Here is a 212,448-nt window from a genome sequence, read left to right as displayed (position 1 = left end):
GACGGTTTCTCAGTTTCTATTTGAATGCCCGGCCAATTGCAGTTGAATTTAAAATTATTTATAAAGTCTTGCAATGCAAGCAAAAATGAAACTATTTTGAAAGCTCATTTTGTGAAAGTTGTGTATAAATTCTATGCTAAAAAAGACAGACCCCAAACACAAAAAAACTCTAACAAAACTTTAGCTTTCAATACAAAATTGAGTTTTGTACATGTCTTTTTCTAATTTTTTTTATTTCAGAGTTCATTTAGTGTATGACAGGGTTATATCTCACACAGTATTTAAAAAACATTTAGGAATATCATGGGATGATAGAATACATGGGAAGAACACATCAAAGCAATCACTGCAGTTTTTACAATTACAGCACATTTTCAAGAGTGGGTTTGCCCTGAACACTAGTATACTCCGCACATTTTTATCTTGTTCCTGAATCAATGCCACATTCCCAGGGACATGTTATTTAGTACATTATTATCTTCTAGACCTGCAATGGTGTTTCCTGTATTCCTTATCTCTTTCCTGCCAGAAATCTGTTTCTTGGCTTAGTCATGGGTTGGCAGTTTTTAAGTTCAAAAGGACAAGGACAAAGGAATTGAATATTCCACCAGCTGTAGACTAGAAAATGTTTAAGATTAAAAAATCATTGTTGAGAATGTAAAAGTGGAATTCTGCCTGAGATGCACCATGTAAACAAATTATAGCCCGTCCGATTTTCACATAAATGGTTTAAGGAAGATTGTGCCTTCTCTCTAGTTAACGTTTGTTTCTCAACATTCTTTGAAAAATATCAAAACTTAAATCATTCTGGATATAATTTTATAGCGCTGTTTAACAGAAGAAATGCTTATAATAAAATTCAAGTCATACAAATGGCCCTTTCTCATGAACACGTACAATTATTTTATTTTTTAAGATGCCAGCTTTTTTCTGTGCAATATTTCTCAGCTGTTCATCTTAATTATATTTAAAACCTCCCAATGCTAATAGACATAAGGCAACAAAAAAAAATAAGTCGGTCTCTGGTCAGCGCGCGCGTCGATTTTAATCATGCGCGTCGATCTTTTTTTTCCCCAAAATGTTCCGCGGTAGCTCCAACAGCGCCCTCTATTTCCGCACCTCCTCAATTTTTTTTTACCAAAGAGCACCAAGGAATGGGAAGTTGCACCAAGGCAAATGATCGAAAGCACCAAGGCAAATTATGGGGGACACCAATGTACATGAGGACACCAAAAAAGCAAAATAGTACCCCACCTTGTCTGTACAATCCAAGCTTGAAGAAAAAAAAAAAAGCCGCGTGGCCGCGTCAATTCCGGAACTTTGGTCTGACCAGAGACCAAATTTTTTTTTTTTTTGGCCTAAGAAGGATGATTTTTAATTGCTGAGATAGATCAGAACAACCTTTGAATAATGAAAGTTTTGCTCTACAAATCATTGCAATACACAAAAGCACAAGTGCTTGGTATCGATGTTTGGCAAAACATCAAAATATGAAATAGAAACAGCACACTGGTCTAACAAATATTAAATATAAATTTCACTATCTATACAAAATGTAGACAAACATGGTAAATTCAATTGATATTTTTGTTAGGTGACAGAAAGTTCATAAATAAAAACTGCAACACACTGCATTTCACCTGGAGTGATTATACAAACCCTAACGAGTTATACGGTCTGTCATGTAAATAAAAGCAGGAGCTTTGTCCATATCGCAAAATGACTTATATAAAGATTCTCGTGAGAGAAAGGATTCCAACATCAATCCTTTTGACAATTTTGAAAAACTAATTAACCCTAATTCCGAATGGGGTGTGTAAAATCGTATTAAATTGGAGGATTCAGGAGTGTTATTTTTTGAATACAAGTGCAAAACCAAGGTTTCTTTAATATAAATAGAAAATAGAAGATTTAAAGTACGAAGACTGTTTGGAAGCTCCAACTTAACCTATAAATCTAACTTCTATTTAATTATTTTAGTATTTGACTCATGAAGTAGACTTCCACATTTACTGTAATACTGTTAGGGCCCGTCTCCATAACCGGGACAACTCTTGGACAAGTTGCGGGTACAATCCTTCACTTTGTCCAGAAGAAGCTCTGCATTTGTACCAGACATGATCTGGGGCAACTTTCATGAGCAACTGCTTGACTTACAAATACTGATGACTTCATTGTGGGAAGTTCAGAAACCTGCAACTTACACCTGATATAATTTCCGCAACTTGTCCGAAATTCAACCCAGATGTTAATTGAGACGGCCCTCAGCCTAAATCGGACATGGCTGACCCCTGGAATAAAGAGAACAACTACATGTACGCAGTTGAAGACAATTTTGTGAAAATCCGAAGAACGAGGTATTTGGGATAAAAAACACAAATGCTAAAAAGAATTCTCAACCCTGCAATTGATTTTGAATGATAAAACCAAATAAAACTACTCCACGATTGAAAGTTTATCAAGCTGGCAATGGCACAGGGGATAAGTAATGGAATGTCTCCTATCTGAACGAGAAATTATTCGAATATCTTTAAGAAATATTTTCAGAGGATGGAAGCATCTCGCTTTCTGAGGAAGGACCCAAACGTATCTTATCACTTTGCCGCACAAAATAAATCCTTTAAATGAAAATTTGATGGAAACATCTGGAAGGTGAATTTATAAAAAGTGTCATAAGTATTTATATGTACATCAATAAAAAGTTTTGTAAAATTATTTAAAGTCTGAGCCAATGTTCATGCACGATAAAAAAAATACAGCGTCACACCTGGCAATAAACAAACTTGGTGCTCAATACAGAGTGGAGGATGAAAGAAGACACAAAAACTGCTCAAATAAAACAAAATAGAAAAGCTATTTAGGACTGTTTTTACATGCACTAAGCGTGTACTTTCAATACAAAATATTTGTTTGGACAAATAGTGGGAATGGTCAACAACTGTTGCCCGACCACAATTTCAACAACAACTATTTCAAAATGTGGCCTTTTTGAGGCAAATGCTTGGCCATATTTTTCAGTTGGCACAGTGACAAAACATCTTAGGGAAAAACTGATGTAAAACCCAGGGTACTTATGTAAGTCACCATGTTGCTATTGAAGTCACGCATCCAAAGTGCTAAACATGATAAAAATATTTTTCGTAACCAAGAAAATGACAGTAAAACAGTACCGTCATACTCTCAGAAAAATGTCTTATTGTCTGGACCAAATTTTGTGATTACTTCCGAGGTGTAGACATGGGGGTCCTGGTTGATGTGAGATAGCCGGAGATTGCCGCTTGCAGCATCCCTGCACGTTGTGTTTCCTCTTCTTGTATACGACTGTACTCCATGTCCTGGGATCGCATCCTTTCTCTAAGGCTATCCGTCTCGTTGTCGCGGTCCATCAGCTCTGTGCGATGTCGTCTTGTTTGCTCTGCGAAAGAGCGAAATAATTTCAATAAAATGACAGAGGCTCAGACTGCAAAATATTGTTTTTTTATTGGGGGGGGGGAAGGGATGGGGTGAGGGGGGGGGGGGGGTGGACAGCTCAAAACTGATTGTGCCAGTTCATTTTGTCTGAGCAGTTTTGAAGTCTCATTTCATCCTCTTCATGCATAATTATGAGGACAGCCATCACTTTCAGAGCTTCATAATTCTACCTTTTCTATAGTCTGATCAGCCTTTTCGATAGCTACTTGGGTGTTTAAATATTTAGTTGACCCACCATTAGAGGTCAAACGGGCAACTATGTGCTGGCTGATCTCTGACCCTTAAGTCGGTACAACTGACTGGGCTGTGGCTAGCAGTAACACAGTGTCTATAGAGAGTGGCTTAAGCAACTTCCTATAGATACGTGTGTAATTGCGAGCCGTAGCCAAGTCAAGTCGCATCTGCATTACTTGGCAATGGTTGGAAGTAACACACAGGTCTATGAGAAGTGGCTGCAGCCGCTACCATAGGCGCGTATGTAACTTCCTGCCACAGCCTAGTAATTCGGACACGGCCTCCTTCGAATGCGGCTTTATATCTGAGTTAGCAATGTGGCATCAGTGTTCAGGCTAAAGACTGACTCACCAGCCAGCTGCAATTCTAGCGTGGAGCAGCGTTCTCGCAAGGACTCTGAGTCTTGTATCTGGGCTTCCATCCTGCTCAGTTGCTTGCTGGAGCTCAGCTTGACTTTGTTGACCTCTGCTTGGAGCTCGTTGTTTTTGCCAGCGAGTTCCTGTTGCATAAACAAAATTCCCATGAAACTAATTTCCAAACTGTTAGCAAACAAATGTAACCTTTTTGGCTAGAAACCTATCCAAAATCCTTCACCATACAGGAAACAAATGGCAGAGTACAAAATGTATTTCTTTTTTCCTTCATCCTCAAATTTTTTTTCAAAATTTCTCGTCGGGTTTGAAGGACCTTGGAGGAATAGGCTTAAAGAAAAGGAGATACAAACAGGACAGGGTTTTTTTAACGGACGTTGCCCCAGACCATTCTTTTGATGCTAAAGGAAACAGGAAAACAGGGAAACAATCAGACAAAGGTATCGTCATGTCTTTGAGAGAATGGGTTAATTTCAATGATCTCCTGTAAGAGTACGTTGATTTTGCAGGATAAAGTATGATACAGTCACTATATAACTTTACATGGTGCTTAATGATGTTGACAGTTTAAGCTCAAAGAATGTGCCATTTGTTTCCTACACAAGGGTCAATTATTAGTGGATTCAGGGAGGTTCCTTGGGGGTGGGGCTTATGGAGAGTGGGAGGCGTTACCTGGTTAAGCTCCTCAAGTCTGCGTTTGAGTGACTCGACCTCCAGCCCAGCGTTGTTATTCTTGGCCTGTAGCTCAGCAATGGTCTGCATCTGCTGGGAGTAATGCTGTTGGATGTCATCCTTAGCGTTGGATAGGAGGCGGATCTTGTCTTCAAGGTGTTTCATGCGTTGATGCTGACGAGACAAAGAAAACGGTACAAATCATAAAACGTTTGCTGTTTGCACAGGGTTGCCATATTGGCCAAAAATTTGCAAAAGGATTGTGATCGACTTGTGACGAGTTCTGATTGAGTTGTGGTGACTTGTGATGACTTGTGAGGACTTGTGATTGACTTGCGATGATTTCTGATTGACTTGTGATGACTTGGATGACTTGTAATTCATTGTGATGACTTGTGATGACTAATTGTGATGACTTGTAAAGACATGTGATGGCTTACGATGGCTTGTGATGACTTGTGATGAGTTGTGATGATTTGTAATGACTTGTAATGAGTTGGGATAACTTATAAGTTGTGATGACTAAATTGACTTGTGATTGACTACTGATGAGTTGTGATTGACTTGCAATGACTTGTAATAATTCGTTATGAAATATATTGACTTGCAATGAATTATGATGAGTTGCAACCTGTTATAATGATTTGCAATGAACTAACCTCTTCTTCTTTGACCCTCTGCCTAGTGCTGAGGATCTGTTCCTCCAGCGCCAACCTCTCCGTCAGCTGCTGGTTCTTGAGTTTACTCATCTCCTCTTCTAAACTCCGTCGGTGTTCCTCCAGCTTGACGATGCGATCTCGGTACGCTCGCTCGCTCTCCTCGGCTGACTCTCGCTGGTGTTGCATCTCGCTGGCATGGCGTCGCTCCAAGTCTCGCTGCTGGTCGCGCAGACGCTGTTTCTCATTTTGGAGACGCTCTGGAGAAAAGAAAAAAAATGAACATCTTCGGTCCTTAAGGTCCTATGCAATCACTGGAGGGAAGAACTGGACTACAAACTTATGCTTAGTCTTGAGCTAAGTCTGACAACAGATGATTCCCTAATGCAGGCAAACCATGGTGAGTGCTGTCAAGATGCCGCAGTGGTAAAGAAATATAGCAACAAGATGAACCAAACCAAATCTTAGAATTTCATTACTTGGACTTGACAAATTCTGAGCATACCTCACACGTGCACATTAGCTTGAAAACAGTAAGTTGAGAATTTCTTTCTCAAGACTGCATTTGATTCATCTTGATGATAACGCCAACTACATGTTAGACCGTACTTGCCAGGGACTGGCTTCATTGGGGAAACAAAAATCCAAATCCAGTCTTGGATCGAGACCACCTAGTTCTTACCTTCAGCCTGTGTGGCTTGTAGTTTGACCTGGGCGTGGCTCGTCGCTAGCTCTTCTTTGAGTTCATAGATCTGGTCTTGTTGATGCTGACATCGCTTGTCAAGCTCATCTGCTTTAGTCTCCAGGTGGAGATTGCGATCCTTCAGGGAGGCAATGTCATGCAGGAGTTTGCTCTCTGAGGATGCTTTTTCCTACAAAAATAAGAAAGAAAGAAAATCAAGAGTATGATTATTTTTATTTGCATGCCCACATTGCAGGCTAGGACAGAGACAATTTTAGGGTTTGATTATTGTATTTTTACCCCTAGTTGTGTCTGCATCTCTTTCTGGTGCATTGCAACTAGTGATGAGTTCTCCTTCCTCGACACCTCCAGTATGTCACTTAAGTCACGTGACCTCTGTTCGGCCAATAGCAGCTCTGCCTCAGTTTTAGACAATCTGTGTGATAAGAAATTGAACAAAATTGAAATATATTCTCATTGAAAAAAAGATGTAATTTGTTTAAAGATTTTTGGTGCAATATTTTGGAGGTTGCCGACTGTAAAAACTTAGTACACACAGCTCAGTGAAACAATATCTAGAAATTATTGATAAAACAAATCAACCTAAATCCAATGCATTTGAAATCATTTTACTTTTTACATTTCTAGGTTACTCCTTTTTTTTATTGGAATGCAATATTCGTGTTCATTGGATAATGTTTCTGAATCACTAAAATTGCAAGAGACAAACAGTACGTTCGCTGAACTCCAAACTTTTGAGAGGCATCAAACCGTTCCTCAATCCTTCAGGTTGATTTTGAAGCATCTTGGAGGGTGAGAGTAATAATATGTCACGGGGCAGTAGACAGAAGACACTTACTTTGCATTGAGTGCATTGAAAGCACACTTCCTCTCAGCCAGTGCTTCTTGGAGTTGGTGGATCTTGTGAGCGGTGTCCCGGTGTGTTCTACTCTGAAGCTCATTCTGTTGGTCGATTCTATGCAGCAAATCCGAGGCCTATTACAGAATTTCACAAAAAACAGCTACTATGAACACGGAGCACTTTTTGTCCATGTCTCTTTAATCAGTTGGTCTGTCAGTCTATTTGTCTATCTGTCTGTACATCACTGACCTGTTGCTTCTTCTGTGTTCGGAGTTGTTTGATCTCCCGCGTCATGATGCTCTGCCTGCTCTGATGCTCATTGGTCAAGCTGGCTCGGTCTAAATTGTGTTGCCTAGCAACATCTGATGATAATGAAAATTCAAGACAGATTTTAAACATCTTTACGAGCTTATAATCTTTATTTTTTGAATGGAATTTGTCTTGTTACAAGGTAAAAAGCTACTCAAGGTAAATGGCTGCAAAAGGGAAACCTATTGCTTCAAGAAATTTCCTTTACAAAAGTTTTTTACAAAAGAAATATTGAAAGCATGTTGTCTGTACATTTACACAAGTTTCATGAATGGTAAAGACAAGGAAAACCTAGTAAAGCGAGTCCAAGAGCACACACAAATTCATTCAGTTGATCAGAATGGCTATTCACTGGAAGTATTTCCATGCATGCGGTGTACACTATGGGGTAATCCTATAAAATAGCACTGCCCAGCACTCTTCACTAGCCAACAACCAGGCTAAGTCCCAAGTGACAATCAGTCAGTACGTCAGCGAGTCAGTAAGGACCCTCTTTGATCAGCAAAAACTGAATGACTTGTTGTTCTCACCTATAGCTTTCATGATGTCTTGAGTGATGTTGTTTCCAGCAAGCTCCAACTCCGTCAAGGTTTTGTTGTATTGTAGCATGGCAAGAACAGAGCGGCCCCCGACTATCCCGATATTGTTCCACCGTAAATCTGACAGGAATCAATTAACAAAAATGTAATGTTAATTTATGTTAGTCTAATAAACAACAATACATACACTGGACCTTGACTACTACAGGAGTCAGCTTGGCGCAGTGGTTACCCCATTCCTCACTGTCCACCTCCATGGCCCGGGTTCGATTCCTGCCCTGGTTCACATGTGGATTAGGTTTTCAGTCCCAACCTGATTCTGTGGGTTTTTCCAAGAATATTCTTCTGGGGTTTTCCTCCCACATCTAAAACTGTAATTTGAAATTATAACAATTAATAGCCAGTTCTGTGTTGTTGGTACTAGACTGGACAAAACTAGACTTCCAAGATGAAGTTGAGTTCTTACCCAATGAACTGAGAACACAGTTCCTCTGCAATGCCTTGCACAGCTCCGATACGCCGTCATGACTGATCTGATTGTTACGTAGATCTAAGACCTCTAGACTGTTGTTAGCTGCAAGACCCTCAGCCAGAAGGGCAAAGCGGTCACTGTCCAGACCAAGTGAGTTCCACTCTAAACACAGTCTGTAAAAAAAGCACATCAGTCACTAAAATGTGGGGTTACTGTGTAAAAAATTGAATGAATAAATTAAATGTGGACTAATAACAACAGCCACAGACATTTCCTCATGGTGGAAGCATCCTGACTATCTTCAAGACTGAATGTAGATATAACTTTAATATTGGATGTTGCTCTTCAATGTGGGAGCTTTATAAGCCTTGTCAACTCAATGCTCCAACAGAGCTTGCGGAATATAATTATGCTAAAGCTTTCAATCATTACATCATAAAACCACTGCTATAACAAATTTGAATCAGCCAGCTGACCCCTCCAAGCTTGGTGGTCGAGTGGTTCGAACCTCTGGACTAGTAAACAGGAGACAGTGGGTTTGAATTTGTCTCACAAAGTCAGTCAGGTAGCACAGTAAAAGAGAATTTGGATCTATAGTGATATAGTTTTTAATGATTTGACAGAGTAATTGATATCCATTTACCTTCTCAGAGTATGGTTTTGACCGAGTAGCTTGCCCAGTGCTTCTGCTGATGGTCCTCTGAGGTTGTTACCCTTCAAATCAAGGTTCCTGACTGCTGCGTTGGAACACAAGCTGTGTGCAAGAAGCTTGAACCCTTGAAAAAATAATGAGGAGAATTAAGTTTCTCAAGACTATATTTCAGACTAAATTATAGCATTAATGCATAAAGGATTTTTGGAAGGTTTTGGCCTTGTGATCCGATGTGGTGAATTTAATAATGTGCCAATTATTCTGCCAACTAAGGGTTTAAGTCCAGTCAATGCGATTGCAGTGTGGGTGTCCTTATGCAAGACACTTTATCACAATTTGCTTGTATCTACCCTAAGATGACAGGAAGCTGTGAATTATCCCTTTACACAGAACTAACAGTATCAAGCTCTATACTCCCATGGGAGTCTTTTTGAGCTTTTGATACAAATATCTTATGCAACTTTTTATCCCAAATCTAAATCAGTGAAGTGCAAACCATTGAGGAGTCAAATATAGTCTGTATCAAATAGTTAATATCAAATAGTCCATTACTGATGACTCTTCCATTGCATATGAGTCGAACATCATTCGCTGGAAAACAATGATTGACAGAGTCAGCTCTTGCTCCATCTATGTTACCTTCATCACCAATCATACAGTCCGATAGTCGCAGCTCCCCATACAGGCAATCCTTGGCCAGCGCGGCCCCCAGCACAGAACATGTCTGCACAGTCAGGGAAGTGGTCGACAGATCCAACACTACGCCGTGGTTCCCAGGGCCCATCTTAGATGGTGTCCCGCGCGGACTCCTTCCCCCACTGGTCTCAGTGTGCTTGCCATGACTTAAGTGACTGAGCACGCTCTGTTGCGGCTCCAATCGGTTTTCCTTGCAGAGACGCAGGTAGCTGGTTCTGAAGTCTTCCATGAGTGAGTTCAGGTTAATAGAATGTCAGCGACACAGCTTCTGGAAATAAGAATGCATAGTGAATTAAAAAAAAAATTAAAATGCAGATTTTCATGGGAAATATTATTACCGTAATTTTCGGAATACAAGCCGCGGCTTATACGTTGAATTTGCCCATGAAAATGTTTACTGCGGCTTATACACAGGGCGGCTTATACGTCGAGACTTGAAGAATAAAAATGACATTTACATGTGTATTTAATGTACTGGTACAAGAAGAGATGTGTTGCTGAAATAATTATCAATTAAGAAAGTCATTAACAAACCGAAAGCATGTCCCACAAAAAGGTACCGAGCGGTAAAAAGTACGACTAGTGAAAGCTGTCCCTTGGACATCGACAACCGGCCGTATGTGATGCTGCATATGCTGCATGCATGCTGCATGAATTCCCCATGGACCACACCATTTGTGGTAATAAAGGGGTGTACTTTCTTGGGAACAATAATTACCAATATTTCCCCTGTTTAAAAAAAGAAAAAAGACAACTAATACTTTTTATGGAGTTTGAAACATATCTTTATTTGAGAATCAGTTGTTCAACGTCACAATATAATTTTTTTTCTTGAAATGTATTCAAGAAACGATGTAAAACTCAAAACAGGGGTGAAATCACCCCTTACGAAATTAATGGATTCGTCCATAAAAATCTCAGCATCGTGTTACGATCCAAACTTGAATTTTTGACGTTAGGCCTACTACTCGTTAGTAATCACAACAATTTGATAAGTTTTGCTGTAAAAACGGACTTGTTTATCCTTTAGGACAAAACAACTCAGCGTCTGTTGCCACAAAGCAGGATTTGTAGCGCTCCAGTCAGACAACACATGGTGGGTTGCATACTCTCTCAAGTGCTGGGGGAAAATAATGTCAGTCGCCGGCACAGGCTCACTGACGAGCCAGCCGGCAGCAATTCCCGTTTTTTATTTCTCATCATCAATTTCCATATTTGTTTGTAAGAGTAATCGACTGTAAATGATTTGACATAACTTATGTGGCCCTTTTATAGCTTTCGTAGTGTAAATGGAACTGGTTCAGAGCATTTTGACTAGAATTTGGAGGCCTTACAAAGTTGAACCGCTGCGGTTGGTGCGGCTTATACGCCGATGCGGCTTATACGCCGACTTCAAATCTTAATTTGCAGATTTTTGCGTGCTGCGGCTTATACGCCGCGCGGCTTATATTCCGAAAATTACGGTATTAAGGATTTTGTCTGGAAGTATCAAATCAAAAAATTTGTAAGTAAATTAATTTTTGTTTTGTTTTGTTTCGCTTGTTTGTTCTATGCAAATTGCTTTATTTTTGCGCAGTGGCTATTGTTACGGCAGCCGTAACGCATTTCCCATTTTCTATCGTTACGGTAGACTGCAACCTGGCAACTTTTATAAAAAAACATGACAAGAAAATATAAAATTAGAAGGAAAAAAGTGAATTTGAACTTTATGAAATTCGGACTTTATTTCCCTTTTAAAAAAAATCCTCCAAAGCCTCAGGTTAGAAAAGGAAAAAAATTCGAGTGCAAAACTGAGATTCGAACCCGCAACCTCGCGGTGCAAAATCCTAACCTCTATCGGCTGAGCTGGCGCACTGCTCGATAAAACGTGTGGAAACAAATAATTATATACCTGCGTGCGTATCAAAAAAATATCGTAGAGGGCGCTAAACAACGAGTGCCGTAACGATAGCCACTTCGTTATTTTTGTTATCGAAGTGTTTATATTTCCATGAACCAGTTCCGCATTTTTGCTGTTCTTGTGTTGGCACTTCCTCTGTGCATGTACATGTATATATACATGCATGTAATTCATGTACAAAATTTTTTATGTACTCCTTTCGGATAGGCTTAAGCCTTCTTAAGCCTTTTGACCCCATATCCAGATTCTTTCAAGTAACTGTCAAATCTATTCTTGAACTGGTTGGTACAACAACCAAAATAATCAGGGACCGGTTGACGGTCAAATAACGAAATACACACTGCCTTTTTGTAATTATTGTTTTTCTGTAAATGTTATTGTGTTCTGCACAAAACAACGTAAAAAATGTTCAACAACGCAAAACAAATGGAAACAATACCTTACCATGCTTACCACAACAAACCAGTCATGCCAGTGCAGCCTCAGGTAACACCATTAAGGCAATCTTACGTATGTGCAATATAACCCCTCATTTTTGCTATTACTCATTCCACATTTATTTAACAGTACTTGAGCACGCTCAGAAAAGAAATTTCGGACAACCCGCCATCTGCTGTGCGACCGTTATCGCCCATCCGTAGGCCTAGTTTTGTACACAATAATTTCTGTTTACATTTTTAGTCTGAATCCCTGACGTGCACCGTGTCAACTCAATACACATTTAATCTGTACGAAGAAAGTGCCCGAAAACTTGCGCTATGGTGTACTTGACATGCCATAAATTCACAGGATTTCTTTTTTTACAGAAGCGCCTTCTTTATCCGGTTCGTTAGTAAAAACGTCACACTATAGCCTGTCCAAAAATTTACAAACAAGCGCCCTTTCAACTTACCCCAATTTCAAAGCCCAAAATGCTAACAAACGAAGAAAAAAAACAGAATCAGAATTCCAAATATCCGATCACGATCACATTTCCTCAACTCACTCTTGTTGAGTTTGTTCCTAGGGCCAGGGATTGACTATAGCGTACCCCCCTCCCCCCCCCCCCCAAGTTAAACTTCTTTGCGAATGCTGAAATACTACTGCAGTGTAGCCTCGTAGAATAGAAGAGCACATCATATCACTATTACAGAAAATTACAGATGGAAAATTTAATAATATTTTTTGTTTCTAGAGAATCCCAGCCGTCCCGCCCCCCCCCCCCCTCTTTACCCCCACCCAACCGCACCCTGCCATCGGCGAAATAAACTGCCAATGCGAGTACCCTCACATTTAATTGTAGTTTTAATAAACTCTTAAACCTTTAATTTAATTTACTATTTTATTTTGCATTGATAACGTCACTTTGAAGTGGGTTATTGCCCAGTTATCTTGCGTGTTCACTTTCTAAAAATAACCACGATTATGTACACGACATTGTGCAATCCCCTCGCTGGTTCCACTTCACAGCTATTTGCGATTTGACGGTTTTGCCGGGCACCAGTATATTCTTGGTGGCGCCATTTCACTCTAGCGCGCGGTTGATGATGTCAATGCGCCGTGTTTCCCCCGTCCATTGCAATTTCATCACAACTTTACGGAGCATAAACAACGTCAAGTCGCGAAATTTGAAGGCACACAGGCGTCTGGATATCAACCCAAAATGTCGAAAACTACGGACAGCATCTCGTCGACTTGTGTGTTGTGCTGCGGCAGTATTAAGTATTACGCCGTTGGACAGTGCAATCATCACATCTGTTTGAAGTGTTCCACGCGAATGCGGGTGTTGTGTGAGCAGCGGTACTGTGCCGTCTGCCGGGCCGAAATGCCCAAGGTACTAAACACAGATTTGCCTAGTAATAACACGTATTGGTCCTAAATGATTAACTACTTCAAACATTTGTTGAAAATTTGATTTACACTTGTAGAGGGTAGTCTTTTCATTTTTTACTCTTTTTTTTGGGGGGGGGGTCTTTCTTTTTTGTTTAGGGGGGGGGGGGGGTACTTTTCTGCTTTTGGCATAAATAGAAGAAAAAAAACCCAGCTTTTACCCTACTACAGACCGCAGCGTAGAGGCCATCTTGGAGAGCAGCTTTTTTAAATTTTTTTATTCAGTTACTACGAATGCACAAAGGTTCACTCATGCTTATCCCAGCATGCCCAGCAAAACAAAGGCATTGCTTGCCCTCTATTACTAAGTAAGATGGTTACTACGTATAAGGCCTACTGAAATATACTCAGTAAGTCTTTTGAGGATAGAAATTATTAGATTAAGCTGTCTCTAATGTTACTTATCTACTGGTTAGTTCAGTATTTGTACAGATAATCAAAATATCTTCTCAGGATTTATAAAACAAAAATCTTATTGCGTTGATAAAACAATGATTCTTTCAAATCTAACGTGTAGTTTTGCATGATTCTACAGGATTCAGAGCCCAGACAATAATTATAACTTTCAATCAGGCTTGAAAGTTTAAAGTACAAAAAAGGTGGTGTTGGATTCCTGCGGATAGTTGATTTGGGAGGAAAGTTACCTTTTAAAGGTCCATTCCTTAAAATAAAGGCCAAGGGAGCAGGATTAAAGATGTGATTAATTTTATTGATATTATTATTATTATTTTTTATTATTTATCCTTATATTATCTACAGGTCATAGCCACCGCTAAGCTGCATCCTTTCGATGGCATCATATCCCATAAGTTCCCTATAAACCGCAAGGCAGGCATTGCCTTTGCTACGTCCAAGATTCAGGATGAGTTCCGTCGTCTGCTCTGGGAAGTCTGCACTTTGTGTCCACTCCGTCCGCCTGAAAAGTCCTGCAAGGATTTACAGGACCACCTGCGGAGAGAACACGAGTTGTTCTACTGTGAGTTGTGCATCAAACACTTGAAGGTAAACCCTGTTGGAAATAATCAAATGATATTCAAACATTGGAATATTTGGCATGGGCTTACCATTTTATACTCTGTAGTCATAACAAACTATTGTCACCGTGCCAACACAGGTGTTTTCCTTTGAGCGTAAGGCTTACTCCCGCAAGGACCTAGCTTTGCACCGGCGCAAGGGGGATGGCAAGGACACGTCATACCGCGGTCACCCTCTCTGCGAGTTCTGCGATGAGCGGTATTTCGACAACGACGAGTTACTGCGGCACTTGCGGCAGGATCATTACTACTGTCATTTCTGCGAGGCCGACGGCGTCAGCAATCAATATTACCAGTAAGCTGCTTTTCTTATTTGAATGATGAAATAAGTGCGTACGGAAGATGTAAATTTTAAGTTCATAGATAACTTTGCAATGTTATCCTCTCTTCACCAGTGATTACGACAATCTGAAGGAGCATTTTCGTGAGCAGCATTACCTCTGCGAGGAGGATCGTTGTTCCCAAGAGCAGTTCACTCACGCCTTTCGCTCCAGCATCGACCTCAAGGCGCACCGGGCCACTGCCCACAGCAATCAGATGTCTCGAGCTCAGGCTCGGCAGATGAGGCAGATTGACGTGGAGATTAACCTTCCACCTAGACCCTCCGAAAGAGGTAGAGAAATTTGAAAAGTCAAGGCATAGGCAATGTGCCCTGCTTATACACTAATACTAATCCTGTTACTCACCCAGACTCTTTAAGATTCATCCTGGGACTTTGTCAGAGTGTTTTGTAAATTGTTAAAGAAAGGTAGTGCCTAGCACTCATTGTCCCATAAGTTCCTGTACTGCCCCAAACCACCCTGCCTGTTACTCCCTGTACCGCCCAGACCACCCTGCCTGTTACTCTCTGTACTGCCCCAGACTGCCCTGCCTGTTGCTCCCTGTATGCCCCAAACCCCCCTGCCTGTTACTCCCTGTACCGCCCCAAACCACCCTGCCTGTTACTCCCTGTATCGCCCCAGACTGCCCTGCCTGTTACTCCCTGTACGGCCCCAGACCACCTTGCCTGTTACTCCCTGTACGGCCCCAGACTGCCCTGCCTGTTGCTCCCTGTATGCCCCAAACCCCCCTGCCTGTTACTCCCTGTACCGCCCCAAACCACCCTGCCTGTTACTCCCTGTATCGCCCCAGACTGCCCTGCCTGTTACTCCCTGTATCGCCCCAAACCACCCTGCCTGTTACTCCCTGTACTGCCCCAAACTGCCTGCCTGTTACTCCCTGTATGCCCCAAACCCCCCTGCCTGTTACTCCCTGTATCGCCCCAAACCACCCTGCCTGTTACTCCCTGTATCGCCCCAGACTGCCCTGCCTGTTACTCCCTGTATCGCCCCAAACCACCCTGCCTGTTACTCCCTGTATCGCCCCAGACTGCCCTGCCTGTTGCTCCCCGTACCACCCTAAACCACCCAAGCATTGTATGGTCTTATGGATTCATCAAGAAATAAATATAATGTAATACAATGTAATACAATGTAATACAATGTAATACAATATAGAACAGGTGCTTATGGGTTATTTACATGGAGCTTGTTACCCCTTGACACCCCTTCTGTGATTTGAGTTCTTGCATAGTATTCGATTTGGATGGATTTGTATTCCTGATTGAAAAGTTTGGATGTTTGCCAAAAAAAGTCACCCTAACATTGATAAATTTTGCTGTTGTTGATAGGTGGCGGTGGAGGTGGCCCAAGTTTTGGCAAAGGACGAGAGAGACGTTACCATGGGAACAGGTAAGAGTGAAGTTTGAACCATAACCACTACTGTGCACTGCACTCGGGCACTACTGTCATTTCAATACTTATATGAACATCATTCAATAGACCGAGTAAATAATATTAAATATGTTTGAAAATTGAATCATTCAAGGTAATAAGAGAGAAACAAATCAAACCTCTCACATTTGTGTAATACCCAAAAAAGTCACTTCAGTATTCTATTCTTTTAAGTCCATCACAACAATATTTCTCACAAGCTTTAAGTAAAAAATTATTATACATAACATAAATAAAGGATCAAATCTGCAATTAAAATTAATCTCTTCTCAATCAAAATATCCCATCAAGTTCAAGTGACCTATCAGTTGATGTTTTGTTTTCTTGCATTCAGGGATGATGGCCTCTCCACTGCCATCCAGGCCTCCATGGAGACGAAGAAAAGAGAGATGGCAGAGCATCGGGATGCAAGGAGGCAAGAACGGGAGGACCGAGATGCCCGAAGGACCAAAGACAAACCGCAGCCGAAGAAGAAATCGGCAGCCAACGCTGAACCAGAGCCTGATAGAGACGGCACTGGAGAGGAGGCTAGCAGTGATGCGGTTGCTATGGAAACTGTAGCCAAGGAGGCGGGGATAGATGAGACGAGGTTGCAAAAAAAGGGTGGGCGGGCGTCGCCCCAGGTGGAGGAAGCAAAGACAGAGATCAAGGAGGAAATGCGGGCACCATCATCGAAAAACACTGAGTGCTTAGAGGATGAAAATGGAAATCGGAAAGCTGACACTAATTTGCCGCAACCAGTTGAGACAGATACACAGACTGGTAAGAAGAAAAAGAAAAAGAAAGGCAAGGGTGCATCAGACAAAAATGAAAATAGTAGTGAAAACGAGTCTTTGTTGAGCGTTCCAAAGCCCTTAGACAACAAACCAATGGAGACTTCTCATCAATCAAGTGATGCGAAGGCTGAAGTGCATCCTCCAAAGCCAGTGACAAGGATGTCCTCGGGTGCAAAAGTTGAGGATTTCCCGGCATTGATGAAAACCTCAACTCCAGCGAATGTTGGTACTACTGGTGCACCAGGTGGTTTCAACTTTTACTCGGCCCTGCAGAAAATGGACACTCAACCCAAACCTCAGCATCAGCCTGTTGCGGTACCAGCACAGCGATCGTTTAAAAACAGGGAGGAGGATTTTCCAACCCTGAGCTCCATTGCCGGAATTCTGGGAGTAGAAGCCGCACCCAGCAGGACTACGCCCACCTTTAAAACTAAGACCACACCTGCGTGGGCCACTCCCAAGGACAAGTCAGCTGCCATGCCCACCGAAGCCAAACCTGTTGCTGGAAAGTCGAAAAAGAAAGGGAAAAAATCTTCCAAAGAGAATCCAGACATTGGGACAAGTAAGCAGAATCCAAAAGCTCCACCAGGTTTTGACATTGCCAAGAAAGAAGCCAAACCTAAGGAAAGCCAGGCAGTTGCTCCTCAGAGAATACCCCCTGGCTTACCCCCGGGACTAGCTCCAAAAGGTCCTGCTGCCTCGCAGGCTCGGCCGGTTTCAGCGGCACCACCCGTTTCAGTGGCACCACCTGTTTCAGTGGCACCGCCCGTTTCAGTGGCACCGCCCAAACCGCCAGCAGCCTCCCATCCAGTCAGCCCGCCGCCAGGATTCGGGGTTAGTTTCCACATGCCAAACCCAACCCTCCCGCCTGGGTTCAACGTCTTTGTACCGCCCACCGATTTCCAGGAACGCAACTTGCAACTAGCCAAAAAGATCAAAGCTTTCCTTGGGCATCAAGAGGCCAAATTTGACAGGTTCCGATCCATCTCCAGGAAGTTCCGCGACGGTTCAATGATGGCTGCTGAATACTACTACGAGTGTCAATCTCTGCTTGGCCAAAACCTCCCACTGATCTTCAATGAGCTGGTGAGCCTACTGCCGGATTTTGTCAAGCAGCAAGAATTGATATCCGCTCAGAACGATGCCAAATTTCAAAGCAAGCCCCGGCAAGACAACAGCTCCCTCGCTGGCGAGAAGACAGAACCCGTGAGGGCAAAGGGCAGAGGTCGGGGGACAGGGGCATGGAAGGGGACGATTAATGCTGCCAGCTCTTGCCCACAGTGTGGACAGGTCATCCAGCGATCAGAGCTAGAGGCTCACCTTAACATGCACAAGGAGTTCCCGTCGCTGTCTGCTAACGCTGTTGGTAAGCGACAGCCAATAACTGCTGCTGCACCAACATGGCCGCGATTGAAGTAAATTAGGAGTAGGAAAAACTGCTTACCAAATTTATGTGCTAAGCGGGAACTTTACTAAAAGCTGTCACAAGCGATGTACAGTGTGTGGAATTTTGGCTGGTAAACTACCTTGGCTAAGCTACGCAAATAAGTTGTACGCTTAATAAATTTCCATTCTTGGCAGCTCAAGAAAATATTACAACCTTCTGCTATCTGTCTTCTACTGCCACATTTACCATATTATCCAGTTCTATCCTGTTTCACAATGTGCAAATGTCAAACATGAAACATTGTAGTCTGTATTTGACTAATTTTTTAATCTGATTCTCTAAAAGAAAAATAAATATCTGTATATTTGTTTATTTACACTTTTGATTTTGAGCAACATTATAGGAAACGTTGGGTCATGTGTAGGCGTTGCATTAGAACCGGGTATCCAAGTGCCCAACCGCTGATGTCAGGAACCGGTTCAAAATTGACCAGTAATCGACTTTACAAATTACTTAGTAACTTCTCAGACAATGAAAAAGAAAGGTTTTGAATGCCATTTGTGGCAAATTTTCAAAATGAAAGCCAGGCTACATGGAAAACCAAAGAAATTTCACCTTCAGACAACTCTTGGGATTTGAATTTTGGGTTGGGTTTCTATTATGGGTACCATGGTACCCATGTTTTACTTCAATAGGGTGCCGGGTAAATGCACAGCACTAGTCGTGGGTTCATTTGAGATATTTACAATTCCTTCAGAATGATTGAAGATGTCTCATTTAACTTGAATCACTCCTCACATGAAAAGCTGTTTGAGTTGGGTGAAAAATCAAATGATATATGCCTTTGAAACAAATATGTTTAGTATTCATAATTACCGTGAACAAACTTATAGTTTTCCTTTTGTATAACAATGGTCTAAATGTAAATGTATTTGGCTTCATAGTGTAGGTTTTTAAGAAAGAAAAACAACAAATACTTTGAGAAATGTTCTATGTTTTCACCTTTTTCGTTTGGAAAGGAACATTGACAGCAAGTACTTTTGTGTAGATGCAAGGCATAATTTTTGTTTCTTTAAAATTGTAGTATTAGAAGATTATGACTGATCTTGGTAATTTATTTCTCTAAGTGGGCAATATAACTACATGTAAAATTGGTTTTGAAAATGATGTACATTTGTCTAGGTGAACTTGTATTATTCTTTTATGAATAAAGCTATATTATGATTAGCAAACTGGACAAGAAAGCTTTTAAATTTATCATTTCTGTCATTTTTATGTATGGAAGAAATAAACTATTCTGCTTTAACAACTACCCCCCAGAGGTGAAAACAAGAAAGAGTACCAATATTGAAGGACACATAAAAACAGCGAACAATTGGTGAACCAGGGCAATGTCCTTCATTGTTTCATTGTTAGGGGTCATAGCGCCCTCTGTTGTTCAGTTTTGGAGTCCATTTTTTTAAGATATTGCATTAGAAATCCTCTCATTTTAAGCCCAATTACTGGATCAACATCGTAATGTTGGAGATGTTATGGGGTGAAAATATAAAGATGGACAGGGTTGCACAATTTTATGGACAATCTCGCCATTTCCTTAAAAAAAGAGAAGAGCTTTGAATTATAATGTTTAAATATTTTAGTTTATTGGCATATGGTTTTATATTATCGCAATATACAATGTTTGGACAATAATCATTTTTTTATTGTAAGCATTTTTCTCTGTTAGTGCCTTTTTAAGGTATTTTATAATTGGGAAAACCAATTCACCTAATTTTTCCCAAATTATTAAAGTCAAAAATGACCATCTAGAGGTGTACATGTACTACCACTACACTGACAATTTTTTAAGAAGCATTTATATAGATATTTTTATTTTTATTCGTGATGTAAACATTGGCTTGCCACAATACTGGGTGTACGCGCCTATGAGAATTCAATGCACTGTGATTGGCCAATTGCCGTTGGAATCTATTTTTAGATTGCGCTGTGCGAAGTATATAAATACGTCATCTCATAAGTTGTGCATTCATAAAATCGACGAAATACCGCGAGGTAATCAATTGGACAACAGAGGGCGCCCTTCACTCACACCATAATCTCACACACCCTGACGACCTGTGCGTGTTGGCTATTGCTCTTGCATTTCCGCGTTTCGAAAAACCCGAGGAAAATCACACTTTCGGCATCGGTGGCAACTGTAATTCTTCATTCCTGTCGACTCTGGGTGCTTCACAATGCAAGCCATCAAATGTGTCGTGGTTGGAGACGGGTAAGTTGAACTAAGAAACTTCAGAAAGTGGGGGTGCGGGTAGTCCGAGTAACTTGGACCCAACTTATCGCCTTTTTAAAAATTTGGACATGGTCTGGCGATAGTAGGGTCCAAGCCCATTCCGAGACCTAGACAACACAGTCACTGACAGTCCCAAAAACCAACATTTTCCAACACAAAACATCAGATTTCACCTTCAAAACGGCCTCCAAATTACTAGATATGCCACCTGAGGTACAAGTAGACATCGATAATTAAGATGGTTGTACTGAAGCTTACTTACGATCCGGAAAAAAAGTGAAATTTTCCGTTCATTTCGGAGAGCTCCCCTCGCGATCTTGAAAACGTTAAATTTGCGATCGTGTTTAAAGTTTGAACGACGCGATTTCTTCTACATGCCCAGCGTACATTCGATGGTCCCCGTATCCCGTGTGCGATTCCGTTACCGAGCGCGCGCGATGCATCGATTATGATAATGAGTCACGTTTGTAAACACATACATGTGCATTTCGAACTGTAAAAGGGAATGAGGAACCAGCTTGAACTGGTACCCGCTATAAAAGCTGCGCTAGTTCCCGACTCCCTATTATCGTTTGAAATGCACATGTGTTTACAAACGTGATCCAGTCTACTCATTATCATAATCGATGCATCGCGCGCGCTCGGTAACGGAATCGCACTCGGGATACGGGGACCATCGAATGTACGCTGGGCATGTAGAAGAAATCGCGTCGTTCAAACTTTAAACACAATCGCAAATTTAACGTGTTCAAGATCGCGAGGGGAGCTCTCCGAAATGAACGGAAAATTTCACTTTTTTTCCGGATCGTAAGTAAGCTTCAGTACAACCATCTTAATTATCGATGTCTACTTGTACCTCAGGTGGCATATCTAGTAATTTGGAGGCCGTTTTGAAGGTGAAATCTGATGTTTTGTGTTGGAAAATGTTGGTTTTTGGGACTGTCAGTGACTATGTTGTCTAGGTCTCGGAATGGGCTTGGACCCTACGTTGGGTCCAAGTTACTCGGACTAGGGTGCGGGGGCAAAAAAATACGGATGGCCATTTGCTTGCACATAATTTGCGTGCATTTTAGCCACACTGCACTCTGACCGCGGGGCCGGGGTGGCCAATGGCGATCGTGTAGTGTAGGGCCCCTGCTTTGTTTTGATGAAATTATAGTCAAAAATGTTTTTTATTGCTCGAAAATCACCTGTACAATCAATACCAGACTTTTCTCAATTCTAATGACACCCGTTTTGCAATTTTGAACAGTGTCTTGGGGTAGAGATCACGATTTTCCTGCGCTGTTTGTGCCTTGCTCACGGTACATCGTGCAGTGATCGCCATCTTTATTTCGGGTTGCGTGTTGTCGCCACGCTGTCATCGTCATTTACCCCCAAATTTCCCTCACAGAAATCAAAGCCCTGCCGTCTATCTGTGACATACCATTACCTGTTTATTGAGAATGTTGCCAACTAGTTTTGTAGGTCTAATCATTTTAAAGTGGATTTTGTTCCCTTAGGCCGGGCCCCCCTATATCATGTATATAGGAAGCAGGCCCTACACTACAGGATCGCTCATATAATTATCGTATTTGTAATTGTAAAAAAAGTTAGGAAAAGAGTGTATCACGGCTGTAAATTACAGCTGTAATTACTCGTTCATTGTTACTTTTTGTTTGAAGTAACTGTTGGAAATAGCACGTAACAGCAAACAGTGGCAAAAACAATTTTTTGTTGTTTTAAGGCATAGGCAGCTAGCATGGCTAGTGAGCTACATACATGTAGGCCTAATGCGTCTATCAATTGTTTCTCCGGCATCGGACCTGGGGCTGGGGGGGGGGGGGACATTTGATAGGCGCATAACTTAATCACATATGTTATAATCAAAACGATCATGCATATTTCAATAGGCCTACATTGTGATTCTGTAGGCCAATGTGGTTTTAAATTCCTACAGTAAATCAAAGTGTTTCGATACGATAGCTAGTCGGGATTAATGTGTGTTTTGAATCCAGAGAGATCTGAGTCCGGAAAGAATGTAGTATAGAGAAGCCACTTCATTGGTTGTGTAGAAAGTGTATGGAGAGTTGACTGCATTTTCTAAGTATATTTTAACAAAATTTGAAATGTTTCTCAGTCCCGGATTCATGTCTTTTCAACATTTTTGCGAAAAGATTATTTTTGAACTAGTTATTGATATGTTTGTTTCCGAAGAAGCTACATGTAAATTTTTGTTATTAAATACACACATGTAGCTGAATCAGTCTCCTCTGCAAAAGGTTATGACCCCATGCCAAACAAAACAAACAAATAAACACCCCAACAAACAACAAGAATCCAAACAAACAAAGTTTGGGTTTTCCTTTTGTATTTTTGTCAGAGAGTCTTGTTTCCTCTTAGAGGAATTTGTGTCAATTTTCCTCTCGGTTCCTGGTTTTCACTAGTTAATGAATTAGGTCTGAAACAACAGCTGATATAGCCAACAAAGAAAGAAAGATGATACCCGTTTTCAGGGTAATTCCACCAATTTATAAACCTCAATGTTAAAAATTAAACAAATCCAATGTCACAAATGAAATATGTAGCATTTTGAAACTTATTAGGTCTACTCTAATGAAATATAGTGTATTTCTAACAATGTTCAAAAGTCCAGTTGTTACTTCCAATTAAAAAAAATAAAAATAAATAGGCCTACACACAGAAATGTCAATTTGTCCGAGTACGTCTGACACCATAGTGTTTCGAGCCGATTTCTACTTTAGCCAAAAAGTTAGACAAATTATTTCTTTTTTAAATCATTGTAGTACCTAACTGAGATGTTTCATCAGAATTAAAATCCACTTTATGGTGAAAGCTTTTTATGCACACTGTTTAATTGTCCTAAGTGTACACGTATACATGTACAGTACATGTAAGTCTGACTCCATGCCATGGAACTGCCCTTTAGGTGCATGTAGTACACTGTACATGTGCACAATGTTAACAAAGCAATTCAAGGTCAAACTACATTTGTGAAAGACATACCTGTACGCAAACATTTAGTTTCATTTACATAAAGAACGTGCTTGACTTCATGCTAGAATTGTTTATTTTTCCATAGAAAGCAGCAATTTCTCTCATACATAACATAAACTATTATCGTACAAGTAACTAAACATTTGCAGATCACTGGCTGAAGTGATTACCGTAAAGTAAACAAAGTAAGTATAAAAGAACAAAAAAACAACCGAAAAAATTAAAGTTACAGAATAGAATTAAATTCCTCCCCATCTACCTGGTTATTTTTTAGGGCGGTACCGTAAACACACATTTGTTTTTCTCGGCCTTACTAGACATGTAATAACAATTTCTTGTTTTAGAGTTAGTCATTTCAAACATAGTGCATCAACAAACTTCTCCGAGCTGTACTATCCAAAAGAGCTTCTCATTGCACTCTTAGTAAAATGTACATGGAAAATACCGGTACACTGTAAAATTTCCAGTGGCTTTTGGCCACAGCCATTGTCCTTCGGCTGGCTTTACAAGTCTGGTCTTATGGGTTGAGGATGTGTGGCACAATCCCTCGTTGCCTTTCTGTGACATGGAGGAAGTGTTGCAGATGTGCGTTTCCGGGACCAAGTCAGCCCAGTCTGCTTGAGTGCTTTAAACTGGGTGTTTTGTTCTTGCACAGGAAAAAAACTTCTAATAGTTGACTGAATACAAAGGACTGTTTCACCACTATGTAGATTCCAGCTGCACTCTCCGTATTTTATGTTTAAGCCCCCTGAGAATAGTCATTCTTGACTGTTGACACCCTTTGTGTTATAGACAAAGGCAAGGTTACATTTTTTTGAGGAATACTTTATTTTATAATCATTTGAAAAAAAGTGAATTGAAATATGACTTCCAAGTCAAGAAGAAAGAACCTTGGAATATTTAAGTACTAAAAATGCAGTGGAAAGAGTTCCATACCTGGACATCACTTGACACCCTGTGTACACACCCTATGGGACTGGTCTGAAAAATTCCAAGTGTTTTGTCAGTAAATGCTTCAATATTTGCCGTGCTATATTTGACTTTTTATGACATGTTATCGCTTTCTGATGGCTGACAGGTCACTGCAGGGAAATACTAGTGATGTCCATGTATGGAAATCTTCCCAATGCGTTTCTCTTCAATGTCTGTATCAATTGTTCACATGCAGAAAATGCATATTTCAGCAGTTTTGCTGCTCTGTATTTGAACTTTTGACATTGATTCTCTAGAATACCCATGACAATAAGTGGGATAATTAGGAAAATCCCCCCAGTCTTGCATTTCTTTATGAAGCCAAACAATTCCAACAATAATAGTTGCCAAGACAGGACATCCTATTATTGTGCATGCATGATAGATGTGCGTTTACTTCCTCTACTATATCACTTCCTGGTCAGTGCAGTATACATGTATATTGCACATGTGCACACTGTATTGCACAGTACATGCACATGTTATATTGTACATTGTACATGTATGTTTACTCTGTATATGATATATGCACGTTGTCAGTCTATAACTATGCCAGCAGTGCAGCGTATTAGATCTCTACTGTGACAAATTCAATCAATTATTGTAATTTGTCCACTTGGCAAAGTTACTGGATTGCTGCATTATTGGAGAGAAAAAAGAAAAGAGCAGGCCTGAGGCTGAACGCTGCTGACAGTACAAAAACTTAGAGACAGTGGACCTATTAAATTTATTTCCATTTAGGCATAGTGCATGTAGCATGCAATGCAAACAATACATGTATGCAAGCAAAACATAAACATACCCCCCCCCAAAAAAAAATCCTGTGCAGTCGGTTTTGCCTCAAGTGCTGCCTCATCTATCAAAATTTCAGTCAAATTTTAGTAATTTGCAAAGAATAGAAATTACTTTTAAAATCAAATCCAGTGACCACAATTAACAGAGATGTCGAAGGTGGCACCACGCTCTCATGCAGGGCATAAATACTACATGTGCAGTGGAATGCTCCTTTTGGCCAGTAAGATTACTAAAATGCCTTATGTTAGAACGCATGTGCCATGCCCCTGAGGCATCACCTCAATGTCTTGTAAGTGCGGCAATCAGATTAGTCAAGTAGAATTCCCAGTAGTTTACCGTGGCAAGAGATCAGCATCTGCAAAGTACCTGTATTTATGCCTCATTGCTGTCTGTCCTCAGCACATCATCTTGTCTCCTTGAAAATAAGTCCAACATCTTGGAACAACATCATTTTTCACGCTGCGTCAGTTAGCTTTTTCCCTTTCTTGATGGTTGGATGCCTACATCCTTGCCAGATGAGGCGTTTTAATAACTCCAAAAGCCAAACGTTGCCTTGAGGGAATGAAACGGACATGTGTGGTCTAATTGCATTTGCAAGGCATTTATAAAAATAACTTGTGTATGAGCACGCCAAAATATGTAAAATAATTACCAAATGTATTCCACTGCGTTGCACATGGTGAAAAAGATACATGTACACTGTACTAAGTATAGTTATTTTTATCTGGATTAAATGTTTTACAAGTAACTGTACTTTACATACATACATACATGTACACATGTGCATATGTACACATGATGTTTACATGTACAACATTTAAAAGAAAGTATGATGTTGGATAATCTAGTATGTATACAGGAAGTGAAGTTGCAGGTGTTAATTACTTCATGTCTTGAAGGAACAAACAACCCTTGAATAATCACCGTACCTGCAAATGTAAATCATAACAGTAGAAATGTGTACAGGAACTTAAGTACAAAATGTGGCGGAAACTTCAGTCCCATTTGTAACATTCTTTCTTGTTTGAATACATGTATCGATGAACAATAAAGTTCAGTAGATTTTTACATATCTAAAGCATGCACTGTGGGAGCATGTGACCATTTTGGTCAACTGAGGTCAGAACACGAAACCAGAATTCATAAAAAAAATCAACAATAGTCCTTCCTCCATGCACTTAGGCAAGGTAAGTTTTGTGGAATTTATTGTGATGTGAATTCCTGGCATTCACCATTTTGTGGTCGGGGCAGTTCACCACATTCAGTCTTTTGAATGCCATTCAAAATCTGAAAGAGCTAGGTTAAACCAACTTCATTTTCCCCATATCATTCACCACCAGGCCTTTAAAGGCTCACCTAATTTCAATAAATCTGTCTTTCCACAGCCGAAATCTTGGGGGAGGGGGGGGGGCATTGGTAACCCCCCCCCCCTTAAAAAAATGTGAGACATTAAAAACATTCAGATCTCTGCCAGTCTACTAGTTTTTGTACATGTGCTCTACATTGGCGGGTGATGTGAGAGGGCCATGTGTTAGTCATTATTGGGGCATATCACACATGAACTCCAGCAGTATAGTGATGAGTTCATCATAATGTCCTAGCCATCCTTTTGAACTGTGTGATACACTGACTGTATTAGACTGGAGACATGCCTTCATACATGTACATTTACATGTTCATATACACAGGGCAGATGATTCCTTCAAACCTTCTGAAACCTTACTGGTTGCTATGCACCTGACGATACACTTCTCCGTTGTTCGATTGGCCAGGGTTCTTACGTATGTGTTGAACACCATACTTAATTGTGCACATGTGAATATTGACATTACATTGACCCAGCATCAGAGGTCATAAGGACTATAACATATAGCCTGTTCTCTGTCCACATAATAATCTGAGTGAGATATTCATGCAGCATTAGTGATTTTTCTGTATGTACCAACATGGCCAAAGAGAAACATTGCAACATCCAATGTTCGAACAAACCTCCGACACGGATCCAATGTTTTCTCAACTTTGCTTCTTTTTGTCTGTATCTCCACAGAGCTGTTGGTAAGACATGTCTGCTCATCAGCTACACAACGAATGCTTTTCCGGGAGAGTACATCCCCACAGTGTAAGTAAACTTTCACTTAACTTGTTGAATTTGTGACTAGATTCACAAAAAGGTAAAACCTTCCCCTAACTCCCTTGGAATTGTTGATGGGAATCTCCCCGAATCCTCCAAACTCTAACACTGTGCTGTAAACCCAATGCTATAGCCTTGTGTCAGAGAACCAAGGTCAATACAAAAGTAACAGAGGATGGGTTGAATCATAAGAATAGTGTTTGATTTCCGTAAAGGGGATACATAGGGTTAAATACTTCAACAGTTGTTCCACTAAGTTGCAGGAAGTGGCAGGCTTATCGGTGTTGAAGTGACATTGTTTCATGTACATTTTGCAAACCGGAACAAAAGCAACACTTAACCACACATATCAATAATTGTCTGTCTGATATTTGCACATAAAGCCCGTGAATAAATGATGTATTTTTTTTCGGTAAATGTTTTGCCACTTATCAAAATACTGATTAGAAGAGGAAGTTCATGTTGGCATTTCAAAATTTCTTGAAATGCAGCAGTGTCATTTTGTGTCAACTTTCAAGTCACAACTTCTGTAACTAACAAAAAAATTAAGAGAGTGTTAGTTACTTGTTACTGGTACAACGTATTTATTCATAATACTCTAAAACCTTTAGACTGAAAATCCATCAACTTTAAAGTGAGTACCAGCAATAGCGCCCTCAGTTGTCAGGAATAAGATGTATACATTACTAACAGCAAAAGAAACTTGAAGTGACAAACAGGGACCGGCTCTAGGTTTTAGAAATTCACTGTAAATTGAATAATATCGAGCGGTGCTGTTAAAAAGTACATGTGCATGTGTTCCAAGGACATTTGGCGCTAGTTCCTGATTTGTGGGCTCAAACTTCCTGCATATTAGGATCGTTTGGATGAGATTATCATATTTTTCATGATGTATTTTTTGTCTGTTTGGATTGTGTGTCATGGTTTCCCATTGCAAACATGTCATTCTTCTAGAACCGGTCGCATTGATTACTTATTCAAAAGCTCAAATTACTGTATGTCAATACCCACATTATCTGGGACCACACAAATAAAAATGTGGAGAAAAATTTGATCTAAATGTTTTAATGTATGTGTACTTAATGGAACCATGAAATGCCATGGTTTTCCAAAAACAACAACAACCAATTGTCTGTTTTGACTTTAGAGAGGGCGATAACTCTTGGACCCAGGAAAAAGTAACGCTAATATAAACACTATTGTTTTATCAAGGGTTATTCTTTTACATCAGTATTTCATAAAGGTGGCTGAGCAAAAATGTGTAAACGTTTTTAAATTTTCCCCAACCCTCCCAACTTGTTAACAGTTCTCAAAGTGGTTTTGGAAGATTTAGTAAGATTTGTGGAAGGTAGATCCAGGCTGCTGTTACTTTACTTAAGACTTGATGACGTTTGAATTTGAAGCACACACACGATCGGTTTAGTGCACAGGAGAAGATGATGGAGAATTCAGGAAGGATATAGTAAACCAGGGAGTTACTGTTAATTGTAAAGTTGTATTTCTCTATAATCATTTAGCAAATATACTGGCACCCTTCTTAGCTTAAATGTATTTAATAAATTTTATCCATATTTGGTTCTGCAGTTTTGACAACTACTCGGCCAATGTGATGGTGGATGGCAAGCCGGTCAACTTGGGATTGTGGGATACGGCGGGACAGGAGGACTACGACAGACTCAGGCCACTCTCCTATCCACAGACAGTAAGCCCAAACGTCAGAAACTGTGTAACCCTACTCAAATACAATCCATAATGCTCCCTAATATACTTCCAAAATGTGTACTGCAGTCTCGGCAGATTTTGGAGGATGCTAGGCTTTGCTCAAACAAAAATCTAATGTCCAGTAAATCACAAGTCCTTTCATAAGTCCAGTCACAAGAAACAAAGGATGAACAAATCCTAAGGAATGCCTAAGTCACGGTTCATTTGAATAGCTTACGACTTGAATTGAGGCTGGAAGATTGTGATGGACTTGTGAGGACTCGCTATCACTTGTAAGGGTTATGATTTTATAGAAAAAAAATAATAACTGTAATGGAAGAGGTGTTTTCATGAGTTTTCCTTTTTCCCCCCTACAGGATGTCTTCCTTATCTGCTTCTCTCTCATGAGCCCCGCTTCTTTCGAGAACGTCCGAGCCAAGTGGAACCCAGAGGTGAACCATCACTGCCCCAACACGCCCATCATCTTAGTGGGGACTAAGCTGGATCTACGAGATGACAAGGAAGCCACCGAGAAACTCAAGGAGAAGAGATTGTCCCCAATTACTTACACCCAGGTCAGAATATTTGTCTCAACACAGGCAGGATTGGCTTAAGGGGCAAACTAAAAGAGCTTGCAGATAGTTTGCAGAATAGTCCTGAGACAGGACGTCACTCTTTGTTTACATGTGCGCTTTTTTATGGGAGCCAGGTGGGGATGAGAAGCACTGAGCTTCATAAGAAAGCCGAAGTGTAAACAAAGCGTGACATTGTCATGACTCAGGACTATTCTGCCATCACAGTGCAGTCTGTCTGAAGACTGTCTGCTGAATTCTGCTGTTGCCGATAACTGTCCAATTTGAATACTCTGCTGACCCATGTTCACACAACCCTGACCAAGTTAACGAGGCAGTCGCAGCTGCTGCAGAGTCTGAGATTTCACATTTTGGAAACAACTAGTTTGATTTAATTAGCTCAATGAGATCTACCTTAGTCCAGACTACTCCGTGCTTTACACGTCCATGTACAAGTCACTGCAAGCGCAAACCAGTGCACACATTTGATGAGTCCTTAACTGGCTCTTATTAAACCAGACACCACCACCTAACATGATCTGTGCAAAATCCATTGGCTTAAAAGGATTTTACTATACCTCATACATATTCATGATCAAGAGCCGAATGCTCACTGGTCCATTTACCATCACCGTGCCGGCTGCTATTTTTGCTGTTTACCAAGCGCGCACAAGAGTATTCACGCACAGGGTAAATACGCATGCATAGTAGACTAGCGCACTGTCCACTACGTATGCGCATTACAAAGCAATCGTGGAACTATCACATGGGTGTAGTAAGCGAACATCGCCCAAGCTACACATGAAAATATTATGGCACACATAAATGTTAATCATCTTTTTCCTGAGCTCAGTGATGCCGAACTGGAGAATATTGTGGACAATGAAGATGCCTCCTCTACTAAAAAAAGTTGTCCACAATGCGAATATGTATGAGGTATAGTAAAACAAATATAACATGGTATTTCGGGTGGGAAGTCGATATTAGCTCCCCTCTGTTGACAAACTAGTTCCTAATTTCCGACTATCCACCCGAAATAAACCATGTTATATTTGTGTCATGTTTCTACCTTACGGACTCTGTGCACAAGTACCCCCTCGCCTGGTTACAAAGAGAGAGTTGGGAGAGACTTCTGAGAGAGACTTAATGCATTGCTGCCAGCCTGCCTGTTGCTCACGCAAAGACGCTCACAGTCATGATACAATTAGTTGTGCTGTACAGGAACAAATCAGCAGGTGCACACAGTGTGTCTGTCCTACTTGGGGCTCTAGAAAGTGATCACAGATGCCATCAACTGTTCGTGCACCGAGTCCGTTATAAAGGACTCATCAACCAAAATTTAAAGGAGATATTATTTTTGTGTGTTGTTGTCATACAGGGGCTACAAATGTGTAAAGAGATCAACGCGGTCAAGTTTCTGGAGTGCTCGGCCCTGACGCAGAAAGGCCTGAAGACAGTGTTTGACGAAGCCATCAGAGCTGTCTTGTGTCCCCCAAAACAGCCCAAGAAAAAAGGGCCCAAATGCAGCTTGATATAAATCCCAAACCCCTTCACCTAGTCATCATGAAACCGGCGTGCCGTGCTTGTCTTGCATTAGACAAAACAAACAGACCAACCCTCAAGGAAGTCCAGAGGCGTGTCGTGGGGTAGGGATGAGGGGTGAGAGGGTAGGGTCAAGTTGTCAAACTTTTTTTTAGCATAATGGGGCTTCAGTCACAACTTAATTTTTTGTATTTTTGGTGTTTCATGTTCAAATTCTGTTGAACCTACAGACCTTGCTTTTTAGTTGTTACTGCAGCATTACCTTTGAGTATACACAAATCAATGAGTGAAACCATTTCTCTAAACGATATTGTATGAAAACAATGAAATTTGGGGTCACTTAAACAACATTTGACCAGGGTAAGTTCTCTGACAATTAAGCATACGGCTGCAAAGTTGACGGCTGCACTTTTAGCAAATCAAATTCTGTTGGTTGTAAAGTCCCATTGTTGATGACCATGCAAAATGCCACATCTCAAGGTTTTTTCAACTGAGTATACACCTGGGACCCAGGTAGGAATTAATGTTGCATGAAAGCAACAAGTGTGTTGCATTGATTGCAACATACTTGTTGCATTCACGCAACATTGCAATATCAGATTCATCTGATCGAACCTACAAATATTGCGCAAATGCATTTTGCTCTTCCACCACAATTACTATCATTCCTTTTTATATAATTTATGTAATTAGTACAATATATGACCCCTTATTAAATACATGATTAACATCACTATTTAAAATTTTAATATCTGTAAGACATAGCATGTGCATGCATTTTTCCTTTTATATCAATTTTGAAAAAATTCCCAGAGAATCAACTACTTCATCTTTTTCCCCCATAGTTTTTAAAAAAAATTGTGAATGAAGACATTCTCTACCTCTCCTGTTTGAAATTTAAACTTTCACAATAACACAAATATTTTTTTTAGAACCATTGAACTTTCAACTGGGAATTCCTGCAGTAAGTTCAAGGACCAAATGAGTCGGAGCTTTCAAATCGACCATATCATGCGTAGATCCAGAAGTATCTAATAATACTATATTTTGGAATATATTGGCAACACATTTTACTTTCCACTTTTTCTCAGAACATCGTTTGTCATTTGTTTTAAGTATTTTGTTTTGCCGATGACAGTTTGAATTCTAGTACAAGGAATGTCTTTTGCTGCATTTTCCCCAATGATGTGTCAAATATCAGTAAAAAAAATTGTTTAATCTTTCAAGTATTGTTGTCATGGAAACAAGTATTTTCTTCCCGCTACAAATTCTTCCTTGTCATGCTGTTTGTTCAAAGGTTATATTCGTGGGCACATTACAGCAACACTTTTTGCTAATTTTTACTTTTCCATTGTGTTTATAACCAATCAAACAAGGCAACGACCTTTTGTAAAAAATAAAAAAATAAATAAAAAAATTACAAAAAAATTAAAAGTAAATAAAAAAATGATATTTCTGGAATACCAATACTATAATAATATCATTGAATGCAGGAATTTTTAGCTTGTAGAGTTTAATGTCTTTTTCCCCATGTACGTGTTGTAGTGTACACCTGTTTTTCAATCAAAATATAGAAATTGATTGGTCATTGGTTGGTGTCGCTATGGACTGGTGTTTTATGCCAGGACGTCAAAAGCTTTTGCTTGTAATGGAGTGCGTCGCGGACTTCCCATAATGCTTTCCAAAGAGGAGTGCGTTCCTGCAGGTCATGTGCAGTTGGAGGTGTTGCAAAGCATTCTGGGAATGAAGCTCAGTGTAAAATGTGCAACACAAGGATAACCATGGTAACGCTTTCTGGAATGCTTTTTATTTTGTAAGGATAGACATTTGTTGCGCATGGTGATGCATATTCATCAGTCGATTTCTGATATATGTACAGTCGACTCTCGTTATAACAAACTCGTTCGGACCTAGCCAAATTGTTTGTTATATCAGAATTTTGTATTAAGAGGAACATCAGTCCCATTCATTGTGCACATAAATGCACAGTCGGGACCGTGGCTTTATGTTTGTTATAACCAGAATTTTGTATTAACAGAGTTTGTACTAACGAGAGTCGACTGTACCTACATCACCAGAAAGCACACATTTAATGTTTGACAGGATTTTCTGTGATATATGAATGTCGGCATAGGGAATTAATTCGAAACATTAAATAGACCAATTGAAGATTGGGATCAGGAGCATTTCTTGTAAAAAAAAAAAAAATGGAAAACAGGTATAAAAATAGACAATAATAAGATAATGAAACATTTACTCCATGTATAAAGAGTTTGTTGTGGAGATTTTGTCGTCATTTTGGTTTGGGAAATTGTTTTTGTAAGTCTTTGGTAGTTGGTGGCTTTTGAGCAGTGATTGCCGATTGATATTTCAACTCCAGATCCTATTTTTGGGGTGAAAATCTGTTTTTAAGTTCAGCACACCGTTTGTATGTTTTTGATATCTCACGCTAATATTTATCATAGTTGAATATTACAAATATAATAAATAGACGGCCTTGTAATCATAAATGTAGCTGGATGAATATTGCTCTCTTCTGTACATATTGTGCTAGAGGTATGATTAACTGACTGTTTTTCCTCAGTTTATTGTACGCTTTGTGCAAACCAAAGTGTTGAAATTTGTGGGTGAATTGCAGGCAAGCTGTGGGACAATTCAGTGTTGGGGATTTTTGTATTAACATAAAAGGATGATTCATTTTTTTGCGGCTGACACGATTGAAAAAGAAATTCGTAAAAATCAACATTTTACAAAAGATAAAATCACTATTTTCAGGCTTGAAACTTTTTGGTTGATTAACATTTGGCAAATCGAAAAAGTTTAATATACGATGTTTTTCTTCTGCTACGGCCTTCCACCAAGTTCTGGTCACTTGTAGCCGGCATGGTCACTAAAAACCAAAATTTCCAAAATCTTTTAAAAAAATGGTCAGACTTTTCAACCAATTTTGAATTTATAACTAGCACAAAAAGCCCATCAAAACTTATAGTTTTCTCTTGTGTTTTACTCAAGTTTTCAACTTCAATATTAATGCGTTCCATGACTTGTTCTGTTGAGGGTATTTTACTTTGTAGATGTACTATTGACTGCATTTGCACAATAGAAAAAAAAAATGTTTTGTGGATTATCAATCCCCGCAAACTTTAAACACCTTACCATAGGGGCTCTGCATTTAAAAGAGTAAGGGTGACATTCCAAGCAGTGATGTTGTGGTCTGGTTTCAAGACTTTGGGAGGCAACAAAGGACTGGACTACATATGTACTTGACCACATAAGTACTGAGGGAAGAGTCTTGTACCAGAACCACGACCGCACTGCTGAGATGCTGCTGTATGCCCATCAAGTCACAGAAACCATGAATATATAATCCAAGTACGGAGAGCATGTAAAATGTACAAAATTGCTTATTCGATGGTATTTTGCCTCGGCGCTATAAAATAAATACTAATCTTGTAATTGTAGACTAGATTATACAGTGTAGCGCGATAACGGGGCATTGTAAAGTAGAATTTAACTTGGGGGAGTTGTTGAACGATTCTGACAGTCGTGGGAACAAAGGAGCTAACTTTTGTATGCTGTTTGTAAGAGCTTTATTAAAACAAGCCAGATTGTAATGGAATTATTCTTAATGGATACCATAAAAGGTAATTTTTGTTCAAGTGAAATATCGTATATTAATGATTTGATAATAAATATCAAATTTCACTCAATAGTTGTCCACATAGTGGTTTTGTTTGTGTCATTATTGTTGCACAGAAACATGTTTCCAAAGCAATCAAGATGTACATTGTATAAACAGTGAGACATTACAAAACTAGAAATTAAAACAAAAACACTATTTAATTAAGCACACTTTGTAACCTGTTAACTCAAAATGGAGGGAAATTGTCAAACATGTAAGCAAGAATGCACACTAGACAACATTTACAGATTATTTCAATTTATTCAAACAGAACGAATGACAAATTATAGAACACAATGGCAGCGAGCAAGTTTTTGGAGCGTCTGAACTTGTGAAATGTAATTTACAAATTGTTGCCTTTTAAAGCCAATGAATTTGCTGGTTTTCTACATGGAATACTAGGTTTTTTCCTCAAAAATAAGCAACACAAAATGTATTAAAGTTGGACTTTATCTTGTGTTCATGTACATAAATTCATACATATCCATGCGTAGAGTATTTTCTAATTCAAAACTGCCACAAATGAATGTTAACTACATGTACTGTACATGCATGCACAAAGTTTATGTGCATGTGGTAAGGCTGTTAGAAACAGTGTGTTCACACTACTGACCAATGAAAACCAGCCCTGGGAGTCACCAACCAAGCATTGATGGCAGAGACCAATCATAATGCTCCTTGCAAAATGTACAGAGCATGTCAGAAACAATAAGCCTTTTCATTGGCTTTAGGTTAACTACATGTACATGCATGCACACAAATGTGCCTGTGGTTGTTGATAAGGCTTTTCAAATCAAAAAGTGTGCTCACACTACTGACCAATGAAAAACAGTCCTGGAAGTCACCAACCAGGCATTGATGGCAGAGACCAATCACAACGCTCCTTGCAAAATGTACAGTGCATGTCAGTAGCAAGGAGCCTTGTGATTGGCTCATCGGGAATTGACCAGCTCAAAATGGAGAAAAGCACACTCATTTCTCACAAGTAACTCATGTGAGATAGGTAAGTGTTTTTCATCATTTTAAAGTAGAAGCTTTTGCCAATTTTGTTGGGTAAAACGGACAGAAAGTCGTGACATTTTAGATGACTACATAGCTCGACTCTCGAAGCAGAACTTTTCTTTTCTTATCATGACTGTCAGCTGTCAGAAATTGGATTTCAAAGAATAGAATGAACATAACATACAAAAACAAAAGAGAAAACCTTAACTTAAAAACGTCAGTTTCAATTTTTACCTGCAAAGGTTTAAAAATTACGTAAAATGGTGAATATTTTGAATACTGTGTTCCTTGAATAGCTACAGCATGCAATTCAAAATGCAAATGTACAGTAATTCTATATTCCTACAATAGTTGCATCCATACAACATGCTCTGTTATTTACACACATCTGTTAAGAATCAAACCTTGAAAGTTTAAGGCTTAAGTCGCTGCCATCTTCCTTCAACCTTTTATCTAGAACACAAAATCACTTTTTTTTTCGAATAAAAATTTTGCTTTTTAAGAATACTTATCCAAACAGTTGAAATTCAGATTTATGCATAGCAAAGCATTGCATTCTGGCTTTAAATGACTTAAAAATTATCAAAAATGTTTTGAAAGAAAAGGAACATTTCCAAGCTCTCAACTGCAAATGGCATTGTGAAGCTAACATTTCAACCTCAAAAAGCTCTTCTTTGGACAATTACCGCGAGCTTTGAAAATGTTTAGGATTTTACTTATGGGCACACACAAACAGCAAGGAAGCGATTACATAAAAGCACTTTTGAACGAAATCTTTTACTTCAAGAAGCAACTAAATCAGTTAACGAGTTTTGTCAACACAACTTCATTTGCATACAAAATTTTTGATGTGTGTCTGTGCGTGCAAAATAATGGAATACAGTAACAAAATGTAGACAAACTTTAATTTACGAAATGTCAATCTTTTGGGTGCACTTTTTTTACTAAACATTTGTTATGCTTTAATTTAGGCATAAAATGTATTTCTTTTTGTCTGATTGAATATTCCGGGCAAAAACCTTTTGCAAATTCACAGTACTACCACTTACTGCCAAGTCAGGTTCAGGTTTGCATTTGCTTCCACCCAAATATGAACTGGCCCACCGAATGCTTGCAAGAAGCTTTTCAAATAATTTTAAAATTCCAATCAATCGGTGAATCAATAGGCTTCACACAGCAACACACTGACTGGAATACTACAGTATATTACAAGATTTTGTTCATTCAGTCCTTTTATATATATACGTATTTACAAACACCCCTTCCGAGGTGAAAAAAGTTGTGGCCGGACAAACTAAGTTTATCATGTATCGACACAAGAAACTAACGTGGTTAAAGGAGGCAAAAATACAAACCGGCGAAGTCAACACTGTACGAAAAAAAGTGCATGCAGTTCACCACAGCAATGCGTTTGGTGTAAAAGCGCCCTCAGTGGTGAAAGGTTGAACCATGAATGTCAATGGAGGCAGATTGCAACAATTCACAATCTTATCTGTGATACTCGATTGCTTAAAACTCCACCGTGTTCATAAGACAGAAAACATCGGACTGAATACCATACAATATATCTAGTTCCTAAACCTTTCATTTGTTATTGATTGTTAGACAGCACTGGTGAATTTCATAATTTCTTTATTATTCATACTGTCTCGTGAATACTATTTATATGGAAGAGCAATTTTAATCATCACAAAATAGCACCTTTTTGGTCTAAGGACTACCATTTCAATTTTATTTTCTCAAACGTCAAGAAAAATAAAACAAAAAACCCAAAAAATTGAATAATGGCGATGCGCTTTTGACTTGTCTTGCATTGAAACTACCCTTGGTAATTCAATGGAACATTCCTCTTTCTTTCAGCTGTGTCTGGAGATAATGGAATGTTCCAGGGATCATCTGAGAAAACTTTAATTCAGTTCAAAATGATTTAATATTTTTTCCTGATTTTTTTGCTGTAAGCTGCAAGTGCAAAATGTATGGCTGTAAGACATGAAGGGCGCCCTCTATTGACAATAGACAACACAATTTACAGTCAAGGCTCTTCAGCAGGAAATACATGTAACACGTGCACCTATGGCAGCCACTGGCTAGTGGCTGCAGCCACTTCCCATAGGCTTCTGTGTTATTTCAAGCCGTAGCCAAGCAGTTCGGAAACGGCCTGACTTGCCAATTTGAATACATTTGCACATTGAGGGCGTGCAGGCTGAGCTGTCCATGAAATGTGACTACACCAATTGCTATACACACTTTCAGGGATGTTCTACTTTTTAAAAGGCAGGCTTCAAAATTTCATTGAATACACATTGAACTGGGCAGCATGGTGGTTATATTTGTTATATTTACAAGTGCCGTTTTGACGTGGAGTATGGCCATGTTAAGTTTCCTGTTAAAGGAAAAAGACAGAAAATGTTTTTCTCTTTTCACTTTGTAATGACTGAAAGTGCTCAATGTAACTAACACAGCGTTGTGGATGCCAAAATATTATATAAAATTCTAGTTGGATTAAATTATCATAGATATTTCCATTGTGTTAATTTTACATGAATTTGTCAGTAAATTAGTGCAGCAACAGAATACATGTGTGAATACATGAGTTGGATTAAGTAAATGGTAGTTGCAACAGACTGAAAGTTAAGTGATAAGTGTTTTGCATGATCTCTGTGTTTTCTCATTGTCCTTTTAGGTAAAAATTCCCTTTGAATACAACCCCAGATTAACTTCAGAATGTTGTCATTTTACAAACTAATACTTTTGCACACGACTTAAAAAAAGTATTTGGCCCTCTTTGAGGTATCCGCAAATAAAAAGCATTTCCAATTTTGAAAACAAAACATACACAAGCAGAAAATATCTGATAATTCATAGCGCCCTCATTAGTTCTGAAGACACCAATACAAATCCAGATCTAACCTTGTTCCCATGATGTATGATCCCATCATGCAATACCACTGATCCTTACTACTTAGTATCACCCTACCTGCTTCGACCTATGGGAAGAAGGTCAAGGCATTTTAAACAAAAATATCACACAAAGGCCTTTTCTCAAACCTTGACTTTGTCTTCAGCATCGACTTCTATGGAGCCCAAGTTGAAGACAAGCCGAGATTTCAGAAGTGGCCCAGTTTAAGTCCTACTCCCATGCTACGTACACTATTCTACAACGGACACCACTTCATAGCACTAAGCATTTGGGTTTCTTCTTTTTGGGCATCTTAGGAGGGTAGAGCACGACCCGTATTGCTTCCTCAAAGACCATCTTGAGACCTTTCTGCGTCAGGGCCGAGCATTCTAGATACTTGACGCCGCCAATTTCTTTATTCATCTGGATGCCCTGTGGATGATACAGAAATCAAACGCAAGAAAAATAACTGATTAAATGTGAAGACAGTGTTACAAGCCAAATCGCACAAAAAGGACGAACAATGAAAAAAATGCCTCTGTAACAGTTCATTTGAATAGCTTGTGACTGGTTCCCAGGCCCCCTCCACAACATTTACATTGATTAGAGGGGTGGGAACCAGTGTTTACCTCACTGGTTCACGTGTAGTGGTATCACACGTTAAGAATGATGGCATACCGGGGAAGGGTCTATTAACATGGTAAACTCTGGGGCACTTCAGTGAAAATATGTCCCATCATGTTCAAGACAACAATGACGTGAAGTGAAATGAACCATAACACCTTTGAGCTAATTTTAAAATGCAAATGTTTTTGGTAGAACTATGATCAAATATCTGCAACATTACATCAAGCTTCATGGTTCAGTTAATTTTACTCAAACACATGCTAGTTGACTATAGCTGGACTAGTCTAGACAACTATTCGGAACCAGCCTACCCAAGATGGTTGCAACTTGCAAGGCTGGTTACCAATATCAGCGTGTTGCATAATGTACAGCAGTGAACCAGCACCAAGACATGTTGCCATGTTTGATCATTGTTCGACCATTCATGCAACATTCGTCATGAATGAACCGTAAATATTAAACATGTCCTACATCTTGAAACTTGATTGGATGGAGATTGCGTTCCTTCAGTTTGTCTATCGTCTCCTGGTTGTCCCGCAGATCCAGCTTAGTACCCACGAGGATTATGGGAGCTTGCGGACAGTGATGTCTAACTTCCGGTGCCCACTGAAATAAAAACAAGATCGAATACTCAGTAAGCCCAAGTTTTAATTCCATTTGTCTTTCTACAATTACTCTGGAACAAGACACACATGTATGGCTAAAAGTTGACTAATTCTGTTAGATACTTTGGTTGGTTTAAATGTATTTTTCAAAGCTTACATTATTTTTTTTTATAAAACACTGAAGTTTCAGAAAATCATAGATAAGTATACAAATTCCTCAAACTTCGACATAGTATACATGTACATAGAAGATTAAAAGCTTATTAATATATTTCTTTGAATATAAGCACGTTCTGTACATGTACATGTCTGCATACCACATGTGGTTATAAATGTGCAAATTGGCATGCTGTCACACATGGGAACTATTTCTGAAAATCTGCAGCCAAAGGAACTGCATGTGGTGCGAGTGGGAAGCTGTGAAATCACAGTGGGGCACCAACAATTGTGAATGGGGAAACACAAAAACAGTTCAAGGTCAAGACCAAAGCCAGAATTAATCCTACAGAATAATTTTACATGTATAGGCAGGAAGCATTTGAGACGTATTGTGTGAAATATATGTCATGTCTTGTGGGTTTGTAAATATTGATTACTACATGTAATAGTAAGTATTCAGTCTGCAAAAAAATGTGTTGTAGGACACGTCTCACACTTCAGAGCAAAATTTCATCACATTTGTGTGTCTGAAATTTCCAAGCATTTTTTCCCTACATTTTAAAAGACTTCCCTGAAAATTCTTAAATATGTCTCCATTTCTCCAGACCAGAAATTTTCATTCCTCCCCCCAACAGTCTGAAAGTCCACAAAATGAAAGACTTTTATTTAACATGACTACAGCAGGGTCCATATAACAACACTGACATATTGTAATGTAAGATACATTAGTAGGCACCAAATTTCTGTTCTTAATGTAGACAATAAAAACAAATTTAACTGAATTGAATCGATTATGACAATACTGTGTGAGAGTGACAGAAACACGTGCAATGACCATGCAACTCGTCACTATTTATGGCCAGTTTAGCCGATCTTGTTGACAGCTAGTCCTAAATGTCCAGTCAGGCGTGAAATTAGAACTCGTTCATCCCAGACGTCTATTGTCTCAAGAACCATCTGCCATCCGGTTGGCTTTTTTGTGGGTATAGTACTGTTTTGTGGTTGTATGTGGGCTAAAACACTAATGCCGTAAACAAGTTGTATGGGTGTAACCAGAGATATCTCCAAATGTCACTACCTTTATTAAATTGAGTTAGAAAGTCAGACTTTCCGTTGGGAAAAATAGTTTTTCCTGCCGTTTGATGGACTTACATGTATGGGGGATATTAATCTTATTCTTACCTTTGCTCTGACATTTTCATACGACACCGGACTGACGACGGAGAAACAGATGAGGAATATATCCTGAAAAGAGAGAGAACAAAGTATCATTTTTGTTTTTATTCAACTGAAATTGATATCTTCTAGTGTTTTGCTTAGGGTTTGTTTACAAGTCAAACTCCTCACAATGAATTTTCACAATGCCTTACATGTACATGTATTTGGATTCAAGGTAAATGAAGGGCACACACTAATTCACGCTTTATTTTGCCAGTTGAGGGCCAAGTGCTACGTGCATAGATCCAATGAAGCAAGCGCATGTATTTCAATGGCTTGTTAAATAAGCACTTGACACTGCCCTCGCTTGTTCAAGAACTTACCGTCTGTGGATAGGAGAGCGGCCTGAGTCTGTCGTAGTCCTCTTGTCCCGCCGTGTCCCACAATCCCAAGTTGACTGGCTTGCCGTCCACCATCACATTGGCCGAGTAGTTGTCAAACCTGTGGCAACATTAGGAGACGGGAAAATAATTGAATTTTCATGGAATGGAACCCATCCAGTGAGGAGAGATGCTTGCATAAAACAAAACGTAGACTGGTGCCTAAAGGTATAACTATCCACTCAGCACCAACAGCGTATGGTTACCAGACAAAGATGGCAGCAAGTAAATGGTCCCTTGTTTCCCAAAATTACATAATCTTGTAATATGCATGAATGTTTGTTCCTTGCATCTTTGATATTTTCATGACTATTTTGCAAGCACCATTTACTTACACTGTAGGGATATACTCTCCAGGAAAAGCATTTGTTGTATAGCTGATGAGCAGGCACGTCTTTCCAACGGCCCTGAATGGGTAGAAAAGAAAAAGAATCAATTATACATCACAAACGAAAATCAATTTTCAGGATTTGTTTTTTCAACAAACCACAAGCAACAATTAGGGAGATGTAATTTTTAATATTTTGTGTAGCCCATGCACATTTGATGGGATGAGCTGGGGGGGGGGGGGGGGAATTCACAAGAATACTTGTGCAGGATTTGAACCCACGACCTCCTGCTGTGTACCACTGCATAAAACCCAATTTTGTTTGCTTGAAAGTCAACATAACACAGATGAGTACTTGTAAACCATGTACATACATAAAGGTTATCAAACCCAATCATTAAGGAATAATTTTGTGCTCCTATGAGATAAAGTCAGTTGCTCTGGGGCATGCGCAGGGTCCAAAATTGGCAAAATCTGGAAGACATACATTTGCACAGAGAAATGTGTATGCAGTTTGTACATCTATGCTGCAGCATATACATATTTCATGCCACAATCACAATCAGATAAGTCTAATTTGGGTGCCTGAAGTCACAGATCTATGGGCCACTGAATGATGGGGTAAAAACAACATGATCATATCGCAGCCACAGCAGAGTCTGCCATAGCGTAAACCCCTTGGAGGTTTTGCAGCAACGCATACAATTATATTTACCTAGCCCTCTAGTCTAAGTTATTCATGAATATATTTCTCTGAACACATGGCACAGGGGGATAGCTATAGCTATGCTTTCCCTGAATAAACACACATGTACCAGAACAAAATGGGCAAAATCCTCCATCTCTTTGGATTTTTTAGTCAATATTTAAATTGGAATGCCGAATCAACGAAGGAACCTGTCTTGTTTACCAGGATATGTTTGACATGCATATTGTATTTTGGACAAATTTACAACCTTACAATGTACATGTGTACATGCAGAACTCTAGACTAGCACAATGAGGCTTATTTATAATTTTTGTATTTTTTTTAAGGGGACTATGTTAGAAATTTTCAGAATTGTGGGCACTGTAAGGAAGTTTGGAAAATTCTGCTTAATTGTAAACAAAAATTGTTTGGCAAACGGCACAAATTTTCAGGGAATGGAGGAATTTGGGTGATATTGTTTTCTCAGAAGATCTGCTTTGCCCAAACCATATCTGTGAGCACCAAAGTACAAAAAACACAGGTTAAATATAGCAATGTAGCATTGCTTCTGCTACCCTACGGCTGAGTAAACAAATAAACCAGTTTCTCATCTCTGCCCACTTTCATTTTTTTCTGCCGCCTCTTTTAGCGTGTTTTTTTTATGTACGATTTATTTTGCAAATAACTTTGTTTTTTATTTGTTTCCAACAAACTAGTTAATATTTGGAAAGGGTGACTGTTCTTTGGATTCAACTTTGTATCAGCAAGAGTCAAGAAAATGGAAGAATCAATCCGCCATCTTGGAAAAAAACCCAATGGCAGCCTCCTTCATTTATTCAAAAAGCCCGGATGAGAAACCATTTTTTAAAGCTCCTAACACTGACAGTAGTAATTCAGTGTGAAACATGACAAGGTTCTGGAACTTTGACTTTATGAAGTCATGGTGATACACTAACAATCCAGAGGTCGTGACCTTTCAGGTCATGCAGGGGTCAAGTGGGTGAACCTGCCTCATCCCTGCGGTGTTTAATGTCACTGTTGCAAACTTTTTCCATCAATTTTGAACATATTTAATGGTTGAAGTCTTCACATGCATTGAACAGTAAATCTACTTGTTCTCACATGGAATAAAACTGCAAAATAAAAGCCACAGATTTCAGCTTTAAACCGTCAAAACGTGATGACTTTTTGAGCTCATAAATAAACATGTAGGCCTATGGCTGCATGTGGGCACTAATGTTTCATTCTTAAATGACCTTGTCTACTAACTTTGAGAAACATGATTTTTTTTATAATGCAAATCTTCTACAATTTCTTATGGCATATCGACCTCCTTGATCTTTGGGGCAGTTGTGACTTACAAAAATATGTGTAAATCATTACACCCTTGGGGCTTGGAGCCTGGGAGTGTATATTTGTTTAGTTCTGCAATCTGCTGCCCAGGTACGTGGATCGATAAATCTTATAATGCACAAACATTCTCTTTCTGACAGCTACATGTAATAGTGGATGGGCCGTACCTTCCTCAATCGTCTTGTTAGATTTTGACCGATTTGGGAGGGTTTGGGTTAAAAACAAATGTACATCCAAAATGCATGCACATTAATCCAGTGCATTTACATAGATGCCCAGTACATGTGCACTGTACATGTACACCCTGTATACATAGTTCATTGTGCACCATCTATTCCACATGTGTAATGTGCACCGACATGTACATGTATGGACACCAGTTTTTTACTGATGCCTAATTTGCACTTCTTCCATCATGTCCTTTGTGCCTACACAACAAACACCTGCAATGTATAGCTTTGGTTCATAAACGTGTACATAGCGCAGGGTTTATATATGTACACAATCCATTCATTCATTTCATATTCAAGGTTCAATTTGCATTATTTATCGCATGAATATGAGTGCATTCATTGTGCGTCATGTACTGTGTGTGATATTACTATGACATTGGGTGGGCTATGTAAATGAACAAAGTACACATCCCATAGGCTGCAGTGTTTATACATATTTGTAAGTTGAAAATGTCTGTCATAACATTCTGGCTCAGCTCACTCTGTTACTTCATATGGAGCCTTACAATTCAAATTTGGGTATATGAACAAAGTAAACATGCCACAGGCTTGAAACAAATATTATTATTATTATTAAATATCAATATTATTGATTTGTGAAAAGAGAATGAATTGTAAATGTCCCTGTATCCGAACATTTTGTCCCATTTTAAGTACAATGAATGTGGAATTGGATTCCTGCAAATTTGTTGTTTCTGAACTTGTTCAGCAGGTTTTGATAAAAAATGTCAAAGGGTCACATTGACATGAGTTAGGGTACCAAAATTTTTAGTACCAAAATTAAGTGTAAAACTGTACTTTGTACATGATGAACAAAGTGCATGTAAACATACTTCGTAATTTCACCTCATATGCATACATGTTTCATACATGTGGAATATATTAATGCTGTGATCCTTGTTAAATCCACAAAGACCAACACACATAGGCATGCTCTCATTAAACTGTAATTATCTGATTATTGTATGCCTGCACACTTTCACCATCAAATTTCATCTTCTTATTCTACCACAATCCCTTATTTTATTTCTGCTTTGAGGTTCCTTCGTAACATCATTCCACAACCGATCTGATGCGGGCTATATAAGAAAATCACTCTGTTCAATAATATGACTGTCACGAAGCCTAGGACACAAGTTTGGTAATGGGACTGCAAATTGCCTTTGTGTTCACGCATGATGGAGCAGGGTAGGGGAGCAACCCCCTTCCCTGTGGCTCATATCAGACCTGGCGTGGTTAATGATGCGTGGATACTCCCTCAGGCCAAAACAAGAGAAAAAAGAGAAGAGCTGCATCCTGTTGTTGGCACGTCGAAGTACCTCATCGGATGGGTTGGGAAAGGGAGTTGAAAATTGGTAAGAGGAGCATTTTCACTGGAATCACGCTTTGATATTGCCACATTCTACTGGTGAAAATTTTTGTCATCCAGTTCCTTTCTCTATGGTTGTACACATCATAATTTTTGTCTCAAATATTTGGAGTTGTATGTTTTTGGGTTTTATTGGAGGGGGGTGGGGTGGGGTGGAGGGGGGTGGGGTGGGGTGGAGGGGGGTGGGGTGGGGGGGGGGGGGGGGGTGGGGAGGGGTTGAGGGGCACTTGGAATTTGGTTGGGGGGAGGGGGTATCCATTGGCTATGCTGCTGCAATCAGATCCCCAGAATCTTAGTCATGTAAACAAGGGTCACAATCATTTCAATGTGTCTTCATTATATGTTTAGCTAAGGAGACACTCAAGATTTCAAAATCCCATTATTCTACAAAATCAAGATTTCAAAAGCTAGCTATACCTTAGCACAGAAACTTCTGTTTCAGATCAATCTAATTGACAATGCGCCAGTTGCAATATTCCACAGGGTGTTTTTAATCATTGCTAGCTGTACTAATTGGGGTAAGGTTTCCTCAATAATTCTACAAGTACAGTAATACTGAATTGGATGCTACAAATGTTCAGTGTACAATGTAGTGCACAGGTCATTGATGGCAGATTACATGTTGTACATGCCTCATTTAAAATTTCAAGGTCTCTACGTACATGCAGTGGAAGACTGACACAATTCTTTCAGGCAAACTATTGACAGACTGTGGACATATACACACCACTTTTCTGATATTGTTTCTATTATTTTTCACCATGTAAACAACGGATCGATACACTATGTGAATTTTCTTTTGAGATCAACTCATGAACCATACTTCCTGCCTACAATATAAAGCTACGTGTTCGCCTGTTTAAGAAAAGAACAAAAACCGGTAGGGCTTTTTCGCATTACAATTTTGTTTTTACGAATTTATGCTGTTTTTGGTGACGTGCAGTCATGTAGTTATTTTCGTGTACACAGTGCATTCAATGTATGCCTAATATTTTGCTAGTAGCCAAAAAAATATAAAACTGAGTGTTCTTCAAAGACATTTAATCGAAAAAGTATTTTAAAATCTGAAAGAAATCTTTAAACTCAACGAACACAGCTGCTTACAATTTCTTTCAACATATTCTCAAATCTGCTCAATATAAGCAAACAACCACATGGTCAATAACATGTAACATTTAATACAGCTACATACATACACCATTTTGCTTCTCCCCAAAAACCAAAATATGTTTTACATGCACAAATCATATTTAAAAAAATCCTAACATCATTTATTTTGGAGTTGTTTGAACAGTCTAAGACCTCAATGCTTGTGTTTTCATTACGCATATGTCTGGCATGTGAACTGGCTGGGCCAATAGTTCTGGGTCTTCCAGCACGCTGTGTGTGATTTATCAGATGGCATATTTACTCAAGAAGTCAACATCTACAGGGGTGGGATTGTTTTCAGTGCGGAAAGATTAAATTCCTCCTCTGCGCCACAGCGTTGAAGGGCCACGTACAGGAAGATAGAATGTGCTATGTCAATGTAACTAGGAATTGTTTGGTTGTTGAACTGTGATATTTGTATTGTCATTCCGTAGTTGAAATCCCTGCTGATCCTAAATCCTCCACAAGCTACCCCTGTGTTTTTCAACTTCCATATTAAGCAAAAGTAGTTGAGCAACCTTCCGAAATCCTGTAAAATCCTTTGAAAAGTCTTACTTTTTGAAGGATCTGGGATGATGAAACTATATGCAACATTTGCAAACATCAAAAAACCAAAACTACCAAATTATTATCAAATACCTTACATGTATGCACTTGACTGTAAGTGAATAATAATTTCAAGCATCCTGTGAAATCACATGGCACCTGGTGTGCTGTCATTTTCAAGAAAAGTTGAATTTTTTATATCAACTTCCAATGATGGTTGGCCGACCATCATTGGAAAAAAAATAGACTTTTTTCAAAACTGTCCCCAATTTACCAAATTTTTTTACAAATGTAGTCCATATTTTGTTTGCACTTGGTTGCACATCAGTGGTGCAAACCAGCTAGTCTGGTTCCCTCACCTGACAAGTCCCCAACGTTTTGCTCCGTTTCGTCTGAACTACGGTCAGGGAACCAGACTACAAGAATAGTATCTTTTTCTTTATTTTTCCAGCGTTTTTCCACACAGGTCAGTGTGACAATATTAGCTTTTAAATCCCTACCCCCAAATCCATTCATTTCTGAAAATTAAAGCAAATTATGCAAATTCCCCTTGATTATAAGTAATTAATTATCTGCTAACCCAAGACAAAAAAAAAAATCTTTACAGACAAATTTGATTGTTTACTTAATTCAAGTGTCAGATTTTCAACTGGGAAATTTGAATTTAAGTTTTTCTTTTATTAAGATAAAGGTTTACTTTTTAGGGAGTAGGATGTGGTTTGTTTGTTATTTTCTAAATTTACTGCATTTTTTCCAGAATCAATGTTTGTGAGCCAGAACCCAAACAATTAAAGTCTTTTGGTGGTTTCTGAACAAGCAGGCCACACACAGGAAGATTCAAGCAAGAATTATACAGGTATGACTTATAATAGCCTATAATGCCTGCAGCTTGATATGACTCGTACAGCAACAGGAAGCAGTCAGAATAGGGGCATGATTCCCAGGAGAAAAAATTGGCGAAATGCCTGAATTCATACAACTGTCTGGATTAAATGCTGTCATTACATGATGTAACTTTTAGGGTGGGGCAGGGTGGGTCGGGTTAGGGCGGGGTGAGTGGGGTGGGGTGGGGTAGGTTGAGGCGGGGCGGGGTGGGGTGGAGATGGGGGATTGTGGGAGTGACCTTGATTGTTTTGTTTACAAACGTATTTTATCTTTATTTGGACTAACAAAGGCTAGTAGGCCTACGACTGAAAGTTCCTGTTAATGTAAAAAAAAAAAAAAATAATGGTAAATTTAATGCTCCTCACCAAAGGACAGCAAAGTCAGTTTCATGTCAGTAAATTTGTCATGTGAACCCAACATGGGTAATTACAGACAAAAACAGATTTTGAAGTTTGAACGCAAGTCCAACTTCTGTAGTCTAACATGTGATTGTGAGGATAATGCGCCTATCAATGGGACTAAGCTGCCCCAGGTCCGATGTCGGGATTTGGTCACGTTTTTCATGCCCCAGGGTGGGGATTTTGGTCACTCAAATTACATTGTTAACATTGGCGTACTGCATGGAAAGGCAATTAAATACTAGTGCGCCCCACATATGTATGTCGGGGCATGGTCGGGGATTGTCAGTGAAATTTTGCCCGAGGGGTGGGGATTTTGTCACTTCAAAAGTGACAATCCCCACATCTTGGGTGGGGCAGCCCGGGGGGGGGGGGGGGGGACAATTGATAGGCGCATAAGGTCAACAGATGTACTCCAAGTCCATGAATAAAAAATGTGAAAAAATAAATAAATAAATAAATTGTCAACAAAAATGCCAATAAAATAACTGGGGCAAATTTAAAGACAAAAAGTTTTGTTACTTTATTAATATTAATATTATGTTTAAACTTGTAGTTAAAGTTAAACTTTATTAAAAATTTAAGTTTAATTCTTATAAAAATAATTCCTTCAATTTTGGGACTTGATAGGCTAAATGATATTGCAAAGAAAAAGAAGAAAAAAAATCCTCATAAACTGGTACAATCACACTGAATTAAGATACTAATCAATGGACAATGATGGATTGGAACAACATCATGATTGAAAGAAACATAGGACGTAGTTTTCTGTGATGATCATGAGGTAAATAAATATATTATTTTGTAATATTAATTAAATTTAAACAAAGTGGAGCAATTGCGCAAGATCACTCAGGTTTATTGAAACATGACGCAGAATTACAAAGAATTGAAACAACTCCGCCCACTTACCCGTCACCTACAACCACGCACTTTATACTCTGCATCATGACTGCAGCCGATGAGCAACAACACCGATGAATCACGCTCCCGCTAGGCGGTAGTTTTCCCGGTAATGACAGGCGCGGCGACTGGTGCTGGAAGTAATCCTCGGACTTTTTCGCGCCGAGTATTTTAACACAGATCGAGAGAAATCAACGTCTTAAATTTGCATTTGATGTTGCCCACAATGAAGTGTGCTCTATTTACGAAGCATTGCGAAAAGTTTAATGATCAGATCTTCCTAATATTCGCGAAATTTTGACGATATTTCCAAAGAAACAACAGTAAACTTGTGATTCACCCGGATCGACGCATTACTGCACCGCAAATGGTGCCCGCACAGTTGATGATCAGAAAATTAGATAGGTTTACGTGCACAACTCGTCTTCGATTGCCGAGTACCAGTGTACTGCCTGCGAGCACTACACACTGTTCGGATACTTCTCCATAAACATCTATTGAAGAATTAAAATATTTTAAATCTCTCGTACGGACATAATGTACATGTACACGGTACGGGTTGGCATTCCTTCATTTTATTCAATTTACGCAGGGATTCAGCTCAGACAGAGGATGGACAAAAAGTCAACTGCCAACATCAACAACAACAAAAAACCCATAAACTTTTAAAAATATTAAAAAAAAAAATTCTGAGAGGTTTTTTCTGACGTGTACTACTTTTAACGATTTTTGAATGAGGTAGATGAGTCCGTTTAAATGTAACATTTAAATGTAATGGTTTATGAAAAGAATTTTACACTGAAGCATATTTCTAGCAAATATCCATTCCTCTGGGAAAAAAAACTGGACATCTCTTTTTGCTATTAGGCTTTTTTTTCTGACAACTGAGGGCGCTGTTGCTAGGGCTGTGATGTCACTTTAAAACACTCTTTCTTTTCAAATTGTAACCCCAAATTTCTGCTTATTGAAGGCATATGTGCTGAAAGTTTTCGAATTGTCTTAGTGTCATATTCTGAAACAACAATTGAACCAGCAGAAACTAACCACAGCAAACCCTAAAATTCTGGTGACTTAAATCTAAGTTCCTGAAGCAGACGACACGTTCTGCAGTTTCTGCCTCTTGAATGACATCACAGAAGATTGTTCATTTATTTATTTTATTTATTTATTTATTTATTTATTTTGGCAAAAACAAACAAACAAACAAACATACAATGGTATAAAAAACGAACGTATTTCATGTAAATACAGAGCCAAGGATAACCCGAAAAGCTGTTTATAAGACGGCTTAATTCCATCGGGGTCCTTAAAAACACACATACAAGTACAAATACAAAAGTTCAAAAAAAAATTGCACTGGATCTAGCAACATATGGAAATGGAAATAAAATAATAAAAAAACCCAAAAGGCACCAAAAGGCAACATGAAGATTACAAATCAATTTAAATGGAACACAACAAGGGTGGATCCAGAACACAATTTTTTTTTGGGGGGGGGGTCAAAAACAAAATTGGTCCCCCCAAAAGTGGGTCAAATTTTCTTTTGCGATTCTAAATGCTCTGTGGTGCGATCTGAGGCAATTTCTGACCACTTTGACCATTTTGTTATGAGGAAAAGATGGTGGTGTACGCGACGTCACTAAAATAAACGGGTTCGTTTATGGGGTGGGGGCTCCCCCCCCCGGATCCGCCCTTAAGACACAAAGACATGTACATTTCAACCCAAAATAAATAGCGTCGGTTAAATGCTTCAAATTGTAAGGACAAACTTTCGACGCGCGTTCAAGTGATATCCGAAAATGCAATCAATTACACACGATCGGGGACGGGCAGCTAAAAAACGCAGGGATAATTCACATCTGTAACAAGACGTAAGAAACTTAATTTGCTAATATTATTGCCATATTCTATTTTCTCAGAATTGTGATAGGTGGTATCACCATGGAGCTATTATTAATGCATGACAAAAGTATCTACATTAACATCGTATGCGCGCTAGTGTGAGCAAAAGTAACGCCCACTGAATTGTGTAAAGCGCCATCTATAGGTCAATGTTAAAAACAAATGGGAATATTTTTGTTGAAACAGTTTGCTCGCTAAGCAAATATGGTTCCAGTTCACCTCATATGATTATTGGTGAGAAACCTATCCTATGTCTTTCCTATTGTTATTTCTTAAACCATAAATCATGTAAATTGTGTTCCTTTCTCCATGGTTAAACTTAAATAACAGTGTAAGATTGTCTTTGTAATTGTTGATTCGTTATTGTTGTTAATGTTTATGACCTAGTCTAGGCTCTAAGCATGGAGGTAGTTTCTGTGCACATGATCATGCCTATTTTATGGTTATGAACATGTTGGAAAAATCGCCTTTTTAGAGGATGCATATTTTTCCTCCAAAAAGAGCTTTTTTTTTGCAGGTGCTGGAAGCGGAAGGTAAACATGGTAAAGCCAACATGAATTGGCCAAAATTTGTAACGCAATGAAACAATACACTGTTCATGCTGTTCTGTGCCATATCTTTGCATTATATTGATATGTCTGTATTGTTCTACTTTCAGACTTGATATTTTTTGACCATGTTGCCATTTTAATGATTATTTCTCTCATCCTCCCTACAGGTAATGTTGCAAGTGAAATAATAACACCTAACTAATCATGAAGGTCCAATCATCCCTGCCCAAGATGGTACGACACGGCTTATTGGCTGCTGTGCTGATCCTGGCTGTTTGCGAACTCATCGATGCAGCGTCATTGGCCGATACAAGAGAAAGTTAGTCCAGTCTTTATTTCTGAATCAAACTATATTGGCTGGACTAGACTGCAGGGAAAAAAAATTTGCAACCTGATGCCACTTCAGCGGTTGTGTAAAATGTCTATGGAGAGTCAAGAAAATTGTCTAAGTATTTCCTAACAAAATTGAAAATGTTTCTCAGTCCCAGATTCATGTCTTTTCATCATTTTTGCAATGACTGACCTTCATCGAGATGATATGTGAAGAAAAAAGTGGCGTCAGGTTGCAACATTTTTTCCGACTGGAGGCTCATTTTACCCTTACCCTTCAAGATTCTCAATAAATAAACTGGGAGGTTCCCAGGATTTGCAGGACTCATCATGAGGGAGTCTTGATGCACCTTGGAAGTTTGAGTTCAATGAATGTGCCATTTGGTTTTAGCAGAGTGACTTATTTCAAAGAATTCAGCACTAAATGTTCAGGAGTTGGTGTTAAACCCCCTTACCCCCCCCCCCCCCACCAAAAAAAACCCCGGAACAATTGTTTTGTTCCTTTTTCCTACATTGTCAATCTGACTCTTAATTAATATCTGTTGATCATTTACAGGTGTGATGAATGCAACTGGTTTGTCTGACATGACGGTTATCAGCATCCTCTCTGTAGCGTCTTGTCTCTGCCTGATCATTGCTTTTGTTGGATGTGCCTCCTGCTGCAAAACTGGATTTGCTGTGAGTAACCCTAAAGTCACACTGTCACAAACATAGAAATTGAGATATTGTAAAACTAACAAACTTTGATCACACTTTTCTCGACCATTGGTTTGGCAGCAGAAATTTGAGGACACCACCACAGAGACCACAGTCGTTGGTGAGCAGTACACCCGTTTCTCTGACTTCAGCCCCCCGACCATGAGCACGCCAAGCCGCCCACCAGGCTCCCACGAGCCTGAGACCGTCACCATCGAACCCTTACCCCAGCTACCAGGCCGTACAAGTAACCAGTGGGTGAACGTCATAAGGGTGAGCGGTGGTACTGGTGGGGGGCTGGACCCTGGACAGACCCTGCAGAGCATCAAGCTGATTGACTCGCCCAGGTTCCAGTTCCCTAGAGGGCAGATTAGCTATGTGGATGAGATGGGCAATGGTTGGTTTGGCAAGGTGAGTGTAAGAAATGTCACCATAAGCCATCATAAGCTATTGCAAGTCATCATAAGTCATCATAAGTGATTACAAGTCTTCACAAGTCAATCGTTGGTCAATCAAAAGCCACCACAAGAAAGGAGTCATCACAAGTCCTTAAAAATTATCATAAGTCATCAGAAGTTATTACAAGTCAATCACAAGCAATCACAAGTCAATAACATGTCCTACCATACTTAAATCAATTAATAAATAAATAATACAAGCTTTTAAAACTGAGATTTCATTTGTTTCTACCGTCTTGCGATGACAGGTTTTACAGGGTGAGGCCCAGAGGATGCACCCAGGCCTGCGTAAGTCCCGCGTTGTCATCAAGCAACTCAGGGATACAGCCACGCCAGAGGAGCAACTCCTTTTCCTCCAAGAAGTCCAGCCATACAGGTAACCCTCACACTCCCAGATCCTACAAAATCCACAAGGATTTGGAGGATTTTGTAGGATTGAGGAAGGCACCCCTAGCCAGTATTACTTTACACAAGCTTGATGCCCTCTGAATCTTCAGTACAAAAATGGTCATCCTGGGTTCATGTAGAATGACAAAAATTCTATTGTTATCACAAACTTTAATCCGTGAATGTCCGTGTGTTGTTGACATTTCAGGGAGGTGAACCATCCCAACGTTTTGCTGCTACTAGGCCAGTGCATTGATAGCATGCCACTACTGCTCATTTTAGAGTATGCGCCATTTGTAAGTATCCATATTTGTAGATTATATCAATAATTAATCAGCATAAAGCAAATGGGTCAACAAGCCATTCCGGTGTTTTAGTCAAGTCCAGCACGAGTCCAGTCAGGAGTAAATCACAAGTCCATTCACAAGTCCAGTCAAACGTAACGGGGGAGAACAATAACAAAGAAATGCCATTGTCAAAGTTCATTTGAATAGCTTGTGACTTAACTTGGGACTGCAGGATTTGTTAAGGACTTTTGAGGACTTGTGAGGAACTCAACTACGTCCCCCATCTCAACCTTCACTAACATTGTAGATCTTTAATATCTGTGATTCTAGGGTGACCTCAAGTCCTATCTGCGCAAGCATCGCGACGACGTCCAGCAGATGGCCCAACAAGACATCCAGCTCAAGATGGCCGCCGATATAGTCAGTGGTCTGATGTGGCTTCACCAGGCTGACTTCATTTACATGTTAGTATTCTACTTGGAGTCTTGTCACTAGACTTGAGATCTGTCTCCATACATAAGGACAGACAATATGTCCGTAAAGCTTCTGAGAGTGTATTGGTTGCAAACCTGTTTTTCCCTTGTTTGATTTTAATTTATTTTCCAGCTCTGCCTTACTGTAAATGTGATACATTGTTTTCAAATTGTAATTTTACATGGACACTATCATAACCTGTTGTTATTACTTGTTTTGTGTTCTAACAATTGCAGTTAAACAAATGACTAATAAGAAAGGACATTTTCTGTACTGACGAACTGGGCCTTTTTCCTGATGTTTGAAATTTGTCCATTTCTATTTTCTTTGGCAGCGATCTTGCAACTCGTAATTGTCAAGTCAGTGCAGACACTTCAGTCAAGATTGGTGACTACGGCCTTGCCCTAGAGAAGTACCCAGTAAGTGCTAGGTTCTCTCTAATTTTGATAATATTTGAGCCAAAAGATAGCGCATCCTCTTGGAAAAGTACAACCCTAAATGGTTCATTGTAATGTTTTATTCCCATTTCACTTTCCAGGATGATTACTACATCACCAAGGATAACACCCAAGCCATACCCATCCGATGGCTGGGCCCGGAGGTCATTGACCTTGCAGAGGACGGCACAGTCAAGACGAAGAAGATCACTAAGGAGTCCAACGTCTGGTGAGTAGTTAGAAGACATTTTCCAGTCTTCTCAGACTGTGTAAAGTACTTCTAGTAAGCATATTAAGTCTGTCGCGAGCCGCTATGGAACATCAGGCCAGTGTTTATATCCGGTTTCCTTGGCATGACACGACTGAGATAATTCCCATTCCCCTGGATGGGATGCCAGTCCATCGCAGGTTACTCCCAGCTAATGCCAGTACCCATTTGTACTCCTGGGTGGAGAGAGGGGCAAGTTTTGGTAAAGTGGCTTGCCCAAGGACACATGTGGCCAGCAGCTGGATTTAAACCTCTGAACGTCTGATTATGAGTCACAAACCCTGACCACTAGGCCACAGTCCCCACAAGTGCCTTTGGCCTGTTGCATCAAACTTGAGATCCTATAGATAATGGACCCTTCCTGCCTGTCATTCAAACAGTGCACATTTACCAATTAGATAACACCTTTTGGTCAGGTGACCATGAGACCTCAGTCAAACTCAGTCACAAGCACTGTGAGAAATGTACACACAACCAAAGCCGGGCAGGGCTTATGGCCAAAAGTGGCAGGGCTAATGGCCAAAGGTGGGTGGGGCTTATAGTTGAGTCCAGAACGTCCATTTGAAAATTGTGTTCTTCTAACTTATATGTCTTCTTGTTTTTTCTTCTTTGACATGCCAGGTCGTTTGGCATTATGATGCTGGAGCTGTCCACCGGTGCCAAGAGGCCGTACGCCAAGCTGACAGACGAGCAGGTGCTTCAGCAGGTGGTGAAAGAACAAGAGATACGAGTGGATAAACCCAACCTCAGCATTCACTATGCTGCTAGATGGTGAGTATGGTTGATGGCACAGAGTTGGGCAGGACACACCAAAAAACAGTCAACATGTCTTAGGGTAGATTCGAACCTTGGTCACATTTGGAAGGCAATGGAAGTACCACTGCTAACCTGACTCTCACTGTTGTGCTGCTTTCCGTTCAGGTTTGAGATCATGATGTACTGCTGGCTGGAAGCCGACATCCGCCCCACCATGAAGGAGCTACACGATCTCATCCAGTACCTCAAGGACCACCGGGACCGGGTTGACATGCCTGACTTTGAGGCTCGCTGGAACAACCTAAAGCCAGCAGCCCTACAAGAATCGTCAGAGTCCGGGAAAGAAGATGAGGTTGCTCCCCCTTCAACAATTCAGAAAAACCCACCTGGATTCGATGATGATTTCATTTCCCAGCAGCAGAATGAGAAGCCTTCGCCTACAAAACAATCCCCGGTGATAGTCCCCCCTAAAGCAAAGCAAGAATCGCCTGCCAAAACAGTCGGGTTCAACTCCGATTTCGGATCAGCACCAGTGGCTTTCATCAAATCACCTCCGGAGAATGTTACCGACATGCCGAGCCCCAACAGGAACATGAATGCGGAAACCGGTACTGCCGGGGACCAGCCACTGTTTGATGATGACTTTGTGACAGCCGTCGTGCAGCCGACCATTGAAGCTGCCCCACAGCCTGATGTCCCGGTTGATCAATTCCAGTCAGAGTTTGTGACGCAAGTGGAAGTGCCAGCAACTCAGTCGGCCCCGCTGTTTCTCGTACAAGATGGTGGAATTAACATCAAGGACGAAACTCCCAAACCAGTGTTACAATCAGATTTAGTCCCATCATCCGCACCAACCGACGAGACATCACCAGATATCTCTCTCCAAGCTCCACAAGAAATCTCTTTTGATGAACCCCAGCCAGAGCTGGACGCTGAAGTCCAACGCACCAGCACTCCAGTAGTAAGTGAGGAGCATTATGACCCCTCTGCCAACTTCTCCATGGTGAGCCCTGCCGCAGACCACGATCCTAACACCTTCATCTCAACGTCCAGCCTGTCCCTCAGCAAGACACCCACCCCTAATGAAGACTCCATAACATTCCACTCAATGGCCACACCGGACAGCAAGGATCAAACCGAGTTCCTAAGCTTTGACACAGCTAACACCACCCCAAGTACCAACTACCTAACGCCAACCAAAGACCACACACCAACCATGGATAATACCTTTGATACCACGACAAGCTTTCAGGATGAGGAACCCACATTCATAATCAAAACAGACACAACCCCAGTTGACGTACAGTCCACTGATCCACTCAGTGCCCCATTGCCAGCAGACCACTCCCCGACAGAATTCACCACTTTCGTGACTGGAGAGGCACACCCACTGGCAGCAGAAGACCAGTCTGCTGCAGCTGTTCCATCAAGCGATGTCACCCCTCTGGAGACTAATGAGAGTTTGGTAGTGCAACTAAGTACCCCAACGCCAGCGGACCACTCCCCGACAGAATTCACCAGTTTCGTGACTGGAGAGGCACACCCACTGGCAGCAGAAGACCAGTCTGCTGCAGCTGTTCCATCAAGTGATGTCACCCCTCTGGAGACTAATGAGAGTTTGGTAGTGCAACTAAGTACCCCAACGCCAGCAGACCACTCCCCGACAGAATTCACCACTTTCGTGACTGGAGAGGCACACCCACTGGCAGCAAAAGACCAGTCTGCTGCAGCTGTTCCATCAAGTGATGCCACCCCTCTGGAGACTAATGATAGTTTGGTAGTGCAATTAAGTACCCCAACGCCAGCAGACCACTCCCCGACAGAATTCACCAGTTTTGTGATTGGAGAGGCACACCCACTGGCAGCAGAAGACCAGCCTGCTGCAGCTATTCCATCAAGTGATGCCACACCTCTAGAGACCAATGAGAGTTTGGTAGTGGAACCCCCGGGCGAAGATACACTCATGCAGTCCGGCTTTTTCGACAGCACAGGTGAGAATTACAAGTCTAACTTTGGTCCACGAGTTTACAGTAACGAAATTATAGAGCAAGTCATGAATAGTTGATAGTGATATTCGTCCAGAAAGGTGTTCTGATGGGGGAAATTCAGGGATATTCTCTCTTGTCTTTAGATGGGAGTGTAAAGATTTGTGATCGATTTTGCTTCCGTAGTACCTCCTCAGTCTTTAAGAAGAAAACATCTGTGTTTTTATTTTGTTTTTTTCTTGATATTTGCATGGATAATCAACTTTGATGTGTGGGTTAAAATGACAGGCGGCTTTATCAACAAATCCCACAACAGTTAGGGTTGTCCATTTCGGAATAATTTAGTATTCAATTACATGTATTTGAAACTGCGTTTGACCGAATATTCAAATATTCGAAACACGGCAATCAAGTTTACACGCGACAGCTGCAACTGTGTGTCACGCCCGTCAAAAGTTGCACGCAAAGCATGCACTTAAAATTTGCGTGCAGCGATCGATGTTATGGGCCACTGTAGTGTTTTGCAGAAGGTATTTTATAATTGTCAAGAGCTTTAACCATGGATCAATGAACCGCCGTCGACAAAAAAGTTACTGTCAAAAAAAAGAAGAAATGTGGCATTTGACAACAATACAGCGCTACAACTTTACAATTAAAATAACATCACAGTCATGTACGTGCGTAGTTTCCTTTCTTTCGAATATTCGAACGGGTAGAAAGCTGTTCGACTATTCATTTGATTATTGAATATTCGGTATATTCCGAACAGCCCTAATAACAGTGCAATGTTTGCCAACTACTATCCCAACTGCTATCGCAAAAATCTGGACACCTTCCCGTCTTTATAAAGGAAAGTTTCAGAAATTAATTATTTCTGGACATATTCTGGAAAGAGATATCGTAATACTATGTTATTTCCATTTTTTTTTATATTCAAACAATTGGCATTGAATTTACATCAAGAACAGATGTTGAAACTATGTGCACCAGAAGGGTTAGCAAATGTACTCATTACAATGAATATTTGTGTTTCTCAACATTTTTTGCATCTCAGCTTTTTTTATTCTTTTTATTTTTTACACTTGCACCATTTAAATATAAGTCCCCTTCAGATCTTTTACTAGCTGAATCCACCAAAATCAAAAGACCACAGCAAAAACGTATTTTTCGTTCCACTGAATCGTTATTGTTGAATCATAGTTGAATTCGGTAGGGCTATCAATTGGCATTTTATACTAGACATCAATTTTCTTCTCCGTAAACTTCCTTTTATATGAGAATACCTGACAACAAATAAAATGTATCATTATTTTCTAGGAAAAATTGTTCTGAAGAAATGTTGGCATACAGGTTTATCTTTACAAAATATGACTTAAATTATTCCTGATGAGTAGCCATAAGTTATTGCCATAAGCCTGTGTCCATCAAGATTCATTGTATCCACTGCATACACAATCACAGCCACTGGAATTGTAAAGAAGCTAGAGCACTCTGGGTTTATTGAGATTTTATCTATTGCTGCTGCCTAGATAGTGGCCTGGATTTAGCTGGGATTATGCTTACATAGCGTAAATAGTCCCCCCCCCCCCTGCCATCTGTGGTTATGTAACAGGCCAGCAGTATACATAAAAGCTATGTCCACTGTGGAATGCATTCAGTGATTTCATGGACCACTAGTCACTCAATGCCCTACTTTGAGTAACCTTGATGTGCTGCAGTATATGGTAAAGGTATCCTTCTAAAGCTAGTACTGAAGCATCCAAAAAGGACTCTTACATTATCTGGGTTTGAAAGTTTGATTATCTGATCTGGTAAGATTCACATGCTCATCTACTTGTTTAAAGCAAATTTTTGTTTTAGTTGTATGACCATAGACTATAGTACAATGTAGTAGTTTATATTTGTTGGATGCAAGTGTACATGTATCTAAACTGTACATTTAAATGTTGTAGCCACACCCATGCCTATCCCTTACAATGTGAAGTCAGGCTCTATACTTCAAAATCCGTGAAACTTTTTGGAATGTTTCAGGGGATTGACATGCTGGGGTAATAGTGAAATAGCTCAAGCACAATAAATTCTGTTTTGCTGTTTCTTTGGAGAGTAACCTCTAGTTTTCCCCTTTTTCTCCTGAATTTTTATAACAGATTCCAGTTTTGCAACTCCTCAACAAGCTCCAAGGGACCTGTCCAGCCTCTCCCTCCTCCCCTCAACGGAAACCTCACAAATCGTCTCCTCACCCTTCACAATCACGATGAGCACTGATGGAGCCGGCTCACCTCTAGAGGGCGCCCTCTCAGTCCACTCCGGGACGGGCAATGGAACGGTCAGCCACAGCTTTACGTCATCATCATCGTCTAGCAGCAGCACACGTGTTATGAAAACAACGCGCACGGTGCGCCAGGTCCGCATAGTCGGAGGGCAGGAGATTGTGATGGAGGGCGATGGCGAGACTATAGAGGGCGACGGTGTTGTGTCAGTGGTTCCTGGAGCGGACGGGGATGGGACAGTCATTCAGACACTCTCAGGTAAGTTGTGGCCTATTATTTGTATTTAAATTTTCTCAGGTATCAAGTCCCATGAAAATTAACAGCTTGTCTTTTACCTTCTTCTATCCTGCAAAGTCATTCAAAAAGTCTTGGTGCACTTTTTCCCATGTGTAAAAAAACAGCCTCTGTACTACCATCCCGATACCATGGTGCATGGTATCGGGAATTGCTTCAATTTCAGGATATTTGGGTATTCAATTTTGTATTTTGTAAATGACTAGGTGGTGAGTTACAGACGTCATCAAGTAGTTTCCAGTCCACTCAGCAAACATCATCCTCTATGATGAGACAAACTAGCGGCAGCGAGCAGCTGGCATCATTCACAGTCACCCCAGGTGGCGAGATGACAAGCAGCGATGGCACGATATCCGTCACAAGACAGATGAGCGGTGAGATGTCATCGTCATCCTCAACGTCATCAGTCACACGACAAGTGAGCAGTCAGCAGGTCTCATCCTTAACCAGCGAGATGAGTGGAGAGGCAACATCCATGGTTTGGCAGATGAGCGGCGAAAGCACGTCATCCATGACGCGCCAGTTAAGCAGCAGCAGTTCCAGCAGCAGCCTGACTGCAGCAAGCAGTAGCAAAGTCGTCACCTCCCAGAAGACCGTCGCTGAAGCATCCGCACTGCAGCAAGTTAGCAGTTCCAACAACGCCATCTCAGGCAGTGGAGATCTAACATTCATGCTCAGCGGCGATAACGCATTGAAACAGATGGGCAGCAGCAGCACGTCAGTCGTCAGTCACAGCTCCAGTTCACAGAGTCTGTCTCGCAGCGAGATGTCCTCCCAAGTTGTTTCGTCGTCGGAGCAAAGCGGGGAAGCTCCAAGCAACGTCACAGTGTCCCGTAGCATGAGTGCCTCAGCCAGCCAGCAGCAGCAATCCTCAAGTGTACAGATCATGACTCAGGTATCATTTACTGAGAAATAATTTTTTTAAGTCAGAATATGCGAAGAAAAAATAAAAACGGTGGACAATCCAGAATAGGCTTGGGCAACTCTGTGCCAGAATTGAATAGAATCAGTTCCAAACTTGGAATCAGTTGTGCCTGCAATATTTTGAGGAACTGACACAAGAGTCAATTCCAGGGAGCACCGAACAATTCTAGAAAATGTGCCAATTTCAACATGAGCTTAGAACTTAAAAGAAAACGTGTGATACACCACTGAGCAAGTTCATCTTTTCAGTTCATGAGCATTGCAACTCTTATTGAGAAAGCTGTTTACCTAATGTTTTATGGGGATATTTTGAATGATTCAAAATCTCAGTTTTTTAATTTTCTCCAATCAGAGCTCAAGCAATGCCCAGCAACCCGTGGCCTTTGACCTGAACAGACTGAGTCTCGACGCAGCCAACGGAAATTCCCTGGTGGAAGGTGAACCCGGTACCACCGTACAGAAGACCATGAAGGTGACTACTGGACCGGGGCAGGTCAGCGTGGGTCAGGCGATGACCATGCAGGGCGGAGGGTCTGATGTCAGAGAGATGGAGAATGGAACCAAGGTATGATGAATTCTCGGCTTCAATAATAAAAGGAATTCACAATGTGAGTGTCATTGAATGTGAGTGTAGGCTTTGCAAGAGTACAACTTGGGAGGAAATGGTGAATATGCAAAGTTCTCTAAGAGAGAAATGTGTTTCTCGGAAGATTCAAAGCTGTTAACATTTTGGTCAGAATGCAGCAAAGCATTTCTCCTGATGATGATCAGAGCATGCTGTATGAAACATTGAGCTCACATCGCTGGTTCTTCTCAGAACCACACTTTTCTATACTGCGGACAGTGGCCTAAGCAGTAATCAGTTGATGGTACATTGTGAATGGTTCCTATATTAACTCAGAGCTACTATTTCTTTCAGTTCTTTCGCCAGTTGATATACATTTGACTAAAATACTAATTTTCCTTAGCAAAAAGTTTACAAATGGAGAGCATCACTTCCTTTCTCATTTCTCCTCAAAAGGTATCCGTCCAGTGGCAAGGTTCAGCAGCCGCAAAACAAGAACACAGCGTCTTCTCGACGGAGTTCACAACGGATGGATCATCTGGTCAGCTTGAAGGACTGCCGGGCCAGTCTAGTCAACTCGCCGTTACTTTGCCAGAGGGGGACTCTACCTCTGAGGGAAATTAAGATTTGTGTAGCCACTTGCTTTTTGTAGTTTTAGGATCCTTTTTTTGGTAGTCGTTTTAGTGTATTGCTTTGCTGAATTAAATTAGCTTTGTTGCTTTAAGTGCTCCTGCAGAAATTTTTACCATTATCCAGCTACACCCATCAGAATCTAATAAATTGAGTGTGAGGCCCTCTAGATCCTAGAGAATCCAACAAATAGACCAGAGGTCTTATTATACCTCAGATCATCAAAATTCAATTGAAACTGCCACTCATAGGTTTAGTTGGATAATCCTTATTCTATCACAGTCTACCCATAGGATTTGAAAGTATTTTGATAGTTTTTGACGACTGCACCACCAAAATTCTACTTTTGTTACAATGAATGTGCCATTGGTATCCTGTTCAATGCTGGATTTCGTAAGATTCAGGATTGTTCCAAGGAGAAAGCTGTCCGGAGTGCTAGGGTTAATGTACAAAGTGTAGTTTTACGTTCTGTGAAAGGTGAATATTTTCTGGTAGTCATAAAGTTTTTCATTTTGAAGTTTTAGATGTAATGTTCAATTTTTTTGCAGCTTTATCACATTTGCATTCACATTAATGTTAATAACCAAAAAAAAATAATTGATGAGAAATTGTACTGTACTGTATCATTGTGATTTGTACTCGTATGTTAGGGAGTTTTGCGTGAGCTTTGAAAAAACTGTATTTTTGTATTCAGAAATAATCTATGTGTAAATGAATTTGAAATCAAAAGAATACTTTTTTAGGACAACTGAATAACAATGTACATAGAGCTTATTTGAAAACATTTATTTTAGCAGAGTCAACTTTTTGTGCGTATTCATTATTTTTCATACATTTACTGCATAGAAATTGTTAAAATCTGGTACTGGTATTCAAAGTGTATACACAGTTGTCAATTTTTTAAACTATTTTTGTAAAATGCGGATGAGGGAATTAGAGACATGTAAACAAGTGTTTATTCCAGCTAATTTTTTGTTAGAGTGACACAACTTAATTAATTGAAACTTTATTCTGGTGTATGTATGTTGAAAACCAAATTGCCATAATAATTGTTAAAACTGTTTGTAACTCAGTTTGTAAGATTATGTATTCAGAATAGCATTGTCAAGTATGGGCAGAAGGAAGGTTGTTTTAATACTGTGGCTAACCATTGTTAGATTAACTTACACCGATCGCATGCTTCTCATTGATTGTAAGAGTTGTCTCGTTGACTCTTTGGGACCCTCCTGAAGACGTTAACCCTTTAGCTGGTTAGAGTAGCCAATAAATAGCTGGTAATAAGTAGCGGGGAGCCAGGCGTATCAGATTAGTGATAGCGTTTGACCATGATTTGCCTCCACATGCACGGTGCGGTATATCACAGATCAACCACAGCTGCAAACCTGCACATTGTATTCCAAAGATTTTTTTTAAAAATACGACAAGCAGCAGCCTTAAATATTGCATTATCTTTATGAACATAAACAAAATGTATTTTCGTGAATAACTGTATTCAGAGAGTTATATATGATGCAGTACTAGATTGCGTACATGTATTTTTGTCGTCGGATTTTTTCAATGAGTTTCACCACTGTTTAATGTAATACTCAGATTATTGTTTGCGAATTCATATCATTATTTTGAAAAATATGTTTGGTATTTTAAGCATTTTAAAACATAGAATGTGTCATCAATGTCAATATTTTAGATATACACAAAAGAGCTGGGGTAACTCAAAAGCTCTTTTCATACTTCCCATGTAAAAATTGGTCCCATGACAAGTGATTGTTTTGTTTTTGTTTTTGTTAGGAAATCACTTTTTTTAAACATTGGGAAGAGAGGTAGAAAATAGCTTTAGGACATGTTTGTTAAACAATCTATCAACAATTTTTTTTTTTTAAATGCAGAGATTTTATTGTGGTTTTAGATATTTCGTGTAATGTATTTGCAGATGATAACTTTCCCAGCCAACATTCCAGCTTATGTTGTCAAATTGACTTTTTGTTTCGTGATCAATTTCAGTAGCATTATGTCTAAACTAAAGCTTCATCACGTATTTGTGTTGGTATTAGTTAAAAGCATTGTTAAAGTTGTTTCTAATTGTTATGTGGAGGTTATTATTGAAAATAGGTTCATTTTGATGTACTATAAATGTAATAAGAAAAACAGCATCAATTTAATTTTTCCAGCTAAGAAAAATTCTGCTTTGTCCTCAGTCACTGAGCCAGGCCAGTGTTTCTAAACCCAAGACATGACTCAGCATTGCTGATATTTTTATTGTGATTCAACATTTTAAAACTCATCAGAATTTCATTAAATTTCAGTATTACTTGATATTTGGTTTATATACAAATCATATCAATTACGAAAATATTTCTAGCATTGATTTAGTCCCGGTGCAAAGGTTTTGTACTTAATGTTAAAAAGATACATTTATCAAAAGGATGCATTTATGAACAACAAAATGTAATCGATGTCTCATGTATCTCATTACATGATATCCTGTTTGATATTTCGATTTTTCATTTATTCGTGTTAATCCCAGTACTGTGAATTAATTTCTGCTACTTCATATCGTCAATATGCAATGTACTCTTAAATCTGCCTATTATGTAATATCACAGGTACATGACTACATTAAATGTATTCTTTGTCATGAAATTTATGATGAATTGTCACACAGCCAATGAAATAAAATTGATTGGAACTCAAAATGAATCGTTTGATTTCATCATTTCTGTTTAAACAATTCTTCAAAATTGTACCGAATTTCCAAATGGTTCTGAAAATGATAGGTTAAAAAACCTGCTTAATTATCACCTTATACTTTTTTTAGCCTACCTCATTTTTTAGTTTTGAAGCCTAATGTTTAATTTATTTAGCATTTTTGCCTGCCACATGACTCTCTTAATAACAGAGGGCGCTGTTATCAGGTTACCTGAAAAAAAATATTGGCTGATACACATAAGCCCCGCCCCATGGTATTTGACCAATCACATGTCGGCTGGATCCATGCCCGACATGCAGTGTGAAATTGAAGAGGTGCACGTGCTGTTGCCCACGTGGCTAGTGGGCGGGGCCTAATGGAAATGGCGTCACCCAACAACGCTGTTCCGCTGCAGCCGGCTAGTCTTTTCTATGGCGTTTTATCTACAAATGCACTGCTCGTACACCTTATCCTGTCTATTACAGAACCAATAAATCCTGGTTCAACGGATGCAAGGGAGTCTATTTTCTTTGTTAATTTCCTTTGTTGAATCTTGCGTTAACAATAAAATGTTTCCATTGAGGCGAAAGGATTAAACGCCGCTATCTTTTTCCACGCTTGAGTGCATCTGAATGGGTGTTTTTCAAGCGGAAAATCACGAAATACAGCTCTTATACAGCATTTTAATCCACAAAACGATACTTTTTGCAGAGGAAATTACATACTGAATAAACCTGTAGTTTCAAAATGTAAAAATTCGCCGTATTAAGGAAATCGATGTCGAATTTTTTTGGAGCTCCAAGCAAAACCTTTCCACTTTCCAACGTAGGTGGCGCTAAACATTTTTCATTCACACGTGTGTCAGAGAAAATCAAACTGGCAATTGCCACAGCATACTTTTACCTCGGGAAGGGGCGGGGTCGGCGGGTTCTTTGGGGGGAAGGGGGGAAGGGTACAGACGTATTGAGAGTACCGTGACAGACCTATTGGCATTACAGAAATATTGTTTGAGAATTAATGTAACACTATTATTATTGATAGTTATTTTATCAGTTTTGTGCGCGCGTAGGGGAACATGTGGGTTGGCTTGGGACCGGCGACCCGGCCGTGATCACGGTATGGCGGAGTTGATAAGTGGGAGGGGGGGGGGGGGTTACAAAACTGTATTTTGTTTGGACGGAGGGGGGGGGGGTGGGTGGGTATGAGGGGGATATATATAAAATAGAAATTAAGTGCATTCAATTATGTAGCCTATTTATGAAGCAACTGCAGTATTCGTGCATATTATACTACACGTGCATCATAGAGGTGTTTGAAAAAACGCGGCCTCATTACCAATTCAGAATATTGTAGATCCTGAATAACTAGTGAGACTCTTGATCAATATGGGGTCATGGTTGCTTCAGAAACAAATAATTTATGAATTGATGTCTGTATTATATCTGGTGTCTAACCCCTTCCCCCTCCCCCCCCCTCCCCCTCCATAAAAAAGACAGTGTCCCTCCTCAACTAATTTGTGGGTGTATAACTTGTTTGGCTCAGTGACTGCACTGTCGATGAAATATATATAGCGCCACCTACGTTGGAGATCGGAAAGTTTTTGCTTGGCACAACCAAAAAATTCGACATCGATTTCCTTAATACGGCGAATTTTTACATTCTGAAAATACAGTTTTGTTCAGTATTCAATTTCCTCTGCAAAAAGTATCATTTTGTGTGTTAAAATGCTGTATAAGAGCTGTATTTCGTGATTTTCCGCTTGAAAAACACCCATTCAGATGCACTCAAGCGTGGAAAAAGATAGCGGCGTTTAATCCTTTCGCCTCAATGGAAACATTTTATTGTTAACGCCAGATTCAACAAAGAAAATTAACAAAGAAAATAGACTCCCTTGCATCCGTCGAACCGGAGTTCTTATTTTGTTAGCTTAGTCTATGCACGTGCGCTTCGCAAGGAGACAGGCAAAACGCCTGTAAACAAGCCTAGTACCCGGCGTAAGAAGCACCTGGTGTGTGGTATTAGCTGGAGACGCCATTTCATTCAGCTTTTGCAGTCCCAGGGCTTGGCCTTTTCAGCACCAATTTGAAAAAATGAATATTTAGATTTCGAAGCAAACTAACGTTTTACCCGTTTGTATCGATGGTGGCGCTGTATATATTAACGCGCGTACCGCGGCCCGCTGGGGGCGACCACTATTGTCGCCCCTAGCGGTATAACGCTTGTACCGCTGGGGGCGCCCTTTGTCGCCTCTAGCGGTATATATTAACGCGCGTACCGCTGGGGGCGACCATTATTGTCGCCCCTAGCGGTTTATATTAACGCTTGTACGGCTGGGGGCGACCGTTATTGTCGCCCCCAGAGGAAATTCCGCTAGGGGCGACCTTTCTTGTCGCCCCTAGCGGTATATATTAACGCGCGATGGGGGCGACCATTATTGTCGCCTCTAGCGATATACCGCTGGGGGCGACCGATATTGTCGCCCATAGCGGTATATCTTAACGCGCGTACGGCTGGGGGCGACCGTTATTGTCGCCCCCAGAGGAACTTCCGCTAGGGGCGACCTTTCTTGTCGCCCCTAGCGGTAAATATTACTGCGCGTACCGCTGGGGGCGATGGAGTTGTTTTCTTAAAAATAAAGGAGTAGTCTTTTAGAAACGACAGCTCGTGGCTGCTTTTGAAAAAACCCCCATTATTTATGTAGTAAAAAAGTGCCTACATTTGTGCACAACTGAAAAAAAAATTGTCCATGTGGCTTCATCAAGTACAGAGCTACAACCACTTCCCAAACTGTTTTTATTTCATTTTTAATGCTCATAATAATTTGAAATGGATATGCTACATTCACAAATATCATATTAAACTGGAGACGAACCAACAAAGTGAAAATGACACAAAGAACGTTCCATTACAATGCATTTTTATCAGACATTTATTCTTTTCATAATTTATCTACAATGTTAGTGTAATTCAAACAATGGAGCACTGACGGCATTAGATGACTTTTGAATCAACTTGCATATTTTCTTTTGCATAAAACTGTTATAGATCAATTTTCTGATAAAAATGTCACAAAGGAGTGAATATTTGTGCATCTGGAAACAAAGGGGTGGATGTTTAAACTTAAATTCTGGCTTTGATTTAGTGAAGGTATCTTGGAGAAGTATGCAGTTTTTTTCCATCGGAGTCTTTTGTACAATATTATTGACTACAGTTAGCCTTCTTGAGATTATGAGGGCGCTATTCTGAGGGAGTAAACTCATTAACCTTTACCCAAACTCACAGGCTCCAAATAGCGCTCTCAAATTGTGTCCACCGTATCTCAAAACGGCTGACAAGTCCTTCTTTCAAAATTGGGCCTATTTGTGCAGCAAAGAATTAACAAAAGCTATGTTCACCAAGAAAGTCTTACAATGCAACCAGTCAATCCATTCCTCTGAGAGTGTATCAAAAGTCTCTTTAAAGGGGTTGATGTTTCAAGCCGTGAAACATCACAAACTGGGCTCAATCTGATGTTCAAGAGAAAATGGCGCCTTAATGTCCAAAAATAGGCACCTGAAATCCTGGAGCAAGTATCAAAAGCAGAAGCTAGGGATCAAGACAAGGTCTCAGTCCCTGGCCCAAACCACATTGATTGCACTGGTAGAGAGGTACTACAGTCTGAATTGCACACGGTTTGATTCAAGGCGGGATCAATCCGATTTCTCCTCCTCTCCTAACTGGTTGAGTGCCTGTGATAGCTGGGTGACCCTCTCCATGATCTTATCCCTGTCTCTCTCCACCAGCCTGCTGCCAAATTTCTGCAGGAATTTGTCCGGATGCCACAGCAGCTGCTGGGAGCGTACAAACCTCCTCAGCTCTGCAGCATCCTCACGGTTAATGTCACATGTCAGCACCTGGATCATCTTGTCCGGGTTGCCATGGTGACCCGGCCAGGGCACATCCTCCAATCCCAGCTGACTCAACTCCTGACTCTCTGCACTGAACACCTCGGCACATCGCTGTAGATGCTCAGCCTTCTGCCTCAGGAGTTTCTGCCGGAGTCGTTCTGAGTGTCTCCTCTGATACCTCGCGTGCTCTTCTTCCAGTTTCCTTTGGAAGTTGCGTTTCTCCTCTTGCCTCCGTTCTCTGTCTTGGGCATCCTCTCTGCTGTGACTGCTACGTGATGGCTGATGCCCCTGGTATCGCTGCTGCTGTTTCTGTCTCTGCTCTGCTGCTATTCTGGTCGCCCAGTCATCGAATGACTCCTGATTTAACCCAGTGTAACCTGAACAAATTACATCACAAAAGACAATTTGTGAAAATACAAATATCTGCAACATATCCGAGGCATTCCAAACATCAAATGTTACAGCGAGACTTTATTTAACAACCAAGGAAAGTTTGATGCTCAGTTCCTAAGGCATCTGCACTACTAGGCAGAAGGGTCTTGGTTCGATTACCAGCCAAAGAAGATATTTACACTTCATGACAAGCTCCTTATATTCTCTTTATACAAACTTTATTTGAACAAAAACTCCATCAACTCCTTATTTATTTTTATTTTTTAAATGCTTACTCAGTTGCACTTATGGAAAATGAAATATGATTGCTTTACCCTGTTTCCCAACGCTAGCATCAGTAAAATTGCTTAGCCTACCTGTGTCATCCCACAGGGCGTGGTCGGACATCCCAGCCATGTCTGCTGCCCACTCATCCTGCAATCTGGACTGCCATTCTGCCTCCTCCCTCTGTCTCGCCTCGTCAGCTGCTTTCTCCTCATATTCTCTCCTCAATCGTTGTTTTGAAAAGAAGAAAGAAAAGAAGGTGGCAAATATTCACTGAGGTTTATTCAATGCACAGAATTTCCACATAATCGTCACGTTTTACAAAAATTCATCTGGGCTTACATGAAGCACTAAAACTTGATGAATTCATTTCTTTTTTTTACTTGACTAGTAGCCCTAAGATACCCTTGGCTTCTTCAAGGGTTCTCAGAGAGTAGTGTCAATCATGTTAAATGATTAAATCCCCTTAGGCCCATATGAAATTAACTGAGTCAAAACAGCCAAGGATGCCCAAAGTGAGAATAAATGACTTGGACATAGCCTCATAAATGGGGCCAAATTTACTGGTCTACCTCCGTAAATAAAGGCCACACTTGGATTCGGAACATGTAAAATTGTAGAACTTTGTCAAGTTTTTATTTTGGAAAGAAAATTTTCTTGACGCTCCATAGACTTTGTACACAGTCGCTGAAGTAGCGTCAGGTTGCAACATTCTTTCCTTTATTTTCACATATAGACTTTGTTTGCAATTTTATGCTTTAGATGCACACTCACCCTCTTTAAAACGATAGAAAATTAATCCCCCCTTTTAGGTACGCCGCAAACGTCGTGTGCAAAATGAACACAGCAACAGATGAGTGAAAATAGTAATACTACCCCTCCAATGTTTTCGTCTCCAACCTTATTTCATCATAAACATTCCCAAACACAATCCGTTAAAACACTCGCGATTCACGAATCAATAATTATTGTTCCCTTTTAAGTGTTTATTTGCTAAAGATTTACCTGTCAGTTTTCATCGTATCATCACACTTCACATTCTTCTGTTTATACTTCGCGGTAAATGGCGCCCTCTGTTGATCAAGTAAACAGCGCCCTCTATTGACCCATTTGGACGGGGGCGAAAAAGGTGGGGCGAGTTGGTATGGGGCGAAATGCTGGGGCGAGTTGGTGTGAGCGTTGGTAAAATTAAGTCGGTAGAGGGCGCTATTCTTTTTAGTGGATAAAAAATCCTTCTTTAGTGTTCACTAGAGGGCGCTGTTCATTTTGTCAACAGAGGGCGCTATTTATTGGATTATTAAAAAGCTGTCTATAGGCTCGTAGAGGGCGCTGTTCGTTTTGCCAATAGAGGGCGCTAAATATTAGGATCTATTTTTTGCAAAAAGTAATACAATTTCATTTAGAAAACTTGGAAAAACATTCACTTTTGAAAAGAGACGGCCGATGTAAACAGGAGCTGACATTAATCAGTTATTTGTTCTTGATTTTATACACTTATTCTTGAAACAACAGCCTACACAACATAGCTAAATATTCCAATTTTATCAAGACATAAAATATATGCTTTTCCCCATCATACAGAGAAACAACATTTATGAGGTGTAATAACGTGAACTATCAAACATAACATTTCCCCCTTTTTCTCTGATCAGATAATTAAATAGAAACTGTCATAATATAGTTTATGGAAAGACAAAAAAGTGACGAGAAAACAGACCACTGAAAAAATCAAATAAGTTAATGAACATGTACATTTTATACTTGCCCCCCCCCCCTAAAAAAACCCACACCCAATATGGTAGGCCTACCTTTAATACAGTAATGAGTAGTTAATAGGAGCTTTTCAGAATACAGCAGGCAGCAAGATTTGACCACATATTGTTGGGAAAAAATATTTACATCTGCAACATTTTTGATCAATAACTTTCTATTTTAGGAATCATTTTGGCATTCGGGGGAGGGGGGGGGGGATTAGGGGGGGGGGGGGGGAGAGAGGAGGCCAAAACAATTTTTGTCCCCCCAAAAGTGGGTCCAAAAAATTACATTAGGTACATTAGGGGCCTGCTTAAGGGCCCTGAAAGTGTTTGGATCTGGAAATGTGGTGCGATCTGAGGCAATTTCTGACCACTTCAACCCACTTGTTTCGAGGAAAAGATAGTGGTGTACGCAGTGCCTGCCTTTATTGTGACGTCACTTAAAAAAAATAATAATTGGTTCGGTTTTTTTTGGGGGGGGGGAAGGGGGAATGGCCCCGTTGGCCCCCCCCCCACCCCAACCCATTGATTCTGAACTTGTAGGTGAAAACCTGAAGGATAATGTGTGCAGGATAGAAGTCGGGAAAGTGGCATCTTCAAAGCAAACTTTATACTGTGAAATTTCTTGTACACTGGGTTATATATTATAAATGCATTCCTCCAATTTTATGTCACTGAATCTAAATTTCTGTGACCTGCAATGATATAATATTCATTTGGTTGAATACACAATATACAAAATAAATTATAAACAAATATATACAAGAATATTAACCTTTCTTACACAGTGGACCTAATTAATGATGATGGAGTTCTTTGTACTTCATGTCTCTTTTTTAAGACGTCTTCTGCTACCTTGTCTTTTGCTGTTCTCTCTTCCAGACAATCACAAGGCCCTGAAAAAACACAAATAGAGAATGGTTCAGATTGACATAGGTTGGCATTGGCACATGTCCAAATTTAGCCCCTCCTCCTTCACAATTCTGGAATTATATCAGAGAGACCAGGCCCAAGCCTTTTCTCCTGCTGTTTGGTTTTACCCTGACTTGTCTGGTATACCAAATTCTCAAATGCAAAAAGCTGAACAAGTCTCACAGACCAGCAACTTGTAAGGGCCATCAATGCACCTTTGTGGTTGGGCTATAGCGCCCTCTTTCGTCCATGCAAAGGACTAATACGTAACTTTTCCATTTCATAAAAAAAAGGCATTCGTTTCACCAGGGATGTACAGACCAAACAGGTGAATGCATTGTGGTATTCCACAATTTGTGGTATTCAAATTGAGAAAGAAATACTGAGAACAAAATAATGGGATGAATACTGAGAATGAAAGTGCGTACTTCAGAATCGCACGATGCAAGTAATGACTCGTCATAGTTGAAGCTGACAGCTAAGACGGGCGCGGAGTGACCCTGCAGCTTGTTGAGACAGGGTTTGTTGCTGGTCCTCTCAACGTCAAAGAAGTACACGTTCATGTCTTCGCTGCCAGTAACTACATCAAGCATGAAGACAACACAATAATTCAATAAAAACAGGAGGAACTTTCAGATCCTTGCATGATACCATAACGTGATTGTCCATTTCCAAGGGGAAAAGTTGAGTGGTAATAAATCCACTCATAAATCAGGCAACCACGAAAGCCATGAAAACACAAGGTAAACGCCAAAGTCACTGGCTATGCAACAGAGAGGTGTGGTGTTTTGTGGAGTAGAAATTGGGAGCCCTGTATGAACTGAATTGCGATTAAGGGTTTGTGTACCTACCGACGCAAGCTCCTTCTCTGAATGACATGAGAGGACAGAAGGTACTCCTGATGAGAGCAGTCTTGTGCTTGATGGGGTACGTTCTCTTTAGGCGTAGTCCGCCATCTGGACTTGCAACCCTGCAGTGGACAAATAGGAATTACAGTTAAGATCTGGCAAATTCACTTTTAGATTATAAACAGAAACTTGCAGAGCCATGCAAAAAAGATAAATGTGTCAATAAAATAACCTTCAACATTTGCTTGAAACTTTGAAACACTGGGTGATGTATATTTTGATGATGTAGGATTTTTGCCTTCACTGAAAGTTTGTTATAAGTCGATGCTAACCAAAAGCTTTATGTGAGAAAACTTTATGAAGTCACTGTGGTGGGACTCGAACCAAAGACTGCAAGATTTCAAGTGCAAAGTTCTTAACAAATCTTTCTCTAAAGCTTGTCAGGGTTGATTGATTCAATTTGATAAACCAGACGGTAAAGCAACCAATGAGACCTAAAGAATTTTGGCATTTCTGTGAATATTCATAAGCTTAAATTTGAATACACATTTTTGTTCTTTACCGATGTACGTTACATGCGGGAAGGGCAGGTTTTTTTTTTTTAATTTGTTATCAATGAGAGATGAAGTGGATGACTTACTTGTAGATGCAGAGAGAATCCATTGCACAGTTGACCAGCACTGTGGGATCCCTGGCCTCCCTACTGACCCAGGCACGGTAGCAGATATTGGTGACGGGACAACCCTCACGCACTAAGACGCTGGAGAAACAAAGACAATTGACAAGGGTTGGATGTGAACCTGTGACCTCCAGAACACCATACACGTGCTTGACCAACTGAGCTGCTCTTTGTTGTTGATATTCTAATTTGTCAATGTCTGTGTTCAGTGGATGCTGACCAGAAGTCATGAATCAATGGCGCGTATAGTAAGGGGTCATGCTCCAACTTTATGATGTAAACCCGAAAACTGGTAGAGTTGGATCACTTGATGAGAATTAAAAAGTTTTTAATGGCTTTGTGCACACACTATAGAGGGGACTATTTGGCACATAAATGAGAGAAAAGACAGAGTGTTTTGAAACATAATACTTACCGTTTGCCCTTGGTGAGTTTGCCGGTAGCAAGATCAAACAGGAAGGAGAATATGGTTCCCTGCAGAGAAAGTAAGGAAGATACTGAGCATATATGCTGTGATTTTTAGGATGGTTGCAGGGAGCCAGACCAAGATAGCTGCAGTCTGGGTGGATTCGAAAATGCTTCAATAACCTATGTCACAATGGCTACAGCGAAGACCAAGATGGCTGCAGTCTGAGTGGATTTAAATATTCTTCAATAACCTATGTGATTCTCAAAATGGTTACAGGAACTAGACCAAGATGGCCGCAGTCAAAATGGATTTCAGCATCTACGCTGTGACAACCTTTGTGATTTTTGAAATGGTTAAAGGGAATCAGACCAAATTGGTTATAGGGAACCTGAACACTTTAGTTACAGATTGCCAGACCAAGATGGCTGCCTCCATTACCTTGTCATCCCCGGCCCAAAGCACGCTTCCATTATCATCAAACTCCAGACACAGCACCTGACCAGACAGCTTCCCCAAACCTCCTCTGCATTCCTTGCCTGTAGACACGTTGAGAACGTTCACGTGGCCTCTGCTGTTACCGGTCTGATCAGGAAGATGGTCAAGGAAAGAAAAAGGGAATAAAAAGGGCACACTGTGAGGATGTCACATATCTAAATTGACTTGGCTAGTACTGAGCTGGAAGCATGCACACGTGCACTTGGAAAGTTTGTGTACGTGTACAACTGCAATGCACGAGTGAAGTAGCAATGCAATAATACAGCTTCTAAGTATTGTCCCCAGGTTAGTGAATAAAAGTGTTTACAATAATTGTTAGATGTCTTTTGTTGCAGGAAAGAATTTATGAATTTCAGTGAGGAAAGGATACGACGATCATGTTATTGTTGAGCGGTTGGAATCTGCAGGCACGGATGGCTGATTTATCAGGGTCTTCTACAGTCCGTACGCAGCTAGCACTGCTGACTGCCCATAGACGCACCGTGCCATCAAGAGATGCAGAGAGGATCTGATCATTGGACTGCGACCAACAGAAATCTGAAAATACATTTGTAGCAAATATTTGGTCCAGGCCTGAGACAGAGTTATGATCAAGTAAATGATGAGTTTTATAATAAGTTAGGTCAGAAGTAACCGAGGATCAAACCAACATTGGTGGTGAGACAGTGGTTTGGGAAATGGCAAAGTGGTAATTTTATAAATTTAGGGTCCAAAGGGTGACATTTTTCCTGACCCTTTTACCTTGGTACTTTGTAATTTTGCCGTACAAGTATCATTAAGAATGACTTCAAACAATTGTTTGTTTTGTCGAGTAGGTAATTTGCTATTCATAATCTCTCTTGGAGGACACTTGCATTAAGTAGTACATCAGAATTATAAAATGATAGATGTCAGATGTAACAGGGACAGGAAAAAAGTGGACCCTGATTTTTTTCTTATAGCCCTTACAGTCCTAAATCCTCCAATTTTAATATGATTTTGCACACCCCCTAGGGAGTTAGGGTTAATGTCATAACTATCTTGAACTCTGACCTGTGACCCCACTCTGGTGACCTTTGAGCACACAGACCACGGTGGCTGGGCTGGGTAAGACTTGGCAGATAGACACGGTGCCATCTAAGGAGCTGCAAGCCATGCGTGACTTGTCTTCATTGGCAAACTGCACAGCCGTCACTACACGGAAAGAAACAGAAAGAATTCTATGTTTCACCAATCGTCCCAGATCCATCAAAATGGTTTTTGAAGGGATTTGTAGGATTGAGGAAGGTAGAGCCTAGTTGCTATAACATGGGGGATGATGCCTCTTGATAGTTCAATAAGAAAGACTGTGCTGTTGGTTTTCTGCACACTGGCAGATTTTGGAGGATCAAATAATGTTACTCAAAATAAGGAGTTGGGGTTATTGTTAATAGTGTAAAGTTAGTCTTCATACCAGCCTGGCTGTGCTGATCAAATATATGGTGCATGCCAGCAAAGGCGTAGTTCTCGCCAATAGACTTGCCTCCAGCCATGGCTCTGTGGGAAACACAAAACAAAAACATTGTATTCAAGTTCATCAGCTACACTGTAGTCTCTTCTCAAGGATCTCTTTTATCTCTTCCTGAATACAATGCCAATAAACCACAAATTTCAGTAATGTGCAAAAAGACATTGAGAGACTTCTCTCCGACTAACATACCTGCTGGCTTCTGCGTTCTTTGTTGGCATGACGCCGTAGCTCTCTAAGTGGAAAGGGTCCAGCTTGAACGACCCTCGGCTTTGGGTACGCCTGTGACCTCTGACATCCAGATAACCTCGTGGGTCCATGTAGCTATCATCCAGGCTCTGGCAATATATGGAGAAGAAAATATGGATTAAGCAATGTGTATATCTACCACAAATTTTTCCTGTTTTTCACTCTAGGCAAAGCAGAATTTCTGCCTCCAATAACAAACTTTACTCAAATTGAAATGAAAAATACAGTATTGAAAAACTGATTGTACTTGACTTACATCCAGATTTCCTTTGCTTCCCCGACCGCTGTTGTTGCGACTCCAAACGCTGCTGTTATGAGAGGGCCAACAAAGAAAAAAACAAAAACAAAAACAAAAACCAAAAGGACCACAAAGAGCGAAACCCAAAGTGGAAAACATGATAAACAAAGAAAACATGCAAAATTGAAAGAAAAAAAGACAGAATATGGAGAAAAACGAAATGGAGAAGGAACAAAAAATATACAAGGGGACAGGGAAAAGAAGAGAAAAATGTAAATATTTAACTCAATGTAAATAGTCAACTCATCAAGCTTGTTCTGAAACTGAAATAGTAAAGTACGGCCAACCTCTAATCTATGCAAATATTTGTACAAATTTCTTTTATCAGAATAAACTAAATATAAGGACATAAAGAGTATAGTCAAAGGTGTATTACTTTTTTAGAATTTATTTTTTCGAGGGGGGGGGGTGTTCAAAACTGTTAAGGCATTCAACAACACAGGTTCAGCATTTGCTCCTCAAAGTTTTTAAAACCTCAAGGGCATTCCTTTAATGGCATTTCAACCCCAAATATTGAAATGCTTCTCATAATTGTGGTATTTTATCAAACAACTTGGTGGTGGCAAAGAAAATGAACAATGAGCATGCGTGAAAAGAATAACTTAAGGGAGTGACCCGGTATTCTTGAATTTGATAGGCCACCCGCTAGGATATCCGTCAACGATATAGAAAAGATGGTCCACCACGATATTAGTCTCACAAAAAGTGCACCCCTGCACAAAGAGGTTATTGAAGTGGATAATAAATGAACAAATGTAGAATCTCAAAAAAGAAAAGAAAATGGAGATAAATAAATAAAATCATCAATGGTAATAAAAGAAGACATCTTGGTCTTCTATTCTAATTTTTCAGTTACTGTCCACCGTTGATTTCCAAAAATACTCTAGACCATGGTGTGAAAATTACCACCTTTTTTAAAGGGCTGATTTTGTCATGACTATCGAAGGCAGGGCATAAATATTTAATCCCTAAATGTCCAAACAAGGCCCTCCAATACTGCAACAAATGACGAAATAAGACTGCACACATCATGGGGTCAGTGGAAGAAATTAAAGTGCATTTGAATGGAACATGTCATACACAGCTTGTGCCCTCAGTGCGTCAACAACCTTAAATTCACCTCTGCCTCGCACAACCAAATTATAGTGATGAGTGTCGAGGATGACTCCTGTTGCACGGACCTAATGTCAAAGTTTGTCTACTTCTGTAAATAAGAGTTCCCCAATATCAAATGTAAGTGTAGAACTTGATGTGGAATCGATCACTCAACGTTCACTGCAATCCTTGAACTAACAGCAGTTAATCAGTCATTCTAAAATAGTTCTTCAAAAAAACTCCAGCAGATAAAAAAATTTGACCATTAATCTTTGCTATTACATGTAATTGAAGTTAATTCTGTGTATCTAATCGCATCAGGAGCCTATAAATGTTGGTCAAGTTGCCCAAAAAATAATGTTAAAAATCTCTAAAATCCTGAAATCTACACTGCAATTATCTGAAAGATTCATTAATTGATTGCAAATGACATACTTAAAATTTAAATCTTCTTGACTTTTCCAGTCTAATGAATAATGTAGATTTTCAGGTTATTTGACAAAATTAAGAGAATTAAAGTAAAGAGGAAAAATGCCCAATTCTGTTGTAACTCGTAAGAAACTAACAACTGCTTGCTCAAAGCAGATTTTTAAAAATCTGTCGTAAAATATTTGACAAAGAACTCCACAGGTAATGCTTTAATTAATTAAAAATTGAAAAACATGTATAAAGGCTTGTTGAGAAATAAAAAGTGCAGTAGTGATTTCGAAAAAGGACAAAAACCTAAAGGCTCTTAAACCTTAAAACCACAATAAAGAGAGCGTTCCTCCACCAATCTCCCCTTGAGTGCCCTATACTTTGGGTGGTCTGTGTAATATAAACACCAGCCAATAGCATAGCCAATTGAAGGTCATTACAATACCAATTATCCACACAGTGTCAGTGAGAAGTGTCAGGGATATATGGTATCACATCACATGCCAAGATACCACACAGTAGCTGCATTGAGGGAAAACAGGGCACTGATAGTGCAAATAGGGTGATCTATGTTGATATATGTGATGAAAAAAATGCTGCTTGAATTTATAAGAAGAGGCCAAAATAACTACTGCATTGTGGTCTGAGTGGAGCAACTTCACATGATGCTGAGTTGGAGAGCAGTTGAGATATTTTTGTTACCTTTGATCTGATAGCGTTGCTCCATATCTCTCAATGAGGAATTGCGAGCGAAGTTTGAGATACTGCTTGCGCACTTGAGGATCATTCTAAGAAAAAAAAGGCAAGCTAACGTTATTGATATCAATAAAAAAACAAGTCAGGTGTGTTTACAAACACAAATGCCCCGCAACGGTGACAGTTCCCATGACATAACACCACTCTTTTAACATCAACTTACATGTACCTTGGTCACATGGAACATTCATTGACAGCATTAGTGTCTTCTGTAGGTTTTATATGAATTTAATCCCTAATCCCTATAATCTCAGAATAAATACATGATTTCTATTGTTTTAGCCACTGTGAACTTGACCCTTGACCTTTTGGCCCCAAATTCAATAGGCATCTTAGGATTACCAAGAACAATCCACAAACCAAATTTGAAGTTCATATGTTAAGTATTTCTCAAGTTATCGCGCTGACAAGATTTCTATTGTTTTAGCCACTGTGAACTTGACCCTTGACCTTTTGGCCCCAAATGCAATAGGCTTCTTAGGATTGCCAAGAACAATCCACAAACCAAATTTGAAGTTCACATGTAAAGTATTTCTCAAGTTATCGCGCTGACAAGATTTCTATTGTTTTAGCCACTGTGAACTTGACCTTAGGCCTTTTGGCCCCAAATGCAAAAGGCTTCTTAGGATTGCCAACAACAATCCACAAACCAAATTTGAAGTTTACATGTAAAGTATTTCTCAAGTTATCGTGCTGACAAGATTTCTATTGTTTTAGCCACTGTGAACTTGACCTTTGGCCTTTTGGCCCCAAATGCAAAAGGCTTCTTAGGATTACCAAGAACAATCCACAAACCAAATTTGAAGTTCATATGTAAAGTATTTCTCAAGTTATCGCGCTGACAAGATTTCTATTGTTTTAGCCACTGTGAACTTGACCTTTGGCCTTTTGGCCCCAAATGCAAAAGGCTTCTTAGGATTACCAAGAACAATCCACAAACCAAATTTGAAGTTCATATGTTAAGTATTTCTCAAGTTATCGCGCTGACAAGATTTGTCTGGACACACACACACACCCACCCACCCACACACCCACCCACACACACAGACTTGTTTCACATACCTAGTGTGGACTTTCCTTTCTTTTCGTGTAGTTAAGGAACATCAGTGGAAAAACTCATTTTTCTCAAACTGTGAAAACTCTTACAACCCAATTTTTTTTCAATGATTCCCTTTAGTGTTTCTCTTCATTCTGCTACAGATAAACCTAACCCAAAAATGCCTCTAAACCTGTTTTCCAGAAATGGGGAAACACTGTGTGGACGTGGGCAAGTCCACACTTCGTCGCTGCTACCTACATTATGTGGACGTCTTTTGTTCGGAAGTCCACACTGCGTATGTAAGACAAGCTCACCCACCCACACACCCACCCACACACCCACCCACACACCCACCCACGGAAGGACAAGGCGGAAACAGTATGCCCCTTCGGCTTCGCCGCGGGGCATAAAAATTGAAGCGGCCTGCTGTTTGGACCTTAACAAGATCTTCTTAAGATCCAAACGTCAGACCGCTTTAATTTTTTAGATTTATATATTTCAGGTCAATCCAGTCAGAAAGCAGTTAGCAGCAGTTTTATTCATTATTTATATCATAGTCAATGACAGAGGGCAATTTCAGCATTGTGTAATGCCTGTGACAGAGCTTTTAAGAGCTCAGTGAATAAACCTGAAAATGAAATTTTTCAAATCTTATAAATCCATCATCTAGCAATGATCGCGGAGATTTACAGCTAGGAGTTTTGGATCATTTCTCTGAATCATTAATTAACTATCATGGTTAATTGGTTGCTTCAGTGACATTACACTTCCTTCATAACGCTGGAATTGCTCAGCAACTTCATTTATCGAATTGTAAGTTGAATGGGAAAAGTCGAAACAAATTTACTGTTTTTTCCAAAAAGGTTATTGTTTTGCAATTCTATCTTACTTACCCCCGCTTTTGCGGTATCTCTCAGAAGCTGACTACGTCTCCGAATGTATAGGGTTCCTGTGTGAACCAAAAAAATATAAAAATCAAACATCACACAAACACATCAATTCAATCCTTTGAAAAAAAAATAGTTCAAGTACGCAAGAATGGGCCACTGGGTTCCTAAACTGAGGATTGTGGGGGATTCAGCCAGCTCCCAGCAAAGTGCTCTGGGAATTAGAGTTGGGAAAACATGTTTAAATGTGTGTCAACAATGCAGCCTGGCTCTTATCTTGAGAAAGGGCTTTCACCCCTTCATCTTGAAGATCCCAGGAATTCCACTTATCGGTAGGTAAGGAATCAATGCTTACTTAACTTGTTTGTTTAGTAACTTAGCAGGATAGAATAGAAGGCTTTTCCTGAGAGTGGTATGTAGGTATTTATGAAGGCCATTACACTTCTTTTTAATTACTCTATTTATCACTTTTTGTTATTTGATGTTGCATTTTTTAATCCGTCTCGTAAAATATAAGTGCATCCAAACTTCAAGCAGTATCACAAATCTCTCACAGCTTCTGCTTCCGAGACTTACATTTGTAGCTCTTTGACTCTCTTTTCTTGCATCAAACTCCAAGGATTTAGAAAGAATAGAGACATTTCCGATATGGCAACATACTTATAACAATTAGCATAACACAAGAAGACATAGGCATAGGTCTAGCATGTCTAGTGGCATTTCTCACAACCAAATATGTGAAACTGAAAAGGAACCATTTTAAACAAGTCAGGTGTGTTTACAAACACAAATGCCCCGCAACGGTGACAGTTCCCATGACATAACACCACTCTTTTAACATCAACTTACATGTACCTTGGTCACATGGAACATTCATTGACAGCATTAGTGTCTTCTGTAGGTTTTATATGAATTAATCCCTAATCCCTATAATCTCAGAATAAATACATGATTTCTATTGTTTTAGCCACTGTGAACTTGACCCTCGACCTTTTGGCCCCAAATTCAATAGGCTTCTTAGGATTACCAAGAACAATCCACAAACCAAATTTGAAGTTCACTTGTAAAGTATTTCTCAAGTTATCGCACTGACAAGATTTCTATTGTTTTAGCCACTGTGAACTTGACCTTTGGCCTTTTGGCCCCAAATGCAAAAGGCTTCTTAGGATTACCAAGAACAATCCACAAACCAAATTTGAAGTTCATATGTTAATTAATTCTCAAGTTATCGCGCTGACAAGATTTCTATTGTTTAGCCACTGTGAACTTGACCTTTGGCCTTTTGGCCCCAAATGCAAAAGGCTTCTTAGGATTACCAAGAACAATCCACAAACCAAATTTGAAGTTCATATGTTAAGTATTTCTCAAGTTATCGCGCTGACAAGATTTCTATTGTTTTAGCCACTGTGAACTTGACCTTTGGCCTTTTGGCCCCAAATGCAAAAGGCTTCTTAGGATTACCAAGAACAATCCACAAACCAAATTTGAAGTTCATATGTTAAGTATTTCTCAAGTTATCGCGCTGACAAGATTTCTATTGTTTTAGCCACTGTGAACTTGACCTTTGGCCTTTTGGCCCCAAATGCAAAAGGCTTCTTAGGATTACCAAGAACAATCCACAAACCAAATTTGAAGTTCATATGTTAAGTATTTCTCAAGTTATCGCGCTGACAAGATTTGTCCGGACACACACACACACCCACCCACCCACACACCCACCCACACCCATACTTGTTTCACATGACTAGTGTGGACTTTCCATTGCTTTCGTGTAGTTAAGAAAAACCAGTGAAAAAACTCATTTTTCTCAAACTGTGAAAACTCTTTCAACCCAATTTTTTTTCTATGATTCCCTTTAGTGTTTCTCTTCATTCTGCTACAGATAAACCTAACCCAAAAATGCCTCTAAACCTGTTTTCCAGAAATGGGGAAACACTGTGTGGACGTGGGGTAAGTCCACACAACGTCGGTGCTACCTACATTATGTGGACGTCTTTTGTTCGGAAGTCCACACTGCGTATGTAAGACAAACTCACCCACCCACACACCCACCCACACACCCACCCACGGAAGGACAAGGCGGAAACAGTATGCCCCTTCGGCTTCGCCGCGGGGCATAAAAATTAAGATGAAACATTTGTTTAGGCTATTGCAAATTCTTCATCAACACACAAATAAACATATTGAAAATCAACAACCAAACAACAAAACGCCTGCCAAAATATAATGATACAAACCTTGCCTACACAACAACCTTCACTCTTTTTACATCAGCTGTGTCACACAAATTAATAACACTTAACAATAACAGGGTGGGCGTGGCTTAGCTAAAGGGGGCGTAGGCCGTATACAGTCGCAATGAATGAAAACCCACTTTTTCCCTCCCGAAAATGACATTTGTAATCCACCTATACACAACTCATGAAATGCCAAAACACAACATAACAGAAAGTATGTGAACTTACTAAACTGAGGGTTATTTGGAGCACGATACGTGTTGTATCTGGCGTCTAAAGCCAAAACTTGCTGACAAACTGCAGCCATCTCGAGCTAATTTGTTGACAAATGATTCATGCGCTTTCAATAGCCCAATGAGGCGCTTCAGGAAATCGTACTATCAGAAGTGCGCATAAAATAAATAAGGTAGCCTGATTGGGCGAATAAAAACTCCCAACTCTACCTCTTATTCAGGGTGCTGGTGAATTTGCATCACTTTTGCATTCACTTGAGATAGAGGTTGTACGAGGCAGCGAAATCAATTAGTCTGGCCCCCGTATACATTTCCGGCGACTTCCGCATGTATTGTCGGTGGATGCCAGATTGCCGTTGATGACACATTCATCAACAGCGCGGCGCTCTGCTGTGTGCGTGGGGGGAATTCATCGTTCTTCCGGGCCGGGTTGACATCGTTCTACGCAGTACTTAGAAAGTTAGATCTCTCCTTTTCCAATTGAATTTCTCTATTCCACCAAGGCAAGATCTCATGATCGTCGGCATTATGGAGGATGAGGATACTGGATCGGTCGACATGACCAACTCTTGTATGGATTCGGAGCAGCAGTATCCGCACGGTAAGCGAACGGTTGTGATTTACAATTTACAATTTCCGCCCGTGTACACGGTGTCGTGATTGAGCAAATGTTGAGGGATCAATTTACATATTCTTGAATCTGCTTGAATCATGGAGGAATCTAGCTTGAAATTTTGGGTCGGGTTGAAGCCTAGGGCTTATGACCTATCAAATCTTGGTCAAACTAATCTGATCTTAACTTAAGAGGGCATGTGATTGCAGAGTAGAATAGAGGAGAATAGAAGTTGATGTTCACTCAACCACGCTTTTTGCTATGTTTACCATGTTTACATTGTGTGAGTCAAGTTGTGTTGAATTTCGGCAGTTGGATTTTTTGTAATGTTTCTGTTTGTTAGTTTCCAAATGCCAATTGTATTTGTTTATTACGTTTATTTTGTGCAAAATGTGACTTGTACATTGCGAGGGGATATTGCCATTTTAATTTTCAAATGTAGAGTAGGATTTAATTTCGATTTCGAAATTTCCCCCAAAGCTGAATGTATGTTTGATCAATATTTATCTTGACTGGCCATTAGTCAGTGTGAGATTTTTTCTAGCAGTGCAATAGTTTTATTTTCAATATAACTAGTTAGGCCCTATATTTGTATTTTGTCATGATTGCAGATGTTGTTTTTATTCATCAGTTCATCCAGTTTGCAGTTATGATGTAGGCTATGTTTTATTCGGAATTGTTACTGAGTGTAAAGTGTAGCACACATTCATGTGATATCAACGTTGTCTGTATTGCGCTGCATTGTGGATTGGGTATAGCAAGTACGTGTGTATTCCTTCAAAGATGCGAGCAAATTTCAAGATGTCAAGGGTCATTGATAGCATTCATGGAAAAAATTCCATGTATACGTACGCCACTAGTTTTTCCCTGCAATGAATCATCAACCATTCAGAGAGGGATAACATGTCCTAAAAAGTGAAATTTAGCAGGGAAAATATTGGAAAACACTTTAAAGTTTTCAGACCAGTCTCATGTCATAGGGTTTGTACACAGGGTGTCAAGTGGCGTACGTATATAAATATGGAATTCTTCCGCATTCATATTGCACTCATGACTTCTGCAGTTCTGGTTTGGTTATGATGTCATTGTGACATAGTAAACTTTATGGCAAAGTTATGGCTGCAAAAATTGGCAGTGAAACGTTCAATACCTAATGTACACAAAAATGTACATTGTGTAGAAAATCGGGGACTTTCAGAAACAAGTATTCAGAAACAAGAAAATTGCATTAGATTTAGAATTCGGAATTTTAGAAGTCGGTCTCTGGTCAGCGCGCACGTCGATTTTAATCATGCGCGTCAATCTTTTTTTTTCCAAAATGTTCCGCGGTAGCTCCAACAGTGCCCTCTATTGCCGCACCTCCTCAATTTTTTTTACCAAAGAGCACCAAGGAATGGGAAATTGCACCAAGGCAAATGATCGAGAGCACCAAGGCAAATTATGGAGGACACCAATGTACATGAGGACACCAAATAGCAAAATAATACCCCACCTTGTCTGTACAATCCAAGCTTGAAAAAAAAAAAAAAAAGCCGCGTCCCTGCGTCAATTCCGGAACTTTGGTCTGACCAGAGACCGAATTTTTTATTTTTTTGGCCTAAAATCAGAATTGTTTTTTTTTTTTCAGTTTTCCAGAGTTTCAGATGATTTCAAAGCTCCCAATATTAAATACAGAGATACTTCAAAATCAAATGGATTGTGGTGCTGATAAATGTGTTTTGAGTCGCACTTTGTCGGTAAACTCTGAGTTCAAAATGCCTACATGTTGTTGTACCATGTCCACAAACTGCACTGAATGGAAAATATTATGTGGGTGTGTTGGCCATAAAATAAAATCCGAATAAACATCTACAGTTCATCTTATCTCCCAAATCAACTACCAACATGTGGTTATTAGCAAGCAAGATAAAGTTTTATCACTCATCAGATTTTATGGTAGCAACTTTGTGGGAATCCACGCAGTTCCTAGAAATTCGCTTCAACCATTGAATTACAGTGTAGATAAGGATCCCTACAGTGTAGATAAGGATTGCTGGTAGATGACTCAAATAAGTACTTAACTTCAGATACATGTATTTATTGGGGTTTACATACTAATAAGCAACACTTATGAAAAAAAACCCCATGCTTTATGAAACAAATCATAACGCATGTTTATACTGTATTATACATGACTTTTGACTTGCTTTAGATTTGTATTACATGAGATTTTTTTAAAGTAAATATATTCTACCTGAACTATGCAACTTTGAGATTACGACATCTGTGTGTTTGCGTTACTTTTTGAGGCAGCATATTTTAGGGACACAGAGTACCCATACATGTACATTGTACATGTCAAGAATGGTATTTAGACTGAACTTTTTGAAGCAAACAAAAAAGGCAAAGCAATACTTTCAGTTGTTTCATTTTTTTAACGGATTGATATTAATGGCTGAGTATATTTAATACAACTTTTAAAAATAATTTGATTCCAAACATGCATTTCAAGTTTATGTTATTTACCGAGTACGAGTGTCCCCAAATATCTTGAAATTACTCCTCCCTGTTTAGCAGACATGGCATGTGTAGCTTGTACATACATGTACATGTACATTGTACAATGGAGTAATGGAATTTGTATTGCTCCATGCTTGCACCACAGCTATCTTGATAGGATACTAAAAGAAATGCCAGCTGCACTTTTTTCTTGAGGCTGCACTTATTCCTTGAGGCTAAAGAAAAGCCCTGCCCACCGTGTTTTCCTTGGTGGCGCAGTGTGATCCCTGGCACGCCTCCAACAAAACAGAGCCGTGTTTGTTCACTAAGTACTCTTACTGCTTTCAGTGCTGGTGCAGGGTCCCGCCAATCATCCAGAACATACCACCCACCAATGAGGAAGTACCACTTTGTCAAATCATCATGACCCATTGCAATTGCAGCATTGAACTTGTGAAAGAGAAACAGCATAATAACTGGAAAATCCACTGTTGACTCAAAGAGCCGATGTTGTGTGAAAGTTGTTATTTCCTTGTCCAAATGCTGATACTAATTTATTAAAAGAATAATGTTTGTGGATCCTTATATGAATGGAGATCTACAATTTTCTTCACTTTTGTAAAAAGTTGCGAATGGTCCCGAACCTTTTCATAATTTGGCTATTACATTTATATCTGAAGCCTAGTGCGGTTATTGCCTAAGAAAAGACAGTTTACGTGTGAATTTAGGGCCCCTTGTTTTACATAAAAAGAATCATTTTGTGCAAATGTAAGGTCTAACTCATAATTGGCTGTGGTGGTTTAGTTTACTTCTTTTCATGTGTTCAATTTGTAGTTTTAGTCTTAATCTATCTTCTTACATTGGTTTGGTCCTTGCTTTTTATTTTCCAGTTCGCTTATTTTTTTTAATGGTTGCTAATTTGAAGGTCAAGTACAAATAAGTGTGTAAAAGTAACAATCCATTAACCTTCATCCTTGGGACTTTGGGAGGAAATAGTAAAAAGTTGGGTAAATTGGATGTAAATTCCACAAGTTCCGGCCAGACACGCCTCTGGGGGAATTGCTTACTGACTAGCCCCAGTGTTGTGGGGAAAACAGAACAGAGTCTGGCGTGTGCCTGGTAAGGCGTGGGGTCAGACCGCTGATTAGAAGGGTCAGATCCCCAGGGAGGGGGACCTACTTGGGGCAAAGTACACACTGTAGGCCCTGTGTGCATCAGCACAGGATCAATTAAAACAGACCTAGGATTGGAGGAGTGTTGCATGTTGGATTGCTTGCGTGTTTGTGGTTTACCTACAGGCTTGTGCCCGTGGTATCGTAAATGCTTTCTGTTGTGTACACTCAGCGCAAGTGCTTCTTGTTAAATGAATAGTTGACAGATCTTCTAGAGAAAGAGTGAGGAGGAACTTCAACTAATAACACGGTCCATCTCTTGAAATTGAGACATTTTTGAGGAAAATTTGGAGGCGATTCATGTATTTGTAGTTTTTGTTTTTTGAGCTTTAAAGAGTTTTGTGGTTTTTCTTAATCATGCGCAGTATATTAATTGAGTAGTGAGTATACTCATATGACTCACAGCAGATTGTTGGCTCTAAGACACAGTGGTTAAAGAATAAATGGTCAGGTTTTGCCAATTCTAAAGTGAAAGAAATCAGTCGGTTACAATTTAGCAACACCTTACAAAATAGACACTCGTTAGTATTCCGTTCCCCTCTCGGATTTGCGTTGTCATGGTGACTTTGAAATTTTCCCTTTCAGTTTTTCTCTGAGGCCCTGCCAGAACCTGGTTCGTATCAGTAACCCGAGCCGTGTGTTGCCAAATCTCCATCCCAAGTTTGACAGCCGTCCCTGTTTTGAAAGTATTAAAATTATGCGGGTTGGGTTACTACACCATTATGCCCCAAGGGTGCCAATCTTTCTCGCCTGTCAACAAAGTGATGTGTGCGTTGGAGTAGTGTTCAAAAATGCGTCGCAAACTGCAGGTGTTAAAAATAGTAATGTATGGAAGTGCTTTACAAGTGTATGCGCACAGATTTATCCTAGACCTACATGTAGTGTTGTCTCTTGGCACACCTGTATTTGAGGAATCGTCAGTTTGAGAGGGTTGTTGACAAGTAACAAACCTCTTCAGTTTTGCATAAATTGAAGTGTTTGTGTACTGTTTTGAGCCACCGCAGAATTGAGTGTATTGTGTCCTGCTTAAGGACAGTAGCCAGTTGCATAGCACACTTTGTAATCAGTCAAGATGGTGAACTGTTTTCTTTCAGCGCAGTGGCAAGAAGTCAACCATGTGAAATGAAAAGTAAGGTAGGAGGATAGGCTTGAGTAGAAATCACTGAAATTGTATGTGAAATCAGTGGAGCACAGACCCTGTCTTTGAAAAAAGGAATTTGTGGTTATAGTGTAAATAGAAGTAAGCTGTAAATGTTCTGAAGTTTCTCTGCTGTATTTTTAGAATCCAAGTGATATATATAGTGGTATGTATGACTCAAAGGTGGCCTGTCATATTTGTAAGCTGTTTTTTTTTTATTGTCAATAATTTTTTAGCCATTTATTGTACACTTGTTTTTTGCGTGATTCAATTTGATATAAATACAATCATACGTAGAAGTATAAAAACTGCAGCAACTTTGATGCCTACTTTTTTCAATCCAGATCCTGACTAAAGCTTTGCATACATTGATGGAATCAACTTGATCCTGAGTATGTTCATCCAGTTGATTGATCACAGTGTTAATTTTAGAGGTTGTCGTCATACATGTACCAGGTGAAGGGAGTTTGTCCTCAGTAACAGGAAAGGCGAAGGAAGTGCACAAAACGAGTTCTGGCTGGCAGTACTTGCTGAAGTCATCTCTGGCCAGTGCACTTTACGTGTCAGATTTCAATGGGAATTCTACTTCACTTGAAATTGGAGGCACAAATTAAAAAACAGTCAGTACAGTGCATCAAATGTCATCTTACACATGTACATGTATGTGTATAAACACCATTGTTCATTGTTTAGGATAGTTTCTGATACGAAAAATGCATCAACTGAACAATACTTTGTAACAACCACAAGTATGCCAAATATGTTTGTACAAATGTGCCAAATATTTACTTTTGTAAAACTTGGTTTTCGTATGATTGGGTCAGATTTGTCAAGGTATTGATAACCGAGAAATATGTTTTTAAATTGTTTTTTTTTCAAAGTGTATGCATCAATAACAATACAATGTTTTTGTGTCTTTCAAATTGGCTTGACTCTTATGACTAAATCCTTTAGAAGGCAGTGTTTAGAGTAATTAGTGCCACAAAAACCCTCATGGCCTTGCTGTAACTTACCCGTTATGACATGTACATGTAGTGTGGTGCCAAGGGCTTGACCATGTGTGGGATAATGTGGTATGCAAACGTTTACAAAGTGTGACAAAACCCCTGAATTGTGGTGCTACAGTGTATGTGGTTTCAAACAATTTTAGAGCTATATTGTCCTCCTGTTAACTCCAAACTTAATAAATTCTTGAAGTTTACGGCTATTACTGTCGCTGGTCCCAGAGGGCCAGACTACAGTCCTCTGTGTACCTGACTGACTGTCACTCATGAGCCGGGCAGTGCTATCATATAGGATTACCCATTGTGTAGACCAGATGCATGAAAAGACTTCCAGTGAATAGCCACTCTGAATCAATTGAATAGAATTGTGTGCACTCTGGGACCAGCTCTACTAGCCTTACCGATACCTTGTCTTATTGTAAAGTATAAAGTTTTCATACACGTGTGTAACATTTTATTTCAAACAGTCACAGATGCATACTGATACAAACACAAATGTACACGTAAACGTATTGCAAATGTACATTGCTTGTAGTATCTTGTAATTTATGGATCCCTTATGTAGCAAGTCTCTGTGCTGTTCTTTTTCCAGCCGGCTATTGTGTTTTATCCCAGGAAGTGCGTCGTTGCAGATCGCTTCCCGAGATGGAACCTGTTGTTACGGATGCTAAGGCCACGCCGCGAACTTTGGTCCTAAAAGATCCTAATCACCCAAATTTACAAGGAAACGTGTCGCACTATGCCAAACCCATCTCAAAGAAAGATGTCATTATTTTTCTGCGATTCACGTTTTGAGGATTAAATCGACTTTTCCTGCCACATTTTACCCGTTTTGTGTAGATCTTACTGTGGAAGAGATCAAACTGTTGAGTGACATCCGTAGAGCTAAGAGTCAGCTCCTTCGAGAAATCAGGGTAAGTTGTGAAATGTGTTATCTTACTCCCTAGATATTAATGTGAGGAACGGCTTGTGAGGTAGGGTGGCCAGTTATTAATATGCACATTCAATGACCCAATATTGTTCTTAGGAACACATTTTAGGCAACTTCCAAATCCTCTTACATACATGTACACGAAAACTATTTAACATCCATTTTTGGTACATTTTATTTTAAAGTGCACTTCTTTAATTTTAAACATTTAAAAAATAAACCAAGCTTTGCTGTTGCTGTGATGTCACTTCAGGAAGACACTGTTTAGTTTAGGGGTTTTTTGTTCAAATTGTGAAACCAAAATTTGCTCGTTGAAAACATTTGTGGGAAACTTTGCTCACAAAGGTACACAAAAGGTGCATTAATGATAACAACGACTGCATTAGATCTGGCAAATCACATGAGCCCTTTAAAAATTTCATCTCCCTGGTTTTGTAATTTGTACACTTCTTTGTTTGTATTCTGTGTTCTGACAAAGTATCAAATTTCAAATATACAAGCAAAAAATTCTTTTCAGCAGCCATTTCCCAATACACCGGTCATTACAAAGGAAACTAGTAACATGTTGATCCAATTGAATGTATTGATGTCCATTCTCGTAAACGTTCATAGTGGCATTTACTTCTAAATTTGTTGTCAGAACAATTACGCAGTATTCAGGGAATGGACGGTTTTGGTGTTGAAAATTATTTGGCATACTGTCGAGGAAATACCACATGGTATACCACTTTGGTACGTACAGAAAAGATAAAATATTTTTCATTTCCCCGTCTTTCTGAATGGGACGTTTAGGCAGTGTATACTGTGTAGAATACTCTGTAAGTCTTTTAACTTGGTAGTCCAATATGTGAAAAGCATCTGCTCAATATTCCAAATCTATCGAAATCCTCACATTTGTCAGATTGGGATGGATTAAGGATGGTTGTAATTTTTAATGGTAAACATATCACCGGACTTTAACCCTAACCCTGCTAAATGCAACAGAAAGCAACATTGGTAAAAAGGTTGTTGCATCTTGTTGCATTTAGCAGGCAACTCAAGTGCATCTTGTTGCATTTAGCAAGGTACTGGTACCTGCTCATAGTGCCAAGTCGATGCAACAGAGTCCACTGTTGCATTTTGGTTGCATTTAGCAGGGTAACTGCTTGGTGACAAGGCTGGTATGCACTGGGTTCTCTCCACTCCACAATGCAACAGAATCCACTGTTGCAATTTGTTGCATAAATAGCAGGGTTCTTTAAATCAGCCAAGTTGCATTTTGTTGCATTTGGCAGGGTGTCTAGAGAAAATCTGTTGGTGTTACGGTCTACAGTACATGTAGTTCTTTAAACACATGGATACATATTTTTTTTCTGGAATCACATTGTATCGATTATAATTTAATTTCTTACGTGCACTCTCTCTCTCAAAAAAAAAATAAACACAGTAGTGTCCTTGGACTGTAAGGGAAAAAAATCAATTGTTAATTTTGTTTGTGTACTGGAAGTACTGAAAATGTAAATCTTCGATAGGCAGCTGAAACAGCTACATACACAGTGCACTTTTATGCAGCGAAGACTTGACATTAATATGTGGGTTGATATCGGCGCAAAAATGAAATGAAATCTACGGTTGGTCTGGCTGGCTCCGCATGAGAGGTTCGGTTATTAAAGACTCCCTGGTAGGACATGCTAATATGTCCCTTATTACGAGTTGATCAGAAACACAAGCCGCACGTGGAAAAGTTACTCGGGAATAATTGAGCAGGGGGATTTGGGTTTCTGTCCATGTGTTTTTGTCGACTGAGGAGTGTTAGCGAAGCATTGCCTCTGCTCTTCCATGGTCGGAGTTGGACCGAATATTGGCAGATCAGCCAGACGAGAAACGGATAGGCAAAAAGAAACCGAGTTTTTAGCAAGGCGTGTGCATTTTCTTTAGACGTTAAGGTGTACCGTTTATGAGATGAGCTGGTCTTGTGATGTTTGATACGCACACTTTGGTGGAATACGTGTACCTGGATTATCGCTGTTTGGATTTTTCCGTGGATTTTATGAATCGTATTTCATGTAACATCTGCTCAACGCCTACACGTGTATAATGTACAAGTATGCCATAAAATACTTGGATGCACGCAATACATGTAGGACTGACTTATGGTGACAGCAGGGAAGCTGCATCTGGTGCTTTGTATACTTGCTCTGTGATTAGTGGAGCCTATGTATGATTGTTGTTAAAACTGCAGTATTGAGTCATTTCGCAACCGTATCGCACAGAGCATGAAGTTGCTCAAAGGTGGGATACCATACCAAGCCTTGGAAAACCAAAAAGTGAGTAAAGTCGTAAGAAAAGCCCAGTTCATTTTAATTTGTTCCCCCCAAAATGGATTAAGATTTGGGTTAAAGCAGTGGGCATAAGGTAGGTTGCAGTAATAAAATAATTTGTTGGACATGTTGGATGTGAGTGTCATGCAAGAGTATAAAAAATAGAGAGACAAAAAGGTGAAAAAAAGAAATGTACAGGTACTTACAAAGTGAAATAATTTATGTGTTTTTCGGGGTTTTTTTTCAGGAGCTTGAAAATGAGATCGCCAATGTGACAGCAGACCTAGAGAGTATGGACAATGATGGGAGGTAAGAAATGAAACAACAAACAAACAAACATGCATCGTTGTCTTGCAACATCCGGCGAAAAACTGAGCAAGGAGGGGAGGGGCTGAATGCAAATTATTGGTTGACTTTCAAAGATAATTCCGTTCAAACTAACGATTTTGGTGCGTTAGTCGTCTCGGTTAGGGCCTTTACCCATTTCAGCTTGATTTCGCAAGAGCACGTGACAAATAAAGAAAAAGAAACCATGTACCTGCACATGTACTTATCTTTATTGAAAAAGCTTTTCATACTAAAAAAAATTGTCAGAAAAAAGTCAACACCAATACCAGGGTTAATCTGATTAATATCGAAACTAAACACTGCTAGCAAGATATGTTTCATGTTGAAGCCCCATCGAACAAAGCTCAAAATTATTTTTCTCAAAACTTATCTCTCAATTTATAACTCCTAATAACATTTGCCACAGAATTCTGCTATATCTCACTCCATCAGATAAATAAAACAAATCAGACCAGTAACAATGTATGAGTGATGGGGACTACATGCATTAGTCAGCATGGTCTAACTTGGAAACCAGATAAGAATACCAGACGTGCCGAACAGACGCGTTCAGGAAAAGTTGAGTCAGAAAAGCTGGTCAGGTTATGTGCCGTTGTTCATGTGTTTTTCTTACTCCAGGAAGATGTGTTTCCAGGTTCTGTAGTTACGTTTCCCTTTTTCTCCTCATGGTAGACATTTAGGAATGAAACTTGATACGGTGCACGTGCAGCTACGTACTATATTCAATCATGTTCGTGTGAGGGGCCCTCAAAATTTGGAGTAGTTTTACAAGTCTAAGGGCCCATGACACGAATCTCATGAAAATTTAAAACAGTTGACCTCATGTTACTGTCAGGCTTGTGTTTTCTGAGTCTGAGTGATACAAATGAAGAGGTTGTTTCCAAAATGCAAAATATCCATTTCAAAAAAGTGGAAAATGTGCACAGTTATGAAACTTTAAAGAATAAATACATTATAACAGCTGTTTTGAAAACTTTTGTCCTCTCGCTTTATTGTATTCTTAAATTGAGTAACTTTCTTAAACTATAACAGCCGTGGAAACTGACTTTGGACAGCCATGAGAGGGGGGTATGCTATATGTTAACAGAAAGGCGGCTGAAATAAACTCATCAGATACATGTATACTGGTACCAAGGCAGAGTTCAAACCCTACATACATGTATTCCACAATTGTACATAAATTGTACACTACATGTAGCATCATGACCAAACTAAGTTTCATTTTAATAAACCACATATGAAATTGAAATGTTTCTAACACGGACATATATGACTATATGCATCAAATTCTAGGAGTTCAGGAAATAAAAAAATCGCCCAAGAATTGTCAATCATTAGATTATCTACCAGAATACTTCCTTGTTTGTGCATTACAAGCACGGGCCTGTAAAACTTTAAAAGGAAAAGATTATATTTGACAATGAAATAGGAAAATACACTACTTGTAAAGAAATTGATGAGAAAATGTTCCTTCAAAAAGGGGACTATTCTCAGGTATTAAAACATTTCAGAATTTTTTTTCTGTGGTGACACGGGTATGGTGGCAGTACAGTATCTTAAACTTCTTTGTTGTAAATTTCCCCCTCCCCCTTCCCAATAATTTCGAATGTGGGAAACTATTTCCAGCAGACTTCACACCAGGTCTCATCTTCTGATTGTAGAATACTTTTCCTCCAGTCAATGGTCTGGTTTTCCAATCTGGAAATTTTTCCAAATTAAAAAACCTGGATGAATTTTCCACCCAGCCCCCATACATATGGCATAAGCCTGTTCCCGTAAATGCTGCGTAATTGGCGACGCTGTGTTAGATCACATATTGATTTCACACGGAGCCTTCAATCATAGCCGGGGCTTGGCAAGCTGTGATCTGGCAAGTCATTGCTGGGTCACAGGGTCAAATCTTCACAGGGTTTTTTTTTATCCTGAATAAATTACGAAGATCAAAAATACATGTACGGTACCTCATGGTTCATGATGTACACTGAGTGTGGGCATCAGGTTTCTTTAAGAAGAAAGAGAAAGTCTAACTGCAAAATGTCATGAATTGCTTTGATAAGAAAAGGATCTCGGTGTTTTAAGGGTTCCCGTGATGCACTATTGATTTGGCTTTGTTTTGGGCAGGATACCAACTTGGATATGTACAAACATGCATTTAATACCAAAGACAGCACATGGTACACATTTGGATTTAAAGACAGTAAACATTAAATTTATGCATACTTATAAATGTACTGCTAGTAATATTCAGTGTTCACCAAATATTGAACAATTCTTTTAATAAGTCACATCAAAGAGTTAGGCACTTACACAGTGTACATACATATGCCTTTTCCAATACATGCACACTTGTAATATGTACAGTAGTCCAAACGCTTCTTTAAATCTTCAACAACATACACAGTAATTGTTTTTAGTGGCAGAAGAGAAAGTGAAAGTCGTACTGACTGACTTTCACTTTCTCATCGCCAGAAAACAACTGACAAATTTAGCCACCAGAACAAGATACAAATTACCGATAACAATTATCGAAAGTTTCAAAATCCTCACACAGTGAGAATTTGGTAAATTTACACCAAACATTCATTACAAAACAGAAGAATGGCGAGTAATAAACTTACCCCAGGAATATTGCGCAAGATAGATTGAAGTTCAACTTTGTGTTCTATCTTCCCAAGTACTGGTATGAAGTGATTTTCTACATGTTGACCAAATTTCCACCGTACCATCATCATTTAGAATAAAAACTTCACATGTATGTTTTATGTAAGTTTAGAAACTTGGACATACTACTGGGTCATGTGTATATGTGGATCATACTCATAGTCTTCTAAATATTTCAGTTTTCAAGGAAGTAAATTCGATCCAGTTGTGAAACCTAAATCTTCAATTAAAACGAGTGTCGCATTTGTTTGCATCGCATTCGAACAATGGGAGAAGAATGTACATGTACATGTAAGCATTGGGAACGATGCGGATTTCATGTTGGATTGTGTTCATGTGTGCTCTAACAATGTTTAACAAGACATTCCAAGGTAGGTTTATACATTTATGTTTTGAACACTTTTGTCATTTTTGATCAATTTTTGTTGTTGTGCCACAGTATTCCCCAGTTGTGATCAAGGAAATTTGTTGAACGGATAAATAAAGTGGCATGTTTCATTTGGGTTTTTTTTTTTGGAAATTTCTTTTTCAGCAACAAAACAGGCTCCAAGAGTAAGCAGATGAACACAGGCCGCAAGAAGTTCAACATGGATCCCAAAAAGGTAAGATTCAAATAATTTGCAATTTTGAAATAAATTTAATATTCTTCCTTTACAACATCGGCCTGTCAGATGTGCTGTTTTATTTCCCAAAACAAATTTGCTGTGCCTTTTTAAGAAACAGATGTGTGTGTGCGTGGACATTGTACTGTGAAAGTTGTTGCCCTATTTCTAAGAAGCTAAACTTCTGTACTTATCAAGTCTCAGTTTTCTCATTGTTCCAGTTTGCTTTTTCCCCCCTTTTTTTAAGGGAAAAAAAGGGCAGTCTCTTCATGTTTTTTAAATCCAGATATATTTTTGGCTTTCATTACAAGTGTCCACTCCATCACAAGTGTCCATTTTCGGAGTGAGTTCTGTCCGCGGTCGTCACGCATGCTTACCTTTTTGGCACTTTCACATCAAGACTTGTTTGCCTCTCTTAATGGTTGTCCTAGTTAGTTTTCACCCCTATCTTGTCCTTTCACGTCTCCTGTTGAGATGTTTGATCTCGCGTCGCGGGTCAAAAATACTTCAAATGCTAGCGGTTCTCCAGAGATCCTCATGGCAGTCAGACAGATGCGAGAGAGGCGCTTGCATCTTTGATTTGTTGTCGCAGCAGTCGCGCTCGGAAATCCCCAGGTAGCCCCGAGAAATGTCGCTTCTGAGAATGATTTCACTGAAAAATAAGACAGAATGGCGTGTCTGGCTGAGTCTTAGGGGAGATGAGCGGCTGTTGGCATCTCATATTTTTACTCTAGTTAGAGTTCACTACCTCCTTTAAATATTAAAAAATGTAAGACAACAAACGTTCAACATCTGTCATAAACCCTCTTTCCTTTTTCCTGTCGAAAGTTTTTCAACTTTTAAACTTTCAAAAAGTCATCGTGCCGGAACTCAGTGGCTCACTCTTTGTAGTTGGAAGCTTTAAAGGGGTTTGAACATTACCACAGTGTAAAAAAACTTGCTTGGTCTTAGCACATATCTCCCTCAATCTTGCAAAATTCTCAACACCTTATTGCTTTTGAAGGATCCAGTTGAGGACGGGAGAGGGTGGGGTTTTGAAGGGGTCAACCAAATCCTACATTTTTGGGTTTTTTGGGGGAGTCTTTTAAACTTTTTTTTCACTTGAGGCTTGATGCCTCCTCTAATTCAAAGCACAAAGCTCAAAGAATGTATGCTATTGTGTTCCATCTGGGGAGTAATTTTAGCCTTTGGACTAAAAAGTCTCTAATTGAATGATTTATGATTTTTTAATGGCTAATTCTCTTGTGGGAGATTTCCCACAACTATAACACTCCAGTTGCAGAAGTTTTGGTCTGAAAAAAATCCCGGTTTAGAAAAAGTGCCCATTTTCCTGTGAAGTTACCGATGACAAAGGCTCATGGCTTCATACATAATCTTACTGGTTTTGCCCGGTACCCTGCTGACTCATTCTTAATTGCTCCCAGGTGGATGCAGGCTCATTGAAGACCTCAAGAACGGAAACCGGCTATTAATACCTAAGCTTCCTTTTCCCCTCCCCTTTTGTAGCCCCCCAGAAAGTTATGAAAATTGTGTTAAGAACAAGCGGTAATGAACAGTGTGTTGCTTTTTGAAATTGAGAACTTTACTTTGTTGTACATGCATGTATACAAGTACATGTACATGTACCGCCGGTACTTAATGTGTTGTAAAAATCGTATGAGTATAGAATGATATTCATTTAAATGTGATGGAATCATTAGTGAAGCCTTTTGAGATTTTTATTTTTGTGGTCATTTGGCTTGGAGTACAGCTGAAAGGGAAAAATGCAGGGAAAATCCCCCCAAAGTGACTTCCTGTATAGCATGATGCAACGACAAACCACAGTCTGCACCCAACTGTTGCAATAATCTAGGGTTCAACCACAAATCAGAATACATGCCAAGATTCTGCAAGGAACAATGCCGAGCTGGTCCAGGAATTATCAGGAGAAAACCTGGAGTGAAATCAGCAGTTATATGCTGGGATGTCAAAGTCTAGAATTAAGTCTTGTGACAAATCTTAAAAACATTTCTCAACATGTTTTGATACATCGTGACATGTGCTTTGCATGCAGAAGTCATGAAGTAGACCTTCCAATTTTAGAATTAAAAAAGAAACTCCTGACAAACGCTAACTGTGTTTCGACAAAGCTCCACGGAATTTTCCTAATAATATCTCGGAAGGTTGTGGGCTTGTTCCCAATCCATATCCAATTTCCCCTAGGTTTTTTTTTCTCCTGTGTAAATCCTTTCGGTGTACCGCACATGGTATCAGTTTAAAGAGGGGGGAAAAAAGCACAATTAGTCAGAATTACTTTGCAAATCCCGTGCTAACGTTTGCTCTGGTCTCGCTGTTCCCTGATCAGGAACCCTCCCCCCTTGCTGACCCACGTTTCCAGCCGTGCTTCCCTTTTCCATAAATAACCCCACGTGGGAAATCATCTAGGGATCCTAGTGCGGTCCCCTGTCTTTTCCCGCGTCTAGACTCCCGTGTCCTTCTCTCTTCAGCGTCCCTCAAACCCAAGGGAGGAAGACGTTTTTAACGCTTTCCCCGCGAAGCTGTATTTGCTAGGTCATCGCAGAGGGCTGTCTCTTTTGACTGCTGCGAGATTTTTTTTTTTGCGGGTCATTCCAAAATGTTATCTCCCAAACATATTGCCTGGAACTTTGAAAGCATTAACACTTGGTGAAATATTGAAAAGGTCATCGGGGAACATGGCTTTTTTTTTGCTAATTGTCAGATTTAGTTAACTTCTGAAAGTGCAGGGAGGTGCTTTCAACTGTATTCCCAAAACTAGGAGTTAACACAATTTTAGAAAGAAAGTGAAATATTGCTTTTTTCAAGTACGGAATCTGTTCTATTTAAGCGAACAAAGAACATGTTAGTACATGTAGTCAGATTCATAGCAAAATAAGTCTGGCAAAATTCAAATTTGGTTTAAAAAATTTCAAAGGTACAGGTAGAAACTCTTGTTCAGTGTACCGGGGTATTTGTTCATTAAAGTCACCACAAGTCTTCACAGATGTGTGAAGGCTTGTAGAAACCAAAGAAAATACTTCTCCTTTTATGTTGAATTGTTCTGTGACTGGCTCCTTTGGGTGCCAGTTACCTGATATGTGCAGGGTACCAGGAGGCTTTGATCCAGATTTTTTCATTCAGAAATGTTCAATCATGATACTGTCGTAGTTGGAGGTATTTTGGTGGAAACTTGAATGAGAAGCTATTGCCATTGTAGAAGTACAGTATTGGTGTTTGTGTTCATGAAAAGAAGTACTGTATGGGGTATACGGTACAGTGTTAACCCTCTGGGAAAAGATTTTCCTGTGGTCCTCATACTCGCATTGCTCACTGGGGATGTTCTGCTGTTCTTTTACCAACAGGGTATTGAGTACCTCATAGAGAATGAACTGTTGAAGAACACGCCAGAAGATGTGGCACAGTTTCTATATAAAGGCGAGGGACTCAATAAAACAGCTATTGGTGACTATCTTGGAGAAAAGTAAGAGTTTTTACATATTTTATGTTGACAATTTTTGGATTTTATAAACACTACACTGTATAAAAATACCATAGGCCTATAGATGTATATGGCTCCTTGCGCCAGTGTTTATGTAAAAATCTTTGGCATGGAACAGTTAAAATATGTTTATTCCCTTTGGATGGGGTGCCTTTTCTTTGTAAGTTACTCCCGAGCTAATTCCATAATCACCTGGATATTCCTGGGTGGAAAAAGGCAAGAATGGTAAAGTGGCTTACCCAAGAACACAACATATACAGCTGATTGCTGGATTTGAACCCCTAACCCTCTGATCATAAGTCACAAACCAAATACACACGGCCACATTCCCAGCACCAGAATTGAATCTAAAAGTACAAATACATGTGTTTTTTTTCCCATGAACCTTACAATTCTGATTTATTTCTGGCTCGTTTTTTATCTTCCAGGAAAGACTTCAACATCAAGGTTTTGGAGGCCTTTGTGGAACGGCATGAGTTCAAAGACATGATTCTGGTGCAAGCTCTCAGGTTAGTGACTCCAGCGTCGGCCATTGTCCTAATTTTCCTCCAAACCCTTTTCGTGCTATTTTTTGAGGGACACAAATGTAGCAGTTGCTGTACAGGTTGCTGAATGTTGCCCCGCTTATATTTTTTTTTATAGATATGCACTTTTGTTTCCATTGCTGTGAAATTAAATTTCCCCGAGGATGCCATTTGACATGAGGTCAACCAAATGTTCATGTTCAATTTTTTCCTCCGAGGAAATGCGGGCAATTTCCCCAGATGGCAATCGTAATGTTGCGATTAATGGAGTTTTCCTATGACAGCAGCCTTCCGTAGGTGTAAAGTGCACATTTACGTAAGCGCAACCAACGTGTCAATCAGCCCTAACCCGCTCTCATGAAATGTTTCATTGTTGCTTGGGTTTCATGTAACTCGTTCCATGATGGGGACACACCCAATCATGAGTTAGTCACGTAAGGTACACAGGACATCTAGTGTGTTCTCAACGTTCTCTGATAATGATAATAATCAAAATATTTTGGAGGCATATTTGCAGAGTTGTTCCTTTTTCAAGTGTTGTTCGCTGGAATAAAGTCCTTTTTTTTTTAAATGTCAACAAGGAAGAATAACACAAACAGACCACACTGAAAACTGTACATAAAAGTAGAATGATACAAAATGTGAAGTGAATCAAGAAAGGCAAAATGTGCCTTTGCTTGTCCTCATCATCCATATCTGTTACCGTAGTATCACCCCATGACTGATGACAATATCCTGATGCACCCAAGCCATTAAATGAATGATTCATCCAACACCATCTGCTTCACATTTTCCCCCAAATTTGGCTGATTGAAATCCCATCTTTGTTACACGTTTTAGTCTCATTTTATCAAGATATGTTTTTGCAAGATATATGATGTGATAATTTCAAAGTGGAACATGTTTAGTACAGTAAGATTGCATGTTTGTGAAGTACGTGTAGTCAAGTTATTTTTAAACATCATAGTAACTGTATTTTTTTTAGTTTTACCTACATTATTAATTTCTTACTGTTAAGACATTTGTGTTAGGAATATCCTAAATCCTTCAAAATCTTCCACTTCATAAAAAAACAATAGCACATTCCTTGTACTTCCATTTTCAAGAGATATCAAGCCCCATGTAAAGAGATTTGGGAGAACTCTTCCTCAATCCTACAAAATCCCTCAAATCTACCCAGAACAAATTGAATAGGATCATGGATGGGGTTGGGTTAGTCTTCTAAAGAGTTTAAGAAGCTCAACAGATATTTTATACTATCTTTAGTTCCTCATAAAAAATAACCATATAAAGTTTTATAGATTCTGCAACTGAACAATGCTGAACTACTCACTGGAATACAGTGTACATGTACATTTGTACATATATGTACATGCAACAATGTGTAGTAACCCCACACAAACTCTAACAATTGAACAGTAAATAAATGCCACATTGGGAGACGTCGCTTATTGATAACTTCCCCTTTTCCCCTTCACCTGGAACAAAACGTCCCTTCCAATTCTACTTCAAATAAGTTTGACCAGACTCCAAGTACATTTGAGCACCGGGCCCTGTCTTGTGGGGACTGGGTTTCTTTAGAACTTGTCGCCCGTGGGTAGTAACCTGCTGAGTTGGGGGTAGGGGGGCTGGGTCTCATTGACTGTCTGGCGTGTCTGCTTGCACCTGGCTAAAGGTCTGTCGCAGCAAAAGATTCCTGTCTTCCGGATGTGTAGCAATTTGTAAATGTGGCCTTTTTGTAAGCTAACACTTGTGCACAGTACCCAATCCACAGAATTCTTTTTAGGTTTTGTCTGCTCTGAGAATGCGGTTGCTTAGGTTGCGGAATGCATCACTTCTGCATACTTTCACGTATTGTACAGTAGAACACAGTCCTTTTGTCCCTTCCGCATACGACTGAAAAACTAAACAAAAATGGAGGGAAAAACCCAAAAGCGCTCGGCGTTATTACTTTCACATGAGGTGAATGCGCCTAAGTACTCATGGAGTGTTTTTCTTTTCGGTGTCCAAATATGTACATGTTCATGTCGCTGTGTTAAAAAAAGTGCAAACTTGAACAGTGGGAATTCCGTGACCCGTTGATTTCATTGAAAGAGAAACCATGGTTGCCTGAAGCTACTGTGTTCTCTTGAATATGTACACAATGGCAATTTCAATGTGACTATTTTGCCGTTGTACAAACACGTACATGTATAGCACAAGTACATGTTTGGTCGGGTGGAAGATTGGACATAAAGGAGTTTGCGTGGGTCTGGCAATCCAGGGTAGTCTTGAAAAACATTAGATCCCTACTTGAAGTTTGGAGTGTTTTTTCAATGAAACAAAATGTCTTTTAACAGAATGAAATTGTTTGTCTCCGTGTTCTTGTCTGTCGATTGTTCATGCTTTAGGTCAGACTTTAAAGCATGAAGGTGCTTTAAGTAGCACATTTAAAAATGGCGTTCACACACACACAAATCAAGTGCCTTTCCAAAAAGCAGTAATATATCAATTCAATTCTTCCCCTTTAAATTCAATAAAATGTTTTTCAAGAAATTTACAAACTTGTCTAAAAATGAGTTCTCAAATTATTAAAGTTTTCATAAGTCATCATAAGTGTGTCTAGAAATGACAATTGATGAACGTTTTTGTTACGTATATACTTGTATATAATATATCACCTTGGCTTATCACAAAGATCAAAATAAACTTTAAAAAAAAAATGACACTATCATGCAATAAATATTTCAATAAACGGGTATTTATGTTATCAACAGAAGCCTCCAGTGCAATAAATTCGGGAATAATTCAGTGAAACCACTTAAATTGTCGACAGGAGAAAATGTGTAAACTAAAAAGTAAATCACTGAGGGAACAAATTTGATGAAAAGAGATGTCAAAATAAGACTTAAGAAATATACTTGTGCTCTTGTAAAGGTGAACCGTACTGTGATCTTATGGTTATATGTAGACAGTCCAGTTTTATGCATTTTAGTGCCACTTTTCCTAAGGAAATGGTGGAAACTGTAATATTTCTTTCACATTGTTGCTCAGTGTATAAGGCACATGGCATATACTGGTATTTGCATACATGCATATTTTGCATAAATTAGAACATCAATTTCTTAGCTTTCCAAATGAAGTTTATTGTCTGCATTCATAACTTTTTTTATCAGTATATTGACTTGTTTCCAGTTAGAACCAATTGTCTACTGTAGTAATGTTCTGGAAGTTGACATACCAAGTACAAATTTATGTGGTAGAATTGAAAAAACAATTGATACAGAATTAGGGAATGAATTTTGGGTTGTAATTGTTGTTTTTCCAGACAATTTCTATGGAGTTTTCGTCTTCCTGGCGAGGCACAGAAGATTGACAGAATGATGGAATGCTTTGCCAAGCGTTACTGTGAGACCAATCCAGGAGTTTTTGAATCTACAGGTAAAGTTTGAGATCTTCTGTAATAGTCAGGCTCCCTAGATACCTCTAGACCTACCTTATGTTTACTTTTTAATTTTTTTTGCTGCGTCAAAATCAGCTTTTGTGGCCATGGTTTTCAATTCTTATTCTGTATCTATTTTTGGGAGACAGGAACGTCCATTTTAGATATAGCCTTGATTCAACAGACAAAAAAGTTGTGGCAAAAAAGTTGTCCCTACATTGTAAATGACCAGTTTTTGCAGGATTATTTTATGGGGTACGGTATCAGCTATATGCATCTCACAACAAAGGTTGAGGTGAATGTGGCCCTGGTAAAATAACCACACAAAACAGTAAAATAACCACACAAAACAGTGATATATTCGAAATCTTTTCCAAGCCCCCAGCGTCCCTTATTTCTAATAGTCCCTATTCATGCAATTTGTATGTGACAAACAAAATGTTTTGATTCTTGAATCTTTTTTTTTTGTCCCACCGTCTTTGCAGATACATGTTATGTGTTGTCGTTCTCCATCATCATGCTCAACACCAGCTTACACAATGCCAGCGTCAAGGAGAAACCCTCCCTGGAGCGCTTCATCCTGATGAATCGTGGGATCAATGAGGGGGGTGATCTGCCGGAAGAACTGCTCAAGGTACATCAACTTACTTTAGTAACCCTGCCCAAAATGATAAATCCAATACAAAGTTTCACTTCATTCGGTCAACTCTTTTGGGGGAGTTGTACAATGTACTTACTACTGAAACATGATTTCAAGTTATTGTTGTTAAATTCCTGTATTACATGGAATATGCAATTTTTGCAAACATCAAAACTACAAAACTACCAGTTTTGTAAATACCTTACTGGACTGTTAGTGAATGACAGTCTCAATCATCCTGTAAAATCATGGCACCTGGTGTGCTGTCATTTTCAACAAAAGTGGTATTTTTTTAAATCAATTTCCAATGCTGGTCGGGCAACCAGCTCGGAAAGAAATGTTTTTTTTTTTTTAAATACTACCCCAATTTACCATATGTAGTTAGTTCACATTTTGTTTGCAATCGATTACACACCTATGAACACGTACAAGCCAGCCAGACTGGTTCTCTGACCTTACAATTTCCCGACGTCTATAAATTGCTCTGTTTCATTATAAGTGGGGTCAGGGAACCAGACTACAGAACGTGATTGTTTTTTTTGTTTTTCAAGCATCTTCAAACATAAAACTTCAAACAAGTCAGTGTAACAGTATTTGCTAAAAAAATACTAACCCCCAAATCCATCCAGGTCTGAAAATTACAGCAAAAGCAAGTGTTGTATATTCCCTTTCTTGGGCATTGATTGGTCAAATTTTGTCTCTTTTATACTCTAGTGGGTTCCGTGTGAAATGTCTTTGCCTCACTTTTACGGAACTCATATCTATTCGTCCACAGAAAGAAGTCGTGTATTGTGTTCGCAGTCTGATATTAATCTATCCACTTGATTTCATTTCCTCAACTTCTACTTTGGGATTTATTTAGACGGGGTAGTTTATTTTTTTGGCCTTCTCAAAATCCTGTTGGAGTATTATTTTAGCCGCAAACTAGGAAGGATGTTCATACAATGCATCTTATCGGACCCATCTTTCCTGTTGCACAGCAGACCTTAAAGGGGCAACCCAATAGAATAGATAAAATATTTTAATAGAATCTTGTAATTGAACTTGCACTGATTTGTTCTGTTAACCTCCTTTCTCCATTGAAATCAGGCACCTTTAAAATATTCTAAACCATAAATGGGCATCCAAAAATGTTCACAAGTTAAAAAAACAATTTTGGGTTCCCGTTAAATGCTTGACATAATGAACTTTGCAGAACCAGGATATTGTTTAAGTTTTTTTTTAAATGGATCCATATTTCTGATAACTGCTGTTCAGTTCCCCTTCTTTGTCTCCACCAATGGGGAGGCAACTGCGCCTCGCCATTGGTGCAGATTTTCCTCCCAATTCCTAACTGGGCCGTTTTTTTGACCAGTTGTTTTTCTGGGCCACACTTCCTGGTAATCAAACTTGATGTTTGGCCCGTTGATAAACTTCATCTTTCATTTGGCAAGTTTTTGCTGGCAGTCTCCATGCTTGTGCGTCTATCCAAAGTCCGCTGTGCGGGTCGTAGCGTGCCCTGCTTCAGTTCCTATTTTGTCTGGGGCCACAAGTGTGAATGAAGCCACTAATCCCCTGTGTGAGGCCCTGTGTTATTTCAGCCATTTATTGCCTTCCCATATCCTCCCATTCGATCATAAACAAGCTTTTCAACAGCTGTAAATAACCCCTAAGTTACAATGAGTGGTCTGTCGACCTTGTCGAGCCAAGAAAGTTGTCGCAGTTTTCTTCAAATCTTCAGAAATTCTTACTTTTTTTTGGTAACATTGCATTGTTTTGTATCACTTGCTTTTCAAAGATACTTCAAAGAAAAATATGTGCGAAAAGTGTAGTTCCGTGACCCCTGGTTTACTTTTTGAAATTTTTCCTGGTTTTGCATCTCACTTGTAACAAATTGAATTTAATGTGTACATGCTTTACAGCTTGTTGTACATCTACATCTGTCTGACTTTTGTTATAGGGACCCCAAGTGTAAGGGGGGGGGGGGTGGGGACAAATTATCCCACCCCAAACCACCCCACACCGCCCGAACCAATCTTGTGATTGTGAATACATGAGTATTGAGTCATTTGCTGCATCTAGCATTTAATACTAATTGGAATAAATTGTACCATATGGAATCAATGGCGGAATTATTAACATTTGTCTAAATTTCCTGTCTTTATGCCAAGCCCATCAACAATAACAAGCAAACCCTTTCACTTCCTTCATAAAGTTACACTGATTGCTTCTGGACATCAATCTGTCTTTGATTAAACCCCCCCCCCCCCTCCCTCTTTCCTCTAGTCACACCCCAACTTGAGTCGCACCCATACATCCTGCGTTTGTTTTGACAACGATGATGCATCACGCGTAGCCGGGGTCCGCGCTGGCAGGCTGCGCCGCGTCTCTCAACGACTTGACCCCCCGCACGATATTGCCTCCGTCATGCTGCGTGGCTTCTGCATCACCCCATGCGCAAATTGGCGTAATTAGATTTAGTAGCGCGGCGGTAACGGACGTTCTGTGAAACCAAATCGTTCAGCGCCATCACCCTTTAGGATGACTCAAGTCCATTCCAACCACGACCTACTTCAAATTCCACTCTTCCATTTCACTTTTTCTAAGATTTATGACGGTGATTAACTCTGTGTTATTTTTAAACTCATTTGATAAATAGTTTTTGATTGTTGGTTCGCAAGTACTTTTCCTCAACACTTATCTCTCAAAAGCATATTATTGCTTTATCTACAGCATCAAGAGTTATTCCCAGCATTTCCAACAAAGTCCCAACATTTTGAATCATTTTGAATATCAGGCTCTCAAAAATAAGAAATCTTTAAAATGAAACACTCATAACGGATGCCCATCCTTTTTCTTGTAGTTTTGAATAATAGGAATGAATGGGACTTTCTGTGCCAAGTCTGCTAAATTATTGTTTATTTGGTTTTTCTGTCACTCTCAGAGCCTGTATGACAGCATCAAGAAAGAACCGTTCAAGATCCCGGAGGATGATGGGAACGACTTGACGCACACGTTCTTTAATCCGGACCGGGAGGGGTGGCTAATGAAACAAGGTATGAATCACGCCCAAACCTTTCTCCTTGATGTGTTGTTGTTGTTTCAGTCTGGGCTACACAGAGTAGGGTGTGTTGCCTAGAGTTGGTGGGTTCTGGTTCGAATCCAGCTTCTGCTACTGCTTGTGAATGTGCAAGTGAAGGGTTGTGTATACATCTTAAACAGGAGGGGTTAAAATTTGGCCGCATCTGAAAGTTATGGCTAAGCCACTTTGCATAGAAGCGTATGTAAATGCCGGCCGCAGCCACTACTTTCGGGCATGGGGTTTGGTAACATATTTTTGCAACCTTGAAAATTGGCAACCCGTGGAGTTATGGTTCAAATCCTGTGCAAGCAATGAATAAGAATTAAAAATACCCAAGGAATTGAGCTCAAGGATTAAGTCTGCAAATTTCGAGAGAAGAATCTTAAGAAGATTGGATTTTGGGAGGTTGTGGGACTATCAGCCAGTTGGTAAGGGGTTCGAGTCCATGTTTTATTCTGTTTTGTGCCTTGGAAAGGCTTGTTCTTTGTCACTGTTTTTCTCTATTGTTGTGTATTTGTTTCTCAGTGAAGACCCACACTAACTAATGACTAAATTCGTTGATGAACAAGAGGATCTAAAATTGTATCTGGTGTCAGCTGTTTTTTTTTCATCTTCTTGAATTCTCTTTTTTACTAAGAAAACGTGTTTTCAAAATGATATCTGCCAATGTTTAGGGCATTGCTTACGAAATTGTAGAATTACAATTTCTTTTTTCCTGGTTACAGATACTGTTTCTCATATTTAATGATCACTGGGATAAATATTACTTGTCCAAATTTTTCGTTGAACTTGAGGTCATCAACAGTATGCACATAAGTGGGTGTTTACGACTCAGTGCAAACTGGCGCATCTTTGAGTTCTGCTTGAGTAACGAATTTAATTTGATCCATTAAGATCCACGATGTCTTTGACAGACCAGAAAATTACAACGGCAGATGTCGTGGGAATAAATACATGTGTCACCCCTGCAACAAATAACATTCCTCAAATTTGAAAACACCCTTGGATCTGGCTAGGCTGTTGATGATGTTGTTGGGCCACTACTTCACAGCGACTAGGTATTTAGGGCACATTCCGTCTTAATTCACGTATGCTCCCCGTCTAATCTTCTGTCCAGATCCAAGTTGATTGGCACTCTAGGGCGATAACTTCTAACCTTTTCTTGCCGGTTGTTTACGCCAAAGCTGAGAATCCGATGATTCACATTCAGTGCTTCTCCACTTTGCTTGGGCGCTTCTATGTCAAAAGCTGTTTTCTAAGGTGTTAGTATTGGCAGGAATTTTTTCGCAGTGAAGCGTAATTACTTGAGTTCTTCAACAGATTTCACTGCAAACAAACAAGTTGTAACAACAAGAACATGTGCGCATTTTGCCAAGTAAATATTAGATTTTTCCAGGCACAGATGGCGAATATAGAAAATATGGATGCCAAAAAAACTTGTATCTTTACAAGGTTTCATTTGGGAATTTCAAAGACTTATGTTTTTGCTATTGAGATGGCGTGACTTTTTGTAGTTGTACCTGATTTGAACGACTCCATGCACAAACTAAAAAAATTCTTTGTAAAATTGTTCCATTTTTGAAAAGTTCTGCAGCACTCAATAGTCAAAATGTCATCAACTTAGAAATAAGATGACGCAGTGAACTCTTCCTTTTCGTTAGCGTGAGTATAATGCTTACAGTTGCACGTCTGGAACATGTCAAGATTCAAATTAAAACCACCATGAGAGTGGATTAAAAACAAATCTTCGCTCGCCCTGTCCAAATCTAATTAAAGTCAAATTGAGATTTCATACAGCCTGGGGAAAAAACCTGAGATTGCTGCGGATAATTTGACATCCCATAGGATGCACTACAAGCCTCGTCTTCTGAGACATACGTCTTGGAGAGTACAACATCCCCCCTGGAGGGTCCAGGACATTTCCACATTTGTCATGACGCATTGTGAGTAGTCTGGCTCCTGTTATTGCTCACTGGAGACCAGAACCGAACCGGTGAATTTAGTTACAATGTACCTACGTCATCACTCCTGAATTGTGCAATTAAAGCTTACTCAACACCAACTCATAAATACCAATTTGATAAAATAATGTATGGAACTTCTCCTCCATCAACAACTTTGTTTTACATTTTATAAATACACATGTGTTCTTTCATTCCCAGTGCAAAACTGGCAGGTTTCAAGCCTCCAATTAAAAGTTTAATCCTGAGATTCACGTTTTCTCTGGGCCTTATTTCTCCTGAGCTGTTTCGTAGAAGCTACCCTGTTGTTTTCCAAGCCTGTTGTTGGTGACATTAAACCCGTAGGATTACCAAAGATCTCTATGGATTCACCGCCACCCACCGTACTAATCTGTTTATCACCAAACGGCATCTGCCCCCACGTTGCTGAACTTTGAATTGAGCCTCAGAGACAGTCTTATCACTCGGCACGTGTCTAATAACATCTTCAAGGCATCATCCTCATCTGTCTTGAGCAAATGTTTTTCTTGCAGCGCAAACAAAGTCCCATGCGGGATTCTTTTTTATCAGCATTTACATGTTGTTGTGGAGCATACATCTTTGTCACCAGGTATAGGCCTGAGCAACACTGTTCAAGGACTATGAATTAAGATTCCAAGTTTTTTTCTTGTGGAAAATTTCAGAAACTTTTTTTTGGGGGGTGGGTGGGGGCTTTGTTATTTTGTAATTTTTTTTTCTATTTAAGATCTCATTTCGTCTCAGTATTTGCTCCACACTTGAGCTGCCAGTACAGTCCAGTTGAAACAAGCATGCCACTCCGATAAACCCTCAAAGTGCATTTACATGTAGCACAGTTGAGGTGTTGGGTATCCATTCTTTTTACCGAAACCACAAGTATCGCGAAAGTGCTCTTGAGGGATTGTATTCCCACATATTCACGGAGGCTTGAAAACATCTACAGTTTATAAAATTTACTTCAAAAACTTCTCTCTTCAAATGTCAACTTGTTTATTCTGTTTGGTCAGAAAAATATATTCATGTCCTGTGTTGTATTTGTACTAACAGACTTTAGAATATCTTTTGGTTTGTTTTTCCAAATGTACATGTTCTGTTAGCTCTTTGTACATGTTTTTCTTTCTGTCCTACAAAAATAGTCTGATTTTAATCAGGTTAAGTAAACCATGAACATGTATGTCAGTTGTGCGCTGATGAAAAGGCAGCAAGTTAGAAATAGTCACTGCAATTTGTTTGTAATGTATGCTTCAAAAACAGTCAATTTGGAGCATTTGTTTTTAGTCCGGCCAGTGCATGGTGCATTTGGTGTGCACGTTTGCCAGATATGCACCCATGTTAGCTGTGAAATTGATGTCGACTTTTGAGTCACATTTCATATATGTTTGTACCGGTATTTTACAAAAAAAAAGAAAAAAAAAGAGTGCAGTAGTTTTAGATGCATACAGCACTGCATGAAATACGAACATGTTTCAGCCAATTGGCCTATAGGGTTTTTAAACATATGTACAGGAAACAGCATTTTAGCTGTGTAAATTACAGAGGGGGTGTAGAAGTTACATCCTCCCTCTGGAAAAAGATTTATACTTTCTTCAAATAATTCAATGGACCAGTGTAAAAATTCATATGGTGAGCCTTTCAAAATATCATGAAAAATATGTTCAGTTTCCAAAAGCAAGATATTAGTAGAATTAGAAATGAAGGCCATACAATTATGTATCCTACATGTATGTGGACTAACCAGTGAAGATTTCAAACTTACTTGTATCGTGAAAAACATGGGCTGGATGAAGACTGGAAACACTTGGTTCATTAAACTTTCCTTTTCGTCTCAATCTTCATGAACTTTGACTTCAATCTTCATGACCTTAGACCTTCCAATAACCAGATGTTAATTGATAAATTTTTCAGTGCCTTGTGTTGCTATGTGATTGTCTCGCTGTTTTTTGACCAAATTAAAAACATCATGAATTAATCCTCACACGTAACAATTATTTGCTTTCTTCTTTACCCCCTTTTTCCTCATCTTTTTACCCCCTCTGGAATCCCACAAACAAATGCATCCTCCAAAATGTGTCCCCCTGGCTCCTCCCACCCCTTGCCCCTACTTTACTGTGCTTCGCCTCTGTGGTGCGCTACTTTTCAACCAATAGGAGGTCAGTTTGGCTGCATGCTTGTGGAAACTCTTGGAATGTCCGTCGACCCTCCATCTTTTCTTTAAGTTCTGTTTTGACCCTAGAATGCATGTTTGTGACCATGGCAACCATCACATGCCAACTTTCTCTTGTGCATGCACTGAATGGAGCATTTTTAAGCCGGATACCAAAAACACAGAACATCAAATGTCAAATTAATAGATTTTTTGAAAAAGCGTGATATTACTTGTGAGTGATGTTATTACTCACAGTATCAAACAAGTTTGAAAAGTTATCAAAATTGAGAAAGGGAACGTCACATTGCACAAAATGGAACAAAATATGATGTTTTAAGGTACACAAAACCTGTGTGCACACCATATTGCAATTCACCCCATTGTTAAGACAAATGAAAACTGACAGTTTTCCTCAAGAGAGAAGCGGGCATTGTGATGTGTTTTCTTGCCGTGTCGGAGTAATGACTTGTTTCCTGAGCCCTGGGGTTGATTTCCGGCGAATCTAATACTTGGTCAACAATTGCCGGCATTATCCATGTTGAGTAGAGAGTCCCTCCCATTTAACCCAGAATTTGAACTGGAAGCTTTCCATGAGAGTTGGTGATGTGCCAACATATTTTTAACAGGTGGGCATCGCTTCTTGTTAAGATGTACACCGATAAATGATTCATACTATTTTAACTAGAACCAAAACCAAAATATAAAGGGAAAGACAAAAAACAAAAAAATACAGCTGTGACAAAGATAACTCAGAATTTATCGTAATATCTTATCAAAAACAACCCCCCCCCCTCCAAAAAAAACAAATACATTTTATTCCCCATATAACCCAGGGAACAAGAAACAGCTCATTATTTTTGAATGTGTTACTTCATCTCAGAGGCACAGCACACAACCTGAAATTCCAAAAATTTTCCAGTCCAATTTGTGTCTAACAACTTTGTCTCGTGTCCTTTACTTTGCGCTCGTTAATCAACTAATAAGTTAATTTCAGTTGATTCTATTTTATGTTGTACCTTTCTCAGTTCAGCAGACAGACACAATTGTATTTTTACATCTTGTGTTTAAATTGGGGGAAATTGTAGCGCAAATATTGCAAAAGTAATATTTTTCCTGTGTTTTGATTCCTCACAAGTTGTTTACACTGTGGCCTGAGATCTTGTATACACACACAAAACGACAGCATGATACTTTTGTCTCTGTTCCTTTAATGCATTTTGTAAGACTTGTGAACTTAAACGTTACCACTTTTGTACCTTTCTTTTTCATGCTGCCATTTTCCTCTGTGAATGAAATTTGTCATCTGAAAATGCTGCAGTTGTACTTTTCAAGCATGATTCAGTGTCACACCCCTGCATCTTTTGCTATTCCTGTGCTATTATTGCGTTCAGACAAAAATAGTTAAGTTTTTTCAATAGTGCTAGATGAAATTTTAAGTATGCACAGAAAATTGAGTAGAGTAGGATTCAAACCTGGGACCTCAAAAATACTGCATCGGTGCTGTATCAACTTCTCTTGCTGCATTGAATTTTCTTTCTTTGAACTGTGGTATATTTGATGGAGACCCTACAACTTTTTTTAAAAATTGTTTTCAAGTTTCATTTGGTAAAAGGAAAACAATCATGTTGACAAGTTTTTCCAGTGCAAAATTGACTCCTTGCTATTCCTGTCAGTCTTCGGTCCAATTCTCATTTTCTCGTTTCTTTTGTTCATACGCATTCCCTGTCGCCCCCAGTTCTGGGTGTTTTTTTTTTCGTGGCACGTAACAAAAATTGCAAACTCATTTCACTTAACCACACTTCAGATGAGTCAGCCCACGTTCAGATTTTTTTTTTTTAAGAAACATTCTCTCACTTCAACGCCCTCTCTAGCAAGAAAAAGGTGAAAACACTATGTTTGACCTTCCACAAAACCCAATTTTTGAATCACCGTACGGTGCTTGAAAAAAACACAATTCCTAACCAACCTACTGAGTTGAAACAAGAATGGATCCAATGGAGCGAGAAACAAATACTGATTTGTTTTCCTCAGGGATGTTCTCAAAAGTCCAAACAAGCTTCCTGTTGCCTCATCTTGCAAAACAGCAATCAATATTTGCCATGTAGTGTAAATAAAGACTCATTTCAGCAGATTCTGTTTTCTTTCATGAATTATATTTTCTCTGAGAACTCTTTTAGCTGTAATTGGTGCAACCTTGTCCAAAAAAACCATTGTGCGATGACATTTGAACTTGAAGCACAACGTTCTATCATTTAATTTTGCAGAAAAAAAGGCATGTATCTCATAAAAGCGGCCTGTAGCAAATTAGATGAGACAGTGCTTTCCTCTTTGTCATCGGCCCACTTAAGAAAACAAACCCACGGAAACTCAGAAAATTAATGCCGGGTTTTTACGAGCCTTTCGGTGAGCCCAGCGTTCTTGCAGTACGAGGGCAAGGTGCTATGCTGTAACCGCATTTAGAAAAGATTTGAGCGGAGAAATTGGAGGAAATCCCCTAACATTGGGCTGGTGCGTTGTACTCTGTTTTGCAATCTAATTAGTCAAACGCCTAATGGAGGTGTTATGTGGGGCCTTGTAAGAGCTGTATAGGCACAGATCCAGACTTGCACAATTTGTGATTTTCACTTAAATTTTGTCCGTGTAAACAGTGTGTCATTGTGGCATTAGTTTTGGCATTGTGAGCATGTACAAAATCTTGTGAACTGCTTTTGTAGTGTAGTGCCTGAAAAAGCATGTGCTTGTCAAAGTTATCTTAAAAAAAGAAAGACATTTTCTTCTTGATAGTTTTCAGTCACTAACTACCCTCTAATACTTCCTTCAAGTTCAAATAGGTAGTTTATTCTGCTTTATTAATTGCCATTCCTTCCTATATTTTGTCCTGGACTAACATACATTTTTCTTTTATGCCTGCTGGATGGTAAAGGTTTGTCAATACTGATAATCTTTCTGTGAGTTTTTGAGAAAGACTTTTTTATTTGAGAATATGACATCGAGAAAAGCAAATTACAGGCAGAACAGATGATAATGATAGCATTTTAAGGATCAACTAAATTCCAACCAATGCTCATGAAACTGACGTAATCATAATTTTGTAGCACACACGACAGAATTTTACCTTCAAAACTGCATCTAGGGCAGTATCATGGTCTTAAATTAGGGGGGTTGGGAGGGGTGGGGTTTCAACAAGACACCCAGCCCCTCCAATTAACATTGACCTTTCCCTAAATTTGATAACCTTGGAGAATGGGTCAATCGCAAAGTAAATTTGCACAGCTGCTGTCAACCCCAATCCAAAAACCTAGCATTCAAAGCGGGTCCAGGGCAATCTGCACGTCAGTAAAATCTTTCAACATGAGTAAGGTCTAGCTGCAGCTTTAAAAAGGAAAAAAAAAAAATATTGTCGAGCGTGGGGATCTAGATTAAAAAGAAATGTCCTTAACCGCTATTCCCCGGGGACGGCAGTGGATGAGTCGCCATCTTTGAGGGGATGATGCATAATTCTCCAGGGAATCGAACCACATGAAATTCACTGGATGAAACATCCATCAACGTCATTGCCTCCTCCAGAAATGTGATGAGTCTTAATCATTTCCAGTTTACGAGCAACTCCCACTTTGTGTCTTCTTCCCCTTCTTTACTTTTTTGAGTCGACTTTTGGGAGAAAAGTTAATCATGTTTTCCGTCCCTTAAGCTTTCCTGAACCACTGGGACTATTTTCAGTTTTGGTCCCAACAAAATTCCAAACATTTCTTTTTATGTTTTATAGATCTAGAGAGATATGTTTTATGCCTTACGTCAAATTGAGGTTTCACTCTTGTGACTTATTGCTATGACACATGGTGTTGATAGCAAACAGAACTTTCCTACTACATGTACATGTACTCATAATTTTTGTTTTGATTTTTATGCGTTTCCAAAGACGTCTTATGATGACATTTTTGTGTCTACGATAGTCTTAAAACAATCTGAGATTAGCTAAGTCCGCCCTTATAGACACTTAGGCAAATTAGGTTTTCCCATTTTGTTGTTGTTGAACTATTACAAGCCAATCATAAGAACACATTGTAGAGATAATAATGTCTTTTACTGTAGAAACCATTCATAATTTGCAATGACTATTTTCCAGTGACAGATTTTTCAATGAAAGGCAACACTTATTCAACCAAAATGTTTGTTGTTCTCGTTTTTTCAAACTTCAGGTGGCCGTTACAAGAACTGGAAGCGTCGCTGGTTCATCCTAACAGATAACTGCCTGTATTACTTTGAATACACCACTGTAAGTGACATTTCATACTTTGATTGCAAGTTTTAAACCTTTTTTGGTCGTGTTTGGAACTTATGTAGCTTACTGTGAATGGCACAAGTACATGTAGGTCCTGATTTTACACTGTAAATTCTCAAAGAATTTTATCAGTGTGAAGTGCTGTGGTCTGGTACCTCAACTCAAGATCTTGATATGTCCAGTGCAGGGTCCAGTTCAGCCAGTGGGTTGCAGTGCATATGTCCTGGGGCAAGATACTATGTCACAATTACAACTCTCCAAACAGGAATAAATGGGCGCCTGTGAGGGCAGCAGCATCGAGCTGTATAATCCTCTCAAAACTGTGAAAGTTTTAAAGAAAGTTTCAAGAGCCGATTATAAGGGATTACACTAATGTTTTTTGCCTGGAACAAAGTGAACAGAATTTTGAGAAAACTTTTTTGGAGTTTCTAGAACAAGTGACCGACTTTTTCAGCGTCATATTGGAACACTTTTCTTTCGCAGGACAAGGAACCACGTGGCATCATCCCGCTGGAGAATCTACAAATTCGGGAAATGGAAGACAGCAAAAAACCTGTAAGTAGACATTTGATTCTCTTCATTCCGTCAATAATTCTCCAAATTGTAATTTAAGAAATAATCAAATAAACGTTACACTTTTGTTTCCGTACACAATGATTTTGATTTTTGTTGGCTTTTTCTTGTTCCACAGCACTGTTTTGAGCTCTTTGCAGCAGACGGACGCGACATCATCAAGGCCTGCAAGACAGACGCAGACGGCAAGGTGGTAGAAGGCAAGCACAACATCTACCGCATGTCCGCCTCCACGGTGGAAGAGAAAGAGGCTTGGATCAAGTCTATCACGTAAGTCACTTCAACGGGATTCAAACCCAAGGTCTTTGGACCACAATTCCAGTCCTCTGCCGACTTGTTTTCCTTTTGAAGCCCTAAATCGGTATTCTTGATTAACCCTTACCCTACTAGACCCTCCAACGCATGCCAATATGTGCCTCAAGAAAATCTCCTATGTTTTTTGCATGGCCCTCCAATATCTGCCATGTCATTTCAAGGGTAACTGGACAGGCACTCCAATACATGCCACAGAGAACAATGAGAGTCCTCTGATAACAATCAAGTGCCCCCAGCTGGTCAGTATCAGGCACCCTCCAGGGCCTCCAACTCCTGCCAATTGGAGCCTTCACTGCTACATCAAAGTATCCTCCAATAAACTGCAGCTGGAGGGCATTGGCATAACCAACTGACATGCAGTAAACTACCCTCAGAGAGTAAGGGTTAAACAGTCAACAGTTGATGAGGTTGACTCAAAAACAAAGAATTCATAGCATAACGTATTCCCACACTGGTTTTGCGACAGGCTCCTTTTCAATAGTCCTTGTTTGCAACACTCACTGCCAAAGACCAATCCCGGCAAGCCAACAATTTTAACACGAAGGCCCCCTTCAATGGTGAAAGCATTGTGCTAGCTATTGTTCAGATAATCCATCATGGGGTAGTAGCTTTGTACAATAGTATGCACAATGCTTCTGCCATTGAAGGGGGCCTCGTGAATGTACAGTTGTCAGGTGCCTAGGTTCATCTGTAATATTGCTCTGGTACGATTCTCACCTGTGTGTTTGTTTGTTTGTTTGTTGGTATATTTCTCCACCCCAGGGCTAGTATCAGCAAAGATCCCTTCTACGATATGTTGGCAGCAAGAAAGAAGAAAGCTTCTTCCAACATGAAGGACACCTAGAACTCCCCTGCAGAACGTGGGACCAGGACTAAGCACATCCATGTAAATATGTAAAATATCCAGACCATAAACTTGATGAGAAGTATTTCCATATAGCACAACATGAATGGGAAAATGATACAGTACAACATCCCTATGTGTGTGGATTCCACACGCAAACTAGGTGTTTAAAAAATGATTAAGACTTTACTTTTCGTATGTGATTTCTAAACTTTAATGGAATTATGAGTCGACTTTGCCAAAAAAAGTCAAGTATGAAAGATATATCCTTTTTTAAGCATAGGTGTATTTCATAAAAAAAAATTAAATACTTAAAAATGATGAAAACATATGTTGGATTATTCTTATTATTTAGAGAAAATTACTAGTCAATAAATCAATAAAAATAACCACTTTTTTTGGGGGGGGGGGCAGGTATTTTGGTTCTTTTTGTCATTACACCAAAAAGTCTGATTTTGACAGATGTGAGCTTCCATTTCTTTGCTAAATTCTTTTTCGATATGTTGCCAAAATTTGTAAAAAAGAAATCATTAAAACTAGAAGAGCATTTTAAATATTTTGTTATATATTGTATTAATTAACCATGATGTACTGTGAATACACCATGAAAGTCAGGACGAAAACTTGGCTTTTTGGGTTTTTACTTGAAAAAAAAAGTAACATTAGCTGATGTGCTGTGTTCCAAAATCAAGGAAGCTAAAAAGTAAAAAGAAATGTGTTTTATGTTGTTTTGTATAAAAAATGTATCTTTAAGTGATTTTCAACAACGAATCAGCTCTGTACATTCTTAGATGTCGTGAATATTTATTTGGATGGTAATTACACAAGTGTATTATTTTGTAGTTATCATCTGAAAGGTTGTATCAGCATTATTGTACAATATTTGTACCCAAATTGTACAAATTGGCTGTGAAAGAAGTTAAAACCACCACTTGTCGTCGACTGTGATGTGATACAAGATTATTGTTTAAATTCCATCTTTTGAATAACTGTTTAAATATTAAGGTAGTTTGTATAAGTGGTTTTGTTATAATTATTTATTATGCAACTCAGACTTGACAACAGGCTTTAAAACTGTTGTTACAGAATTTGTTTTTTGGGGGAGGAACTTTGAATTGGATATACAAATATATAGTGACATGTATATCTGTTTTGTTACAAATGTTTAAACGTATTGAGTTCAATTACCCAAGGAAAAATAGTTTTTGTAGACTTTAGTCTGGAGCAAATTCAGGAACATGGATGAATAATTAAATACGTTTCTGAAAAGTTCCATTACTTTTTTGTGGGGAGTGTGGCCTAGTGGTTAGGGTTCGTGACTCATGAGCAGAGGGTCAGGGGTTTGAATCCAGCTGCTGGTCATATGTTGTGTCCTTGGGCAAGCCACTTCATCCCCACTTGCCTCTCTCCACCCAGGAGTATAAATGGGTACCGGCATAAGCTGGGGAGTAACCTGCGATGGACTAGCATCCCGTCCAGGGGGAGTAGAAATTTTCTCAGTCGTTTCATGCTACTGAAACCGGAGATAAAGGCCGGCCTGATGGGCCACATTCGCTCATGACAGACTTCACCTTTTTGTTACTCCACTACTTTTTTTTTGGGGGGGGGGGTTATTCCTCTCTGCACCCAGAGAAATGGTGTAACAGAGTTTCTCAGTACATTTATAACCGTATACGTAAAAACTGTATATCCCTTCAAATTTACAAAGAAAACTGCATAGCCACGGGATGGCAAAAGCTTTTAAAGTGGCGGCTGCAGGCAGCCAAAAAGAACATGTACATTGTACATATGAGACCAAGAAGTCTGTTTTCATTTAGTGTTGTTTACTTTGTAAAGATTTTCACCGCATTTAATTAAGATAAATACTACTTATTTTCAGTGCAGTATTAGTTATTAACGACAAAGAAGAATCTTGGCATGACGAGTTGAACTGAATTGCATTGTTGTTTGTCAGTAGGCAGCAGACCTGTTCTGTATTTCATTATCCAACCGCAGGGTTATGCTTGGAAATTCAAATTAGAGTTGACTTTGTCGTATGCCAAGTTCTTTTGTTTTTAAAAACCTTTTTTTTGTTTTCCATTTTGAAGATTTCCGATCAAAGTAACAAAAGTCTTTGTCACTGTGACATTTGTATTGTACTGTGTAATCTGCCAAGTTGGCCACTATGTAGAAGTTTAATTGAATATAAAAACAAATGATTTTGTATGTTATAAAAATTGATATAAGATCGCAGATTGTAAAATGCCATAAGCCGTGTTCACAAAAGATTATTTTAATGGAGCCTCCAAACTTTTTTGTCATATTCCTAAAAAAAAACAACCATCAATCATGGTGCTTAACCTTATGGTGACTTCACATTTACCAACAAATTTATTAATTTTTTTTAAATTCTTCTTGGAACAAATTAAATTGGAGATTTAGGCTAATTCATGAATTTAAATCCCCCGATTGAAAACTTACACTGCTTGTGATACTACAGATTATTTGACCAAAATATTCTTTAAGATGAAGTCTTTTAGTCAGTAACTCATAATACACATCATTCAGTTGGTACAAGTCCAAGTTTATTTGCAAAATGCTTTCTACTCCAATCTTTGTTATGAGCCTGCTGGTGAACACAATGTACACTGATCAAATTTTTTAATGAAAAAAAAGACATAAATAAAACATGAACTGTACATAAATAAACAAAAATCGCTTGCATGTTGTTGTGTTGTTTTCATAGTGACCACAACAGGGAGTGTCCAATCCTATCCAGGGAAAATCCCCTAAACTATCTATGCACGTAGGACACTATGTCCATAATGTTATGCTTAAATCTCAATTGGTGTTCATTATCTGGATTATGTGCCTGCCAGTTTAACAGGTGCAGTCAATAGAGGGCGCCCACTCCATGATGTCATCTTCATATCCTCTCCGATAGCCATATAGCAGCAGAGCATCCGGTTTTGATTACTGTGGAGAGTGCCGAGTACATCGGTGCCTGAATGAATCACATCAAGAATAACCAGCCGTTACAAAGTTTTCAATTCACGGAACATAAAAAGACATTGTTCATTGCCCGCTGACAATGTACCATCCCCTGCCCCACCCGGACCACACCCCTCCCCACTAAGGCCACACACCCCTTGACCACGCCCTGACCACACCCAACCGACAGTCTCACCTGCTCAGCATCATGCTCCAGCCCAGTGTCTAGATGTTCCAACTCCTCATCTCTGAATTGCTTAATGATCTTGAGCAGCTCTGCATGTTTCTCTGGATCGTCCTCAAGAAGTTCCCTGATTTGACTGAAAATCAGTAAAATGGGACACGATTATCTAATCTTCACCGAACAAATAAGAGACAAGTCCTGAAAAAGGAAGGAAAATTGATAAATCCAAGGAGCATTCGTGAACCTGAACAATGCCTCAGGTTTCTTAATTTCTTTTTGTAAAAACCTGCTGATATGAAACTAAAATAATGTTGACAGCCAATATTCTATTTAACTTAAGCATTGGAGCTCTGTTTCCTCAAGATAAGATTTACCTGTTGTAATGTCCTCCTATAGACTCTTCTACAGCCACTGTACATGCCATTGCACCCTCCTTCCCTAACAATGCTGTACCAGCACCTGGATGAAACACATGGAAAGATAGAAATAAATATGATTGGAATAAGAGACAACTGTTTGCTTACAATTTTAAAGCTGGATAGCCAGAAGACAAGTTACAGAAACTTTAAAACCCAAAGATGTCTGAAGATTTTTGTGTAAGTTGGACAGTATGTTTAGCATCTGTCCCTTCACATCAACAAGTGAGAACACTTGTGCATCACTGAGTACACTCCTCTCATGGGCAGCAATTCTCCTCTTTCTTAGATTAGAGGAACAGTCGTGTCACAGCTGATGGAAAGTATTAAATTTACCTAATGCAAAGCCTGCAATATTCCATATAGGAAGTAACGCTGTCGGTCGGACCCTGTGTTCTGGAATCAACCTCTCAAATGTCGCCCTGTGGTGCTTCTCTTGATCCCACATTTCCTGCAACAAGATACAACTCAGTTCCTTAGAGAAAGGGCTATTGAGGTAAATTTACAATACAGCATCTGAATAGAGACTTTAAACTTGCATGGTTCAACACACTCGGGCTTCTCTTCGCAATAATTTTGAATTGTTCTATTGGTTACAGAATTAATGGACAATTGTTTTGCATGTTTCTCAACACAGGGAAGCAAGTATGAAACACTGAATTTTCTTTGTAAAAGAGAACAATTGCTGAGCACCTTTTACAAAGTGGTAAACGCTGCCCTGGCATTCTTAGTTGCCAGTGGATACTTTGCCAGCAACCATTTTCTTTTAGTAAATGTTATTTTCACAGAGTCTTTCTCTGAATGACTGATATAAAGTTCTGTCATATTGGCTGCGTCAGCTTTCTTTCAGTAAATGCTAGTTTGCCGGAGGAATCAAAGGTGACCTTCGGCAAACTAACATTTATAAAAAAATTAAAAAATGCCGCCTGCAGAATATCCACTGCCTTCTTACTAATCTTAGTTTTTTGGAGGGTGAACAGTTTTCTAGTTTACCTGAATAATGGGACCTACGGATGTTTTGCCGAGCACTGCCATTTGCCCAGCATAGATCCTATCAGCGCCGACTTCCCCTGCATGATCCACACGGATGATCTTATCAATCATAGCTTGACGGCTCGCCTCTGAGCTTGCATGGCGTATGATGGGAGACTGTCTGGTAGTTTGTACCGCACGATGATGGGTGCGGCAGACGAGACAGGTCAGTGAGCGGACTTGGGAAGCTTGCATGATCACAGAGGATGCTGCTTCAGGAATAAAATGAAATCAAAATGGCAAAACAATTTTTAAAAATTAATTATTGGAAGCAATGCCAACAAACATAAAGTCATCCGATGAAAACATCTATTCATTTGCACACCAGTTTTCATCGGTTGCTAGCTATGAGTTACCATTCAACGGAGAGAATTTAGTAAAAAGTATCTGTTCAGGTTGTGTACAAAGTCTATGGAGAGTTGAGTGCATATTCTAGCAAAGTATTTGCTAACAAAATTAGAAATGTTTCTCAGTCCCAAATTCATGTTTTTTCAACATTTTTGCAAATAACCGACCCTCAATTTTGAGATTATAGTATTTTTTTTTAATATATGATGAAAAAAAGAGCGTCAGGAAGCAGTATTCTTTCCTAAAAAAAATCCCGGATCATCGGCCCGGATGTCATTGTGATTGTCAGTTCATGTTAACTTGTTTGCGATCTTTGACTTTTTTTGTTAAACTTGATAAACATGATAAAGTTGATTTCAATTTTCAAATTTCATCTTTCCAATCATGCCAATGCACTGTTTCACTTACCTGCGTCAGCACGACTGGATTTTGACAGATCAAAGGTATGAGATAACGTTTAATTATACAGCAAGGAAACTGTCGTTAAACTTAAGGTATGATGACTGATGTAATTGTAAATAATATTGTCATTGAGTAATCAAGTTATTTAACATGGGCGCCGCCATATTTGATTAAGACACCTGTGGACAAAAGAGGGCGCACTAACAGTTGGCGTAATGTTTACTTTTTATCAAAAAAAAGTTGGGATTGGCCTAAAGTTTTACAGCATCTAAACACCCAGAAACTTATTTTTATGACAAAACGTAGTTCCTATTTTGTTTAAACTCCAGCATGTTTGTGGTAGATTAGTTTAGCGGATGATACTTTTTACTGCCCTTTTTGTGATGCTGTCGTCTGCTATAGCTAGCGACATCGAGTCCAGAAATTCCTCATGAATATTACATGTAATATTGTTGATTTTAATAGCACTGTATTCAGTTAGATCATATTTTTGACCTTGTTTTAAACGTAAATACAAACGGTAATTAACTGTTTAAAAATATTTAGAGATAATCACATGATGCAAAACTTCGTCCAGCACGGTAATTTTCGTGAATATTAATTAACCTGTTTTACGGTTTGTGGGCGTGGCTTATGCACCGTACCTGCGCATTAGGCGCGAAATTCGAGTAAGTGCAATTTGGGAACTTTGCACGAGTTGAAACAATGTGTTGTTGAACACTGTCTATTTTATTGTGTTTTGTGGAGCTTTATTTGATATTTTGTAGTGAATTTTGAGCTGCAGATGTGGAGCAAACAAACTGACATGATGAAGTGAAGTTTAGGAGACAGTTCGTGACGTTGTAGGGCATTTTTGAGGAATTTGTGAAGCTAAATTCGTGGAAAACCTAGCCTGTCATGACAGTAGAACCGCATCGGTGCGATTTCACATCAACTGCGTTGTGTAATGTAAGTAAATTATTTTGGAGTTTAGCTGCATAAATACAATCCTCTAATTAAGGGTAAGGGTATTACAAACAAATGTCTTGTTCGGTAGTCTCGAACGTCAGAACGTTTTGGAAAAGTTTTTATGGACTAATGTGCAAAATCTAAAAATGTATTTTTTTGTGTAGGATTTTGTTTTTAAATTTGGAGGGGATGGGTCAGTTTTTTTAAATTGTCATTTATAATTTTAATCACAATTTTTGTGTATTGCTTTTCACTGTAAATTCCTGTGTTAATTTTAAATTGTTTGACAAAGTCTGAAAATGAAAGGGGAAGAAAACAAATTGAGGCATATAATTATTTTTATGTGAATAATAACAATCTTCACAGTACAGTGGGAACTACCATCAATTAAAAGGGGCCAAAAATCCTGTATAGAACTGGTCCTTATCCCAATTTCAGAAGGTACCTTCTACCTTACACCCTAGCCCACCTTTTCCAATTTTCCAGTCAAACAAATTTAAGAATTTTTTGGGTACTCGGCCCCCCCATCCTCTACCACCCCCCCCCCCGCCCCCGCTACTTAAAACATATTTTGTATGTTACTCACGTTCCCAAGCTCAAGACAAATTCGACATGATGTTCAATCTATAAGATGTACCAAATATTACTTCAAATCTAAATTAAGGCTTTCAAGCCAAACATGCGCACAGAATCCATATAGTACGTAAAATAATTCATAAATTTGAACTTTTCAAATACTTTATTCAGACACAATAAAGAATGCATTAAGAAAATATATACATACAAATATGTACAAATGTATCTGCATGATACGATGCATAGAGTAAAAAACCTTGGAAATATACACAAACAAAAAAGATTTCATTTTCCACAAGCATTTTTAAGAAAAGAATGAATGTGTTCTTAGGTTTTGAAACCATCCAAATATATTCCAGGACAAGCATGATACAAATTAAAAAGTGTAAAACTTTAAAAAAGTTTTCTTATTTTTAAACAAATTTCTGTGTGTCATAAATCCTGCCTAGGTTCAGGTACAGATACCCACTGCGAAATTACTGCATTTCCCTCAAATCTACATTGCATTGACTACAATTTCAATAGTATTTCTTCCATTTATTATTTGTGTTCAACCAATGCTGATGTGCAGTGGTCCCATGCATAGCCTAGCAACCACTGAACCAATGAAGTGCTCTTCACAAATGAACGAGGGCGCACTTCATCTTCAGTGGATGGATTGCTGGGGTGTCACTGCTCCACAGCAAATATTGGCACAACGTCTCTGCTAATGCTGGGATAACTGAACCACAGTTCTGTATTTACTTCATCAATATTTGTATTCCATGATACAGACACGCAGCAAACAGTTCAGGTGTTGAGAACATGTGATGGATGGGATAAGAATGGGTTAGTGAGAACACGACCTCGGGTACCAGACCGTCCCATTCCAGTAAGCAAAATAAGGAATTTATACCATAAAGGCCGGTTCATTCTCGGTGCGAATGTGAACGCAAATGCAAATTTTTTATGTCTGGGCAAGAATTCGCGCTGCGAATTCGCAAAAATTGAACACATTTGAACTCCAGCGAATTTTGCAGCGAATGGTTTGTGACGTCAAGTTCGCATTCGCATGAGCCGGCCTCAAGGCCACAACCTTGAACTAGCAGTTTTGGACTCGGCTGTTTGGCACCACAAAATACCACAGTTGTGTTAAAATACCATCACTATAAGTATCATTGTGACCACACAGTTTATATGCATACGTCTCCAACCATGATTTTATATAGACCGTGCTACAATTTGAGGGTACAATGTATCACATTATTCCAAGGTCCTTGTCATTACAATTATCTGGGATTATGGGAAATAGATATGCTTACACATTGTGATAAGCCACCAAAGTGTTGTGTTGTTTAAAACAGGATAATGGTTTATAAAATGTAACAAACTTCACTTAAAACTTTTGGTCTCTGTGTGTTTACGAATGGGATATATTTTCATTTGGAATGTCCATATTGCATAGCCTATTGTAGTGTTACAGTTAAAAGTAAATAAGCGTTGAATAAATACCAAATTATTGCAGAAAAAAAGTAGTCATACTGAAACAAAAAAACTTAAGTAAAACTATAGTTATTTTATTTCAGAATTGTAGCCTTGTGTCACCCTAACACAAAGTAGTCCTGTGCATCCCTCCTGGCAGAATGGAGCACCCTGTTTCCAGACACCAGATGCTGATCCCTGGCTTCCATTGGACCTAAGGATTTTCCTGGAGAGGGAGATCAAGAACAGTGAGTCATTTTTTATAATTTTTATATTAATCTTAATAAACACAGTGAGATAATTTTCTCCTTGCTGCAACAGTTTTTTTATAAAATTTTACACCAAAATGGAAGTAAAATTCATCACTTTCCTTTTTACAAGTATCTCCTTTCAGACAATTCTTGTAACTCTCTAACTTTGACATGTTTTGCAAACGTTTTAAGACAAAACATGAACAACGGATGTTTTGTGTACCATTACACATCAACTTGTTTCTGCTCTGTTGTTTTTGTAAATATCTTAAAATGTCGTTCAGCAAACTAACTTGTTACTAGTTTATTAAAATCCATCTTTAATTTGTGCATATAGTCAATGGTCGCACAGTTTTAATAAATATGGATTGATTCCAATTTTTAAAAAATGCCTATGATGTGGAGTTTTAACACAAAATCTTGCAACGCTCACCAGTTAAAAGGTCGTATTTCTGCTTGGGTTGTTCTGGCCGGGGGACCCCCTCACCCCTCTCCAGTCCTAGCTTGGAGTGCACCCTCCCATAAGACGTCCAGTAGTCTAGCTGGTTGTTGTCCCTGCTTAAGACCTTCTGCATGTCCTGGCCTGTCACATTATGGGACCAGTTGGCTAGGGAGGGGTAGTGTAACCTGTTGGGCTGTTGAAGAGGAAGGGATCAGTAAAGAATGGTTATCAAATAATGTAGGCAAATTCTTCCTTGAAAAATCACGTTGCTACCTCAGTGTAAGATGGATATTTCACTACTTTTTGCAGACCGATGTATTGTAGTTATGGAAACTCCAACCAGGGATAATCACTTTAACCAATGTCATCCCTAGTTCAGAAGAACATGCAACACCCCCCCCCTTCAAATTTTTCCCCGAATGATCTGAAAATGAGGTCCTCGAAAATTAATATGTACAATGTCTACCCCAACATTTTAAGTATAGAACTGACTATGATATGGGAGTATAGCAATATTCAAATTTTTACTGAAACAATGTTTCAAGAGGTCAGGATTTCATAAACATTCCAAAACTTTTGAAGAAATTTTAAAATATCTTCTCTATACCATTTAAAAAGTAGTTCCTCAAAAAATTTGGCTTTCTTCATTAACAAAAAGAAAAACTTGAAATACGGCAGTCGATATCAAATTATGGCCTCACATGTTCTGTCGAACGTTCCACAAATTCACTGCCGTAGCGAGTGCCAAAGTGTTGCTGTTGATTCCAGCCGATATCAAAATGTGATGTGTGTAGCGTAGGGCACTGTGCAGGCCTTTCTGCAGGTTCCAAGGAATCCTTGCCACCAAATGCCTGAGAAAAACAGAAACAGAACAACGTTGTTGAAATTCCCAGAGAATATGTGTGTCACATCTCACATTAATGAGAGACACTATGCACATGAAGGTGCTCCACTACTGTACAGTGCACACTACTTACAGCAGTGATTTCACATTTACTTGCCAGCCACTTTGATTGTGGTTAACTAAATGATGCACGTAGCTATCGTAACTAACTAAAAATCAAAGTAGCCTTTATGAAAATCAAAGCCAAAGAAACAAGTTTTCATTCAGTTTTTGCTCTCGTTACCATTGATGAGCACAATATTTAAAGCAACGATGAAAAGCAGTTGTGCAGCTTGTAGATTATTCCCCTCAAGTGATTTGTGGGCCCTGTAATAGTACTCTAAATACAAAATGGCCGTGTCAGTCAAACACACACCTAACGACTGGGTCAATAATTAATACAAAATGTATTGTCATTGCTATCAGTTTATATCAGTTTGACCCTCTGTCACAGAAACAGTGTGTATTTTAATCATTTCTTTTACTTGGTTGTTTGGACCGAACAAAAACCAGGTTGGACTATGGGCTGTAGGTACATGGTGTTCAAGGGCCCGTAGGCTTGAACCTCTTGCACGATGCATAGTACCACTATTTGTTGTTGTTGAATCTCAATCAATGTGCTTCCATTTCATACCCACCTTTAAGTGTTGCTTTTCCCCTGTTAAAAAACTTTCGACCAATCAAACAGACCCAAAGTGTGACTGCTACTTAGTCAGGATCATCAAGTCAGGATCACTTAGTAGTGATCATCAAGTCATTTTCAAGTCATTTATAGGTCCATTATATTGTTGCCGAGGATGTCAGTTTGAATGAAATATTTGTAACATTTTGCAAGTTGTTTTTGCGCTACTATACTCCTGAGATTTTGCATTTGGTGAACAAATGGAGATTGTCAGTATTTGTGGCTTTAAAAAAACAACATTGAATTATTCAAACAATAATTCATTTTGACATAGTCAGAGGAAATTTTTTTAAGGTGCCCACATAATTACATCGAGATTCTTTGGGTAGGATGACAATTACATTCTAGACCTGCTTCCGACTCACTGTTTTTGCCGATGTGTTGAAATCCCTCTTCCACCCCCTCTCGTCCAACGACAGAGTTGTCCTGTGCATCCATCTTGTCCCCTTGCGCATGGACCGAGCAGGCTCGCCTCTCCTCTTGTCAAAGGGAGTGATGACCGTGATGTTCTTGGAGCGGTTTGTCAAGATTGTCCCTGCCGAGTGTCCCTGCAGCATTCTAGGGCGAGTCTGCGGTGACGTTTTGGACTCCGTCGGACGAGTCTCATTTTCTGTGGTCATTGTTTATTTGTTTTCCTACGGAGGATTTTGTTAGAATAAGATTTGCACTCGTCTTTGGCCCCCTAGTTCTTGTTTCGTAGTTTTTGTAGACTCTTCATTCAGTCATGTCAGTTCACACACAGTCACATTGGCATTACCAGGTCCATGACTAAATGCACTTACTTTACACCAGAAATGATCACATTTATTGTACTTTCATTGTTCCTCTGTCGTGCCTGAACATTTCTTGCTATCGTGCGATGCGTAAAACCAGTGGAAACGGTATTATTTGGCAAGGCTCCTTCTAAACTGAACGGTAAATAGAACTGCGAGATAAAGTTGGGCAATGTTTACCATGTGTGTGCCGGTGACCTGCAACACCCTAAACAATCGGTGTCGTTCCGCCGCTGAAGACCGCATAAAAATAAACCATTTATTTCACCCATACACGTCACAAATTTAATCAATTCTGTGCGAAAAGTATCCATAAGTATAGATAGTACATGAATCGAGTATAATTACTGAAAAATAAATTGCTATAATGGGGATAAATGTTGTATTTTGGAAACACAGCGGATTGTTACAGGTTACCATAACAACCATGGACACGCGGGAAGCTTTCACAAGAGGGCGCCCTTTCCATCACTCGCAATCAATCATGAACAGGTGGATAGAGCAGGTGTATGTTTTGCTCTCTGATGCCACGTCGTAAATATCATTAAAACAAATCACAAATGAGAAATTGATTTCCCAAATTATCCATAATAGAAACTGACGGAAACTGGTGATACGAAAACACCAGCTGGTTGAGGAAATTGAAGCAGCTTAATGCCAATTTTTAAACATGCGACACAAAAGACGCATGGATGGATAGGCATTGATGTAATTTTGCTATTTTTATCTTATCGGATGTATGTTATTTCCCTCACTTTTGTAAAGGACTCAGGGTGACAAAGTCACGAAGGCTGAGGTGTCTGTAAAGTAGACAAGTTTACATATCCCACGCCCATGCTCAATCGCTGTTTACACATTATTTACACGCTGTTCACACGCCGCAATGACCCCAAATAGTTTGTAAATTAAAATGTAACTCGATTTTTTTTATTAAATAATAATTTAAGCTCCTACTTTCTCGAAGTATTTTCACAGACATGTTATCTGTTTTTGTCAGTTTTGTGATTTAATTTGGTATGGTGATTTTAAGTACAATGCTATGCTCCGGGTGATTTTATACATTATTTTGTGACCAGGCTGTCCCAAAGCCTGTTGGGTTTATTGGCTGTGACGTCACGCAGAATACGTAATTAAAAAAATGATTCAGTTTAAAGGGTCAATTGAAAAGGCCAACCTCAGGAGGTCCGGGGCCTTATTTCCCACTTATTGTGTCTTCATCGTGGGAGAGGTGTGAAAATCAAGTTGATCCTATCCCCATAAAACCTCGACCCAGTGCTCGGGGTCACGGCATTATCGAAGTTGTTGATATCTAACCTTGGTCAAGGTTGCCGTGATTGGTGCCACAAATCACCAGTCTGTGGACTGACAACCAACAAAAGTGTAAATCACTTCCATGCTGGTATTGTAACTTTTAAAGTGAAGTGTATTTCGCTTTATCATTCAAACTCATCCAAGCGTAATATGCTATGCACCACTAATTATTTTTTTCTCTGTGGAGGGTCCGATTTTTGTGTGATTCACGACCTAGTTAGTGCCGATTTTTTTTTCTTTTTGGTCAAACAAAGGAAATATGACAAATTAATGTGTTATTTCATTGTGGATTATCTTGAGATGGCAATGGTTGCCTGGTCCCTGAGCAATGCCTGTGTGTATAATCCACCCTGGATCTGAGATCGGATAAAGCTCAAATCTTGAACCACTCACCAATCACCAATACTAATGAAACACCGCTCTGTGTATTTCTTCAGCTAAAATTGCTATTTCTTTTTTAATCTAATTGTAATTTAACTGTTTTATTGCAGGCGGCGCGACAACGCTACATGAAAATTTAATCTAATTATCTGTAAGCTGTTATTGTTGCACCACTTTTCGGACTGTGCAAACTCTACCTGGCCTTCGAATCGATCATTTTTTGTGGGACACTTCGTTGTCCGTTATTCATGACTTAATCCCCGTTTTGTAAAAGACGATTGTCCAGTAAATACCCCCAACACAGTAGCAGAGTTTACCCAACGGGGATGAAGCACGGTACGGCCCACTGCAAGGATCACTCAAAGCGGTAAATATTGATGTCGGCTCGGCTTCAATTGTGAGCGGTAGTTTGCTAAGTATCGACCGGTGGTTTGCATGGAAACCTTCCTGGCCACCTGCGGCCTCGCCTCGTTCATCTATCTCTGCTAGGCAGAGGTTTTAAAACCGGGGAGTGACTTTGGTTGCTGCTTGATTTTTGCTCTTGACTCGCGGGCTTTTGGATCAGAGAGTTCGCTTGTGTATTTGGTTCAGTAAATGCACCAACTGTACACAAAACTTTGCCTTTTCTCTGGGCACAGGATGCTACGACCACCAGTGAACTTTTTGTCATAGCTACGGCACAACAGATCGCGTGAGAGTCAGCCCGCGGGCATTTTCATTGTCATACAAAATCATGGCAGCCGTGTAACTGAACAGAATTTATACAGGAGGCCCGTGTGACGGTTTCTGCACAATGTTGTCCTCTTGGAACGTAATCATGAGGAAATGTTGCTTTCTGCTTCAATCTGCGTCCCAGGAGAGTACTACGTAACCGGTGTTGATTCAGCTACAAACGGCAGTCCAAAGATTGATTCTCCCGTCAACTTTACCGAGACTCGTGCTTCACACGGAACCAAAATGTCACAAAGCGACCCGAGCGAGTTCGAACTCCATCGGAAGGCCCGTTCACTGGGACTCCTACTCCGCCAAGAGGGTTCCATCGTGTCTGGACTGAACTTCCAAGTGTCTCCGTTAACATCGAAGGGTGCTGGGCATGTAGATGAGAACAGGGACATTAAGTTGACGAGGCAAACCTTACCAGGAATCGGTGGGCATTTCGGCGGTGACGGTACCGCTAACCATCGCAGCCAGCAACTATCAAAGTCCGTGGCACTGCCTAAGATCCCCTCCATCAAGCACCCGTTTGAGAAGAGACCCCCAAACATCTTGCAGCGGGAAGGGACAGTGGCGGGCGACACACCCTTGTCCCTGACCACATTACTGATGACACCTCGCTCCAAAACCACCCCGAACCCTGCCTCCTTCACCGGCAAGAAACTCAAACCAACTGGAAATCGTTGGTCCACTCACTCCGAGACAATTCGGAATTCCGACCCCCATCTTTTAAGCACCTCCCGCCTGGTCATCTCGCCCAATTCCAAGGCAGCTCTTCACAGGAGCCCCGGTGACTTCTATCAACGCAAGTTCCCTCACGTCCATCTGGACCAAAACTTGATAAACATCCATCCCCCAAAGTACAAAACCCAGACGGGTAACAAACTGTCGGAGAATCAAGAGGCAATCACAGACACGATTCGGACCACAAACCAGCTGTTTGCCCTTACCAGGTCGAAGACCGATCTGATGGCCGTGGAGCAGCTCATTCATCGGACGGAGGAGCGGGCCAAATCCACCCGGTCCTGGGCCGTGGCTGGCTGGCTTGACGGCATGACTTGCAATCCCAAGAAATTACACAGCAGGAGAGACCTAGAGTACTTCGTCAAGTAGATTGCAATCAATAAACTCCTCTCTGGATATGTACTCGTATTTTGAAATATTTATTTGTAAATACAAACTGATTATCTTTGTATATTATATCTTCATATTAATTGAATACACGCTTTCTTGCCCGTTCATTGGAAGTTCTACCAGTGCATTGTTTTTTTTTAGTGAAGGGCAAGAGTGATCATCAAGCTCGATTGGCATCGATTAAAGTATTTACAATGTACATGGATTCTCAGTCTATGTCGTAATCAAAACAAAACCGACTGGCAAAATGCTGCATCAACATTCGTATCCACAAAATTCACAACTGCACGACATTTTTTTGTTGGGTCAATTCAGTTTAGTATATCACAGCATTTCACACGCACTGTTTATTTTGTGCGACACTTCGAACAGATGTGTATAGTATTTGATAACAGCCGTGTGCTGCACCGTTATGGGTTTAAAGCCGGCCAAAAGAAGTTTGAAGTTTGATCACAAAATCGGATTTTTATCATGTTTGATTTTTGAAGTATTGGTGGCGAAGTTCAAGTATCGTTGCACTGGAATGATCGAAATAAAGTCTGCAGCAATGGTGATGTCAACTTGTTTATTAGAAACTTGTTAATCCAAAACAATTCCAACACGATCATCAGAAACTGAAAACAAAACAAAAAGAAATTATATCAAAGTATTATATTTTCTATTATTACTTTGCCCCTATAATCCAAAAAGTACAACTTGTTTGCGTTTGGTTGAGTTGATAAAACACAATAAATTGGTCCTAGAATTTACGGATTTTCAACCATTGTTCACTTATCCCAGTATCCCTTATCAGTGGCGTAACTACGGGGAGGGGGCAGCGGATGTCCATGTCCCCGCGTTCCCCCCCCCCCCCCATTTAAAATCTTGAATTGCAAAAAATATGTATCATTTACCTTCAGTTCCCCCCTCTTGAAAACATTAGGTCCCCCCCTCCCTCGAACACCCGGTTACGTTAATGCCCGTTATTTATTGGAAATGTGCAAAAACTACGTGTAAGATTAAGCTAAATTGGGATTTATTACAACTGGATACTGTTAATACCAGTCCTTTTCTACATTGACCGCGCATAGCGTAAAACTAGAAGTACCAGATGTGGTTATAGCGCCACCACGCGGCCTGAGTCATACAAGTTTGGAAAATGTCAAGTGATATCTTTGCTGCGAAATGTCATTGCGTTATTTTCGGAGAAGGAAGGCGGGAGTTCAAATTTGCATTACAGAAATAAAATGTTTCTGTAATCACTGTGGTCGAGTATGAAGATTCCAAGAATCCAAAATTCTGATTAGAAAGAAACAACCAGAGGAAACGGTTCCTGTGATGAATAACCACAGCGCCCTCTATATTGACCAGATTGATGACTCTGTTACCAGACTGTTTGTTGCCAGCTGGAGCAATATAGACCTTTATCAGCTGCCACCATTTCAGGCATGTTCCCTGTATCCAATAACAGTACTGAATGATAATGTTTTTTGGGCAAAAAGGAACCAAACTATTTTCCTTCCAGCCTCGCTTTGGTTACGTTGATTCGAATGGGAAAAATCAAGATGGCGGCAACTATAGTCTGGACTGTTCCAACTTTCACATGAATCTGCGTCACGATAACGTGCAACACTGTGCATTATTCTAATTTTCTGTATTTTCCCCATCATTTCAAACTGGTTTAAAAGACCCATAACCTTTTCTAAAACATTATTGTTTTTACTAAAAATATTTTGTCTTTTTTGTTTTGTTTTACAAAAAACACCCCAACAAATTATCAGTAAGGATTAAAAGCAAAATGTGCGAAATGCCACCAACAACATGAAACATTTTAAGCATGATATTGAAATCCTCAATTATATTATCCTTAAAATATTTAATAACATTTAACTATCTTTTGTACAATATGATACAAATTCTACATTGATTACACTTATGAACATAGACACAAGACCAAAATCAGAACGTTCGTCATTTCTTAAGGATATGGCCCATAAATATTGTACCGAATTAGAAAATTTGGGTCAATGAAAAGATTGATTTGGACACTCATAGGCCAAAAAACACAGATTTCTAAGCAAGTCAAGTTTCGCATTTGTGATGGAAATTAAGATCCTTACAAACCTAACATTATTTTTCCTCCGTTTTTGTTCTCTTCAGTTTTCAATCATACATTATATGATGCCCTGTGAGTACAAAAAGTATTGCAGAAACCTCTCTCTCTCAACGATGTCCACAGGAGATAAAAATGCACAAAGAAACAAGTAATTTGTGAAACCTTCATCGATACTTAAAGGAGAAAGCTTGAGCTCACAAGAATCACATGAACTAAAAGTTTCTTAATAGAGAATTCACTTTGGGTAATGTGGTTTCACTCCTATTTTTCAGCGAGCTTATGTAGTTATCTTAAAGTTTATACACTCGGACGCCGAATGTGTCTTTGCTTTTAATGTCCTGTGCTGAATTGTCCTTTGGCCCGTTGGGATTGCGGCTCGTCTTTCCGTTCGCTCCTCGCTTCAGTCTGTCACCGCCGGTGAAGGTGTGGTTGCCGTTCTCTGGCTTGGCCCGTTCTTCCCAGCTCGTAGTCCGCCACATCGGTACGAGCGAGTCCTGTAGCCGGGTGAATCTCTCGTCCTGGGTGCAGCTCCAGGTCGCGGGGCTCGCCTCTGGGGAATGACTGGGTTCCTTCTGGGCCTCACTCACTGACAGGTGGTCGCTCACATGTTTGATGGTCGTCACCATGTTGTGCTCCACGATGTCGTGCATCGATTCACCTGTCCTCAGTAGCCGTCGGTTGTGGGGGAGAGACAGGTTAGCCCTGGTGGGTCTGGGTGAGTGCTGGGGTGAGGTACTCGCATCGGCGATTCTTGGGAACTTGACGTCCGTTGAAGCGTGTGAGGCCTTCCGAAGCCTCCCCGGGCTGCCCCCGGCAACTGACCCGACAGATGACCCGACTCTGGCCGTTGAGCAGCGCGACGACACCAAGCTACCGCGTACTGAGAGATCAGGCAGTTCCTGCCCACCGGTCCTGGTCCCGCGCCCCAAAGTCTTGTAATCTCTCTGTAGCCCTTCAACCACCGCCACGCTCTTCTTGAACGCATCTTCAAGGAAATCCAACTTCTTCAGAGTCAGTTCCTCAGCCCTCTTCACCTGTTGCATGGACAGCTTGTGGAGTTCCATCTCCAGTTTCTTCTGCGAGTTGGTGTTGCCGGTCATCACGACCCTCTTCATCATGCTGTTGTGGCCGTACGGTGTCGGCAAAATATCGCCACTCAGGTCGGTGTAAGACCTGGTGAAGGCGGACTTTCCCCTAATCTGGGTGGGACGATCGATGTCTTGTCCAGGCGGGGACGGGCAGCGTGATTCGCCGCCCAGCTCGGGGCAGCTTCTAGTGTCCGTGATACATGAAGCCGGAGAAAAGCTCCTGTTGAACTTTTTACGTGGTGGGCTTGGTGAGTCCTCCACGAGTTGGAGCCTGATGGTTGGATTTTGAGATGGTGGCATGATGAAACTCGAGCGGAAAAATGCGACGATAAGTGGGCAGTGTCTCAGGTCAACTGGAAATTATATAGAGTTGGCAAAGTCCGATGTCTGAATCTTCCTCTATTTCTCCATCAGCTTCTCAGTCGATATGAAACATAACTTATTCACTTATACATGTACAGTGATGACATCTTTACGCATGCAAACGTCTTGCACGATAGAGGTCTGTTGAGTTAATGTCACATCATCAGCTGATGCACCTCCAATTTCTTAAGAGAATTAAGCTTTCAGCCACCTTCTAAGAATCTCAACGATTACAACCTGGAAGCCCACTGACGTAAGGTGTCCCCCTGCTGATTTGATGGGCGTGTCTTTCCGTTGTTCGCTGATGAGAAACAAACAGAACGATCATCTTCTTTAACGTCTTTCCGGTTTATTCGCCCCGAACAACACCCAGTTTTTATTGACCTGTCAACCCCTTCATTTCATCTGGACTTCCCCACCCCTGTATTTCAAGTACCATTAGGCTGAGTATTGTTTCATGCAGTGTAAACGATCAAGCATTAATTGTTGCACATGCGCTGAATACCTGTCACTCACTATCCGTTCATTCATAAAATACGCCAGTCAACTTTTTATGAATGGGTGACGTGTGTAAGGGCGGGCGTCCCGTCACGCTGTTTATCGTAGCTGGCACAATTACATGACCGTATCTTAATCCTTTCTATAAGGACTCTTAGCATTATTGTCTCTTTTTGTCCGTTGACGACAGGAGTCCATGGCTGACAATCTAATTTAATTGCCCAATCTACGTCATCACCTTTTACTCTATGATATCACGAATGATAAATCAAATATTTGAGCATAAATGACGTAAAGGAAGTTGCCTTATAAGTAGTGCCTTCAAGGCGCGGAAGTCGGAAGTCAAGACAATTACCTTAATTGAAGGCATTTTCATCTTGTCAATTCTAGGTAAACGTCGAACACTTGTGGGCGTATGTTACGATACTTAAATTAAGGACTGAGGAAGACAATTATAATGTTTGAATTACAATTAGAGATAAGTGTTTTAAAATAGTTCCAAGAAAAGGTCTCATTCAAGATGTCCCGAGGCTTATAGTTGAAAGTGAAGCGGTTGGAATGAAAGCAGCAGATCAACTTGCAACACAATTATGCTCTGTCTTAGAGGGTAGGAATTTGCAGCATTTTGAGAGATTACAAACAAAATAGATTGATGCACATGTTTCACTTAGTCCCACTTTTGCATGAAAATAAAATCTTGGTATTGAGCCTGGCGATAGCGTATTATTGGATTTTATTAATTTGTGCGATAACGTCATCATCCCACTTAACTCTACTTTGTTTGAACTTGGGGCGAATGGTGCATCAAAAGGACGGTCGGACAGGTTTTCTGCAAAATCTGCGATTGCTGATTGCATTATATTCACAAATACCTCACTGAGCTGAGATAATGCAACAAAATTACTTTAGCACAAGTCATAATTATTAACCAATTAAACACACACTGCTTCTTTTTCCATTGATATGAAAAAAAAAACATTGTTGCCTCATTAGGCTACTCTACCTGTCCAAATTTAAGATAAATACGCAATAATTTAGAAACTTATTTGTTGTTTAATGAGCTTTTTTTTTGTAATAAACTATACACCATGTACGTATTAATATTTATTCCACACTAAAAAAAACATATTGTTAGCAATGTTTCAAAAATAGCTATGCAGCATTTTAAAATAAAATCCTGAGGTACAGAACTGTAAATGAATTGTTGATGGGCTGAACTGTGGGATGAGCTCACGTATGTAATTACGGGACAGTTCATTAATACTCTTTTAGTATCCGCCATTATGGGAGATTTGATTTCATGACCTGGTGTCAACACTTCCTGACATCTAGTTATACCCATAATGCCATGCGTTTCCTTCACAATACAGTCAAACCCTGATAAGAAGAGCATTCTTAGTACAACGTCATGCTTATAACAAGCGAAATCTTAGGTCACAAGACCTTGTTTTGCTTTGTTAATACAAGGTACCTGTTATAAGAAGGTATTTTTTTAAGTCTTAAGGACCATGTTATAAAGGTGTTCGACTGTACTTTGTTAAGAATATAAGCCGTTAGAAGTGCTACGTGGACACGAGTGAAGAGATTAGCATGAACGAGCGCCCTCAGTCGGTGGGCATGAGTGAACGACGCTACCCCATTAGACTAAAATGTGTACAGTCGAGTCTCGTTATAACAAACTCGCTCGAATCTAGCCAAATTGTTTGTTATATCAGAATTTTGTATTAAGAAGAAAATCAGTCCCATTCATTGTGCACACAAATGCACAGTCGGGACCAAGGCTTTGTGTTTGTTATAACCAGAATTTTGTATTAACAGAGTTTGTACTAACGAGAGTCGACTGTACATGTTTACATCACATCGCAATGACTCTGTATCACTTTCACAGAATTTGAAGGAAACACAGTGTATTGCTTACCGCCATAATACATTATGGTTAAAAGTGGCAAAGTTAACCCATCAATTCCAGAAACTCATTACATGTACATGTATCGATTGATGCAAAATGTTAACTTCACCATTTTCGAAAAAAAAATTGGTAAAAATACTTCGGCAAACAGGACTTTCCTATTCTGATTAAAATTATACATTTTGGCTGATGAATGAACGGCTTGTGTCAGACTGAATTATGCTATCAATTTGATCAAATCCGTGGCGATATGATAAACAAAAATAGTACAAAAACAGAGACACATAAATGTATTAAGTATGTTTATAAGTCATTGTAAGATTACGCTATTCAAGAAAAGACGTGAAGTTAATTTCATATAAGATAATTATGTACAGGTACATGTTTTATCAGCTGAGATAAGATTACTGTTCAGCTTTTGATCCGAAGTGTCTTTCGACGGGATAGAATCCAAACTCCTTTTCCATCCAAGGAGTCGGGCTATTCGGCGGGCAGATATCCCCCTTAGGAGAGGCTTGGTAGAACTTGCACTGCGGGCAATCCACGCTGTGTGACGGTATGACTACAGGAGCAAGCCTGGAAGGACTGGCGTACACAAACACGGTATGAGGGGAGTAATATCTGTTCTCCGGCCAGACTACGTGAGGTACGCGCGGCTGGAGGGCCTGCATGGCCCGGTCGAAGCGGTTTTTGTCAGAGTCGTCAGAGCCCGGAGTATCGTCCAAATCCTCCCGCCAGCGGACGCCGAAGGGAGTGGCGCAGGTCGGGTCATGCTTGGCTTGCCGGAGGACGATCTTCTGGAGTTCCTCACAGACGCTGTCGGCGTCGTTGGACACCACCGGGCTGGAGGTGCCAGTCGACCGCTCCTGGTCATCACTCTCCGGGCCACTGGTGTCTGGATCCCGGTGCAGTGGTGTCGCAACTTCGACGAATCCAAGTTTTCGTTTAGAAGACTCACTGTCTACCTGGGCCTCATCAAATTCAAGTTTTGGGCACGATGTTCTCGGGTTGAGTTCTTCCTTGGTTACCAGTCCAAATGAGTTGCAAGGGGAAGAGTCACTGCGACTTGCTGGTGCCATCTTAGTGACGATGGTCGTGCTGCTGGTAACGGAGCTGCTCACCCGCCTTCCCTTCCGGGACGCGTTCTGGCTTTTGCTGCCTGGCGAGTCTTTGCTGAGGTAGCCAGAGTCAGACCTGGTCGCCATTCTAGCCACGTAGTTTGCCTCACACGTGCATGTGTTTGTCTCTTTGGAGTCGATCACCGGGAAGTCTTGGGAACCGGCTCCGCTTTTCCCGGAGCCCGTTGCCGGTCCTTGTTTTCCTCTTGGCTTCCTCCGTCTTTGTAGCTTCAGCAGAACCTCGGTTCGGCTGTAAGAATGCCTGCCCAACCTGTGCTCAAATCTGGAGCTCTCTTCGGGCTTAATATTCGGCAGCTGCGTCTTGCTCTTTGGACTAGCATTGTTTGTGTTATTACTGTTGTTATTGGCACCGAAAGGCGGTGCCGGTGCGCCGATGCGGTACTGCTCCAAATCACAGCTTTTGGTCTCCTCCCGGTAGCCCATCTGAGTTGCAGCTCTTAGATGCTCCGTAGCTGCCTGTGTAATGGTGAAGAGCTGCCGGGCATCATACAGCCTTCCCCGAGTGTTTGTTCTCCCCGGTACCTTGGGTGCATCCCGCCCGGTGGGGGATGGTTTGAGGTACTGAGGTAGTACCCCAAGAGGTCTCTTCCAACGATAGGCGCGCATGGCCGGGGAGGGTGACGGTTCATACTCCAGACGAGCCGGCTCAGCAAACGGGTTGGTGGCAAGAAGTTTGACTGGCATGGTGGTCAGAATGAACCTCACCTTCTGACTTTGTTCATGCTCGATCTCTCAAAGCTGTGAAATAAGGAGAGGAGAAATGTTAACCATTGATGATTCAATAATTCTTACCACATGTTGATATTAATTTCCAGTCGCCATATGCAAAATGTACGCGCCCTGCAAGGTCCATTGCAACAATGTACAGTCAAACACCTTTATAACAAGGTCCTTGTGACTTTACAAATTGCCTTGTTACAACAGGTACCTTGTTTTAACAGTATTGGAAAACAAAAGTAAACAAAGAAAAACATAAGACTTGGGACATAAACTTGTGCTTGTTATAAGCAGGATGTTGTATTAACAGTGCTCTTCTTATCAGGGCTCGACTGTACATCGCATGATATTGCGGCCGATGATCAGAAATTTGTGAGCTGAGCATCTACGAAACTTGCTCCTGGTCTCTCTCACGCAAAACGGTCATCTTGGTCAGCTTCTTAAGCCAAGGGGGTGCTTAATATAAAGTTATTTTAATAACTCTCTATTCATGTGAAATCCTTAATGACATTTTTAAGCACATAACATTATGACCGATAGAGTTGGAAGTTGTTGCTTATAGATAAATCCTACATCAGTGATCTATTCTGCAAAATAAACAATACGATTTCCACACTATATTTTCCTCCTACCTCGAAAACAATTACCTAAACATAGCGACGATGGAACAAATATATGGCCACAGAATTTCCCAGAAAAAAATCACTTTCCAGCTCTTTTGTTGTTCCGAGAAAATCAAAGCTTTTAAGAGCCGAGCCAAGTATAATACTGTAACTAAATCCGCCGTTGACTAATTATTCAGCATGCCTATAATGAGATGTTCTTCAAGAAAAGTAAAATGGATCTTAGTCTAAATCGATGGGGACGTACCTAAAATGGTGAAAAGTCTATCGTTGCTATCAAGATGTACCGATGATTAAGAACCCTCCTAGGTCGGGTCTGAAGGTGCGTACCGTACCTGCAGATGTACCTTCCAACCTCACGTCATCTGTCATTAGCTGCATTAGTCTCCCCGTGTGCTGGCTCTCACGACCGCCTGGTACAGCTCTGTTCTGGCTGGAAAAAATAACCGGCGTTGCTGTGGAAATCGGCCCTCAAACACCAGCTGCAAAACGACCACCGAGTTCTCGCCGACAAGTGGCAGGCCGGTGCGTTTTGAAGTCCCTTCGAGATGTCTGCATTCACGCGCACACTTTTCAACTCATAAAGGAGTTCATTAATTATTAGCCCGAAAGGGAAATGATTTTCACAGAACCAGCTCCTCGTGAAAATGTCTTTGAACGAATGATGTGACGTCCATGCATGCTAGCCGGTTGAAAGTCTTGAATATCATACAAGTCATCGTGCTGTTGATATTTCACAATGTATACATCTCCACATTTTGTACACCAACAAATCTATGACAGTTTGTTGATTATATTAAATTCGTACATTTACTTGCTTGTTGTTCACAGTTTTTGCACATGTACATAAGCTGGTCAGATCGAACTAGTCCTTGTTGCCTCTTGTTGCTACCCGCTTGAAGTAAACTCCTCTGAATAGCCGTGAATAGCTTGCCCGTGTCTTGCCAATTTTCCTCAGAAAGCAAAACAGATAAAATCGATGGTGTAGGTGAGTGGCTATGGGCCTGTCTCGGAGCGCTGGGCTATTCACGGCAACAGCGGGCCCCGCAGAGGGGTACGGACCACAAAAGGGGTGCCAAGCTTTTATTTTCGTCACTGTCTGACAAAAGACCGGGAACGTCACACGTCCACTTGATAAGAACCGGGTACTGAACGGGGTGGAAAGAGGACAACAGAACCCCCACGAGCCATGGAAGAAGTTCGGTCACGATGAAAAAGAACGACCGACGTTGCCTCTTCGTTTCCCGGGCGACCATAAAACGCATGGATGCTTTGGTCCTTCATTACATCCCGGAGAAAAGCCAACTGGTTATCAAACGGGCCGTTCAGGAAATTAGTTGCCGTATAGACAATGGCCTTGCGGTGAAATCGCCTTGTGCAGACTCATGCAGTGGTTTACATCTATAGAGAAACGAGCCAGAAAACCAAACAGTGAACGATACTCCCCCATAAAATGCGCGTTTGGATTAAGGGATTTCTGGGTTGTTATCGTGATACACCTTTATGTGAAGACAAAGGTGAGGTCCTTGAAGAGAAGACACCACAAGCAGTCAACAACCAGCGCATGATCTAGCCTTTTGGTCAGAGAAAAAATTTAGCCCAATAATGTGTTGCAATGTACGGTGAAGTCAGAACTGGAAAACTGTGTTTGAGATCAATTTTTAATGCCACCAAAAGTAAAAGACCCACTACCACTTGAACCCTTGAAACTACACGACTTTTGCCACCACCTAACACCCACCTCAAAAGATTTAACACTTAGCCAGAGATTACTAAAAAAAAAAACACTAAAAAATCCGGTTCTTTTTAGAACCACACTTCTTCTAAAGAGAGATTATTCCACATGGTGTTACCGCAAACCTCACTACTATACACTAGCACCATGTCTTAAATCTTATTTAAAAAAAAAAAAGACAGTCGATACAACTCTATCACTTTACACTCCTATCCTAAAATCTGAACATGTTGTGACAGTTTTTTGTGTGATTTCAGCCATACAATTTTCTGAGAAGTGTTTGATTATAAGCGCACTAATGCCCACGAGGACGAGCTATTGCATCAAAACATTCTGGAACTAACGATCCTTATAATGGCATTTCATTTTGATGTCAGGGTATTCCTCTTGTGTGTGTTCTTAATTCTTATCCGTCGTGTTTTATTTTCAATGGTTTCAAAGTCTGATGTCGGCCGCGTCATCAATCATGTAAATGAGATATTAAACGCTGTTATCGTGAGCAAACTGTGGACAGGTGTATTTGGATATTAATAAATTAGCAGATTTGCAGCATCCCATTATAAATTGAATGCACGCTATGCGAGGATGGCATGCAGGTGTTAGATATGACCAAGCGTTTGGCTGCTTATTCTCGTTGGCATTGATTTACATACACAGAAGTCGAGGAACCAGATCGACATCCCGGATGTCGAGGTGTCCCTTTGTCGGTGGTTTGTTGTCTTTTCGGTCAACAACAAATCAAAAACATTCCCGATATTTCGATAAATCTTGGTAGGTTTGCTTCATGCCCAGCGAGTACTCGCTGCATCCCATAAGGGCCTATGCACAATGTTTCTGCTCAATGTTTTGAGCCAAAAAGTTAAACAAAGTTGCTTTTTTTGCCAGCAAATATTTTTCCCCGGAAAAAAGTCGGTCCACAAATGGTTACAGTTTATTAATTTTGATAGTACGAAAACCGAGAGTCCCGCTCGTAATTCCCCAAAGGTTGAATTTAGTTCATGCTAAAACAATGATTTTGGAAGACAAAAATGGCGCAGATTGCACGCCTGAGTAATTGTTTATCTTTGGTTAAAAATATCGTCAATTCGATATTAGCTAAAAGATATTCATGAAATGATTTTTTTTAAATTAAAGCATTGACAAAATTACAGCTCATCATGAAAATGTAGTCATAGTGAAACGCCGGTGCACACAATTTAATGCTAAAGATTACTGTATACGCCCATGACTCCCCATAAGAAGACGACGTCTCTCTCACTATGATGAAAGTTGGAGCAACACTGATTCCGCCAGGTTAGAGTATGGATCCCCGTCCCCACCCTGATATATCTATCTTGTATTTACCCAACAGTCGTGGTTCATCTCTTAGCTTTTCATTTGTACTGAGGAGAATGACAAATCCTGATCCCCTTACCACAGCCAGACTAAGCAGCTCAGGGCAGCTTGTGGTCATCTTGTGAAGTGGGATTTAGAGTCCATGTGGTGCAAACACAGGCCGGATCATCCGTGACTGACAGGTCTCCGCGCAAGACCAAGTCGCCACTTCTTTGGAAATGGTGTCTGCTGTTTCCTTGGAATTTCTTGGGTTCATGACTGCCAACTCATTGTGCCAGGATGGGCTTCTTTGTGGCCATATTAGCCAATAAGATACTTGGTAATTCTTTATATAAGAAGTTGGCGAAGTCATTTTCATGATAATAGGCCTATGCCTTCGAAGATGGTTCTTTGCAAGATCCGCCTTCTTAAGATGACGGCAGAGTATGCTGACCGAAACGTGGAGTTAAAACAATGACATATTCCCTATGACAAAGCTGGTTCTTTTCAGAGCCACAGTTTTCTTTTAGAGTGTATATTGATTAGCAATGTTGTTTTTTTCTATAAACTTCTGAAATAGCATTATGTTGTTTTTTTGTGCCCCAAGAAGAAAAATTAATTGACAATGCTCACCTCATACGCAAATTATGCAAAATGTTTACTTTAATAATTTGTTTATTCATTTTTAAGATTTGAGTCTCCGAGCCTTATTTGGACTGTGAAAACTGTATCCTGTAAAACTGTATCGGACTGTGGTTTTGGTATCCATTTCGCAGTGTTTACATGATAACTAGTAGTCCAAACCTCCACAAAACAGTGAAAACACCCCTCAATTATCCACATTTTCACCTCTGAATTCATGCCAGCAAAATGCACACAGATCTTTTGGAAAACCTTTCTCACTTGTAACAATTGACCACATTATTTGGTAATGCCGAAGCTGCAAAAATGACCCATTCAAAAACTTTCACCCATTTTTTTCGAATTCTTACAATAATCAGTTTGTTGTTTCTAGCAAATCACAGTATCTTTTACATTGTACATCAGCGGTTTTGGTTCACTCACTTCTCTGGCTTCCATTTGCCCACTTCCCTCCTCCTGTTGTTGGCCTGAGGTTTCCACTTATTTTTGGATTCTTACCCAGGAGTCGTCGTTTTGTTCCCGGCCGCTGGTTAGGCATCCGAGGGTAGCTTGAAAGGTTTCCAATTCTGTTACCGACGGCAAACAATTACCGTGTGTTTGAGTCTTTTCGTTACAATTTAACTTCGTGCAAAAGGTCTGAAAATTGTCCACATTTAACTGTTCTTCTGAGGCCTATGTGGGTTCATGTTTGTTCCCTTGGTTTTTCCCTGCATAACATAAATCAAAATGACAGAATTGTCGGGGCGCAGGGAGATAACGGGTCTCATTCACTACTGCTTTTAAGAATCTTTTTCTCGAAGTTGAAACATTATTAATGTTATGAGCTGGTTGAATATCATTAAGCACTGTTTACGATTCAGAAATACCCTCATTATTCCGGTCGCTTGACAACCAATCTCAAATGACATGTTGGTAAATAGCTTTAGAAACAAGGCAGATTGCGCCCTAACACCATGTTTGCTATCGTCCTACGATAGTTTTAAGGGGCATTTGCCCCATTAGCTGTCACTCAACTAGTTTACACAGTTTCATAGACTAACATAAAGTCCTGCGTGTTTGGGCAACGTAGTGGTGTTGGAGGGAGGAGGCAAGGGGGACAATAGCGTCACACAACGGGCCAGGTTTATGACTGTCGTCGGCCCGGAGCCAGAAGGGTTAAAAAAAAAAGCCAGGTACTCTTTGCCCTCATTGGCATGATAATGCGGTGCAATTAGCGCGGTAGATAATGCCAGTAGGGCAACCCTTCGCCGGGAATAAAGGTTGGATTGGAACAAAATTAATTGCCCCAGACAGGGCGCTTTGCTGCCGTACTTGTGTTTTGGTAAGCGAGTGGTGCGGACCGCCGTGCCGGCACAGACCGGTTAGTGTTTTGTGGTGATGAACCACGGAAACAAGAGTTGTTTCAACATTAGCAGTACACGCTCTTCTGACAATGACACCTGCCTCAGCCATCCAGCCGGCATCAGGATGAGAATCACTCAGCAAATTGGATTCGACACCCCGTGAAATGACCAATAGGACCCTCTTGGCACTTCGCACCCCTTCTATTATTGTCCACTCATATTTGGTCTTGCGGACAGACAATATCGGACATGGCACTCCCTTATCACCGGCATTGTCACAAACACTTCTCAATTTTCTTCGGAATGTAAACCTGCATTGTTAGCATCTGTGTGGAAACTCTTACAGGGGAGGACCTCCTTCCAGATCTTCACAACTTTGTACGCCGCCAGCAGCAGCAAAGCACTTGCCAACACCGGAAATCATTCGGCAAAAAAATAAGAGAACTTTGGTTATTATTTGGTTATTATTCGTCAGACATTTGATGGAGACGATGTACACTCTTCTGGGCACTAGCCAGCAATCGAAGCTGGTCGGTAACTCCAGCGAACGCCTGTTTGTCGTGACGCGAAAACCGCTGACACCGTTACCGACCATGGCGCCCGAGAAAGGCGTGGAGGCCCCGGGCAGGTATGGAGAGAAATACTGCTCATCAGCCTCCGCGGAGAAGAGAGGCTGTCCGAAAACCAAAGATAAGAAGCTGACTTTTGAGATGGGAAAAAGAGTCAAGCGAAATGGCACCACAGCGACCACGGTGAAAGTTGTCTTCCCTGGGAGAACCGATGCGACCGAGCGGGACGGTCCTGGTCATCGCCTTGGGAGCGAGCTCCAAGCAGACCGGTTCAAATCAGTGAAGAGACCGGACCTACGGAAAACTGGCTCCTTGGCCGAAATTTATCGGCGGAACGAACCCGTCGCTGACAAACAACGGAAAGAAGACTCAGATTTGACTTCAAAATCATTTTCTCAAATCCATACCATGGGTGGAAAGAGAGAAAGAGAACTTGATGATATCCATGGCAACTGTATGCATCCGCACGTGACCAGGGTTGATATTCTCTTCAAACCTTTGTCAAACTCAGCGGATAGTGGTGAGGAGGAACAGGGCCAGAAAACCCATCAACAGAGAAGGAGGCGCCCAGTCAACAGACAACTGACCAAACACCCGTCATTTGGAAGTAAGGAGTCCATTTCCCTTTCCACTTCAGACCTACTCGTCAGACCATCCAAGCCAGACCCTTTCCCCGGCCCCGAGCACGATGAACTTCTGGAGAGCACCGAGTCATCCAGCGCCGAGGGTACCTGGGACTCGGCCGCTTACACGGCCAAAAACACCCGCATCGAGTTCGCTAGGACTCTGCACGTACCGCGGCCGTTCGTTCTGCGAAGGAATCATTCGCGGTGGTCCAAAAGGAAGCCGCAAGAAACGACGCGACTTTGTAGCCGTCACCTGCAGCACATTCGGTCCCTTGGGCGAAGGCCACCCTCGCCACATCAGGAACCAACCCCAGATAAGTTCCGAGATCCTTGGCTAGTCACACCGACCCAGCGCCGCTTCGACCCCGGTCAGCCGATCCCTTTGACCTCCCGCTTACCCAATCAACCTCTGGACGTGACCAAGATCCAATCCAACGGACTATCCATCGGACCCAACCACCCTCACCTGCATCTAGCTGCCATAAACTCCGTCTATAATTGCAACCGACTGTCATTGCCTGGCACCGTCACACCCCCTGTTAGCGAGACGGACAGCCTGGAATATCTGGACGATTTTGAGGCTTTTAACCTCAAGGTTAAAATGGAGATGCTCATTAAGAAATTCAGACAACTCTGTAGAGACTAAGACTTCATCCGAATTTGTTTTTGATATTGGCAATCTTCTGTAGTACTCTATAGCTGATGACAAAAAACAGCCTTTTTGAGTGGGCTCAAAATGTTCGCATTTAAAGATTTTTTTCAATACTGGCAAACATAAATTCAATTGTGTTCAAAAGCAAAATGCGGACATTTCTTGAACGAGCTCTGCGCCTTCACAAACTCTCCAAAACTTCTTCCTCTATTGAGTTAATTTTCTAAAAATCCTTAACAATTCAGCTAGATTTGTTCTTAAATTATTCTGAAAATATTGTTTGAATAATATGATATTCATAGTCTATAGAAATTGATATTCGCACTATAAGGTGCTTTGTCAACAGTTCGTAAATGCGAAAATACATGTTCAAAAGCAAAAAGCGGACATTTCGTAAGAGGTGAAAAGGAATCATTAACTCTCCCAAGGTACTTCTGTTATTGAAGATCATTCACGAGAATCCTTAATTATTGAGCTAGAATTGTTTATTTTTGTTGTATTCACCAAATGCGTCGATTTTTACTTCAATTATGTACAATATTCTCAAAATACCTGTTTTAAAACCAGATTATATTCATATTCTATATGGATGTCCCCACTATTAAGGCAATATAGTCAAGGTGTTTTGTCAAAATTATGCGTAAATGTGGCGTTATATTTTGCTGTACACTTATTTATTTACAATTTACCTGTGTTGTGCATAAACCTTCGGTAATGTTTTCCATGTTTTGCTACCGTCACGGTTTCCATTATGCTCTGAGAAATAGAACGGACGAGTGTGAAATGTTGTGAAAAACCTCGCTTGTTTAAAAAAAAAGTTATTTTTGTTTTGATTTCTTCATTTGGCGGTTTGCACTGTCGTTTTCACGAGAATACATACCATCTGGTTGCTCCTAAGAAAGTTATTTTCGACCCTTAAAGATGAAAAGACTGTTGCGAATTTTTACTTTTTTAGTAGCTCATTATGTGGTAATATTTGTAGACGTGCAGACTATCGCTATAAAGCTTAAGGGTGCAGACCAGTGGATGTAGGCCCAAAATGGTATACGCTGGCCAAATCACGATTTGTATGCCGACAATAAGATCATTTTGTGGACCATGAGCTTAAAGGTTTTAATGATAGGTGGAAGCCATGCACGGGACTGCGAGCTCGTATTTCTGTGAAATTAGGATGAAATTGGGCCCTAAAATTGCACTATTTTGCATTCGAGCGCAGGCATCTTTTTTTTTTGAATGTCGATGGGCCACAGGACTACTTTTAGGGTTGATATTTTTTAGATGGAAATGTCTCCCAAAAGTCATCGGAATACCACCCAAAAATTGAACAGAAAATGAAAGATGATGAAATAAGCTTTACGAATGATTGGTGTCTCAAACACCTTGAAGTGTTGTGAGTACTTTAAATAACTTTTGAAAGTGCGCGTAATTATCACTGTACTATGAGGTCTATGGGAGTCTATTTACTGGTCTTGAGAACAACTTTCACCATTTCACCGCGAGAGGGCTCAGTTGTACAACGGAGCCTGAATACCGCCACAAAATAAAAGCTAAAAGATCTAACCAAGTGAGGGCGCTCTAACACACTTAAGAAAAAAATCCCGCGCTCGTATGTCAATTATCGGCATCAACACTTCGTCAATATTAACATAGGCCAGATACTAATGGATAGATGATGTTTAGCTGTGTCACCCGTATGTTTGCAAACAGGTATTTACTTTTCAAAGTCTTATTGTAAGACCAATTTAGAGTTATGTCATCAAAATTGCAGATGCATTCATACATTAGATTTAACATCAGGATAAATAATATTGTTTATCGATTTTTATTGCGACATCATTAAGTGAAGGGATGTGACTTTGGTCCAAACTACTTTGTGTTTAATGTATGGTGTCAACGTGTATATATGGCCAGCAAAAGCATTCTATATTTGCACCGTACTGCTATGTACATATTTGGTGATGTTAAAATACACAAAAGGGAGTCTATCAGGTGTTGTAAGTGGTGCTGTCTTTAAACTGTCAAAACATAGATATTTCACTTCGAGGATCATGTATTTGGCTTTCGGGGGGGGGGGTGCGTGTACCTTAAAGATGCATATCCCGTGCTCTTAAAAAAGTGATGTTTCTCTCCTAACGAGTTTTCAATTTGTTTGTTTTGTTTAAAAAAAAACTACTTTATTCCAAATTTGGGCATCTGAAACCCTCTTAAAAAGGGCTTTCATTTTGCGCACAAATAACCCGCCCTGCGAGAGCCCAATTATTGTCTGGCAGCCAATAAGTCGATTTTTGTGAACAAAATAATACAAGAAATAAACGTCAGTGGATTTTTTCATTCGATGTCTCATTCAAAAGTGAAAAACGTTTATAGTTGTAAGAAAATAGCAATTAAGAAAAATCGAGGTGAAAAGTTCTCGAAAATATCACAGGGAATGCATCTTTAAGGCAGTTGTTGTTGGGGAGGAGTTGTACTGGTTTTTACTGTCATGTGAAATGTGGTGGTCGCAAGTTGGCCCCGCCCACACTGCATACGTCATTGTTACATACCCCAACTTTAGAACTTGGACTGTTTCTGATAACCCGAATATGACACTCACCACTCAACACAACAGCAACCAGCAACGGATGATAGAGAAAAGCTGGGGTAATTCTTCTGAAGCAGTATTCTCGAAGCAAACGAACTAAATGAAGGAAAGTGAGATGTGTTTGTTTCTTGCGGCACGCTCGTCTTTCACGCATCTGAGATGTTTCCTTATTAAAAATTTGGAGTCTTAATTGAAAATTCCAGTGTTGGTTAACGGATACTCCTGACTTCCCTTACACAGACTTATTTACCATCGTCAAGCTGGCTCTTACTTGATATCAAACTCCCCAAGCTTGATTAAACACTACAATAATTGATGTGCAATCGATACGTATTTGCACTGAGGTGTTTTTCTTTCCCTTGAAGTGTGAGTGGTAACGTAGCAGGGTTCAAATCGTAGCGAAAATATGCGCGCACGGTCGGCGGGTGACACCAGCGTGCCCCAGAAGGGAGGTGAGTGTTTGTACCCGGGTCAGCCCGGTCATTAATGTTACACTCACCCGGAGGGGGAAGACGGTAAAAACGAAAGTCATGTTCCTACCGTGCACCGTGCGTACACAAGATGAAAATATGAAGCTATGTAAACGGTGTAGCGACAAATGATTTGGGGTTACCAGATCGCCCGTGCACTCCACGAGGGACACGGCAGGCATAGAGGCAACAATAGCGGGGATTTCTTCGTCACAAGGACATTGTGATATTGAATGAATGGAGCGAATCATTTGAGCAACGGTGAGGAAAAGCTGATTATGAACTTAATATTATAAGCACAGGACCAATGCATCGTTATATTGCCATATTGTTGCGTGACAGTTTTGACACCGTTCACGACGCACTACATCAAATCTCCAATTATGTGTAGAAACTTTGCAAGTTTTTGCAACAAAAGAGTGACCGCAGACCAGCCAAATTCGGAAGAAGCACGGTTCGCTTTGGACATGTTGGAGGAAACCAACACGCCGTTTCGACCTGGATATGCGATATGTACATGAACACTATACTGGCATCGAAGGTCGACATCTTCAATTCGGCACAATTGAAATTTGGGTCACAAATAAAAAAACAATTTTGTTACAGCTTGTCAACCAACACGTCCTTCACAGCCGGTGAGTTCTGAAAAGCCAAGCCAGACAGCGTGAAAACACATTATAACTGTTAAATAACTCGGCGCTGATAATCTTCGGTAAGGTTATTAAAAATTAATAAGACTCAATGCTGTGATTTCCTCTATCTTCGCACTCGCAGCTGCACACAGACTGACGACGAATCTCATTACATGGACTCTATTGAGCATGTCTGTACAGCTATTTAGTCTAAGAGGAGACACGTACAACCGCCGATAATCTAGTGCTACAGCAGACTGTAAGGTGAAGAACAAAGTTCATTTCGATTCAGTGTGTTTGTTCAGGACCTCGGGACATAATGAACTACTTTTGTAATTATTATCATAACCGAAGATATCGGTCAATTGGTTGTTACTATGTCATGGTATGGTACTGATTAACTGTTCATTCAGTGTACGTTCTGAATGTTGGTTTTCTGCAAAACAGTTTGCCAATGGGTGTGAATTTCAGAACGGACTCAGTATGACATTTGGCATGTATTGCAAAACCACGCCTGTGTTTATGTCTACTAAGACGAACGATAAGACAGCGGAAGGGAGGGTAGAAGATGCATACCTAAGTGGAGAGGTTGCCATGAAGAAGATGAACTCTGCCCCGTTGCCTAGGATACGAGTAGAGGAGTGTGGCCTCACTGTGGACATGAGGAAGAGGCGAGACGGACGCAGCAAACAGAGCAAGGGGAAAGATCGACTTGATTCTAAGATTTCGAAGTTCAGAGGCGGTGCTTCAAGCGAAAGCAACCCAGACGAAATTCCAGCGGGTAGTCTCCGAGAGCGGTGGTTGGCAGATGCCAGGGATTCCTCGACTGGTCAAGCTGCGGTGGTGGAGAGAAGCTTCTCCACGGAGTTTGTAGACTCACTCCGGATCGGTAAGGCGGACAGCCAGGCTCTGACGCGGGGCCAGGCCCTGCCCGGACCCATGGAGCCTCGTCCCATTCCACGGATGCGGTACTCGAAAGGAGCACCCCTCATCAGCCGTAGCATCGGAGACGCGGTGGATACCTTCCAGACACGGCGGGCTGCAAGCATGGGGGCTGTTTCCTCAAAGGAACGGGTCGTCATCAGACGTCTGGCTGCTAAGAGATCCGAGACTATTGCAAACCAAGACTTGTTCCTCTCAACCACGGACCGGACTCGCCGGTACAACGAGCGGAACGAGCGGCTCCAGCAGCGTGCTTCATGGAGGGACCGCCGGTACCACAGCCTTGAGGACACCCGATCACGACTCGGTATGGTGACGAGGAAATACAAACGCGGTGGATCAACCTGTCCTGAGGACTTTGACTTTCAACTAACCTACACGAACGCGGATGACATGGCCAGAGAGCTGCGATCCAGGTCAGGTGCCGACCTGTTCGCCGGGGATCTCACGGACAAAGCGAGGCGAGGCACGCCCGGTGAACGAGGCGGGTCGAGTGGGACGTCTGACGAGTCCAGTGTGGTGCACAGCGTGGATTGTCCGATGTGCTACCTGTATGAACCGTCCAGGTTCGGGCATGTTTGCCCGCCTAACACTCCTCTCATACAACTGGACAAAAAAGACGAGATGTTATGACTGTTTAAATACCTCATACTAATTGGCTAACGAATACTGAGTCACTATTAATTATGCCAAAGATATGGATCTTGTGAGGTACAAAACAAATACCAAAATATAGTGGATAAATGTGACGACTTCTATTTTTATTCGCATGCTGATAAGTTTGTCTTTCCCTATTAATTCCCTATTATGAATATTTAAGATACGTTAATGGTTAGAAAAAGTGCGATTTTCTTACCAATCAAATTTGTTTTAAATCCACACCTACTTAGAGGGTACATACGCCCGAGTGCTTTCTTTTTAAAAGTAATAGAAGTTAGAACATAGCTTCAGTACGAGCATAATTTAAAATTGTCAACAAATTTGCTTTGTGAATGGTGTGGACTGCAAGTGGTTTGAGTTGGTGTGGTTAAACGTATGCCAAAAAAAATATGCCCCAAGTGATGATGACATTCTAACTCTTACTACTGAAAAATACTTACTCAGTTAAATGCAGTATGTCTTCATTTGTATCTACCTTCACTGCACCCATGGTCAGTTTTTAACCACAAAATTTAATATCTGGTGGTTTTTTGTGTGTACAGGGCGAGTCAACAAGAAAGTAACATGGATTGATGATTTTTTTTTCTTAAAAGTCAATCACATTTGATACATCAATGAAGTATGTCTTAAAAGAGCATGATCTTAGTCTTAACAGAGCATTTTCTTCCTCTCATGTGAAAAAAGAGGAATTACTGAAATTGATCATCCAGCTGTATCAGAAGTTATGCAACTTTTACTAAAAGAACCTATTTTTTTAACTGTTCATGAAATGCAATTGGAAGCTGGTGAGCTGAGTGAGAATCACAGATTACACACAGGCATTCATATAAGATTTCAATAATTTGAGTCGATATAAGGAACAAGTGAACTCTTTTTTCCGTGAATTATTAATGGGGATTTTTGTCTGTTTTCCTTGGCAACTTTTCGTTCGTTCGTGGACGTGCAAAAACGTCTATGTTTCATTGTATTTAATGGTTATTTGTCAGTTCGGAGAACGGTAAAAAAAAATAGTGGTGGACAGCTGATTGTTGTCATCATTTTATTTTAAATACACATAACTTGGGAATAGAGTATGCAAATTAAGTGACATTTTCACAGTTACTAGTGAATATTATTAGTTTATCACTAATTAATTTTATGAAATGAAGCGAGCCACATATTTTTTTAAATATTGTTTTGTTTTCTAATTCGGTCACATTGTTTTTGACTCACCCTGTAGAAATATTTATAGTCGATAATCATGTTGCAATTTAGCATTGCATTGCAGTCACTGATTGTATTAAGTTGTCACCGCCAAACAATTTCTGATCGTAATTTTTCCAAATCGTTTCACATCCAAGTAAAGAGATTTTAGGACACAGACAGCAATTGACAAGCTTCGTACGTTATTTTGTTTAATTAATTAATCAATCAATCCATGCCGACAGAGGGCGCTTCTCTGACGTGAAGCGAGTTGTAGAGGGCGCTATACTATCTCTTATGCTGGGCAGTTGTATTTATTCAGAGCATCAGATTACACGCATGACAACCGTCCTGTTTGATTACTCCTTGTAAATAGATCAAGTTTGACAACCAAAACAACACTACAGCTGACAAATTTGTGAAAAAACACGCCTCTCCCAAAGAAAAATGTTTGAAATTTCTCCCCTAGGCACTCTAATGGATCAAGTTATGCGTCTGGTTGTTCGGTACAATGTCGATGTTTGTTCTGAAGTGTGTTTTTGTTTACCATCAAATTAGTGTGGGCACTGATCCGTGTAAACAGACCTTACAATGTTAATTTGTAACTCCCGTGTAAATAATGATGTCTATTGTAACCAAAGTTCCCGCCTAAATGTGATACTTTTGCCCAGCAACGGCGCATATAGGCAACCGTTGCTGACAACAAAATCTTGTCGGCAGGTCAGGCGATCGGTCTCAGTTATATTGTTGTATCTTATGGTTACAGTGCACATTCAAATTTGTGTTTTGAACAACTTTTAGTTTTGTTTCAAATTTTAAGATTCAAGCTTATCTCATACATTTTATAAACGATGTACAAGTAGCAGGAGCTTGTATTGGGTATTTCTTTGAAACAACGCGCGGAATAAAAAAAAAAACCAACAACGAAATCAATGAAAGACATCATAATAGCCAACCATTTGGGGCTGTTCATTTATATGTCTTCATCAGTCCATCTGAACACTAAACACCTTACAAAACAAATTAGATATACATGTATGTACAGTTATTGACTGAGCATGAAGAGGTTCACAAACGATAAACATTTTATGGAAAAGTATGCAATAAATTATATTCTGCACAGTTGTTCTCTTTCTTTAAACATGAACAATTCGTTCAAGAATCACTCTCGACAGGGGAAAACAAATTCCAATCAAAAACACATTCTAAACTGTTCGAAGTTGATGGCTAATGTGTCCCTCAGTTGAGATTTCTTTTTTTTTCCTCTTCTGTGGCAAAAAAAAAATCATAACACTTGTGTACGTTTCCCTCATTTTGAAAGGCAAACTGCCTAAATGATATCATATTTCATCTTCATCCCATTAAGCTGAATGACAAAGTTTAAATTAATTTAAAAAAAATCATTCAGGGCTGTTTGGTGGGCAGTCCACATCTTCAGGTGTAACACCAGCCGTCGGGATGTGAATAACTAACGAGGATGTCAATGTCTCGGACTTAGAAGCGAATTTCTCATCGCCAGGATCAACTCTCGGTTGTTGATGGGTGAAACGCGTCGCTCCACCCCCGTGATAGCCAGCAGCCCCCGCCAACCTGGATCCGTACTCGTACTCCATCCCTCTGTTGTCACTGTGATGTGGTGTATCTAGTTGTTGAAGCTTTCTCCAGATGATGAGAGGGACTCGGTGGTTCATCGTTGGCGTAGCTGCGGGAGGCAGGTACCGGGAACATGGTGCCAATCCAGGGATCGCTGCTCCTCGAGACACGGTCATGGAACCGCGTGGGCTGGCCTGACGCGTCGGTAGCGCTGCGTCCATGTACCACTTGGCCGCGTGAAGAGGACTGGTGTGGTACTGGGTCTGCTCAAGCCTGTTTGCTCGTGTCAGACCTCTACCTCTTAATACAATTGCGCCATTACGAATGTTTGGTTCAAAATCTCTTCTTGGGCTTCGGACATTTGCCTTTTTCTCACTCCTGTATCTTGCTTTCAAATCAACATCTATCATATTTGCTTCAGCCACATTGTTTCGCTTAACAGTTTCAGAATCAGAATGAGTTTTCCTTGCTATGAGTTCCTCATTGCTGCCATATGAGTCGATTTTGTCGTTTTGAGGGAAAGGCGGATTGTATGAAGTTTCATTAAACAGCCGTATGCTTGAGCGGCCCGTCCTCTCAGCAGTCCGTTTTCTTTGCTCCCTTAAGGTCTGATCCGGACTTTTATCGTTTTCTACGACTGATTGCTGATGATTTTCTTGATGTGATTCACTGCTGACGAAGTGTGAATTGTTGGAATCCATGCGAGGAAAGCTCACGAAGTCTCTCCCCTCCTTGCGGAGGTCTTCCAAGATTTCCCGGGTTTCTTCTCCCGTCTCAGCTGCCTTGAGAGTGGCCTGAGCCCGGCACATGGGGCACATCGAGCAATCTGGTGGTAACCCTTCTTCGGTTCTGTTCGCTTGGTCCACTATGCTGATCTCTTCCGCAAAATTCGGCGAGACTCCACTACTCACTGGCCGGCTGTCAGGTGAAGGAAGTCTGGCATTGAGCCTGAATGGTTGTAAGGCATCGACAGCCTCGGAGGGACCCGAATCGACCGTGTTGTCGACAAAGTGTTGCCGTCTCCAATTGTCGACAGGCATACGGATAGATGAAGCAGACCTGGCTTTAGTGGTATTTTCTTTTTCTCCGGCGTTAACCGTGAGTTCGGTTCTCTTATCATTACCAGGACTTGCCACGCCATTTGACCGACTATGATCGCTCGACACTATGGCCGATACAACATTGTTCCCATTTTCCACATCAAAATACCTATCTTTTAATAATGCAGACTGGCTTTCAATGTTAGGAGAATATTGTATCAAAGTCCTAGACTCCGATGCACGTTGTGGACACGTCGGGGTGACGTTGTCAGTCACTTCGTGGTCGATCGAGCCGAATGACAAACTAGACAAGTCCGAAGCAGACGACACCATGCGCTCGTTCACATTGTACACGCTCGTCCTCGGCAAACTCCCGCCAAAAATCTGGTATCCGGCGATCTCTCCCACCCTGTGATTGCGGTAGCCAGTGTCTGAAGGCTCGGTGCTCTTCACGGGATATCGGGAACTACTCAACCTGTCTCTGTGATTCTTTAGAAGTTGGTTGACACTGGAGCGAGAATTCTGAAGCAGTTTCTGGGCTTCTTGTCTGGTGTTGAAGTTGTCGAAAGCCAATGCCGGTTGGCTGTGGCTCCTTGTGTGTGCATTATTAACAAAGTCCAACTTTTCCTGGGTTGTTGAGTATCGTATTTGCATGGGCTTCCACAAATCAGCTATAATGACCGGTGTCGAACTTGTGGATGCAGAATTGTTCAGTTGGGAAGAAAGTCTCTGTTGAGATTTTCCGAGTCGGTTATCCACCGCGTTCGGTCCACGCCGTACCGTGTGTGGGTCGGCACTCCGACTGACTGTTAACTTCACATCCCTTCTCGTGCGAGCGTTTCTGGAATCAAGGGACGTTTTAGGGCTAGTCTCGGGTCTCTTGGAAGTGTTTGCGATGAGAAACTGCGGCTTATCCCAGGCCAGGTAGCGGTGTTTGACTTCAACTACGGGCCGTGGCGGACGGGCAGTCATGATGAGGCGTGACGCGCTACCACATCGGCTGCCGCTGGAAATGTCTGTTCAGTCTCGTTATCGGCCCCAAATGGCGAAGATTCTAAGATGTCATCCTCCACTACCCAAAGAGAAATCGGAATCTGGAAACACTGTGCAATGATCGTCTCATACGACCTGCATAAAATCAAAATTCAGAGTAAGATAGGGGCCTACGTGTTGAACTGATCACACGACAATAGACATGACTTGGAAACATGACACAAACCTATTCTGACAATACAGCACATTTTGTCAATGATCAACTCAACAGTCAACACAAATTGCAAAGCAATAAGCGACTCACGCACGATCGTGTCATTACTAATAATAAAATACACACTGACATGCATCCGATTTCAACGAGTCGATCAACGTGTGTTGTTATAATTAACAATTCCATGAGATGTTGAAGAGGCTGTCTCGATACCATCTCGCCCGTCTCTGGGCAACGCCGTATGCTCTTCGCAACATGATTCAAACCGATGTTTGCAGGTGTTGAGAGTACTTCAATTTGGATTGAAATTAAAATGCTATCAATAGACACTTCTTATATTTGGCATAGGCGCAGATATAGAAGGTCAAGAGGGCATCATTGTGTTAAAGTCAGGTGCAATTTTATACAGGTGTATAACAGAAAATACTAAACCATATTTCTGTGGTAACCATAAGTAAGGAGAAACAGTCACAACATCCCAGGAAATTTTGTCTGATAACCGCTTTTAGCTTAGCAAACATTTTCTTTGCTCAACAAATGTCTGTGCTTAACAGTAAAATAACAGCAGTTCGAAATCGGCTTGTTTTTGAACTGTTAAGTAAGCTGTTAGTGCAGTGCTGGAATGAATATAGATGCACCACAACCAATGTCTTTTATGAAGTGTTTGGCCCTAAAGAGCAACACTTGCCAGAACTAGCATTTATTCACATAAGAGGTTAATTGTCATATGCAAATCTCAGTCTGATACTTTTGAAATTATGATATGAATACGGTACCTTGTCCCGTAAGGTGGCCTTCATATCATGTACATGGCGTAACCGTCGTACACTAGGTGTTATACGGGAAGATTTTCGTGAAACCACGGGCGCAGGTCGGTGCTTTTGATATCGGCCGTTTGCGAAAGGATGGAGCAATGGTGAAGTCATCCAAATAAACCACACCGGTCGATCATCTGTGAAATTAAGCCACCGCATCAAGACTTTTGCTGCTGTGAAGTAGGTTGCCCAATCGCTCTGTTGCCTTTTTAATCCTGCACGTTCGAGTCATCGTGATTTTAGTCAGCCTCCGTCTGATAACACTGTTGAATTTCACCATGGAGCGAACCTGTGCGTATTTACCAGAAAGCTTTGCAGAGGGGGCTGTTTACTCCTTGCTTTTAACACTTGGGATCGGTAACCAAAACTTTGTTGATTTTAACTTGCAACTCTGGCCTAATGCTCACCAGCCAAAGTCAAATAACGCGATGTTTCCTATGAAAAGCTGAAACAAACTGCTGGACAAGACAAACAGTGTACCTTTCCATTGTGAATTGGAGAAGTTAAACACACATTAGCGAGGCAAAATGTAGAGAAATACAAACAACTACTACTAACCGGAAGAAAATCGGGATATGTTGTCCTTCCAAAGTGTCTCCAAAGTGGACAGCATGCATAGATTACGCCTCATGAAAACTAATCAGATTTATCAGCAGCGGTAAGCGGTCTTTTTGTGTTGGTTTAGCGGATTAGAAGATTACTGGGATTGAAGGAAGTGTTGCGTTGACAACGCTTGCGGGCTTACTTCTGCCATCCAGAAAGTATACTTTTAAATAAAATTAAAAGAAATTTGCCTGAGATATATAATACTGCGAAGCGTTTCAATTACACGTAAAAGGTGTATTTTTAAAACAAAATTACGTGCTTGAGGAGTTATGTAAAAGGCGACTTTTTGTGTTGGAAATCTTGCTATCGCAAAGTTACTTTTTTGTTTCACGAATATTCCGCTAAACTGTTAGGACTGATGTTTGGAGTGCGCCCTCAAGAAAATACTACAGGAGCCATTGTAGTAACAATGGTCACTCGCAGCGTGACTTCTGTAACTTTCTTGGTGTGAGTTTGTAAAAAAAAAATTCTTGTAGTTAGCCTTGTTATCATTATTCCCCCCAAAAATACAACAAACTTATATCTCAGGAGAAAGTTAAGTAAATCGTTTTCTTTAGTACATGATTTTCGATATTTTCCGACTGTGTATCACAACACGAAATTTGGAGTTGACTACCGCTTGAAATATAAATATTGCCTTCTCTCTATTGCACAAAATAAAGATTTGGCAATTTTGTTTGGTGAAAGTTCATTTTATTGAAAGAAAATGAGGTCTTAACTTTTTTTTTGAAAAGCGCCCTCTCCGGATTCTGATTACTTCCCCACACTTTCACTCGTGGAGCTTTTTCAATATCGATCCCATTCATGATATGACACGACTGTATTGGGTTCATATTGGGTACAGCTGTACAGGGGTGCATGCTTGTGCCTCTACGGCTGGGCTAAGGGTGCACCGTGGGTGCGCTGCATGGGCCTGCGATCAATAGAGAGTACAATAGGCATGCCATTGCCTCGGGCACTCAAGCCTTGAATAGGGTGATCAAGTGGGCTCACACTGCACACAGCTATTTGCATTTCTCAATCACTCTGTTTATGGATACACAGTTGGAAAGTTTTGTGAACAAACTGATATCCTGGTCGATGCTCCATGGACGCGTTAGTTTATGAGTGAGATCCTCATAAAAGTGTCCGTTTGGAACTCTTATGTGTGTACTAAAGTCGATGATCTTCGCTGAGTTGACGTGATCGCGTTTCTGTTTGGGACATGTAATCTGGTTGTGAAGCGTATACAGTCAACATGACGAGGGTCAAGGGGTGACCCTATATGGAGTGCTGTGAAGAGCAACAACAGGAACGCCATACTGCGTTGCTAACGCAAAACTGTGGTTGAGTTCAGCGATTCCTAGAAGAAAACACTGAACTTCTCGGTGATAATCTGCAATCATGTGATGTGCTTGGATCGTGTGGGTATGAGGATGTAATGTGATCGGAGTTATGGCCAATGTAGGGGATTCAAACTGGAGTCTTGGAGCGTCCACGGGAAGTTTGGGCTCGACATCCAGTACCCCTCGCCTGTGCACCTACCGTGGGATGTACCGCGGCAGTGGGAGTGCAGACATCATGAGCCCACAGCAACTGTCTCCGTGTATGGACTCGGTTGTCGAGTCTCCAACAACTAGCTGCTCATCTAAGGAGCGAGACCGGCACAGCCAGACGATGGACGTGGCTCACATCAGACTCCGGCCGGAGATCAAGCCAGATTTACCGTCGTCAGTACCGAACAGCGCTCGGGAGCCTCTACCGGGCTACTCGCCGTCCCACCACCGCGATCCGGCCAACCATCGCTCGGTCAACGAGCAGCTGGATAAGTATATGGTGATTCGGCAGAGGAGTTTCCACGGGTACGCTAGGAGCAAGCAGGACCTGAGGCAGCTTCCTCAGACGGACCCACGGGAGGAGACAGATACCATCCCAAACTGGCTTCACCGCTCCAAGACCGATATCTACATCGAGAGACGGCGAGCCAAGCTGGCCTCACAGAGGGCCCGTAGACGCGGCGGTTCTGGTGGGTACAACCTGGACGGAATCACGCTAGGCAGCCTCGTCAACCAACTACCTGTCCCAGGGAAGAGAGATTACAACGGGAACTGTAAACTGGACTCATCAATGACCGTAAACCCAGGCTCCCTCACCGGGGAGTGTCGAGAGGAAACACGGTTCCCTCCACTGACTATGAACCGCATGAAGCAGATGATACGAAACGATATCCGGACTTACACCATAGAGAGCCAAGCCACCGAACACCGCCGGCCCTCCACGACTAGCGCCTTGCCTACCTCCTCCTCAACATTCCCCGTACCGGACCCTCCTCCAAACTCCCCTCCGCCCCAAACCAGGGAACCTACGGGGCACAAGAGGGGCCGGTTACGGAAGCAACCTCTAGGCTCCATTCCATTGAGGATATGGGAACCGAGCTTGGATTACGTACTCAGGAGTAATGCCAAGGAGTTACAGCCCCGGCAAGCTGTGCCGTCATTTGCGCATCAGGCATCAGTGCGACAACAACCATCACCTCTGAAATAATCCCCGTTATTACCCATGAATTGTACAATACAGAGAGTCTTAATATTGTATTTAACCGCTGCTAAAATCAGGAACATGTCAGAATTGAATATGTGGATCCAGTGTGATGCATATAAAGGAAAAGAACAATTCATGTATATGATGAGTCTTGACATCTATTTAGGAAATTTTAACAGTTGCAAATGTTTAAATTCTAAAGCAACTTTGCCCTTTTTGAGTCCTTTGATCCACCATTCATAGGTCGAAAGTCACTGAATTCTCCTGTAAATTTTCAGTCGAAAGCACACTTCGGAAAATTGTCCGATTTGTGACCAATCACTTTGTTCGCATGTGTTTCATTGTTTGAAATTGTCATGGTTTTATGAAACCGCATGGAAAAACTGTTGTATTATTTTATTACTTCATTGTTCATTTAAAAAAAAATACGGGTATATAACTTCTAAATATTTTACTTTCAAAATTCGAACCCTGACCCTTACTCTTTTGACGATAATGTTGACCGCCACCTGTATTCATCCTCGTGAAAATAACGATATGATGTCTCAATTAATTGATATCCCTCCTCCTAAAACTTTGTGCCCCGCCCCTCCGATGAAATCCAAAACAAGACTCCAGTCCAGGTGTCCTACAAACCCACAAATTAACATGTGGTTAGAAAACCTTGGGTATATTTGAAAGTCTTATCTCATAAAGCTTAAAGGCCAATTAAACCGTCAATCGTCTCCTTTGTCAAAAATGGCGATTAAATATTTGTTCGCTTATCATTTGGACAATAATGAACCATTAAACTGTTGTGTGTAGATGTGTGTTTATCGCCGAATCTGGGCTACCCTCTCGTAACATGTGGACCTTGGTCTATATTTCAGACCTCATTTTTTAAGTAAAAAAATGAATGTGAAGTATAAATTGACTGTGCGGATTTTTGTTTACCAAAAAGGTGCCGGCAACTGAAAAAGATTGATCCAGGTCACTTTTGCAGAGTTTTTAATATCAATGAAATTGAATGGAATTACAAACTACTGTTAATCATAATTTGTGGCATAATCATCTAAAATTATTCCTTTATGATTATCCGTCCAATGTACCGTCACGGTGATAGAGATTAACCTTGTAACAGTGCAACGTCATATTCAAAGGCTCTGTTAAGTATTTTGTTGTAATATCTACGATGATCAACAGTCTAGGTTTTCAGACACAACTATTGTAAACGTTGCACAAAATATATCAGGATTTGGTGTCACGTTTCTTTCGTGATCTTATTTGTATTTGGTGGAAACACTCCAAAAAGCATAACCTTTTTATCATCGTATCATTTTGTTTTCAGCATTTTTTCTCATTGATAAGACAGAGAGCCAAAATCAGCTATGACCATCAGTTCAACCTGAGAAAGTTCATAAAAGTTGACTTGTGTAAACCGATTTTTTTTTTTTTTTGGATAGTGCAATCCTAACATTTTGTATTTTTACTGTAGGAAATAATAACCTTGTATATGTGATATCCATATACAAATTTACCCGTATGCATGAATTCCGTCCGTTTGCAAAATAGAAAAGGAGTATTGTTTGAAGTTTTTACTTATTCGTAGACATGTACGTGTAGATGATATACATAATGTTATATTGGACGATTATAAGGTAACCCTTATGTTACTGTTGTTTTACAAGACAAAGGCCAACAATTGAAAAGGACTGTTAATGATACTTATTACATTCATTTTAGTGACTTTTATTACGGGAATATTGGTCATGAATATTCTACGAAACAGCTAGTATATCGGTGCATATTTTTGACATTCATTTCACGAACAGAACAGTTTTGGAAGTATAAATGTTCAAGTTGTCCAAATTTTGTTGGGGCGGGCCTTTCTTTACGACAACGCTACCACATTGTGTACATGGCACTTGTACATGTACATGTATACAAATTCTAAAAGTTATTGATAACCAAATTTAATCTACAAAATGGCTATTATTTTGTCCGAAGTCGTTGAAATTGCAACAGCAGCCTTTTTGAGTGATATCATGTTTAAAAGGCACATACAATCCTAGGGAAAAAACGTCCAATACATAGCCAAAATGAAGTATTTATACTTGGAGGAGCTCCGGAGGTGACCGATATATATTTTATGTACCAATGTGTTTTACTCGCCCTTTGTTGTCATTATTTATGCGTTTACTTTGTTTATTATGTAAACGTTGTAATTTATTAAAGTTTTGAGATACAAAACGTGCCACTGGTCATAAGTTTTGTGAAAAGACGGCGAGTAATTTTCATCTTGATTGAAATTGTTTATGTGGTGTATTTAAACAAACTCTGCCGAAGAGTAGAACAAGAAAATACTTTTAAGGATAACTTAAAAGATATGGAAAAAATCACGTTGTATTTGCAGAACATACCTGAATGTTTAAAATTGTTGGCGAAAAGTTGGAGACCATTTTACAAATTTAAGTGTTTTTTTAAAGTAATGTTTGGGAGTAGGCCCTACTTTGCAGACGCGTGTGAATTTTATCACATAACAATGATGTTAAAAGTCACGTCACGTGTTGTTTACAAGTAAATCGCCCTCTGAAAAGTGCAAAGTTTACCTTACATAATTTACATGCAGGCCTACATTGACATGTTCATATACGAAACGTACGTGTCCAATTTCACTCACACGATTGCAAGCTCGGCAACCAGTTGAATGAATAGCGCGTCCATGGCAACGAGGCCACTACCCCACAGCTATTTGACACGGGTCAACAATCCCCCATTGCTCTCGCCTCATGATTCAAGTGCTTCACTCCCATCAGCCTCATCGCTAGCGTACAAAAACTTCAAAACTTTTCTTCTTCGTGTTTGTTAACGCCTGTAGATGATACTTCATGAAATCGCACGTGATTTGTTTTCTAAAGCCCCCTTTTCACTGGAGCTTGTACATCGTCCAATATTGATGGAACTCCCTAAATCTTTCATGTATGAGGGGAGGGCCGTGATAACTTCCCCGTAGCTGGGATGAATTCTCAAGGTTGTTCCGAAAGCACCTGTTTCATGGGGGTAAACATCACTCTGCTGTCATAAAGTTTTTTTCTCTAAACAGACCATAGCTCGAGGGTGCATTTTTGTTGCTGGCCCAATTTTAAAGCTCCTTATTTTGTTGTGTTTTAATTGCTTAAACACAGTAAAGGGTTGTCACTCATGTATTATTAGACTTTCAAGTTTTGGAAAGATTGTGTCCCATCATTATTACCCACTTTCCCCCAATGCTAAGAAAAAACTTCAACAATAAATTGTTTCCAAAGTGTGCAAGAATGATGACGATCTATGGAAAGATGTAAGCCCAAAAGTGAGCCTTAGTTGGCCCCCTTGGAATTACTGCCGATATTTTCTATTCATTGACCTTGTAATCGGCTCAGGAGAACCCATAAAAGTGGCACCAATACATCAGCCGAATGAGAACCAATTCAAGACTTTGTTGGCCGACAAACGTCTTATTGAAGGATTTGGGAAATAACACCATGCACCATGATTAAACCTAGACGCGGTCATGATACATGATGTTTATTTTCTGAGTGCGCCCTCCAAGTACATCGCCATCTTGGATCGAAAACGAGGTTGTGCTCCAAAAAAATTCCATTCGTTATTGCTACATTTGTTCAGTCATTATACGTAACTATCCATTCAGATTACTGAAGCTTGTTTGAGAAACCTCTCTTTACTAACAAGCAAGTCTCTTTCAACTCACAAAATTAAAGTTCTTGTCCATTCCATTATAAAGTAGCAAATATTAACGCCGTTTTCACATGCGGCACATATGGATGTTTTAACAGCTATACTTCTGTTTACACAACCTGTACGAAATGATTTTACACTTCAGAGGAAATTAAGCTCAAATGAAACCCGTCAAACCAAGCAGAGTTTTGGATGATAAATTGCCATTAGTCACTTTCTCCTCACCTGGATATAGATGCCGAGGGGCAGCTCATTTGCGCCGTTATAATAGTGACACCCCTTTTGTCCTACCTCCGGTGCCTTCTGACTCTTAATCATCGAGTCACCTGCCGCTATCTCACGCTATCGCCCCGGGGCAAAGACAGTAGGAAAAACCTGGTTGTTTGGGCACAATAAGGTCCCCCCTAAGAAAAAAAACACCTCAAATCGTGGTGTTCGTATGTTTAATAAATAATTGTAAGCTATTTTAAATTACTTTTATTTCATCCATGGCAAGTCGATGTTGTATGAATAATAGTTACTGAAATAATATTATTTTGCGCACTTCAGGAAATGTGAATTGTCCGAAAATTCCTTAACAATGACAACGTTTGAAGTGATGAATTTGTGATGATTCAGATCCGAGAATAAAAAAAGTTGAAATTGATAAATTTCGCTGCAGCTTAAATGTTCAAAGTGCACCTGCATGCAGTTAATTTCATAACATGATTTGTGTTTGCATGATGACATTCGATTTGTACACATAATTACTACAGCGTAGGGACAAATACAACAAAGCTATCAAGGACCTGGTCATTGTGTGACGATGTGACAAGTTGTTCTTGAGCTGTATCTGTTATCGATTCTGTGCTAGAGAACGGTCGAGTAATCGATTCTCTCAGGCAATTGCAATCACACCGAACAATGATCATCGACTGAGCGTGGGGCGGAGTCGCCCCGTATCCTTGGTTACGCCTAGCCCCTCAGGCCAAGAGGGAACAAGGATCTATTAGCGATAAGAGGGGCGGAGATTTGTTTCGATGAGTGGAGGGAGGTGGTGAAAGAATACTGATAAAACACTCCGATGTTGGAAATTCGAAACGGCGATACCATCTGACACTTCTACTGTAGTGACAGAAACCCACATTTTTCTTAATTCGTGATCGTTAGATACATTTCTAAAATTCATAAAGCATTTTTATCTCGAACTATTTTTGAAGATCAGTGTACAGTGAGATCACCATAAGGTTCGGAAGATCATGAAATGAGTAACAAGTAATAATTTAACTTGCATTTTAAAATGGTATCAAACGTTATTCAGTAATATTGCATCATTATTTATTTGACGGGTAAAATTGTGCTAAGTTGCCAAGTTTAGAAATTGTGACAACGTTAGCAGAGTCGAGGCGTAGGTGTAGGCGGCCGACGACCAGAACGGGAAAACGCTGTTACTGTAGCCTGGGAACTCAGTGGGTGTTTGGTGCCCGAAGTGCGGCTCTTGGACCATCTTCTTGTACTGCTCCTGGGGTACTACACCGGACATGGCCAGCACCACACTACTGTCAAGATCGATGTGCGTGTCGTTCAGTGGGATCTTGGTCCCGTTGACGTACTCCAAGAAGTTCATTGGGTAGTAGAAAGGCATCGTCTGGGGAATGAGAGAATTGTAAGAGAATTGCCGGCAATTTCAAACATTTTGCAGCGATAGAGGGACAGTAAGATTGGGGAAACTTTGGGCCTAGATGGGCCATTCGAGATGGACAGTTCGGGATATTAAATTGTCCAATACAGTAATTGGTATTGGCATTTCCCGGCTTGTTCTAACTTGGAACGGAACATCTATCGTTGCCGGTTGCAGACAAAGGCATTCAAATGGAACAACTTTATGTTGTGCCATTCAAGTTCTTGCGATCTCCATACACACAACCTCCTTGGGAGATGTCAAAGAACCTTAAAACAATTCATCATCAGCGAAGGAAATCCTGAAGAAAAGGAAGGACATCTCATTACAAGATCTTCGTTTAACTAGAAACTTACACTAGTGCCTTTGACCGAACCCGAGAAGAACGCATTGAGAGGCTTGTAGTCATCACTCAGGATGAACTCAGCCAGCCACGACACTGCTTGATCCACCACACGAATCACGTCAACCGGAGTATCTGTAGAAGAAAAAGAACCAAATTTATACACATAGGTTAAGTAGGTCTTTGGTAGCAGCAGCAACATCAGTAGCAGCAGGATCAGAAGCAGCAGCTTTGTGCGTGAAGTTGCTGCAAAGGTACAGGTCATCCAGCAACTACCACTGCCCACTCAAGCTGCCTTAATAGTACGGCCAAACCATGGCCCAACTTCGGCCATCATTAATTTAGTCAGTCAGCCCAAGCCCGAACTCAAGTTGGTCATCTAAATAACAAGCCCGCTTACAATCTTACCAGCTACCAAGCCAGTAGATCCCCCTAATGACTGTCAGAGCACACTTGTCGAAACATTGAATTAACCTTCTCAGAGGCGCACTTCTCTTCTAGAGTATAAGTCACTTAACAGTGCATCAACAAGACAACGAGCTTCTCCCAAGCTGTTATCGGCAATTTTTCTTTTTATTTGAAAACATAGTCAGTCGGCCTAAATGCAGTATTAACAGCCTAAATGTAGTATTAACCTTTTGCCCAAGTCAACTGTCCCGTCGCTTTGTCCTGAGTTGTCCACGTAGCAATCAGTGCATTGACGGCCATGGATGTGGTGAAAAGGCGATCATCGGCGCTGTTCTATGTAAATCGAAAACATCATAAGACTTAAAAAAAATAAATCAGCAGTTTGACTCCATTTGTCTCTTGAGGTTCGGCCATCGAAAACCCTCTCTAAATATTATGCCAATCACCATGACTCACCTTCGGTTTTCCCTCCCACGTCTCGTCGGCTCCGCCCAAGAAATCATCAAAGTAAGCCCACTTGCCTCCTTCCGTCTTCGCCTCTGCCAAAATATCGGTGGTCACCCGCGACTGAAGCACCTCGTTCAACTGCTCGTACACCAATCTTCATTAATTATAGAGAATATAATGCCCTATCAGTGGCTGCAGGTTAAAATGTTTGCCTTTACAAGACGGTTACAGCAGCACATGATGTACACGTTTTTTTTTAATGAGGTGCACGGTCTTTAAAATGTCTTTAATGCCTTCAAGTTCTCTTCCCCACCCCCCCTGTAAATCAAAGGTGTATGGTTGCGCTCTTGAACTCTGTGCACGACCTTAAGAGGGCGCTGTTTACCCTAGGGTGGGGATTGAGTTAAGGACACTTTATAATTCGTTGGAACACACAAACTGTTTTACTCAAGAAGTCTTACTTTGTTGATGCGCGTGCGACGATAAGAATATCAATGCATACCAGGGGAGTGTCCTACACAGACAGCAGTGACTGGCATTGTAACTGTTGAGGGGGTAAGACAACTTTACCTGAGTGATGGGAACGCAGGTAAGTCCCCTCTAGCAATTCGGTTGGCTATCAGGAACCTGGTGCGAGCTACGAACCAGTAGAAGTTGTAGCGAGACGGGTAGTAAGTCAGAGCTAGGTCCGGCCGGCTAGTCATCGTGCCACTCTCGATGACCCACGCGATAAAACTCGTCGTGTTCTCGTACACCATCTGTAGGCGTTAACAAAAATCCTAAGGTCTACATTTACGAAATAACATGTGCCAATATTGTTTGCACATTTGTCATACCGAAACCAAAGCGAGGCTAAACTTGCAGAGCATGGGCTCCTTCACGTCCATGCATGTATCCTGCATGACTGTTATAAGTAAGAACCCATAATGGCTAAAGCTTGCCAGTTCAGTCTCTCTCTGAATGATAAATTATGAGTGTAAATGCAAATCGTTAAGAAGGAATGTAATGTTCCCAATGAAATCGGTGTTAAAATTGAGTAAAAAGTAGAATTAACGTCTCTTCTAATCTACACAGTTTTGACATTGCTCTTTTCGTTGTTGTGACTTAACTGTTAGGCACAGACAACATAATGTATCAAGATTTTGCTTTCAAAGAACGGGCAAGATAAGTGGGCCAAACTTAATTGAACCACCTTTACAAAATCCGAGAATTCGCTTCAAGACTGACCCTGGTATCTGCGTCGAACCACGTTTTTGATTCAAACAGATTCTCCATCAGAGCCGCAGTTACGCCATAGATGACATTTGCGGCCACCGTAGAATCCACGTTGTTGATGTTGAACGGCATGCTAACGCCCTCATTGTGTCGCACGCGCTCCTCCGTTAGGTTTTGAATCTGCCGCCAAAATCAACAGAAACTTGAGTAATTCAAATTTTATTCAGTACTCAGCAGTTTGACTTTGAGGAAAAATATCAACGAACGATAAGGGTATAGAACAACCAATTCTTACCCATGTAGTCACCAAGGAAACAGGCTTTCCTTCGTCGTTTGCCTTTTCAAGAAACCTGTGGGCGTAGTAATACGTCCTGGGATCGATCACGTTGGCTAAGTCGTCTGATAGAGGGCGGTATGCATACGTCTTGAGAAGCTCGAACGCCGAGCCTGTGTTTGTGTTGTTGGACTCCCACAGCTGGTAGAGGGCGGGGTAGCGTTTGCTGAGCTGCTTCAGGAGGCTGCCCAAGCCAATGTTGACAAATGTGTCGTCAAAATCCGCGGGAATCTTGAAGGCGGGAAAAAGTTCCTGCCTGGAAATTCACAGCAAAACTGAGGTCGTATCATCACACGGCAGTCGACATTACAAACTGTGGCTTCTGTTGAGACTGTAGGCCTGTCATATTAGTGCGCGGACGCCCTAATGCTACAGTCTGAAACTCTTACAAAGAATATAGGGGAAGGGGTCATGCAGTGGCACATAGTAGTTGCTACCACCTCGTCATAACTGCCTAATTCATGTGGGAACAAGTGAATAATATCTTCATAAGCCATGCATAGATCATCAAATTCTTTTCTAGTATGCTAGTATTATCTCAGAGAAGAAAATAATGACGTCTGTCATCTTACCTCGCGCCTTGGAGGAATTTGAGGAGTTCGCAGACCTCAGACGAATGGCCGAGAATGCTGCATACTTTCTCGATCAAGTCCCACGGCAGAGCGTCGTCAAGGAGACTGATGATGGAAATGATGTTCGTGGGTTGGCTCACCCAAAGACCACTGGAGTGGTTCAACGTCTTGGGGAAAATAAAAAAGGATGTCAGTAGTGTGACGCCAGGCCCGGCTGCTCATCTTTAGCTTCAACGTTGACCTATACGTTTACCTCCTAGCCAAGATCCCTAGAAGACATTTCAGGAGGAACCAACCAAGTACCAAGTACCAAGTTTACATCTGTTAACTTCATTTTACGTGTGGTAAATCGACAAACAGACATTCACCAAAAACCTCGGATACAGAAAAAACTGCCGACTCGCTTCCACTATTAAAGTATAATAACACGTGCACAAAATGCACACGCTTGGCCTTAACGGGAAAATATTATATTTACATTGAGTCCATTGTTGGATTATGATACTTTTTATGAAAAACGACTGGCTTCTTGATCCATGTTGAAATGTTGAATGGTTAGATCCCCATTTTTGGACGAAGTTTTTTTTACTCCAACAATTTCAAGTATAGGTCTAAATTATTATCGAATTGTGTCTACGTGTCGGATGGTAGTATCATGCAAGGGATTCATCCTAACCCATGACCGAAGGGGAAAGTGAAAAGGGTCACATCGTTTTGGTTATATTTTTTGCAGGCTTTTTTTTTTAATCCCGTGAACCCCATGATTTTACTGATCCCTGCTCCTTATTAAACGTTTACCTGCGGCCAGAAGTTGACGGCCCCATTCCCCGGCGGGCTGTTTTTATCATGATGGGAGTTGATAAGCTCCAAGGCGAGTTTCATCGGCTCGTCACCAGGTACCGGGGCTCCTTTCCCGTACTGTCCCGCCTCCAGAAGGCAAATTGTCACCCATGCCGTAGCGAAGGCGTTGTTGTCGAACACACCGACTTGACGGAAGCCTGCTATCCACGGCTTGCCGTACGTGTTGATGCGGATGTTGCTCTCGTACACTCCCCGGTCTTTAGCCCAAAAGACCGGCGGGACGTAAGCGTGACTCCGCTGGACCTGTAGCCCGGCAATACGCCGATTCAGCTCCCCAATCGTGTGCTCAATGTCACGGTCATGATCCACAGAGGTACCGTATAAACTTCCAACCATTTTGGAAACCAGTAGTGCCACAATAAAGCTCACCGCAACCCGAACCGATTGAAACATGATTAAGATTTCCACCACAAAGTATATATGTAAGAATAATGTTTCCTGTAAGTTTGGATTATCAGAAAAGAATACTGTATTGTTATTGTGTTCATGTACAGAGGAACTGTAGGTCATGTTATCTTATTTTGTACAGAAGGTAGGCGTATAACACAATGGACTTGAACCATTTGCAAGCGGACAAAGTTCATAATGAAAACGTGACTATTATTTGATGTTTGTTCATGCGAATCATAATTGCTCTTAGGTTAGGCCTATATGCAATAGCAGGGGCGTAGCAAGGTCATTTTTATTGGGGGTAAACATTTCTTGAAAAGGGCACTGAAATTTGACACCATGCCTCATTTTTTTATCCAGATTAAAAGAATCATCTCCATTTTGACCTGTATTGCCTTTTATGCAATCCTTGAAATGTACTTTGTGTTCCATTCACCTTTATTATTTAATTTTCATAATTGCCATTTTTAAGGGCGTTTTGGTGCCCTTTTGGTTTTTATGCTTATACACATTTATATAATCATGAGCAAAACTGTGATTTCATTCAAGGCAGAACGTTCACTTTCACATCTGCTTCAGCATAAAAAAAGTCGCCAGAGTTATGGGGTTTGCTGAAAGATGTGTCCCTAGGGGAGTGACATCACGGCAACAGCGCCCTCACTTGTCAGGAAAAACATGAAACATTTTAAATGTTTACAAAATGTGTACTTTGCACAATTTTTACAAAAAAAGGATGGCTCATATAGGTTTTTTTTTATACAGTTCAGAGGAATCGATATTGCTACAAATAAGCACCAATATAAAATTCATTTTACGGACACTTTATAAACCTTCAAATCGACTCTAATTAAGTATGCAAACACTTTGGTAGAGTCAATTCAAATGAATGTCACAATTGAAACAGAACTACATTACAAAAAAAAAGTTTACTTTTTGCTTTTATTACACTACAAACATTTATCATTAAGCATTCTTATACCAAAAATGATTTAAATCACGACTATTTTGCCAAAAAACAACACAATTAATTATTCATAAATGGTCATCTTTAAGAGAGTATGGCTCTAAAATCAATAATTTCGAGGATTTTTCAGAAATGTATTGATTTCAATCTATTTTGTTGATTGTATTACATTTAAATCCTATTGTCTAATTTGTTGTGAGCATTTCTGGATATTGTGAAGCCCCTTTTTTGTACTGTGCTTGTGAAGTCAGTCATCAAAGATAATAATATTTTAGTCATTCCAAACTTCAATAGACATCAAACTTTAAATCTTAAAGAATATATTTCACACAATCAAAATGTTTTTCACACAAAATTGTAACAATCAAAATTGTTGACCAACTTCACACAGCCTGTTACAAAATGTACATTTTGAAAACACACTTTTTTCCATGCATTCAGTAAAAAAAATTTCCATCTATGAAATTTTGTGTAAAACAACAAACTGATGAGTCAACTTTTGTCATGCAAAAACATTACTGACAACCAGTAAGAGTGTGTTTCTGAATAGAACAAGATGTGGTTGTCTAATGGAAACTTTTTAAGCATGTTAAGTTCAAAAATTGCTCCTTAAGACTGTGTACAATGATTTGACAAAAGAAAGAGAAAAAGAAATTAAAATTCTTATGAAATAAATATTGAAACTGTAAATGTCATGCACGGTGTGATGAGGAGGAACTTGGCTCAAAAAATTCACTTGCTGAACGTCATATTGATGTTGGTGGTCCAGTCTTGCCTTCTACATATCTGATTGGAGCTGTGGATGAAAAGAAAAGAAAACCATGTGGATAATCCACAGCATTATGAAAAGTCCCTACATGATCATGTTGATGTTTGGAGTTGCAATCAAGACTTTAGTTTCATATCCAGTCAGTAACCCTAACCTCCCCCAATCCATCAAACCCTAACAACATGTTTTGTTGGAATCTGTCAGGATGGGTACAGTACCCCTAAACTGACAGTCTTTACATTGGGTTGGCACGCCTCCAGAATCAAAGTCAAAACTGTGTGTGTGCAGTTTCCCATATGGTGTTGGAATTTGCCAGGATGGGTGTGGTTCCTAGTATAAAATTATGCTAGGGAGTTAATAACTGTTGAACTAAATTGTGACAAGGGCATTCCTCTGTCATTTTTTAACGATTATCATTCACTACTTGTGATCACACGTCATTGACCTGTGCTTGCTTGTCTTGTGATTAATTCAATTACAACATTTTCATCAAGTTTCTATCCAGCGTGACAGACTTCATATACCGTGCGTGTCTTGTCTTTAACCCTAAACCCCTTGAGTGCTTTTAATACTAAAAACCTTCCTCACTCTTGCAAAATCCGACACCATATAGTAAACTCAACACCCACAATTTTGGACTGATTATTGGTGGTATGCCTAACCCCATGTAAAGCATAATCAGTTTACTAGTGCAGTACTCACTCCAACAGATTTCAACAAAACATGCAGTTGGATTTTGAAGGGTTGGGGTGGTTAGGTTAAAACACTTTCCTGATGAGTTCTTGGTTAAATTCTTGAACACTCTTTTATATGACAGTACTTTTCCACCACCATTTGCTTTCTGGCATTCTTGCTTCATTGCCAGAAATGAAATAGCCAGTGAAGTAACACAGCTTCCTGCACATTATACCCTCAAAACCAATGACATCTGTGAATGCTATAATACTTCCAAACCAGAATCACAATATTACTTTGTGTCTTGTATACTTACTGGGATACCTAGTCGGCATGAGTCTGTTCGTCTCGGAAGCCCTGTCCTTCCACGGCCATGCCAAGTACACGAGGGGTGCTGGAAATGTCAAAATACAGGACTCAAAAAGGTTTTTGTCCACAACTTTACAAAAATGGAATTGAGACCTTTTGTTGTTCACTTTGGAAATGCTCTTATAAATCCTGTGCTAGTTATAATTTAATCAGCATATCAGGAGATAGAGCTTGGCAATTGTAGACGCTAGAATGTGAAGATTGCCATTTTGTTGTTAGGACTATTCAAAACGGAAACTTACAAGCCAATCCCAGGACTGCAGATGCTACCAGAACCGGTTCATTGTCCCATGCATACTTCAGCCATGGTACGAAACCTGTCACCAACAAACATACAAAACGCAAAAGGGTCAAAATGTTGCACACACCTAGGCCTACATGTGTATTCAGATTGATGCGTGTGGAAAAAAATACAAAATATGTAAAAAAATCACTTACATGTCACTGCAAACATTGAATTTGCAAAGTTAGTTGCAAAAAGTTGAACACTTGCATTTTACTTGCAATGTAGGTGTGTTGCAGCTATACCAAACACTCTATTCGCGTAAATAAAACTCACACTCTTTGAACAATATAGCAAAGTCAATGAAAAAAATCAAATTATGAAAACGAATGAACAAAAATGGTTAAAACACACCTCTTTTCCAAGCCTGCTTTGCAGGAGACAACGCTCGAGTCGCCATCTTGATAGTGAAGAGCGCCCTCTATTGTTACTCAGACGCCAGCGCATGATGCGCTTTGACAGTTTGGCACGTGTTTTGAACCTGCATGCAACGCGTATGGCCGGGGGCGTGACGTTCGTGTAAAATTTTGTATTTTCTTTGTACCAAAATTATACTAATTTGAGTACTTTGTTACCACTGGTTACCTATGACTAAGAGATAAAGCAGACGAGAAGCTTGTGGACACACTACTTTTCTGTTGATCCCTATTGTTTTGGAAAGAGTTTCCAGCATATGGCAGCGATGCCTCGACATCATTCATTGGGATTGGACACCACCGTGCACAAACCAATGATTGGTGTGAAAATTTTCCAAGTGTTTTCTCAGTAAAAGTATATACTTCAATATTTCCCTGCTAAATTTGACTTTTTTTAGGACATGATGGCTGATGTGTCACTGCAGGGAAAACTTCGTGATGTCTAGCTTGAATTTCCAGCTTTCCAGGCTCAGATATGGGGAGATTACTGTCACCATCATGGTGACAAATTGAGCGGTTGTACATACCGGTAGTTGCACTGAAAAAAACCCCCATTTTTCTCGGGTTCAGCTTGATCTTATTGTCATTTTCTGAGAGGATTCTTTGCTGCATAAAAGATCTAGGCCTATAGGCTGTAATAGGAGAGTTTTTGCTTGTAATTTTAAGGGAAATGGACAGTATCGGCCAAAAAATGTGACCATGGTGACATCTGCATTCTAAGTATGGTTAGTACTGGTTCCATCTTTCCTGGTGAATCTCCCCATGTCACGAGCCTAGAAAGCTGGACATTGCAAGCTAAGTGATGTCCATGTATGGAATTCTTCCCTTTCTGTTCCCATTTTTAAATTTGTGACGTTCTCATTTTTCAGGTTTGCGGGTGTTGTATGAGCCGTTTTGGCCTGGGCCGGTGGATCTGCTTGCAGCACCCTTCAACTTCAAGTTCAAGACATGGAAGTGACGGTGAGAACCCCAAGATGCAGTGCCAATCCATTCAACTTGAGGGGTGGATGTGAGAAATTTAGATGAGCTGGTAGGTATCTTAGAATTATTTTTGTTGTATGGACATCATGAGAATTTTCAAGGATTGCACTGAAAACATTAAATTACATGGGCCCTTTAAACACAAGCCTTTGATACTGTAAAAAAAAATATCCTCTCAACTTTTCCTCCCTCCCCTGCCAAGCTTAAGTCAGCCTGCCCCTCTCCCCACCTATCACACCCCTAGATAAGATGTGGATCAGTCCAGAAAACACTAGACAAATCTCAGGGTTGACGCAGGGTTGAAAACATGGCTTTTACAATTTCCTTAAAGAAAAATCTCGACACTTGGATTTTATTTTTGGTATCTTATCAATTGCTTAATATGTAATTTTGTCTAAAGCTGTCATTAAGGGTTTTTGTAGTCATATTTCCTAAAGAATATGTACAGTTTACTCTGAATTTTCTTAATTGATCAAAGTGTTGTACATGTATTAGCATTCTGATAATTTTAGTTATTGTTGTAGTAAATAATCTGTTGCATTTGCATTATATTAATTTATGACAAATGGAAATAAAACAATACAATACAATACAATACAATACAGTACAATACAACAGCAAGATTCACATTGAGAATATGATATTAATTGTCGACACAGTTTACAGAAGTGAACTTTTATTTTTGTCAAATTTGTCAACAACTTTTTGTTCTGTAATTTAATGTCATTTATAATACATTTTAGATTTTTAACCTATTCATCCCAACCTGCTTAATTTGTTTTAGCAAAAATACAGAAGTTAAGGATAGGGATAAGTCAAAGTTAGTCACTGTCAATGTTTGAGCGATAATAAAAGAATGAATTTATCAGTTGAATATCAAGTGGAGTTCTTCAATTCATTGTGTGTTATTTTCTTTCATCTGTTATTTTTTTTTGGGGGGGGGGGATATATAGAACCAAAAGGAAAGTAGGAGAAAGGGTTTGGCTTGAAAAGGAATAGACTAATGGGAAAACAACTAGATTAAATTAAAATACTGAAAATAAATATAATTCAATTTGCCCATATTAAATTAAACATTTATAATATACAGATCCTTTTTTTTTGCACCATTAAGTTGGTAATGTCAGATATTATGATATTAAGGAAAATAAATGAATAAAACAAATAATAGGAAAAAAAGTAAACCCCCGAGGATTCGAACCTGGGTCACCGGATCGTGAGTCCCGCGCCGTTCCGCAAAGCAGCTAGCACTACATTGTTCCAACGGTGGATTTGTTAGGCCTTGATTATTAGGATGTGTGTTAGTTTTACACGTGCACAAGCACGTGTACGGTTAGACGCGAACAGCAGTCTTATGAAGAAGTAACTATTTGTTTGATTCTAAAATCGTAGGAAATAAAGCCAATTAAGAGATTGATATTTGATTGGGATTTGGAGGGGGTGCAAACGGAAACCATACCGCGGGAATGAATGAACTGAAACTGGTACAATTCTTGATTTCCACAAAAAGGTGAACGTGTTCAACGGATGCAAGGAAGGCCATTCCTTTTGTTAATTTCCTTTGTTGAATCTTGCGTTAACAATAAAATGTTTCCATTGAGGCGAAAGGATTAAACGCCGCTATCTTTTTCCACGCTTGAGTGCATCTGAATGGGTGTTTTTCAAGCGGAAAATCACGAAATACAGCTCTTATACAACATTTTAACCCACAAAACGATACTTTTTGCAGAGGAAATTGCATACTGAATAAAACTGTAGTTTCAGAATGCAAAAATTCGCCGTATTAAGGAAATCGATGTCGAATTTTTCTGCAGTTCCAAGCAAAACATTTCCACTTTCCAACGTAGGTGGCGCTATATATATTTTATTTCAAAGCGCCACAGATAACACGTGGCGGTACATAATCGGCATGCCACGTATATCGCAGACGCATTTAGGTCGTGAATAGTGTACCTTTGGCTCATGGAGTCAAGTTCAACTTCAGGAAAATTAAGTTATGACTGAATTAATGTTTGGTGTTAGATCCTTCGCCCATCCCCCCCCCCAAAAAAAATCCACAAATATTCGTACAAGAAAATTCATTGCAGAGGCCAAAGAGGCGTTTTTCAAAACTTGGCCCCGTTTCCATTTAAGAATAATTATTTTAAGATGGACCTCTGGCTCAATATTGGGCCCTTTTACGCTTCCGAAAAATTAATTTATTAATTTATGACTGAATTTATGTATGGTGTTATACCCCTTGCCCCCCCCCCCAATACTCGAATGTCCTGCCTCCCCTTTTATGGACATTATCGTGAGTTTAACCCCGTTTGTTCTAGTCACGGCCCGGGCCCAATTCCCGGCTTGAGGCACACTGTACTGTGAGCGAAATATATACAGCGCCACCTACGTTGGAAAGTGGAAAGGTTTTGCTTGAAACTCCCAAAAAAATTGGCATCGATTTCCTTAATACGGCGAATTTCCGCATTTTGAAACTACAGTTTTATTCAGTATGCAATTTCCTCTGCAAAATGTATCATTTTGTGGGTTAAAATGCTGTATAAGGGCTGTATTTCGCGATTTTCCGCTTGAAAAACACCCATTCAGATGCACTCAAGCGTGGAAAAAGGTAGCGGCGTTTAATCCTTTCGCCTCAATGGAAACATTTTATTGTTAACGCCAGATTCAACAAAAGAAATTAACAAAGAAAATAGACTCCCTTGCATCCGTTACACAAGCCTTCTCGTTCTAGCGGTACCGTGTATATACCTCTTGGGGCGACGTCGCCTCTAGCGGTAATTAAGTCGCCTCTAGCGGTACGTCGCCCCTAGCGGTACTGTCCGCTAGGGGCGACGTCGCCTCTAGCAGTAAGTCGCCTCTAGCGCTATCGTGTACCTCTAGGGGCGACGTCGCCTCTAGCGGTACGTCGCCTCTAACGGTACCGTGTACCTCTAGGGGCGACGTCGCCTCTAGCGGTATGTCGCCTCTAGCGGTACCGTGTACCGCTAGGGGCGACGTCGCCTCTAGCGGTACGTCGCCTCTAGCGGTACCGTGTACCGCTAGGGGCGACGTCGCCTCTAGCGGTACGTCGCCTCTAGCGGTATACCGTGTACCGCTAGGGGCGACGTCGCCTCTAGCGGTAATTAAGTCGCCTCTAGCGGTACGTCGCCCCTAGCGGTACAGTACCGCTAGGGGCGACGTACTGCTAGAGGCGACTTAATTACCGCTAGAGGCGACGTCGCCCCTAGCGGTACAGGTACCGCTAGGGGCGATGTACCGCTAGGGGCGACGTACTTGAGGCACACTGTATACTGTGAACGAAATATATATAGCGCCATCTACGTTGGAAAGTGGAAAGGTTTTGCTTGAAACTCCCAAAAAAATTGACATCGATTTCCTTAATACGGCGAATTTTTGCATTTTGAAACTACAGTTTTATTCAGTATGCAATTTCCTCTGCAAAAAGTATCATTTTGTGGGTTAAAATGTTGTATAAGAGCTGTATTTCGTGATTTTCCGCTTGAAAAACACCCATTCAGACGCACTCAAGCATGGAAAAAGATAGCGGCGTTTAATCCTTTCGCCTCAATGGAAACATTTTATTGTTAACGCCAGATTCAACAAAGGAAATTAACAAAGAAAATAGACTCCCTTGCATCCGTTACACCTGCCTCCTCGTTCTCTAAGTATAAGGTGCACGTGCACCACAGAAGTAGAATTACAAAACGCCTTTAGACAAAACTAACCGGCTTAAGGCGAATTGCGGTGTACGGTGTATAGCTAGAGATGCAGTTTCATTCAATTTCAGCCGCCCCGGGCTCAGCCTTTTCACAGTGAATTTGAATATATGAATATTCAGTTTATAGCGCTGCTGTGTGGAAATTAATGACCCCTTTTGTACAGTTTTTGTAGACTTGATGGCAGTAAATAGTGTGATATATTCCCCCATCCCTCTCTTTTATATAGCCATTTCTATTTTAACCTTCATATATCCCGGCCCAATTCCAAGGTTTAGTAAAGAAAACAAATCTAGAACAACAAACAAAGGACAACAACAAATTGTCTTCTTTTTTTTTAAATAAAGGTTTATTCTGTACATGAGCATGTATACAACAACTCTAATTTCAAAGTCTAAATATTTATGTATGCTGACCTATAAAAACCTTTGCTTGTCACATTTTACAGTAATTAAACATGAAAAATCAATGTTTTAAAGGTGACTCATGTTTCTTGGTACGTGAATCATTTTCTTTTCATGAGGCCCCAACTTAACTCCAAACTAAAGCCAGGCCTTCCTTTTTAAACTTTTTCTTTCCAAATTTTCCATGAAACATAGGTTTTTACATTTGTGAAATTAGTTGCAAATACTACATCCATTCCTATATACACTGCACATGGTCAGCATTGCTGCTATGTAAGGTATTTTTATGGTCATTTTCCCCAGGATTTTTTACAGTTTTTTGTAGAATTTCTACACAGATTCACTTTGAGAGTAAGATTTTGTTTGCAACAATTTCAGCATGCAACTGAAATTAGTAACTAAATCCATAAACGTTTTTATGTCAATGAAAATATGCAAACATGTAAACAGGTTGAAGGTAGGGTGTTGGTACATACAATTAAATATCTTTTCTATAACAAGATAAATCATTTCAAAGACTTTTGTTCATTCCTGAAAATAACTACCCCATGCCAAAAGGCACCCAAACACATATCTTGGGCATCAGCCCAAGATTTGAGCTATTCTGATTGCGAAGTATGTTTTGAAATTGATGGCATGGGATGGCTCAATGTAAATTTTTAAATCTTTGGAATGATTTTAAAGGAGCACTATGATGTATTAAACTTCATGACATTCATAAACCACAACTTTCAGATTACTTTTTTAAGACACCCTGTACACTAGTATGAGGTTTCTTTTCAATCTATAGTACAATGTACAAGAATGAGAACAAGAACAAAGCAACAATATTTATATAGTGGAGTAATTACAGTAGTAGTTTATGTCATATAAAACATTTTAATTGTTTTTACTGTTTTATTGCAATTAACCAATCACGGTAGAATCACATCAATGCAGCTTGTGAAATGTTGTCCAATTACATGATATACAAGTGGTGCAGGACGCGCAAAATCTGAGGCAAACAAAACTCAACGTATGGAAATTCCAAACGGTTGTCTAATGGTCGTGACCAACTCACAAATGGTGGTAGGTCAATTAAAGACAACTGTTATAGCCATTTTTCAAACCCTATATTCCTTTTAGACTTTGGCTTACTATCTGGTCCTTCAAAAATGTGTAGGAACAAAAATGGAAATATTCAAAGTGTTGGCTTTTTTAGCAGAACATCAACATATACATATATTTTAAGCCCCAATCGTAAAAGAAAGGAACTCCAAATCACAAAGCTGCAGTCTGGAGCCAAAGTAGTAGAAAGAGTATTCAATAACAATGTAATATTCTTATCTATGTTGCAAAATGATTAACACTTTATTTCATCCAATACTGTCGATGCGAGTTGAGCTGGGAGCCAAGGCTGGCGATGAAGCCGAAGTCTCAGAAAAGGCATCATCAACTATGTGTTGTAACGGTACATGAAGTGTTGACATGTAGTCCACATTAAGTAACAGTGTATGCGGTCTGTGTTGCGATATAATTGTTGACTGTTCATTTCATCCAATGCTGGGCAAGCCTGGAGTCAAAGTTGGAGACAAAGCCACGTCTCAGAAAAGGCATCGTCAGCTTTGTGATTGATGAAGTATCGACACAGTCCGCATTCAGTAACAATGTAACACATCTGTGTTGCAATACAAACATTTGACAGTTGTATCAAACATGGCTGATGCTAGCCAAGCCTGGAGCTGAAGCTGAAGAGGTCATCGTAGTTTCAGGAATGCCCATCATCAGCTTGGCGTCGTAGTGTTTGAGGTTGTTGAGGCACTATCCATGCTGAGTAGTTTCAGTGTCTCTGCTATGAGTGGAACTGTGGACAGTTTGCTGTTGACTCCGACGGTGAAGGCTTTCTGTAGCACAACCTCAGCGTTCTCTGTCGGAACGAAGGCCACATATTATTGTGAATAGTTTACAAGATAAATCCTGGTTCGTATGCCTTGCAAATGAGAGCCAAAATTGTGATGCATCATTTTTGGTATCTTATCAAAGAATGTTTGATGACATCACAGGTAATTAGGATTTGTTTTTATGATTTCTTTTAGGCTTAAAGTAAAAAGCTAAATATTTTTGATTTCCTAAATCATATCCTCAATTTTAGGTATTACCTCCCCAGTGCTACTCGTTAATTTTTTTCTTTTCAAAGTAGTAAAAATGTAGATAATTTATCAAGCTGTTTTAGGTTGTAAGGAGAACATCTCGAAAGAAATTCAAATTGTTGCACAGCTCTTGAATATTTTGTTTTACCTTGGCAGAGGAGCGTAAACTCAGGAAGATTCTTCAAAGCTGTCTGTACCACTTCTTGATCCATGCTGTTCAGACATTCCATGTAGGCGGGTAGAAACTTGCTGGCAACACTGACAAAAAATAAACACAACTAAGAGTTGAATTCTTAAACCAGGGTAATTTGGCTTGGAAGTACAACATTATGACCTCTTGTTGAGTTATGCAGCACGGCTATAGACTCCTTAATCCATAATAATTCAGTAAAACCAAACATGGAGTTTCCATAGATTCTGGTTGGCCATCTTTGTATCTTTTCTTTGCATCTTGTGTTTCTGATTAATCCGGACGCACATCTGAGATAATGTTGGGGTGTTCTTGACAAAGAATTAAGGTTGACTTTGATGGGGCTAGATTTACAGTCAATGGATAAATTAGGACAAAATTATTCGAGATTTAATTCTTGAAAAGGAAAGTTCTACTGAAGGATGTGCCAGCAATTGTTTGATACCTTGGGTCGTGTCTGATGTATCGGATGACCAGAACAAACGCCGTCTGCCTGCAGTCTTTGTTGCATGATGTCATCTGAGTGGACAATTCAGTCTGAAAGGCAATGAACAAGGCAAAATCAGTTTCCACTAGATGTCTTAATTTAAATTGCCCCTTAATACTTATGTGACCACACTTTCTCATTCTCCAATGCTGTATACTTAAAAGTATTCCCTCAATGAGACAAATTCCAATCATTATGTTTGAGACATTTTGTATGTTTCAGGCAATTTCAATTAGTATGCCGTTTGTTTGTGTTTTTATGAGGCACCACTTTGGACTTTTGCAAATGTGAAATATCAGACAGCACAGAATATTAAAACTGATTGCCTTTTGAAAGTTCTACACCCAAAATGTACGTTCAGATCTTAAAAACCGAAACTTTTCATGAGTTTCTTCAAAACAGGTTGAAAGGCTGGTCAGTTGTGGCTGCTATGTACGTTTTAGTTCTGGCCACTATGGTTTTACCTTTGAAGTTACTTACCACAAAATGTTGCAGTATTCCCACAGCACTGCTAGACTTCTCCTCCAGCTCATTCAAGGCTTCAGCCATGCCTAGTCAACAAAACAGAGGAGACCGATGAAAACGTCAAGAGATCTTTGAGATCTTGCTACTCAACTACCATAATACTTCCTCGCAATCTAGCTCAGCGACAAGGGTTTAAGTCCAGTCATAGACAACATTTGGATTGAGTTTCCAAATGTCTCACTCTCAGATACATACCTTCGGAATCTTCTTCCTGAGAAAGTCTCTCAGCGAACGACTTGACGTCCTCGGTATCCCACGATGCATCAGCCCCCATCATGGCGGCGAGTGTCGGCGAGTAAGTCTCCTCCCGACCTCCGACCCCTGGGATCTCATCCATGGCTGGCTCCGCCTGGTTGGGGGCGGAGCCAAGCCCTGATTGGTCCTTGGAGGATGAGGTCAGCGTGATGCTGGCCAATAGGGACTTGAGCTGCTGGATGTCTGGGTAGACCTGGGATAGGTTGCTATGGGAAGATTTTTGATAAAGGAGAGGGACAATAGAGTTATAAATTTCACTGACAGGATGAGATTTGAACAGCCCATAACTTCTGTACTTCAAATTCGGTAAGTGTCATTCTAGGGTGTACTTGCTCTCCCTAACCCCGAGGACAGACACACAAAGGGAGAACAACGGATCCTTTCAGTCCTCGAGAGTTGGGACCTTTATTCAAAACGGTCCTTTGTAGTAGGTTTGTGTGCTTAGTCTATGGGAGAGTGTTATATTACAGGGACAAAGGAAAACACAAAGCATTGTCCCCAGGAGTATAGTGAAACAAGAGTGAAGTTACTTACTTGAGTGCTGTTGAGTGTTTCTCTAGGAGCGGCTGAGCCTGGGTTGGGTTGTGGCTGGAGTACTGATACAGAAGCTGGATGAACTTGGTAATGATGGATTCCAGAGGCTTCTTAGCAATCACAGAATGCTATAATGAGTCAAAGATACAATAGTACACAAATATTACCCAACTGTATATTATCCATATTTATTCCAATACTACTTTTATGCAGTATGGTAATATAGGCTAGCACACAGTATATGCACTAGTGCCCTCGCTGCCAGTCAAAATAAAAAAAAAATTCCCCATTCAGAGAGACACGGTATATGCAGTTATTCATGCTAGTACTATATACAGGTTGGACAGGGAAGCGATCTCAATATCATCATTCACTAGTGCCCTCAGTGCCACTAACAAAATATTACCCCTTTCTGTGGCAATAGGGACAGACAATTAGCCATGCTAAGTCAACTACCACATATTGGTAGGATAAGAAATTCGGCTTCAATAAAATCATGCACTTAGTGCCCTCACTGCCAGTTAATATACAAAATATTTCCCCTGTTAAGTACTACATACCGGTAGGATAGGGAAGTAGGCCTCCATGATGCCATGCAGAACTGTAGAGGGCTGAGCAAAAAGTTGAGGTTCAAGAAGTTGTAGGATTCCGAGGATGTGGTTGAAGAATCGTAAGTGACCACGGACGCGGAACTCTTTGAAGTTAAGATGGGTCCGGCCTTGAAGCAGAACGGTCACCATGGCTAGTTGCCTTCAGGAAACGGAGAGCAAACATGACATGATTAATACTGATAAACAGCTTCCATGAATGGAGCTAATCCTATCAATATCCATTAGTATAGACACTGCAGATGTTACCTCATACATGAAAATGAGGACAGCATCGCCCTCCATACAAAATATATGTTGACCCTGTGTCAAAGGTCAAGTGTTCTCTGATTTTATATCTGAGTGAGACATCGAGGCAGTGTGTTGACCTCAATTCTTCCGCCTACCTGAGTATGAGTACAGGGTGTTCAGCAGCCAGCTTGCGGCATGCTACGTTGGCGTCATCGGCCTTCTGCTTGCTGGTATCTCCCGGCTTGCTGTCTGCTAACACACACAGTAACCTGGAGAGAAGAAATCCACAAGTAGGTTATTGGAAATTTCTTGTGATTGGCTTGTGATTTGGCAACAGATGAACTCGTAATATTCTTTCAATATTGGGTTTTGCCCTTCCCCGATGTATTGTGTAATTATTTTTCACATGGGTGCCGAACAAAACCTAATTTTGAACTTACATCACCATGACGCAAATTCCATCTCATGAAAAATAATAGTCTTTTTTAAATATCTGAGTCATTCATACGCCATCTGAATGCTGGTGAGCAGGGCAATTATTAGTTTCAAAACTTTTCAATGCCCGCCCCAGAAATTGTGACGTTTCTAATTAATTCTAAAAAAAAGTAAGTTTGGAGGATTTTTGAACTGGCTCAAACTATAAGGTTACAATTTTTCTGGAGCCTAAATGAAGTCAAACCTCAGAAGAAGTCAAGATTTGAACAATACTTTTTAAGAAAGCACCTACCTGTGTGTGAGGCAGTCGACTGGGGTGGGTATATTACTAGTGTCTTGTGATTGTAGCTTGGTACTGATGAAGGAGAGATTTTGTATAGTCTCAGGGACCTGCAGGTATAGCTCTAATAATAACTGCTGGTAAAGGGCAGAGGACGGGCTGGAAAAAACGGGAAAATACAAACACAACTTGTTATTTCTTGCACGGCAGATTATGTTTGATGTTTAAGAAAAGTTGAATCCCAAACTTCAATGGCAAATTTGTCCAAAACTGGACCAGAAAATCCCCAACTCAAAATGGTTTATTTTGGTTGATGTACAAGAAAAAATCTAAAACCTACTTCATATATCACATTTTTATCTCATCAGAGAAGTAAAATTCTACTTTTACAATGGTGATATTCGTGAAAGATTTTAGAGAGCAAAAAAATCTACAAACTTTGTCTCGCGACTACAGTCGCCAAGGTATCTGATCAGGTGCTCCGCCACACCCTTGTTGCCATGGAAACTGGTCAAGAGCAAGGAGAGCCGGGCCTTGATGGTGTTAGAGGCCAGTTCCGTCAGGCCTTCATCTGCATCGGGTGAGGCACTGGGTGGGGCACTGGGCGTGGTAATGGGCGAGGCATTGGGTGTGGCACTAGGCGGGGCACCGTACTGCCCTGATGAATCGGCCGCTTCCTGGATGATGTAATCAGCCAATGCGCAGATCTGGTCCGGCGACAGACATAAGACATCTTCTTCAGAGTGTCTCTGAGTTGGACCAAAAACGTACAAATTATCGTGTTTTCTCATCCTATGGAGTCTGCTCATATTTATTCCTTCAACAGTGACAAAGACAGATATGACAGACACTTGAAAATCAAGCCTGGATCCCTGACAGATACGCTATGGGGTTGCCTTCTGGTTTGCTTACCTTAGAAGCCCTTGTATCCCGTCCTTGCCAGATCTTGGGTATGTGGATGCACGCCCACAAGAAATCCAATACAGCCGTTGCACTGAAACTAACAAAACAAAATGACACCAAGATGATCCATTTCAAAGCTCCACAATCAACTGAATTCAACACTTACGATCAACATTCAGTGCAAGCATAAATAAATACATAACAAATAATTTGGGGGCTAATCATCCTTACTGGCAGCTGAGAAGCTGAATTGTGAAGGACGCGGCTTCAACGTGGTCAAGCCGCAGGCATGTAAAGGTGCCTTTGGCAGCCAACCTTACGACCCATATATGACCACAGAGCACAGCCAGAGATCGAAAGTGTTTGATTTTTCACAATGTGCTAATTTTGTACCCAGAGAGTCTTTAGAATGTACATGCGTGCAGACAAAATTCCTTGTTAACCAAATTTTCTGCCATAATTAGTAGGAAGTCTTAGCGTATGATAAGCAGGACCACGAAATCGAGCTCAGATTTGGTCAAAACTTTGAGTTTTGATAAGAATTGTAAATGCCACAATGTTAAGGCAAAACTTCATTTGAAACACTCACCTGTATGCATTTCTAGCAGGCCCCAGTAACCTATCAATGCACTTGTGTAGTGTGCCCCAGTTAGCTTGATGGGTCAGTAGCGCCAGTAGATATGCGCTGCCAATTCGCTTCTGACTGTCTCCACTGCTGCTGGGGCTGTTCCTATTCCCAGGGGGTGCTGGGGCAAAGATGGCTTGCTGCTGTAAATCAGGGCAAGCCTGGCATGCCTCTGGATCCAGAAGAGCCAGCCAGTCAGTCAGGAGGCCGGAGGTAGAGGCTAAGAGTTGGGGATGACTGCAATAGGAGAAAAAATAGTTAAGAGAAAGAATCAATATGTTTCTAATCAGAGAACTCAAAAATGAGCACAAAAGTATTCTCTTCAAGTTCCTAGCTAGTTTTGCCAGCAAAATATTCCAGGCACTACTGTCCTTTACCTAGAAGTCTGGGTACCAGACGTTGATGAGTGCTTCTGTTGCTGGTGTGTTAGTAGTCTGCTCAGCATGCCTACCCTCTGGCTGGCCTGTGAGGGCGCTCTTCTACCATGGCTAGCTGTCAGGCTGGTTGTCAGTAACTTCTCCATCTGGTTGGCGTTGCTGTCTAAGAGCTGCCTACAAACTGGAAAAAAATTCAAGAACGAGGGAAGTTTAAAGCCGAAAAATGTCCAAACGATGTCAAAAGAGTAATCCTTCAATTTCGACATTGAATTTCTCCCATGCACAATTTTGATTTCTCCTCTGCCTGAGAGAAAAAAAAATCAGGGTGGGGCTGTAACCCACGACCTCCAGCTTTTACCATATGCCACAACAAATGACAGTGGTAAGCTTGTGAATTTTTCTCTCCAAAGCTCAATAGATTGAGTTGGTAAAGGTAAAGGTCACTCCAGAGATTGAGAGTTTTTACCTTGCTCTAGTAGTTCATCGTTTGCAGGGGCTTGGCCATGTCTGAATGCCTTCACAACCTTCTCCATAGATTCCTGTTTGTTTTCTTGTGAATCCCCAGTCATCTCCTTCAGGGCTTGGTCGACTAGAAGAAAACAGAAATGTCAAATTGTAAAAATGTTCATTTCCTTAATCCTAAGCATGTTTGGACCCCAGTCACTTGCCAAATCAAAACAGCATTCTCAGGTAATCTCAGATCTTTTAAAATCAACCAGAGAATTTAGAAGATGTTGTGGGATTCAGCCATTCAAACTCACCGTTGACATCTACAGAGCTGACACTGAGTTCCTTCTGGCAATGGATCAGAGTCTGTGCCAATGTGCCTTCCTTGGTAGGTAGCGCTTCACATAGGTACTGCACCAGCTCAGGGAAAGTAGAAGGAGACCCATACTTCTGCTGAAGTTTCTGGGGGGAAAAAATAGCAAGCAAAATATTCAATTTACCATGGCGCTGCTTAACAGTTGGCAGAAAAGTTGTGCTTACTACAGCAGAAAATTGTGCTAACTGTAAGCACTATGTCATGGTGTGGATGTGCTAGCGGTTGAATGTGCATGGAGATTTCTATTGTACGTCACTGATTTAAGCAATTTTATCCTCTGGGGTTAAGCTGGCATTTGTTGTGCTTACTGCTTACAGTCTCCATGAAATAGACGGAGGCTCTGTTAGCAGAAAATTATGTCCTTAGCAGCGCTATGAAACTGGGCCATGGTTATAGGATAACATCAGATAGGTGCTCTCAGTCCAAGGCTGGTTTCCGTCTTGTTTGTGTAGTTGAGAATGCAATAGAAAGACCTGGGAACCAGCTTACATGACCCTCATCACTAGGTAACATTTTCCTGGTAGGCATGCATCAGTTTATAAGTTTGACCAGGTGAATAGTGCATTGGGACCAGCTAAATTGATGTGCACTTCACTCGCCCTAAGGCCGTATCCGAATCACTTGGTACATACTCATGAAAGCCACTGGCTAGCGGCTGCAGGCACTTCCCATAGACTTGTGTGTTATTTCCGGGCATAGCCAAGTGATTTGGACATGGCCTTATTCTAATTCTTAGTTCACTAACGGATTCGTATGCTTAGCAGATCAATGAAAATTTTGCTGCTTACCTCTCTCGTGAGTAGCAGACTGAGAAGTGGACCGCCGATGTCTGCCCGCTTGGTAAGCTGACTTGGAAGGAGACTGCCATCCTTCACTATGCTTAGCAAACTGCTTGTAAGCATCTCAGAGGGTTTGTGTAGCGGATCTGTTCTCAGTCTCCGAATGTCCTTCAAAATCTCCTTAGTAGATACAACAGCGATAAGCAATTTGTTTCAAATGGGAAAAATTTTAAGTTGAACAAATCAGACACGTTTTGTATTTTAATCGACTTCAATCGCAAATCTGAGATTGTGCAGTCAAGTGTAACATGTTGCCGTTGTTGACACATGCACCAGAATAAAAAAGCAAAATGGTCTGCTTTGTCTCACCTGTTGTACAATAGCAAACACCTGTCGAGATTCCTCTGACGACTCATCTTTAAATAACTGCAAGACACAAATGAGAAGTTGGATGTAACAAGATGTATATACATTGTATCAATTCATGTTCTTTAGTTTACGATTCCACCACTACTTAGTATTGCACAAACCATTACACACTTACTTGTTTCTGTAACTGTTCATTTTACCTTTTTACCAGTATTTAATCTAGTCCTTTAATTATTGAATTCTAATTTCTTACTTCCATCCTGATGTGTTGTTAAAATATCTCGTAATTGTTGATTTAATCACAGTTGGATTTGAATAAGCAAACAGACTTTTTTGGGTTTTTCCATTCCGTTCAAAATGTTTTTTATTTTAATTCTTAGCGTTTGACCATCTTGCGATTTTTTGCTGTTTTTCATTTTGTTCAACAATCAAATGTCCACAAATAAACATTTGATGTTAGAGAGGTGAAGCCGAAGCCAAAGGAACAGCCTAGATTTCAAAAATGGCTCAAGACGTCATCTTGTCCAACATCTGAGACTGTCCTACCTTGATGAGTAGCTTGCACCATTCCTCTTGGTGGTCTTCATCAGGCAATCTCATTGCTGACTCAGAAGTGTCCATCTTCTCCACAGATTCCTCCTTCTTACTCTCAACTTTGTCTACAAAAAAAATTAAACATTAATTAAGTATATCACCCCGACGCAAAATTCCATCTTATAATTAATTAAGTATGTTACAGGGTAACTGACCAAGGTGTGGTGTGGGCGGAGTGAGATGGTAGGTAAACAAGGGGGTGGGCTGATGAATCTTACCTTTGTCCTTGTCCGAAGGCTCTTCCACCCCTTCGGTCAGCAGTTTGTGGAACTCCACCCCTCCTGACGCCCCCCTCATCTGCTGGACTTCAACCAGCTGAGCCATGTAGGCCTTGTCCACTACCGCGTTTTCCATGGCTTGAGAGTCCTGCACGACCGCTGCATCCAGGTGAGCCAAGAGCTGACTGAGAGGCAGACAAACAAACAGACAAGGATGTCTTCGTTACAGAATGTCAGGCAAAAATGATTCAAATCAGAGCAATGAAAACAGCTATCATTTGAGTTGGGCTGGGGGTGTCACCTCCCCCTCCCCCTACATTGTTACTGTTGTCTTAAAATGGCCATCATGGACATACCTCATGCTGGCTGTTGGAATACCAAACGACTGGATGAAGAGAACTAGCTGGGCTGGTTCCAGATCTTGCAAAGCTGCAGGAACAGAGAACATATTACGCAATAGATCTTGAATGTTTATAAGTAGGAAAAAAACATTTCGAGTGGCCAAAACTTGCCAAAGCAGCTATGCGGCGACAAAGTTTGAGTCTGATCTAACTGCACATTAAGAATAAGTACGAGTGCTTTGCTCTCATGAATAGTCACAAAGTGTTTTCTGCTTTTCATTCACTGAATCCATTATGTCCATACCAGAGCTCTTTGAAATTTGAGAGACAACACACTATACCAACCTGCAATGACGAGTTCTGGCACACTGGATCGGATCATCCTGAGTTTGAGCCAGTCAGGGAGCAGTAAGGCATCCTCTGAGGTGTCTACTAGGTAGGCCTGGGGTGGGGTGCTATTCTCAGGGAACCAAGAGTGCAACAAGAGCTGGAAATCACTGTCAACTAGAAGAGAGGATATTGAAGAGATTCTTTTTATTAAAATATCAAAACCTTTGGGGCGTTCAAGACAGCTTTCATGGTCAATATAAGATTTGAGGCTTTGCATGGTGGAGTATCTCAAACCAAAACGATACGTTTTGGTTTGAGGTAACACCATGTGTTAATAACTACTGCTTAGACCAAAGACAAGTTCTTTTAGAACTTAAAGCAGGAAAAGTTCTTTTCAGAACTAAATATCTTCTAAGCGGTAGTTATTACCACATAGTGTTTCATGGTCAACTTCTGCCAATATTTTAAATCATCCATGTTTTAAAATTGAATGAATGGGACTAAAAAAAAGTGCTAAAACTTCTTGCCCAGTGCAAAATGAAGATGCACTACAAGCATTTAGAAAGCCAGGTTTTATGCACCTCAAAGTTTTAACAGCCCAGGTACTCCACAACTAGCCCTGCAAAATAAACAAGCCAGTGGAAGTTAATTCACACCTGTACTTTACTGTTTACAATGTGCTTAATCCTTAATGAATCTGTAAGAGGGAGGAACATATAGGGCAGTCTGGGGTGGTACTTACTGGTAAGCGTATGATTGAAGTAACTTGAAAGGAATCTTCCTACCTTTGGGTTGTCCGTAGGTCAGCAGTATGACCATAGCATGGACTATCAGGATATGCATTGTGGCTGATTCACCAGTCTGCCAGTACAGGAATACCTGGTCCTGGGTGTCCGACTGTCAAGTAAGGAAGAACAAAAACAACAAAATCAGTATTTTTTATTCATTTATTACAATTCTTTCTTGGTTATGACAACAAGACATCCTCGAAATTGTATAAACATCATTGCTTGGAGGCCTGTATAAATCTAAAGAAAAATGATGATGTATGTTAGCTGTTCAGTTTTAAAGGTAGGAAGAATACTGGTATGAAAAAAATCAAGGAATCTAGATCGGATCGAAATCCCAATCTAGAGGTGGGCCTGGCGGGAATCGAACCTGGGTCACGGAGAGTTTCACTGGGTCCAGGGAAGGTACTACTGACTACCCCCGGAATCATACGAAAAAGTAATCGGAAAATACAACACCACTACTTAGCCTTATTCTTTTATTGCAACATCTCAGGAAAATTACTTCAAATAAAACTGATGGTCAGCGTAGGTTTTAATTTAAACTATACAACTTATTACCCAGCTATATCCTTCCTCGTTAGGCTTGGTAGCTTTGAGCAAGTAGCGGCTGAATATTTTGATCATAGCTGCCAAGGTGACGTCAGCTACTTCGTTGTAGGTCTCACGAGGTAGGATGCAAGATACGATGGTTGGTCGCTCCACTATCAACTGGGCAAGATCCTGGTATTAAAAATGCTTGGTATTAATAATAATTCAAAAATGTGGTGAGCATAATTATAGTGCTTCATACCCCGAGTCTCAAAGTACTCCATGATTATTACCCCTGTTCATCAGGCCAGGAGACCAGATTTGTGCAGCAGCTTGAGATATTAAAGCATAATGTAATCTATACCCTCTCAGGTATCCATTTATTCTCCTGAATGGAAAGTGGCAATTGTAGTAAAGTGTCTTGCCTAAGAACACAGGCACCATGTTTCCCGTCAGGGTTAGAAACCACACACTACTAGTGGGACACTGCAACCATTGGACCATTCATATTTTTGTCAAGAAAACAACACACCAATAAATTTTCCAGATCACTGTGCATTAACAATTTTGTATATGTAAAACCATTGGTCACACCTTTTCTGACGAGACGCAAACAGTAAAAGAACAAATTGGACAGAAGATATCACAGACTCACCACTGCCAAGTCGTTCAGATCAGTGACTGGAGCAAACTGCGACAGAAAGACGACGTAGGCACTGAGTGCTAACGGGTCTGTCTCAATCTGGCAAGCCTGGCGATAATAAACAAAACAAAAGATGTGGCATCATTAGAAGGGGTGCTCATACAATTGCCTGACAAAATTGTGGATGGGGATGGGGTTGGGGTGGAGTTGGGGGAGGGTGGGTGTGGGAGTGGGGGTAGGGGTGAGGCTTAGGTATCTGGAGTGGAAAGTTTAATGCTGAAAATATCCTACCTGTCTGAGGGCAGTTGTGGCTGATGCCCTGACAGGGTCAAAGTGAGGGAGGGAGGGCATATTCTTCAACAGCCATTCATGTGATGCCATCAGTGTAGGGCAAGCCCAGGGCGGGTCTTCCGTGTCTTCCTCCGTTGTGTTTTTATCCTCAGGCACGGATAAGACCATCATCAGACCCTTTGTGAAAAAATAAAATAACAATACTCAGTAGCTCCAACTCCTGAGGTATTTTTTAAACTTTCCCTAGTCCTTCAAAATCAATCATTCTGCAGAACCCAGTGGTAATGCATTTCAGAAGCCCCAGGCAAAAAAAACAGTTGATTGGCTCTAACACTTTAAATTTTCCAATCAAAACTGTTACTCATACTTTGGCTGCAGTCTGTTAAGTACAGCTGTTTCCTGTGCAATTCAAAAGTTATCAATTTTAAGCCGGCTTGTGTTAAAAAAATGTGACTTTTATTCCCCCCCCCCCAAACCCCCCCCCCCCCCCTGCAATGTTTATAAATACAATTGGTGTTGAAACATGTTCAAGACATCAGACCAAACTTTTTGAGGCTTGGCCTTGGAAAGAACTGCAGAAATCAGGAGATATCTACAGGGGTTTGAGATTTATCAGCAAGTTCTCGTTTGACGTGTTGTATTTTGGCTGTATTTGACAGGAGATGAGTTAGTGATGGGCTTGACTGCAACTCTGCTTCGAATCAAGGTGTGAAAGTGACAGTCAAAGACCTCTTTTCAGTCTTACCTTAGCAGCCAGTGAGCGACTGGCTTGCTGTTGTGAGCTGAGTCGTCTCAGGAAGTAGTCCATGACTTCACAGCAGGTAGATGCTTGAGAGTCTGGTCCACGTACGAGGGTCTGAAGACGGGATAGTAACTGCTCCTGCTTGTCAATTCGCTAATCATACAAAAAAACAATTACAGAAGCCTTCTTGAAAAGAGTCAGGTTCATGTATCATGCAGCCACTCACACCCAATGAACAGACATGATAAACCCCTGCTCTTCAATGATAAGATAGGAAAGGCTTGTCCTATGCTTGTTTTGAACCCCCAACCTTCTGATTGCAGTTTCAGCAGCTCAACCCACGCTGCCATTTCCTCGTAGGTTCTCCCATCTCCGTTTTGAACCTCGAACCTCCGGACTGCTGGTTTAGCAGCCCGAGCCACTTTACAATTTCCTCTTTCATTTGCAATTTTTGAACCCTAAACCGTCAGACTGCAGTTCATAAAGACCCACCCAATCTACCACCTCTTCACAGCTTCTCCCTTCTTGGTTCCGAACCCCCACCACCTGACTACAGTTCCAGCAGCTCCATCCACCCTACCTGTTTTCTCTTGGCATCTCCTTTCTTACTCTCCTCCCCAGCGTCACTGTCTTGGTTGTCATTCAGCAGAAACTCACAGAGACACTGCACCGGCAGAACGTCCAGGGAACCTTCAGCCGAGTTTACCAGTTCGGCTAGCCAGGGCATGGACTGTGACGTGCCCTGTCCAACGAAGGAAAAAAATCCAATTGAAAGAGTGTTGGTATGGTATCCAGTTGTCTCGGGTCCAAATCCCATTTCTGACAATATATTTCTGTTCAACTCAAAACATGTTAAAAGGAGCTTAGAAATTCCGTCTTGAAGTTGTTCATCAAATTAAACATGGACATTTTGATTGTCTAAACATTGTAGCTGGTAGACTGTACCTGTCTCTGTATGATATCCAATAGGAAGTCCGGGGACCGGCTTCGGCAGAGCATGTGACCGAGATTCAGAACTTTATTGAAGTGTTGGAGTTGCTCCAGCACCTGAGCAGGGGGGCGCCTGGCTATACCACTATAGATACAATTGGAAAAAAAAATCAATTAATAATCAATTACTGATAAGTAATAACCAATGATTAATTCATAAATAATCCAGACAGTCATCTGTCCTTTGTTTATGTGAAGAACAAAACAAACGTTTTTGGCAGGCCCAGTCTTTTCTTCTATAAGTTGACTTACTTAGGGTCCATACGTATGACCTGTGACAGGAGTAGGCTGTTAGCCTCAGTGATGGCCACTCTCGCTAAGTGGTTCTCAAACTCCAAGATCTCTTGCTTCTCAAGCGCAATCACCTGCAATGAAGAACAAACAAAAAACTGCATCACGGACTATGGCACAACAGCAAAATCTCTTGCTGGTGCTAAAATCTCATCAATTTACAAAATGACACATAAGCATGACAGTAAAGTGTATGAAGATTGGAACAAATGAAGACCATAACCAGGTACGTCTAGTCAATCTGGTCCTGAACATAATTGGTCCAAGGGGTCTAGGTAGTCATCTAAGTCTATTTTTTGGGTCAAGGTGAGACCTTAGCCATTCTAGTTCAGGAGTGACAGTCAGTCAGTGAATCAGACGCAAAATGGACTGTAGCAAATATAGCAATGAAATGAACTAGTTTGTTGAGGATTTTTAACAATGGCAAGCATAGAGCTTATGTGAAATCACTTGGTAGGGACAGTTTTGAGGTGTTGTGCTAGTTCTGACCTGGAGTTCCCTTGTTCTGACTTCCTCCTGTGAACGTTCGTCGGGGGCTGCTGTAGGGGGTGGGTACTTGAAATTGCTGCCAGAGGAAATGAAAAAAAAACAGCAATATGAATGAGTGGTGACAGATCACAACATGCATTAATGTTTGTGTCCTTCATCACAACGTGTCCTCAGATGAATTCTGGGAGCCAGGCAGGGTATACGAAAAGAATGCACTTGTAGGACTTGGGGAACAACACATAGCGATTGACATGAAACTATTTGTAAAATGAACTCAATCAAGTCTTTTTGCAAATTGTGACATTTTGGGGAATACCATTTTCTCATTCTTCATTTGTCTCCAGGAATGTAACGCAGCTTGGCTTCATTGTGATTTGTTTACTTACTTTGTCATGACCATCTCCATGAAACAGCGCAGCATTGGATACCGTTCCCATGCCGATAGACCTAACGATATCAAGGCAAACAAGGTGAGTTCAACAAATCAAAACTCAACAATCTAAAATTCTTGTTCCCCATTTACTAAAAAATTCTTCTTTTTCAAATTTATAAAGATTAAAGACACTTTGTAAAGGGAAGAAAAAATACAGGGAAAATATCAGAGAAAAATTGTTAAATTTGACTTCGGAAAATAACTGGATCTGAGGGAAAGGAATGCCAACAACTCATGGACTTAAACAGCTGGCCTTACCTATGTTGGTTGGATTGAATGCAGTGATGACAACCAATAAGATCCAGCCTTTCCAGTAGAGATTGGAGATGGCCAAACTGGGCGGTGTGTAACTGTGCAAATATAACCAAGTTATTCTCACAGGTAAACCAAAATCACACAGTCAATTTGCCCAAGGGAATGATTCAAAACTTGGAATGGTTGGAATTTTTTAAGGGGAATATTTGTTTTTCTTTTTTAACATCCACCTTCATTGGTCTTTGGCCCTGTAATTGGCAATTTTCATGAAAAAAAAAGGATTTAGGACATACATACCCCTGTGGTAGCTGGATGTTTTCAGGGTGATGGTAGGCACACAGGTTCAGCACTGCATCAATTAACTGGATCCGCTCCACTTTCAGTACTGGAAAATCTATGTGAATGAGAAAATTAGAAACAGTGTTACAGGATTTGAAAAACAATTTAGTCAGCAGACCCAACTTTGATCTCGGGATTTTGTGCCCCTCAGTTTTGTTTTGTCTTAGAGTAAACAAAGCGATGACTGGAAGTCAGCGTTGTAGACAAGGTGCTTGTGATGGATAAGTTCTTCACAAGTCCATCTTAAGCCCTCCAGTCCCAAGTCAACTCACAAGCTATTCAAATGAACGGTGACAAAGACATTTCTTTGTTCTGGTTCATCCCCTGTTACTTGGTTGTATGGTTGTGATCCATCACAAGTACCTTGAACATAACACTGTTGGTTTCAGTGTAGTGTGAGAAGGCTATCAACTTAAAAGTAAAAACCTGCTTGGAACCCACAGACCTAGTTCAGGGAACCCATCTGTCTTCTGTAGGTTTATGAACTACTGACCTTCAGCATACAGCACTGCAGCTCTCTTGACTAACTTGTCCGCTAGCTCTAAGCCATCTGCGGCTGTTAATGGTAGCTCACGTGATAAGCCCATCACTAGGACCCTCATCAATGTATCCTCTTGAACAGGGACCTCAGAGAGGAGGGATAGCAGTAACCTGCAACAAGATGTTGGAGTAAAGAAGATCATGGACTATGATTACGGAGACAGCAACTAGGCCACCACTGTATCATCTAGAGATTCCCTATCAAATACTTATGTTAAACATACAGTACTTCAGCTTCTGCACAGCAGTGGATTTTAAAGGACTTAGAAAGGTCCTTGTAGAAAAAATCAGAGGCTATAAAGGTTGAGAAATGACTGTGTTGGTTACTTACGATCTGTCGGACTCTGGTGGCCAGTTATCTTTGCTGCAATATGATTCGGACGGCTCCATGAACAGCACTTTCTGCAAACTACAAAGCATACAGAAAGAAGCACATGATTACTCAATCTGGTACAGGTTAAACAACTGAGCATTTCAGAAACTGATTCTGTACATCAATTTTTTTCAGTTATTTTTGATCTAAAGACTAGGAGCTAGTTTTACGGATCTGCTCAGCATTGGGTTCTACGGATATCTTACCATTGGTTGAAGTCTTGTTGGTTGACTTTGAACATTTTAGGCGCCACGGTGTGCAGCCACCATACTGCATCTCTCTGCATGACGGAGGCCTGGTTCTGGAAGGCTCTCAGTACATCCATGTCTGTGTTAAGAAAAAATAGAGATCTTAGATCCGAGTCAAAACATTTCCTAATCTTTGATCTTGAGATACTTTTCCTAAACTTTGATCTCAGTGACAAACCTTTCCTAATCTTTCACCTCAGCAACATACCATTCCTGATCTTTGTTTCCAGCAACATGCCTTTCCTGATCTTTCATCTCAGCAGCATACCCTTCCTGATCTGTCATCTCAGCGACATACCTTTCCCGATCTTTGATCTCAGGAACATACCTTTCCTGATCTTTTATCTCAGCGACATACCTTTCCTGATCTTTGATCTCAGCGACATACCTTTCCTGACCTTTCATCTCAGCGACATACCTTTCCTGATCTTTTATCTCAGCGACATACCTTTCCTGATCTTTGATCTCAGGAACATACCATTCCTGATCTTTGTTTCCAGCAACATGCCTTTCTTGATCTTTCATCTCAGCAACATATCCTTCCTGATCTATCTGAACGACATACCTTTCTTGACCTTTCATCTTAACGACATACCTTTCCTGTCACCCCTGGTGTATGCTGCCACAGCCTCTTTTATCGCTGGGCTGACACTAAGAAGAGCAGCTAACACAATCAGGTCAGTCAGGGAAAGCAGCATACGATCCTTGACAACAACAAAAGTCAGTACAAAAATTGTTTTAATGTACAATAAACTCGAAATGCAATGAAGGAATAGGTTGGGTATATCAAAAGGGACTGCCCAGAAATCTCACTCGAAGGATATTTTCAGAAATCTCACAAAGAGATTGGCTAAGAGATCCTGAAACAGGTATTGGCTCAGTTATCTAAGAGTCAAGTAAATGTACCTTGAATTGGGCCTCCATGTCAATGAACTGTTTGTCAGTTCTTTCCTTCATCAGGCCCCTGCAGAACGCTGGGAAGTCTAGGTCATAGCGTAACGATTTGACAATCTCTCGAAACAGCGCCCTCACAGCTCGTAGATAGTCGTCTCTGTTCATCAGCAGGTCTTGGAATACATTGGCCAAAAACTTCAAGGAAAAAACACAAAACAACAGGCGTAATTGGAACATTGTTCAAAAAGTAAACAGAACAGATTTTTTCCAAATAGTTTTATTGGTATCATCACAAAAACAACTTTTACCAATTTAATTTAACAATTTTTCATTTGGACCTAAGACTTATGTACACGGGTAGCAATATTTGCTACAATATTTGGAAGACTAAAAAGTGGAAAGTGAATTAAGTGCCTTTTTTCCAAAATAGTTTACTTTCAAGTTCCATAATTCCTAAGAACTGTCGGGATAAGCTGGACATAAAATGAGGGTTTTTTTTTTTTTTGGTGAGGAGAGGTTACATTTTGGCATTCTGTGTCTTCACATGAAGTCTCAGCTCCCTCCACACTATGCCCCACCCACCACCTACCTTGGCTGATGCCTCCGGTGAATGCTGGAAGATAGTCGCCAGTAGCGGCATGTTGTTGGGATTGCGTGAGTTAGACAACTCATTGTAGATGGTGTGCTTCAGAAGGGTGGACAGGTTGTCTGAATGCTGGTTTAATAACTCTCTGTGAAGGCAAAGTACCACACCAACAATACAACAAGTCAATTTACTAGTCAGTCGCAGACAAAACCAAATATTGAAATTCACAATCATCCGAAGTTCTTTTGGCGGCAGTCTCCACTGCTTTATTGGATTTGAACGGACTGGTCAATCAAAAATCTGATCTTTGGACAGAGAATCACTCCAGTTCTAGCCTCTAATAAGATTGTCCTAACTGACTCAGATATAGGGTCAGGGAACAGCAATCGATTCATTGTCCTAATGACCTCTGATGCAGGTCAACATAACTCTTGAGAACTATGCTAATTAGAATTGGAGCTTGGGAACTCAAAGGAAGCTTGCAGGCCATTGTCTCTCCTCATATGTGTGAGATCAGGTTTTAAGTCTAACACCAATGCAAGTTTAACAATGTTAGCAGAGACTTCTATGCATACTTACTTCATGCTGAGCATGTAGTGATTAATGAGAGGCTTGGTCTTGAGACGGATCTTAATGAGATGACCTATGACCTCTACATCCTCCTGGCCGTGGGTGTCGCAGTTCAGACAGACTGCCATCAGGAGCTCCTGGGCAGGCCGAGTCAGCTGCAATGGACACAGAAAATTGACAGAGGTGAGATTCGAACAAGTAACAACTTTTTCTTTAGAATCCTGTGTTTGTGGTGATCATTCAAAAGAGGATACCGATTTTGTTTGATTTCAAATCAGCAAATAAGCAGCCGTGTGATCAAATTTTCAGTAGAAGAAAAGAAAATCAACTGAAGCAGGATTAGAACCTGTCACCTATGGAATAATGTACCGGTGCTCTACCAACTCAGTTAGTCAGCTCTGCCAGGTGAGACATCAAGCACAATGCTGGCATTCAGCACATTTGTTAATGTCTTTGAATGGAATTACCCGATCAGATTGACCATTGAAGTGATGTGAATGAGTACACCAGTGATGTGGTGCCTTGATGCTGGGCCTTGGCCTTAAGGCTGCCTTAAGGCTGGATTTTAGGGCCTTGGCCTTGGCCTCGAGGCTTGAGGGCAAAAGCCTTGGCCTTGGCCTTGGCCTTGAGGGTTCAGGGCCTTGCAATTTTGAGTCAAGGCTCTTCAAGGCCCATAGATGTTTGCATTTTCCAGATAAATCTGTTCGAAATTTTGCTGTTACCATTTTAATCGTATTACCATGGAGGAGGGAAGCACCCTATAGATTTGTGTGTTGGGCACACTTCCACTTTTGTAGCATCACATTTTGTTACCATTGTAGTAGATTTGCTGCAAAAATATTCTGTACACTTGTGGGGCTAATGAGATGATCACTTTAATTGCACATAACAATGGAATAGATCTGATTGGTTGTATAGGCCTAAGATTTGCATGTATCTGTTTTAGATAATGCTGATATTTCTGACCATGTTGGGCCAGCAAATACAAATTTCCCAAATCAGTTTCTTGGATCCCCCTTTTGTTACACTTGGGAGAATTGTGTGTCAATATAGAAGTAAATCATTATTTTGTTTTAGTTAAACCATATCGAAGACCTGAACTTATACTTTAATAGATACAGTGCAGTCATAAAACGGTGTAGGCCTATGCGAGCATGTTGATTGCAATTAAAGAAATGTTGTTCTTCGTAACGAGCAATTTGTGATGATAAGGGCGGATCCAGGGGGCCAAAAGGGGCCATCCCCCCCCCCCAAAAAAAACGAAACCATTTTTTTTTATGTGACGTCGTAATAAAGGCAGGCAATGAGTACACCACCATCTTTTCCTAAAAAAACATCGGTTAAAATGGTCAGAAATTGCCTCAAATCGCACCACAGAGCATCTCGAATCCAAACATTTTTCGGGACCCTTAAGCGGGCCCCAAAGCCCAAGCCGTATTTTTTTGACCCACTTTTTTTTGGGGGGGGGGGACCAACATTTATTTGCCCCCCCCCCAAAAAATTGTGTTCTGGATCCGCCCTTGCGTGATGATGTGTCACTCATGTGACTATAATAAGTTCTATATCAGTGGTCATTACATAAAACAGGGCCTTGGCCTTGGCCTTGGCCTTGAGGGTTAAGCCTTGGCCTTGGCCTCGAGGCTTGAGGGTCAAAGCCTTGGCCTTGGCCTTGGCCTTGAGGGTCAAAGCCTTGGCCTTGGCCTTGGCCTTGAGGGTCAAAGCCTTTGCTCCAACACTGGAGTACATAGAAGTTTTTTCTGTTCAGCATTTGTATTTACTGCTTGCTGCTCAACAATGGAAATGTGTTTTGCTAATGACTGTAAACATATGCAAATGCATATGCAAAACATATGCAAATGTTACTTATGCTTTTAGTTTCTAAAAGTTCCAAAACAATTTTTCATCCATAAAATTGGCAGAGGCAATCACCATACTGAAATGAGTATACCAAAGCCGAGTTTTTGCTGTTGAGCATTTGTATTAATTTTTGCTTAAACCTGTCATACTTGCAGTTTCTACAGGTTCCCAAATGAAAAATTAAAAAAAAATCCAAGACTACCAGCATCTTGTACAGAATGGCTGCCATTTTGACTGGTGCATCATCCCCTCGTTGTGAAATGTCTCTAAACAGTATTCCTCAAAAAGCTCTACTGTCTAACCTTAGGGTTCTGCAGCCACATCTCTAGCCTTGTCGCTGCTAGGAGTCGGACCTCAGGAAAGCCGCATGCCGCAGTCAAGACGCGCAGCAGGTTCCTTGGAGTGTCCATTCCCTGCCGTCGTGTCAGCTGGTCACGAACAAAGTCTACCACGTATGTCTCTATGCTGTCCTTCAGAAGACTATATCTGTTTTAAAAGGTCCATGAAATGAATTTTACTTGGGAACATATTTTGTGCAAATTTCTACTCCTCTTAAATGTATGAAAACTACTTGACATCCCCTTATTGGTTGATCCTGGTAAAAAGTGCACTTCTTTAAACGATTAAAATTGTCAATGCTTTTCCTGACAAATGAGGGCGCTGTTGCTGTGATGTCATTTTAGGAAGACACTGTTCAGTTTCGGGGTTTTCTGTTCAAATTGTGAACCCAAACTTTGCTCAATGAAAATATTCGTGAGAAAGCTTTGCTCACTGGCCTGTCATGTACTGAAACATCAACGAATCACCAAAGAAAATAACATTTACGACAGCAAAATATCCAAAATTCTGGAAAATGTTGGTGCTGAAATAGCAGTTACTTTGAGGTTTCTACCTGAAATCACTTTTGCTCATGAATATGCAAATTTGCATTAGTATCAAAATGCCCTTAAAAATGGCGAGATGAAATTGAAAATAAGGTTAAATTGGACACAAAGGTGCATTAACAAGGACTGCATGCCAAAAAATCACATGAGGGTCTTTTAATAAAAAAAAATAGGAGAAATTAAAGCTGAGAAATGTTATGGAGATGCTAAGGTATTGTGAGTTGTTCATATTGTGCCGGCTCAGCCATACCTTGCAGTCACCCCCTCGGCTTGTACGTCTGCAGTCAAATCCATGTCCTCACTCGTTTGGTTGGCAGCTGACTCTGAAGACAGATCGCTGTCGTCCCGGAGTGGACTTCCACCTGAGCAAATCAAAGCAAGGTTTAGCCCATCACCAACATTATGCTCAGTATAATAGCTGCACTTACTTGGGTGGGACTCAAACCTCTAACTTACTGCTGCAGACTTGTTGCCACTCAACCATCGAGCTGGTTCAAATCCAAAATAGCAAGGGTATCGCATTCAAAAACTGTTGGTGAATTTTCAGGTTGATGTAAAATTAGGTTCTGTCCGTCACTGATGTGATGTTATAGCATCTGGGGAGTGCTTGACAAGATGTCTGCGTTTGTAAGCAGGAGGTTAGTGTCACCTGAGTAGGTCTATACCCCGTTGACACAGTAAAGTTGAGAGAGAGGATGTACATGCATACTATGCCACTTCAATTCGACTCTTTTAATACCTCAGCACACACTAACATGACTGAGTCACTGTGTTTAATGAGCAGCATTGATCTGATACACTGTGCCCTCTGGAGACATGCACACAATAGGGAACAAAAGATTGTATACGTCTCCACAGAACAATTTCTATAGATGAATATGTCTCCACAAGGTTTTCACGAAATAGATATATGGATTTTACTCAAAACTAGGAATTTTCAAGGTGGCTTGATCTGTCGCAAATGGTCGAGTTTTAGAAAAGGGATATTAAGTCCGAATTTCAGCCAAGGAATTTAATTCTGGTCAAAATAAGAGTATTTTGAAACTGTACTTTCAAACTCGAAAACTTTAGTACAGGAGAACAACGAAAAATGTCTCCACAAGGATACAAATTTCAGTATGCGTGCTTTTGCTCAAAGTGTTTGCCCAGACTAAATAGCGCAATCCTATTGTGTCCACCACATTGTGTCCACCTATGTGGCGATTTGGTGCCAATTTTTGGTAGGTACATCTGGAAAGCTTACTTTGGAGATCGGGAGTGCTGGTGGAATGGCGTAGCTGGTCGATGGGCAGCATGAGGTGACGAGGTGGCATCTTGGTGCCAAACGCTGTCTGGATGTTACTGCAGAACTCACGACAGCTGGGATGGTCTACCCAAACCCTCTCCCCCATGGCGTCTTCGAGGAAGACCTGTGAGGAAACAAAGGAAAAAGAGCAGGGGGGGGGAAGGGGGGATCATAAAACTTCAAAATATTAAGTTTGTAATCTTTAAATTAGTAATCTTTCCCCGATTTTGCAGTCTGGAAATTGGATGAAAGGTCCGAGTGACGCATTTCTTTCTAAACAAAAATCTAAAAAATCCCATGCCTGTTTATTGCCACTTAAGCCTATACTTTTGCCTTGTTCAGCTGGACTTGAACATTTCACAGCTTTTGACAATATTTATACTCAGTGACTCAGTCAATCAGTCAGCCAGATCTCAGACAGTCAGAGGACAGTAAGCTGGCTCTTGTGGTTCAGCAAAAATCAAAGTCCTGCCCTCTTTCCAAAAGGTAATTTTGCTTATTCAACAGGATAAAACGTAAAAAAGTGAATTTCTGTTGTCTTATAGCCTGGGACTCACCTTGACAAATGCTATGGGCCAGTTATCCTCATAGAGATAGGCATGCATGAGGAGGTTACAGGCTAGCACGGAGACCAGAGGGTTGCCTTTACTCTTGAAGCTCAAGCTGATGTCTCTTTTGAGCAGGCTGCAGACGTACTGGAATGCAAACACAAGGAAATGGGTCAGTTACAAGCCCATCGTGATCACTAAGTTCAGTCAAGTAGTGTAGAGTCACAAGTAACAGGAAATGAATAATAACAAGTTTATTTGCAATGTGTGCATAGATTCTGCTATTTATTGCAGAATTCTGAATAACATTCGTGGAATTTTCAATGGGCCTAAACTTGACTGCAACTAATCCTTCTCTGACATCTTACATCCACAACGTCTTCCGATTCAAACAGCATGGGTTTGATCTTGGCCAGGTACATCAAGCTGAGGTACAGCTGCGATCCAGGCTTGGCCCGAGTGCTCTTCAACGTCTTGAGGGCGCCACACAGCAGACCGTCGATGCGGTCGTCATCTTCTGCCCCGTCAGCATCTAGGACTTGATCTAAGAGCTCCGAGGCTGGCACTGTCGGGCAAAAATGAGAGCATGTGAATATTCAGCTCAAGGGTGTGGGGAGCTGGAGACATACATCCACAAAATAAATTCCCAGTTTACACCCCACCCTTCTATTCTCCGCCTCCCCCAACCACAAGAAACTATGTTGCAAATTTTAGAGGTCTGTGACTCAACAGAAAATGCCCGTAACTCCCTCCCTCCTTCCTCAATTCTAGTGTCCAACAGTCAAACGTATGTTAAAGTTCGCCTGAGTTCTACCGGAAATCGACTTTTAAGAGAAAGAAAAATTGGCTACAATTGAGTTTTGAATCCTCAGACAAATTGAGTCACCATTCTTATTGTGATTAAGAATTTGTCTCCACATCTGAATGCCTTATATGAAACATGCAGTGACATTCTGCTGTATTTGATATTGGCCTAACGCTGCCTCCTTGTTAAATATAGTTAACAAAAACAAGGAGATCAAATAGAAGCATATTTAATGATAAGAAAGTTTGCCTGTCTCTCACCTTCGATTGTCTTGATGCCTGGCTTGATGACATGCTCTCCAGCCCCTCCTTTGCTGCTCTCAGGCACCCCCCGACCCAGAGGGGTGAAGGTCTGGCCAGAGACCTTGGCAATCTTGTGAGGAGGTCCAGCCGAGGTGGTTGGTGCTTCCCTCTTCCATTCTGGGTTGGCGCGGAGCTCCGAGCCATCTTGCCCTCCTCCTGGGCGGGACTTGGCCCCAAGAGCGATAATCTCGCCTGCCGGTAGGACTGGCCAAAAAGAGAAAAAGGGACAATATTCAACCTGGACATCAAAGTTGTTTAGAGAGCATGGTGTTCATAGTCCTAGTTGTAATGACAAGCATGACATATCGAGATGATCATGGCATTAATTAGCAGTGCATCCTGCATTCTAGATTGAGGTCACACAAGAGCCTGAGCTTACTATTAGTTAAGGCAAAACAAAGTGTGAAAAGCCTTTTTTTTATATACCAAAAGGTTTGGAATGTGATAAGTCTTAGACAGCATCCCTCCACTCTTGTTCAGATTAAAGTGCCTAAAGTTTATAGGCAGAATCTGGCATCTATTCTTAAGACTTAAGTTAAGCGCTATTCTTATTCATGTAAATTGTCTTACTTGTCTTAGTCTCTTATTTTTCATTTTATCTCACCTTCAAATCTTTCAAAAACTAAATCACAAGCTATTTCAGATGAGCCCAATAACAAAAGAAGGGCATCTACATCCAAGGGTGCTGGGTCCTAAAACTAAACACGAGGTGGGTTTCTTAGCCCCATAAATGTGGCTGAAATACTGGACTAGGCCTAAAACCATATTATCAGCCACAAAACCTATGAAAGGTCCCGTTGCTAGGGAGAACAGACAATCAAATGTAATTTCATGTTAGAATTTACGCTAATGTGTGCAAATGAAGGGTCGTACTAAATAAGCGTCAACACAGTGACAACACATTCTAGAAGCGTCAACACAACGTCAACGCTTCCAAAACGCATTCTACATTGACAAAAAAGGCATAGAACAGAGATTTTAGGTGGGTCAGGGGTTACATTTCGTTTACAGAAATGGAGATTTTTCTCGCGAAAAAAATATGTCTAAGCAGCACGGCCGTTGTCCCCTATGAAAATTGCAATTTTCAGATGTTTGACCTATTGATTTTAAGCCACAATTTCATTTTTGCCCATACTGTTCAGTTGAACACTGGTTTTGTCATTTTGAATGCGTTTTGGAGGTGTGTTGACGCTTCCGTGTGTTGACGCTGTGTTGACACTGATTAGTATGACCGCAAATGAACCTTGAAATTACACGAAAATATACGTCTGAAAAAGGGGGGACTAATATTTTATCACTTTAAAGAGGGCGAGTGTGTTCCTAAGCATAAATAAACTACAGACAAAGTGTAAAAATAAAAACTTGACAAAGTTCTACACTTTCGGCAGTTCGGGTACATCATGTTCCCAGTGTGGCCTTTATTTTACGGAGGTAGTCCAGTTAATTGGCCACAAGGGGCTCAGTAATGTGGTATCGAGGAAAGCACTATCTTTGAATTCCGCATCTCTGTGATAAATTATCACGGTAACGCGGTATTCAAGCTCCCGTAGCTGAGTGAGGTCCAACGAATTTGTAAATACGGTAACGAAACATAAAACTGGACGATAGAGGGCGTTATTGTTTAGTTTCAGCAGATTCCTAATTTCGTTGCAACAATCGGAATAATCACTCAGACGACAAAAACAACTGCTATAATATCTAAATTTCCGTCACATACAAATGTTAATTAACGAAATAAGAACTACAGTCATACTTCTCCTTCCTGGCAGTTTCTTTCCAAGTTGTTTGTTTCTTTCCATCTCGGTAGTTTAGGCCACAAGCGGCAAAAAATACTTCGGACTCAAACTGCACAGACAGCGCATATCGGAGTCGCCATGTTGAGTGCACATTTTGCGAGCGCGATCAGCAGACCACAGAGGGCGCTGTAGCCAGGCCCGTAGCCATAGGTGATGTGTCCGAAAACGAACTTAATTTGACTTTTTATAAGTTATTATTGATAGCACTAACAGGCTTTCATGCTGTGCAAAGAATCTGAACATGTCTTAAAATATGACATGTAAAAAATGGGTACGAAAATAGTGTTTAAATGCTAAGCACCACTTTTACACTACAGTGTGCTTTATATTGTAAAGTTGCCATCACATGCACAGTGCAATGCCTCAGGTTTACTACTCACGGGTACAGTACATACACTCGTCGTAATAATAACATGTCTTTACAAGTCATGCCAATATTTGCATATTAATGTTGCAATTATGATGGAGAAGCCACAGATCCCTTGCAATAACTTGTATACACTCCATAGCCAAGCCCCAAACTAGTTCCATAAAATTACAACCAGCTGAAAGCACGTTGTAATAGTTGGCCGTGACCTCCGTGGATCAATGCAGGATTCTTTAAAGGGGCTTGCGGCCGCTGCCGAAGTAAATATGAGCGTGATGGGCTGTTAATTAATAACCGTCTGATATTTTATACACAAACCCCCAGTGTAGGGTCGTTTTGCATAGAAACTTTTACGACAATGTGAATGAGTGAAGAAAATTATGATAGTGGCTCAGTGCACGGTAAGCTAATAGCCCCATGTCTGACCCCCTAATAGCCATTTATGATGGCCGACTGCAGCGCAGCCGATCCTTTGCACATTGATACCACACATTCAACAGTCTGCATTCAACAGCTGCAAACCGTGACACTATATGTCCATTAACTGAATGGGTCCTGAGTTATTATTCATACCAGTTATTCAAAACGGAAAAAAATAACAAACCATAACTAGAGGTTGTAGGAACAACCACACGGTGTTGGGCCATGGATTACCGCAAACTTTGCCACACACATCAACTCAAAATATGCATGTTTAAATCCATGTTTGACTTTTCAACATGCCGTCAGAAGGCGCTCTAACATTTGATGACGTCACCTGTAAATTTTTTGTACAGTACTGCCTAGGCAGACACTCGAATCGTTGAAAGCAAGTTCGCATCTTCTGCCAATTTCAATTAATAAGGCACTTCCGGTTTTGACCGGATGGAAGGGTCACGTGATTTTGCACTTCAAACCAAAAATGAAGACCCTGCAATATTTTATCGATTGCCATAAAAAACAAAATCAAATCTGTAGCAGTTGATTTTATATTGATTTTCAAAGATTAAATATGGAAATATTTATTTGCTAGTAATATGACACTTGATGACGTCATTGTGACGTCATCGCCAGAAACCTCCAGAGCTATATTTACTCTGCTATACATAGCCACATCTTGATTATATCTGTCACGGTTGATTTTTTAGCAATTGTTTAAGGTTTAAATGTCTTTTTTTTTATAACTTCCGGTCTGATGACGTCATCCAAAAACCAGGGAGTTGATCCTTGGCTATATTTTCACAATTCCACCGTTTTTTAAGCCAAACGGTCTCCGTTTTCAAAAGAAACTGTGGGGTCACTTTTTATGCTAATCAGCTCGCGTAGAAATTCTCACTTGAATTAGTTCACTGCATCCTGAGGGACGTCCTTCCGTATACACCACGTACCGTCGCTTTGCTCACGAAGTGACAAAAACCTCGAAAATCGATAATTATTCGATTTTGAGTTTTACTAGCCATTTTATTATAGTTGTCTCAAGGAACAATTTGACCAAAGTTCAAGGCAAAATATTGTTTACTTTCTTAATTATTGTAAACAAACAATTGACAAAGAGCCTGAAATCGGTGATTTTAATTTTCACCAAGTGTAAAAATGTGTAAAATGTTCACACGAAGTGGCAAAAAGTCACTTCGTGAGCAGGGCCAGAAATTATACAATGTTCTACACGCGGAAGGATGGGAGCATACACGCGCACACGAACGATGTTGAAAAAGAACAGACGCGCGCGCGCTCAACTGTCGTGACGCGCAAAAGTAACAAGTTTGTTGCGTCGAAAAAATCCCACGAAGTGACAAAAACTGTGTACAAAGTAATTGGCAAAATATGGGACCCAAAGTTTAGATGTTTTCACGAAGTGCAAAAAAGTTTTATTAATGAATTACAGTTTAATTACGAACTATTTTTAACAAACAACTATGAATTAACAAAGAGCAAATCATATCCTATCGGACAATGCAAAAATTTCCGAATTCTGTTACTGCAAAGTGGTCGAAAATGTCTTTTGAAAAAATAAATAACTTCAAATGCGATTATCTCAGAATGAACTTTCATTTGTCGAATTTTTAGGTTTTTGTCACTTCGTGAGCAAAGCGGTGCAAGATGTATTACATCTAGCAAGCACGGCAGTCTTTGTGTAACTTTTTTTGGAGTTTCAACGATCCGTTCACATATATTTTGTCACGAACGTGTACATAAAGCAACCTTGGCACTTTATCGCATTGCTGCACAATGACGACAATCGAACATATGGCCAGGTTCGCGCAAGGACTATAGTTGACCAATGGTTAACTAACGTTTGCCCGAACTCTGTCTAGTCGACGGTGGTTGACTACGCTAGTCGACTATTTGGAACCAGCCTACTGGGGTTGGTTGCTTCGCTGGTAACCAATAGCCGCGCGCATTCATAACGCTAGCAGAAAGCCAGGATCCAGAAGTTTTGCGATGACAATTTGACCAGCGTTTGACTAGCCTTGTTCAATGCGGTCTCTCGGCTTTTTGTCGAAGGGAGATAATCGGGCCCTGCACCCACAATCAACGCGGCTACGTGCGTGTACGACCCTTGTCCGTACGAACGGCTAACACAACCAGCAAGCACACACACGTGAGTACGGACTGTACGCATGGTGTAATATTAAAGGCAGTAAATGTAGGCCTACTGTGTTCTGCGTGTGGGTGTACGTACGTACGTGTGGGGGATATACGCGCCGCGTTGGGTTACGCGGACTAGCTCATGCATGTACTGTGTGTGCATGGCTGTTGTACGAGTACGTGTGTGTACGTGCGTACGTGCAAGCATAGCCTCGCTGTATGGTACAAGTTACTTTCTCACTAGCAGCGTACGGGCATCGATATGTGCACGCAATTATGCCTTGCCAAGTTGATTAGGGATTTTCTTATCGGTGATTTTTTTTTATCGGCGAATCGATAAGCCCAACGCCTTGGTCAAGGCTAGCGTTTGACTAGAGACGTTCGCACGTTGCTATCAGTGCGCAGGCGTAAGGTACGTCACAAATCAACCACTAGTCGACTAATGGTCCTTGCCCGAACTTGGCCT

The 212,448-nt window shown here is 40.4% G+C and overlaps 17 protein-coding genes across 25 annotated transcripts; 6 read left to right on the top strand and 11 right to left on the bottom strand.

Moving 5' to 3' along the window:
• Positions 1–1,510: 1,510 nt before the first annotated feature.
• Positions 1,511–12,148, bottom strand: LOC119734867 (leucine-rich repeat-containing protein 45-like). Of its 2 annotated transcripts, none has more exons than XM_038208468.1 (13): positions 11,970–12,148; positions 9,560–9,884; positions 8,912–9,044; positions 8,263–8,441; positions 7,788–7,916; positions 7,198–7,310; positions 6,946–7,082; positions 6,387–6,522; positions 6,087–6,276; positions 5,408–5,664; positions 4,749–4,922; positions 4,057–4,204; positions 1,511–3,415 (listed from the first exon to the last, which is right to left on the bottom strand). In XM_038208468.1, the coding sequence occupies exons 2-13, from the start codon at positions 9,843–9,845 to the stop codon at positions 3,219–3,221; spliced, it is 2,079 nt and encodes a 692-aa protein (XP_038064396.1). In that variant the 5' UTR covers positions 9,846–9,884; positions 11,970–12,148; the 3' UTR covers positions 1,511–3,218. The 2 variants fall into 2 exon arrangements, with proteins under 2 accessions (XP_038064396.1, XP_038064397.1); XM_038208469.1 differs by having other exon boundaries at positions 9,560–9,881.
• An 863-nt stretch (positions 12,149–13,011) lies between these two features.
• Positions 13,012–19,741, top strand: LOC119734837 (E3 ubiquitin-protein ligase ZNF598-like). Its single transcript, XM_038208416.1, has 6 exons — positions 13,012–13,329; positions 14,145–14,387; positions 14,500–14,714; positions 14,815–15,032; positions 16,089–16,149; positions 16,526–19,741. Exons 1-6 carry the CDS (start codon positions 13,159–13,161, stop codon positions 18,384–18,386), a joined length of 2,769 nt encoding a protein of 922 aa, XP_038064344.1. The 5' UTR covers positions 13,012–13,158; the 3' UTR covers positions 18,387–19,741.
• A 657-nt stretch (positions 19,742–20,398) lies between these two features.
• LOC119734839 (ras-related C3 botulinum toxin substrate 1) lies at positions 20,399–33,171 on the top strand. The gene is made up of 5 exons (XM_038208419.1): positions 20,399–20,623; positions 27,456–27,527; positions 29,124–29,241; positions 29,618–29,815; positions 31,191–33,171. Exons 1-5 carry the CDS (start codon positions 20,589–20,591, stop codon positions 31,347–31,349), a joined length of 582 nt encoding a protein of 193 aa, XP_038064347.1. The 5' UTR covers positions 20,399–20,588; the 3' UTR covers positions 31,350–33,171.
• A 1,481-nt stretch (positions 33,172–34,652) lies between these two features.
• LOC119734838 (ras-related C3 botulinum toxin substrate 1-like) lies at positions 34,653–50,167 on the bottom strand. The gene is made up of 6 exons (XM_038208418.1): positions 49,788–50,167; positions 42,262–42,333; positions 41,870–41,987; positions 41,511–41,573; positions 40,036–40,170; positions 34,653–39,369 (listed from the first exon to the last, which is right to left on the bottom strand). The coding sequence occupies exons 1-6, from the start codon at positions 49,823–49,825 to the stop codon at positions 39,211–39,213; spliced, it is 585 nt and encodes a 194-aa protein (XP_038064346.1). The 5' UTR covers positions 49,826–50,167; the 3' UTR covers positions 34,653–39,210.
• Positions 50,168–51,552: 1,385 nt separating this feature from the next.
• LOC119734703 (serine/threonine-protein kinase LMTK2-like) lies at positions 51,553–65,685 on the top strand. 3 transcript variants are annotated; one of them, XM_038208243.1, is made up of 15 exons: positions 51,553–51,649; positions 52,399–52,550; positions 53,118–53,239; positions 53,342–53,668; positions 53,964–54,091; positions 54,311–54,398; positions 54,720–54,853; positions 55,198–55,282; positions 55,402–55,529; positions 56,190–56,339; positions 56,490–58,315; positions 60,457–60,837; positions 61,080–61,768; positions 62,150–62,362; positions 62,819–65,685. In XM_038208243.1, the coding sequence occupies exons 2-15, from the start codon at positions 52,436–52,438 to the stop codon at positions 62,984–62,986; spliced, it is 4,554 nt and encodes a 1,517-aa protein (XP_038064171.1). In that variant the 5' UTR covers positions 51,553–51,649; positions 52,399–52,435; the 3' UTR covers positions 62,987–65,685. The 3 variants fall into 3 exon arrangements, with proteins under 3 accessions (XP_038064171.1, XP_038064169.1, XP_038064170.1); XM_038208241.1 differs by having other exon boundaries at positions 53,339–53,668; XM_038208242.1 differs by lacking the exon at positions 51,553–51,649 and adding an exon at positions 51,825–51,914 and having other exon boundaries at positions 53,339–53,668.
• A 2,989-nt stretch (positions 65,686–68,674) lies between these two features.
• LOC119734977 (NF-kappa-B inhibitor-like protein 1) lies at positions 68,675–72,191 on the bottom strand. Of its 2 annotated transcripts, none has more exons than XM_038208641.1 (3): positions 71,228–72,191; positions 70,315–70,445; positions 68,675–69,942 (listed from the first exon to the last, which is right to left on the bottom strand). In XM_038208641.1, the coding sequence occupies exons 1-3, from the start codon at positions 71,239–71,241 to the stop codon at positions 69,368–69,370; spliced, it is 720 nt and encodes a 239-aa protein (XP_038064569.1). In that variant the 5' UTR covers positions 71,242–72,191; the 3' UTR covers positions 68,675–69,367. The 2 variants fall into 2 exon arrangements, with proteins under 2 accessions (XP_038064569.1, XP_038064568.1); XM_038208640.1 differs by having other exon boundaries at positions 70,315–70,452; positions 71,229–72,191.
• A 607-nt stretch (positions 72,192–72,798) lies between these two features.
• LOC119734925 (WD repeat-containing protein 13-like) lies at positions 72,799–84,141 on the bottom strand. 3 transcript variants are annotated; one of them, XM_038208564.1, is made up of 14 exons: positions 84,012–84,141; positions 81,553–81,608; positions 79,567–79,652; positions 77,311–77,377; positions 76,998–77,143; positions 76,752–76,834; positions 76,352–76,492; positions 75,690–75,856; positions 75,263–75,406; positions 74,831–74,889; positions 74,377–74,496; positions 73,740–73,858; positions 73,317–73,468; positions 72,799–72,872 (listed from the first exon to the last, which is right to left on the bottom strand). In XM_038208564.1, exons 1-14 carry the CDS (start codon positions 84,088–84,090, stop codon positions 72,828–72,830), a joined length of 1,464 nt encoding a protein of 487 aa, XP_038064492.1. In that variant the 5' UTR covers positions 84,091–84,141; the 3' UTR covers positions 72,799–72,827. The 3 variants fall into 3 exon arrangements, with proteins under 3 accessions (XP_038064492.1, XP_038064493.1, XP_038064494.1); XM_038208565.1 differs by having other exon boundaries at positions 77,311–77,362; XM_038208566.1 differs by having other exon boundaries at positions 77,311–77,359.
• Positions 84,142–84,361: 220 nt separating this feature from the next.
• LOC119734765 (cytohesin-1-like) lies at positions 84,362–119,822 on the top strand. Its single transcript, XM_038208317.1, has 13 exons — positions 84,362–84,617; positions 91,262–91,335; positions 93,900–93,961; positions 97,194–97,263; positions 100,623–100,741; positions 101,188–101,268; positions 104,591–104,703; positions 105,190–105,338; positions 108,268–108,379; positions 116,730–116,806; positions 117,296–117,367; positions 117,504–117,655; positions 118,463–119,822. Exons 1-13 carry the CDS (start codon positions 84,530–84,532, stop codon positions 118,542–118,544), a joined length of 1,251 nt encoding a protein of 416 aa, XP_038064245.1. The 5' UTR covers positions 84,362–84,529; the 3' UTR covers positions 118,545–119,822.
• A 973-nt stretch (positions 119,823–120,795) lies between these two features.
• Positions 120,796–124,091, bottom strand: LOC119734764 (5-demethoxyubiquinone hydroxylase, mitochondrial-like). 2 transcript variants are annotated; one of them, XM_038208316.1, is made up of 6 exons: positions 123,903–124,091; positions 123,108–123,358; positions 122,451–122,565; positions 122,073–122,157; positions 121,711–121,834; positions 120,796–121,527 (listed from the first exon to the last, which is right to left on the bottom strand). In XM_038208316.1, exons 2-6 carry the CDS (start codon positions 123,339–123,341, stop codon positions 121,450–121,452), a joined length of 636 nt encoding a protein of 211 aa, XP_038064244.1. In that variant the 5' UTR covers positions 123,342–123,358; positions 123,903–124,091; the 3' UTR covers positions 120,796–121,449. The 2 variants fall into 2 exon arrangements, with proteins under 2 accessions (XP_038064244.1, XP_038064243.1); XM_038208315.1 differs by having other exon boundaries at positions 123,108–123,355.
• Positions 124,092–125,544: 1,453 nt separating this feature from the next.
• Positions 125,545–130,350, bottom strand: LOC119734876. The gene is made up of 4 exons (XM_038208484.1): positions 129,505–130,350; positions 128,276–128,425; positions 127,566–127,767; positions 125,545–127,107 (listed from the first exon to the last, which is right to left on the bottom strand). Exons 1-4 carry the CDS (start codon positions 129,757–129,759, stop codon positions 127,001–127,003), a joined length of 714 nt encoding a protein of 237 aa, XP_038064412.1. The 5' UTR covers positions 129,760–130,350; the 3' UTR covers positions 125,545–127,000.
• A 9,181-nt stretch (positions 130,351–139,531) lies between these two features.
• On the bottom strand, positions 139,532–143,278 carry LOC119734846. Of its 2 annotated transcripts, none has more exons than XM_038208427.1 (2): positions 142,132–143,278; positions 139,532–141,282 (listed from the first exon to the last, which is right to left on the bottom strand). In XM_038208427.1, exon 2 carries the CDS (start codon positions 141,226–141,228, stop codon positions 139,810–139,812), a length of 1,419 nt encoding a protein of 472 aa, XP_038064355.1. In that variant the 5' UTR covers positions 141,229–141,282; positions 142,132–143,278; the 3' UTR covers positions 139,532–139,809. The 2 variants fall into 2 exon arrangements, with proteins under 2 accessions (XP_038064355.1, XP_038064357.1); XM_038208429.1 differs by having other exon boundaries at positions 142,220–143,278.
• Positions 143,279–151,667: 8,389 nt separating this feature from the next.
• LOC119734951 lies at positions 151,668–155,081 on the top strand. The gene has a single exon (XM_038208598.1). The coding sequence runs from the start codon at positions 152,836–152,838 to the stop codon at positions 154,021–154,023; it is 1,188 nt and encodes a 395-aa protein (XP_038064526.1). The 5' UTR covers positions 151,668–152,835; the 3' UTR covers positions 154,024–155,081.
• Positions 155,082–156,627: 1,546 nt separating this feature from the next.
• On the bottom strand, positions 156,628–160,083 carry LOC119734950. The gene is made up of 2 exons (XM_038208597.1): positions 159,849–160,083; positions 156,628–158,993 (listed from the first exon to the last, which is right to left on the bottom strand). The coding sequence occupies exon 2, from the start codon at positions 158,835–158,837 to the stop codon at positions 156,633–156,635; it is 2,205 nt and encodes a 734-aa protein (XP_038064525.1). The 5' UTR covers positions 158,838–158,993; positions 159,849–160,083; the 3' UTR covers positions 156,628–156,632.
• Positions 160,084–161,329: 1,246 nt separating this feature from the next.
• On the top strand, positions 161,330–165,242 carry LOC119734886. The gene has a single exon (XM_038208508.1). The coding sequence runs from the start codon at positions 161,928–161,930 to the stop codon at positions 163,014–163,016; it is 1,089 nt and encodes a 362-aa protein (XP_038064436.1). The 5' UTR covers positions 161,330–161,927; the 3' UTR covers positions 163,017–165,242.
• A 1,979-nt stretch (positions 165,243–167,221) lies between these two features.
• LOC119734887 lies at positions 167,222–172,959 on the bottom strand. Its single transcript, XM_038208509.1, has 8 exons — positions 172,505–172,959; positions 171,707–171,873; positions 171,096–171,390; positions 170,156–170,343; positions 169,595–169,739; positions 169,366–169,471; positions 168,744–168,865; positions 167,222–168,354 (listed from the first exon to the last, which is right to left on the bottom strand). Exons 1-8 carry the CDS (start codon positions 172,901–172,903, stop codon positions 168,067–168,069), a joined length of 1,710 nt encoding a protein of 569 aa, XP_038064437.1. The 5' UTR covers positions 172,904–172,959; the 3' UTR covers positions 167,222–168,066.
• A 905-nt stretch (positions 172,960–173,864) lies between these two features.
• LOC119735010 (NADH dehydrogenase [ubiquinone] 1 alpha subcomplex subunit 3-like) lies at positions 173,865–176,474 on the bottom strand. The gene is made up of 4 exons (XM_038208686.1): positions 176,372–176,474; positions 175,977–176,051; positions 175,682–175,759; positions 173,865–174,717 (listed from the first exon to the last, which is right to left on the bottom strand). The coding sequence occupies exons 1-4, from the start codon at positions 176,415–176,417 to the stop codon at positions 174,668–174,670; spliced, it is 249 nt and encodes an 82-aa protein (XP_038064614.1). The 5' UTR covers positions 176,418–176,474; the 3' UTR covers positions 173,865–174,667.
• Positions 176,475–181,461: 4,987 nt separating this feature from the next.
• Positions 181,462–209,158, bottom strand: LOC119734794 (integrator complex subunit 1-like). The gene is made up of 47 exons (XM_038208352.1): positions 209,005–209,158; positions 207,210–207,455; positions 206,513–206,709; positions 206,154–206,291; positions 205,555–205,720; positions 204,562–204,673; positions 203,730–203,913; positions 201,580–201,725; positions 201,004–201,145; positions 200,427–200,609; positions 200,116–200,224; positions 199,479–199,599; positions 199,231–199,308; positions 198,853–199,010; positions 198,318–198,414; positions 198,024–198,115; positions 197,719–197,779; positions 197,333–197,408; positions 196,805–196,917; positions 196,508–196,637; positions 196,143–196,304; positions 195,566–195,715; positions 194,821–194,997; positions 194,542–194,637; positions 193,917–194,078; positions 193,353–193,464; positions 192,583–192,741; positions 192,253–192,325; positions 191,897–192,081; positions 191,631–191,743; positions 191,085–191,141; positions 190,725–190,895; positions 189,875–190,022; positions 189,580–189,702; positions 189,114–189,294; positions 188,701–188,973; positions 188,121–188,208; positions 187,647–187,957; positions 187,221–187,367; positions 186,649–186,762; positions 186,215–186,404; positions 185,655–185,782; positions 185,061–185,326; positions 184,821–184,891; positions 184,299–184,390; positions 183,812–183,921; positions 181,462–183,440 (listed from the first exon to the last, which is right to left on the bottom strand). The coding sequence occupies exons 1-47, from the start codon at positions 209,048–209,050 to the stop codon at positions 183,298–183,300; spliced, it is 6,597 nt and encodes a 2,198-aa protein (XP_038064280.1). The 5' UTR covers positions 209,051–209,158; the 3' UTR covers positions 181,462–183,297.
• Positions 209,159–212,448: the final 3,290 nt, after the last annotated feature.

This window comes from Patiria miniata, unplaced genomic scaffold (assembly GCF_015706575.1).
Source record: "Patiria miniata isolate m_02_andy unplaced genomic scaffold, ASM1570657v1 HiC_scaffold_28, whole genome shotgun sequence".
Taxonomy (NCBI): domain Eukaryota; kingdom Metazoa; phylum Echinodermata; class Asteroidea; order Valvatida; family Asterinidae; genus Patiria; species Patiria miniata.
The sequence above is the reverse complement of the archived record's forward strand: the minus strand, read 5'-3'. Positions and strand labels throughout refer to the sequence as shown.

Excerpts from the sequence above, each read along its gene's own strand:
- LOC119734703 (XM_038208241.1), top strand. The coding sequence starts at position 52,436 with ATGAAGGTCCAATCATCCCTGCCCAAGATGGTACGACACGGCTTATTG. Across the intron at positions 55,530-56,189 it reads ACTAAGGAGTCCAACGTCTG|GTCGTTTGGCATTATGATGC; the intron begins GTGAGTAGTTAG and ends TTGACATGCCAG. Across the intron at positions 60,838-61,079 it reads AGTCATTCAGACACTCTCAG|GTGGTGAGTTACAGACGTCA; the intron begins GTAAGTTGTGGC and ends GTAAATGACTAG.
- LOC119734950 (XM_038208597.1), bottom strand. The coding sequence starts at position 158,837 with ATGACTGCCCGTCCGCCACGGCCCGTAGTTGAAGTCAAACACCGCTAC.
- LOC119734765 (XM_038208317.1), top strand. The coding sequence starts at position 84,530 with ATGATCGTCGGCATTATGGAGGATGAGGATACTGGATCGGTCGACATG. Across the intron at positions 93,962-97,193 it reads AGTATGGACAATGATGGGAG|CAACAAAACAGGCTCCAAGA; the intron begins GTAAGAAATGAA and ends TTTCTTTTTCAG. Across the intron at positions 97,264-100,622 it reads TCAACATGGATCCCAAAAAG|GGTATTGAGTACCTCATAGA; the intron begins GTAAGATTCAAA and ends TTTTACCAACAG.
- LOC119735010 (XM_038208686.1), bottom strand. The coding sequence starts at position 176,417 with ATGGCGACTCGAGCGTTGTCTCCTGCAAAGCAGGCTTGGAAAAGAG. Across the intron at positions 175,760-175,976 it reads TGCAGTCCTGGGATTGGCTT|CACCCCTCGTGTACTTGGCA; the intron begins GTAAGTTTCCGT and ends TGACATTTCCAG. Across the intron at positions 174,718-175,681 it reads CATGCCGACTAGGTATCCCA|CTCCAATCAGATATGTAGAA; the intron begins GTAAGTATACAA and ends TTTCATCCACAG.
- LOC119734839 (XM_038208419.1), top strand. The coding sequence starts at position 20,589 with ATGCAAGCCATCAAATGTGTCGTGGTTGGAGACGG. Across the intron at positions 29,242-29,617 it reads CACTCTCCTATCCACAGACA|GATGTCTTCCTTATCTGCTT; the intron begins GTAAGCCCAAAC and ends TCCCCCCTACAG. Across the intron at positions 29,816-31,190 it reads CCCCAATTACTTACACCCAG|GGGCTACAAATGTGTAAAGA; the intron begins GTCAGAATATTT and ends GTTGTCATACAG.
- LOC119734794 (XM_038208352.1), bottom strand. The coding sequence starts at position 209,050 with ATGGAAAGAAACAAACAACTTGGAAAGAAACTGCCAGGAAGGAGAA. Across the intron at positions 201,726-203,729 it reads TGTGGCTGCAGAACCCTAAG|CTGACTCGGCCTGCCCAGGA; the intron begins GTTAGACAGTAG and ends TGTCCATTGCAG. Across the intron at positions 190,023-190,724 it reads GTCTGCTACTCACGAGAGAG|AAACTTCAGCAGAAGTATGG; the intron begins GTAAGCAGCAAA and ends TTTTCCCCCCAG.
- LOC119734886 (XM_038208508.1), top strand. The coding sequence starts at position 161,928 with ATGGCCAATGTAGGGGATTCAAACTGGAGTCTTGGAGCGTCCACGGGA.
- LOC119734951 (XM_038208598.1), top strand. The coding sequence starts at position 152,836 with ATGGTACTGATTAACTGTTCATTCAGTGTACGTTCTGAATGTTGGTTT.
- LOC119734867 (XM_038208468.1), bottom strand. The coding sequence starts at position 9,845 with ATGGAAGACTTCAGAACCAGCTACCTGCGTCTCTGCAAGGAAAACCGA. Across the intron at positions 7,311-7,787 it reads AGACATCATGAAAGCTATAG|ATGTTGCTAGGCAACACAAT; the intron begins GTGAGAACAACA and ends CATTATCATCAG. Across the intron at positions 3,416-4,056 it reads GCTAGAATTGCAGCTGGCTG|AGCAAACAAGACGACATCGC; the intron begins GTGAGTCAGTCT and ends GCTCTTTCGCAG.
- LOC119734846 (XM_038208427.1), bottom strand. The coding sequence starts at position 141,228 with ATGCCAGTCAAACTTCTTGCCACCAACCCGTTTGCTGAGCCGGCTCGT.
- LOC119734876 (XM_038208484.1), bottom strand. The coding sequence starts at position 129,759 with ATGACCACAGAAAATGAGACTCGTCCGACGGAGTCCAAAACGTCACCG. Across the intron at positions 127,768-128,275 it reads TGGAACGTTCGACAGAACAT|CCCAACAGGTTACACTACCC; the intron begins GTGAGGCCATAA and ends CCTCTTCAACAG. Across the intron at positions 127,108-127,565 it reads GAAATACGACCTTTTAACTG|GAAAATCCTTAGGTCCAATG; the intron begins GTGAGCGTTGCA and ends CTCCCTCTCCAG.
- LOC119734925 (XM_038208564.1), bottom strand. The coding sequence starts at position 84,090 with ATGGCTGCAGTTTGTCAGCAAGTTTTGGCTTTAGACGCCAGATACAAC. Across the intron at positions 77,378-79,566 it reads GCAACGCTATCAGATCAAAG|GCCCTCTCATAACAGCAGCG; the intron begins GTAACAAAAATA and ends TTTTCTTTGTTG. Across the intron at positions 73,469-73,739 it reads CAGAGAAGGAGCTTGCGTCG|TTACTGGCAGCGAAGACATG; the intron begins GTAGGTACACAA and ends TGCTTGATGTAG.
- LOC119734887 (XM_038208509.1), bottom strand. The coding sequence starts at position 172,903 with ATGGTTGGAAGTTTATACGGTACCTCTGTGGATCATGACCGTGACATT. Across the intron at positions 171,874-172,504 it reads CCGTCAACTTCTGGCCGCAG|ACGTTGAACCACTCCAGTGG; the intron begins GTAAACGTTTAA and ends ATTTTCCCCAAG. Across the intron at positions 168,866-169,365 it reads ACAGTTGACTTGGGCAAAAG|ATACTCCGGTTGACGTGATT; the intron begins GTTAATACTACA and ends TTTCTTCTACAG.
- LOC119734977 (XM_038208640.1), bottom strand. Across the intron at positions 69,943-70,314 it reads CGCCCTGTGGGATGACACAG|GTTACACTGGGTTAAATCAG; the intron begins GTAGGCTAAGCA and ends TAATTTGTTCAG.
- LOC119734838 (XM_038208418.1), bottom strand. The coding sequence starts at position 49,825 with ATGATGCAGAGTATAAAGTGCGTGGTTGTAGGTGACGG. Across the intron at positions 42,334-49,787 it reads TGCGTGGTTGTAGGTGACGG|GGCCGTTGGAAAGACGTGCC; the intron begins GTAAGTGGGCGG and ends CTACCCATTCAG. Across the intron at positions 41,988-42,261 it reads GGAGAGTATATCCCTACAGT|GTTTGACAACTACTCGGCCA; the intron begins GTAAGTAAATGG and ends ATGTTGCCACAG.
- LOC119734837 (XM_038208416.1), top strand. The coding sequence starts at position 13,159 with ATGTCGAAAACTACGGACAGCATCTCGTCGACTTGTGTGTTGTGCTGC. Across the intron at positions 14,388-14,499 it reads TGTGCATCAAACACTTGAAG|GTGTTTTCCTTTGAGCGTAA; the intron begins GTAAACCCTGTT and ends GTGCCAACACAG. Across the intron at positions 15,033-16,088 it reads ACCTAGACCCTCCGAAAGAG|GTGGCGGTGGAGGTGGCCCA; the intron begins GTAGAGAAATTT and ends TGTTGTTGATAG.
- LOC119734764 (XM_038208316.1), bottom strand. The coding sequence starts at position 123,341 with ATGCAAGCTTCCCAAGTCCGCTCACTGACCTGTCTCGTCTGCCGCACC. Across the intron at positions 122,566-123,107 it reads CCGTAGGTCCCATTATTCAG|GAAATGTGGGATCAAGAGAA; the intron begins GTAAACTAGAAA and ends ATCTTGTTGCAG. Across the intron at positions 121,835-122,072 it reads ATAGGAGGACATTACAACAG|TCAAATCAGGGAACTTCTTG; the intron begins GTAAATCTTATC and ends ACTGATTTTCAG.